Source organism: Tiliqua scincoides, chromosome 1, assembly GCF_035046505.1.
Source record: "Tiliqua scincoides isolate rTilSci1 chromosome 1, rTilSci1.hap2, whole genome shotgun sequence".
NCBI classification, from domain to species: Eukaryota; Metazoa; Chordata; class Lepidosauria; order Squamata; family Scincidae; genus Tiliqua; species Tiliqua scincoides.
Window position 1 is genome coordinate 72,236,869 of NC_089821.1, and position 286,529 is coordinate 72,523,397.

The window sequence follows — 286,529 nt, forward strand, 5'->3', positions numbered from 1 at the left end:
CTTTGCTCTCCCTCAACCTCCTGCCCCCTTGAAAACCCTAGATTCAGAGTCCTTCCCTGTTGCTATAGAACATTAGTTCTCACACATTTAGCACATGGACCCACTTTTTAGAATGAGAATCTGTCAGGACTCACCGGAAGTGATGTCATGACCAGAAGTTACATCATCAAGCAGGAAAATGTTTAATAATCCTAGGCTGCAATCGCACCCACACTTACCCAGGAGTAAGTCCCATTTATTATCATTGTTAAAAGAATATACACAATAGCTTGTTAAAAGTACAGGTCTGTAACATTTCCCCAAATGCAATCTCATACCATGGTAGCATCAAGTCTAATATATTAAAAATTAAATATTGAAATGAATGGGGACCCACCTGAAATTGACTCACCATCCATCTAGTGGGTCCCAACCCACAGTTTGAGAAACACTGCTATAGAAACAGGGACCTCAATTATAGTAGCAGCAACCTGCTTGCATGATTTCCACTGTCTCAAATCATGGTGCTACCACCAAGCCTGGTGCAATGGTGCCCATGGGAACCAGCTGTCCCAGAGCTCCCTTCCAAATTGGGAAGTGGTCTTCAGCATCATCATTGTCACCCTGGGAGACCAAGGCAGTCTCAGTGCCTGAAAGAATGCTGAAATGGATCCAGATAATCACTAACATTCAAGAGTCTGGAGTTGTGTGCCAAGCACCTGTGAAGCACTTTGTTCAAGAAGTGGATATTTATTGCCCATGAACTGTAAAAACCAGCACCATGGACACTTCTCTATGCAGATGACGTTCTCCTTGTGTCCAACAACAAGGCAGACCTTGAGCAGCAAGTACAAGCTTGGAGCGGCCATCTAACATTGTTTGGCCTCTGCCTCAACATCGAGAAGATGGAGTACATGACGACAGACCCCAGCGATCCTGGGACAATCCATGTAAATGGTATCGACCTGCCACATGCTGAAAGATTCTGGTACCTTGGCTCGATGATCGTGGCTGACAGCAGCCTGAGTCACGAGACCACCATGCAAGTAAGTGGAGCCTGGATAAAGTGGCACATGATGATTGGTGCCTTCTGCAACAAGGAGGTCAGTGACCATCTTAAATTGAAGATCTACTGGATGGTCATCCAGCCAGTTGCACTCTACAGAGCTTAACGTTGGCCGGAGATGTAAGAAACTGAACGTTGCCGTAGTATCATGGTGACAAAGATGCTGCGCTGGATTAGTGGTATTACTTGCTTTGACCACGTTTGCAACAATGATATCCCACAGTGATATGGCATCGCTGCAATTGCCAACAGGATGAGAGAATCTCGGCTTTGATGGTATGGCCACAATCTGCACGCAATGACGATACGCTGGCGCAGAAGGGCCTTCAATTGGAGGTCAATGGCAAACAAACAAAGGGCCAACCAAAGCACTGCTGGTTTGACAAGTTGCATGGTGACATGAATATCACCTGTCTACACCCGGACCAAACGTATGAACATAAGAATAGCCCCACTGGATCAGGCCATAGGCCCATCTAGTCCATCTTCCTGTATCCCACAGTGGCCCACCAAATGCCCCAGGGAGCACACCAGATAACAAGAAACCTGCATCCTGGTGCCCTCCCTTGAATCTGGCATTCTGACATAGCCCATTTTTAAAATCAGGAGGTTGCACATACACATCATGGCTTGTAACCCATAATGGATTTTTCCTCCAGAAACATGTCCAATTCCCTTTTAAAGGCATCCAGGCCAGATGCCATCACCACATCCTGTGGCAAGGGGTTCCACAGACTGCCCACACACTGAGTAAAGAAATATTTTCTTTTGTCTGTCCTAACCTTCCCAACGCTCAATTTTAGTGGATGTCCCCTGGTTCTGGTGTTATGTGAGAGTGTAAAGAGCATCTCTCTATCCTTCCCATGCATAATTTTGTATGTCTCAATCATGTCCCCTCTTAGGTTCTCTTTTCTAGTGACTAAGAAATGGCGACTCTGAGCCATAATAGCACTACCAAACAGGATAAATGCTGAAGAAGAAGAAGAAGATGATGGTTATCCACGTGGTGGGTATATGACCTTTACCCTAATCTGGCCAGTTTCTAAAAACATTCTTATATTAGAAATATCTTTAGGTACTCCTAGGACTGCTGTCAGGAATTTTGATTGTACACATTCTAGAGTCAGGATATTAGGCAGTGGCCTTAATTAAGCACCATATAGTAGTTGTGCTAGGACCTTGGCTTGAAAAATTAATTTAAGAGCTGCAAGGAAATAAATGACTTCTTTTAGAGCACATAAATTGCAAAATGTCTGAGGAGCTTCTCAGGCATTTAATGTCGTATATTTGCCGTGTGCTCTTCTAGAGCCACTTGAGAGAAAAATTTTACCAGGATACTAAAAGTGGGTCACTTGCTCAATCTTATGAATGTGGATCTTCCATGAGTGGGTCTTGGGTGTCCTGGCAAAGGCCTTGATCTTTGCTTTTTGATAATCAGGAGCTGGTTCTCTTTGCAGTGTAGGGTCAGAGATCTCAAGGCTCTTCTAAGGTCAACTGGAGTCCCTGAGAAGATAACAGCATCATCTGCATACAGCAGGGCAGCTGAAGGTTGCCAACCAGGGCAGCTATGTGCCTCCCCACAAGCTTTGAGGGATGAAAATCAGTATTATTAAAGTGGATCACCATTGAGTTAATATAAAAGTTAAATAGTAGTGGGGCCAGGATACATTCTTGCTTGACTGCCTTCTGCGTACATACAGGATACAAATGTAATGAATATCTTTCTCATTTTCATATGGAGGCCCCACATAATCTTATAAAGTGCACCCAAACTACTATTTCCATTCTATGATTCATCCTCAGCACCTCACAGCACTGTATGCAGCTCCTATAGAACAAACTACAGTATAGATGTTCATCCATTGTGCCTGCTATCCAAAGTAGGGGAAAACGTTGAAAAGTGTTTTCATTTACTACATTTAGGGAAGATGTGCAAATATGTTTTTTAAAAGTAGGAACACAGCAGTATGTGGATGGGTGTAGGTAGCTCACTAGGTGTATTCTATGTCTTTTTTTAAAAAAATTGTACTTAAAGAGGAAACATAGCCACTCCTCTGCTTTATGAGACGGTGCAGAAGTGCTCAGCCCCTAAAAGAGAGGTCAAGGAACTTGTCCCACAGTCATGCAAGTTGCAGGCTGGAGTCCTCCACACTGTCCTAGTCTTCTGTCCTTGTCCTTACTGGAACTGTGTCCACTCCAACCCCCAGTCAAAGCCTTTGGGAGGGCAGTAGAAGGCCTAAAAGCTGTTCAAGGTTCAACCTCAAAGTACAGCTGCAGTGCTCCTCTAGAAGAGCAGAAGATGGGAGAAGCTAAGGAAATGGGTGAGGCTATGGTGAGGCTATGGTCTGGTGGGGTTCTTTCTTGGGCTGGGGGCTGGCTGGTGCCTAGACACGCTGACAGGAACTCATGTTGGGGTTCCCTTCCCTGTCTTCCCTGACCATTGAAAGGGAGCAGCAGTTTCTCAGCAGAGAAGTGTGGAGCAATTCCTCTTTGCCCTGTCTGGGCTCAGAACCAACATGGCATGCAGAAACCACTCTGGGCTTCTGCTTCCCCACCCCAGGCCTGTTGAACCCAAAGAGAGCTACTTGGAGGGAAAGGGCCTGTTGTGCTTCTTTTCCCCAAGGCCCAACATTCCCTCTAAGGGACGTGAGTTCCTTCCTCGTCCACGCTGGCAGGGTCAGTGCAAGAGGGACTTCTCTCAGAACAGCATCTCTCTCACCGATTGCCATGGAACGTGCAGGCACAACACCCATTTCCCACAAACACACCGCTAGGTGCAGAACAAAGCTCAACGCCACAACCCTGAGTATAGGAGGGCAGCTTCCACTGAGTTGCTTGGGAAGCTGTGTGTGGACTAAGTAGGATGGAAACCTGCAAGGGGGGGGGGATAAGGAATCCAGGTTGTGTGATGATTTATGAAATCGGATGCTGAGGGGAGTGCACCCCAGTCCAAAAGAAATGAGGTGGCTGTGCACCTTTCTGCAGGGCTTTCAGGATTAGCAGTATGCACCTAGGAAGGATTAATATAATCATATAAAGCCAAGGAACTTTTCCAACAGCCATTGCAGGATGACAGCTGTCATTCTTCCTCTTTTCCCCCTCAGGTTTGTGTGGATACAGGATACAATTGTTCAAATAAAATAAAACAATTATCTCCTGATTTTTTTAAATAACTAAATGCATTCATTGTTTTTTTACCCTACAGGTAAATGTGACCATGATGGGCTAGATGGGATCAGTGGTCCTATCCTGGTGAAGCTCAACTGGAAAGGTCTGAATTTCAAAACTGGAGCTTGGGGGAAGGATTTTGCTTTGGGGACTAAATTATCAGAACATTACTGGGTTTTCCCTGCCAACCAAGGGAGCCATATATTGGAGACCTTCCGCCTTTATTCGTCCTACAGAAAACTGTTGCTTTATTTTGCTGTTTTGGAATTTAGCCTTAAAGGCAAGGATGATAAGTGTGAAAATTGTGCACAAGGGGGTGGAGTGGTCTTCTACAATGGTTCTTTCTATTACAACTGTTATGATAGCAGGGCCCTGTGCAAAACAGACCCACACACTATGCGACTCTTGCGCAAGGAGTTGGAAGATGATGATCCTTCCTCTTTCAATAACCTCTACTCCTATAAAGGTGTCAAATATCAAGATATGGACTTTGCTGGGGATGAAAAGGGCTTGTGGATGATTCATGGCTCTAGCAAAGGCAATGGACTTATGGTTGTTAGAAAGGTAGATCCTGACACATTGAATGTACAACAACCTTGGACCACCACGCAGCAGAAGACTAATGTCACCAATAGTTTCATGATCTGCGGTGTGTTGTATGCTACCCAAAGAGTGAATGCGACCCATGAGAAGATATTTTATGCTTTTGACATCAACAAAACCCAGGACCAAAAAAAAGATATTTATATGGAGAAACTTCTGCCTACTATGCAGAGCCTCAATTACAATCCCAATGATCAGAAGCTCTACATGTACAATGATGGCTACCTAATTTATTACAATCTCACATTCAAAAATCCAGGTTCCAGGACAAAATCCAGGGCAGGGTATCTTGCAGCTACAGAGCAAGGACAGAATTTCGACAGTGAAGGAGGGCAGAGTCTGGTAAGCAAGGGAGCACAAGATACTGTTAGCCAGGAGGACCATTCAAGTTCCGCTAGCAACCAGCAGCAGCACCTGACAAGCAAAAGAGACATCAGTTCTCATCATGAAGAAGGACAGACTGCTGGTCGAAAAGGAAGGCAAGATACCATGTGGATGGGAGGCCAAGTGATGACTAGAGAGAAAGATTATATTTTAGACGATACTGAAGAAAAGGCAGGGGAGGGCAAGCAATGAAAGCTGGGTTGACATTAGTGAGGCTACATAAACTTAGAGACAAGATCATTATAAATGAAAGAAGCAGTAGAGGCACTTCCCCCCTCCCCCCAAGCTGGTAAATTTGTCTGCAACAATAAGTGCAGCTTCTTGCAAATAAATACCTAGAGATAGCAACCATCCTTAGAAATTGTGTGTTGTCCATCTTTTGTTTAGCATCAGGTGTATGTGCTGTCAGTATGGTATAGAAAAACACTCAGAACACCAACAGGCCGGGTTACAATATTGCCAGCTTTCACATTTATATCTGGTTTATTCTGCAGCAGCTATCCAATATGTTCCTGAAATAAATATTTCACTTATTTCTGACTTTCCCCTGGGGAACGGATTCCAAAGTCCAATAATAGTGTTAAGCATAATCTCTTCCTTTCTGCCACTTAACCTAATTCTGTTCTTTATGTTTGGCAACCCTACAATGATGACTGTTGTTCAAAGTCTGAAATAAAGCCTACATACATTCTTGTCCTCCCAGATACTATTGGGATAGCTGCTACTTTTAAAACCATCTCGTTTCATCACCTTCCCTTTAACTACTCCAGTACTGTACAAAACGTTGTTGAAAGGGGTGTTTTCTGCCCATGCAAAAAGAAGGTTACCATCCTGTGCCAAAGCTCCGTGGAGAAAGAGGAAGGACATAAACTAGGCTCACTGTCAGAAATTCTAACTCTGTCTTTGTGTGGACATGTGCACAAAGGTTCAGCATAAGAGTGTTTTTGTACAATAGCTTGGGGCTTTTCGCTACCTGTATACCCTCCTTAGCTTTAGTTGTCCAAAGCCAGCGTGTCAGAAAATGTACCTGCATAAATAGATATGACAGAACGCAAGAGAGTCCTACACTGCATCACTTTGGCCTGCATGCAGCTTGTATCCCCCCCCCCACTTGACACTGCAGCCTTCCAGACAAGATCAGCCTAATATCGGATTCAGTGTGGAGCAGTTTGCATATTGGGAGACAGTCAGTGTAGAACAGGCCATAAAACTCTAGCCACTGAACCCCATTTTGCAGAAAAAAGAAGTGAAGTCATTGCAGTTTCCTGCCCAACTTCGGTCTTCGACATCTGCATGCATACAAGCAGGGGAAGCACCCAAAATAGTCCAAATTCCAAGAACGGTTTTCAAAGCACCCATATCCAGAGCTCCTGGACTCTTTTTTATTACTCTGTCCTTTGTGAGTTTTGAGGGCTGAGCCACAAGCAAATTCTTAGGCTTTTCACTCCAGCTCCTGCAGTCATGAGACATGTCACCCCTGGATGAAACCACATGAACCAGAAGCTCATTCATCTCAGAGTGTAACTGCGCAACATGCACAGCATTTGAAAGAAGCCTAGTAGCCAAAAATGCTGCTCCGGGTCACTTTCAGCCTTGGGACTTAGACTGTGTACTCTGAAAAAAAGAAGCTGCTTGATCTTGTGTGCTCCCAGCCCAATGAGATCTCATGTGTTCAGATGCTGGCGTCCAGCAGCCAAATACTGTAAAGAGGTTCAGGGAAAGGCTCTGCTGCTGCAGCTGCATTACTTGTCCATTTCCATGACTGGAGGGAAGTCACGGTCACCCCACGAAGAGAGTGACACTCCCCTCCTTCTTTCTACCTCAGTCCTGAGGACTGGAAGGCAGGATCCAATAGGTAGAGCTCTGCAGATTCTATACTAAAACTGCATTCTGTGCACTAATAGAAGAAGAAAAAAAGACACACTTGCATTTTCTACACTGTCAAGACACACAGGAACACTGGCTGCCTTGGCTGTTTCTTTGGAGTGCGGAGGAGCGGGTGGGTGAGATTGCTTCCAGAACCCTGTATGGCTCTATTGAAACCAGAGGGAGGGCCAGGAATCATTCTTCATCAAGGTTGCTGGCATATGCTGACCACACACACAGGCAGACACGCTGTCTTTTGCTCCTCATAATCACTGTGAAGTGAAGAAAGTGACATGAACCTGCACGAAGCATGGGTGAAAAGTCCCTCCTCACTGGAGGAGTGGGGATGAAGAGGCAAGTGGCAAAATAGGAGTAGTCAAACTGGTTTCCCCATTACTGCTCCATCTGCCGTCCCCCTAGCCACACTGGAAAGAGGCTAAAGAAGAAGAAGGGAGTGAACAGGGGCCCAGTCCTACACTCGGCAGTCTTTGCAGAGCAGAGTTGCAATGGCAGCAACTTTTCCCTTGATGGTGCTGTGATAGATGGTGGACCCTGCCCTCATCCAGCACTGTAGCTTCACACCTAGAAACCTGACAGGAGCCTCGCTGTAGATTAACAACATGGCTGCCAGCTTTGCCCCAGTGTGCTCATTTGTTCTTGCACTTGCTTCTTTTGCTCCCATGTAAGCAGATGGGGTGGGCATACCAAATCCACAGCAAGCTTCTGGCTTAGTTAAGTTCACCTTTGAGGTCACATTAAAAGGATTTGAACTGTGGGAAAGATGGTGCCCTGGCATTGTTAAGCTTGCACGGACACTTGTGGATGTGTGGTTCAGCACCTCTTCATTTCTCTTCTCACCCTCACCACCAACTCTTTACAACTCTTTCCAAAATGGCTCCAGTAGGAAGGTTGAGGGAGTGTGTGTTATTCTGCATGAGGCCTATCCTAGAGAGGTCTGTAACAGGCACACTAAACCATGCACACACCACACACAACAGCACAGGTGTTACCTGTGAAAGTTATTTTCTGTTTCTCCAGGGTTTGTCTCTATGAAAACATGAAAACCGCCATGGCCAGAGACCATACAAAGTAATCTTCAGGAATGTTCTGTTGTACTATGGAGTACAACATTTAATGAGGTCACGGAGGAGCTGTTACTTCCCTTGACTACATGCGTCATGATTCATGATTCCTTCTCTCTCTGGCCTATACAATGGTTCTAAATGCAGCTAGGTGAATGGCCCTCCCCCATCCTGTCAGAAATTGCACCACCTTTGCAGCTGCACATTCAACAGCGTCACAGTGCTTTCATATTGTAGAAGAACAACTTGTGTTGAAAGCTCTAGCCTCTGGCCTGAATGAAACATCTGGCGACAAGCTGCCTTTTTCACATCTTCCCCCTTTAGTGAGCTGTCCAGGAAAGGAGTTGGGAGTGACAAAAGCCACTGAGACCATTGTATTCTTGACCCAGCATTACATCCTTCATCCTCCAGGGCTTGTTTCTGAGGGCATACGCCATATCCCATGCTGCTGAGATTTACATTTCAGAAGGATAGGATTGCACCCTTAATTATAAATAGACACATCATTTTTTGTGATTCTGAAATAAAAACATATAACAGCGCTTTCTGCACTTCTCATTTTTGTAAACAAAGTAACAAAAACTCAAAATCTGCAAGAATGTAAAACAATTTTCTACTCCTAATTGACTGGGTAATGAATGTTGCAACCTCTGCTAACACTATACCACCTATATCCCCTTCCTAGTAAACTTTTAAAGCTATTATAATTTATAAAAATGCACACTTGGAATAAAAACATGTAACACTACTTTCTGCACTTTTTCCTTGGGGAAAAACTAAATCTTCAAAAAAATAAAAACATTTAAGAACACCTCTAATTATAAAGCTGTGTGCTACCAAAGAGCTTACAGTATAAAATGGGCAGGGGAACAACATTGACACTGCCGTTTTTTCATTCAGGTCCTTTCCACACTTGGGCCCTTTAGCATTGCTGAGATATTGCTCTTCTGCAATCAACTGGCTATGACTACACCAAAAAGCGGTGGCAGGGGAGAGCAGGTCACAGCAACGCCTCCTGTTGGGTGGCACCTGGGACATTTGCCCCTATTGCCTCCCCCAGGTACACCACTGAGCATAGGTAGTCCTGTTTCCTGTGCTGGAGAAGCCTGGGAGAATACGGCCTGGTGTCTGCTATACCTGAGAGGCCTACTGTTGAACTGGGGGCCACAAAGGCCTGGTTGAAAGCTTTGTTTACCACCCTTTTGGGATCCAATTCCAGTATCCTACCCACAAAGACTGAAAGCTTTCCTCTCTTCCCTACTCTCTTAAACCCTCTGTTATTATTAGCCAGGTGTCACAATGCTTTCTGGAACCCACCAAAGTTAGCATGGAGGCTGTTAAAGCTAAAGTGCTGTCAGCCTTTGCCTCCCATCCTAGCTAAAAGAGGACACCACTCATTCACCCTCACACTGCAGCATTTCCTTAAATCGTTCTTTTATTGTCAGATTAAGGCTGTAAACCTCTGCACACTAAGGGTCAAATCACACATTGTACTAAATGCATAATATGACCTGGTGGAGTTTGTTTATTAAAAGAGAGCAGCTGGGGTGGAGCACAGAATGGAGTGGAACCATAACATGAAACTTTTGGACTTTGCCCCTGTTAATGTTCCACTCCTGATCATGCCCATCCCAGTGCACTATTTTAAACAGGAAAAATGAAAGGAATTAAAATCTGTGCAATACTGGAAGGAGATATTTGTAATTATTTATAATTTCCTAGGATATCATTGGCTTCAAGTTCCTTAGGCTTTTGAGATAATATCCTTCCCCTTGAGTAAAATGACAAGATAGTTCAAGAACAGACATATGTATTACAGCGCAATCCTAAGAATGACTTAGGCTGGCGCAAGTCTCTTGTGCCAGCCTAGGTGGGTCCCAAACGTGCCATAAAGCACTTTTGCGCCTCCTCAGGAGCAAACCACTCCTCAGGAGCATAGAGGTACACTGGTATACAAAGGCTGCATCCAGCCTCCATGGCAGCCTATGGGGCGAGCCTTGCATCGGCTGAGCTCGGCCGACATAAGGCTCTGAGGTGGGTAGGGAGGAGATGGGGAGGAGGAAAGTGTTCTGGGGCGGGAGAGGGCAGGTGGTACGCTGCCCCGGGGGAGGCTGAGCAGGGAGTAGGAGGTGGGGCTGGGACCCGTCAGTTATACCGGATCCCAACCCCATTCCCTGAGCAGCGTGGAGCAGCTTCAAGCTGCTCCACTCTCCTCGGACATGTGCCACCTCAGGAGGTGGTACAAGTCCAAGGAGACACATAGCGGCTGCAGTGGGCTTACCTGGGGTTAAGGGGAAGAGTATCCCCTTACCTTCAACTGAGCCACTTTGCAGCCCTATCTCGTGCTGAATACAGTGCAAGCCTCCTGGCTTGCCTGTTCCCGCACAAGATATAATTGTTCCCTTAGTAGTTGTTGTATTTATATATTGCTTTTCAGAAAAATGTTCTTAAAGTGGTTTACACAGCAAGAGGAATAAGAAGATGATTTCCTGTCCCAAAGGAGCTCATAATCTAAAATGTTTTAGTGAAAGTTGAATGGATTAAAAATAGGTAGTGTATCAACTACTGGTTTAAAAAAATGATAGACCTGGAAAAATATCAATCAAGAACAATCTTTGATTGAAGAAAGGAAACAGAAAACTTCAGTTTGTTTCCCAAATGGTCACAATTTTCCTTATACTGATAAGGAAAACATTGTGGCTGATCATACAATTTCCATTTTGCATGTGAGAAAAGACCAGGGGGAACAAGTAAGACTTGGGTTTTCCTGGTTTTTTCTGGATGGTGCTTATTATGTATGTGAATGGTCAGTAGCTTAACTGGGAGGGCATGTTTAGCATGGCCCAGGGTCAGATGATGTGATGATACCCCCTGAGTCATTGTGTCACCCCCTGGTGCCTGTACTGCCATCCTTTCCTTCATACATGTTCAGCCCTGTCCCCAGAAATGGCCCCCTTGGAGCTGTATGGAGCCAAGGGTGGGCAGGAGGGCTTTCTCAGCAGCATTTGCCTCGTGTCTGAAATGAGCAGTCACCCCATCCACCCCCAGTGGAGACAGAGGAAAGCCACCACTGACAGCCCCCCCCCCAGCTCCAGTTTAGCTATGTAATATAAGCCCCCTTCCCAGCCCTGGCTGAGCTACACCATTGTGGATGGTGTAGAATTACTGCTCCAAAAAGTGGCTTTAGCCATAAAATACATGGAATACTTCGCTCAGGGGTGTCAAACATAAGGCCCGGGGGCCGGATGCAGCCTGCGGAAGTTTTTTATACGGCCCTCAGGCTTTTAGCTGCTGAGTAGTGCTGAGGTGTTACTGCTGAAAGGGCAGCCCACATGAAAATTCCCATATCTTGAAATATGATCAAGATTCATATATTTTCTCTTTTGTTATTTGCAGCTAATGTGTTCCTAAGTGAGAAAAAAGTATTTACGTATTTTTGGTTATGACCTGTTTAATGACCTCACTTCTTGCCTAATGACATCACTTCCGGCCCTCAGCAGGCATCATGAATGCTATGTGGCTCTCCATATGAAATGAGTTTGACACCCCTGATTTAGCTGGTGCAGTGTCGTAAGCCCCAAATGGGTGCAGCAAGCTGGCAGGCCCTTCCAATCTACTGGGCGGCAGAGCGACAGCAGATGAGGAGAGAGAGGTGGAGAATGGAAAAGAAAGACAGACTGCTCTAGAAAGAGACAGGGAGAATTAGAGGAAGTCCGGATACTGGACATTGGAGAACAGTAAGAGATGGGAAGGGGAGGAAGATGTGTGGGGAAATCTAGGCATGGAGGAAGGGGAACAGAAGGAGATAAGTGGGGCCATGACCTCGTTGGGGAAGGAACTGGAGAGGAGCTTGGGAAAGGGAAGGAAATCTGTTGCAGGGGCCTGGCAGGAGGCCAGGGGCATGAAAGGAGGCATCCAGTTTAGTCCCACTTCCAGTCAGGGGCAAAGGAAGAGGCAGGATTCCGAGGGATTTAGAGCCATTCCAGTCAAGGACCTTGGGACCATAATAAGCCAGCAGGTGTCATGGGGCCTTAGTTGCCCTTGAAGACCTTATCCAGGGCACCATTTTCAACAGCCTCCTCTTAAGTCCCTCTGCAGGATCTCCCAAAACGGACGGGGAGGACGAGTGAAGTTGATTCAGAGATGACACACAACCCCTCTCCTTTTTTCTGTTAGTCCCCTGTTGAACCAACTAAAAACTGAAAGATTATTCTGGCATCCAGATATGCCCAAGGCATTCCAAAACCCACTGGAGTTCTTCCCTCCTCCTGAGGAGGATGCAGAGATGATAAATGTGCATATATTTTTTTTTCTTTTATGGTCCATGTTGTGTGCTTCAAGGCCTGACAAGAGAACAGGATCAGGGTAAATGTGGATATTTAAAAATAATCCTGCATGTCCTGTTACTTTTTGATTAGCTCACAATGAGATCCTAATAGAGGCAAAAAGCACAAGAAGACATCTTGTAACCTGCTCCCTCATCATCTTGTGTTATCTGATCATTTTGTTTTAATCAACGCCTCTTCAAATGGGCACACAGGTCTGCAAATAGTAATTTTGGAAAGTTCATTACATCCAGTTCAGTTCCCTTCCTAGGAAAATTCTCTGCTGAATCATTCTGCTCCTTCCCCCAGTGCCTTCCATCTTATAAAAAGGGATCACAAAGCACCCCATGCTGACTTAGCAAAACCCACAGGCAATTAACATGTTTTTGCGGTATCTCTGCTTCACTCTGACTTCCTTGGTGAGTACTCTGTTTAGAGAGAGAATAGCGGCTGGCTAGCAGAAGTGAGATAAGCCAATGGAAGCTTTTTTTCCTATAGTGCATGGGTACATTACCAGGGCTGGAACTGCAGTGGGAGCAAAGTGCTAGAGGCACTCTACTCACCTGAAGTTTGACCCCGTTTTGCAACTTACCCCCATTCCTTTAAAGCAAAAAAAGAAAAACAACTGACCCAACTTACACATTCTGCTTAACCTGTTGTTTGGCCCTAAGATGCATGAAAAGGTGAGCAAATGACTCATCATCTGGTGGTACAGATACAGTCACCCAGGGCTTTTAATTCCTCTTTGGGAAGCATCTCTTTTTGCAGCTCTATCAAGACCCAAGGGTGAGCCTCAAATACATTGGTGGGAGCAAAGAACAGATAGCAAGTCTGTAGGCAACAAAGGGAGACGATACAGTCATGATGACTGTATGCAACTTTCAGGCTTTAGAGGTAGCCTATCTGAATGCCTAATGAAATGAAGTGGCAACAGGATACCAGTTTACTGTTGTCTTGGATGCACGGGAAGGATAGAGTGAATAGAGAGATGCTCTTTAGGGGCAGAGCAACACCAGAACTAGGGGACATCCACTAAAATTGAGTGTTGGGAGAGTTAGGACAGGCAAAAGAAAATATTTCTTTACTCAGCGTGTGGTTGTTCTGTGGAACTCCTTGCCACAAGATGTGGTGATGGCATCTGGCCTAGATGCCTTCAAAAGGGGATTGGACCAATTTCTGCAGGAAAAATCCATTACGGGTTACAAGTCATGATGTTTATGTGCAACCTCCCGATTTTAGAAATGGGCTATGTCAGAATGCCAGATGCAAGGGAGGGCACCAGGATGCAGGTCTCTTGTTATCTGGTGTGCTCCCTGGGGCATTTGGTGGGCCACTGTGAGATACAGGAAGCTGGACTAGATGGGCCTATAACCTGATCCAGCAGGGCTATTCTTATGTTCTTATATTCTCCCTGAGGCATCTGGTGGGCCACTGTGAGTCACAGGAAGCATTTAGTCACAGGACTAAATGGGCCCTTGGCCTGATCCAGCAAGGCTATTCTTGTATTTCTAGCATACCATGCCTGGTGTTCATGTGCAAATACAAAAATGAGAATGAAAAATATGGAATAATATGTGAGACTGTTCTTGGGAACTTACAGAGAATGAGCTGGGCAAAGTATACGTTTGATATGTAATTTGACCCTATTTGCTTTTAATATAAATAACACTCATGGAAGGACCTGATTTGGATCAGGATCAGGGTGGGGGGAAGGGGAACTTTCTCCCTGCCATGGTCCCCATCTGGATTAGACCTCTGGGTAGCTGCTCTTTCTCTTAAGAGGGAATCAGTTCTCTGCATCAGTTAAGCTGTTGCAGTCAGGAGGGGAGAGAAGGGAGCTTCCTTGAGTACCAGCAGCATACAGAGAGTGGAAAGGCTTTCAACTGTGGTCAAAAACTAACAGGTCAAAATATGCCAAAGGTTTTACTTCTTGAACTAAGGACTTATAGCAAATGGGGCACTTCCAGAGAGGGTATTTAGTGTGGGATTTTCACACATTGTTCACATGCTATTTACATCATACTGACATGTTGTCATGCATCCATGGTTAAATCATTCCATTTATTAATAGGAAAAGCATGCTTCAAAGAAGTGGTGCAACAGTGCAATAACTGCAGGTGTGAACAACAGTTAGAGCTACTGTTTGTCTTTTTTGAGATGCATATGCAACAGACCACCACCACCAACATCAACTAGGTATTTATATACCGCCTTTCTGGTCATTGGATTACTCCTCTGACTTTATTCAAGGTGGTTTACATAGGCAGGCGTTTCTAAATCCCTCAAGGGGATTTTTACAATCATAGAGGTTCTCTCTTTCAAGAACCAACAACTTTTCAGAATGGATCTTCCTGGTTTGGTCTCACTTCTGGCCTCCAGTTCTCCCAGGCAGGCTGACAAGCAGCTCCATCTCTCACATGGAGGGCAGCCAAGACGCTCCTTGCTCACACCAAGAGCAGGTGGAATCACTCAGTTGGGCTTGTCAGTTGGGCTTGTCAGGTCTCGCCATTCTCAGCTGTTCAGGGAGCTGCTGGTGTCCTCGAACTGGTGACCTTCTGATGTTAGAGGCTCTACCCTCTAAACCAGACCTCCTGCCCAGGAAAAGATAAGGAAAGCAGGGAGAATCAGTCTACAATTACAATCATTTGCTAGTTTATAGGAGTTGAAATGGTCACACAGCTTACCCACACAGGAAACAGAAGCTAAGGCTGCAATCCTACACACACTTTCTTGGGAGTAAGCCCCACTGAATACAGTGAGACTTACTTCTGAGTAGACATGTATAGGATTGTGCTGTAATTCTTGTGGAAGCTCATGGGTAGCCCAACCAATGATGGATTTGAGCCAGAGCAAGTCTCCCTGTGCTGGCTCACAGTGTTGCAAACTTGCCATATAATAATAATAATAATAATAATAATAATAATAATAATAATAATAATAATAATAATAATAATAATAATAATAGGTATTTATATACCACCTTTCTTGGTCTTTATTCAAGACTTTATTCAAGGCGGTTTACATAGGCAGGCTGATTAAATCCCCGTAGGGATTTTTACAGTTGAAAGAAGGTTCTATCTTTCAAGAACCACAACAGTCCAGTTGTTTCACTCTGATCTGGCTTCACATTCTGGCCTCCATCCTCCCACGCTCAGAGCAGATGGAATAGCTCGGCTTCAGCTTGTCAGCTGCTTCAAGGTCGCACGATGCCGGTGGCCTCGAACTGGCGACCTTGTGGATGTTATCTTCAGGCAGACGGAGGCTCTACCCTCTAGACCAGACCTCCTGCCCATGCCATAAGGCATGTTTGCTCCAACTTGAGAGCTGGCAGCACCAGCACAATGGCATGCACTGCCCTGCCAGCACTGGATCCAGTCCCTGTGCTGGCCAGCATGGGTAAGTGTGTGCTGGGAGGTGCAGGGGTGGGAGAGGATGGCAGGAGGGCATTTTGCAGGTGATGAGGGAGCATTTCAGGGTGGGGAAGGACAGAACAGGGGAAGTATCTGGCCTGAGAGGAGGTGGGATCAGAAGCAGCAGCAGTGCACATTGTATCCTAACCCCCACTCCTGGGCCTCGGAGCCCTACACAGGCTTCTCGGATGTGTGTCAGCTAAATCTACTTGGCATAGATCCAAGTAGCCCCATGGGGTAGACATTATCCCCTTATCCCAAGGTGAACTCCAACCCTCTCCAACTCTGTAAAGGATACAGCGCAGGTCATGTAATGGCACAGGGTTAGAATTGCTCTGTTATTGGAATACATACCCTCTCAGCAGCTGTCAAGAGTACACCATCTTGGTTTTCAATAGTTCTAAAAAAAAGTTTAAAAGTTGATAGTGAGGATGTTAGAAAGTGCTAAACTAAGCAGTAAAGTCCAGGTCTACAGAACTTGCATCCTGAGTACACTTCTGAACTGCAGCGAGTCATAGACTCTTCGCTCACAACAGGAGAGGAAACTGAACGCTTTCCACATGCGCTGCCTCCGATGCATTCTCGGCATCATCTGGCAGGGCAAAGTTCCAAACGACACAGTCCTGGAACGAGCTGGAATCCCCAGCATGTATGCACTGCTGAAACAGAGACGCCTGCGTTGGCTCGGTCATGTTGTGAGAATGGATGATGGCCGGATCCCAAAGGATCTCCTCTATGGAGAACTCATGCAGGGAAAGCGCCCTACAGGTAGACCACAGCTGATACAAGGACATCTGCAAGAGGGATCTGAAGGCCTTAGGAGTGGACCTCAACAGGTGGGAAACCCTGGCCTCTGAGTGGCCCGCTTGGAGACAGGCTGTGCAGCATGGCCTCTTCCAGTTTGAAGAGACACTTGGCCAACAGACTGAGGCAAAGAGGCAAAGAAGGAAGGCCCATAGCCAGGGAGACAGACCAGGGACAGACTGCACTTGCTCCCAGTGTAGAAGGGATTGTCACTCCCAAATTGGCCTTTTCAGCCACACTAGACGCTGTTCCAGAATGACCATTCAGAGCGTGATACCATAGTCTTTCGAGGCTGAAGGTTGCCAATCACAAGCAGTAAAGTGTCCTAACACTGAATTCCATTTGCATTTCTGTATCCGTCTTCCTAGGTTGCTGCTGATCACATCATCTTTAATCATGGGCCCATGGAAAGGAAAGGGAATGAGAATGAGTGCCTCTGCAGTTTAGATCTCCCTGATGATGTCTTCCCATCACATATGATTGATGTCCTAAGAGATTCCCACGTCAACCTGACCTATATTATTGATGAAGAGATAACTAGGGTAAGCAGCCATTCCTTGACACAGAGAAGCCAGGCAAAGGTGCCTTGAGAGATTGGGGTTTAACTGTTGTCTAATTTTGCCTATTTCTGCTTAGGGCATATTGTATAGGAGTGGAGTGGTAGCCATACAGATCTCTCTGGGCATGTTAAAATCTTCCTTCCTTCCTCTTCCCCACAAACACAACCAGACGTTCAGGGCACTACCTCTCAGGACCCATGATCACAACAAATATCTCATTTCCTGTTTCAGACCAGTGATATTGGGTATAATGCTTTATTGTTCCAGTGGTGATATTTTTTTTAAAAAGGAGGGGGGAATTGGGGTTCTTGGAAAAAGAAAATACCTTGTTGTTTTTATTGTATTACAAAAATTGGTATTTATTGATCAAGCACAATTATTATATCACTAGATAATATGAATTGTATAAGTATAATTACACAGGCCTACAAAATTGAGGGTCAGAAAAGTTCTTTCCCAAACTTTATGGTGGTTTGATATGAATTTGGGGTGCCGATTCCAAAAATGGCAGGGTGCCCTATCATATCTAGTTTTGGAGTTATAGTATAGCCTCATTAGTGAATGGTTCAAGTAGCTTCCTCATGAGGAAGCCACAGTGTAGGCTTCCTCATGAGGAAGCTGCTTGAACCATTCACTAAAGAGGCTATGCCGTGTCTCCAAAACTAGACATGATAGGGCAAAACGGATGCCATTATTGGAATCAGCACTCCAAATATACCCAGGAATTAGTGTAACGTTTAAGGAAGCAAAATGTGCGTTGGCCTGTATTATTAATGGAAATGTGAGTCTTATTTTTTTAAAATATATAGGTTCTCAGATTATCATAGCTGGAGGCAACAGCACTCTCTGGGTGTTGGCCATAAAAGTCCAAAAAAAAACTAGTTTTGTTTGATGAATTGAAAGCTACGTTTCATCCTACAACTGCTGTGGACATCACCAGGCATCCAAAGGCAAAATTCCTTTGTTTTGCCTTTAAATGCCTGATGATGTCTACAGCGATTGTAGATGAAACGTTGCTTTTAATTCATCAAACAAAGCTAGTTGTCTTGGAATTTTATGGCAGGTATACCCAGAGATTTTAACTATGAATTTTATTTTTATTTTTTTGCTGCTAGGGTAACATGGGGTAGAGCTACTACAGTTGATATGCCATAAAATGGGAGATTCCCCTGTCTTTCCTTGCTGTAATTACTGGAATAGAAAAGTACTTGACTGAGCAGAAAGAGTTAAAGGAGAGAATTACTTATGGTTAGGTGTACAGTTGTTACAACATGCTTCCCCGTAGCATTTTACTTCTGTGTTGCCACAGTTTGCTCACTATCCAGATGACGTTTCTCCTAAAGCAGGGGTGCCCAAACCCTGGCCTGGGGACCACTTGCAGCCCCCGAGGACTCCCAATCCGGCCCACGGGTAGCCCCCAGTCTCCAATGAGTGTCTGGAGACTTGCTGGAGCCTGTGCTAAAGTGTTGCAGTCTCAATTTTTCCCGCCTGTTGTCCTGTTTGTTTGGTTTGTTGATTTCTTGCATTTTTAACTGCATTTTAAATTGCCTGAGATTGCAGAAGTGAACTGAGTAATGCCACTATCACTAATGCTATTGTCTCACTTGGTTTGGAAGTCTCATTTTTTACAATAGTGTTGCAGCTCCCCCCAAATCACATTCAACCCTCTGCTGCCACTTTCTAGTTCACACCTTGCCTAGGAAAGCCACAAATTAGTATACCTTGTCTTTCTCACTTCCTTCTTGGGTTCCTGTTGTGCAGATTTCTGAGATACTGAAACATAAGAAAATACAGTGACTGGTTCAAGGTTACCTAGGGAGCTTTATGACTGAGTGTGGTCTTGAACCCAGGCCTCCTCTGTCAGCTGTAACCTACTGGCTCTCAACTCAAAGCATTAAGAAATGGCTATGGAAAGATTGTTCATGAGTTTTGGAAAGGTTTTTTCAAATATCCTGTGAAGCATGCATACTGCACATGTGTTTTACTTTTCTTAGATTACAAAAATTAATGAAGACATATTAAAATACGAGGATGCCTTGAAAAATGTGACTGAGAAAATACGGGACATTGAGATGAATGGTATCAAAGATCAAACAGATTTCACAAACACTAAAAAGGCCATTGAGCAACTGAAGACCATGGTTGTAACTGCGAATAACAAATTGAACGGAACTGACACCAAGATTGAAAAACTGCTTAAGGAGGTGAGTTAGGAATGCTCAGGATGATAGTCATAGTAATAATTCTGCTTTGGTCAACACTATATGGCAATACAACTAGATGAGACTCAAGCAGAGAGCACAGTTCCCATGTACATTCCCATGTTGAATGTGTTGGGAAAAGGGGTGAAAAGCAGGCAGTCATATAGTGGAAGGCCCTTGTTCTGATTGCTTTCCACCAACCTTCACTAGATTAGTGCTAACAATAAAATAGGAGCAGACGCAATGAAAATACTTTACGTACCGTTCCCAAAACATGTGCATCTCTGTTAACAGTACAGGTCCTAGACTTGGCACAGGGAATTCTAGTTATTCCCTTTGCATAAGTATGAGACTCATCATGACATGGTGGACTTCATGCAGCTGGTCATAACTCATGGACAGAAGTCTTGCATGTTGGAAGATCAGGAGGACACAGAGAGAGATGGTCCTACCTGCTTCTGCTATTGTCACAGTGGTAAAAGATGCTCCAGAAGTGTGCTTCTTAGTCAGGGACACTGGTAGGGAGGCTGGAGCCTTCTTGTTGGTGCCAGTGGATCAGGAGCTGCCTGCCAATCCAGGTAAGATGGCAAGGAGGTGGGAGGGGACTGCAGGGGAGAACAAAACTACATAGCAATGGGAGCGGGCACGGGCAGATTGGGTCCAAGAAGGAGATGGGGTCAGTGGCAGCAGCAACTCCACAAACCTAACCCCTTTTCAGGACCCAATCCCATGGTGCAGGTCTATGCAGACCTGCGCCTGCTATTTCGTTAGCACATGTCCAAGTAGACCCTCTCCCACACAAAGTGGAGGCTTACCAAAGTGGAGCACAACTCCAGTTGCCTTCAAAGGGTTCCAGTGGGGCCAAGTGTGGTTCAATGTGGGTCCAGGGGACACGCATTGAACCAGATCCACAGATATAAAATCCACGGATAAACAGGTTCCACCTGTATGTAGACCAGAGACAGTAGCAACAGGATGCAGTGCTTGCAAGCATGTGAAGCTTTGGGGAGGTCTATAGGTAAGGGGTAGCACACATATGTCACATGCAGAAGGACCCAGCGTCAACACCCAACATCACCAGGTAGGGCTGGGACATATTCTTGTTTGAAACCTAGGAGAGCTACTGCAGACAATACTGAGCTAGGTGGACAAGCTCAGCTTCCTGTTTTGGAATGACAATCATAAGTATTTGTTGTTACCACACTCACACATAGTGGCGTAGCTAGTGGGGGCAGGGGGTGGTCTGCCCCAGGTGCCACCCTCAGGGGCGTAACACCACGAGTGACCAAAAAAATCGCTAAAATTGCAATTGTTAGAAATAATGCCATCATATACAGGTTGAACCTACTTATCTACAGATTTTGGGTCCGTGGATTTGGTTCAACATGAGTCCTCTGAACCCCTGTTAAGCCAGTTTCGGTCCAACCTGAAGCTACAGAGGTGACCAGAAATCTGCTCCTGTTGCCTCCAGAGGCTCTTCTGAGGCCCATGGAGGCTGCATGCAATGGAATGGCCTCCAGAAGTTCTAGAAGGTGCTTCTAGGACATCCGGAGGCCTTTATGAGGCCCGTGGAGGCCATGTGCAGGCCTCGGAAAGGCCCCAAAAAGCATCAGAAGGCCACTTCCAAGTTACCCTGATTACCTGACAGAAGGGCATTTATATATCACTCCCTCAAAACAGGAGGTTCAGATTGTATTCTAGGATAATGAAAGCATGTCCATATCCTGCAAACAGGGCAAAGAAGCACATTTTCATGTGGCGCTCCTCTTATATTTAGCAGGGGAAGAGTAACTGTCCCTCTTCACCCCAGCACAATGTCTTTTCTGGTGGCTGCTGCTGGTGTTCTTCTGCATCTTTATAGATTGTGAACCATTTTGGGAGAAGGAGGCTTTTAGTGACTTCTCTAGTAATGTAATTACTATAGAATATAAATACAATGTACATATAATGTAAATAGAGTATATAAACCATTTTGGGCGCAATCCAAACCTACGCTGGAGCAGGCAAGCCAGGAGGCTTGCGCTGCATCCAACGCAGGTTCGTTGGCTGCAGCAGCTCAACCAGGGGCATGGGGAAGCTCTTCCCCTTATCCCTGGATAAGGGCTGTTTGCCCCAATGAGTCACCTCAGACATGCGCCACCTCTGGAGGTGGTGCAAGTTCAAGGAGAGCGGAGCCCGCCCAGCCCCTGCCCAGAAACGCCCCCCTCCCAAGTGGCAGGGAGCTTCTGCCAGCCTCCGTGCATCAGTGCATCTGGATGTGCCGACCCAGCTTCCTCCCACGGAAGCTTTACAGCACGTTTGCGCCCCTCCCGGGGCTCCGATGCTGGCATAACTGCCAGTTAGGATTGTGCCCTATGTGAACTTTGTTTTTGTTGAAAAGCGGTATATAAATATTCTTAATAAGAATAAGAATACCAACCAACAGTTAAAACTTGGTTAAGACTTGGAACACTGCCCAGGACTGTAATCCTATACAGTACACACTTTCCTGGGAGTTAATCCCATTTAACTTAATGGGGCTGATTTCTGGACAGACATGCCTAAGATTGCAATGCAGGATGCCTCAATAACGAGACAGTTCTTTCTACTTCTGTTCATCCCAATGGGGATCTCAGAGTATACTCCCAAATCTTTAATGTACTTCCACATCACTGTTCATTTGGTAACCATTGACCAAAGCACTCTGATTCATAGAGAAGGGTCAACATGGACTGTTCATATGTCTGTCACTAGAAATGCGGACGTTTACCCTAAAACTACATTCACATTACCTAGAAAGTTGAGGTTTGCTACAGTTATATGAACTATTGCAGTTACATGCAACTATTTTCTGTCAAACTACAAGTCCAACTTCCAAATCGCTGATTCAGGACCCATGGATTTAACTTGCCACAGGTTCCGAACCTGGGGTGGAAGACGAGACCTGAACTCCCAGACGCATCTGGAGGTTTTCTCTGGTCACATCCGGGAGCATTTCTGAGGGCTGCAGAGGCTGTGTGCAGCCTCCATGGCTCTTAGAAAGCCCCCTAGAGTTGCTTAAAGGGCACTTTGGTTTTAGTGAAAAATTGGAAGTGCCCTTCTGCTTCCAGGGGCATTTCTGAAGCCTATGGAACCCGTGCACAGCCTCTACAGGCTTCAAACAGCTCCAGACGAGACCAGAACAAGGTTCTAGTCACACCCCTGTTGCAGTGGTTCCCAAACTTTTTTGCACCAGGACCCACTTTTTAAAAACAACACACTATCAGGACCCACCTAGATTTACCAGACTTTAAAAAAAAGAGATCTAGAAAGAAATATTTATTTTTTACAAGTAACCATAACCAGGAAAGAAGACCCTCAGACTTTATCCCTCTATATTTACACATGCTAACAATCTGCTGGAGTTACAATCTCCATTCAGGGTAGTTAGCAGTTATCTTGAAAATTGCAGGAGCTGAGCTCTTTGCAGGGTAATTAGCAGCTACAGTTTCTGATTTTTCAGTAGCCTCAGGGCTTGAGGCAATTAGTTATCTGATCTTTCCATCGCCCTTTGGCGACCCACCAAAAATCAGGTCACGAACCACCAGTGGGTCCCGATCCACAGTTTGGGAACGACTGCCTAGTGAACCACAGCCCATGAATTTAATTATCCGTGGGTTTTGGTATCCCACAGATCAGATCCCCCGCAATACCGAGGCCCAACCTGTTGGGGTGGAGCGCAATCGCTGTAATTTCTCTTTTGAAGACATGGGAAGCCCTGCAGACACTCGTACAGGGCTCCCCGCACCCCCAGGACACTGCTGCAGGGACTGATAGGTAAATACCAGACTCTGCAGCCCACTTAGCAATGCGATCCTGGGCATTGTGTTGCTGCCTCCCCCCTTCCCCTGCCTCTTAAGGGGGCAGAGTCCAAGGCCCTCAGGCTGGGGTGTCGTGATGCCCTAGTTTGAGAAGCCCTGATCTAGCCCAATGCTGTTTTCTCTGCTTGATAGTAATTCCTCAGGATCTCAAGAGCAAGGTTTTTTTCCCAGCCTTGCTATCTCTGAGTCATCAGTCATTAAGTCGTGTCTGACTCTTCATGACCCCATTGACCACACCAGACCCCCCGTCTTCCACTAACTTCCAGGGTTTCTCCAAATTCATGTTCACTGCTTCGGTAGCACTGTCTAACCATCTCATCCGCTGCTGTCCCCTTCTCCTTCTGCCTTCAATTTTTCCAGCATCAGGGTCTTTTCTAAAGACCTCTGAGTAGTATCCTTTAAATAGAGATCCCAGAGAATGAATCCTCTGCCTGTGATCTACTACTAAACTACAGACTCTCCCCAAAACTAGAAATGTCATGGCAGATTTGTACACTAAATAAAACTCAAGAACTGAAATTCACTTCTTATTGGAGATGCCTCTTATGGAGACAGCACTCCAGCCCAGGACAAGCAAAACTATTGCTCCCTCACACATTAGAGAAGATGCCTCCCTGAATTAGAGGATATGCCTTTTCTTATAGTAGCTGGGAATGTGTGCCATTGCTTGCAAGCAGAATTTCCAGCTAAATTATGTCAGATAATTCTCATTCATGGGGGAAAAAAGCAAAATCCTGTGACACCTTAAAGACTAAGGGCTCAATCCTATCCAACTTTCCAGCTCCAGTGTAGCCACAATGCAGCCCCATGGTAAGGGAACACATGTTCCCATATCTTATGAAGGCCCCAGTGACTGCCCCTCCACCGCAGGATGCAGAGCGCACCCCACTGGCACAACTGCACCAGCACTGGAAAATGGGATAGGAATGGGCCCTGACCCATTTATTTCAGTATAAGTTTTTATTGACTACATGAAAGTGAACTGTAGTTCATTAAAGTTTATGCTGAAATAAATTAGTCTTTAAGGTGCTAAATGCTACAGACCAACATCACAAACTGTTATCAAACTGTAAATATACTTCACAACTGTAAGTGACTGTAACTGTAGTTACAGTTACTTCAAACTGTAAATTTCAGAAAGTGCTGAAATTTTATACATATCTCAGTTACTAGAAAAGCCTGAAAACAGAACTTCTCTTTTACTCAGAACTTGAGACATGACATCTGATATAACAACAGTCTGCATAGAGCAAGCCAAGGAACATAGGGCTATTGGGGGGGGGGGGGGTTCTGAACTAGCTGTTCATTGGGGATGGGATTTACAATGGACGCCGGGAATGAGAAATCCAATCTGCAAAATCACATGGTTCCTCTCTTATTGGACTCCACCACTTCAGACTGTAGGTGGAGGATAACAACTTTGAATGTTCCTCCACAGAAATAATACCAGTTCAGTTCTCCCAATGGTTCCCTTTGGCTAAAGACAAAAAAAAAAGTGTATAAACAGCCATTGTTCCTCCAACTTATAGGAAAGGATTTGTAACAATTCACTGACTTGGGGATCTTTTATAAAATATGTGCCATTATTTCAGGTAAACAATGTCTCCACTATAGTGTGGCAGCTGGAAACTTTTGACCAGAACAATGTATTGCTAGTACGTAGGGAAATGGCTGTTCTTCGGAAACAACTGGCTGATTGTGAAGAAGCTGCTTCGATTTCCAACTTTGGCCAGCCTTCTCCAGGCCTCCCAGGTCCTGAGTTTGGTAAGTGCTATTAAGGACCATGCTAGAGTGGGCTGAGCTGGAGGCTCCATATACATTTGGCCACAATATTCCAGACTTGCTATTGGTGTTTAGGTGGCCAACAAACCTAACCCAGTTTCTGCTCATCATAGACACGTATATCTGTTGTCCTTAATGTACAAATAGAGGGGCAGCTGATTCAAGGAATTGCAATGGTCACCTAAATAGTAGGACGAAACAAGATAGTGGAAGTAAGCCACGCATGAATGCATCCCTATTTCTTTAAATATTTCGCAAATAGCAGCCATCTTGGAGGGGGCTAATCCGAATAAGGTAAGAAGGAGGGATTTGTCTTTTTCCACTGATGGCATTATCCTGATGAAACACACACTCTCTCATTTTCTCTCACACACAGCAATTTGCCCCCCTAGGAAAACCATGTGCATACATGCGTGTTTTTTCCTGCAGGGGCAAATAGCAGATCTGGGGATCAAATAAAAACCAGCTTGAGCTTAAAAAAACAGTCCAGCCTAAGAGAGTTGCAGTAGGAGGGTAAGAATCTAGGAAGGGCCAGTTCCCAGCCAGCCAGGGCAATTTAGCATAGTCATTGCCCTTTAGGTCATAGTCATTGACCCTTAGGAGTTGATAAGAGCCCCATTAGGCAAATCCAAGCACCCCGTTCAGGAGCCTGCAGAGTAGTTTAAACCCATCTGCAGTTCCCAGGCTCAGCCTATTGACTTCCTGATCTTTGGAAATCTCACCTGGGAAGGCCAGCCCCTTTCCAATCAGCAAGTATGGAGGCAGGAGGAACTAGCTAAGACTATAAAGCTAGCACCTGCCACTGCGTGAGCCCCTCTACAGAAGCACGCGTGGCCTCTGGGAACCAAGCGCCTCAGGAACAAAGTGCCAGGGTAAGGCACAGCGAGTTTAACATCTGTGCGAGTTCGGCAGCAGGGCAAGGAAACCAGGGCCCCAGATACTGCTCTTCTCTTCCCTTGAGAAGAGGAGCAGCAAACCAGTGTAGGGTTTTTAAGTACCCCTAATCAAACAAACAAAAAAATTATGCAGTCAGACAGCCAGCAGCAGGGTGGGGGTTATCCAGTGTTTTGCATCGAGTGCAACATGTATGACTATATGCCTCTGGGGCATAAGTCATGGGTGTTTCCTCGGTGCAAGGAGCTCCAGGGACACAGGGAATACATCCGCTCCCTTGAAGCCTTGGTGGCCGACCTCTTGAAGCAGAGGCAGGCAGAGAAGGACCATGGGGAGACTTCCAGGGATTATCAGTCTTGGTACCTCAGGTGTGCAGCTCCTCAGCTGCCCGGGTGGGAAGTCTCGGGGCTGGAGGATGTCATCCTGGAGAGGAGGGAAACAATCCCCTAGGGGGGACCCCTTCTCCAGGGGACGGGCCCGTATCCGAATGCACTCAGGATACTCCTCGGCTGGAGGGGGGTTGGGGGCTACTTGTAGTGGGGGATTTATCAGAAACATTGAGAGAGGGGTTTGCAATGGGTGTGAGGACCGCATGGCGATTTGCCTGGTGTCTGGTGCGAAGGTTGCGGACATCACTTCTCGTCTAGAGAGGCTGGTAGATAGTGCTGGGGAGGAGGTAGTGGTTGTGCATGTCGGTACCAACAATGTGGGGAAGTGTAGCTGGGAGGTCCTGGAGGCCAAATTTAGGCTATTAGGTAGGAAGCTGAAAGCCAGAACCTCAAAGGTAGCATTCTCAGAAGTGCTACCTGTTCCACGTGCAGGGCCAGCTAGGCAGGCGGAGATCAGGGGTCTCAATGCATGGATGAGACGGTGGTGTAGGGAGAAGGGGTTTAGATTCATTAGGCACTGGGGAATGTTTTGGGACAAGTGGGGCCTGTACAAGAGGGATGGGTTTCACTTGAACTAGAATGGAACCAGACTGCTGGCGCATAACATTAAAAAGATGGCAGAGCAGCTTTTAAACTGATCCCTGGGGGAAGGCCGACAGGAACCGAGGGGAATCCAGTTAGGGACTCCTCATCTCTATGGGATGAGGATGGGGAGGTTAGAGAACAACAAGGTAAAGACAGAGTAGGAGGAGAAATTGGGAATGGTATAATGATGGAATGTGATAGATGGTTTAGCACAATGAGATGTTGCAGGGATAAAGGAGCTAATAAGTAGCCCATTCTGGGCCATTTGCTTTTATGCTAGCGAGTCTCCGAGTGTAGACGGGAAAACTGGAATGTCTGGTGACTAGAGAAAACTTTGTTATAGTGGGCATAATGGAAACTTGGTGGAATGCGGAAAATCAGTAGGATACCGCAATCCCGGGCTATAAACTATACAGGAGGGACAGGGAGGGGCGTGTTGGAGGTGGGGTGCCAATTTATGTTAAAGAAGGGGTAGAATCCAGCAAAGTAGAAATTGAAGGCGGGTCCGACTCCACCGTAGAATATTTATGGGTTAAATTACCAGGCCTGAGGAGTGATGTAATACTGGGGGCGTGCTATCGTCCTCCAGACCAGAAACCTGAAGGGGACCTTGAAATGAGGAAACAGATCAGGCAGGTGACAAGGAGGGGCAGGGTTATAATCATGGGGGACTCAACCATCCTCACATCGACTGGGTCAATTTGTAGTCTGGTCACGAAAAGGAGACCAGATTTCTTGACATGTTAAATGACTGTGCCTTAGAGCAGCTAGTCATGGAGCCCACCAGAGGACAGGTGACTCTGGATTTAATATTGTGTGGTGCTCAGGACCTGGTTAGAGATGTCAATGTTACTGAGCCATTGGGGAACAGTGATCATGCTGCAATCCGTTTCGACATGCACATCGGGGGAAGAATACCAGGCAAATCTGTCACAAAAACCCTTGACTTCCGACGAGTGGACTTCCCTCAGATGAGGAGGCTGATTAGAAGGAGGTTGAAAGGGAAGGTAAAAAGAGTCCAATCTCTCCAGAGTGTATGGAGGCTGCTTAAAGCAACAGTAATAGAGGCCAAGCAGAAGTGTATACCACAAAGGAAGAAGGGCTCGACTAAGTCCAGGAGGGTGCCCGCATGGGTAACGAGCCAAGTTAGAGAGGCCGTAAAGGGCAAGGAAGCTTTCTTCTGTAAATGGAAGTCTTGCCTAATGAGGAGAATAAAAATGAACATAAACTATGGCAAAAGAAATGTAAGAAGGTGATACAGGAGGCCAAGAGAGACTATGAGGAACACATGGCCAGCAACATTAAGGGGAATAATAAAAGCTTCTTCAAATATGTTAGAAGCAGGAACCGCCAGAGAAGCGGTTGACCCTCTGGATGGTGAGGGAGGGAAAGGGGAGATAAAAGGAGACTTAGAGATGGCAGAGAAATTAAATGAGTTCTTTGCATCTGTCTTCACGGCAGAAGACCTCGGGCAGATACCACTGCCCTAACGGCCCCTCCTGACCAAGGAATTAAGTCAGTTAGAGGTTAAAAGAGAAGATGTTTCAGATCTCATTGATAAATTAAAAATCAATGTCACCAGGCCCTGATGGCATCCACCCTTGAGTTATTAAGGAATTGAAGAATTAAGTTGCTGATCTCTTGACTTAAATATGCAACTTGTCCCTCAAAATGGCTATGGTGCCAGAGGATTGGAGGATAGCAAATGTCACACTGATTTTTAAAAAAAGAAGGAGGGGGGACCTGGGAAACTATAGGCTGGTCAGCCTAACATCTATTCCAGGTAAGATGTTGGAATGCCTCATCAAAGATAAATCTCAATACACATAGAAGAACAAGCCTTGCTGAGAGAGAATCAGTATGGCTTCTGTAAGGGTAAGTCTTCCCTCATAAACCTTTTAGAATTATTTGACAAGGTCAACAGGCATGTGGATGCAGGAGAACCCGTGGACATTATATATCTGGACTTTCAGAAGGCATTCGACACGGTCCCTCACCAAAGGCTACTGAGAAAACTCCACAGTCAGGGAATTACAGGGCAGGTCCTCTCATGAATTGGGAACTGGTTGAAGACCAGGAAACAGAGAGTGGGTGTCAATGAACAGTTTTCACAATGGAGAGAGGTGAAAAACGGTGTGCCCCAAGCATCTGTCCTGGGATTGGTACTCTTCAACCTCTTCATAAATGACCTGGAGACAGGGGTGAGCAATGAGGTGGCTAAATTTGCAGACGACACCAAGCTTTTCTGAGTGGTGAAGACCAAAAGTGATTGTGAGGAGCTCCAGAAGGATCTCTTCAAAGTGGCAGAATGGGCAGCAAAATGGTAGATGCGTTTCAATGTAAGTGAGTGTAAAGTCATGCACATTGGGGCAAAAAATCAAAACTTTAGATATAGGCTGATGGGTTCTGAGCTGTCTGTGACAGATCAGGAGAGAGATCTTGGGGTGGTGGTGGACAAATCGATGAAAGTGTCGACCCAATGTGTGGCGGCAGTGAAGAAGACCAATTCTATGCTTGGGATCATTAGAAAAGGTACTGAGAACAAAACAGCTAATATTATAATGCTGTTGTACAAATCGATGGTAAGGCCACACCTGGAGTATTTGTCCAGTTCTGGTCCCCACATCTCAGAAAGGACACAGTGGAAATGGAAAAGGTGCAAAAGAGAGCAACTGAGGGCACAATCCTAACCCCTTATGTCAGTGCTTTCCAGCACTGGCATAGCGGTGCCAATGGGACATGTGCTGCATCCTGCAGTCGGGTGTCACTCACAGAGGCCTCCTCAAAATAAGGGAATGCTTGTTCCTTTACCTCAGAGCTGCATTCCCTTTATATCAGTGCTGGAAAACACTGACATAAGGGGTTAGGATTGTGCCCTGAGATGATTACTGGGCTGGGGCACCTTCCTTATGAGGAAAGGCTATGGCATTTGGGCCTCTTCAGCCTAGAAAAGAGGCGCCTGGGGGGGCATGATACAAAATTATGCACAGGAAGGATAGACTGGATAGAGAGATGCTCTTTACAATCTCACAAAACACCAGAACCAGGGGACATCCACTAAAACTGCGTGTTGGGAGAGTTAGAACAAACAAAAGAAAATATTTCTTTACTCAGCGTGTGGTGGTTCTGTGGAACTCCTTGCCACAGGAAGTGGTGATGGCATCTGGCCTAGATGCCTTTAAAAGGGGATTGGACAAACTTCTGGAGGAAAAATCCATTATGGGTTACAAGACATGATGTGTATGTGCAACCTCCTGATTTTAGAAATGGGCTACGTCAGATGCAAGGGAAGGCACCAGGGTGCAGGTCTCTTGTTATGTGGTGTGCTCCCTGGGGCATTTGGTGGGCCACTGTGAGATACAGGAAGCTGGACTAAATGGGTCTATGGCCTGATCCAGCGGGGCTGTTCTTATGTTCTTATAGGGAGAGGGCATTTTCATTAGGAAAATGGACCAGGGGAAAAAGTTAACACAAAACACCTCCCCTACCTAAGGATTTCCTAACTATATGACTTCTTCTTTTCCTCCCCCACCCCCTTTCTATAAGGGTGTAACTATAGATAAACCTTCTGAAAGGGAACTGGCAGGTCACAAAAAAACAAAACAAAAATATCTTATCCAAAAAAAGTCATCCTAGCCATAGATGTACAGTATAATTCTGTTTTTTTTTCCCCTGGCAGGCAAATGTGAGGACAATATACTGCTGAACTTTAGCAAGCCATTTGCAGTGAAAGTTAACTGGAAGGGTTTCAATAACAAATATGGTACTTGGGGGAAGGACTTTGCCTTTGAGAACAAGAATCCAAACATGTATTGGTTAGCTCCACTCAACACAGATGAGCGTTTAATGGAAAGCTACCGCATCTACAATTCATATTCTGACCTTCTGTTATACAAGAACCATATAGAAAAAACCCTTTCCAAATTCATCGGCCTCACCTGGAACTATGCCGACAGTGGACAGGGAAGCGGTGCCATCATGTACAATGGCAGTCTCTATTACAACTGTTACAACAGTAGAAACTTGTGCAAGGTGGATATTTCAACCCACCAGGTCAAGCGCAAGGAAGTGGCGGATGCCACTTTTAACAACTGGTTCTCTTATATTGGAGTCAATTGGCAGGACTTTGATTTTGCTGGAGATGAGCATGGTCTGTGGGTCACTTATTCCACAACTAAGAGCAGCGGGAAAATAACAATTGCGAAGTTAGATCCTGATACATTGAAGATACTAGACACATGGGATACTTCACTGTTCAAGAACGATACAAGCAACACATTCATGATGTGCGGGAAGCTGTTTGCCCTCAAACGAGTGAGCGCACACAAGGAGCAGTTATTTTACGCATACGACACCAAGACACGCAAAGAACACAGTTTAAACATCATAATGGAGAAACTCTCAGAAACACCTCAGAGTGTGAGCTACAACCCCAATGATCACAAGATATACATGTACAACGATGGCTATCTGGTAACTTATGATGTGCTGTTCAGACGTCTGTCCCCAAGGGATAGACGGAGCGTGGCTCGTGAGGATGGGCAGAATGCCATTATACCGTTTAACAGCAGGAGACAACAATTTGCAGTTACAGTCTAAGACCAGGCTTGTGTTATCACTCACCTACTGGCAGATATAAACATGATACAGCCGCCTTGCTGAAAACTAAGCAGATCAAGATAGGGTTAGGGCATGAATGGGTAACTGCTTGGGACCCGCATGTAACCCCTTGAGCTCCACGATGGAAGAAGGGTGGGTTAAAATAAATAAAGCAATAAAACTGAGTATTTATGATGGATATCCGTAGTACTCCATATGAGCACATATGGTGGCATTGTGCATCATCGTGGTGTGGTATAAAACTCCATGCATCATAATAGCAAACATAGATTAGCTTTTCTACTTGTGACTAGGCAGCCAAAGAAAGAGACCCTGTTAGGAAAGCCCCTGCCTATTCACGTCAGGGCTTCTGGCCCATATTCACATCAGTTACTCCACAATTCCTCTGGACTGCTGCATGAGGGGAACACAGTGGGCCCTGCTACTCCCTTCTCTCTTTTCAAACCCAGCAGCATTACTGTTCTTCAGAAGCACACTTGTACTAATAGCAATGGATGTGCCAGCACTGGAGCTGGAGTCTAGTGCTGGCAAATTAAGGGAAAAATTAACCCCTTGCAGCTGATCTTCTAAGCTGTTGGCACAATGCAAATGTCCAGCAGCACTGCCACTCCCATCCTTGCACCATCAAGCTCCCCAGGAGAGGTTGCCACTCTCCATGCCAGTGAACCTCATGCCAGGGTCACCCAATGAGCGCATTGCTACCCAAACAGTCACTAACACCCCAACCAGCACTGCAGTCAATAAATGGACCCCAGGCAAGTCCTGCAACTACTTATGCCTCACCCAAGACAGGCTTCCTGGTTTCTGGGGCAGCAGAGACACCAGGGAGGCGGGTTATGGGCTGGAAAGGAGGCACACACACACACACACACACACACTACCACCACTACCACCACAGCACAGCACTCATAAACAGCGAAGAAAGTGACAAAACACTAAACAGGCAGTCAAAGCAACTTTGCACGAGACTAAGAAAATAGTGGGAAGTTGGAGGGGCTTTGGTTAGGTTGCACCAAGGACCCAGGTTACCTGTCCTTATTCTGTGAGGCTTGAGAATATTGTGTTGTAGGGATCGTGGTTGCAAGAGAGCCAGCAGTGCGAACCTTCATGATTCAAAGAGGGATCTCGAAGACAAGTGAGCAATGAAGCCAGCCCTTGAGTTTTAATCCATACCTGCTCCAACATGCCAATGCACCTTTGCTTGTTAATCCTACACCTCACCTTTGACTCTCTCCTCCTCTGTCCCCCACCTTTTCTCATCGGTTCAAAAACTAAATAAAAAAAGATGGTGGTACCACAGGTGTGAGGAAGATCCACCTTCAGTTGTGGGAGCAAGGAACCAACAAGCATGGTCAGGCTCACTGAGGACCCAAGGGCTCAATAATCAAATCTCAGATGAGTAAGCCACGATTCAAAAATCTAAGAACATCAGTAAAATCCATTCTTATAGCACAGTTTGGCTCCCCTTTGTTAGGAATAGTTTGGAGTTTAAAATAAGAGGGAGAGGGGATAAGAACAAGAGATAGGAACGTACATTTTAAGTTAATCATGACATCATCTCTGTCTGGCACTTATGGGCCTAAGTGAGCCCTGATGCTCCTCAAAGCAGACACTTGCTTTTATCCCATTCAGGTTTGCTGACCTGCACAAAACGTGGACATCACCTCAGCAATACCCCAATGCAAAGCAGGTCTTTGCTGGGCATTTTTTAGTCCTATAGGCAGAAAAACAAGTATCTCCTCTGCCCACTCATTGTTTCCTTCAATGGCAAGAAATGTAAGCAGGTTTGGGGTTAACAGTATCGCATATCAGATGGAGCTACCTGTGAGTGCATCAGTGACAGACACTGACAAACTGTGATAACCACTCCAACTTCTCTCATGTCACCATATACAATATCCCTCATGACTACCTATATAGTCCTGGTAATCATTTGGACATTTTAAAAGGCATAAAATCAGATTCTCTTTTCCTGCTTCTCCTCCTCGCAAGGCAATTGGTGGCCCATGGCCACTGTGAGGTAGCAAGAGCATATTCTAAGACTTTCAAATAGGCAGCAGCAGATGAAAGCAGCAATGATGGTGTTCACTTGCTAGTCTCTTTTCTCCTCCTCACAAGGCATTTGGTATTACCAAGGTTTTGGGTGGAAAAGAGGGGGAAACCTCACACCACAAATGCCCCCCCCGAGGCAACCAAGGGGCAGCATTTTCCCCAGTGTGGGGGGGTGGGGTGGAATTTTGCTATCTGTCCCTGGGTGGCACACAGGCCAGGATCATCACTGCACAATGTCAGCACAAAACTTTTGATACTGGGTCAGTCTTGTAGAGTTCTTTCTATCCTCCTCAGCCTCAGATCTGAGTTTACCATATACAGAATACGAGTTATGTGAAATAGAATCTTAAGTGGTTCAAGTGCCTACCATGGGATCACTTTATTATTCTGGTGGACTAAGAGCCTGAATACAACTCAGCCAATGACTCTACTTTCTGAAATGTTTATTTGCTCCTTAGTTCCATCCTGAAAATGCTTTTGCCTGAGTTGGCCACAGAGTTCTGGTCCAAATCAGCTGGAATCTGGCAGCATCCTGATCAGGAACTGTAGATTGATGGGTCTGTCAGGCACCAAGAGTATACGGGCCAAGGGTTTCACTTCACCTCCTTGAGGATCAGGTCTTATTTCATATTTCTGTATGATCTGTAGAAAGAGGACAGAGTCAGCTTTGAAAACAATAACAGAATTCCAAGATAGAAGAGGCCCCTGTGAAACAGTCTCTAGAAATTCAAGATGTTTGTAACACTCAAAGCAGAATGCTGCACCACAAGGGGCTACTGCAATGCTTGAGAGCCAAATCCTGGGCTCGACGCGCTAGCTTACTGCTGGGCAAGTGCCCATGCTAGTTCAGCGCTGGCCGGCACTGGGCTAGCACCAGGCAGTTGCCTGGCCTCCACCATTCTGCAGTCACATGGACCGCCAAGCCGCGGTAAGGTAAGCAGGGGTGGGGGGAGGCGGGGAGGAGGCGTTCTGGGGAGGGGGGAGGCGGGGAGAGGGTGGGGAAGAGGTGTGCCAGGGGGAGGGAGCGGGGGTGGAGGGCGGTGGGTCTGGTGGAGCTCTGCTCCACCAGATCCAGAGCATTCATGAGGGACTCGGCATCCTACACGAACAGTCTTCCCTCACCACTAATCTTTTGGTCGGCAGTGAAACGAGTAGCCCCATTGAGGGGGCTATTTCCCTTACCAGGAGAAGGGGACAAAAGTCCCCTTCTCCCGAGGTGCTGTCCGTGGCTGCTATGGGCACAATGGATGTGGCGGCAGCCATTTTCGGTGCCACCGCAGCCGCGTGCCACGGATCCTGAAAAATAACCTACCAGTAATTGTTACCTAAGAACTTTACAGTCACCAATAAAAATATAGTAAGAAATCATAGGATACATATGTATTTATTAGCTTTAAAATTTTGGACTTCACAACCTTTTTGTAAACACTATCAGAGTAAATGCACTGTAAACAACATGCCAGTAGAACCATTAATCAAATCCTTCATCAAGATACCTGGTGTGTTAAGCCAGAGGCTCTATATATTACATACAACATGTAACACATAACTGGGAGTGTGCAATTCAATTCACAGTGGAGAGACAAGCAACAAGGAATGAGTGTGAGCAAATAACTACACATAGTTGCAGCCCAATTTACTTTGAAGTAGAGCCATTGTTTTCCATGGATGTTATTCTTAAGAAATGGCGCACTAAATTGTAGCTTTGGACTCTGTTTCAAATGGAATGAGAATGACATCTTGGTGTTTTACAAACCAGACCTCTGCCAAACATTTGCAAAATGGAACAAGGTGCAGAAGGGTTTGCTAAAGAGAACAAGGCTTGCACGATTTAAATAGAAGCCTTGAGACCTGGCTGGCTTTTTTTCTCAGGAGGAGAATAAAACGTTGGCTGCAGCTTGCTCTAGGGGATTGTCATGGAGACTAACAGCCCTCTAATTGTCTCTGCATTGTCCTCTTGCTTGCTTGAGCAGCCTTGATCCCTAAGTGACCTCATAGATACGGGAAGGAAACCCCTTGGACTCCTGCTCTCCCTCAGCCAATGAAAATATCAGAATGCCCATAACTTGTCCAATGATAATTGGTTCCTTCCTTCCTATCAGAGATGGGGGGAAAGAGCTCACTCCTGCCTCCCCACTCCCACCCAATTCATTGCCTCCTTGTTGGAACTCCTTGCTTCTCACCGTTGGAATGCTTGCCCCATGAAGTTTTCCACATGGCAAAAACAGTAAGCAAGCACACCCAGACACAGGCAGACTCAAGTCAGCATGCATGAGGATGAGTGCTGAGTTAGGGGGGCTCTGACTCAAGTCTTTTCTAGAGTCTTCCACACAAGCAACTCATGAGTTGCTGAGTCACTCAAAATCACACATTTTCATAACTCGAGTCGGAGTCACCTCACATGAGTTCCCAACACTGGTAGATCGTTGTTTTTAAAAGTGGGTCCTGATGCTAAAATGTTTGGGAAGCACTGTGCTAGCAACTTTCTTTGCAGCTTGATAGATAAGGTGAACTGAACTTGTAGCAAAATTTCCCATTTTGGATTACATACCCTGGCAAGAGCAAGATGCATCTCGAGTTCAGCAATGCGGTGCCCCACACAGCCACGGACACCATAGCCAAAGGGGATGGAGCTGAAGGGGTGATGGGTTGAGGCACGTTCTTTTCGAAACCAGCGTTGTGGCACAAACTTGTTAGGCTCTAGAAAGTTGGTCTCCTCACGAGACAGGGCAAAGTGACAGAAGGCAAACACTGTCTAGGAATAGAATAAATCAGCATGTAGAGCAAGGCAACCCATCAGCCAGATTACATCCAAAGGATGAGCAACTACAGAAATCTGCATGCCTATGGCTTTCAAAACCCAGCACCAAATTTGGTGACATCTATTGCATAGAATCCTGAATATCTCTTTAAAAAAACATTTTATTTTTTAAAAGTATCAAGTTTCTAGCTCTTATGGTTGTGGAGAAAGTTGTTGGAAAAAGCAACCAGCTAAATGTCTATATGAGGCTCCATTATAAAACTTTTATACTCTGCACATCTTTGGGCGCAATCCTAAGGCACTCAGGCCAGCACAAGTCCCTTTCACTGGCTCAGGAGGGTTGCAAATGTGCCACAAGGCACGTTTGTGCCTCCTCAGAAGTTGGCTGGGCCGGCGCAGGGACGCGTGCCAGCCCGCAGACGCTGAATTCAGCCTCCGTACCGACTTCACAGAGGAGCCTTGCGTCTGCTGACTTTGGCCAATGCAAGGCTCAGGGGAGGGCAGGGGGGAAGCAGGGGGGAGGCAGACTGGGGTAGGGGGAGGGTGAACAGAGGGCCGCCCTAGGGGTGGGCGAGCAGGGAGTGGGAGGCAGGGCTGGGACCTGACAGTTATGCCGGATCCCAACTCCCATTCCCGAACTGTGTGAAGCGGCTGCAAGCCACTTTCCTCCAACTTATGCTACCTCTGGAAATGGCACAAATCTGAGGAGACCCTTTGGGGCTGCAGTGGCTTATCTGGGGGTAAGGGGAAGAGTTTCCCTTCACCTCCGGATGAGCCACTTTGGGCACCTATCTTGCTCTGGATACAGCGCAGGCCTCCTGGTCTGCCTGTTCCAGCACAAAATAGGATTGCGCTGTTTGTGTAGCTTTCTATTCTGCAGACATTGCATATTTTTGATCCCAAGAGCCCTGTCCTGTTCTCCTTTATCACACCAGTTCTCTTCTCACATATTTTACAGTTAGATAAGCTGGAACAGTTTGGTAGTTATGTAGATATGCTTAGGATTGTAGATTTTTTTAAATTGCAAAATCTGGCTACCTGTTTCTATTGATGCATAGCATGTGTTATATAAAATCATCTCAGTTATGGGCATTATTCTTAGGGTACATCCCCATGATGTGAGATCCTAAAAGTTTATATACATGTAGCACAAGACACCCCAAATAATAGAAGTCTCTGGTAGTAGAGAATTTCTTTATTGTTACCTCAGGAGTAGCAGCATAACCCCAAACAGCAAAGGTACTTCCTCATCACTTAACTTACATTTTGGAGCTACTAGAATCCAGGATACTGTATTACCAGAAAATTCTGTAAAATAATTGTATATTCACCTGTCCTTTCCTCACTATCCTTTGCATTGGTTTTAGACTGCAAGCCCTTGGGGTAGGGACCCACTTTCTAATTCTTTGTAAAGCAAATAATAATAATAACTATCACAGCAGCAGTTACAGAAGATGAATGCACAGGTTATCATACCTGTTTTCATTTTGTTTTATCCACCAGTCTTTGTTTTACCCATCAGATTTGTGAAATATCGCCACTATTCTCATTTTACAAATGGCCAAATCCTGCCTGCCACAACTTCTCACCCAATGGGAAAGATACTACAAAACTAGTCAAAGACCCTCCCATTTCCTCAGACTCCTGATTTCCCCCACATTTTGAAATCTTAAAAAAACAGATAAACCTCTATCTCCATATGCTAACAAATTATTCACAGAATTTGCCAACCAAGGGCTGGCTGGGCTGGTCAGATTTTCTTGATCAGGAGTAAGATTTGGAAGCTGTTCAGAGCGAGTATGTCCTTCCATCCAAACAAAGAATGCTGGCTTACCCCTTTGGGAAAATGGTAACCCTCTAGGATGACATCCTCCATTGCCACTCGAGAGTTCAAAGGCACCACAGGATATAGCCTAAAACAAGAGATAGGCAGGGAGAACAACCAATTCCTTAAGGCTGTTAAGTTCTTCACCTAATAGACTTGTGCTTTTGATCTCCCAAAGGCTCCAAGCATCTTAAAGATGTTTCTCTGCTATTTGGAAATCTTATTTGTGACAAGACTTGTGTCAAGGCTTATTTGTGTCAAGGCTAATCACACGTTAGAAACCTGTTGAAACAGAAACATTTTAAATCTGTGTCTGAAAGTCAATAATGGAGGAACCAGCTTGATTTCTACTGAGAGGTTTTTCAGATTCATGCTATCACTGAGATGGCCTTGTCTCTTATGCTCACTTATCTGACAATCTAGGACAGGGGTGTCAAAGATAAGGTCCGCGGGCCAGATCTGGCCTGCAAAAGCATTTTGAATGGCCACCGACCTTTGGGGGAGTTCTGGGGCTGCCCCACCCCTGCTCACTCCAACCGCGAGAGGAGCTCTGCGACCAGAGAGAGTTCCGAGGGCTGGAGCAGCTGCGTGCAGTGTCCCCAGCCCTTGGTCCTCCCTCCAGCTGCAAGCGGGCCTCGTCCATAGCTGGAAGGGGCGACTGAGGGCTGGAGCACCCACACGCGGCATCCCCAGCCTTCAGTCCTCCCTCCAGCTGCAGCCAGAGCTCTCCCAGGCTTCATTCGCAGCCAGAAGGGGCCTGGGAGCCGGAGCTGCTGTGCGTGGCTTCCCTGGCCCTAACTAGTGGCAGGTAGGTGGGGTGGGGGTGGGGGGCGACTGGGAGGCTTGGCTGGCTGGCAGGCAGGGGATGCTTTGTGGTGGAATGGGGTTTGGGGTGGGGTGAGGCAGTGGATGCTTGGTGGCAGAATGGGTCTGGGGTGGAGGAGGCGGAGGTTGCTTGGTGGTAGAATGGGGTCTGGGGTGGGGTGAGGCAGAGGATGCTTGGTGGCAGAATGGGTCTGGGGTGGAGGAGGCGGAGGTTGCTTGGTGGTAGAATTGGGTCTGGGGTGGGGTGAGGCATGGACGCTTGGTGGTAGAATGGGGTCTGGGATGGACTGAGGCAGAGGATGCTTGGTGGCAGAATGGGGTCTGCGGTGGGGTGAGGTAGCAGAGTGAGGGAGAAGCCTCAGCTTTTTAAAAAAACAGGTCACTTCCGGGTGCCACATTTGGAGTTCAGCCCTCAGCAGGTGCCATGAATCCAATGTGGCTCCAGGATGAAATGAATTTGACACCCCTGATCTAGGAGAAAGGCACAGTGAATACAGTCTCTGAAGCAGCTCTTGAAACTTGGCAGGTCTACATGGGTAACCAGGTCCAAGATAATTTAGGGCAGTGTTTCTCAAACTGTGGGTTGGGACCCACTAGGTGGACTGCAAGCCAATTTCAGGTGGGTTCCCATTCATTTAAATATTTTATTTTTAATACATTAGACTTGATGCTACTGTGGTAAATGACTGAATTTGGGGAAATGTTACACATCTGTACTTTTAATAGGCTACTATGTATATGCTTTTAACAATGATAGTAAATGGGATTTACTCCTAGGTAAGTGTGGGTAGGATTGCAGCCTAGGATTGTTAAAAAATTTTCTTGCTTGATGATGTCACTTCCTGTCATGACAAGACTTCTGGAGGGTCCTGACAGATTCTCATTCTAAAAAGTGGGTCCTGGTGCTAAAAGTTCAAGAACCACTGATTTAGGGCTATTTCCAAACTGCAGCCCAGTGAGTTATGAAAAAGCTGTCTGGGCGCAGCACAGCGCTTTCTTTTCCACAACCACAGCTACCTTTCTTTATGCCTAATCATTCCACATTCTTGTGCTGGGTAGCTGCTGCCCCTGGGAAATCAGGCCACAGAAGCATCTGGGGTGACAGGCATTGGAAGCAGCTGCCTGGTGAAAGACTGTGAGACTACTGGGTGCAGTGGTGTAGCTAAGGGGGCGCAGGAAGTAGCAGTCGCACCGGGCAACAAACTTTAAGGGGGCAACAAGCGCAGCTTGACACTAGTGGCCAAAATTGTGAAAATCTTGGTATGTACAAATAATACCATCATGTTATATATCATTGGAAAGGTAATTTAATGCAGAATGCAGTTAAACAAACCATATTAGGATTTCTGTTTTCTATCAAACGTTATGGCCAATTAACCAGAAAACAAAAATACAACTGCCTTAAGGCACAAAAGGTGATTTTCTTAACTCAAAACCAACCTCAGACTAATTGTTCTGAGAGCCAATGAGATGTTATTATGACACAGCATGGAACCAGTAATATGTTAATATGAATCAGCTCTTATGTCCATGTATCATAATACAGCTACTCCTGCTAACTTGTAAAAGAGGCACTTTTTCAAGTGGTGCTCCTCTTATATTTAGCAGGGAGAGAATAACCATTCCTCTTCACCCCTGCACAGTGTCTCTATCCAATAAGGGGCACACTTTTTATTTATTTACTCAATTAAATTTGATTTTGTCATGGGGAGGCTACAAAATCTTTGATCCCAGGTAGCAGATAGATGCCTTAGGTATGCCACTGGATGGGGGGGAGGTGGCGGATCAACTGGGTGGTGAGCTGCTGGGGGAGGAGGCAGGTTTCCTCCCAATTTGTACTTTTTTAAAAGCCCAGGCCAAGGTCACTTCTGGTTGTGACATTACTCCCGGGGCATCATTTTGAGCTTCACACCAGGTTACAAGTTCATGAGCTATGCCACTGACTGAGTGCAAAGAAAGGTGGCTGTGGCGCAGAATGGAAAGTGCTGGGCCCAGATGGCTTTTTCATAATGCTGGATCCAGCCCACAGGCCATGGTTTGGAGGCCCCTGATTTAGGGCATTCACCTGATTAAGGTCAAAACCAGCAATTTAAATTGCAGTGTTCTGACAACAACTGACTTTCTCGTGCATCTGAACTAAAATAACTAGCTGAACCTTTGTGTGCCTTGACATTGCTTTAGGATATTGTATCTTTTTCATTGTTGTTCACCTCCTATCTCCTAGTGTGGAATGTTGGTTACTGGATACACACTTCACCTGAATGGTTTTTCCTCAGCTCTTTCTTCTCCCTACTATCCTGAAAGTTTCTCTCCAGAGTCCCCAGTGTTACTCACGTTCCAGTCTGCACTCCTAAAAACATCCCCTTTATGAGTGTTTTACAGTTCCAGTTCTGACATGAAAGAGCAAACTACCTCAAAGTTTCTTTGATGACTGCCTTCAACAGGGGCATCTTGGCAAGATCTTCAGCTTTGGGGATCTGGTCTTTGGGTACCACACCTGCAACCTCTTGGAATAAAGCATCCTGAATCTCCATGTCCTTGGAGAGGTGGTATAGGGACCAGGATAATGTATTGGATGTCTATGAGAAGTGGAAATTTAAGCAGAAATGAAAATCAGATGTAATAGAGAACCATTTATCAGAAAGCACACAACAAGGAAAATATCAAGAAACAGTTTAGTCCAATGGCTAAGAGTCTGAGCTGCAAAGCAGGACTTTCCTGGCTGAATATTGCTTCTACTATGAACTCACTAGGCGCTCAATCCTATGCTGAATGTTCAAGTAGACTATGAAAAGATCCACCTGGAATGTTGATCGTTCTTGAAAGAGAACCTTTTTGGGGGTTTCAAGAAAACCTGCCTGTGTGAACCACCTTGAATAAAGTCAAAGGAGCAATCCAAGGATATATAAATACCTGTTGTTGTTGTTGTTGTTGTTGTTGTTGTTGTTGTTATTACTAAGTTCAACACCAGTACCACTATATCGTCCAGGCTCTCAGGATTCTATTTTACAGAAATTCATCTACCCTTTTTAAAAAAATAGTTATTAAAAACTGGCCACTACAAGTTTTCCACTACAAGTTTTCCAAGTTTGACCATGTACTACAAGGTCAGCAGTATATTGATGAGAGAAATACAGTATTTTATTCATTTCCAATCTCATTTTTGCAATGCTAATACAGAACAAGGTTCCTACTGCAAGGGAGCTTAACTGTCCCTGAAATAAGCCCTGGGAATCAGATTTTTTGCCTCGGTCCTGCAAGAAAAAAAGAAACCTACTGTGTCTACACCAGCCATGAGCAACTCTGCCACACTGCCAGACACTTCCTCAATGGTTAACTTCCCACTGGATAGCAGGTAGGTTAGATATGCACCTTCAGGCTCTTCTTCCAACTGAGCTGTGATTTCCTCCACTCGCTTGTCAATCAGTTTCCTCCCTGGGAATTGAAATATCACACAAAATATCTTGAAAGCAGTTGCGGACCTGGCCCCTGTGCCTCCCTGGAGCACAGGATCGCAACCCGCCGCCCAACTGCAACACACCACCTCCTCCCAGGGGATTCTTACCCAGCCTACAGAGCCTTGCATGCCATTCCTAGGCACTTCAAAAGCCTTCTGAGGCCTCCGAAACACTGTTAAGTAGTATTGCTGGTTTTCCAACAAAAGCTGGAAGTCCTGTTTAAGGGTGCTCCAGAGACCTCAGAAAGCTTTCGGAGCACATGTGGATGCAGTGCAGAGCTTTGCCTGTCTGCAGAATGGCTCCAGAAGGTGGAGTTGACAGAAGTATGCTTGCCAGGGCCCATGTCCTACCTCCAGTTCATTTGGCTATGGTTTTACATGGGGGGGGGGGGGCGCAGTTCAGTGATAAGAGTATATGGTCTGCAAAAAGTGCCTGGTTCAATCCACAGAATCTCCAGTCAGAGCTGGGAAAGACCTCCAAGAGACACAGAGCTGGATGGGCCAATAGCAGCTCCATATCTTCATGGTAGGGGAAGTTAAGGATATAGGTAATTGAAGGCGTGATACAGAGTCGTCGTCCCCCCCCCCCCACTGCCTGACTTTCCAAATTATAGCAGAGGGGAGAGTTTGACCACTACCCCTAAAGTGTAGGGAAAACAAGAAGTTCTACACTCAATCATCAACCTTACCTTCCTCCATCTATATATTTATATGCAACATTCACATGGCACCTGAAATGACTTAAAGACCAGAATAAACACACATTATTCCCCCCATGACAATTCTGCAGTGTACAGCATTATAAGAGCCAGCTTTCAAAACAATTAGCCAGGTTTGCTTCTTAGTGACAGAGCTTCTTGAAGTGTGGGTTGGGAAGGGAGAAAGTTGACTGAGCTCAACAGAGAAAAATTTCCACTGGAGTGGGTCTCTGTACAGAGAAAGCCTGGCCCTGAAGTCATCACCACTACAAATGGACAAGATACAGAGCAGGGCCTCCCTCACAACACAAGCCCATCTGTGGGCAATGGCTTTCTCTTACCAAAAGTAAAGATGATGTCCCAGTTCTCCAGATAGCGGTTCCAGAAAGGAAGCAGCCCCCGGGTCCACTTAGGCAAGATGTTAACAAAAACAAAATTCTTAAACATGAGGCCAACAGAATTTATGAAGTCCTGGGTATTTGCAGGTATTTGCTTTTGCAGGCAGCCAATGCGAGTCTCAAAGAGTATATAGGAAATGCCTGACAGGGATGGAACATGATAGAAGAGAAGAAATGAGGAGGTACTCTTTTAAAGACAAAACCAAGAGGCTCTTAGGGCGCAATCCTAACCAACTTTCCAGCACTGGCATAGCTATGCCAATGGGGCATGTGCCTCACCTGCAGTTGGGGAGCAGTCACAGAGCCCTCCTCAAGGTAAGGTACTGTTTGTTCCCTTACCTCAGAGTTGCATTGACCTTACCTCGGTGCTGGAAAATGGGTTAGGATTGTGCCCTTAGTTATTCATTATTCCCTACTCCTCACCATTGGAGCCATTCCGGGTGGTGAGAACAATGGAGAGGTGTCCCCTCCACATTGCCCTTGCCACCTGGAATGGCTCTGATGGGGGGGGCAGCTTACATGGTGAGGTGCCCTGCAAAACTTAGCACTGTACCCCCCTCTGGAAATGCCACTGTTCATACATCCAGTATATCCAGTCCAATTGCCATACCCCCCCCTCCCCACTGCCTTTCTGCTAGTACCTTCTAGGGCAAAACGGTAAAGATGGTTAGTAATATCCTGAACAACCAATCCACAGGGACTCTTCTCCCTCTCATTCTGCAAGTGCACTATCAGGTCAGACACAACCTCATTGAGGGGAGAAGCATACAACACAGCTTCTGAAGGCTTCAGCATTCTCCTGTTCAGCACCTGACGCAAGCAATACCAGCGTTCCCCTTCCCTGTGGAGAGAGAAAGGCAGTTCACTTAGGTGCCACTTAGGTAGGCTGTGAAGCTAAAGGTACTTCTCTTCTCTCCCCCCTCCCCCCCCCCCCAGGCCTGATGAGCCACTTTCCAAGACTTTCCAGACCTGCAAATGCAAAAGCTTAGTATAGTCAGGCTCAGAGAAATGCCATACTACAGCATTCTTGAAATAACCTGAAAGCTGCTCTTTGCAATCCTCTTGATCAAAAGTAGCGGTAACACAGATAGAAATGTGAAATTAGGACAAAAGAGTGGACTCAAACCAACACTTGGATATTCATGATGATTAAGTCTCATTTGAAATGAGATTGGTTGGATAGGCCTTCTGTAGAGCTTTGCTAGGACTTGTTATTGATTGGCTGAATATTTGTACAACATAACCCAGCTGGATAAATTAACATGTCTAGAGGTCTACACCATGTCTATACCTGGGGTCTGCTTCTTCTTGCACCAGAAATGAATGCACATTATACAGTATCCATCAGATGTGGATGTGTGAAGGGCACACATCAAACCCTCACTTGCCAGAACTAAAGGCAGAACAACAAAGAAGGATTGTGCAATTCTACTTCTTTGTTGCTAATATATGCTTGTCTCTCTAGGTCAGCATTTCCCAAACTTTTTTGACCATAACCCTAAGTAAATGTTTGGCCAAGACAAACTCCAGACTACCAAGAAGGAAGCTGCAAGAGGCTTTAAAAGTTTACTAGGTACCTGATATAGGTGATGTAGTGTCAGCAGATGCAGCCACAGTATTATTTCTAACTAGAAAAGCAATCTTTTTTAATTTCTGGAAAATATCTTAAACACCAAAATGTGTTGTTTTGTTTTTAATTTGGATATTTTAAACACAAAATGGCAGTGTTTTGTGTTTTTAAATTTTTAACAAAAACAAACACCTCTACTTGCAGGGAACACTGCTTTCTGTGTTCACTCCTCTGGGCTCCTCAGGAGTATCCATGCAACCCCCATTTGGATCTCCATCCCTGATTTGGGAACCACTGTCCTACACGAAGATGACATAATGCCATCTGAGTTGAACGTGAAGGATTATAGCATTCCCACCAGGCCAAGTTATTAAAATGTTCAGGGTCACCTTCAGTGGCATTGCTAGCAGGGGCAGAAGGGTGGTTCACCCCAGGTGCCACCCTGGGGGGGGAGTGACACCACTAGTGACCAAAATCGCAAAAATCGCAATTGTTAGGAATAATGCCATCATGTTATACAGCACTCAATGTGTAATTTACAGCAGAACGCAATGAATAAAACCAGAGAAAAATATCTCCATTTTATCAAACATTATGGCAAAAAAACCCAGAAAACAAAAATGTAATTGTCTTATGTTAACAAAAAGAACAGTTTTCTTAACTCAAAACAGACCAATGAGACTGTTCAAAAAGCCAATGAGATGTTATTATGACAGCATGGAACCAATAAGGTGTTAGCAAGGTGACATGTTGGGGGGGGTGACACCAGGAGTTGATCCAGTGTTTCTGTTTGCAGGGGGCATGAGCATTACCTGAATTCCTGGGTCCAGGTCAACCAGGCGGGTAAGCCTGGGCTCCTGGTTCACCTTTGGCCTCTGTGGCCAAGGTTTTCTGGGCAGGTAGACCTGGGCTCTGATCCAGTCTTGGAGCCCAGTACTATCTACTAGGTAGACCTGGGCTCCCATTCTAACTGCCTTCTGGAGTCACCTCTTCTAGGAAGGTAGACCAGGGCTCCTGTCCAGGCTTGGAGCCTAGATCTACCTGCCAGGTAGACCTGGGCTCCCATTCTGACTGGCACCCAATTTCACTCCCCATCCTGGTAGGCACTTTACCCACTGAAAAATTAATTTTGTCATATGGGGGATGACAAAAATTTATGGGCCCCAGGTGACAAATAACCTAGCTATGCCACTGGTCACCTTCATTGTCTGGAACATCCAGTCCAACAATCAATCCAGGAATGCCCAGAACTGTCAGCATGAGAATGAATCCCAGAGACAGGATCTCCCACTTGAGTCTCACTCAGAAGCAATGGGTTCTGTCACCACTGGGCCAGCAGATGGCAGCAGCAGCACAATCCTGAACTCATTCTAGGCTGTCTGTCTTTCCACTCACTCAGTCAAAGGGCCATATGCTAGGCCCCGCAGGTCCCGGTGCTCCCTCCAGATCGCCATGTCACACCTCATGGGATACTTCCCCTCCAGTCGCATAATCTTCTCCACAATTTCAGGACAGGCAATGCTCACAAAAGGGGTTCCATCCATGGTGTCTTTCCACATGGGTCCATATTTCTTCTTGCGTATTGCCTGGAATGAAGAACCAGGTCAGGTGGGGTGGGGGAGAAGGAGTTCAATCTTATTGAACCAACTCTTGCAATGGCAACTATTGATCATCAATTTATTTGTAAATACACTTAAAAGACACTAAAAATTGTATGTAAAGAGTACTATTGTTCCAGAATTTACAATGCTGGCTGACCTGATAGCTTCTCAACAGTCAGAAATAATTGGCTGATATTTCCTTAAAAGGTAGTTTAATAGGAAAGTTACAGGCTTGCTAGAGGCTCTTTCACCTGGTGTTTGAAAGAGGATACCCTTTCATTAGTGGGAGGGAGAAACAGCTTGGAGCTAGTTAGCAGAATTCCCAGACTGAAAGAAAGCATGATATATTTCATGAAGCCAAAGAAAATTTGGGGGCTTGTGTAACCAAATACTTGAAGACCAGCCCCCCCCCCCAATATTGCATGGCAAAGCCCAATTGAAATTGAAGCTGCAATCCTATACATGCTCGTCTAGGACTTAGTTCCTTTCAACTCAGACAGGCACAGGATTTTGCTGTAAGGAGGGTTTAAAATGCAGTTTGTGGTATGGCATGGGTGACCTGTTATTCAAAAGGAAGAAGTCAAAGATTGCACAGGGCATGCCCAAGCAGCTCTTTGGACCTATTATTAAGAAAATAGTTCTTGTTATCCACTAGGGTTAGGTTCCTGGAAAACCTAGTGGATACTGAATTCGTGGATACTGAATTGTTGAGCCTATGGGAAAAATGGGATTAGGTCCAGGGGACCCTCTTCACCATACACTATGAACTTTATGAACCTGAATCTTAACTTGAAATTTATGGGGCTGGGTGACAGAGAGGGCTCATTAACATCTCCAGCATCTGATGCTTCCTCTTCTGGATATCCCTCAAAGCACTGAAGGTTGTGGCGATAATTTCTCTGTGCTGGCTATCCCTCAACTTGTTGAAGGTTGCTGGCCTGACAGCAAGGCCTCAGAGTTCAGCAGTGGGGAGGGGGTTACTTCACCCATCCTCTTCTTCCACCTATCTTTTGGCTCCTTCTCTGGGCTTGCCCCAGTCCCAGAGCAGCCCTCAGGTAGCCTTCCAGAGATCTCACATCATAGGTCTCTCATCACTGCCAGGGATGTAAAGGTTCAGCTGGAGTCCCCAAGATGATGGGGCAATTCTCAAAGCAGTCACAAATGTATCTGATTCTCCACAGGCCAATACCAATGCCCGTTGATGTGGAAAATGGAATTGGCTGGATGCAATTACCTGGGTGTCTCTTCCTCTCCTCCCTGCATGTCACCAGTGCTGCCTTCTGCTTGTGAAGAGGCCCTCTCCCCTTCAATCTTATTGATCAGTGGTTCTCAAACGTTTTAGCACTAGGACTCACTTTTCAGAATGACAGTGTTCGGATCCACTGGAAGTGATGTCATTAATCTAGAAGTGATGTCATGGCCGGAAGCGGCATCATCAAACTGAAAATTTTTTAACACCCCCCATATAACAAAATCAAATCAATTAATTAAAGGTTTACAATAAGTATGTTTAAAAATGTATTTAAAATAAAGAGGAACCCTCCTAATCCTCTCAAGCAGTTGCTGATCTGTTTAAAAACTTTTTCCAAACATCCCAAAGGCTGCAATCCTATCCACACTTACCCAGGAGTAAGCCCCATTGACTATCATTGTTCAAAACAAATACAGAGTAGCCTGTTAAAAGTACAGATCTGTAACATTTCCCCAAATGCAGTCACATACCATGGTAACACTGTCTAATAGATTAAAAATAAACTACACATTGAGATGAATGGAAATCCAACTGGAATTGGCTTTCAACCCACCTAGTGGGTCCCAACTCAAAGTCTGAGAAACACTGTATTAGATCAAGCTGCACAATCAGTCCATATTCTACAAAGTACTTCATAGTTTTTAGATGCACAATTCCCTTTTCTGTTGAGGCCTTTGGCTCAGCTCCCTGGTTCCCTTACTCTGTTGCATTAATAATTGCATTCCCCTGTTTGATCCTAACTCCCCCCACCACACAAACTTGTCAAAGTTTGTTGACACTGTGTTAGAGCAAAATACAGGTTGATTATCCCTTATCAACTCCTCAAGACAGGGAAGTGACTGGATTTTGGACTTGTCTGGATTTTGGAATAATTGCATGAATATAATGAGAAATGCTTCCTCTTGCTCTTTTCACCATTACCCATACAGGTGTCTGCTGGCCTCTTTGACATTTTTTGACAATGTCTGTATACCACAGAGCAAGAACAGAACTTACAGCCTGAACCTGCACTGTACGCAGGAATGAGCACAAAACCTTTTAACATTTCCACTACAGAAAACAAGTCTTGGACAAAAATGTCCAGATTTTGGAATAGTCTGAATTTTGGATGTCCAGATAAGGGGTAATCTACCTGTATGCTAAACATATATGACTCATATTAGACCAACTTCTTTGAGGTTAATAGTATGCAAACTTTTGAGCTTACATTCAGATCTTCATCCAACTGAATGGACAGGTATTCTCATCATAAGTCATCTCATCATAACATCATAACAGATAGTCATGCTGTCTCAAAAGAGAAAAGTTGCTTATCCCTGGTACGACTGAAGTCATTTTAGACAGAGGCCAGTCTGGAGTTCTGCTAAGTACACCCCACTGGCATAAAAGAGTTCCCTATGAACTGCATCCAGAAGGTGTAGCTCCAGGGATTGCAAGACTTTACAGATCCAGGAAACCAAGCTCTCTAGTCCATTTGATACCCCACGTACTCAAAACCCCACGTACTCCTGAACTCTAGTCATGCCAATTTTTCAACATCTGTTGAGCAAGATTTTGGATCTGAAGAGGTTTTCAACAGTGGAAACATCACCATACCAATGATGAACCTGTTTATGGCTCTGAACTAAGCAAGGAACTATGAGCCAATTTCCAAGCCCACAACTTCCATAATGTCTGGTGGGTTCTTTAGGAATGGAACAGGCATTATGGGGGAAAGTCAATAAAATGTATCCCATGCTTGCCTTCCATACAGGGTCCAATGTTTTTGTGTTGGGAGGGCTTTCATATGTTGTATGAAACAGCTGTATATGTTGGGAGGGCTTTCATAATAGCTGTATATGTTGTAGTTATTTATTTATTTAAAGGAATTAAATATCGCTTTTCTGGTACTCAAAGTAGTGTACGGCATAAAAGTTAGACATATAAAAGATAAAAACATTTACATAAAGAAGTTAGACTAAAACCATTAAAACAATTAAAAATGATAGAAGAGCAGACTAAAATATAAACAATAATAATATAACATAAAAGCAGCAATGGGAATTAAAAGGGGGACATACCTCCCCCCTCAAATGCCAAAGGAAATAAGTCTTTAAACCTTAGGAATTGCCATTTTTTCTATGCTTCCTTTCGACCAAACATTCCAAGGGTGCTTGATGTTTCGGAGTGTTTTCGGAGTAACCCTCCAAAATGTGTTTCAGACCTGATTTGTTGCCACTTTATTTTTCTCTAGAAACTCAAGTGTAATAGCATTGTTCTCAAATGCAGGCAGGCAAAGAGCATTTGACACATACACACTACTATGGATGAGGGGAGAGGTGGAACCAAGGAGACCACTGCCTGAGAGAATTCATTTCAAGGAGCAAGAAGAGAACCCCCAGGTGGTTTCTCAAGGGTTTGACAAATAGCAGCAGGCCTAGCAGGTATGCCACAGTAACAGCTGTCTCTGTTGTTATTATGGGTTGCTGCTGAGGGAGGTGGCAGCTAGTGCAGAAACGGTTACCCAGCAAACCTGTATTCAACAGCCTTTATACAAGGGACACCAGCGTTGCCACCATGCATTCTCTGAAGACAAGTTGGCAACATATGCAACCTGAGAATAATCAGGCTCTAACTGTTTCACACCCACTCGAAACTTGATCAGTGATCATTTTTCCTCCTCCTCTGCTATTGTGCGACCACACAAATAAGAGGGCTGAGGGCCCAATCTCTCCAGCACTGATATCTGACTCTCCAGCACTGATGCAGCCATGGCAATGGGGTGTGTGCTGCCTCCTGATGTGGGCAGGCAGTCACACAGGCCTCCTCAACATAAAGGAACATTTGTTGCCTTACCTTGGGGCTGCATCACAACTGCATCAGCACTGGAAAGTTGGATAGGATTGGGCCTTAATTTACAAAAAAAACAAAAACAAAACCCTGAAATGTATTCCCACACTTTCCATGGGCTAGGGCTACAATCCTGTACACCAGCAATTTTCAACCAATATGCTGGTGTGCTGTGTATGGTCTACAGGTGTGTCGCAGGAGTTTGGGGTAGGGTCATTTATTAGTTATTGGAAGATGTGACCCCCTCATCAGCAGTGCACCTTGTCAATTGTAAAAAACAAAAACCCAACCTTAACAATTTTAGCGCCTTGTCAATGCGCCATGAGATGAAAAAGGTTGAAAATTGTTGCTGTACACGCTTACTTGGAAGTATATCCCATTGAACTCAATGTACAGGATTGCACTCAGTGGCATAGCTAGAAGGGGGTGCAAAATACTAAGTTTTCCAGGGAACCTCACCACAGCATGCAAGGGGCCCGTCCCGCTCCGAGCTATTCCAGGCAGTGATAGCAAAATGGCGGTGTACTGTATTCCGATGGTGAGGCGGAGGGGCCCCTTGCACGTGCAGTGAGGCTCCCTGCAAGACTTAGTGTTTTGCACCCCCTTCTAGCTATGCCACTGATTGCACTGCATGTCCCACTGCACTGAACAAACAGATCTAGGATTTCGCTACAACTATTCTGTGCCCATGGGAGGAGCATCACAGGCCGCTAAGTGTGGGGCTGAAACCCCATTACAATGGCGGGTTTCAACAGTTGAGGAAGAGCAATGCCAAATAGGGTCCTAGTGTGGACCCAGCATTGGCCAAGCCTTAGATGACACCCCTTAGGCTGCAATTCTATCCAGACTTACCTGGGAGTAAGCCCCATTGACTAGAATGGCACTTACTTCTCAGTAGACATGCCTAGGATTGGGCTCTCAAGCTGCAATCCTAGCCACACTTACCTGGGAGTAAGCCCCATTGACTAGAATGGGATTTACTTCTAAGTAGATATGCATCGGATTGGGCTGTAAGTCTGCAGTCCTATCCGCACTTACCTGGGAGTAAGCCCCATTGACTAGAATGGGACTTACTTCTGAGTAGACATGACATGCCTAGGCTCGGGTTCTTATCCTGCAAGTGTCCGCAGCATCCCCGCCCCCGCTTCGAACGCAGAGTACCTGCAGCTCGTGCATGTGCAGGACGTAGCCTCTGAACAGGAGCCAGTAGAGAGAGCTCCAGAGCCCCGGGCCAGGCAGGTCCTGCAGAGTCCTGCACTTCGGCGCTGCGTCGGAGCTCACGGTGGCCTGGCCCCGCTGGCCGCCCGCAGGTGGCCGCGAAGTCCACCGAGCTCGCCCCAAGAGCCCGCGACCAGGCAGTCTCATCGCTGCCCTCCAACACAAAGGATGCTTCTCTCCGCCGGCAACCCGCCCGCAGAACTCGCCTCCACGCTCCTCCTCGGGGGCAGCGGGAGCGTAACGCCTTCCTGGCGGGGTAGAGTTGGCAGCAGCCACCCAGGAAGCCTCCCGTTCCTTGGATGATATCGACATATCTGGGACTGAAGAGCACCTACTTAAGTTTCATGGGTGACCTCTCCTCTAGGCAATCACCAGTCCCAGGCAGGGCCACTGAGAAAACTTTTAGCAGGGGGCGCAATGATTCTTTGGGGCTCCTTCCCAAAGGGGGAGGGAAGAGGGCAAAACAGAGCCAGGGAAGGGTAAAAAGGGGGGGGGTGAGAAAGATGGTGACTGCTGGAGCCTAGGTATACTGAGCTTCCCGATGCAGAGCCCAGGTCTACCTGCCTGCATAGTCTTATCAGCTTAGACCAGTGTTTCTCAAACTGTGGGTCGTGAGCCCATTTCAGGTGGGTCCCCATTCATTTCAATATTTTATTTTTAATATGTTAGACTTGGTGCTACCAGAGTATGTGACTGCATTTGGGGATGTGTTTCAGATCTGTAGTAACTTGCTTTTAACAATGATAGGCAATGGGACTTACTCCTAGGGAAGTGTGGATAGGATTGCAGCCTAGGATTGTTAAAAATTTTCCTGCTTGATGATGTCACATCCAGCCATGACATCACTTCTAGTGAGTCCTGATAGATTCTCATTCTGGGTCCTGGTGCTAAAAGTCTGAGAACTACTGAGCTAGACACAATAATGTGGAAAACCAAATCCACTCCTAAGTCTTCTCTAAAATCTTTTAAATATAGAAAAACATTGCAGAAAATTAGCATCATTGTATTTAGGCTAACACTAGAATGGAAAGTGTCCTGTGAATACCAAAACATACCTCTGCAGTAGCTGTAGTCCCACAGTTGTGGCCTTGAACTCCTATACACGCCTTGGTAAACAGCTTCACAAGCCAAAGAGCTACTGTAGCTGGCCAGTTTCCTCCCTGATTTGACAGGAGTGTCATATATGCATTCTTCAGCCCAGTGCATATGGCTTGTGGCAGTAGTCAACACGCACCTGTGGTAGTGCCCCCAGCATCCCATGTGGTCAACAAGTCCAAGCGAGATAGGAAAATGTAAGATCCCAGGAAATTTCTGCCGCCTCCTTTGTCTCCTGGGTCCCCTTTTTGGGTACAAATTATCCCCTTACACCCCCCCCCCCATGGGCCCTGGCCCCAGATCTACTTTAGTTAATTTGTTGTATTGCATGCCACCAGGCCATATTCCTAACGTGGACACATGTTTCTCTGGTAAGACTGCTGTATCTTTTTGGAAGCAGAAATTCAATAGGTACTATTTTCCCTGGGATACACAGGGTGGCTCAGAAAATGCACACACTTTATAACAGTGGTTCCCAACTTTTAGCAGCACGCAGACCACCAAGGCAAAAATTGGAATCATTGTGGACAACATACACCCCCTGCCACTCTGCATACAAAAAATACAATTAAATTTGTAGTAATTTGATAAGATTTATTAGAGATATATTCAGTTAATTATTTGTAGGGAAGATTTGTGGTTTGCTGCTTTTGTGCTTGCTGCAACTGCAGGTGGTCTGTTCTCTGCCCTGTCCAGTGGTCTGTGGGGAAGTGCTCACTTAGTGAGTCCCTGGAAGTGATCAAAGACAATCTCCCCCCCTCACCTCCCACTTCTCAGGGTCTCACAAACAACCTGTGGTCCACAGACCACAGGTTGGAAACCAGTGCTTTGCAGCAGGGGTGCCCAAACCCCAGCCCTGGGGCACATGCAGCCCTCGAGGGCTCTCAATGCAGCCCTCAGGGATCCCCCCAGTCTCCAATGAGCCTCTGGCCCTCCAGAGATTTGTTGGAGCCGGCACTGGCCCGACACAGCTGCTCTCAGCGTGAGGGTGACTGTTTGACCTCTCACTTGAGCTGTGGGATGAAGGCTCCCTCCACTACTTGTTGTTTCAGATCTGTGATGCAGTAGCGGCAGCAAAGGAAAGGCCAGCCTTGCTTTGTGCAAGGTCTTTTTAGGCCTTGAACTATTGCAAGACCTTCATTCATTCATATAAGTTCATCTTTAATATATTCATTTATGTAAATTTGTTCAAATTTTAAATGCAAATTAATTCTTTTTTCCCTGCCCCCCTCCGACACAGTGTCAGAGAAATGATGTGACTCTCCTGCCAAAAACTTTGGACATCTCTGCTTTACACTGTCAATTTTATTAAGTTATAATTAACACATACTGTAATACTATAATTCACAGGTATGCTGCATATGTACAGATTGCTTGACCCAAATGCTTGAAATGTTCCTCATTGGCATCTATATATCACTGACATAGTTGACTAAGGGATCTGCAGACATCCACCAATGTGTGTGCTGGGATGGTTCAACACATCTTTTCAATTGCTTCCCTTAAATGCTTGAGCATGGCACATTTTCTGCAAAGAAGTATGTATTGATTAGAGTTCATTAAAATGTGTGTATATTTTTTTGAGACACCCTGTAGATGCAACAATGAGAACACCTCCATCTGTTGAATAATTTCCTCATACAGTACTTAAGGGCATACGCTATCTGTAGGAGGAAAAAGTATCATTTTTCCTTATGTAAGCCTAATTTAAATTCATGATTTCTAAATGTTAGGGAAGGAGGTGGAATGAAGTTTGGCAGGGAAACACAAGAAGTGTCCTACTGGATCAGCTCCCAGTAGTGATATTCAGGACCAGGGCTGGAATGGGAAGCTAGCTAGACTTATCCCTTTCTAGCCTGATGGTTATACAACCACTTCATATGTGTGACACATCTACACTGCAAATTGAAACCAATGACATAATCATGGCTTTTTTGCCAAGGAACTTTTGATTCCTTGGAAAGAAATTATTAGAGATCCCTAACAAACAATTCTCACAAAACTACAAGTGCCAGTGTGGTCATGATTACTCAACTAGATTAGGGATTTAAGTAAAAAAAATATCATCTGTAAAAGGAGCTTGTTTCTGGTCTCCTAAGGACATGAAATGGGAGGCCAGCAACATGGCTCCTTTGGGTCTTCTGCAGGGTGAAGCAAATGAGTGTGTCTACTTACCAGCTCACACAGATCCCAATACGCAGGAAGTGGGGGTCACAGAAGTACATCCATCCTGCTCTGCTCCACTTCCTCAGCTGGAAGGTCACCATTATGCACCCCCACTGTCTTATTATAAGCCTGTGGTCCCCACTCCCACAGCTTGCAAGAAGATTCCACACGTCAGGGACATAACCAAACCAGTCCATCTCTTAGCAGGTGGCTACTAGTATGGAGAAGAATCATGTGATGGGCTTTGCTGGTCTCACCATCAAGGGCTGGTCTACACGCCCTTGATCTGGCATCCGCTGGATGTGACAGAAAGGAAGACTAGCCCTGTGCTTTGATCTGGAATTTGCCACTGTTCATGCACAGAATCCATAGCAACAGATCTCCCTCACAAAGTTACCTTGCCTAATTTTTTTCTAGTGTTTCCATTCTTTCAGCTGCATGAATTACAGTGAAATGCCTAAGAGCACCCCTTCTTGTGGGAGTATGCACTTCCTAGTTGGGTTTGCATTACAGCTGCTAGTAGCTGACAATACGTGAATTGTGTGTTCCTGTTTTTTTGTACAGGGGATTAGTTTTGATTTACTTTTTATTTTTCTGTACAAAAAGACCTCATGGAGGTAGATATACAAACAGCATCATCTTCACCATTAGTATGTCCAGCATGAATCACACACGCAAGAACCTCCCCCCCACCCCATGAAAGGCAGAGTTTTCTCAGTGCTTGCACACCATTAGGACATAAGAGTCTGCACATTCTTCATGGCTCCGCCTGGATCTGCCTTATGCAACATAAAATGGCCCTGCACTTGTGCAGCACTGATTTGATCAGAGACTGAGAGGGCTCTTTCAGCGAACTGCTGAGCCACAGCTGAAGGCTGGTCAGGGTAGAACCTCTGGAACATGCAGCCAAGTTGCCACTGTGAGCAAAATCCCACAAATTGCTTCAGATCTACCCGGCCAGGGCGAATGAGGGCGGGATCCAGCCTGTAAGGAAGGAAAGGAAGACTATTGAGGTAGCTCCATGAAAACTCAGTCCGCGTGTTTAGCCCCCTTCTAAGCTCACGGCTCCTTTCACATCTAATTTCATTACCCTTCTCACTAAGGGGAACAGGGCTAGGAAATCATTTGTATTCAATTTGAATCTTGCCCTAACAGAAAGGTTCAGGGTGGATAACAATATAATTATAAGCAAACAAGAGTTTAAAACCAAGGTCAGTTTAAAGGGGCAGCAGAGTATGGAGAACAACAGCTTTGAAAGCTGCAACATGGTTAAAAAGTCAGAAGTTTTTGCTGGCAAGTATCCACAAGGAACCACTGGCAAGTATTCACATTTCAGGGTCAAAGCAAAACAAAATAGCTAACACCAGAAACAGAGCATTCCACAGGGCTTTGTTTTCTATGCCTCTGGTAATGAGGCCCAGGTGCCCATTGAGGCCCAGAATGAATGTAACTCAATGCTCTTATTATGCTTTAAAGAGGTGAAATCTGATCTTTCCATGACTTGTTTACTAGGATTCCTAAATCTATGTCTGTGTGCTCAGATACTCTGTGGATTTGAGACCTTGCATAACAGAATGCATGTTTGTTTCAGCAGGAATTCAAATAACCTGCAGTTGTAATCAGCTAGTAGGAGGTGTTACAGCATTACCCATAAATGCAGGCATACAGTTGGGAACACTGTTCTGACTGCTACATGGTAAAAAAGATGATAGGAACTCTGTAGCAGTCGTAGTTATTGCTGTGTTGTCTTTTTGTTTTCACTTCTATTATTGTGGTTTTGATTTAGCTGTTAGACAAGCAAAGGATCCAATCCAGCTGCACAATTTGTAATTTCCAACTCAGTTGTCTCAACTGCAGCCATCTGAGTTGGACCATAAGATTGTTCTGTCCCAAGCAAAAGATTGTCTGAGGCTAATAACCTCTGCCTACTCCATTTATTCTGACCTGTCCACATGATTGGTGGTCATAAATACTATCCTGGCTTCAGAGGAAGCTACACCATCCAGTGCATTGAGAAGGCCACTGAAAGTCAGGCGTCCCATTCCTTGGTAGGCATTGGGGTCTGAAGGGAAGCAGAGCAGAACAGAGTCAGTTCAGAAATAGGTAAGCAGAGAACTAACAGTTTATGTACAAAGACTGAGGGCTGCCAACTCTACCTAGGTTTATAAGACTTCTAGGGGAGAAGCCTATGATGAAATTACAGCTGTTCCAAGAGTAGTAGCAGTTTTAAATATTCTGCCCAGTGTAGAACAGCATACAGGGAACCCACACTAATGCCATTGAAAGGGGCAGAAGACTGAATGTGGAGCATGAAAGATTGTATAAGAGCATGACCCTTGGTGATAGAAGCAGGAAAGTCAATACATTGCAGGGAGAAATCACAAATGCTCTTACATCAAAAATACATTGAGAGAAAAAAAAATGCCTCCAGTATTCTTTCTGCAGCATCTTCTCCATTGCTCAAAAGCAGGGAGTTTGTCCAAAACTCCTGGTGGATTTCACATCTCTGTTATTTTATGGGCAACTCTAATCTGAAATTGGTCTCATAGCCTGGCATTTTAGCTTGTGGGTGACTCACCACATGACCACCAGTCCACTAAACTGAATCCCATTCTGACTGAGGAAGTGGTAATGTAAACAGCACATTGGCACAGTACTGGTACAGTGGTACTCTAAACAGCCAGGGAGGTTCTGGCACCATTTGGTAGCCTGAAGTGCTTGTTCAAGCCCCATTGTCACCCCATCCTTCAGCTCCAGTGTGATGAACTAGGGGAAAGTTGCAGCATTTCCTACGGATGACTCCATAGGGTGTTGGGTGTGAATGCTCAGGCCAGGTGGCAGACAAGGGAATAGCAGAGCATGCCATCTGCCTATTACTCACTCTCAGTGGCAAGGTCTCGACCGACAAAGGCAGCATCAACATCTTCTAGGAGGATGATGCTCTGCTGGGGTGCAACACTTAGCAGGTGATTGAGGCGATCATCCGAGAGGCTGCGGTCACTCAGGCTCAGAAGACAGATGCTGTATTGCAATTCTCCAGCAAGGGCTGTGCTGTGTGTGTGTAAGAGAAATCAAGACAGACAGACAGACAGACAGACAGACAGACAGACAGACAGACAGAAGGTTTTTTTTTCTATTGCAAAAAAACCTCTTACAATCTGCTTGGTGAAGGCAGCCAAGGGGGGAGCAGGAATGCTTCCCATTCTGGACAACACAGAACTACCCAGGCTGCTGCCAAGGAAGGCAAGCCCAAGAAGCAAATCCATAGTCTGCCTCTGCTATTACATTAGCTTGAACCTTTAAAAACCATGATCATTGGTGAGAAGGATCAGGGAATGCTGTCATTTCAGCTTGGCAGCAAAGAAAGAGAGGAGAGAGGATCAACTGTAAAGAAAGGAAGAGGTGGCTGTTCCATGGACTTAAACATGGAACAATCCCAATCATGTCAAAAGAGGAGTGCAGTGGGTTACATTTTAACATAAAAAGGGACATGGAGGTGCATGTAAGGAGTTCAGAAGTCTTCCCTTATAGCTTCTCATCAGCTGACTCTGATACCAGAATACAGTTTGGCTGAGTAAATAGCACTTGGGGAGAGGGTCTGCAGTGAGGGTCCAGTGCTGCTCACTTGCATGTCCCTTGTGCGGTGCAAATGAGATCCTTCCACTCTCCTCTTTCAATGAGAGTGGGGTGTTTGGTATTTAACCCATGGAGGTGGTATCATCACGTCTAGTTTGGTCCTTAGTCATTACTGAGAGGGGTGATTTGGGAGCAGTAGCAAGACACTGCCACTCAGAGCCTAAATACGGTAGGCCCTGAAGCATTTTAAAGACTAATAGATGTACTGTACTGTGGTAGAAACTTTCCAGATGTGGTCATCTTGTTTAGCGTCAGATGGCCCAGAAGTTTTAAGAGGATTTCTCTCTCCAGTTCTCTTTCTCAGTAATATGCATCACAGCGTGCTTGTGCCATCTTGATACAACTGAAGACTGTACTAAATCCTCTCCAGCATGCAATCCCTTTTGCATGCCTGCTTCTGACAGAAGGCAATCTTGTTTATCCTGCCTAATCCATTGGGAATAGATAGGTAGAGCAAATTCTAATAGTGCAATGAGTTGGACCAAATGATCTTTAGGTCCATTTCTAACTCTGCATTTCTGCATAGCTCTACATCTCAAGAAAAGTCTTGGGTGGAAATACATTCAGTTGTCTGAGGAGCTTGAACACTACAGCTATACACAGACTTGAGTTGAGGACCTGGGTCATTTCGCCCTCATCACTTTTGCCCCCTGGTGGAAAAACTGCATAAAAGTTATCCAATGGACCATTCTCAGTTAAACTGTGCAATGTGAACACCCATAGGGGTTGGGAACAGGTTTCCTGGAAAGCAAATTGAAAATAGGGTACTCACATGAAACTGCTCTTCCCACAACCTGGGGGGCCATACAGTAAATATCCTCTTCGATAAGGAATTCCTACAAACAAAAGCACCAAACTCAGCCTACTCCAGATTCCTACAGAATCAGATGTACTTATTTTACTTTAATATTTATCCTTTACTTCTCTATTTAAAAAATCTACTGCTTTGGGGTACAATTAAGAGCTACCATTGCTATACCCCTGAAGAACATCAACATTGCATTTGTGGCTCTGACCAGCAATTCCATAAGTCCAGCGTCAGATAATGGTCAGGTTCAGGTGCGATGGAACTAACATACAAGAACATATGGGCCATAATGGAGCAGTCTAGTCCCTACACACCCCTAGGAGTCAGTTTAGTGGCCCCTGCGAAAAAATAACTACTTTAATCAACCTGGCAAAGGTTGCTATAGAATATCATGGTAAAAGCGAGAACTCTGGTGAATATTGACATCTACTAGTCATCGGTTGTACAGACTAATCAGAAGAGCAATTTGAATTAAACTGAAGTAGGCTGGCAGAGCAGTAGTTCAAAGAAAACTAAGGGCTAGGAGTTCAAGGGCTGAATGTAGACAACAAAGGAATTAGACCAATGTTGACAATGCCAAAGACTGAAGTGATAGAGAGTCCAAGTCAAGAATAGTGAGCTGGACAGGCAGGAACTGACAGAGCTGCAGGGATGCACTTGACACATGGACTGGGCATTAGAAATGACAAGTAACAGGTTTCTGGGTTGATATACCAGCTGTACACTTGGCATCACAAATACTCCAATGTAGCCCACAAAGGAAAACCCGAGAGTGTAAGGGCATGTGACTGGCCACTCTTGAAAAAGGCACTTGCCTCGCTCAATGTACCACTTGGGGTTGCTGATGAACTCTTTCACATCCTGCACAATCCTCTCTGAAACACCTTCCTCTAGCACCACAGATGTGAGTGGCCGTCGGCGTCGAGGGAACCCAAATGGCCGCCACTCAGCTCCCATGGCTGTGTACATGACTGTCTTTCCTTCTTGCTGTTTCAGAGCCAGTTCCTTAGCTGGAGAGAAGGAAATGAAGGCTGTGAATAATGATTTATCCTCATTTGTTGGACACTGGTGAGGAGAGACTCTCTACACGAATCCCATGGAAACTCCCTCTTGAGAGAGGCTTGTTTGGCCTCACTGTTGCTGCCTTCTGCTGAGAAGTTAAGAGCTTCTTGTTTCAGCAGCCTGTGGATTTATAGAGGCTGATATCTTGGTTTTCTACTGCTTTTGGATTTTCATCAAGAGCTTTTATTGCTGCTGTTATTTATTGTCTTAGCCATTTTGTATTTGTGAGTCCCCTTGTGCATCATTTTATGATGAAAAGGCAACATAAAAATAAATAAAACTTAAAAACAACAGGGAGCAAGCAGAGAACCAGCAGCAAAGCGTGGCTCTCCCTTGGGGCACACATGCCTCTGGCTGTTGGGTTTCTGATTTTACCCTGATTTCAACTGCAGACATGGGGATACTATGATACCTTCCTGAAGGATGTTGAAGAAAATCTGTCGGTTGCTGCCCACTGCTGTGAAGGTAACAGACTCCCAAGGGGTGCCTGTGTGTAGGTCAATCATTTGTTTCTCTCGGTTTCGTTCTATGCGGATCCACTTCCTTTGATACCTGGTAGCAGAACAAGGAGCAGCTGAGCAGGAAACAGGAGACAACTGGGCAATTCAAAATAGTGTATTACGTCACCAAGGCCTGTTCCCCGAGGCTTCAACTTCTCATGCAAACATCTTTTTGCCAGTAGCTTCCCCCAGTAGTTATCCATGTTTGGGTGAGTAGTTGGGACACAAAAAATGACAGGCAATGCCACTGATAGTAATTCAAGCAGGGCCCTTTTGTGCCATCACAAGTCCATCCTCCCACAAATAATACAAACTTGAGAAACTCATGTGAAAGGAACACCATCTAACTCAATAACAGGTGCTGATAAAATAGTCCAGACCAGACAATTCTTTATTCCATATCCAGAAGCATGAGAACTTGATGCTCTAATGGTTCTCAAACTCTGAGTCTGGGACTCACCAGTGTTTTATGATCCACTTTTTAGTAGTTTGAGAAGCTGACAGATTAGGCTATGTGCATCAAGGGTTTAACACACTGCCACTTGGGGGGAGCACTGCTGCCCAATCACCATTATGGTCACACACCTTGGCATTTATAAATCAGGCAACCATCTCTAGGGCCTGTGTGTTTGAGAACTGGTTTGAGAATCAAAGTGGAGACCGTGTGCAACAGGAAAGGCTTCCCTGGTGCAAACAGAGCTTACTGCTCCACTGGGGAACCTCCTTGTCACACTGCAGATCGCCCCCAAACATTGCGCTGGCCAACTGCATCTGCCTGGCAATCCAGGCACAAAGACTGCTAGGGCAACTGAACCAGGAAGTGGCTGGTCAGTGTGATGTTTGGGGGCAAACTGCAGTTCAGCAAGGAGGCTCCCTGGCAGAACTGTAAGCTCCAGAGTGCTGGATCTGGCACATGGGCTGTAATTTGGCGCCTGTTGCCCTAGATGAACAAGCACAGATTCAGACCACATCCTGCACTGAGCTTCTGTGTCCCAGTCACCTAACAGATTGTCCCATAGTACATTAGAAGCAGAGAGCAGTCAGGACCATACAGATTAGGACACACAGGGCAAGTAACAACCCATCCCTACCTAAGTTCTCCTGCATAAATGCTGTGGCGCTTGCACTGCATCCTACAGGGGAATTTAACAGGTGGAAAGTCTCCTCGGAGTAACAGGATATTTGTCCCCTTGCCTCAGGGAAAGCCCCAGCCTGCACAAATGTCTACTTGGATCCATGCCAGCTAAATGGCTGGCGCAACTCTGCACTGACCCATGTTGGCAGGTGAGGCCTAGGGAGGGGGATAGGATACAATGAGTGCCATTGTCACCAATTCTGTCTCTTCCTGGGCCTGATTTGCCCACCCCACCTTGTTACACACCTTTCCAGCCTCCCCCACCCCTGTACCAAACAACAGGCCTGCTCTGACAGATGCCACTCCTTGCACTTGCGTCTACGGGAAAACTTTGACTTTCCCACTGGCAGGCCTAGATGGTGCACTGTCATAACGTGCTTTATGGCCCATTTGCAAAAATCTGTGCCAGCTCAGGGAGACTTTAGGATTGTGCCATAAGCCATCCAGCCTGATCCCAGGTTTGTTTTCTTATAAGTAAATCCTACTGAATTCAGTGGGACTTATTTGCAAGTATGCATTCACAGGATTTCAGCCTTAGTAAGACACACAAAGAAGCAAAGTATATCAATTCAGAATTAAGGCTGTTGTTGGCACAAGTAACAGGCACCAATCAACTTCCAACAGTAACAGGCTGTTGGAAGTCAAGGCCATACTAATGAACCTTTGATATTTAACAGATTTAAATTTCTTTTGTAAGCATAAACTTCCTCATGCTGGGTATGTACATACTAGCTATTTCTGCAATAGGCACACATTATAGTTGTGATTACAGCCTATCTTTGTTTATGTTATAACTATAGCAACTGTACATTGTCCTTCGATACACTATTATACTTCAACAAGATCCTTTGTTAAAAAAAATTCTGTCCCCTACTGCTTTTTAATAATAAGGAGTTGTTTGATACAAAATATGTCAGTATCTGTTCCCCTTATTGTGTTGGTCCTGCAACCAGGCTCCTTCTTTGTGCTAGTAAAAGCATTTGCAAACTATTATGAGAAGTCATAACACAGCATCTTGTTCCTTCCAACACAACTCGCTCTTAGTTATACAATATTTTTACCCTTCCCAGAGACAACTCATGGCCTCTCTTACCAAATGAAGTGGTTTCCTGGGCTGGGGATAAAGTCAAACTTGGTGCTGACACGGCCACTCTCGTGTTGCAAGTAAGAGGTCTCCACACTCAGGTGCTGGGTGTGCTTGGCATGGTGGGAGATCCAGTTCAGCAGCCAGTGGTAGCTCTTGTCCTTGCTGGGCACCTCCAGAGTGATCATGAAATGTCGCCTGAAAGCCACCATGCCAAATTGGGCCCCCTTACGGGCCAGGGCTAGTGCTGTACCGACACCAACCAGGCCAAAGCCTGCCCCAAAGTAGGGATTGTCTTTGAGGGCTGAGATGAAGTCAGAAAAAGGCATTATTGGGGAGAGGGGGGGAGAGAAGGATCTCCAGAGTTAAACAACTCTTCTCAACAGCATTTCTCTTAAAAGCTGTAGCAAAGCCTGTACAAAAGGGGGGGGGGGGAAATCAGACAAAAGAATTACAAGGTCACTCATAAAGTTCTCATTCAAAATGCCTTTGTTACACTTATCCAAAGAAGAAAGCAAGTCAACCTCCTTTTTAATGCCTCTCACATTCACCTCATTAGGGCAAGTAGTTTGAAGTAGAACTTACCAATAGGAAGCCAGAGTACCACTAATTATATATAGAAGGAAGCATATGTTAACTATGGTTATAAAGAAAAAAGGTGCGGGGGGGGGGGCAGGACGGGCGGACTGGACACATGATTGAGACATATAAAATTATGCATGGGATGGATAAAAAGGATAGAGGGAAGTTCTTTTCCCTTTCGCACACTACAAGAACCAGGAGACATCCACTAAAATTGACTGGTGGGAGATTTAAAAAAGACAAAAGGAAATGTTTCTTTGCCCATGGCGTAATTAATCTGTGGAACTCCCTGCCACAATATGTTGTGATGGTACCTGGCCTAGATGCCTTTAAAAGGGAAAGATTTATGAAGGAAAAGTCTATCACAGGTTATAAGCTGCAATGACTGGGTTTTAGAGGTAGCCTATCTCTGAATGCCAGATGCAAGGAAGTGACAACAGGATACAGGTATCTTGTTCTCTTGAGTGCTCCTTAGAGCAGTGGACTATTGTGAGATACAGGATGCTGGACTACCGGCCTGATCTGGCAGGGTTCTTCTTATGTTCCAAGCCACTTACTCCTACTCTTTGGCTAATCGAAGGACTGCTCCTCACTCTCTTTTGTGAAAAACACTGGAGGCTCTCCATCTTGCTTCAGTAGTGAACATAGAATCTGCTTACCAAAGTTACTGCCATGACTATTCTCCTTCTCTACATTCAATCACATGTAAGGTCCTGCATATAGGTACAAAAGAAAAAAATCAGAGGCACAAATACAGGATAGGGAGACCTGATATGGAACGTTTAGGTTGGAGAAGAGAAAGTTAATGGGAAAGACTATTGCTGTCCAATGTGAAGGGCTGTCACACAGAAAAGGGAAGGAGGTCTCTACAACTCCTGGGGACACAACTAGAACCAATGGGTTTAAACTACAGGAAGTAAATTTAGGCTAGACAAAAGGAAGAATTTCCTAAATCTAAGAGCTCTCTGACACTGGAGCAGTAGCAGCATCAGCCTCATTGGAGATTTTCAAACAGAAGGTGGATGGCTACCTATCAGGGATGCCATAGTGATCTGGGGGTTGGACTAGATGACCCCCAAGATACTTGCTAACATTCTGTGATTCTGATTATCCTTTGATATTCAGCACATTCACATTTCTTTTGTAAAACATGCTACTTTTTAATTGCTAGGTGCAGACACAGAAGCACACAGGCTCATTTTTTTTCACTTTATCAGAGTCAAAGGACTCTGGTGGGGAGGCTCTGCCTCACCTGCCTCCCCACCCTCCACTTTTCCCTGCTCCAGATTTCTAGTTCAGAAGGAAGCCTGACTAGACTGCTGCCCTTTCAGCAGGAGGAGGAGACTGCCACAAAGGAGGAAGGCCCTGTGAAGACATCCCCTCCACTGCAGCCCCTTCCACCCTTCTTACACAATGGCACAACACACTCACTCCACTCCACTCCCCCCCTGCCCAAGTCCCATGCATTACAATCACCTCCACACCGCCCTCACCTCCTGGCAGGGCCTCTCTGTCCTTTCTTTTTCTATGGTTCCTGACCTGGCCGGAAATGCTTTCTATCGCTCCCTTAGAGAACGCGACGCACAACCTGAACCCCACCAGCAAAAAGGGAACGCCTCCATTGGCGCCCTAGAGGCTCGGAGCGGCGCCGCTCTATGCGTTAACGTCTCTATGGTCGCAAACCTGTAGAAGGGGTTCCGGCTCGGACCGGAGGTGCTAATGAGGACTGCGATGCTGTGTGTGTCTCTATGGTAATACCCGGTGGCGGAGGTAGAGGTTTGCCAAGAGCGAGGAGGAGCCTCGTTGTTCATTCCCGGTGGAGGTTTGGGGAGGAGGAGGACCTTCGAGATGCAGAACCTGTGAGTGGAGGGTGTGTGAGAAGAAGGACCCCCCCGGGGGCAGTGGGAGGACTGAGGAGGGGCGGGGGGAGCCTTCGAGGGGAGCTTGGGGGGCTCTGAGAGTCCAGGGGCCCCTCCTGGTTTCGTGGGCTTCCCATGTGAGAGGTGCGCTGCGCGTTGCAGTGGGGGGGGGGTGACCCAGAGGGCCCAGGCCAGTGTTTCTCCACTAGTGCTGCGGGCGTCACCAACGGGACCCCTGGACCCCCCAGCAAAGCAGCATGACCGGCAGTGGCAGGAGGCTTGGCTTGGAGGGCAGCACTCTGTGTATGCTCAGAAATGCCCTCCCCCATCCTGAGCCCTCGCTGGTGTCGGTCGCGCCGCACCTGGTCTCCCAGCCCAGAACCGACTGCTGATGGCATCGTTGCCAGTTTCTCCCTTTGCTGCAGGCAGCCCTGCGTCCTCTGAGGGCTTCCGGGGCCTCCTGATGCGTTAAAAACATCACTGCTAGCTTTATTGCTTTCCTCACCTACTCGGCCATTCTGCGGCCCACAGTGGGCCTCGGAAGACCTTCCAGAGGCGAGGGGGGCCCCGCGGACCCCATCCACGCATACCTGAAACCGTGGATACGGTATCCGTGGATACGGGGCCCCGTACTCCCTATAGGTGGACCGTGCGAAGCGGCTCAGCAGGGCACAACCGCTGCGAAATGCCCCCCCTAGACCGAGCCGAGTCATGTCATGTCGGTGGCACTGAGTTGGCATCTGGCAGTTGCATTCAGTGTCCTCTCTGAAGCTGGTGGGTTCTTATTCCCCCTCTCTTGAGAAACTAGTTCCTGTTATGGGTCCTGCCTGGCGTTGGCTGCCTGGAAGATTTCAAAAGAAACCCACCAGGAGGAGGAGAGAGAGAGCCAAACATAGTCAGCCTCATCCTTTAAAGTGTTTATCTTCCTCATCCAGTAGCCACATTCCTCCAGTGTTCACAGAAGGAGCCCCCAGTCAGTTGGGAACACCTGCCAGTTGCCACTGGAGACCATGCAGGAGAGGCATCCCTTGTTCACCGGATGAAGCAGGCTTCCAAGAGGGAATACGCAATGAAATATGTTCTCCACAAAGTCCAACAGGAGTTTTTCCTTAGAGAGCAACAGCACCCTTCGTCTCTCCTGGAAATAAATGACTAGAAATTGTAATTGTACACCGTCAATGTCTGTGGTGGTTGTAACACTGGGGGCACAATCCTAACCAGGTCTACTCAGAAGTCCTGTTTTGTTCAATGGGGCTTACTCTCAAGAAAGTGTGGTTAGGATTGCAGCCCTGGTATACAATTGCTGATGTTAACGTGGCTTGGAATCTTTCCTTCAAACAGTGTTTGGCGTGTTAAACTTCTAAGGACGCAAACCAGAAAGATTGGATAATAGCGGTATTGGATTTTACTGTAGGTAATTGTGTGAGTGTTCTTGTTAGAAGCTAATTCCAATGTATGTATGAGATGTATGCATCCCAATGACATACCATGACTGGAAAATAATTTCTGATCCACAACACGACTGACAATCTCTGAGCCAGAATTATCTGGAATGGATATTGTAAAATGAGGACTTAACTGTACACAATGCCAAGGACTTTTGACTGGAGAAAAAATAATTCTGGAAACTGCGAGTCTTGGCTAGTTCAAGCCATAGACTTGCTGGATCCAAACACTTTGCCTATAGACCTTGAAATGCAGAATCCTTTTGCAGAAATGGGAATACTTTGAGCTGAGCTGGGTGCAAGAAAATTGATAGAAATGGAGTAGCACAGGCCAGTGGAAATACCTCTAAGGCTGCAGTCCTAACCTCACTTTCTTGGGAGTAAGTCTCATTGAACACAATAGGACTTACTTCTGAGTAGACCTGGTTAGGATTGTGCCCTTAATGCCCATAGGCTCTAATCGTAAGACAATCCTGTTTTGTTTTTAATTACCTCATGAAAATTTGGGTGCAGTCCTAACCCCTTACGTCAGAGCTTTCTAGCACTGACTTAAGGACAATGCAGCTCTGAGGTAAGGAAACAAAGATTCCCTTACCTTGAGGAGGCCTCCATGAGTGACACACAACTGCAGGATGCAGCACACTTCCCATTGGCACTGCCATGCCAGTGCTGGAAAGCACTGACATAAGGGGTTAGAATTGCGCCCTTAGGGCCCAATCCTATGGTCTGCACCGTGCCTCCGCGGCGCGGACCACAGTCGCAAACGTGTCATAAGGCACGTTTGTGGGGCTTACTGCTGGGCTCCCGCTGGAGGTGGCTCAGCTCCGGCTGGCACTGAGCCACTGCCCGGTGGGCGCCCGTCTTCCGCAGCTCGGCAGTGCCTGCGACCGCCGGGCTGTGGAACAGTAAATGGGGTGGGGACAGGGGCATTCCAGGGAGGGGGCAGGGAGGCAAGTGTGACGTGGGGTGGGGGCAGGGAGGCAGGTGTGAGGCAGGGAGGGGGGTGTGCCAGAGGCGTGCCTGGCGCGGGCAGGAGGAGGACCCACAGAGCTCTGCTCCGCAGGATCCTCGGCGCTCGTGGAGGCTGCGTGGCTTACAGGAGCGACTTTACTTTAGCGGTATCCTTTGGGCATTGCTAAAGAGAGTAGCCCCATTGCGTGGCTGCCTCCCTTACCCGGGGGAAGGGGATGATTGCCCCCTATTCCTGAGGTGCCTCCTGCGGTAGCGCGGGAGGTGCTGGATTTGACGGCAGCCCTCGTGGTGCCTCTGAGCAGGGGCACCCTGGACAGCTCAGGATTGGGCTGCCCCTTAGGATTGGGCTGTTAGTTAGGCTGTTAGTCTTTATTGCTGGCCTAAGCATCTGGTGTGTAAAGTTCTGGATATTTGGTTCCACTTATCCAGCAATCTGCATATAATAAAGCCCAAATCCTAACCAGCTTTCCAGCACTGACATAGTGGTGCCAATGGGACGCGTGCTGTATCCTGCAGTTGGGTGGCACTCATGGAGGCCTCCTCAAAGTAAGGGAATGTTTGATCCCTTACTTAAGGAACTGCATTGCCCGTATGTCGGTGCTGGAAAGTGGGTTAGGGTTGCACCCTAAATCATGTAAGTCTCCCTGATATTAAGTACCAATTTGTCATGATCTTTTTTCTGCCAGGGGATAACCATTTACCTCTCTGCTCCAAATGTACTTGCCCCCTTTCACCATGATTTCATAACTCCCATCATCCAGTTGCCTCTTGGTTGTTCTGATGTCATGGAGCACATTCTGAACTACAATCTTTTACTTCTGGATTTGCAGAGCTGTAGTTAAAACTGAGCCCTTGCCATACAAATGACCAGAGTTCCTGGCCAGCTTGTCAAGTAATTAATCAGATTTCTTACAATGGTTGGCTGTATGCTGTTTTATTCAATTGTCAATTAGAAAGCATTGGTAAAGGGGCTGTTTCAACTCATCTGTTTTCTCACAGCCATCTTCATTTATTGCAACATTTCTAAAAATCCTCCATTCTTGCCGATCCATATTTTCCCATTTTATTCCTAGCAAAAGTCCTATTTCTTTAGTCTTAAAATAGCCCAGTGAAGTAATTTCCAGCAGTGCAATCCTATACACCAGCAGTTCCTAAAGTGGTGGGTTGCGACCCACCATGGGAACCAGAAATGGGCCATTTCCCCTTAAGTGGAGTGGCCCAGAAATGAGTGCCGGCACTGCAACACTGTGAGGTCCCAGGGGCTTGTACCTGGGGCATTATGTTGGCTTTAGGGAAGGTCCGGGAGGCTCTCAGTCCCCGCTGCACACCTCCTTGCTGCTTGTAATCACTCCGATCAGTAATCGGAGCACAGTTACGGTTTTGCACGAAAAAACCAATTTGCTGAACGGAGTGATTTCAAATAGGCTTGCTCACAGAGGGGGCTGCAAGCCTCCCAAACCCTCCCCAAAGCCAGCACAGCCCCCGGCTAGCTAAGGGTATAAGCGCCTGGGTCTTTGCAGCACTGTGATGACTGTGGCACTGTCAGGGCAACTCGTCCCCGTCCGTCCCCCCCCCGCTCCAGTTCCCGCCCGTGCAAAGACTTAATGCTGTCCCAAAGTCTGAGTAGGACTTTGGGAAACACCGCTATGCACATTTATCTGGGAGTATGCACTAATAAAGAAATGGGACTTGCACTTTAGTGAATATTTTGAAGTTTGCCATCCTGTTCCAGTCACCATCCTGTTGGACTTTCTGCTAGGCAGGCGTCACTGCCAACTGCTCTAAGGAGTAATAAGTAATTAAAATTGGGTATTGCCAGTTCAGCCTTTATCAAGTTCTTCTGAAGAACACTAAGGTTAATCCTTACTTGTTTCCCTCTGGGAGAATAACCATACCATTTTCTTGGTGTGTTTTTAACAGGAGCTGTATCTTCTGTGTGTGTCATGGCGTAAGACCACACTGAGGAATGAAAGGCAATGAGCACAGGGACAATGACAACAGAGCCTGTTGGAGGAGACAGAATGAACGTTCTTTGCCAGGAGCTACTGCTACCTGGCCCAGCAGATGCAGGAAATGAGGACAGCAGTGGCATCACCAGTGAGAACCTATCAGTGGGACAGAGCTTGCTTTTGACAGAGGCTTCTGTGGTAGGAACAGAAACATCTGGCGTTGAAATATTTGTAGAAGCTGTGGCTAGCAGCATGACTCTCAGCAATTCTGACAATGCTACAGGTAAGCTGTGTTCAGACAGGTTCCTTATACTTGTGCAAGCATGATCCACTTTGTGGCTACTGCCTCTTAAGAGCACAGGAATGGAATGTGCCCTGTAGGATCCTTAATAAGGAGCACCCAAAATAAGCTTTAGCATCTCTGAGCATGGAACAAGATACAGAAAGGCAGAGAGTTTTGTCTTTATGTACCTGATGCTTGCTCATCTGTTAGCTGGGAACAGGAATATCTGCCAATGTCTTTTTCTTGTTTTGGGAGTGAAAAGCACTTTGGCTATGTAGGCTGAATTTGTAGGGGCAGGCACTGCTGTCAGCTAAGACAGGAAGACTGCAAGGTGTGCATATCTGATGGGCTGATGCATGGTTTTCTTTGACCATATGTGATAGGAAATTGCAGGGCTTGAGAGAGCCTCAAGGCTTCATGCAAGTACCTCTGCTGCATGTTCCTAAGGATGCATATGAAAGCACCTCTGCTTTGCTACAGTGATAAGCGTTGGGGTAGAGCTCTTAGGTGCGCTTGGGTGCCCCACAGCACCTCTGTGTATTCCTCACAAAATACTACAGCTGTCTTAGAACTGGGAAGCGGATGCTCGTAAGGGGGCTGGCTGATAGCAATGGCTGTGCCTTGCCATCAAGCCACTATTTCAGTGAGCAGCACATATGTCAAAGACTGTCAGGTAGAGTGCAGTGAGGGAAATGCAGAGCAAGAGCAACAGATTTGCAGTTTGTTGTATCTGCTGCCTAGGAGATAGAGTGGTAGAATGGATAGTGGTGCCTGGAGGCCAGTGGAAGAAGAAGAGATTTTGCAGACAGGGTTAGGCAGTGGGAAATACTGTGAATTAGCTAGGATGGGGTGGGGACAGTGGGATGGTTAGGCAAAAGTGGATTAACCACTGGCATTACCACTGCTCTCTCCCAAATGAAAACCTATAACTGTTTACTGTAGGAAATGTTTGAGTTTGGGTCTGGGCATCTCCTGCATGGAAAGTTTGTCCCTCCAACCCATTTGAGTATTGACACTCCTGTGTTAGGTCATAGGGTTTTACCTGCAGTGTTTTGCTACAGTTGTTATATGGAGTGTTGTCCATGGTTACTTAGCTTCAAAGATTCCTTTGCTATAGGGTGGCAAGCATTTTATAACTTCCATTCCTTACTTTTGCAGAGGTCTTAGTCAAAGTAGTAGAACTGTATTTTTGCGAGCGATGTGGACAAAGCTTCTCCGATCCCAGTCTGTTATCTCAACATGAGTGCATTGAACTTTCTAGAGAGCAACTTGCGAGTATCTCTCAGTTTCAAGCATTACCCCTAGGCCTTACTAACCAGGAGCTGGCTATAACTGAAGAGGAGCCAACTGTCCACCAGGAACCAGCACAGAATTTGTTGGAAGCAAGCAGGCAGGACCCTGAAGTGTGTGTTGAGGCCCTTCCATGTCCCATTTGCCAGGCAGAATTTATGTTGCTTTCTGAGCTGAAGGAACACTTTAAAGATCACCGCAAGCCCCAAGGTGCCCAAATCTGTCCTGAGGAGGGCTGCCATTTCAGCTCAGAGGATCGCAAGCAGCTCCAGGGTCACCTGCGGCGAATTCACCAGGTGTCACCAGTAGCCTGTGCCTACCGTGGTTGCTCGCTGTTGTTTAGAAGCCAAGATGACATGGAGCTTCACCGCAGGAGCCACTTTCCATTCCACTGTGGGCACTGCAACTTTGTCAGTGCCAACACGAAGCAGTTTGGGCGGCACCGACGCAGTCATGTGCAGGAGGCCACGTGGCAGGATGCAGAGGTGATGCTAGAGACAGCAGCAGGTGGTGAGAGTACTGAACAGAGTTTCACTGCCTTGGTGGAAAAGGGACCGACTGACCATCTGCTTCTGAATTCAGGTACGGGAGAGAACATCCTTTGTAGCTAACTGAGTGATTGCGGTATGTGGAGGGGAACATTGTGAGTTGATGCCAGTCACTTAATCCCCTAAAACAGTGGTTCCCAAACCTTTAGCACCAGGACCCACTTTTAGAATGTGGATCTGTCAGGACCCACCGGAAGTGATGTCGTGGCCAGAAGTGACGTCATCAAATCCAGCATATTAAAAATAAAATTTGAAATGAATGGGGACCCATCTGGAATTGGCTCATAGCCTGCCTAGTGGGTCCCAACCCACCGTTTGAGAAACACTGCCCTAAAATGCTTAGATCTGGCGGTCTTTGTTTTGTGGCATCTGTCCCTTTATCGAAGAGTCATTGTTGTGTGAGATGCACTTTATTGTCCCTCAGACCTGGTGGTGTGGAACATCTTATCCATGTCATTTTATCCATGTTAAAATTTTCTTATTTGTTGGAAGCAGAAGATTGTTCTGGTGGGGAGCAATGGAGGAATTGGGATTTGAAATGGAGGAGAGGGTTGAGCGCAGTTCCAGGGGGATGCTGTAACAGAGACTACCCTACCTGTTCTTTCGGTTGTAGGCAACTCTTAATGTCCCCTTCCCTGACAAACACAAGGGCCACATTTCCAAAAGGTATGTTCTCCACTAACCTCTCTTCTGCTTCCTGTGCTGTTTGAGATCTTGACCTAATATGCAATTATTTGTACATCATCATTGGTTTATCTCAGGTCAGCTTTCTAAACTAATAGAGCTCCTACTCTCTGCTTTTAACTTTTTCCCCAAGGAGAGACAGGAGCACTGAGTAAGTCAGAAAATGCCCTCGAAGCTCAGAGTGCTTGGGAGGTGGAAGAAATGGAGCCTGACAGGGGAGCAGATGTTGGCAGCAGTGTTGTAGCTCCTGAAGACCTGAGAACATGTGCCACAGAAGATAATACCAAGAATGGAGGAGGTGAATTATCGGCAGAAGAAGAGGAGAGCTCTTGCAAGACAGTCCAAGTTAGCAAGAAAGTATCTTCCAAGAAAAAGGCTGCTCAGATCCAGCTGCTCAAAGGTAAATAACTTTCATTTTGAGCAGTGTGGTTTCTAGCCTTTAAGAAGCTATAGCAAGCAGCCAGGTTGTATTGCATACAGGCAATTTGCAGCATACCCTAAAGTTGCAGCTGTCAAAACCAGACTGTGTTTGACTTGAGTTCACACATTGGCTCCCACACCTACTTGGAAGCCCTCTCCTGCAGTCTTGACTCTCAAGTGGAACAGAATGCCATATACAGTGGCTTGTCTCTAGTAGACCCTAACAGATTCACAGATTGTTCCTAAATCCTCTGTTCCCCCTAAATCCCCTGGGCTACTAGAAGTAATTGATGTGTGGTAGTTCACTTTCTATAATCTCCACATTTTCTCTAAAGTGCGGAGCCTGGAGATGAGAGGCAAGGCAAAATACGTAGATTTCTGAATCACCTTTTTAGGGCATCTGCAAAGGCCTCCTTTTCATCAGTCCTCTATACTAATCTTGGGATTTGGGTTTGTTTGTTGCAGGAGATGTCGCTGAGGATTCCAAATGCCTGTTCAAGACCCACATGTGTTCAGAGTGCAAGCGTTGCTTCAAGAAGCGGACCCACCTGGTGGAACATCTTCACCTACACTTCCCTGACCCGAGGCTGCAGTGCCCAAACTGTCAGAAATTCTTCACCAGCAAGAGCAAACTAAAGATTCACATGATGCGTGAGACTGGGGAGAAGGCCCATCGCTGCCCGCTCTGCCACTACAGCTCCGTGGAGAAGAATGCCCTCAACAGGCACATGGCTAGCATGCATGAGGACATCTCTAACTTCTACTCAGATGTCTACTCCTGCCCTGTGTGCAAGGAAACTTTCAGACTCAGCCATGCCCTCAAGGAGCATTTGAAGACCCACAAGACGGAGCCCAAGCAACTGAGCTGCTTCCAGGCAGACTGTGGCTACTGCACTGAGGACCGCAAGGAGTTCCTGCGCCATGTCAGGGAAGTACACTTCATTAAAGCCGTGGAGTGCAAATACTATGCCTGCTCCCTGCTATTCCCCTCCCCAGAGGTCATGGAGGTGCATCGCAAAACACACTATGCCTTTCACTGCCAGCAGTGTGACTTTATCTGCTCTAACAAGCACATCTTCCGCAAGCATAAGAAGCAGGGCCACCCAGGAAGTGAAGAGCTCCAGTGCAGCTTCTGCCCCTTTGCCACGTTCAATTCCGTGGAATTCCATGACCATGTAGGCAAGATGCATGCCAGTGAGAAGATACACAAATGCATTGAATGCAATTTTGCTACTGCCCACAAGAGGGTACTTATCCGCCACATGCTGCTCCACACAGGCAAGTCTCCTTCCTGACTCAGTGATCACTAGACACATTCTTGCATATGTATGCTTGTTTACTTTGTGCCTTTGTTTCTTGTGTGCTGTTTCTCATAGCACTCCTCAAGGAAGGCCTGTAGCCCTGAACAGAGAACTTCAGTTGCCAGTTTATGTTCTGGATTTTGCTCATTTGTGAACTGATTGAACTGTAGCCGGAAGTATAGCCTTTTCCACTACTGATTCTTCATCCTATTCTTATTCACCAAGCAGGGTTTTGTGAGAAACTTAAAAACCAGAAGTACTTCAAGTGCCCAAAAATCAAGATAATTTATTTCTGGTATATGTCCCTGGCCTGAGGCCTCCTAACCCCTACCTGCAAATTTCATCTCTATCCAAAAAGATATCATGCAATTTGTTTTCTGTGTCCCTTAGTTTCTGTCAAAAGACTTAGATTTTGCATTTGGAAGGAATTGGAAAAATTTAGTATAATTTAGGCCAGTGGCCAGATCTTCAACAGTTCTGAAAGCAAAATGCTGAGTATAGAAGCTTGCTTGCATGCTTATTTATTTATTTATTTATTTATTTATTTATACCTTTATTTATACATACGTACATACACACTGCTTTTCCGATACTCAAAGCTTTTCTTCACACTGTGTGAAGAAGTGTTACCACTTCTGTTGTTGAGGAGCAAGGGCAAAGTACAGACCCATTTTTAATTAATCTACTGATCTTGAGGAATACGATGGGTAAGACGATTGATTTACATCTTCCGGTTTACTCTGTGACCTTAGGAGAGAAGCCTCACAAATGTGAGTTGTGTGACTTCACTTGCCGAGACGTGAGCTACCTTTCCAAGCACATGCTGACCCACTCGGATGATAAGAACTACATGTGTACTGAATGTGGCTATGTGACAAAGTGGAAGCACTACCTCAACGTTCACATGCGGAAGCATACAGGAGATCTCAGGTACAGAGAGAGAGAGAGACCCCTTCTCCTTCTCTCAACTTTTTTCCTAATTCAGATATAGCGAGATGACAAAAGCAGTTCCTGTGCAGACTTAACACCATCTTGGGTCAATGGGAACCCCTGATTTTGATCCACAGCCGTGCCCATCTGTATAATGGCAAGTTAAAGGGGTTGGGCAAACATCCTTGTACTGATCCTGTCACATTAATTGAGTCAACACTTCAATTATTCTAAGAATTTAGTCAAATTCATCAGGGGTCTTCTATCTAGTCCAGCATCCTGTTTTTCCCGGTGGCCAACCAGGTGCCTGTAGGGACCCCACAAGGAGCAGGTGAAAGAAATTCCCCTCTCTGACCATTGCTTTCCAGTGACTGGTTTTCAAGGCGATACTGCCTCTGAACCAGGAGATAGTATATAACTGTTGTGACTAGTAGTCATTGATAGACTTGTTCTCCATTATTTTGGCTGCAGTCCTATCCACACTTACCTGGAAGTAAGCTGCATTTACTATAATGGATCTTACTTCTGAGTAGACAAGCATAGGATGGGGCCCTTTGTCTCATTTAAAGTCTGAGCTTTTGGCCATCACCACATCCTGTGGCAGCAAATTCCATAAATCATGTGCTATCAGTTCATATAATGTGTGAAACCACTAGCATCAGAGTTAACTAGATTGATATCAAGCCATCACAGGATAACATTTTTGGGGGTAATTATTTTATTTGAAAGAGCGCAATGACTGATTGCTTCAGTACCTTTGCAAGGTTTCAAATACTTTCTGACTTCAGGTGTTCATTTGGATCTACTGTAATCGCCAAAGATTACTATCTCTTAGGTAATCCTGCAAAACAAGTCCCCGGGTTGGGAGGTAATGTGAGGTTTTAATTTGCCACATGGTGATTGATGTTGGCAATCTGAATATGTGAACTTGCCTCAGAGGTAAGTTCTTTTGCCTCATCTGCTGTGGCGTCTGCCTATATTAAGTACAAGCAGAATTGGTAAGTGACATTCTGAATGGAAGTCATGAGGAAGTAAGTCCTAGATGCTGTGGCAACCTGGGTTGCACCCAAGATAACCTGGGACTAATGGTTGATCTAATCCAGAAAAATGCTTCACACGTTTGCCAGTTAGGGTGCAATCCTAACCACTTTCCAGCACTGGCACAGCTGTTTCAGTGGGGCATGTGCTGCATCCTGCAGTTGGGGGGCAGTCACGGAGACTTCTTGAAGGTAAGGCAATGTTTGTTTCCTTACCTCCAAGTCGCATTGCCCTTACCTCGGTGCTGTAAAGTTGGTTAGCATTGCACCCTTGGTGACTGTGGGATCCACCAAGAAGCAAAAAACTAGTCAGGGCATTATGGCTTTTTGGCTGCAATTCTGAGCGCACTTCCTGAGTCCTACTGAACTCAGTGGAACTTACTTAAGAGTCAGCATGCTTAGGATTGCACCACTACAAGTTATTGATCTGCTTTAAACTTGTTCAGAAATTGGTAAAATTTCAGAGATTTGCAAGGGGTGTCTGTGTGCGTGTACATATGCTTTTTGGTTTCGTAAAAGGTGAATGCTTATCTGCTTCCTCAGATGAGCACCATGCAGCACTTCAGAAAAAAAGAGTGCAACCTATGCACTCCCATGCGAGCTCCCCACATATCAAAATCCTCTTTGTTTTTTAAAATTTATTTTCTTTGAAAAATATGTATATCCTTCCTCTGCTGTATCAGAGTGCACATCCTGGGGTTTAAAAACCGGGAAGTAAGAGTGGGCTTCCCCTGCCCCACAGTGAGCCTGTTCCTCTCCTCCATTAACATTATCACACAATGATGAGAGGAACAGAGCTGAAGGAGAAACCATTTCTGTGGTCTAGAAAGCATGTGACTGTCCGTACAAGCCCTGAGTTCCATGAAGATTGAAATGGAGCTCAGTTCTGACAACCTGATTTGAGAGCAGCTTGGGGAAACTCAAGTTCAAATCCCAGCTCCACTGTGAAATTATTGGGAAGACTGGAACAAGTAATTTCTCTCTGCTTCTGGTCTGTAATTTTCAAGCAAGGATTTGATAGCTGGCTTCACCAGGCTGTTGGGTGATAATTTCTAAGAAATGTTCTGTTGCCATAAGAGCTGCAGAAGCAGTAATATGCCAGTGTCTTTTCTCAGCCCCATTCCTGTTCTCTAACCATCCCTTCCCCATTTGTTGTTGTTGTGCCAGGTACCAGTGTAACCAGTGCCCCTACCGCTGCCATCGGGCCGACCAGCTGAGCAGCCACAAGCTGCGCCACCAGGGCAAATCCTTGATCTGTGAAGTATGTGGCTTTGCTTGCAAGCGCAAGTATGAACTGCAGAAACACATGCAAGCAAAGCACTCCCAGGACTACCAGTCCCCCATCTTCCAGTGCCAGTACTGCAGCTACCAGACCAAGTACAAGCAAGCCCTGCTCAACCATGAGAACTGCAAGCACACCAAGCAGAGGGAATTCCGCTGTGCCCTGTGCTCTTACTGTACTTTCAGCAACACCAGTCTCTTCTTTCATAAGCGTAAGGTCCATGGCTATGTGCCTGGCGACAAGGGCTGGCAGGAGAACTATGCCAACCGGGAGCTGGAGGTCAGCTCTTCTGAAGTGCTCCTTAGCTATAACCTTGCCATGACCCTGCATTCCGAGTCCATCCCCTCCCTGCCGGGAAAAGAGCCATGGAATGACAAAGCCAAACCCCTGGTGCCTGAGGCCCAAGAGGAGGACTCCCCCCAGGAGGCCTTTGTTACGCCTCTCCTCAGGAAGGAAGGCAGCACTGAGCTGGTGGGAGAAAAAGCTGTGGGAAGAAAAGACCATTGCAAGGCGGTCCTGGCCCCTCCAGAGGAATTCTCCATGAAAGCAACTTCTGAGACCTTGGAAGAAGCAGACAGGTCCAGCAGACCTGTTCAGAGTTGCACTCTGCATTTGGAGACCCTGTATAGTTCAGACCCAGCCCAGGAGCAGCTAGCAGAGGAGATGCCTATGTGCCTGGCGACAGAAAACAGTGGGGCTGAGAACTGCACAGAAATGGCATCAGCCTATGAAGTGTTAGGTTCCAGGGATTCCCTGGTCCTGGAGGACAGCAGCCCTGCCCTCGAAGATGTCCCTGACTTTGAGGAGGAGACCGAGGTCCAGGGGGAAGGAGAACTCAGCAAAAATGTTGGTTCTGGGGCTGCTGAGAGCAGTGAGAAGGACGTTCAGCAAGTTTTAGGGAATAATAAGGAGGAAGGCTACCTCCAGACCCCACCTAAGCAGGGAGAGGGATGCAAAGAGCTGAGTGCACATGAGTCCTGGTCAAGTGTGTTAAAGGAGGACTCGCTCCCACCTAATGCCATCCATGACACTCCCCTTGCTCCAGAAAATGCACTTCTCCCAGCAAAGGAGGATTCTCAATCGGAGTCCGTCCTTAAAGCTCTAAGGAGGCAGGACAAAGAGCAAGCGGAAACCCTGGTCCTGGAAGGGAGGGTGCAAATGCTGGTGGTTCAGTCTGAGAGCCAGATCTTTAGGTGTGAGAAGTGCTCCTACATTACCAGGAAGGAGAAGTCCATGCTGATGCATTGCAAAGCTGGCTGCCAAAACAAGAAATGCCCCTTGGTGTGCCAGGAGTGTGGGGCCATCTTCAAGCAGCAGAGAGGGCTAAATACTCATCTCTTAAAGAAGTGTCCAGTTCTCATGAAAAAGATAGGAAAAGCAACCTATTTAGACCAGTCTGCTGCCAAACGGCCCAGGGTCAAAGGCTTGGAAACAGCAGAGGCAAAGAAGAATGGCAAAGGAACCTTAGAGGAGGTTGAGGTGAGCAAGCTTCAAGAGGCATCTTGGGAAGTAGAGCTGAGATCTGTTAATGTAGACTCTGTGGCCACTTTGCTCTCTGACACCCAGTCCTTGACCACCAATGTGCAAGATAAGCTGTCTCAGGATGTCCCTGAAACTATGGTGGAAGAACAGTTGCCACAAGCTATCATAGATACCGCTACTTGTCACCCAGAACAATACTACCTGGAGCAGGGCAAGTTCCACTGTAAATCTTGTTCCTTCGTCTGTTCACGGATGACCACCATCTGCTCCCATGTCAAAGATGGTTGCCGGGGCTTGGAGCAGTTCTGGTGTTCCATGTGCTCTAAGTCCTTCCGCTCCAAGAGGGCCTTAAAGGTCCACCAGTCAGAGGAACATGTTAAAGGTTCTTTTAGGCTACGCAAAGGGACCAATAGCACCTTGCCCCCAGGGGAAGGAGAATCTCCAAAGAACAAGCAAATAGGTCAGGAGGAATTGTGCCAACCTGATGAGCTGGCAGGGACAACATCACCTCATGCAGCCATCAGGCGTAAGAGGAGGAACTTTTCCTGTCCATCCTGCCCTTTCACTTGCCACCAGGAACGCGCCTTGAAGACTCACAAGAAGCGGGGTTGCTTGAAGTTGGGCGAGTTTCGCTGCACACTCTGTCCCTTCACTTCCAAGGCTGCTGCAGCCCTGCGGCTCCACCGCAAGCTCCACCGGAAGTACTACAGTGCACGGCCCCAGCTGGCCTGTCGCCAGTGTGACTTCACCTGCAAGCAGGTGCGCTGCCTACGCCAGCATGTGCGCATCAAGCATGAAGGTGTGAAGCCTCACAAGTGCCCTTACTGTGAGTTCAGCACCACCCGGCGCTACCGCCTGGATGCCCACCAGTCCTTGCACACAGGTGTGGGCCGCATCGCCTGCCCTGTCTGTGACCAGACTTTTGGGACCAATTCCAAGCTGCGCATTCATCGCCTGCGAGTCCATGAGAAGAAACCCACCCACTTCTGCCCGCTCTGTGACTACAGTGGCTACATTCAGAATGACATCACTCGCCATGTGAACAGCTGCCACCAAGGGGAATTGAACTTCGCTTGCTCTCACTGCGAAGCTCGCTTCAGTTCAGAAACAGCCCTCAAGCAGCATGCTCTGCGGCAACATGAAGAGAAGGTTTCCTACTGTTGTCCTCACTGTGCCTTCATCTGCCACAGTGAGGCCACCCTTAAGTGTCATACCCAGAAGCAGCACCCCCACCTAGAGTGTGCCACTTGTAAGGAGACTCTGACCAGCCGTGAGGAGCTGGAAGAGCATAAAAAGCTCCACTTCAGCCACCGCTGCGAGTGCTGCAGCTTTGCAGCCAAGGAACGACAGCAGCTGGTGAGCCACTACTTGGAGGCCCACGAACCCTCTGTGGCTGAGGAGAGGCCTCTCAAGTGCTCCTTCTGTGACTTTGCCTGCCACCATCAGCTAGTCTTTGACCACCACATGAAGGGCCATGGCGGCACCCGGGTCTACAAGTGCTCCAACTGTAAGTACACCACCAAGAACAAGCAGAAGATTACGTGGCACATCCGGATCCATACTGGAGAGAAGCCTTACAAGTGCCACCTGTGCCAGTATGCCTGTGCCGACCCTTCCCGCCTCAAGGTGAGCACTCTCTGGGGTTTCGTTGGGGTGGGGTTGGCAGAAGAACACTGTGCTGGGGGAGAACACTAGAAGCTCTCCATGGAAACATCATTGGCGCGGCAAAGAGCCGGACTGGGTCAGGTGCAGAATGTCCAAAAAAAACTCCCATTTATTCAGAAGGAAATAATAACAATAATAATAATAACAGGTATTTATATACCGCCTTTCTTGGTCTTTATTCAAGACTTTATTCAAGGTGGTTTACATAGGCAGGCTTTTATTTAAATCCCTTATTAAATAGGGATTTTTACAATTTGAAAGAAGGTTATTTCTTTCAAGAACCACTACATTCAAGGTGTTTCGTTCCGATCTGGCTTCACATTCTGGCCTCCATCCTCCCATGCTCAGAGCAGATGGAATGGCTCCGGTGGGATAAATGAATTCCTTTATGGTCAGAAATAACTACTGAGATTCTGTAGCCCAGGGGATCTTTCCCTGGTATCTCGTAGTTCAAGGAGTTTCTTCCCATCAGTGTTGGGTCACTGTGTGGCTTGCCTTGCCTTGATCATATGGTGGTCCTGTCTTGATCTGAAGGTTGTATTCAGAGAATTCAACCCTGCCGTTTTGATCTGATGGTTCCCCTGTGATCTGTTGTTCCACAACCTCATTCACACCACTTTGCCTAATGCCAGATCATATTCTCACTGTTCTTCATCTGTAGGCTGAAAGCTTTGGATGATGGATAATACATGCCCCACTGACCCACCCAAAGACATATATTCTCTCACTGGAGGGGCTAACTTTCAAGTAACTTGTTTCCGTTTTGACTACTTTTATCTGATTTAATTGCTTCTTCAGGAAGCAGAGTTAACTCAAAACATAATCTCATGCAAGGAAGGAAACAGAGTAATCAGCAGAAGGATTTTGACTCTGGTCAAATCCACCACCAGGCTAGGCTGCTATCAATTTACATACATGTGAGCAGAGGTGGTTAAGGTTTCAAAAGAAATACTTTGCTCAGTTTTCAAGATTACTTATCTTCTGAGGGGTCAGAGGTTCCTACTGCTTGTGGAGCAGAGAACCCTTAGAGCTGTTCTGATTATATGGTTGTGTGGAGGAGGAATGCTATCCTTCTGTTTTGGTGGTGTGGAAGAGAGAATGTGTGTGTGAGAAAGGGCAGTAATGAAATGGTGTTAAGGACCATACCTCCTGCAGGGATCATAGAGGGCAGGTACTTGGGTATCTAGATAGTACACTGCCCTCCAGAGTCCTGAAGGCAGCATTTTATCCAAATTCCATTTTCAAAGGTAGTCTCTGAAGCTATTGTGTTGCTGTCTACCCAGAAACAAATGTTATGGATGTGACGTACCAGCCCTGACTCTGCAAAGCAAAGGAGTTTCCCAGGCTTGCTTCTGGCATTCTTGGAAGCTCATAGTCTATACTTGCAAGCTCCTCTTGATTCATTTATTTAACTGTCTAGCCTACTCCATTCCTGAATCAGCTATATTATCATAAATAACTGTTAGGCTGACCTCGCACGGCATTTTATCAAGTGTGTTCCTTGGTCTTTCTTTGCTGTCTGTCCAGTATCACATGCGCATCCACAAGGAAGAGAGGAAGTACCTTTGCCCAGAATGTGGCTACAAATGCAAGTGGGTGAATCAGCTGAAGTACCACATGACGAAACATACAGGTAAATTCTAGACAGACAAAAGAAGGGTGAGGCACTTGTAGCCAGAAAATATAGCCTCTTGCCTCTCTTAGGGGATAAAGCTTTTGGGTATTATATCCCCTCTTTGCACAATGAGTGAGGAGAGGAGGGCAGCAGCAGATGTGAGTAAGACATTTGGGGAAGAAGCAGTGCTAGGCTAATAGCAACAGGGAGCAGCAAACATAGCTTAACTTGTGAATTGTCTGTGCAGAAAGAATCCTTGTATCTGCTTTAGGATTTGGGAGAAATGTTTGCTGTATTTGAAGTGAAGTGGGAGGAGACTGAGATGTGAGGCTAATGGAATAGACTGGGTGAGATAGAGCTAGAGTTCCTAAATTAGTTATTGAGTTGGGTCAAACAGAGAGAATGAAGGGCTGATTTGAGTGTTTGGTAGTGTGTGCTGCATTTCAAGATTCCAGTGCACATCTGCCCCCTGGCATTTGGCACAGGCTACCTGCTTTGGCCTGCTCTAGTTCCTTGCCTATCCTGTACAGATGGGGTCATTGTAGGACCAGTGCAGACTCTGAGCAGCACTTCTGCTATGGCAGGTGAAAAGTGCCTGCATTTGCTCAGATCCAGAATTGTGGAATATGAAACAAATAGTAGCTACCTGTACTGCTTTGGCATGAGCCTTAGGACTCAGCTACTTAATATCCTTATGAGATTGTACCTGCTTATTTGCTGTTTATTGCTGTAGTTAACAGCTTGTGTAAGGACTGCTATGCAGGGTGAGAATTTGATGGCATCCTTCTCCAGGGCATGTGCCACCTTCAAACTTTGACCAGTAAATGTATTCATTTGCAGCAGAACATGGAGGAGCAAGGTTGAGGCTCCTGGGAGCAGAATAAACCTGGATGGAGGTTCTGTTTTGAGGGCCACATCAACCACAGCTCTGTTTCTCATGTGTCACTCTCTGTTTCCCACACAGGGATCAAGCCATACCAGTGCGACGAGTGCAAATATTGTACCAACCGTGCTGATGCTCTGCGTATCCACAAAGAGACCCGCCACCGTGAGGCCCGTTCTTTCATCTGCGAGCAGTGTGGGAAGGCCTTTAAGACTCGCTTCCTCCTCAAGACGCACTTGAAGAAACACAGCGAGGAGAAGCCATATGTCTGCAATGTGTGCTACCGAGGTTTCCGGTGGGCAGCTGGCTTGCGCCACCACTATCTCACCCACACCAATGAGCACCCCTTCTTCTGCCGCTACTGCAGCTATAAGGCCAAACAGAAGTTTCAAGTGATCAAGCATTTGCAAAGGCACCATCCCGATCAGAACGGGGCAGAGGGGGACCTCAGCAAAGGAGTGGGCAAGGACCCCAGCACACAAACTGTCCATCTGCATGATGTTCAGCTTGAAGCTCCCCCTTCCAAGCAGCCAGATGAGGCCCATTTATTCCCACACATCTAAACTGAAAGAATGGACATACAGGAAGTATGGACTTACAAACCAAGGCTGCTTCCACGAGTTGGAGAGAGAGAGACAGAACCCCAGCCCTGGCAGGACACGGGGCCCTGTCCAAGCCATTTCAAGCCCAGCAGGGCAAATGCAGGCTGCTCTAGGTCATGTATATGCACTTATTCATGTTTATAGGTATATCTGTATATGGGATGTAAAATATGTGACTGTATAAAAGGGATCTCTAGTCTTCTTTAAGTTTTGGTGGCAATAAATTTATTTGGGTTTGTACACTAAAGCATTGAAGGTAGAGGTGCGTGTATGCCAAGAAAAACAGCAAATCTTAGAAGCTGTATGGCAGAGCAGTGGGAAGACTCATCTTGCTTTTCAAGATGGTGCCCAAGTACTAGAATAGTTGCTTGTAAGTTCCTGTAGCAGGAGATTGAGATGTGTTCCTGAAAGACAATCATGGCACTTTTGCAATGGTTGGGAACTGTCTGCATGGGTGATAGTTTCATAGAAAGAGCTCAGGGGTGCAGTTTTGATATCTGCTGCTGTTGTACATGTGCTATAGAGAGCAGCTTCTTAGATTTCTGCTTCCTCCATTCACTTGTGTTACTGCGCATTGATGCTCTGTTGATCAGAAACAAGGGCTGCTTACAGAAATTTCCATTTTAGCCTGGAATATCTTGTATTATTGATGACGTGGTAAGAAATAGTAGGCAGAAGAGAGGTGAGGGAGGCGTATCATTCTTCCCTCACCCCTTTCCCCTGGCAGTTCTGAGAAGCATGTCACACTTGAAGGCTTAGAACAAGCCTCTTTGTTCCAGGTCTTAAATGTGAGAACATTTGACAAAAAGGCCGAGGCTTCAAATGGCAAACCTTTTGAGACAGCAGCTTATATAGCTGCACCTAATGAACCTCAAGTAACCCTCTCTGGGAAGCTGGACTCTTCTGTCTTCCAGTGTTAAAAAAGCTTGCCATGTTTCCTGTGAAGATTATTCACAACTGCATGTACCCCTTTGGGGGACAAGGCAAATGAGATTGCTGAAACTTGAAAAGGCTTCCAGCTGGAATCTGCAACCAGAGTCCTTGGTTCCCAGTGCTTTGGTTCTTGTGTTAGTCTGAGTTGTTGCTTCTGGGCAAAACCAAGATTAGAGTATGGGTGCACCAAGTGACAAAGCACAACTGCTTGTTGCATGTGGTTGTCATGAATGAAAAGGTGTCTCCTGCAGAAATTTAGATAGGCACGGACCTCCCCATTTTGTAATTTTTTTAAAGGCACAGATTTCTCCTGCTGTTACAACCATGATACTGTATATACACCAGGCTTCATGGCTAAGCTTTGCTGCAGAGTGTGTATGTTACATATAGGCTCATATGTAACATGGAGTCTAATAGTTCCTGCCATTTCCTGAGAATCTCAGCTTTACTGCTGGTTATTCTGATTTTCTTTCAGTATATTCGTGCTGGCACTTGCAGTCATGGCAGTGCTGGGGGAAAAGGAAAAGTGGTTGGAGCTCCAGAATTTATAGATGTGAAAAATAGAACAAACATTTTTATAACCCCCTTCCTCCAAGCATCTCAGGGTGTACATAGTTCCTTCCCTCCTTTTGTCCTCACAACAACTCTGTGAGGTAGGTTGGGCTGAGAGAGAGTTTGTGGCCCAAGGTCATTCAGGAAGTTTTGTGGCTGAACAGGAATTTGAACCTGGATCTTCTCAATTCACTTTTTTGGTTATTACTGCACCAATATTTTATTTTATTTTATTTTTCTTTAAATGTAGGCAAGAAAAGTATTCAAGTACAAATTAAAAGGTTATTTGAAAAAAAAAAAATCAAACCTGATCCTAAAACAGCACTCTCTGGGAAAGGTAACAGAAGGAGATGCAGGACAATACACTCAACCACCTGATATGTTTTTATACAAGTTAAAACCACACCAAAAAGATGAAAGAGTAGCAGTAAGGTAGTCTGTATTTGCTGAGGTTAGGCTACTGCTTTGCTCTTTCCAAAAGAGTCAAACTTTCTGTGAACTGAAAATGGAGGAAGCACAGGGAGAACACAGGAGAACAACAATCTGTTGATGTTGTCGTACAGATGCCCTGTAAAAAATGCATGAACAAACTATTTCCATAGTAAATGCCTAGTGTGAAACCACCTATAGTCTTAAGGATTCAAGAAAATGTATGCTGATTACAGCCAGGCTGGTCCTATTTCCATACCCTGGTGAGGAGGGTTGAAGTGGAGGACAGGTGAAAGCCCTTTGAAAGACATGGGGGCTCACTTTTCCTTTTGAAGATACTGTACATGCCTGTTTTTCAGCAAGTTCCTTTCTCACATGTAGCAGCCTAGCCTCTGCCTGGTGCACAGCAGAAGTAGATTTTACTTGCATATGAATGGATAGACTTAGTTGATGTCTTCTTGAAAGATGTGCTGGGATCAGTGCAAATAACAATTTTAAAAAAATAGAATAGCAGCAAAATGATACAAAATTGTTTTTTTAAAAAAATAAATAAATAATATATTAGTGCAAAGTAGCCAGTTCTATCCAGGCCAGTCCAGCATGGAAACAGGAAAGGTATGGCATCCTTTCATAAAGTTCTTGTCTCTTTCATTCATCCACATTCTCCAAACTAAATGGGAGTGGGGAGAGGTTGCATTCAGAGGAGTGACTGTGTGATCTAGTCAATTTCAGTTGATAACTCCCTGAGCTGGATATGGACGAAGAGGGATGCAGGGGGGATTCCTGTGCCATCCTTGGAAAGAAGGTGGATGTGGCGGTATCCTGTGGGAGACAGAAGTGAACAATATATGAAACAGACTTGTCTCAACTCTATTACCACAACTGTAGAAAAAACTCATTCACAGGGGAGCTGAGCTACACCCACCAACCCAAAATAAAGCAACTGGTCATACCTGCTTGGGCAGAAACAACCAGACAGGAAAATAATCTAATGAAAAATCAAAGGAGGAGCAATCTACAAACATTTAAAGCCAGGAACTAGATAGCTCAGCGGGTGCTAAACCACAGCCCATGGACTGGATCTGGCACCCAGGAACAGCCCCTGCCCCCTCATGAACAGAGTTTACCATTCTGTAGGGCAGCCTCATATCTTCCTTCCCTGTCCCTCCAGAATCTCATGCTGGGCAGCCATTTTCATAGCTTGTCACTCCAGCATGCTTTGCACCTGGTTTTCTGGGCAAATATGGCTGCCCAGCATGAGGTTGGGGGGTTAGGGCTGGGAAAGAAGATGTGAGGCTGCCCCGTGGAACAGTAAGTTCCTTTTGTGTTCTGGGGTCTGGTTTTCCGGAGAGCTGCAGCCTGTGGTGTGGAGACCACTGGAATAGGTGACTGTTCCCCATACTGGTAGGGATGTACACATATCCACACCCACTGGTACTCTATTATCATTATTACTCTACAGATCTTGCTTGCGAGCTGTTGCACTTCTAGCAGACTCAGACCATTTATCTAGTAATTTATCTCCTCTGGCTGGCAGCAGTAATTTGAGGTCTCAAACAGTGACCTTTTCCAGTCCTGCTATCTCAGGTTATTATTTTTTTTTTAAACTGGAGGTGCCACGAAGTTGCATGTAGGTCTGTCTGTACATGAAGCCTGTGCTCTGCTTCTGAGTTACAGACTCTGCTTTTATACAGGCAGAGGGAATATCTTTGTCTCTATGGACAGATTTTCTGGCTCAAGTCTCCAGTCTTTTTACATATCCTTGTTATATGTCGCATGCTTAGAGCCAGCCTTGGACCTCGGTGAGTCTACAGCCTGTGCATGATCAACACTTTCCCCGCAAGATGAAGGCAGCATTGGCTTGCCCATCAAGAATGATAATATCAAAGCCTGTGTCAAGGACAGCAGCAGTAGGTAGAATCAGATAGGAAGAATGTAATAATTAGTCCAAATGCCAAGAGGAAAACAAACCAGTTTGTCACTTGATTTGGAGGCGGAGAGCGCTATCACACTCTTCATGCTTCAAAATTACTTTTATGCATCAGCGGATGGAAACTTTTCTTATAGGATGTGGGAAGGGACCAATTCTGTCTTGGAATTACAAGTAAAGAGGATTTTGGTAAGAAGTAGCTCATATTTCAATGGGCAGTGGATTTAACTGTGTATTATTGGTATGTTTTGTTGCACCCAGTCTGTGTGCTGCCATTCTGTATGGTTAAATAGCTTCAGCCATTGTTTCAGGATGGGGCTTTTGCTATTGTTCTTTCACCCAAATAGCTGTCTCTGGTTGATGTAGATAAGTGCATAGGCCCAGAAGTGCACACATCACCAGATCTTGGCAGAAGACTGTCATAAGGCAACCTGACCTTGTGCCTATGAAAGGTGCTCACCTGCTTTGACACTAGTAAGAGGCAGTGTGTACTGCCCTACAAAGTCATTCCTTGACGTCTTGTCATAATCCTCCACCACAAAGCGCAAAAGTGCCAGTTCTGGTACACACACTGTGAATCGAAGGGACTCACCCCATTGCGGATTAAAACCTGTCCAGGGATAGTAAAGGTAAAAAGAACTGTGGTTATGTGTCAGGAAATCCCAATTAGCTCCCTCTGGTTCACTGCAGTCTTCCCTAGTCTTCTCTATAAAATCTACTATAGCCACTCTATATAATCTGCTATAGCCAGGCTCCAGCACCATTTCTGAGATAACTACCTAGACTGCTCCCCTAGTTTCTCTTCTAAAGCCACCCACTCTCTTTGCACCCTTTTCCACCAAAATTTTTTGCCAAAATAGTCTGGATCCTAGAAATCCTAAAATACAGCAAACAGCACAAATCAAACAAGTGCACTGTCCAACATTTCAAGTTCGCATAATTTATTCCCATGGCAGAACTGGATTTTTCTTTTGCGTAGAATTATGTTTGTTTAGCACAGACCTCACCAGAAATTTCAATAACCAGAAATCTCATTCATGTACACTAGAAGACAATGTGTAATCTCAGTCTAGCTGTTCGTTATGATGACCAACAGAATACAGCTCACCATTGTTTTCAATATATTTAGTCTCCTGCTTGGCACTGTCACCCGGGACCCCATGAATCTCCACCCTCACCAGGGGATCCACAATGGAGCCTTCTTTGCTGTTCGGTATTTTGGGAAGCTGCTGCCCACTAATGACCTAGAGGAGAAGATCATATGAACATGGAAGAGGAGACAAGGTCACATGTGCAAGAACATTACAGTTCCATCCTACAACCTACTGGTATGTCACTCAAAACAATGGCCTGTAACAAAGGAAGCTGGGCACCATGAACTACAACTCTAACACAAGGTGCAAAGGAGTTGGAACAACTCTGTGTTTGTCTAACAGCTATGTTGGCATCCTTCAGTCTCGGAAGACTGTGGTATTGCACTCTGACTAGTGGTTCTGGAACAGAGTGCTCTCTCCAGTGCGCGAAGCCTGGGTAAAGTAGATATGGAGGATAGACTGTTTCCCATACAGCAAATCCCTCCTCTCCATGTTGCTGAAATGGTCCAATGGAAAGGCAGAAGCCAATACAGTTGATTCCAGCAACGTCGCAGGAGTTGCCAGAACGTGACTGTGTTCAGCCATGAACTGCCTCGGGGACTCTGGCTCCGGATTTTGCCTCGAGGTTGACTCCTGAAGCCTTTTCCATAACTGGATGTAGCCACAAGGCAGTGGAGGTTTGGGATCAGAGTTTTCCTTCTCTCAGATGAGCTGCCTTCCCAGGCTAAGGAGTCCCACCTACCCGGTGGCTGTTTAGTCGCCTCTTACAACAAGTACAGCCAAACTGATGGCCTATTCTTATCCCCCCAGCCCCCAGGGGTTGTCTAACAGCACCAGCTCCACAATGGGGGGGGGGTAGCCTTTGAGCAAAGCCCTACACTGGGCCCCCATACACTCTGAGGTGTATGTACACTGCCCTCTGGAGTGGCTTGGCTGCTCCCTTCACAGCACTGCTAGATGCCAGTATGAGAGTGATCCAAGTCAGCCCTCTTTTTCCTTCCTGGGTAGCCCTGGTGATCTGAGAAAGAAGTGGCCATACTTTATCTTCCTGGAGACTAGAAAAAGGTGAAGGAAAGCAGTCTCCCTAAATGTCATCCTTCAATGCACCAAGGGTGTGCTGAAGGAGGAGTGTCCAGAAGCAGCATGTGTCTCTCCCACCTTTGAGCAGGTGGGCTTTCTCAGAGGTCCTTGTGTTATTAAAGGGATCTCTGAGTAAGCCCAACTGCAAATGCAGAGGACAGGAAGAAGCAGCAATGGTGTGAGCCACCAGACTGAGAATAAGAACATAAGAACAGCCCCACTGGATCAGGCCATAGGCCCATCTAGTCCAGCTTCCTGTATCTCACAGCGGCCCACCAAATGCCCCAGGGAGCACACCAGATCACAAGAGACCTCATCCTGGTGCCCTCCCTTGCATCTGGCATTCTGACATAGCCCATTTCTAAAATCAGGAGGTCACACACGCACATCATGGCTTGTAACCCGTTATGGATTTTTCCTCCAGAAACTTGTCCAATCCCCTTTTAAAGGCATCCAGGCCAGGCACCATCACCACATCCTGTGGTAAGGAGTTTCACAAACCAACCACACGCTGAGTAAAGAAATATTTTCTTTTGTCTGTTCTAACTCTCCGAAAACTCAATTTTAGTGGATGTCCCCTGGTTCTGGTGTTATGTGAGAGTGTAAAGAGCATCTCCCTATCCACTCTATCCTTCCCATGCATAATTTTGTATGTCTCAATCCTGTCCCCCCTCAGGTGCCTCTTTTCTAGGCTGAAGAGGCCCAAACGCCGTAGCCTTTCCTCATAAGGAAGGTGCCCCAGCCCAGTAATCATCTTAGTTGCTCTCTTTTGCACCTTTTGCATTTCCACTATGTCCTTTTTGACATTTTATGCCAATGGTGCCTGTGGGCTTCCAGGGTGTCTGCCCAACAAACTCTTTGTCAATGCCTGACCTGGTCAACCCCTCATTCTGCCCAACATTCCAAACTAAGCTCGCCCATCAGCATGTCTGATCAGTTTCAGGGGATAAAGACACAGGAGCAGTTACAAGATGGAAAGGTAGAGCGAAATAGGTCTTCTCTCTAGGAATCCAACTTTTCAGTGCTGAGCCAATGGGGCATGTGCTGCGTTCTGTGGTGGGGAGGCAGTCACAGAGGCCTCCTCAAGGTAAGGGAATGTTTGTTCTTTTACCTCTAGGCTGCATTGCAGCTGCTGGAAAGTTGGATAGGATTGGGCCCTTGGTCTTTTACTCACTTCACCTCAGCTGTTGAATTTGCACTCAGAACCACACATAATTTCTACACAATGACAGAGATAAACTACAGGAGTAGGTTACACAGCAATTGGGGAGGTGGATTCACCATCCATTTGTCCATAAAATATTCAAGTCAATACAGTACTTTATGTTAAGAACATAAGAAGATAAGAACAGCCCCACTGGATCAGGCCATAGGCCCATCTAGTCCAGCTTCCTGTATCTCACAGCGGCCCACCAAATGCCCCAGGGAGCACACCAGATAACAAGAGACCTCATCCTGGTGCTCTCCCCTACATCTGGCATTCTGACATAACCCATTTCTAAAATCAGGAGGTTGCGCATACACATCATGGCTTGTACCCCATAATGGATTTTTCCTCCAGAAACTCGTCCAATCCCCTTTTAAAGGCGTCTAGGCTAGACGCCAGCACCACATCCTGTGGCAAGGAGTTCCACAGACCGACCACGCGCTGAGTAAAGAAATATTTTCTTTTGTCTGTCCTAACCCGCCCAACACTCAATTTTAGTGGATGTCCCCTGGTTCTGGTATTATGTGAGAGTGTAAAGAGCATCTCCCTATCCACTCTGTCCATCCCCTGCATAATTTTGTATGTCTCAATCATGTCCCCCCTCAGGCGTCTCTTCTCTAGGCTGAAGAGGCCCAAACGCCGTAGCCTTTCCTCATAAGGAAGGTGCCCCAGCCCCGTAATCATCTTAGTCGCTCTCTTTTGCACCTTTTCCATTTCCACTATGTCTTTTTTGAGATGCGGCGACCAGAACTGGACACAATACTCCAGGTGTGGCCTTACCATAGATTTGTACAACGGCATTATAATACTAACCGTTTTGTTCTCAATACCCTTCCTAATGATCCCAAGCATAGAATTGGCCTTCTTCACTGCCGCCGCACATTGGGTCGACACTTTCATCGACCTGTCCACCACCACCCCAAGATCTCTCTCCTGATCTGTCACAGACAGCTCAGAACCCATCAGCCTATATCTAAAGTTTTGATTTTTTGCCCCAATGTGCATGACTTTACACTTACTGACATTGAAGCGCATCTGCCATTTTGCTGCCCATTCTGCCAGTCTGGAGAGATCCTTCTGGAGCTCCTCACAATCACTTCTGGTCTTTACCACTCGGAAAAGTTTGGTGTCATCTGCAAACTTTGCCACTTCACTGCTCAACCCTGTCTCCAGGTCATTTATGAAGAGGTTGAAAAGCACCGGTCCCAGGACAGATCCTTGGGGCACACCGCTTTTCACCTCTCTCCATTGTGAAAATTGCCCATTGACACCCACTCTCTGCTTCCTGGCCTCCAACCAGTTCTCAATCCACGAGAGGACCTGTCCTCTAATTCCCTGACTGTGGAGTTTTTTCAGTAGCCTTTGGTGAGGGACCGTGTCAAACGCCTTCTGAAAGTCCAGATATATAATGTCCACGGGTTCTCCCGCATCCACATGCCTGTTGACCTTTTCAAAGAATTCTATAAGGTTTGTGAGGCAAGACTTACCCTTACAGAAGCCATGCTGACTCTCCCTCAGCAAGACCTGTTCGTCTATGTGTTTTGAGATCCTATCTTTGATGAGGCATTCCACCATCTTACCCGGTATAGATGTTAGGCTGACCGGCCTATAGTTTCCCGGGTCCCCCCTCTTTCCCTTTTTAAAAATAGGCGTGACATTTGCTATCCTCCAATCTTCTGGTACCGTGGCCGTTTTGAGGGACAAGTTGCATACCTTAGTCAAGAGATCTGCAACTTCATTCTTCAATTCCTTAATAACCCTTGGGTGGATGCCATCAGGGCCCGGTGACTTATTGATCTTTAATTTATCAATGAGGTCTGAAACATCTTCTCTTTTAACCTCTATCTGACTTAACTCCTCGGTCAGGAGGGGCCGTTCGGGCAGCGGTATCTGCCCGAGGTCTTCTGCCGTGAAGACAGATGCAAAGAACTCATTTAATTTCTCTGCCATCTCTAAGTCTCCTTTTATCTCCCTTTTCCCTCCCTCACCATCCAGAGGGCCAACTGCTTCTCTGGCGGGTTTCCTGCTTCTAACATATTTGAAGAAGCTTTTATTATTCCCCTTAATGTTGCCGGCCATGCGTTCCTCATAGTCTCGCTTGGCCTCCCCTATCACCTTCTTACATTTCTTTTGCCACAGTTTATGTTCCTTTTTATTCTCTTCATTAGGGCAAGACTTCCATTTACGGAAGGAAGCTTCCTTGCCCTTCACAGCCTCTCTAACTTGGCTGGTTAGCCATGCGGGCACTCTCCTGGATTTAGTGGAACCCTTCTTTCTTTGCGGTATACACCTCTGCTGGGCCTCTATTACTGTTGTTTTAAGCAGCCTCCATGCACTCTGGAGAGACTGGACTCTTTTTACCCTCCCTTTCAACCTCCTTCTAACCAGCCTCCTCATTTGAGGGAAGTCCGCCCGTTGGAAGTCAAGGGTTTTTGTTGGAGATTTGCCCGGTATTCTTCCCCCAACGTGCACGTCAAAACGGATCGCAGCATGATCACTGTTCCCCAATGGCTCAGTAACGTTTACATCTCTAACCAGGTCCTGCGTACCGCACAAAATTAAATCCAGAGTCACCTGTCCTCTGGTGACTGTTAATGTTAATATTGTAAACTGTCTTGAAAGGTGAAGTAAACAAAAATTATTTTTAAAAACTTGGGGAGGGGCCATAGCTCAGTGGTAGCATGCCACCAGATGGTTCCAGCTTCAGTCTTGGGCAACTCTAGTTTAGAAGGATCTCTGGATCCAGGATGTGGAACACCACTGCCTTAGATGCTACTGGTGGAGTCACATAGAGTGCCACATAGAGTGGAAGATACTGGCCTAGATAGATCAGTGGTTGGATAGAGTTGGCAACCCTATTACGCTCCATCAGAAATTATTCCTAGAGATTTCTTTTTTCCACATGATATTATGTGATTAAAGGTCCTGTTAACATCTCCAGGTTTGCTTTCAAGAGTCACCCTGACATCAGTGCTGATTTCTGCAGACTCCAGGCCAATCATAGATGGCTGGCAATGTTAAAGCTTTGCAACAAGTCATTATGTAAACTCCCCAGTTCTGTGAGGTTGAACATTACGTAAAAGTATATACCTTAACAGCTATACTCAGGGGGCTACCGTCACCTCTTCTTTGGGGATTCTCAGGGGTGAAGTCTGTCTCTGCATCTCTCATGAAGCTTGGCTTCAAGACATAGCCACAGCTGCCATTTTGACTGAAAAGCCCATCACACAAGTCCATCTCTGTACCAGCTGTCTGAAAATTCAAGGCCACTGAAAGTGAGGAGGAGACAGGAATATATTTCAGGCAAATGGAAGACAGATGAATCATAGCGATTAGCTAGCTTCTTCTAACAAGGCATCTTAGAAATGCAAATTAAGGCCCGTAACTACATATCACAGAAAGATGTATGACCTGGTGACATGGTAGTTTAACACACACACACACACACACACACACACACACACACACACATTATTCTAATTGTGTTAGCATTTCCTCACCTTCGTTCCACTTCATTGGCTACTGATTCTTCTATTCCCCAAGCTCTGACTATCAACAGCCTCTTACAAGTGCGTATTTGCAGAATTAAAGTCAGTTGAGGAGACAAAAGACTCCAAACCAATGCATGCTTCCCCAAGAGTAAGCCCCAATCAACACAGTCGGACTTTTCCAGGTAAACAGACCCAGGATTGCAGTGAAACAGAGTTTTAAAAAGCTAGAAAATCCTGGCTCCATCAACAGCAATGCTGTGAGGACCAGTTTAGAAGACCATCAGGGCTTGTAGATGGCCAAAGAGAATAAACAATGATCATACTCAGCATTTACATTATGCTTTACAACGCTCAAGGCACTGAACGTTACCACAGCAAACTGCGTATCCATACTTGTGTTTGCTGAGTTAACGAAACAGTGCGTGTGTAATTTTCAGGAGAGAATAGGTTGATAAGAGGGTGTCCTTAATCTATCAATCTTACTTAACAATTCTCCATTGCAAATGCATCCACCATTTAAAAAATAAAACAAAAACACTTTGGTTCCCTTCTCCCTACCTCTGACCCTGGAAATAAGCCCAACTAGAGGGGAAATGAGGGGGAAAGAGAAGAATTATTTATAATTCTTCATATAATTTATAATAATTTCTAGAGAAGAATTAATGACTTCAGTATGTTAAGTATTTCCCTTCCTGCAGTTATCTCAGGGCCCAATCTGATCCAATTTTCCAGCGCTGGTGCAGCTATGCCAATGGAGCATCTGCTACATCCTTTGGTGGGGGGGGGGGTATCATGGAGGTCTCCTCCAGGTAAGGGAACATTTGTTACCTTTCCTCAAGGCTCCATTGTGGCTGCACCAGCACTGGAAAGTTGGATAGGATTGGGCCCACCGCAACTGCGAGTTTGGGAACATATTTTGCTGAGGTAACATGTAACAGTAATCTCAGAACCCCTTACAATTCTTTACAGTCAATCAGTATTATTAGCATCATATTGCAGATGGGAGATGAGGGACAGCGCAACACTTAAGGCCATCTTGTGAAATCCTGGATCATTTGAGGTTTGAACTGGGAGACTTCCAGGTTCATAGCTCAGACTCTTAGAAAACTGATCTGATTGGTCAGAAGAACAGGTGCCCAATCCTAACCAACTTTCCAGCACCTGTGCAGCTGCAATGCAGCCCCAAGGTAAGGAAAGAAACATTCCCTTACCTTGAGGAGGCCTCCATGAGTGCCCTCCAATGGCAGGATGCAGCACATGCCCCATTGGTACCACTGTGACAGTTTAATAGAATTTGGGCCCAGGAGAAAGACATGCACAGCCATACATGTTTGATGAAGGGAAAGAGGCACATCCCACATAAAAGGAAAGCACATGAGGAGCTCTGCTGGGTGGATAGCAGCCACAGACATAGTCAGGGTGCCAACTGGTACAGCCATTTTGTCTGGAAGCAGGCTCACCCATCCCAGTTGAGGGTGACAGGCCTGTCTCAACAGCTGGCATCAGGCAAGTGACAGATGCCGAACAACCCACAGTGACAGAGATCCAGACTAACTGTGGCACTCTGGGGAGGGGGGTGGAGACTTTCACAAAGTGAACTAGGTGACAGGTGAGCTAGCGACACAGTTGCTGGGACAACAACACTGCAGTGTTGGCTAACTGGCAATCCGAATGTCTCATGATCTGCCAATATGCCAGTTGGGAGAGGGGGCTGAAAATTATGGGTCTTACTCCCAGGAAAGGAGGTAGTTAAGAAATGAATGAAGGGTCGTGAAGAAACAGAGTGAAGCAGCCGACCCCCTCGCCCTAGCTTCAGACCTGGAAAGGAAGGTGAGGATCTCAGGACCAGGGAGCCATGAGAATCCCCACATTTTTATGGTAGCTTTGATTTGAAGTCCAGATATTTGAGCCATGTCCCCTTCTTCAAAAAAGCAATGCCTTTTCTTTCAAAAAGATGAACCCAACTGAATACTAAAATCGCAATGAAGAAAATACAAATTTTGTAAGAGGTGTGCTTCATAGAGTCCTGAAAAAACCTACCTCAGCCCTGTGTAACTCCTCTGCCTTTTCAAAAGGGGAATCTGAGCTCCATTTCCTGCACTTTCACAAGCTAGTAGTAGCCCAGGGTATAAATCTGGTGGCAGATGCAGATGGTCAGAATGGCTGACTAGTTTTTTCTTTCTTCTTTTCTCTGTCACCAGAGAGAAGACCCAGGACCCATGGTCTGGGAACAAGCCAAGTGAAGTGCATAATGGAGGTGTCTGCTCTGCAGAATGTTGACAAAGACATTACAAAAAATGAAAGTGATTTCCCCCCTTCCGCCAATGACCCTGGTATTTGCACCTCATGCATACCCATCTGGCACCCCACATTCCACATTGCTTGGGGGTTGTAATTGGAGGAGTCAGTCCGCAACCCACTGGGAAAGATGCGTGTCAGCTGCCAGGCATTATGGCGGACGAAATCATTCCCTGCAGGAGCGAGGAAGCACAGCAATAGTTAAGGAGCCAGGGAGCCCTGCACAGTAAATTAGGCGAGAAGGCATTTGTGCTGGTTGGTTTTCAAACCTGAACTCTCATTTAGGATTTTCCTAACAAAAACCTGTTCCAAATTAAAAATGGGATAGATTTGTGCCACACCCCAGAAGATCCTGAAGGAGATAAAATCATGTTTTCTCTACAGCGAGAGAGAGTGCGGGAGTGGGGGTGGGGGAGTTGAGGAAGTTGTGGTGGAAAACCCGGATATGCTCAAAGCCACTATTGTGTAGGCAAGAATAAATGGAACTCCTGTCTCCGGAAGCACTAAGTTCCTGTGGGCTGCAGGGAGCAGTCTTGAGGGGTGCACAAATTACCCTCTGGGAATCTGACACAGTGTTAGCAGATTTGCTGTCTGCTCATAGGAGCTGGCTGGCTTTTGCTCTGCTTGGTGCCTATATTAGTAAATAAAGCAAACACTACAAAAGGCCCCAGTACTCTCTCTCAGTCAAAAGAAACCAAGTTCAGCAGTAATACTGCCAGATCTTCTCTCCACTCAGGCAAGTGGGGTGAGTAACAATATGGGAAGGAGAAGGTGTTTGGCCCAAATATCTTGCCTCCTCGCAGCCCCATCCCCAGGTTCTCACCAGCCTCTCGGATGAGCTTTCGAGTCTTGGATTCAGCAAAGGAGGACATCTCGTAGGGCTTGTAGTGGCTACGAGAGTGCTGGAAGGTGTAGAAGGGCACACTCTTGCAGTAGATAATACAGTCAGAAAACTCCTGGGAGAGGGTCTGTTTGGCTTTCTGCAAAGAACGTGATAGGCATAGTTTGCATATTTCTCTCTGTGCACACAGATATGGACATTAACCCCTCCATTACAAAAAAGAAATAGTGTTCCCATTTTTTTCTGGCAGGGCTCCGCTGACTTTAACTGGTGCATGGCAGGTAGTAACAGAAAGGAAGCTTTGCCTGGAGGTGAGAAACTGTGACAATGAAATCTTTTTAAAATAAATGTCTACCTTTCATACAGCTGATACTTTAGGGTGGTAACCCTAAAAATGTTACATCAGAATTGTCCCTTATTAGAATGTTACAAATTAAAAGATAGGGATGGGCCATCAGTCAGCAGTAGCGTGTACAGTTGACGTTAAGAAAATGCCAGTCCTTGGCATCTCCAGTGAAAAGGATCTCAGGGACAAGGTTGGGAAAAATCCACACTTGGAGATACACTGCAAGTCCGAATAGGCATTACTGAGAGGATACTTTGAGATCGCTGGTCCGATTCAGTTTCAGGCAACTTTAAAGGTGCATCTGATAAGAACAGTTCACCTCGTAGCTTCCTAGGCAGAACCGCTAACCCCTCATGATACAAAGACTATATTGGGGGGTGTGAGCATATTTGGCCCCTCTTCACAGCATAAATTCTTTGGAACTCCCCATAGAATCAACTTTTCCCTGAAATAAAAAGTTGCCACTTCTGAGTTGATACTATCTCTAAAGAGCTGCCCACCCAAGATGTCCATATACACCTTCTCCTTCTTCTTCTCTTCATTGCGCAGAGTTTCCTCCTCTGTCTCGGGGCCCTCCTCCTCCTCCTCAACATCCTCCTCAACATCTTCAGACACTTCATCTGGCTGCCCATTCAGATAATCTTCTAGATATCCAATCTTCTTCCCCTTCAGAATGATTTTGCCTTTCAGATCCTGCATGAGGACATAAAGCAGGGAGCTTCCTTCAGGTAATGGGGGACAGGATTTTCTTGACTCCCACAGTTCCTGCTCAGCAATTTACTCATTTTCTGGCAAATTCACCAGTAAAATTCCATCTTTCCCCCACAGTTTCACCACTGCTATGCCAGCCCATCACGTGCTTCCAAGAAACATCTCTCCAAACCAGCCCTCCATTGAATTTTCATTCAATCTATCACCAGGGCTGAATCTATCAACCTCTTTTTGGGCTCTCAATATACATCCCTCCTAACTTGGCTCTCTCAAACACAGCCACTCTTTTCCTCATAAGTTCTCTTTGAAGCTCTCCTCAGTGGTTCCCACAATAACCTTAATCCCCACAATTACATCTATATAACCCACTCCTGGCTCATCATGCTTGTAAATCCCAGCACCCTGAGGTTCCCCCTATTTTGCTCCTCTTCCTCCCATGGACACTTTTGTAATGGTTCAGACTGAGGAAGACCTTGGGGTATGTGGTGTGACTATACTGTAACTGTTTGCCCTGAGACTGCAGCCACAATTTCTTAACCCAGTTTCGGGGGGGGGGGGGGAAGTGTGAACTATTTCAGTTCCCTACCTCAGGAGAAGGCAACTGCATAGGGACACGTCCATCAATGGTGCTAGTAAGGAGCTTCTCTCCCAGAATTCCCTTCAGCTGTTGTGCCATGATATCCTGCTGCTCTATGCTGCAGTGGTTCTCAATGGAGAGGATGATGGGATAATCAGAAGTCTAGGAGATCAAGATCATGAGTTAAAGGAAGGTCTAAGGGTTACAAAGGTTGAAAATAGAGCATCAGGGTACAGGAACAGGGGAATGACAGGGAAGAGAATCCCAGTGGCCTTTTGAAGCATATACCGGAGTATAAGTATAGTGAGTTGTCTTTATACCCAGGATAAATTGATTCTTGCAGGATCACACATGCACCCTCTTCCCCAACTCTGTATGTTCTCCTCTGTCTGTGTCTTGTGCCATTCTTCCTAGTGACTCCTTTCCCTCGAGCACAGCAAAGCCATCATCCTCTTTGGCAGAAAGTCCAACCTACCCGGAAGGCATATTTCTCAAGGGTTGTCACTACTTCCCGGAAGAGGATCTTGGAAGTGAAGGTATGGCCATGGTAGACAATAGGATCCCCATTAGGCCCATCCCAACAGTCTACTTCTAGGCATCGACAGCCCCGCTTCAAAGCCCTGCAGAAGGAAGAAGGTAGTCCATCAGCCCTTCCTATCCTCCCAGAGCATAGGCAGCCTCCTCAGCAGATAACACAGGAAACCCTCTTTTGCCTTGCCTTTATCCCACCAAGTTGTTTGAAGATGGGCGGAGGTGGCACCACATGTGCCTGCAGGCACAATGCCGGGGTTTTTGCCCCCCAGGCCCCCCCAGGCCTGCCACTGCTTTGCAAATAGGGATAGCTGAGGGTATGGCTAAGGTCTGCACCACTACAGGAAGGGGGCACAGCTAACCAGCACATTCCTGTTTGCCCTGTGCATGGGTACACTGTACCCACTTTCTTTCTATAAGACCTAAACAGGTGTTGTGTCTTGCCATATCAGCTTAAATCACTTTGCTTCCTGTCATTAGGGTGAAAATAATGTGGCTACCTTGAAAATGCAGGTACCTTTCTTTTTTGATGGGCTCATAGCATGATCAGGGTTGCCACCTTGTTTCCTGACACAGGCTCCTGTGCCTTTAACAGTTGCTTGATGGTGAGAAATTCAGCTGGTACATTTTTCTTCCTGTAGTGATGAAGGAAAAACAGCATTTGTTGAATTTCTCAGCATTGCGCATCTGTTAAAGTCACATGAGCCTCTGTCAGGAAAGAAGGGGGGCACTAGTAAGTATGATTCCTATCATGCTAACTGCTTGGTTTGTGGTGATTCTTCAACAGCTGCTGCCTGCAGGGCAGATTTGGGGGGAGGCGAAAAAGAGGACACTGGCAGAACATAAAGTCGCAGGATCCAGATATGCAGTCAATGCTTATAAATGCTGTGCCTTAACCTGCGCAGCAATTTTATATAGCACATTGGAAGGATCCTGTACACTCTGCAAAATGAAGGCCACTCAGGTGGACCAAAAAAATAAGAGTCTGGTCCTCCCTTTTCCAGTGAGATGGTGTGGCTTAGTCACAAGCCGGCTGAAATCATGTACAGAAGAGGCAAGTCAAGGTAGTCTAGGAGAGAAGAAAGTAGCAGGACTGCCGAAGCTGAGGAGCCAAGAAGTGAAACAGGAAGGGACAGAAGCTGTGAGTCTTATGTGCCTTATTAGGAGCAGCCCAAGCTGATCTGCTGCTGTCTGAAACAGCACCAGATTCTGCTGCCAATCTCCCCCAATCCATCCCTTCCCTTGCCAACATGTGCAATGGTATCCCCTTCCATGTCAGCATGCACTGCCCCATCCGCCTTTTTCAGTATCCACTCCACTGCTGCTTCTTGTAAAGTAACTGGGTGAGGAGAATCCTGGGAGTGGAGCCTATTCACTTCCAACATTCTCCTCATACAACCACTGTACAAAAAGCAATGTGGGAAGAAAGGCAGTGGAAGAAGTGGCAGCACTTTCCCCAAGTGCTCTCATAGATTGACAGTGCTCAGAAAAACGCCTGCTGCAGCAGCTACTTTCTCTAGTGCTGCCACAATGGTCAGCAAGAACACTGCAGTAGCCTCCTATCTTCTTCTTGCTCACTCTCCAGCATCCATGAAGAGCTTGAGGCAGAGGTTGGGTGCATGGCTGGACAGGTGGCAAGATAGGGAAGGTGGCAGGCATGCATGGGGTGAGGGGCACTCCCTGTCAGTTTGCCACCTCCTCCAGCCCACCGCTCAAACTAAATGTTTCAGCCAGCGTCCTAGTTGGGCTGCCCCGGGCCTCATAGAATAGATGGTTAGCTATCGAGATTGAGAGGAAGGAACAGGAAATGACTTTGCCCAGTCATATTGGAATGGGACAAACCAAGTCAAAGAGCTAGTAAAGCCACCTGGACCAGGGGGTGGCCCAACCACAAAGCCACCTGAAAAGTTTGGTGTGGCAGCAAACTCCTGGCTCATCATGCTCATGTGATGAGCCCCTGCCTGTCTGCCTCTCTAGTCTGTCACTCCAGTGGGCACTCTAAGCCTCTTCTGAACTGCAGAGAGCAAGTTGAAAGAGGATTGCAGCAGTGGCAGCTCCTTCTCCATTCAGTGCTGCTGGAGGAAGAGGCAGAAAAGTAGTAGAAGTAAAGATTTGCACTCTCTATCCACAGGTTAGGACCTGCAGATTGAACTTAATGTAGGTCCCAACCCGCATCTGGAGGGCCTCATCGAACCTCCTGAATGTGACTGGAAGTGTCTTCTAGGTGCATCTAGGAGGTGTTCTGAGGGGCAGGAAGGCCACACGGGGCCTCCCCACGCCTCAGAAGGCTTCCCAAAGGCTTCTGAGAGGCACTTCCAGTTTGATGAAAAAGCAGTAGTGCCTTTCAGAAATCTCTGGGAGGGCTTCCGAGGCCTGGGGAGGCAGTGTACATCCAAAACACCCCTGAATGCAACCAGAATGCACTTCTGTTACATCTAAAGGTCGTCTTAGGGCCCCTTTGCAGATCTTAATATCTGCGGCAGGTTCAGGAACAGATCCTCCACAGATACCAAGGAGCTGCTGCAAAAAAACTGCAGCTCCACCTCTCCCTCTCCCCCCCCTCTCTGCTCCTCTTACAAAGCACCAAGTAGGCAAGGAAAGGCAACAGCATCCATGACCCTCCTTAACACAGTAAATCTGGGAGGAAACTGGCCTGCTACAGTAACTCTTTGGCATGTGGATCCGATAACCACGAAGGAGTGTACAGAAGCTCAGGGACCCAGCTGTGAGGCTACAGCTGCTGCGGAAGTTCATTTTGATCCAGTCTAGTGTGAGCCTAAATACGATTATGCTAATTTTCTGCAATCGATTTTCTATATTCCAAAAATTTTAGAGAGACTTAGGAGTGTGTTTTGATTTGCATATTACTTTATCTAGCTGCCAAAGTAGACCTGGGCTCTGCATCAAAAGCCTAGTAGACCTGAGCTCCAAAGACTATTGTGGCTGTCAGCACCCTCCCCCACCCTATTTTGCCCCCTGTTCTGCCTGCCCCCATTGCCTCCTTTCCCCTTCTGGGAAGGGACCCAGAAGAAACTTTGTACCCCCTGCTAAAATTCCTCTCATAGGCCCTGATGTCATCTTTTTACCAGGGGAGATGGGCATCCCAGGTGAAGAGCGTAAGTAAAGATTTTGGAGGAATCTTGTGCTTGGTTCTGTTGTGGCAGACCACAATTGCCGAGGCAAACACATTAGCATCTGCGCTTTGGCTGTAATACCTGATATATCCTTCGACACTGCTCTGTCCTCGCAGCTGGTCCTCCATCAGATATGTGTTGTGGGAGGAGGAGATAAAATAATGACAGAGGGGCTGTGACATGTCCTGGAATACCTTTTTGTGCTCAGGGTTGAAGATGGAGCCGTCTGGAGAGCACAGGTACATGAGGAAACCATCAATGCTCAAGGAATGGCGAGCCTTAGCTGTGGGAAGAAAGAGAGTGGAATGAAAAATGCAACAGGAAGGTGGATCTCCAAGTGACACTGCAAAGAAAAAGGCCTTTAAACTGGGCAAAGCCACTGAAACAGGAAACTTTGGAAAACTGGGGGAAGCAGGTAGGCAGCCATTTCTACAGAAGTAGATGTCATGAAACCGATGTAGGAAGTGGAATATGCTTTGCAGAGATCTACTGGAGTGATGCTGTACACACTCCCTCTTGCCTTGCATGGTCAGGAGTTCCTGTCCTTGAAGGACTTGAGAGTTACACAGAGAAAAGTGCTAGGTGCCTTTCCAGAATTCACCAGCTCTAATGGTCCCAGAAATGGAACCCTTGCACTTGGGAAATGAATGGAGGAGGTGGATTCAAGGGGGGAGACCTACACAGACCCTAGGGGCTCCTAATTCAGAACCTTCTAAGCAAGGGCATCCATGGGTACCCCTCCACATCCAGAGGACACAGATTCACCCTCTTCCTTCAACTCTGAAGACTCACCTGAGGAGCAAGCAAGGAACCACATTCCTCCCCCTGCCCCACATCATCAGAGTCAGAGGTTGCAGGACCAGGCAAAGACCCTTTAAACCACAGCAAGCTTCTCAGGGGAAGGCGCAGAGTTAGCCACCTTGCATTTCTCAGTAGATACTTCAACCTACAGTCTGCTTCACACCTCTCATGAAAAAACATTGAAGCCTGTCTTGCTGGCTATGGCTGACCCAGTCTTGGAGCCATCTGACCTCATGTGTGTTCTGTTTTCCTTGTAAGTTGTTGAAAGCCTGGCTCTTGGCATTACACTCATGTCATGATCTGAACTCTCTGCATTGGCAGCCCATGAGAATACCTGAATTAGGATATAATTCTGGATATTTGTCAACACTATGGACCTAACAGCTTTCCTTCCCACTGCTGCCCCCACCTGACTCAGATGGCTCATATCTGTCAATCAGCTCCATGGCCAACTCATCAACGCCATTGCTCTCCATTTGCTCCTGCAACAAGAAGTCCACAAACTCCAGCAGTGTCATCTTCTTGCCATCCTCAGAGTACTCCTGGAAGATTTCAAGCACTTCATCTCTCTGAGTCAGTGCTTTGTAGAACAATACAAATTCCTCCCCCTCTAGTGTCCCAGTCTCGGATTTGTCTGCCATCTGCAAGGAAAGGAAGGATCTCAGTATTACCGTAAACACATGGGCAATTGAACCGAGACAATTAAAGCAATGGAATGAGAGACATATTATTACTACTGTAGCTTTAACTAAGCACTAACTGTTTATTATATGCTATACGGTACACAGAAGCATTGTTCTCTTGTCCAGAGAACTTCAATCTACTTTACCCTGACAAACTGGGCATTAGATGAGGGGAAGGGAAAAGCTAGGGATTGCAGGTGGGAGAGAAGGCTTACAGTGGGGGAGCCAAAAAGGTTCAGAGAAGGATTTGTTGGGTCTTTCACAAATAGGGAACTTAAAAATATGAAAGAGAAAGCTTGATAAAGAGAGATGAAGGCTCTCCAAACTTATCATGAAAAAAGCAATGAAAATAAAGAGCTTATGCAATGCAGGAATTCAATTAAAAAAAAGAAGAAACAAGACAGGCAGTATCAGATGTAGCTCTGATTATAGAGCTGAAAAGTAGTGGAATTACAGGTATATACAAACATAAATTAACTTGCAATTTTCCAGGTTTTTTGGAGCACAGCTGAAAATTGTGGTCCAAAAACAGTTTAAAAAAAAATTTGAATATATACATCAAACTATTAGTAGTATTACAGATGGAGAACTAAGGTTGAGTGACAATTGACATGCCCAAGCCACCTATGTAAGTTCATGGCTGAGATACAGCTTGACCCTGAAACTCTGTCCATTGGATGTTCCTGGTTCCACAGCTGCTCCTCTTTAAATAGCAACAGGGATCTGAGCAATCTGAGCTGAGGGCCAAATATAAGGGCCCGGGTTGTCTTCCTACCTTTCCTCCAACAACTGCCTGGAATACCCATCAACTGGGAATATTTTTGAAGTCACCCCACCCCTTTCTGGATAATGTAAAAAGGACACTAGATCATTTTTCACAAGTGATCCAATTTTCTTCTGCATTTATATCTATATCTATGCATATGTAAGGCACAGATGTACATAGGGAGAGGGTGCAGGGTTATTTTTAGCATTTTTTTTCAGCAGAGCCAGCTCTGCTCTTACACAAGAACACAGGAAACCGTCTTGTGCTGAGTCAGGGCATCTTGGGCATCTAGCCTAGTACTGCCTACACTAACTAGCAGTAGGTCTCCAGGGTTTGTCTTTCCCAGTCTTACCTGGAGATGCTGGGCATTCAACCCGGGACCTTCTACATGCAAAACGGGCATACTGCCACTGAGCTATGGTTTCAACCCCTTCTCCCTACTTTTACTTCTGTTCCTATTGACATGTACCTTGCCCTGGAGTGAAATTGGATTTTCGATTTCCAATTTCCCCTACTCACAATGGATTTTCATTGGAGGGGGGAAGCAGGCATGTGTGACACACAATAGTTTCTTTGGGTTCTTTTTCCCCCCGAGGCACCTGACTTGCTAATCCAAGCCTGTTGGAGCTTTAGCTTTAAGCCTATTAAAAATATCCTTTCTATGCATTTTGAAACTGGGTCAGAGGAGGAAGAACGAGGTGCCTTCCTGACTGACACAACAGGGATAGCCAATCATTGCTGGGCACAGCCTTACTCTGAGAGGGAGAAAATGGCTTTATGACTGACAGAAAAGCCAATCGATTGGTGCTGTACAAATCCAGTTTCTCCGGAAACCAGAAAAAAGCTCCCTAAGTTACATCTTGGACAGAAAGCTATACAAGTATTGCAAGAGTGTCAAGTGTTGAGGAAGAGGCATTGGTGTATATGTACTACAGTTAGAGGATCGTGGGTGGCAACATGGCTGTGAAAAGAATAAGCCACTGCTACCATCAAGGAAAACCCAGGACCTCTTCGTGTAACCAGTCCCATAGTGGTTGGCAACCTTCAGTCTCGAAAGACTATGGTATAAGCCTACAGCACCCGGTATTCCCAGGTGGTCTCCCTTCTAAGTACTAACCAGGCCTGAGCCTGCTTCTAAGATCAGACAAGATTGGGCATGTGCAGGGTAACAGCATAGTTCTCCTACTCAAACACACAGTTACCTGGAAGAGTCGGAAGGCATGGTCCTCATTCATATCCACGTTCATCATCCTCAGCAAGTGTTGCACTTCCTTGAAATTCATGCGTCCATCCTTGTTTTTATCGGCTTTCTGGAACCAGTCACAAATCCATGTGCAGTCCAAGGCATTGATTAAGGAACACAGACTCATAGAAACTGAGTAGAACAAGGCCTTCAGAGTAGGAACTAACAGCCCAATTCTATCCTTCCCGACACCCACAAGAACAGCAGTGCCAAAATGGCAACTGCTGTATCCTGCGGGTGCCCGGAAACTGCTGGAGGTCTCCAAGGAAAGTTCCAGGCCCCGCAATGGGGCTTCTCACATCTGCACCAGTTATTTTGCCAGCACAGACAAGAGAACCTCTGTGTCAAGCTTTTCAGCCCTGCTTTTTAATCTTTCATGTCAAACTTTCCAGTCCTGCCCCACCCCATCCTCACCCTGCCCCAGAATGCCTACCCCAAAATCTCACACCACTGCCCAGAGCTCTTACCTTCCTCCACGTGGCATCCTGGTGCTAGGACCAGCACTGGTGCGCCTTCCTCTGAGGATGCCATAAATGTGCTTTATGGCATACTTATGATACCTAGCACTGGTGCTGGAGCTCAGCGCCAGGGCTAAGGGCCTTTAGGATTGGGCCCTAAATTGGTTATAATGTGCAACTACATGGATATGTAGTGTACAACTACATACCCCTTTCCTCTGTGACTCTGAGGCTGAAGGGGTGCATCCAAGGAGCTCCTTTGCTCTCCTGACTCACTAATCACATTGCAGTTGGTTGAGAGTTGCCTTTCCTCCCTTGCCTCTAAGGAAGGCAGGCCACGCCTGCACCTTGGGGCCCTCAACTTTACAAGATAGTCATTCCTGATTTCTGATACCCATGACAGAAGCAGTTATTTGACTGGGAATGGCTATAGAAGACAAATGTGTATTTCCCCTCCTGAAGTAGGAGGGGAGATACGTAAAAGGAACTGAGGGAACAACATAGTTGATGTGAAGGTACGATGACACTTGGGAATGCCGGATCATATATTTGATATGCCTCCAATATTAGGGCCAAAATCAAGCTGAGCTCTTGCAATTAGCTTTCCATTTTTTTCTGGAAAGGCACTGAAATGGACAGCAGACCATTAAATGGAAGGATATTGATCTATCTTCTCTTTCTGATCCATATTTGCAACAACCTCCACAAGGCGCCGCAAGCCTTGGATCCAACACTGAGCTTCCTCGGCTGTGCCAGCAATTAGGTCCAGGTTGTTACGGCGCCCATAGAAGACGACAGTGAAACAGCATTCGGGTGGGAACTCTTCAGCAAGACTCTGCAGTACCTCCGATTGATGCCCCTCACGCACAGTCTCCACATCGCTCACCGAGACTGAGAGGGGGGCAACCAAGAAAGGTCACCCTTCACCTGTGGGCTGGGCTTATGTTACAAAACTGTGGCCTGCTTCTTCAAGCAGGACAGGACAAGGGGCAATCACATAAATTACCTATCCAACTCCTCTATTCATGTATTCCTCTGTTCAGCCTGTCTACCCCCTCCCTCACATGTTCTATTCAACTCTAACACTAGAACAGTATCTGCAGCTACTCTGGTCAAAAAAATGCAGAGACAACAGCTTTTAAAGGACCAACTAAATATCAACACTAAATAAAAGAAATACAAGCATATTTAGCATAAACTGCCAGCTGTAGAAGTGAGCTGAAGGTAAGACATTTTCACCCAGCATGTCATTAGCTTGGGGAAGTCACAGCAGGAGGGTGGAAGTTCAGAGAAATTCCAAATGGGAGAAATGTTTAAATGGTTTGACAAAACAAAAACATCTAGATGATGTAACAAAGGAAGGGAGGACACACTGTTTGTTCAGGTCTAAATCCAAATTCTGACATTACAGGCTAGGGCTCAGTGGGTCACTGGGGGTGTGGGCCGCACCAAGGGATGACATGCACTAGTAATCAAACTCTCTAAAATCGTGGTTTGTAGGTGTAATTTACAGCAGAATGCAATGGGAAAAAACCACTATGAAATATCTGTGTTCTTTCAAAAGATATAGCCAAAAAACCAGCAGAGCGGGTTGATGGTACATCACCACGCCCACCACCCACCTCACTCTGCCCACTGCATGGCAGGTGGTCCATCATGCAGGTGACGCGATGGCCTCCTGCACCAGCTGGTGCAAACCCTAGTGACGCCACTGCTAGGGCTCACTGCATTCGTTTTGCATCTCCCTGACCAAGACGATAGAATCTTTGAGTCTTCCTCCTAGGATCACCTCATTTTGATGCCCAAGGCAGAAAATTCAAATTGTATCCCACGGTGGCATAGCTGGAGGGCGGTGGGACACTCAGCCTGGCAGGGGGGTGGGCGAGTGGCCCCTCCCTTTGGAGCTATGCCCCCCCTGCCAGGAATGGCTCCGAAGGGAGGGACTGCATGCCCACCCCCCTGCCAGGCCGAGTGCTCCGTCCCCCCTCCAGCTACGCCACCGGCATCCCCTATGCAATGAGAAACAATGGTGCATTAAGTAATTGGCGATTTGGTGCCATAGATCTGCCACCTGAGATCTCATCATGATATGGTCACTGTCCACAGTCAGATATGAGAAACTGGGCTCAGGAGTTGTTTGGGCTTCTGCACAGTTTCTGCCCTCATATTCCCAAATGTTCCATACCAGAATTTATAGCTCAGAACATACATGTACACAAGCAAACAACCAGATGTGAGGCCTCCCTGTGGGGGAGGGGAGGGCCCGCCTGGCCTTTCCGAGGGGGACCCCCTGGTGGAGGCCTCAGACTAGTTCCCCCACAAGAAGGGGGGGTTGCGTCACCCAGTTCCCCCTCTTAGGGTTGGCAGCATGAGCTAGTCAGGAGCAGGGGCTGCTAGCCATGTATCTCTACTGCAATTTTTTTCAGATTATTAGTCAATTAAATTAATTGATTTATTTTGCTATGTAGACGACTTTTGAACTACCTTTTGTTGAAAAGCAAAATATAAGTATTCTAAACAATAATAATATTTTGCTCTAGAATCATGATATTGTACATTTTTACCACTAATGACAACTAGTGGTGTCAAATCTTCATTCAATCATTTCAAGTGTCAGTTTATGCAACTTGAAAAAAAAGTCAACCCATGTGTAAGGATTCACATGTTGAGCTATACACTTGTTTGCAACGCAAACACACAGTGTTACACAGGACCGTTCCCAGTGTCAACAATACACAGCAGGGAATCTAAACTCACAGGCGGACTTGGCACTGCCAGACATCTTGGATTTGTACCAGATGGTCATGCAGTCCTCCTGCAACATGAAGTAACGCTGTTTCTTCCAGTTCTTGGATTTCACCTTGCGCATCATTGTCCCCTGCTGCATCTGTTCTAGGTTCTCGTCCAGTGGAAGGCCTGAACAGAGGGGAGAAAGGGATAGCCATTTCAAAATGAGAAGCACAAAGGCTGGTGCTAATGCAGAATGGGTCACATGCATGTCATACGTGTGTTTCAGAATATCACTGAGACAGCATCTGAGCTTTACAACATGGGATCTTGGGGCCAAACTACACATTACATTAACATGCATAATTTGGTCTTGCATGTTTTTAAGCACAGCTGCAAGGGGGCTCAGGACTGGAAGGTAGAAGACAGTAGGCAGAAAGGAAGCATTTCATCTTTTCCCATCACACCACAGTCCCACCAAAAACCACACCCTCCCCAAGGTGTTATTAGCCCTGTGAGAAAGCTTCTGTTTAATGGAAGCTTCTCTCTTGGGCTAATGACAGCCTCGGTGACATGTGATGGGGGGGGCAGAGAGAACAGCAGTGTGACAGGAAAGGGTTACATAGCCACATGCCATAGCCCTGAACTTGATCTCTCCATGGATGCTACTTGAGTACAGGAAGTGAATACAAACAAGGCCAACCTGTGCATTTAATGCAATGCATGATGTGTAGTTTGATCTCAGATGGAAGACCAGAAATGTCTAGCTGCTGGAGAAACATGGGATCTGAATGACCCATAAGTTCTTTTTAAGAACCATAATGGCTGTAAGTTCAGATCTCATTTTGCTTTCGGTTACTGTGGCCATGGGCATACCTTGTCATGTGTCTTCTCCCTCAGGCCCAGAGAGAGAATTTGACCAGGTGCTGGTGAGTTTGAGGAGTGGGGCTTACTGAGAAAGAGTCTAGGGACAGTGTCTTGTCTGAAGGCCAACCAGAACACAGAGCTAGCATTGTCTGGTTTCTTGGAGACTCAAGCAAATACTCACGGGGGCTGTAGAGAAGTGAAGCCATGGCTCTTCTTTCCCTGGGTTGGCACAACTGTCACCCTATGGTACAAAAGAGCAGAAGCTGTTGAAAGAAAAAACACTCTGGGACAACAGACACCTGCGTTTTTACGCTTTTTGTTAAAGTAATACAATATAATAAATGTAGTCTTTGTTTAGACATCTATTGGTTTGGTTTTCCCGCTCCACCTCCCCAGCTCAGTGGTAGAGTCTATGCATTGCGTATAGAAGGTCACAGGTTCAGTCTTTGGCATTTCCAAAGATCTCAGATAGCAAAGATGGGGAAAAGCCCTGACAGGAAGAATGGACAGATGCTGCAAATCAAAGAATACAGCACCAGGCTCATTGACTCGGGCTACAATCCTACACACTTGCCTGGGAGTAAGCCTTCTTGAACTCAGTGGGATTTACTTCTGAGTACACGTGCATAGGATTGTGCTGTGAGTGTTCTATCTTGGCACAAGGCAGCTCCTTAGATTCTATCCCCAAATGAAATCTAACCCCTCATGTTCTAAAGAACAGTCTGTCTGGGATGGAGAAACCCATAATTATTTTTAAAAAGTAATGTTTAGTCCCTTCCCAGGTACGTTTTCTGTTTCTTACAGCCGAACCCTAACGGAAGCCCCATGCTGGAACCCTCCGTTGGTGCAGCCTCCACTGCATTCAGCGTGGGACTAGAGGCTGCTGGAGGTCTCCTTGGGATAAGGGGACTTTCGTCTCCAACCAGTTGTTTCACAGGGAAGGCAGAGTGAGGAACTGAACCCTGCTTTGCCTACCTACTGATTAGCAGAAGTTAAGCATTTTTTTAAAAGCTCTGCACGTGACTGCTTTGATAAAACTGTGTCTGCAGGATCATTTGGTACATGTGGTTCTATCTGTCATCCCACTGGGGAAATGCACACAGAAGCTTGCTTCTCTGTGCATGTAGTGCCCCTGACTGAATAACTGTATTTGTTTAGAAGAATGGGAACTAGCTGTGCACTGAAAGGCTGAGCAGTGATTCTGTCCCTTCAATCTAAGACCAGCCTCTAACCACTATACCACATTTGCTCTTAGTACAAGTGTGTATGTAATATTAAATGCCAGGGATCTGTCCTTGATTTCTATCCATCCTTTTGATCTAGAACAGTGGTTTCCAAATTGTGGGTCAGGACACACTGGATAGGTCACAACCTGATTTTTGGTGGGTCGTCAATATCAGATAACTAACTGCCTCAAGCCTTGAGGCAGTTCAAAAATCAGATACTGTAGTTGCTCATTGTACTTGCTAAACTGAACCCTGCAAAGAGTTCAGCTCCTGCAGTTTGCAAGATTGCTGCTAATTGTCCTGCAAGGAGCTGAGCTCCTGAAGTCTGCAAGCATGTGTAAATACAGGGAGATAAATGTTTTAGGGCGCAATCCTAACCAACTTTCCAGCACTGAGATAAAGGCAATGTAGTTCCAAGATAAGGGAGCAAACATTCTGTCACCTTGAGGAGGCCTCCTTGACTGTCCCCCAACTGCAGGATGCAGCTGTGCCAATGGGGCATGTGCTATATCAAAGTTGCAAAATTGGTTAGGATTTGGGCCTTGTGGTTTTTTTCTGGTTATAATTACTTAGAAATAAACAAATAAGATATTTTTTTGTAGATCTCCTTTTTAAAAGTCTGATAAACCTAGGTGGATCCTGATAGTGTTGTTTAAAAAGGTGGTTCCCGGTGCTGAAAAGTTTGGGAACCACTGATCTAGAAGGATCCCTGAGGCTTTCATCAGAGAATAAAAGACAATGACATTGGGGCTTACTCTGTCCCCTCCAACACATGGTATTGCTTTGGGATAGCATATCCTCCCCTCAAGAACCGAGTTCTCATTAGGTCATTGTGGGAGTTGCATAGAGGAGCAGGTTTCCCAGGGTAGCACCTCTCATTTATTCCGTTCAGGCTTTGTCTCAGCTCCCTGCTGATCCTACTTATTTGCTAGCAAGGGGAGAGGGCAAGGAGAAACGGGGCACTCCACATCTAGAAAGAAATCTGACACCGAGTGGTGACCCCTCTTTAAAATCCTAACCTTTTCTCTCCAGAGCTTTCTCTGACCACTCAGAAATGGGCTCTTAGGCCAAGAAAATACACAGAAGCAACAAAAGGATGGGTGTACATTTAATTGAATGATGCCATGGACTTCTGGGAAGAGTTATTTGTCTCAGGAACACACAGTTCTTTCTTACTTAGATCAAGGGGGAAGCGGAGAGCAGTACTTTGTAAAGAGAAATGATAATCTTAACAGGGAAGCACACTTTTTCCTACTGTAAAGCCAGTTCCCCAAGGAGACCATTATCCCAGAGAGAAAGGGCAGAAAAGAACTTGAACTTTGCTTTGCTCAAGCCCCTGAACATGAGATCTCCCTGCAATGTGACAGCTGTAAGCTAGAGCTGACCTTGAAATAACCAAAGCAAAGTGATACAGAATCTGTCAGGAATGGCAATCTAGCAGGAGCTAGATTTATTTCCATTTGATGGCAAGGGGAACCCTGAGCACCTTGCCCTGTGGAAATTGATGGGATCAAAACTTGTTTCTTTGTCAGTTTCCCTGCCTTGTTCAAGTTACAGTACTTAGTTGTCATCCTCATCATTATAAATAATTCACATGGCACTTTTGATCTGCCAAGTACTTAGTTTCCCCCTCCTAATAAGTACAGTCTCGCAGCAATGTCTAACCATATATAACAGTGTTTCTCAAACTGTGGGTCAAGACCCACGTGAGCCAATTTCAGGTGGGTCCCCATTTTTAATATATTAGACTTGATGCTGTCATGGTATGTGACTACATTTGGGGAAATGTTACAGACCTGTACTTTTAACAGGCTACTATGTATATGCTTTTAACAGTGAAAGTCAATGGGACTTACGCCTGGGTAAGTGTGGGTAGGATTACAACCTAGGATTGTTAAAAATTTTCATGCTTAATGATGTCATTCTGGTCATGACATGACTTCTGGTGGGTCCTGACAGATTCTCATGCCAAAAGTATGATTCCCGGTGCCAAAAGTATGAGAACCTCACATAAAGGCTAATAGGTTCTGAGCTGACTGTGACAGATCAGGAGAGAGATCTTGGGGTGGTGGTGGTGGACAAACCGATGAAAGTGTCGACCTAATGTGTGGCGGCAGTAAAGAAGGCCAATTCTATGCTTGGGATCATTAGAAAAGGTATTGAGAACCAAACAGCTAATATTATAATGCTGTTGTACAAATTGATGGTAAGGCCACACCTGGAGTATTGTGTCCAGTTCTGGTCGCCACATCTCAAAAAGGACATAGTGGAAATGGAAAAGGTGCAAAAGAGAGTGACTAAGATGATTACTGGGCTAGGGCACCTTCCTTATGAGGAAAGTCTATGGCGTTTGGGCTTCTTCAGCTTAGAAAAGAGACGCCTGAGGAGGGACATGATTGAGACATACAAAATTATGCATGGGAAGGATAAAGCGAATGCTCTTTACACTCTCACATAACACCAGAACCAGGGGACATCCACCAAAACTGAGTGTTGGGAGAGTTAGGACAGACAAAAGAAAATATTTCTTTACTCAGCATGTGGTTGGTCTGTGGAACTCCTTGCCACAGGATGTGGTGATGGCATCTGGCCTGGATGCCTTTAAAAGGGGATTGGACAAGTTTCTGGAGGAAAAATCCATGATGGCTTACAAGCCATGATGTATATGTGCAACCTCCTGATTTTAGAAATGGGCTATGTCAGAATGCCAGATGCAAGGGAAGGCACCAGGATGCAGGTCTCTTGTTATCAGGTGTGCTCCCTGGGGCATTTGGTGGGGCCGCTGTGAGATACAGGAAGGTGGACTAGATGGGCCTATGGCCTGATCCAGTGGGGCTGTTCTTATGTTCTTAACCACTGATATATAACATAAATTGAAAAATAACATACCTCTACTGACTGGAAAAGTTCTCTTTTTTTAAAATCAATTATCCCACCCAGGAGAGTGTGGTGTAGCATTTAGAGCCCAATCATATGCATATACAGTATTATTATCCTTTACAAGTGCCTCATAAGTGTTCCGATGCTCATTCCTTCCTTCAAGAAGCTCATGGTTATATCCTCCCCCATTCTTTTTTACTAACACAGGCTCATTCAGATTGTGCCTATCTTTAATGATAACCTGCTTCCACATGCCATATTTTAAGGGACAGTGGCTGTAGCTCAGAGGTAGAGCACCTGACTTGCATGTAGACGGTCCCAAGTCCAGTGTCCGGCATTTCCAAGAATGTTTCCTGTTTGAAGCTCTCTAGAGAGCTGCTGCTAGCCAAGATCAGCAACACTGAAGTAGGTGGACCAGTGGTCTGAGGGTAAGGTATGTTCCTATAGCAATATTTTTTTCACAGTTATTCTACCTTTAAAAAAAAAAAAAGATGCTACAAATATAACCATAAAGTTCTCATAGGAATATATAGACTCTTCTCAAATGGATTTTATCATTCTGAAGCCAAACTTCCAGGTTGGCAATTTAGAAGCCGGACCACTGTCTCCTGTGATCTGGAAGCAATTAATAAGAGTAGATGTTCTCTTAGAGCCTGGTGCTGTTAAACATTTCACTTGCAACTCACACTGATGGCCACTGGAGAGTCCACAGTCTAATGTTTCAGGATTCCCTTGGCAAGAAGATATATTGCTTTCCACCTCTTGGGTGGCAGCTGCTTGATAGATCTGTCTTGCTTGCACTTGGCTGGGCTGCTTTCGAATCTTGTATATGCCACTGGCACAGACCAATGGGTTCCCAAGGAGAAATCGTTTGTCCTTAGCTTTTCATTGCTTTACATCTTGCATCAGCATTCTTGGTGTTTGTAAAGCCTCCAGGTGCATGCCAAAATAGGAATGGTATGGAAGTGGAGGGTTCAGATTAAAATCCTTGCAGATGGGTGAGATTTCAGAAGTATGTAAGAGATTCCTGATTGGTTTATTTTCCTTCATGAGGTAGTTGTGTTGGTCTGCTGAAGCGAAAATAACAAAGAGTTGTCTCATGCAACATGCATCTGATGAAGTGGACTGCAGTAGAAGAAAGTTTTTTGCCAGAATAATTTGGGGGCTAGTCTTTAAGGTGCTACAAGACTCTCTCTCTGTGCATTTGTGTTTAAGTTCTGTTTCCCTCCCACACGAAACCACACCACTGAAGTCGGTAGCTAGTTCCTTATTTGCAGAGACGAAGAGCCATGCTACCAGCAAATATTGGCAGCAGCCTGCAACATTCAGGCTCTACCCTCTAGAGCAATGTTTCTCAAACTGTGGGTCAGGACCCACGAGGTGGGTCGCGAGCCCATTTCAGGTGAATTCCCACTCATTTTAATATTTTATTTTTAAAGTATTAGACTTGATGCTACCACGGTATGTGACTGCATTTGGGGAAACGTTACAGATTTGTACTTTGAACAGACTACTACAGGTCAAACCTTATTATACACAGATTTTTTTATACACGAATTTGACTCAACACAAATGGCCACTGCAAATGAGAAGGAAAGTGCTGATCCCTGGAGAAGGGGAAAAAATCCATCCCTTTAAAATCACAGTTTAAAAAACTGCTTTTTACTGTTATAGAGATAATCATGCACGTGATTACAGGTATAACCTAATTTTCCATGGATTTTTCCGGAGGGGGGGAGGAGGGAATCCACAGATTTTTCTATTCCATGAGAAGTGCCCTTTAAATTAAAGGAAAACAGTCATTTAACAATAGCCTGGTTAATGCAAGAGAGGGCAGCCAGCTGACAATGCATCAATCATTCTCCAGGCTTCACTTCTCCCTTTTCCCTGAGCACGTGAAAGAAGGCTAAATGGCAGTGATTATCATCTCCATTCTTTCCCCCTCACTGCAGCTCCTGGTGAAGAGAGGGACTGCTACCTCCTAGTGAGGCCTAAGCACCTGGAGAAAGACTGATTACCTCTGTGTGCATTTCAAAAGGTCAGCAAGGCTGTTTTAAAATCACAGGAGCAAAGGGACTTAGTTCTTTAAATTGATTTGCTTTAGTGCATTTTTTGCCATCCACATGAGTTCTGGGAATGGAACCCTCTCAAATGAGACTATATATATATGCTACATATATATATATATGCTTTTAACAATGATAGTAAATGAGACTTAATCCTGGGTAAGTGTGGGAAGGACTACAGCCTAGGATTGTTAAAAGTCTTCCTGCTTGATGATGTCATTTCCAGTCATAACATCACTTCCAGTGGGTCCTGACAGATTCTCATTCTAAAAAGTGGGTCCCGGTGATAAAGGTTTGACAACCAGTGCTCTAGAGTAGACTTTAGGCTTCAACTTGGCACCTACACTCAGGAGGGACTGTGGCTCAAGCTCAACAGAAATCATTTGGTTTAGACAGGTGGTTCCTAATCCAGCAAGAGGATAACTTGAACACTTCAAGTTTATGCTTGTCTTCATGTAATTGTGAAATGAGTGTGATTGATCCATAAAACATAAGTTCATTTGAACTGTATTTTATTAATGGGCTGCTTTTTAAATAGATGTACTGTACTGATAAATTTATTTATTTACTAAATATCTACCTGCTTTCTCTCTGAAGGAGATTTAAAGTGGCTTACAACATAAAATCACACTAAAAACCAGTTTAATAAAACCATAAAATCACAGTAAAAACCAGTTTAATAAAACCATAAAATCACAATAAAAACTATAAACTTTAAAAATCTACTCAATACAAAGCAGCTTTAAAATATCAGATTAAAAGATCAAAGACAAAAATCATAAACTAGCAGCAATCACTAAACAGTAACAAAGGGACCAACCCATAAAATCTAACCCACATAAAAATCCACAATATCCAATATTAAAAAGACCTAACCTCAAAAGGTTGATCTAAACAACGTCTTTAGGCCCTACTGGAAACCCTCTAAGGAAGGAGCAATTCTGATAAATCCTCTGGCAGTAATCCTGAAAAAAGCTTAAGTTGATGTTGATGAGTTTTGAACAGCCTATGTGCAGCAGCGCAGCCTCTATTCCCATCACTCTCTGGATATCATCCACATACAATGGTGCAGTGCAAAATTTTAAAGTTAGGGAGTTCTTCATGACAGCCCCTATACCACATCATACCATATAGCCACACCCCATTGAGACCATGGCAAAAAAAATATTTAAATTCCTTTATTATCGTATTTTTTCTCATGCCACTTATTTCTAAACTGAAACTTATACTTTAAGGATCTCTAACTCATTTCAGCCCAGACTCTTGGAGTGGATTGCAATAGTTTTCAATGCATAAACACTGAAAAATGGGATTAAAAACATATACCAAATAAATATTTAAGAGTGTACTAAAGTGCTATCTTATGCATGTTTATTCAGAAGTAAGTCCTCCAATGTTCAACTGCACTTTGTTTATTTACAGCCCAATCCTATCCACACTTTCCTGGGAGTAAGCTCCATTGACTCTAAAGGGACTTACTTCTGAGTAGATATGCATAGGATTGGGTTGTCAGTCATTAAGTGGTGTCCAATTCTTCATGACCCCATGGACCACAGCACACCAGACCCCCCTGTGTTCCGGAGTTTGTCCAAATTCATATTCATTGCTTTGGTGACACTATCTAATCATTTCATCCTCTGCCATCCTCTTCTCCTCTTCAATTTTTCCCAGCATTAGGGTATGTCAATTGGACTTACTCCCAGATCAATTTGCATGGGACTGTAGCTTTAACAATGAACTCTGTAGTGTCTCGGAGGCACTTCCACTATATTGCTGGCCTTGTATAAACTGTGTGGCCATTCAGAGCCCCCCCCCCCCACACACACACACCCCAGAGCTCTTGTCAAGTCAAGTCAACCTTTATTAGGCATAAACATTTGGTAGGTGAAGACTGTACGGAAACCGTAGCCAGAGCTCTTGTACCACCAATACTTATGTAGAGAAAGAAGCTTCCATGTCATTTCAGGGCTGCACCTTTCAAGATTCTCTCTTTCACACAACTATTTAAAGTACAGGAGAAACCTTGTTCTTTTCTTGCAACTGATCATTGAGAAATATGAAGCTGAGACAGGTAAAACTATCAGTTCATTTATAGCCCAGGCCAGTTCTGCTTATAGGCAACATTAAACAGAGAAAACATGAACAATTGACTCAGCCTTTTTCATGCATTGTTTTCCATAAACGTCAATACAGTATGTCTCAGTCTGGTTCCTACGTTCTCTGCTTATGTCCTCCATTATTTAGGCTTCTTCTCCCCCTACCCAGTCATCCTTCACAGGGGTGGCATCAGAGGTCGCCTGAGGGCCCACATCAGGGCCAGCTGAAGTTATTGAGCTGGCAGAGGCAGCACATAGCTCAATCCTTCCCTCCCCCCCCCCCCGCATTGGGCTCCTTCTTCCATGCAGGCTGTGTTCTTTTTCTAACTTCTAGCACTAGAAGCACTAGAGAGCTTTTTTTTTTTTAAGGTTTCAGCACACTCGGGTCATGTTCATGCTTATGTCACTTCTGCCCATTTTCTATCAAAACAAATAGAGGAATCTGTCAGGAAAATGGCGGCCTCCAGAGTGTAAGAACTGTACAGTGACAACATGGTGAGCTCCATACAGTTGATTTCAATGTGGGGATGCCATTTTGTCATTTTTAAAATAACCATGCTGGAAGCATGCTAACAGCATGCTGGAGATGTCATTTCTGGATTTTTTCTAGCTCAAAAAAATAACACAGCCACAGACTCTGGAATCAAAGCAGGAGATGTGAAGCATGCTGGGATCACTTCCAGAGTACTCTACAATTCCTCCTTTGTTTAAAGAGCTCTGACAGTGGAAAGAGCAATCTTGCTCCTTCCCCAATTGGGATCTTTTGAAGATTGGTGGAGGAAGAAGAGGATCAGATCCTCTTGCCAGATCACTACACTCCAAGGATCAAAACTCTCACTCCATCCTCTACATGGGCTCTTTATACAAAGCAGGCAACACAATGCATGGTGGAAGTGTGCCCTGCATCCCCTGCTTTGATTCAAGAGCCATGTACAGGAAGGGACTGGTGAGAAGGCCAGCTCTGTCCATGGCAACAGAATGGGGGGGAGATGGAGGACATCATTTGCTCCCTCCTCCACTTGGGCCCAATCCACAGCCTGATGTGAATGGGCTCAATTGCATTATAGATGGGCAAGCCCTGATCCACATACATCAGAAGATCTACCCGGTCACGCTGTCCTAGACCCTCAGTACCAGTAGCAATGTGTCATCAGGCAGCAAGAAAGGGCACCATGTGAGTCTAGTGCAGGGCTTTGTCCATTCTAGGACTCCCCTCAGCTCGGCCAGTGCCTGTCAGCCTTCCGCATATGACAATCTGTCTTCTTAAGGCAGCGTCCATTGTCACTAATTTAATTAAGCATGCACTTATGTTGCCAAAGGCTTCTAGATGTCATGTGTGTTTGGGCCTTTCCAGAAACACTCCCACACAGCCTTTTGCTGTCAAGCAGGTGCTGCTTCGCTTACAAGGCAGGGTTGAGAAAAATGGGGACGAGCACCCACATGCTTTAGGGCAAAATGTGATGGAAATGAGCAAAGATATCTATGGAAGACTGAAGCCTTCAAAGAGATGGAAGGAGGAATAGGGTACCATGCCCCAAGAGATGAATTCTGATGCCAACATAATGTGATACTTCTCTGCATGCAACAGCTTTATTAAAGTTTCCTGCTCACGGCTGTAGCATCTGTACTTTTGAGAAGGACATGAAAGCACAGCAATTGACAGTGGCCTATTGATAAATCTTACTCCCAGAATTTTCTCCATGCCCTACACCCTAAAATTAATACCTATACCTGTATTGTCTTGTGAAAGGCAAAAACTTTGCTTTGTTCACACTGGCACCAAGGGAAGCATTTCTCCTGGGGCAAATAGCAGCCATGTGGGGGGCTGATACAACTGGGACTACAGCAGTGATTAAGGATTAAAGTCTCCCTTCCTCCATGATGGAGCCTCCCCAATTCGGTTTGTTCTCCCCCCCCCCAGCTTTTTTTTTACAAAAGAAAAACTAAACCCATCAGGATTAATGGCACATTAAATCTCTTATAGAGTTTCGCCCTGGACCCATGTTCCCAAACTGTAAGTTGGGATCCACCAGGGATCATGGTGGGGCATGAAACTAAAACTGACAAGGAAAATGTATTGAGCCCTATGGACAGTGAAACTGAATGTGTGTTTACTCATGAGTAGACTAACATGCCCAAGTCCAATTCAAAGGGCAGTCCAAGAGGAATGCAACACCACCAGAGTGGTACCAATCCTATGAATGTAGGCCCCAAAAAACACTTGAGAAGGAAATCCCCCCCCCTTCAAGCTGACAAGGAAAAAATGTATTGAGCCCTATGGAAAGTGAAACTGAGCCAACATATGCATGTTTACTCAGGATAGGCAAACATGCCTTGGCTCTTATTGAAGGCCAGGTGAAAGGGAACACAAGGCCACCAGAATGATGATGATCCAATGAACATGGAGCTCAACAGTCTGACAGTCACACTGCCTAACCCCCTGTGAGCTGCCACTTTCTACTCTAACTGCAGTTTCTCAATGGGCAGCCTCGCACAGAGTGTTTAACAGAAAGTTAGACAGGAATTACCTTAATGCTTCTTTCCCGCACTCTTCCCTCTGAACGCCACATAGCTGAGGCTCACTGAGCTGCTTTCCAAAAATGCTTCCCCTGAGAAAGCAATCTTGGCTCCCTTTGCCTTGAATGAAGCTCCCCTTGCCCAGCCTGATGCTAACTGAGGCTACTGCTTGCCTCTCCCGGGATCTGCTTATCAAGCCACTTCTTCCTCTGTATCCACCTTTGAATCAGGAGATCACTGAATCTTGGCAAACTAGCTGCATGCAACACAAGCCCAGCAGATCCTGATAAGTAAACTTTGCCTTGGTACCCCTAGCCATTGCCCACCCGCAACTCTCTTCTGTGTCTCATGTGCAGTCAAACAGACAACAGGCTGTGGTGGAATCGCAAAAGATTCTCAAGGAGATAGGGCGTGGTGGCAGCAGTGGCCCCATGCTCAAGATCAGCCAGGAAACCTAGGGCTAGGGTTAACCCCAGGGCCCCAATCTGCAGTGGGCTTGCTGCACAGCTGCAGCCATTAGAGGCAGTCAGGTCATTACAAGATTAAAAGCAGCACCTGGAGCAGTGAGAGAGTTTGCAGGTAGCAGAAGGAGGACAGGTTTGCAGGAAGGAGGGAGAATTGACTAGCTGACTGACGAACGGACTGGCTAACAGACTAATGGACCTACTGATGGATTAATGAACTGGTTAACTGTTTAAGGGATCTGCTGACTGATTAACGGGCTGACTGATTGACTGACGGACTAGCGAATGGACAACTGCGGACTACTGGAACTGTGACAACTGGAGACTGCTGATTGGAGGAGAACTGGGGAAGCTAATTAGCTTAAAGGTGGTCCTAACTTCTCTGGAAAGATTAGAGAGAGAAAACTTGGGCAAAATACAGGCTTAGCATAAACACAAATAAAATTGTTCCCAAAATTGTTTGAGTTGATAGACTGTAGGCACCTTCTTCCTCCTTACAGCATTACGGGGAACTGAAAGATGGCTGCCTTCTAGCAGAATCTCGGCTGCTGGAGCTCTTATCAATTTTAGCCTTAGTGGCAACACGGGAGGTTTTTACTTCACCCAAGTTATTTTAACTTGCTGAAGATCCTGCTGGCAACATTGATACTGGTTATTTTGCTGCTTTGGAGTGCCTACTCTTGCAGATTGATTTGGATTGAAAACATGGACAGGAGAAGGAAACGGCAGCGAGCTGCCAGCAGTTCCCCACTGAAGGTCTCTAAACAACTTCACCTGGACCAAATAACATCTTGGAACAAGATCATAAGTGTTACTCCCAACCCTGCTTCGTTTAACAACTCGGGCTGTCTAGAGACTGAAATTGATTTGGAGGGGGAAGAACATAACAACATACCATGTTTGGGAAACACTAAGAATGGGTCCTGCCCTGAAGTGATTCTACAAAATGTTTATGCTCGTGAGAGTACGCTGGGAGATAAGGACCTAGCTCAAAGGGACCAAGAGGAACCGGTGGACCTAGAACCAGGCAATACTTCCCTCTTAACTCTTTTGGGAGATCACTCCCTTGTTGCAGCTAGAACAGTTTTGGCAATCTTTCAGGAACTTAAGTTTATATCCTCCCAAACCAATGCACTACAGAAGAAGCTGCAGGAGTAATCAACCCCAAGACCCAAGGGCAGTTCTCCGGCAACAACAGGAGCTTATAGTCACATGCAGATAATGCCCAAGGACGCCTCTGTCTCTGTGAAAGAATCAAGGATCAAACCTGTCTCTTTGCCTAATGCTGCTGGCTCTCACTCACGCTGTTTCCAAGCAAACCAAATTCTCTTGGAGCTTGGCAGAGTGCCAGTAAATTATGGAAAATGGAGGGACAGGTTCTGTGTAAAAATATCCTTAAGTAAACTTTTATGTGTGGATCTAAGTCAGATTGATATGATAAGTGCCCAATGGCTAAGTAGTCCTGCATCTAGAGTCGGACTCCTTCTATCCTTTGACACCTCTACAATTCCCTTGACTCTGTTTTGGATGAGAAGGTTTCTCAGCACATTTAAAATAACAGCGAAGAGAGGCTTCTCTGATTTCTCTGTCTCTAATCAAGAGCTGCTGCCCTCCTCCACACATAGCTTGAAGGCTCTGACCACTGCATCATCCTCCATCCCTGCACAAAGTGATTCTTGGCTGCCTGCCCAGACAGCTGATAAGACTGCAGCAACATCCCCCTCTAATGAAAAAACAAACTCTCCGAGTCCAAATATAATAAAGAACACGACTGAAAGGGACTCAGCTACCTTGTCTTAGTGGTATAATCAATGACCTGACTGGTAAATTTCCCTCTTATAAGATTCTAATCGCAGGAGATTTCAATTCCAGGGTAGGGCATAATTCTGACATCTTTCATCAACTTTGGGATTTACCTACTGACACGATATTGCCAAAGACCTGTCTATTCGAAAGATAAAACAATCAATGCTTCTCCTAGCCAAATTTTATATTACTTATGGCCTTACTTGGCTAAATGGCTTAGACGCATTGGGGGATAATGGAGAATTCACTTACATCTCACCTAGAGGTGCAAGTGTTATTGATTATATCTTGGTTCCTCCTCAACGCCTTCCCCAGATAGCAAACTTTTGTGTTGGATACCCTCAATCTAGTGACCATCTTCCTCTGTTGTGTGATTTAGACTATCTCCCAAATCATTATCATAACACTAACACCCAGGAGGAAGAAGGTTACCCAAATATAACAAAAAGAATTAAATGGGACCCAGACTCTAAGGACTCATTTTGTGCATTGATACAAGCAAAGAAAATCCCTCAGTTGTCCACCCTGGATCAACCAAGGATTGTCCACTTTTTCGAGGACTTAATATCTACTCTTTTGAACGTATTAGGTAAGATCCCCTCAACCCAAAGAGTTGAGGGTGGGCGAGATGACTCTAAGATTGATCAGATCTGCTTATCTCTGAAAACTGCCATTCGCAGCACTTATAAAAAATTTAGAGACACTAACAGTAAAACACTTTTACACCAACATTTCAAGCTGACTGCCCACCTGAAGGAAGCTGTCAGAGTTTCGATCCATCGTATTGCAGAAGCAAGATGTTCACTGCTAATCAACGCTGTTAGATCAAAAAATGCTAAGAGTTTTTGGCAAATTATATCAGGTTTTCATAAAGAGTCAGTTGGTACTACCATGATCCCTGCTAAACTGTGGGAATCACACTTTAAATCAATTTTTTTTATGAATCCAAATCGACCTCTGTTGTTCAGGCATCCATCCTGTCAGACCTCCCAGAGTGGCCTGCTGTCTCAGTGGATGGGGTCATCTCAGTTATTAACCAGCTAAAACAGGGTAAAGCAGCTGGCCCAGATGCAATTCCCTCAAACATTTATAAAGCAGCACCAGACTGGAGGGCACCAATGATCGCGGAACTGTTCACAAGAATCAATAAATTTGGAGTAATTCCAGAATCCTGGACCAGATCAATCTTGGTCCCTATTTTCAAAAAAGGAAATAAGAACCTTCCTTCTAACTACAGACCAATAAGCCTTTTGGATGTCGCAGGGAAAATGTACGCATCCCACTTACTGAAGAAACTTTCTTCCTGGATATCTGATTATAACATCATAGGTCCAGAGCAAGCAGGTTTCAGACCAAACAAGTCCACAGTCGACCACTGTGTGATATTATCCCATTTAATTTTCAAACAGGTGACTCAAAAGAAATCTTGACTCTATGTGGCATTCCTGGATTTAAAGTCTGCCTCTGACTCTCTTGATAGGGACAGACTCTGGGAAAAAGTTGAGAAGATGGGACTTGACAAAAGATTATTAGAATTAATTTGTATCCTCCACCTAAACACTTCCTGTCAAGTGAAATTATCCCCACAAGGTGACCTTTCAGCTCCAATTCCGATCAACAAGGGGGTCAAGCAGGGTTGTATGCTGGCACCCATTTTGTTCATCCTTTTCACCAATGATTTGGCCCCCTTCTTAACAAAGTTTGACATGCAGTGCCCCAAACTGGGATCGGTGGACGTCCCTTTACTTTTATATGCTGATGACATGGCTCTGATCTCATGTACAAAAATAGGCTTATGAAGACTGGTCAAAGCCTGCATTGAATATTTTACAATAAACTCTTTGTTATGTAAACTCTTAACTTGTTGTTAAGTTATGAAAAGTCTAAAATTGTGGTTTTTGGGAACTCATGGAAACCACAATCTTGGCTTTTCAGTAGAAAATTAATACAGCGGGTCAAGGAATTCCAGTACCTTGGTCTTTGATTTCATTACAAGCATTCCTGGTCCTCTCATCGATCAATTGCAATTAATTCATCCAAACCAGTGGTTCAAGCCATAACTCGCTTTTTCTTCTCCTGGGGCAACTGGTTTGTACCAGCTGCTTTACAAGCTTTCTATTCTTAAGTCATACCACAAATTTTATATGGCATCCCAGTATAGAAGCTGGCATTAAATAACACAATTGAAAGGGTTCAATCTAAATTTCTTTACAAAATTCTCGGGTTACCGCATTGTATTCCCTACGCAACACTCTGCCTGGAATCAGGTCAACATATACTGGAGTTACATCCATGGTCCAGTTTTAAATAGTGGGCCAATGTCTTTTTCAGGGCTGATCACGATTTGCTGCTAAAGGAGCTGTTGACTGATTCAACGTTAACCCCTTGCCTAGTACTATTTTATAAAAAAAACTCAACAGATGGGCCTTGAGGCCAATCTACAAGGGGCCCCCTCTCCTGAGGTTATCACCAGACTTTTGGAAACCGGACTATTTGATATAGAAAGGCAAGAGATTCTAGGCACAGCACGGAAAAAATGTTCACCTTTGAATTTTCAACTTAAAAATTACAAGTGGTCAACAACCAAAATATCTGTCCCTCCTAATGCACCCCCTGGAGAGAAGAGCCTTTACCTTGGCACGTTGTAATGTGACCCCCTCTAATGACTTACATGGCAGATTCAGAAATGCCTCCTGGGAAGACCGTTTATGTAGCTGCAATTTAGGAGTAGAAGCATCCATACACATTATGTTGCACTGTCCCAGATATCAAGCGCTAAGACAGCAATTTCTCTCTCCGTTGCTCAATGCTAAAACAGGGCATTCTGAGAACACTATAATTCAATTCCTTCTAGCAGGTGACATAGAGCATACAACCCTCTCAGTCGCACAGTTCCTAAATTTGAGTAATCTGACTCGAGCCAAACTTTCTATACCAAGCAATCACTGAGTAGATTACATCTTGGCAATATCTATAGAGTAACTGATTGATTCCTGTCTTTTAAATAATTCATGTGTGTATGTTTGCATCTGTTTGTACACGTAGGTGTGCACATATACATATATTTGTGTACTGCTTAGGTTTCTATTCTCTCTACGGTTTCTGTACAGAGTCTTCACCCATCAAATGTTTATGCCTAATAAAGGTTTTGTTGACTGTTGATAGGCTGTAGTTGAAGAAAAACAGTTTTACCTGATGTTTCGCCTACTGCTATGGTGGACATTTTCAAAGGCTACCCTCAGAAGAAAAAAGAAAAACAGTTATCAACGGTCACTAATCACTTGCTGGCCTCTGGTGGAGTCACTGCTGTTCTTAAAGTTCCTTTGTTCCACATAAGTTCACTGTTGGTCCTAAAGTCACAGGTGCCTATGTTCCTCAGAGCCGGTAACCAAGTGTTGTTGATACACAATGTCTCCTCTTTTCCATTCATTTTGTTCTGATGTTTCGAAATCCCATTGGTCCCCCCTCCCTCTCCCCCCATATAAATACATGCTAAGCCTGTTTTGAGCAAACACAGGTGTTATCTACCACCAGACTCTATTACATATATATATAGTCTGGTGGTAGATAACACCTGTGTTTGCTCAAAACAGGCTTAGTGTTTCTATCCCTTCTTCCTTTTGTTTAGCATCTTTTTTATTCCCCTGCCCTGTTGTTGTATGTTTATGCCCACAATAAAATCTCTTGTTGCATCTACATATTTGCCTTTCTCCTTTATCTCATGCTATTCTATTGCATTATGCCAGGAGCCGCTGCACTTGTACAGATAGTCAATTGCATGCATGTTGCATATGTCTTAGAGCATGGCTAGTAACAACAGTACCCCTCTTCCAGCTAAAAGCAAGAGAGCCTTCCCTTTGAAAAGGTGACTCTTTGATCGGTTAGCTGGTCTGAGAAAAAGATCAGAATCACAAGGATTTCAGTCATAAGGAAACAAAGGTAAGACACTCCTAGTCGGTATGCTGCTTCATCTCTGAGGATGCAATAAGATCTCCTGCAGTCATGCAACAGAATTCTTTCTCTTTTTCTCAAAGTACCAATACAAGAGGCAGGAAAACAGGCTTGCATAGAGTAGAAGAGGCTTTCTGGAGTCCCAAAACAAGTTCGATTGTCTTGCAGAATTCATTTTCAGATAAAAAAATTATTTGTCCCAGGCATGTCTTGTTTCAGGCTTTCCAGAAGTTGAAAGAAAATTATTCTAATTTGAACCCTAGAGCTTATAGGTCAGAGAAATGCCGTATCTTGTCTGAGTCCCAGCTAGAGGGGACAGCACACATTTGCCTTTACAGAAAGGTAAACCCATCATCCAATTTCACATGTTGGGCTAGATAGTAGATCCTGAAAGGAGGAAGGTATCCATACATTGCATCCTAGAAAATATATTTCTGCTCAGCTATAATACAAAAAAGTGGGTTGATTTTTCAATGGATAACTCACAACATCTCATCTCTTCTAGTCACAAATTTTCTATTGATGCTCAATCATAACTGAACAGAAACTGCTCCACCTTAAAAGCCAAGGCTGTGGCTCATCCTAGGTGGAGCTCTGTGCCACAATTCCCACTGTCTGCCTCTGAAGAAGAAACTTCTGATACCAAGGACATAGAAGTGTTCCTTTTCAAGGAGCACTTTATCAAGGAAGAAAAGTGCTCAGGACTTTTCAGTGTTCCATAAAACTTCATCCTGCTGGTCAGTTTTTTGCAGGGAAAAATTTTTTTACCAAAAAAGTCCCTTCATAAAGAGATCTAGAGGCTAGAAAGTAGATCTTGGATTTGAGAGAGCTGAGTTCTAGTCTTTCCTCTGTCACTGACCCATTGCATACCCTTAGTTTGGTTTCTGCTCTATAAAGTAGGTGCAACAGCATGGGGACATGGTTGTCAAGGTTAACACTGATATTCAAATTTACTTAGAAATCAGTCTCTTTTAGATCAGTGAGGCTTGCTTCCAAGTAACAGTGTGTAAAATCAGACTGAAATCCAAAAGACTGTGAAGCACTTTGCAACTCATTTTTGCCCAGCTCACAGGTGTACTTTGCTCCCTGTTGTATATATGCAACATTGGGCAGAAATGGCTTAAAGCAAATCTCGGGCATACATCATGGAGCCAGCAGGGTGACCTACTATTGATGCATAAACAGCAAGCAGGCGAGCAAGCTGGAGCTTCCTTAAATATCCAGCTTTCACTTCTCTCATGGATAAACGATCTTCCAAATCAGTTTTGTCCTTTATGAGACAGTGTTTAGCGATGGAAAAAAAGACTCATTTCCCGGGTTACTACAGTCCCAATCAAATGTGTGCATGCACACTCAGTTGCATGCTGAAAAATGCACCAGTGAACAGAAAAGAAGAAAGCCAGACATCCTCTTGGAGGAGATGCTATTATATCCCTTGAGGCCATGAAATAAAACTAATGAAATTATCTGAACTGATTGACCATGGCCCCTTGCGGCTATTAGTTTCATTGCCTCTAGTTATTTGATGTACTACTGTTCAGATTTCAGCTATTTCCCTTCAGTAAATAATCTGCCCTTCCCTGGCACAGAAAAGCCTCGTTTTCATTTTGTCCGTTTTTGCTCCTCCAGAAGACAAAACAAACAACACTTGAGCAGAGGTGCGCGGGCCAAACTACTGAGCGTGGATCTCACTCTCACACAAAGTAAACAAGCACACACATTTCCATGTGAGCAACCTACAAGGTTTAGAGTTCACATCTACAGTTATACCTGGACACAAGCTTGTGAGCACATGTTTTAGAAATAATTGCTCTGCCCCCGCCCCGCCCCATTGAATGTGTGACTTCCAGAATCACCAAAACCTCTTTTCTGCATTGTGGCTCAGCTAAAAAACTGTAAAAAAAAAGAGAATTGTCTCTGAACACATAAAGAGTACCTTACCACGCAGTAAACACAAGCAACCCTGCACACCCTAGGATTAAAGGTTTCCAGGACAAAGCACAAGACTTCAATGCATGCTGGAGCCCCCAACTCCTTTTAGAAACTAACCATGTCTTTCCCAGTTCCCCCACCCCCAGTGAGCACGACAGCAAACATCCTCCCTAATCTTCTTTCTCTAATTGCAGTGCCATCACAATACTGCTTTCTTACCAGCGGACAGAGAATCCCAGGGCTGGGGAGGTGGACAGTTTCAAGGTGCCTCCGGATCTTGGGGTGGCATGCTGGCTCCTTCTGCAACTCTGACTTTGAAGGACTACCTCATGCTGTTGGCACTTGGAGCTGCTACTGACGCAGCCGCTGAGCTTGCACTAAGGGAAAAAAAATTGAGCTCTGAGCACTCAACCCTGCTCAAAGCATTGCCTTCCTGTTTAAAGGCACAGAGCCAAAGGCTCACTTGTCACACAGCCAGCTGCCAAAGCTGATCAGCCTTTTCCATAGGAGTGGAGGAGGATAAGCATTGCTCTGATGGGCAACAGCTTATGTCCAGTGGTTAATCCTGAGCAGTCTTACTCTCCCTTGAGACTAATCTGATAGTACCCAGATAGATGTCCCTCTTCTTCTCCCCACACTGGTTGTCTAGGTTAGTGCTTCTTTGTAAACTAACCTGTCATGAAGAATATCACCCAGCTCTCATTTGCTCTGGCAGTTTCTTGGTATTATCCCAAGGTAGTGAATGATTTCTTTTGTGTATATTACCTGTTTATCCCATCTTTTGCCCCGATGGAATTCCAGGTAGGTTATATTGGTTCCCAGGTAGACCCCATACAGACACTGACCACTCTCCCCTCTTAGCTTCTATACAGTTTACCCCCTCTGCCTTCAGAAACCATGCGCTTGACATTAACAATCCACAGTGAAACTGACTCAGGGGCAGATTCAAGGGGGGGCCATAGGTGCATGCTCCCCCCAACTGTCTGCTAATTGGGTAAGAGGCACTAACCCCTGCTAACCCCTGCTAATTGGGTAAGAGGCACTTTTTCAAGTGGGTGCTCCTTTTTTTAGCAGGGGGAGAGTAACTGGCCCACCTCACCCCAGCACTGTCTGTTCTAGTGGCTGTCTGCTGGTGTTCTTTTTGCATCTTTTTAGATTGTGAGCCCTTTTGGGACAGGGAGCCATTTAGTTATTTGATTTTTCTCTGTAAACCGCTTTGTGAACTTTTAGTTGAAAAGCAGTATTTAAATACTGTTGTTGTTGTTGTTGTTGTCTGCCAGCAGCCAAGGGCACCTGCTGGGCTGGGGAGCAAAATTGGGTGCAGGGGAACACCCACTAGGTGGGCGCCCATGAGATTAGCTGGAATAGGAGCCCAGGTCTACTCAGCTGGCAGACCTGGGCTCCAAGACTAGATGGGAGCCCAGGTCTACCTGTCTGGTTGACCTGGGCTCTGGAGTTGATAGTGCTCATGGCCCACCCCAAACACAAACACTGGATCTGACCTGACTTCTACCCTGATCATCAGCCATTAGGCATGCTCTGAGGTTGACATCTAGCTGCTTGGGGGGATTACTGTAGTTTGTTTGGGGGGATTACTGTAGATTACTGTCTGCTGGAAATATGTTTTTCGCTTGTTTGTAAATCATGTTTTTAATTGTGTTTTTAATCATTGTTGTAAGCTGCCTTGGGTACCTTCGGGGAGAAAGGCAGGGTATAAATAAACTAAATAATAATAAATAATAATAATAGTTCTATCTCAACAAGAAACTATTTTAGATTTGCATATATTAGCATGAATTACTACTATATGTACATAAGCCAAGTAAAATTTTTATTCTCTCTAAGAAGGTGGCATCCTACAGTTGTGGAGATGCTTCTGCTGAAGTTATTTTATTTTGTTATATTATTATGAAGTTATATTATTTTGCTCTACTGGTGACAAAGGAGGGCCTTTTGATTGCAGATAGTACTATATCTACCTGTGTTTAAAGTCACTAGGCTTATAACCAAAGCAAGAAGAAAAGATGTCATATATCTGCACTATACATTCTAAGAATGTCTGTGAGATTCTGTGAATCACAATAAGCCTTCCCCACTGAAGATCTCTAGACTATTAAGTTGATGAGAATGTTCCTTGACAAACCATGCATCAAAGGTGTCAAGGTTAATGCTCACCTCCTAATTAGTTTCCTCTCAGCTCATGAATTGTTAAGTCTTGAGTATCGCTATTCACATGCTGAATCTCAGTATACAGATGTCCCCAAATTAATGCTTATTTTGTGGCTTTTATTATGAGAACTGGCCACTGTGAAATTAAACCCTGCTTGTCTCAGACATTAAGTCTGAGAGTCTGTCATGTGAGTCTGAGAACTGGTGAGGAATGACCAAACACAACATGGCAGCTAAGGGGGTGCCTCTTGTCCTTTAAATGTCAAGCCAAGCAACAAATGCCACCCAAGCAACAAGTGTTGCTGCTCCAATGGGAGAAGTTGGCTTGATCTCTGACTACATGGAAATAGTTGAGTTTCTTCTGTACTTATAACACATTTACCTTAAGGCAGTATAAGTCTGCATACAGACCTACATAAATGCAGGAGCCAGTAAGACCCATTTTCACATCATGGGGCGAGTCTGACTTTCCTGTGCATTCTATCAAATGGCATGTACTGTGTGCGTCTCCATAATAAACATGATTTCCTTACTAGTTTGGTTGTCTGCATTTATATAGTTGATTAATAATACAGCACCTTAAAAAAATACAATTGCTGCATTTGTTTTTAAATTGAAAAACTGTTTTGTGAAGGGGAGATTGGGAGGGTCCTTTATCATGTCACAGGCTCCCAAGCCAATCAGTGTTCTACACAACACTTTCTGCTGCAGACTGGCAGAACTTGTTCCCCTGCGCACCATCCTTAAAAAATTCCACATGGGACAATAATTTGACACTTCTCTTTCAGGGAGCAGGGTGCATTTCCCAGCAGGGAAGGGCTCCTTTGGCATACATCTACATTCTCCCTAAATGAGTTATTGTACTTTGCCGTTCCTTTGCAATTATGCATATCTACTTTTCGTTAATAGCCAGTTTTATAATGTACTCCTGTGCCTTCTTGCCTTGCCTTGCCTTGCAGAGATAAACATAGACTTACCTCTCTAGAAGTGTTGCCTACCCATGTGTCCTGAGAGACATTGAAGCAGTGTCAGATTCAGCATGAAAACTGCATTCCATCTTTAAAAGTTTCTTGAGGTTTACTGCAGCTAGAGAAGTTGGATAGAATTCTCCAGAGAGCAGTTGTCATGTGGTGAGAAAACTGGTTGTATTTAATTGCCCAAGTTGTTGTTGTTGTGTTAGAAGTACAAATTTCCTTGAAAGGAAGGGTGCTAAAGAGAGAACCACCACCAAGGGAAATTGATAATATCCACAATCACTACCAAGGAAGAATATGGCGCAGTGGATAAAGTGGTTGTGCTGGATTCGAAGAGACCTGGGTTCAAATTCTGACTCAGAGACCTGGGGCATGATAGCAGCCCAGCCTACTGTACAAGGTAATTGTGGGGATAAAATGTAGCATGGCCTGTGCTACTTGCGGGGAAAAATAGAATACAAATATGATTAAAATGTTGTTAAGAGCATGGATTGCCAGGATTGATATGCCTTTACTACATATATTCATATTATATTGGATGTCAAGTATATTGGATGTATATTGGGATCTCCTAACTGAAGTTAGATGGAAGTTCTAGTCTTGCTTGCAAAAAGTCTTGGCTTACAAGATGTTGAAGGTGTTGTCAAGCATACACAGTCTACAGCCTGTAATAATCAACTTCGAGACAGAGTTTGCTAAGAGTGAGCATCCCATGTCTTCCAGAAACACAACTATATTGGCTAAAATGTGGTCAAATTTTGGGTTGAGAAACTTCCCAGGACTGGAAACTGTTGAATTGAGAAGTTGCTGCTGGAACCTGTTTTCATTTTTGAGTGGCTTGGTGAACATGGAATGTGTACAACTCTTGCTCAAGGGTATATGAGCTCACCAAGAGTATTTGCTAATCATTGTTCTGAGTTGGTTGCTTGTTTCCTGCAAACTGTCATGTGCAATTTTAACATGGAACTTGAAATCTAATTCCATGCCATGGTATAAGCGAGTGCCAGAAACATGGGCCTGCATGTATTGTCTTTCCTGCAATGTAACTCTTTGAATAAAAGTGACCAGCCATTATCTGTATTATCTGAAGTCTGTCTGCCTTTCATAAAAAGGGAACCGTATGCAGAGAGTGAGCTGAAGGTTTTAGATCATGTCTCTTCCAACAAGGTAGACTTTGGATTAATTCTTATATGTACAAAATGGTCATTGCAGGTCAAATGCTGTGAGTCAAATGCTCTCAAATGCAGGTCAAATGCTCTCATTGATTTTGGGTAGAGCATGTCTACTATGCATGTCTTATTCAGAAGTAAGTCCAATAGGGCTTACTTCCAGGAAAAGATGGATAGGATTGCAACCTTTGTTGAATACAGTGACTTGTGTGAGCAGAACTATGCCTAAGTAAACAGATCCTCCCCGCCCCCCACTGAAACTCTTCAAATGGCACTCAAATGCTGTTTGAGAGGTTCCCTTGACCGTCAGGAATGGCTTTTCAAACAGGGCTGCAGAAAGAAAGGAAAGCCCCGCTGTGCAGATGGAGTTCAGCTTATGCAAGGTTGGATCAGAGTTCAAGCCCTGTTTTTTGGGTTTTTTTTCCCCAAGGGAGGCAGTTCAAATGTCCAGCTATGGACTATCAAGTGAGGAAAGTATCAAGTGTGCATGTGAACCAATCTCCAGGCATTAAGTCTAACACAGACAAGAAATTCCAGGATGTTCCCTGTGCTGGAGTGCAAGCACAGAACTCAATGTAATGATGAAGAAACCGGAGGTGAAAGGACAGTCTTGAGAAGAGAAAGGTAGTACCACTAAAAACGTTTCATGTCCTATGAACAGCTGAGTTCATAGGACAAGATATACATTACACTCTGAAGCCTGAATGTGATGGCTGATTTGTTGTTGGTGCCACTTTGAAAAGCAAGCAGGCAATGGAAAACCAGAGGACCCTCGAGGAAGGAACAATCCCAGTAGCTTCATGATAAGTCCCACTATAGCAGGGGTGTCCAAAGTTTTTTGCAGGAGGGCCACATAATCTCTCTGACACTGTGGTGGGGGCCGGGGGGAAAAAAGAATTAATTTGCATTTAAAATTTGAATAACTTTACATATGTTTACATAAATGCATATATTAAAGATGAACTTATATGAATGAATGAAGGTCTTGTAATAGCACAAGGCCTATAAAAGGCCTTGCACAAAGCAAGGCTGGTCTTTGCTTTGCTGCCGCTACTGCATCACAGATGTGAAACAGCAAGCAGTGGAGGGAGCCCACATCATGCAAGAGGTCAAACAGTCGCCCTCACGCTGAGAGCAGTTGCGTTGAGCAAGTGTGGGCTCCAGCAAATCTCCAGAGGGGCAGAGGCTCATTGGAGACTGAGGACTCCCTGAGGGCCACATTGGGAGTCCTCAAGGGCCGCAAGTGGCCCCAGGGCCGGGGTTTGGGCACCCCTGCACTATAGTTACGAGTTCCCAGGGGGCAGGGAAGCACCCTCAGTTGTCCATGGCATCTGCTTTCAAACCAATCAGATTGCTACTTGACTGAATGCCATCCATGAATTATAGAGAATTGGTAACTCAAGAGGGGAGAAACCTGGTGCCAGGGAACAGAAGGAGAAAGTAATATAGTCACAACGCCTCAGGAACTTGTGCATTTTAGATCTCCACTTCCTTTTCCCATACTCTGCACTGGAGCTTCATTTAAACTGGGATTTGTTCCCTAGAACTAATTTTCTACCCAGGAATCCTTCTGACACACATGGAAGTAACCAGAATGCCACTGAGCCTATATAAAGTGTGCTCCAAATTAGAAAGTGCAGACTGCAGACAGACTCAGGGCACAGCATCTTTCCTTTGAGGAACTGAGCACTGCTCAAATCCATAGACTCTTTGCTGGTATCAATAACTCACATTAGCAAAGAGTCTATGGATTGGAGCAGTGCTCAATTCATCAATAAAGAGAGCTTTAGGACTACAGGACAGCTAGATAAGATCTTATGTACTATGGACGATACAGGTAAAAGTCAGGATAGCATATCTATTTCTTTTTAAAAAAACAACAGATTCTGCTCCAAAAAGTGTGATACGAGTAAATTATTCTGTGTCTGGGAACCATGCAGGGACAACAGGCTACAGAAAGAACTTGAGCCCCCAACCCCTCATATTTGGAAGTCCTCTTCAGCCATTTTCTCCTTCTGAAATGTCATTGAGCATTGCTCATATTTTCCACAATTAAGAGGTAGGAACTTGTTTTTAAAAATGAGGCAGACTTACAAAACCTTGGAATTGCTGATTTCCCAGCTGTCATAAAAATAGAACTTATCCTGTTAGTTGGAAAGTTAGCCCCCTGGACAAATCCCTTTTGCACATGCATTGTGACTTAGGGCCCACTCCTAGTCAACTTTCTAGCGCTGATGCAGCAGTGCCAATGGGGCATGTGCTGTATCCTGCAAGAAAAACATGAAGGGGTATGAAAACAAATCATTTATCATTATGAAAAAAGCCCAATTATTATTGAAGTATACAAATCTCCTGCAGGACAATTGCAACAAACACAGCATACATCCTGCATACACACAGTTCATTCTATGTAGCTAAGGGTACAATGCAGCAACATTAAAATAATTTTGACAACTGCTACATGACCAAATTGAGGGTGCAGTTCCATCCCACTGAAGCAATCATTCCAGCTTGCCATCTCTTAGACATGAGATATCCAGGTTTCATGGCATCTTTTGGGAATTTGTTGACTGATGCAGTGAAGAGGATTAAGCTTCTGGCAATAACTGCTACTGTCACATTAACTGGACGATGTTTCATGGCTATTTTTGGCTTCTAATGGAACACAAGATTCTTTGGGCTTGGTCTACTGCTTGCAGAAGAGATGCAGACAGTTTCTGAGCCTTCCAAGCAACAGCAACAAACAATTCAGGTCTGTATAGGAAGTCAATTAAAGGCTCCATGGAAGAATACAGTATTTTGAAGTTTTATTAGAAAAACAGCATTTAAAGTGTCGTTCTGCCCTCTCTCTATACCTTTTTTATTTTACACTGATTACCTGTATTTGGAGAACATTTAGACAATCAACTTTTCAAAAACTATCCCAGAATAGAAACCAAAAATGCAATCAAGGACAGTTTTAAGTCTGACTGGAATGTAAATCACTGGCTAGGATACTGCTATAAGCAGCTGGATCCAGCATCCCCCCTGACCAGAGCATAACCTGTAATTTCGTTAAAGAATTCAGCATCTTGAAAATACAGTTTTCATTTAAGATTTTTTTTTAAAGTTATTTCTAATTCCTAAGGCTGCACAAATAGGCATAAAAGTGCATGGCCAATGCCAAGGGGAATCTCAAAGACTTGGGACAGTAACCTGAATTTCCAGCATTATGGCTTCCATGTTCTTATCTAGACAGTTCTTTGTCTGTCTACAGGGTTAGTAAAGCAGAATGAAATAGAGAAAATAAGTTTACTTGGGGCCCAATCCTATCCAAATTTCCAGCACTGATGCAGCTCTGCCAACAGGGCATGCAGGGGAACAATCACAAAGCCTCTTCAAGATAAGAGAATGTTTGTGCCTTTACCTCAGGACTGCATTGTGGCTGTATCGGTGCTGGAAAGTTGGATAGGATTGTGCCCTTAATATGTGCACATGCACACACAAGTGGCATTTATTCTAACTGGTAGATTTATTTTTAGTGCAAAGCCTATGAAGCTGTGGACACCACCTCAACACATGAAATGTATGCATCTATGGTGGAAAGGAGGGTTGAGGGCAAAATGGGCCTAGTGGCTAGTGACTCACACTCCATTCTGCTCACCCTTCTACTGAGGAGACTAGGATTTACTGCAGGATTAAGTAGTCTCTGTGTTGCTGCCACCCAAGGCTAGGGAGCCCAGACAAATGAGGGTGCATTGGGGAAGCATATTTTGGTACTCCAAAATCCAGTTGGACCCCTCTTCAGAAGTAAAATAGTAGTAGGAGATAGTATGAAACATGGCAAACCTGGTCACTGTCAAGTGTTTCCAGAAGTCTGGTCCCTACGCTCACACAGTAGGTAGGTGTATCTTTTGCAAAGCACCATCTGCTTTCAACAACAGACTCCAACACACCTAAGCATCCTTATGCATGACCTTAAAAATCGAACTAGGGTTGATTAGGTCATCTGATTGGGCCCTTGATGGCTACCTAAGCATACCTACCTGCCCTCCAATATGGTAAGGTGGGCATGAATACTGAATTGGCTGCTGCACGCCAGTCCTAAGAGGTGGGTTGGCTAGGGCCTGCTGTTCTTGGGGAAGCCAGACAACTGAGAATCCACAGAACTTGTCTGCTGGGCTTGTGGGCTTTGTGCCATGGTGCTAATTTTTTAAACCATTTCAGGGACACATTCCAGAACAGTGGCTATTGCATTAGGATGACTCAGCAGGCTTTTAAGGAGGCTGAGGCATCTCTAAAGCTTTTGAGGAATTAGAAGAGTACAAAACAGGGGGAGGGGACGAATCAGGTATTTTCGACATGGTACCCAACTATTATACCAGAAGTTGCTATGCGCTCATCTTGCTAGTCAATAACATTTAGCCCAAGTAATCTGAGAGTATCTGACAAGCAAGTGCATGAATTCAGAGCCATTTGCATGCTTCAAACAGGCCATTCTGGGTTACATGGCATTTACCTGGCAATAAGGTTAATGAAAAAATACAGTGAAATACGCATGCCAACATGATGCTATACTCTTATCAATTGTTCTAAAAATAAAGCTTTCCCTTCCCTCCCCCCCAAAGTAGAAAATACCTCCCCTGGTTTATCTATATAGCTTGTTTATGTATCTTGATTGGTGTAAGAGAAAGGAGTGCTTGTTCCAACCTTTTTCCAAGTTTTTGGAAAGAGGAAGCAGACTAGCAACAAATACTGGAAGCCCTTATTTTTCAGGTGCTTATTTTGCTTTGCTATGTTAGGAACACCACCCACCTTCCCACTGCACTCCTTGGACCTGTGCAGCTTTGGTGCTGCCTATTCCTTGACATAGGATAGGAATTGCCACGCACTTAAGTTCACCACCATACATCCACCATTTCTGAAGCTCCTTATGGGCAAAACATCAGAGTTCCTTTCTAATCTAAAGGAAAGTGCAATATTGCCCCTCAATGGCAAAAACAAAGTTTTCTGGGGCTAAATTGTCTACCACATTCCTCCCTGCCCTCATTCCAAGACACTGTTAAGTCAAAGAAGATCCAGATTCATTTGCCTTATTTTTTATTCAAGTTACAAAACAGAAGCAGTAGGTAAAGTTCATTCAAGGCAGGGATGGAAAAACAAGGCTGTTATAAAACTGGGAGCCGCTGTAAGAGCAAAAGCAGTTCATGTAGAGAGGGAAGAGTAAAGACACTCTTGGCATGGCCAGGCCAGCCATCAGCAAAGGAAAAGTTTCCTACCCAAAGCAGCAGCAAGTACTGATGCTAAGGGATCACTTGCTCCCAGTCTTGTGCAACTGACAGCCTGAATGATTTCCCCCCTCCCCACCCCTCCTTTTTGTTTGCTTCTTCAGTTTAGTGGGCAGAGGAGAAGCTGCCATTATAGGTTGCTTAATGGCTCCGTGGCCAAGGCAGATGTCAACAAAAGGGACAGATTCAAGGTGATGAACTGGATGCACTTAATCTGGTAGCAAAGGAAGGAAAAGATAAAGAGCACGAGAGCCCTTGCGCTTTGCAGCCTTTAAGCTTTCTAGTGCTGGCAAGCAAGGCTGAAGTACCTGCAGCCTTTACTAGCTGCCTGAAAAAGCTCTTGGTCCCTGTGCCATTCGGTACATCCCAGGCTTAACTCTAAACTAACCAGAGACATTGGCTGCAACAAAGTGAAAGGCCACATGGCTAGCTGGTCCTAAGCCATGGCACCCACACAACAACACTTCCTCCCTGGCATAGTTTAAATGGTAGAGGAATGTTTTGGCAACATTCTGGATTCTACTGACAAGGAAGTAAGTGGAGGTGGAACATTTGTCATTGGCTCAAATACAGTCACAGAGGCAGGGACTGTTTGAATGCATGGCCCAAAGAATGCAATCCAGAAGTCCCTGCCTTGACATACCAGGAACAATCCTTTTAAGTAGCTGAGGACATATTATGTTTCCATTCCCCTCCCAATCCCCCAAAGAGTTAAAACTCTGGGAGCCCCAGCCACAATGGCTGAACTTAGAGAGAACGGATAAAGGGGCCCCACTTTCAAAAACATAGTTCCCACTTGGAACGAGGGAGATGGGACTCCTCTGCTTACAGAAGCCCAGTGCAGCTCAAAAGGTACTCCTAAGAAGGTCAAATGACCAGACGAGCCTTTATTGAACTTACATGTAAACGCTGGACAACAAAGAAGCTGAGGAATACTTCCCAAGCCTGCCACATTGAACCAGACAGGGAGAGGTGCTATTGGCAGCAGCACTGCCCAGCTTGGTGCTCAATGGTCATCACAACAAAGCCCACCCTAAAAGAGGGCTTATCAGTCCCAACTGTATTTGCTGGTGTCATAATCCTCAGAGGCATGGTGAGAAGTTGCTATAGAATGGGCCAGCAGTCCAGGTGGCTATTGACAGTCCAAAAAGCTGCCCACGCATGCCTGACAGGATCTGGAAGAGGTCATTGGTTCCTGGCTCTCTGTAAACCTGAGCTGTTTCCTCCTGGGTTCTGCCACCTCCTCGGCTGTCACTGTGGAGGAAGGGGGATGCCCCTGGGGTCGGTGACTTGGCCTTCCTGTAGATTCTTGACCAGCTGCGCCAGCCAACGCTTGGTGGTGGTGTCATCTTTCAGAACCTGGGCAAAAGTGGTGTCTTTCAGCTGGTCAGGAAGGCACTGCCTGAGGGCTTCCCGTGCCCTACATCAGGAGACAAGAAAGAGGCAGGCCAACAAATAAACTCACATGGACACAGGGGAGCAAGTCCCCCTCCTGAATACCTGCTGCTAAACCCATTGCTGTCCTCTACAGAAAGGCTTCCACAGAACCCCCTATACCCAAGTCTATATGCCCGATCCTTTCCATCTCACCCACAGATGTTTTTGAACATACTACAAAGAAAGCCTAATGATTTGTCTATAGAGAAAAGGGCTTGCAGTTGGCTGAATAAATGAAGACATGTTTGGAGTTTAGAAAAGAGTGGGGGGAGAAGAAAAATGAAGCAATTCTCTATCATGCTGTCGCTTCACTCTCCTGAGCTGAGTGAAAGAGTGGTGTCTCACTGATTTCACCAGAGGATCGTATATTCTCTGCTTATAACACTGGATTCTACTTGAACTTGCTTCAGTCTCCAAAATCACCAAGGAATTCAGAAGAACCCAATTAGACTGTAAGTTGATGATACAGTTAGCTAATTCCATTTCACATTTGCTCAGGAGATGCAGAAGGATCACGATCCTCACCTTGGCACCACGAAGTGTAATTGTCTAGTACCAGAGAGCAACACTGACTCCCCCATCCCCACCAAGAAACCCCAAAAAACTTCTAAGGTGTCTACCTTGGATTATCAGAAAGGCGAAGGTAACAACGGACCACATGTTTCAGTAGCCTGGCAGAAGGCTCCTTGGAAAGTTGCAGAACCATTTTACCCTGGGTTAAAAACATGACAGAGAAGTTGGAAAGGAATTTGTTGCAGGTAATATACATGAAGGCTGCCTTCACTGACATTCTTCCTTTGTCACCGTCCCCCATCAAATTTTCCTGCACTCCAAATATGCACAAGGTACTAGCAAGAACAGAGGCAAGAATCTGTAATTCCCCAAAAGTGTGCTTCTACCTCTGTGTACTAACTCAGTGCCCTAGACATAAGGAACCAAGTTTGGAATCTGGAAGAGTGGAATCAATTTGTTTTACTAATGATCTCCTTGATCCATGTCCATGAAGATTCAGAAGATTGCCTCATCTCTCCCAGGGGCTGGGAGAAGAGACTGCAAGACACAAAAGTGTTTAAAATGCAGCAAGCTGAGCCCTCAGAATACATTACTCAATCTACCATGCCAAAGCCCAATACACTTAACTTTTAGCACACAATTCTACAGATGCCAAGGACCAACCGGCAATCTGATACCAAAATTGAGGCCAACAACTCAATGCAGTCATATGTCTAAGCAGGCAAGATCTGCAAACAAAAGCTGGGACTCCCTGAAGTTTTCACAGCAGCAGAAGACACAAACCATTTTAAAGCACCTAGTTTCTCAGAAGAGAGAGGTGCTGCAACGAAAGCTTAAATCTTGTGCTGTTTTGTTTGCGCCTGGTTACTCCTTCCTGGTTACTCCTTCTACTCTTGTAGAACTGATCCTCTACGCTAGGGGTCTTTAAACTTTTAGGTCATATCTGGCATAAATTTTAAATATAAAATTTAAATAAATACATTAGAAAGTCTCAGAAAGCCTAAGGCCTTCAGAAAGCCCAAAAACATCACTTCTGGTTTTTCAGGAAAACCAGGAAGTGATATTTTTAGACCTTTAGAAGGCATTCTGAGGGGAGACATAGGGCCAACCTGGCCCTTAGAACACCCTCCAAATGCAACTGCAGCACAGCTCTGATTACATTCGGTTGAGTAGGCCAGGGGTCCAGCGGCTTGCCACAGGCCAGACAGAGGCTTGTCGTAGGTCACATCTGGCCCTTTCGCTGGGTTTGGAGACCCCTGCCCTACACTAACAAATTAGGTCATGCAAGTTTTATAAAATATATCTAAATTTTTAAAAATCATCTTTTTAATCATCTTAGCAGCAGAAAGCACAAGCTACTAAAAAGCAAGCTGACTGGCTCAAGTGCACAGCTCATCTCTGGCATGGCTCACCACATGAAATTCTTTTCAGTAACAGCTGTTGTATACTCCTCAACTCCTGAAGAACTTGTACACTACCCAGACAAGGAGTGTTTGTCAATTAGCCACACTTAGTTTAGTTGCCTGAAAACAGTGGCTACATTCAACTAACAAGTTCTTTGCAAAAACAGCTTGCTTACCAATATCATTGCAACATGAGAAAATCTCTCGTAAGTCTGACAGATGTAAGCCAATCCCGTATCATCCAATAAGATCTTCTGTAAAATAAAAGTAGCAACCTGAAAAACAGAAGAAGGGCAAGGTTGACTAAGTGCTTGAGTTGCACAAGTGCAGAGTGTAGATGGATCTCCACATTCTGATCGCACCACCAAAAACTCAGGGTCAAACCAGAAGATTAAAAGGATTGGTTGGATAACAGTTAAGCCTAAGAGAGGAGACTTTTGCCACTATGTAACCAAACACGTGCCTCATGTAACACAGTGAAACAAGAAACAGAGGGTACTGCAACTAAATATTTTCCCCAGTGTCAGAGATAAGTAGCAACTAAAGCCTTATTGGTCAGATAGAAAAATTAAAAGGGGGGCAGGATAAAGAGGTTTCAACTATGCAGGCAAACAGCAGTATAACAACCACTCAGAAAAGTTACTGGCCATTTAAGGGTGGCAAATGCCTAAAAGATGCAACTAATCTAAGGGACACAGCATGAAAACTACCTAGGAGTTCATGAAGTACACACTATCACAGGTTTTATCCCCAAACAGAGATTATACCTATGCAACAACTGTTCCTGTTGAAATAGGTGCTACGTTAAAAGTTTGGTTTAGAAATTGTTCTGTGATCACATGCTTTGACAAGGAGTATAAAAGCATCTTGGAGGGAAAAGCAGTACACCAAGGAAACTGACATCTGTTATGCAACTTTGCTCTCAAAGCAGTGTTTTTCCTCTCAGGGGAGTGACTGAAGATGTACCCACTTCAAATAGTCATGAATCACTCTGCATCTTTTCAGATCATGACCATTTGAAGTGGATACTGCAAACTCTGCAAACTCCCAAGAAAAAAAAAGCAAACTAAACTTGTATGCCAAACAGGTCTGCTGCATGCAGGAACATTATGTACAGGATGCACTGGAAAGTAAAGAGAAAATTGCCAAGAGGCCAGAACCACTTCATTATACTAAAAGCAATACCGTTTTGGAAAGTTCACTGCCAGATTCCATGATGCGTAAGCACAAAGGGATAATTTCCGTTGTCAGTAAAAAGTTTATTACTTCTTGCTCATCTGTCTTCACCAGAGCCCCTTAAAAAAAAAAGAACAAAACCCCAAGGAAAAGCTTTGCAAAATCTGGCAAATTTCCAATACAATCAGAATGAAAAACTCAGTCAATATTACTAATTCCATAACAAAGGGTTTTGCTCCAAATCTTAGTTCTTATTTAAATGGTTATGTACTGTCTGGGCAGAAAACAGGCACCAACCTAATTTTCCTACTAATGTTCAGTGGGCTAGCCTTCCCGGCACAGAGCCTGAAGACAAGATGGAAACTGACTAGGCTGAGTGTAGGCCTGAGCTCCTGATGATGCAGAACTTTTTTTTTTTTTAAATTAAGGCAGCATTTGCCCTTCATTAACCAATTTTTTTCCCCCTGCATAAATTCTTTCCTCAGTTACTAAAATGCTGAAGCTCTGTTTATTCAGCCAGAGACTCTAGCACATACTCAAGATAGTAACTTGTCATCCACTACAAGTTATGACTTCTCTATAAAAATGCCTGGGTTTTAGAATAGTGTTGAATCATCTTTGAAGAGACCCTGCTATGAATTCCTTACAGATCTCCCATTAAAGTAGATACTGTATCTTAAAAGTCACGAATGAGCTGACAGAGAGTAATGCTCTCAAGTATACAGGACATAAAAATCTCTTCATAACCTGGTCAACACCAGCAACTTGAATTGAACTGGGACCTAGTTACTGAACTGGTCAGATAGGCTTCACTTCCCTGTGTTTGTTAAAAGGCAGTATGTTGCAGTATACACCAGGTGATATTACCAAACATACTTGAAGAATAACCCAACATAAAGAATGCTGAAATAACATGCATTACAGAAGTATGGTTGGCGGTAAGATCCTTCAGCACTTAGAAGGTCCTGGTCAGCATATTACATATATAAGAAGTTCTGCCCACTGCTTAATTTAAGCACACTTCAGTTGTGTACTTTGACAGGTTGGGCTCATACTGTCAACAGTAGGCAGTTCCAACTTCTGCAAAGGGCCAAATTTCTAATTCTAACCACTTCCATTCTGTCCCAATTTAATTTAAAAAATAAGTGCTGGACACAAGTTAGAGGGAAAAACTAGCCAATTTTACAACAGAACAGAAACTTGTGTATCAATCGTTCTTACTGACAACTTCTGACTGAATATTCACTTCTGCCATATGTATTTCTCAGAAGCCTGGTTGTGCGGAACAGTATAGAACCATAACACGGAAAATTTTCAAACACTGACAGCCTGCTACATATATAGAGAATTTCAGAACTCCCTGTTTCACAACATGCAACCCACATCTCAAAAGAACACATACTAGATCAAGATTGTGCCCTTTGCTGGTCTTCCCATGGATTAACTCAAACATCCTGTTTTTCAAAAGTGAGCTCTTACTAGTTCCAACATCAGAGTATCTGCTTACCAATTACTCCAAGGCTGGTGAGTCGTAGGTACTCAAAAGGACGAGTCTTACTGACAGTGTGCAAGAAAGGATATAAGAAGAGAGGGATGTGAGCAGCAAGGAAGGCTGACCTAAACAAAGGGGAAAACACATTTGTTCTTTTGTCAACCACTGATGAGACACAATCTGCTAATGTAATAGTCTAGAGCTATTAAAGATCTACATAGATGGTAATGCTCCACACACCAAGGAAATGTGCAGTTATGAAATCTTTAGACTACTATATGCAAAGTCTTGGGTCATGGACAGACTTAGAGGAAAATGCCTTGGAGCTGGGGAGGTGGACACAAATGCACAACAACTGTATATTCCGTGTTTGGAACCTCAGCTTCTCTGCTTGAGGCAATGATATTAATCAGTTCTACAAGATCAGTTCTACAAGATGAGATGAAGATTAACTATGGCATTCATTGTGATGCAAAGATCTCCAAGTCTCATGGTGTTGCACAAGGGTAATACTGGGCAAAGCAGTAAAGGTTACATTTTACCACTTTCTTGGAGGGAAGAAGTCAGATTCTTACTCTTGAATAGCAATTATTTACTCAGTGTATGCGCACTGTCCTATGACCACTATCTCGTAAGTCTGATATAGACAGTAATGGCAGTGCAGGAACACAATGCTGACTTTAAAACTTATTCATTCAAGATCAAGTTGCAGATCAAGTTCCTTCTGTATCTCCACCAACAAGGAATACTGAAGATGTCTCTTCATTCACCTGCTGTTTAGTTTTTGCAAATTTAAACCCCTTTTCGCCCAGTCCACAGGTGTAGTACACATTTGATCCCTGTTGGATATCTGCAACATTGAGCTAAAATGGTCTAACTGTTATTTGGGATATCAAAACTATGCACACTTACACAGTTACCATCTAGGGAGCTCTTTCGGGCATGACTAGTACAATTTTTTTCCCTTCAACAGCAAGATCCCGTACTGATTTTAAAATCACCCCAGGTATCAAGAATGATTTAACGTGAGTGGTTTATAAAAATCAAAATATGTAAAAGCTCCACCAGGTGCAGAGAACTAGCATGAGGTTATCTAGATTGAGACCATGACCTAAAATGGAGTCCAGATTACGAGGCACATGTTCTCAGAGTATATGGATGTGAAAATAAAACTGGCACATATAGAAATCAATATAATCAGGTTCCTGCATGAGGGTCCTGAATGGGTAATATGGATGCCTTACTCAAAAACCATTATTTGCTCTGCCAATAAGGTGCAATAGCAACAAGAGTCAATCTTTTCTCCAATCTCAGATATATACCTTGCTAGTACAATACAACTTTTCCACAGAACCAACATGTAGAGTTTACATACCTGGTTTCAGGATGTGATGCAACACACTGCAAAAGTGCAAGAGCATTACAGACTCTGTTGGACTGATGAGCTGTCAAGGTTGGCGGATTTATAGATGGGTAGATATTTACAATTTCCTAAGAAATAAAACCAGAAAGTATTTGAATGGAAAAGCTTTCACACAATTAAACAACCTTCAATACCAAAGATTTGTCAAACCCTCCCACTAATCCTTATGACTAGTGAGTCATCCTTATGAATGAGACGTTAATTTCACTAACAGAATTTTCAACTAGGCTGCCCACAAATTATCAGCACAGATGCAAGAACCCAAAGAATAATGACATGACAGGTGCCCATTCACTTAGAACCACAATATTTAATGTGCAAGTTAATGCACATTAACTTGGATGGTTCAAGTTTTCTACTGCCACCTTCCAGCATTGATAGATGCATTTTTACTAGGCCAAGTGAAATTTCAAGTCCTGACACACTACAAAAAAAAAACAAGGAACTTAGATGTTCTACCCACCTGTAAAAGAGCTGCTATTGTGCCAAATGAGTGCCATAGCATTGGAGCAAGATCAGGGACAGACTCTCGCTTTTTACTCAGCTCCAGTAATGCATTCTCACGTGTCTCGGGACTGGAAAGCTCATTGATCCACTGATAAATCTTCTCTCGATCAACCTGAGCCAGTGCCGTTGGCACAGGCTTCAAACAGAAACAAAAGATTTCCGTAAACATCTTTGGATCCATTTGAACCAAAATGACAATCGACAGGTAATTAATACTGTTTCAGAATAAGCTTCAAGGACAAACAAGAGTGATCAGCAGGCAATTCCAAGAAAATAGGAATAGAATTAACAGCATAATTCTCATTCAGAGGGCAGACTAATTGTATTAGTGGGACTTATCACAGGTAAGTACGCAAAGGACTGCAGCCTAAGTAAGCATAGGGTCGAAAACTTAACATAAACACAGTATCAGCACTGGAGAAAAAATACTTCACAGTGGCAGAAAAACAAAGGCACCAAGCTACATTCAAATACCAGATGATACCACTCTAGAGAGCCTATAAAATACAATAGATACATGGTAAAATTCTTATCACTCAACAGAATTATACAGATGACTGAGTTTACTTACCCTAGAGAACTTTGGTCATCTGTATGGCCTCAATGCTATTATTCTGTATGCCAGTGGTTCTCAAACTTTGAGGGACCTTTACTCCCTCAGTAAGTTCTTGCAGCAGGCTACAGGAGGTGCAGGAAGCCCTGCACAGCCATGCACAGCGCTCCCTGAAGCTTGGAACGTTCGCTAAAAGTGGGCGCAAAGCATTTCCTGCAAAATGGAAGTGCTTTGCACCCACTTTTAGTGAAAGTTCCAAGCTTCAGGGAGCGCTGTGCAAGGCTGCTCGCACCTCCTGTAGCTGCTGCTGCCCTGCCTTCTGAAAATAAGTGCAAAGCACCCCCCCTTGCCTCCCTTAGTGACACGATCCTGGGGATTGTCTCACTGCCTCCCTCCCCTTCCCCTTAAAGGGATGGGGGAAGCGTTATACGAACTGGTGGGTCGAACTGGTGAGAACCACTGCTGGATGCCATATGGAAGCCATACAGATGACCAAACTTCTCTAGGGTAAGTAAACTCAGTCATCTGTATAATTCTGTATAATTCATACGGTGTGTGGGTTTTTAGATAGTGTTCAGTTATAGTTCGTGAATACCCTCCCACCTGAACAGTCAGGTACCTGGTTCATCCCCTAGTAGGATAAGCTGTCAGGTGGGAGGAAAGATTCACCTCACTCTAAAGAGGATTTTGGATTATGACAGGCAGATGGTACTATAACACTTCCTGTCTATCAAACCAAGTTTAGAACAAGATACCAGTAACTGAGAAAACCTGGGACAGGTTACGAGTCAAATTAAAACTGTTTTATGCTGCAGAAGAGAAGTTTTAGAGATATAAAAAATGACCACAGAAAAAACAAATGAAAGCTACACATTAGCCTCATCCAGTATTAAGCAGCAATCCAGATTATACAACATATGCACATAAGTCTCTTGTGTATGGCTCCAGGGCTGATATCATAGTGAAAGAAATCCTCAGTGCTACATTCCTGACTTGCTCACACTTTCCTCTTGTTCTGGGACCCTACAAATGTCCTTTACCTTTGAGGGCTGCTGCTGTACGGAAGTACAATTGCTCCTTCCTGTAAGAGATTTTCATTAGTTGGCTGACCAACTAAGAGAAGATTGACAATGGCTGTACAACAGGATGGTTAATAACTGAAGAATTCACCCTGCTTGTGTAGTACGTCAAAGGCAGGGTAAGACAACAAGAGACATAGCAGAAGTTACAGCCATGCATCCTTCACATCAACAAGGAAAAGATTGTTATGACAATATAGGCACCCTGCTTGGCAATGTAACAACAGAGGTAACAACAATGTAACAACAGAGGGAATCAAAGAAAAATAGAGTATAAAAAAATGTATTTGCAGGGCAACTGCTACCCATATTTGCAGCATTCTATTGTACAGTTAATGAAAGTTGCAATCATTCCCTGTTTCACTTGCCTTTGAAACATGGAAAAGTACATTGCTAAAATATTCTGTATAGTTATGTTGCCTCATTTATTTTCTGGATAAAAAAATTTTTTAAATCATTTTCCAGTGACAAAAGAGGTACAAACATCCATATTTGAACTAAGACCAATTATTACAACTGTCTAAACCTGTAAATCATCTGTCCACCATTTGAGATAGCAGATTTAGAGCCCAATCCTGAGCTCGGTGCTCCAGCTTTCTGCCGGGGCCCATTGTTGCAAACATACCATAAGGCATGCCTGCAAGGTTTACCGCCAGGCTAGTTCCTGTGCTAGCCCAGCACTGGCTAGCGCTGGGCTAGCGCCAGGCAGGCGCCTGTCCTCCACTGCTCGGCAGTCTCACGGACCACTGATCAGCAGCACAGTTAGCGGGGGTGGAGAGGAGGCATTCCGAGGAGGGGGGAGGCAGGCAGAGGGCGGAGAGAGGACGGGGAGGAGGCATGCCGGGGAGATGGAGAAAGGGCAGACGGGAAACGTGACGGGGGAGGGAGGGAGGCGGGTCCCGTGGAGTTTGGCATCCACCAGATCCAAAGCGTCTGTGCGGGACTCAGCGCCCTACACGAACACCTTTACCTTACCTCCGGTCTTTTAGTTGGTGATAAAGTTGCGGGGCTGCTTCCCTTACCTGGGAGAAGGGGACAAAAATTCCCTTCTCCTGAGGCGCCACCCGCAGCAGGATGCAGCGGGAACCTTTCTCAGCACTGCTGCAGCCACGTGTGCCGGGCAGCTCAGGATTGGGCTGTTACTCAACTCTACAACTCATATAGGAAAAGGCCTAAATATTAGGACAGAAGAATATCCCTGGTAGAGCTACTGCATATGCGCTGATGTTTCAGAATGTGCTAACAAAGGCCAGAACTAAATCTGACAAAGAATGTGGGGTTGTTGCCAAAGAAGATGGCAAGTACCTATTGAATTCTTCCTAAGCTGCCTTATAACATGAAATAATGGAAACACTGAAATGCACTTCCTTGCCACACCTCCTCCCCCCAAAGCTCTGTGGGCTATTAAGCAGAAAGTGAAACACAATGGGTCTGCCTTTTTGGCAGTGGCTTCATGTTCTCTGTTACACACCCTGGTTCAACAAAGTTGATGATGTATTTATAAGGGACAATTTTCACTGGGCAAACCTGTAGTTTTTGTAACTGAGTTAAATAATATAATCAAGATCAGTCTAGTAAATAAAGTTATTTATAAATCTTGGCCTTTCAGGAAGCATTGCAGTCTTGGGAATATTCAAATGCTTCTAGGAAGTGCTCAGATGCTAAATCCTAGAAGAAAGCAGATAGGGTGGAGAGAGTACATTCAAGTTTTTCCCCCCAGCTTCATTTTAATTCTATTTAGAATGAATTTCATTTAAAAAGCCTTGTTTCCTAGGTGAAATGGAAGCTTCTCTCAATTCATTGATCAGACAGAAAGGATTAAGGGCAATAAGGACCCTGCTAAGCAATTGTTTTTGGCTCAAAAAAAAATCCACTGCTTGATAAGACTACAGATTGCTGAAGAAAACTTCACTGCCTTGTATCATGTGCCTTTAATCCCTAATGCTAATTGGGTGAAAGAAGGTTGTAACCAAGTTAGAATGCTTGGTTTCTCTATGTATAAGATAGGGGGAAGGGAGAGCCCACCTTCGATCATTAATGTAATCTCAGTATAGGGTACCTCTGCAATGTAGTTTCCCAAAGAACTGCTACTTTGTCAGTACCATTCCAGACTGTGTGTCAGTAAATATTGCTTATGCAGGATTCTCCTTTTCTAACTATGGCATCACCTCTCTAAGGCATTATGCGCACCCCTGGATCTTCAAGGTTCTGTTCAACAGCTGTTCCTCAATGCTAGTTCCCTATTTTTCCTAGATTTCTTGACCCTACTTGATTTTTATAAACCCATAAAAACGCTTAGGCTACAAATGGTTACAGTCTGAAAAAGCTGACAACACCTTGGTCAATAAGTCCTGACAATTACATGAGTATGACAGGTGAAGATTCATTCAGTTTAAAATAAGATTGGAAGGGTGGGATAAAAGGGATAGGAATAGAAAAGTAATGGCAACACACACAGTGGGAATACGGAAGGAAGACATTATAAAGATGCGCAAGAAATTGTCAAATAAGAAAACTGAGAAAAGGCAATGAAGGAACAGGATTGGAGCCCTACAGTTAGCTTACAAGATGAGCCTTGCATCGCAAGGGGTGCCTGCATCCCTGGTTTCTTTTGCTACCTCTTCTTATGTCATCTTGCATCTTATGTCAGATGCAAGGGAGGGCACCAGGATGCAGGTCTCTTGTTATCTGGTGTTCTCCCTGGGGCATCTGGTGGGCCGCTGTGAGATACAGGAAACTGGACTAGATGGGTCTATGGTGTGATCCAGTGGGGCTGTTCTTATGTTCTTCCCAACTTCTTCACCTAGCACCATTTCCACTCCCAGATATTGCTAACCATGTGTGCATATTTCTATAATGTTTACTTATTACAACAATCTTATAAGTCACATTGCTGTTAAGTTACGGTACTTAAAATCACACACCACTATCAGTCTGTTTTGCCCTACCAAAAAACAAACATTCTATAGCTATGAATGTTCTAAAAAGGAAGTCTCATTAAGCTCTGCAGAACTTACTTCGATGCAAACTTATTTAGGAACGGGGCTCACAAGGGTAACTTATGGAGAAGCTGCTCAGCAATCATTAACCTGTTTTTGGTTAATGTTTTTTGGGACCCACATTTGGTCCCTGTTGCGTTTATACAACATTGGACAGAAATGGGCGTTTAACTCCAGCACGAAACCACTGAAGGCACAAACTTGATGTGGCCCCATTGAGAGGCACTGGAATGAGTGGCTGTGATGTGCACGGCAACACAAGGGCCTGTTAGCACATAGATCTACAGTATATGTGCAAATGCAAGCAAGCATAAACCCAGCCACTACTTAAGAGCCCAATCCTATGCATGGCTACTCAGAAGTAAGTCCCATTCTAGTCAATGGGGCTTACTCCCAGATAAGCGTGGATGGCATGGCAGTTGGAGAGCTCAGTCCTCTACATGTCTACCCAGAAGTAAGTCCCATGCTAATCAATGGGGCTTACTCTCAGGTAAGTGTGGATAGGAGTGCAGCCTTAGAGCCCAGTCCTATGCACGGTCACTCAGAAGTAAGCCCCATTCTAGTCAACGGGGCTTACTCTCCTGTAAGGGGCTGCACCGAATCGAGCCCTGCTTCGAAGCGCGTGCCAGACACGGGCAACTCGAGGCCCGCGCAGGGAGACGGCCTTCCTGGACACGGGAGGAGCGCCTGCTCCATCTACTCTGCCCCCCACCAGGGGAGGGGGGCGGTTCCGGGCTCCTCAGGCGGCCCCCCCCGCTGGGACACGCAGCCACCGCCAGGCCTCACCGCAGCCGTCGCCAAGCTGTGCATGGTCGGAGCTCCCCCGCGGGACGGCGCTCAGGAGGCCGCTTCTCCCTCTGCCGCCGCCATCATGGATCCGGCAAGAGGCCGCCGCCGCCTCCCCCTCCTTGTGGTGAGGCCGCTGCCGCGACCTCTGACCTCTCTCTGGACATAAGCAGTAGGCCCTGAGGAGACCAGACGGCGCACATGCGCCTTGCGGACCTCTGCGGCGCATGCGCGAGTCGCCCACCCGAGCGCCGTCACTTGGCCTGGCGATGGCGACGTCGCCGTGATGACGTAGAAGCTCCTTCACACTCCTCTCGCCCCGCCCCTTCCCTCACGCAGTTTTTTTAAACTTTTTTCTTTGCGTGCGTGTTTGCGTCACACGGACGGTCGCGCAGCCGATCTGGTTCCCGCCATCTGCCCTTTCCCTGAGCGCAGGGGAGGCTGCGGGGCGCTTCGAGGACGGGGCGACGGCAGGGCGGCGGGCGGTGAGTGGGAGCAGCTGCTGGTCCCCTCAGTGAGGGGAGGGCGGGGGGAGCACAGTACAGCAGAGCCCAGCCCTGGGCGGGTCTACTCAGGAGTAAGCCTCGCCGCGCTTAGTGGCACTTACTCCCGGGAAAGGGCGTGCAGCCGCAGCTGCCTGCCATCCCGTCCACACTTACCTGCGAATAGCCCCGTTGACTTGAATGGAACTTCCTTCTGAGTGGACCTGCCTAGGGTTGGGCTCCGAGGCTGCACTCGCGTCCGCACTTGCCTGGGAGTAAGCCCCATTGACTGGAATGGGCCTTACTTCTGAGTAGGCGTGCACAGGACTGGGCTGTGGGAGGGCAAGCGACGGAGTCCTCAGACACTGAGGCGAAGGGGCAGCGCAGGAGGCGTGTGGTGCGCACAGGTGGGTCTCTGGCCTCCTGGGCAGAGGCCGCCCCCCTTGACACCCTGTCAGGCTTTCCTCACACTGAGCTTGACCTTAGTCGGCTGCTCCCTCAGGTGGCTTCTCTCCGCCCTCCTGGCTTCCCTCCAGGCACCCGAGCATCAGTCCGCACACCTCCCCTTCCTGCCCCTCTTCCCACCTCGCCTAGGGTGGGGGCCTTCCCTGACGTTCCAAAGGCTCCCAGGCTTAGCATTCATAAGGGGTGTTCACTGGAACTGGCCCCATGCTTGTGCTTTCCGTCCTGTTACAGGTACCACCAGAAGTGGTGGCTGGTGGTACTCGCAGGACCCCTGGACCCCTGCCACGAGGCAGAGACCAGGAATGTGACACCACAAACAGCCAACCTGGATGCTTTTAAAAGGGGCTGGGCAAATTTCTGGAGGAAAAGTCTATCATGGATTACAAGCTGTAATGGGTATGTGCAACCTCCTGATTTTAGAAGCAGGCTCTCTCAGAGTGCCAGATGCAAGGGAGGGCACTGGATGCAGGTCTCTTGTCGCCTTGGTGCTCCCTGAGGCATCTGGTGGGCCACTGTGAGATACAGGAAGCTGGACTAGATGGGCCTTTGGCCTGATCCAGAAAGGCTGTTCTTAGTGGTAGGAGGCTCCAAGGCATTGCTTTTCTGCACTCAGAAAAGCCCTCCCGTCCATCCTGAGCCTCTTACACTGTTTTGTGGTGTTACATCTGGCACCCCAACCCACATAACTGGTTTTGATGTTGTTGTCAGTTACTTTTGGTGGTACTTCGAAGAGGTGGACCATGTGAAGTGGTACAGAGGAGGACAAATGTTGAGTAACTTTGTAGAGCTAAAAGAGATGAAGAGATCTTGGCTTGAAGGTGGAGAAGTAATTGCTATGTTTTGGGCTGCTCTTAAAAAAACCCCGCAGGACTTGGATTAGTTTAAAAAGTGACTGATCCTGTTTGTTTATCGTCTTTGTCCCATATGCCCTCATGGGGTTTAGTGCTGCCATTTTTAATGCCATCCTGGTAATCAGAAATGTACTAACATGCTCTACAATCCTGAATTGGGTGCAGGACCTGGGTTTACTCTCAGTTTCACAAATGCTGTAGAAATGCGGGGGGGGGGGATGGCGATGGCGGCGGCGGCGGCAAGGAATAACAAGGATGGGCACAGGTGTGCATTAGGGCTTCTCCACCTCTTCCCCCCCCCCCCCGTAGTGTTCCCACTCTGCCCATGGACAAGGGTGAGACCTGTATTGAAAAACCACCTTGCACCTTTGACAGTTTGAGTTATTGTAGGTTGTGGTCTATATGGGACTGTTTTGTGAGAGTGGATCTTCCTGAAAATTTCAACAGCTCTCAGTTAGAATGTTGCAGGAATCCTGTTTATAGTTAGAACCTATTTAACTTGGTGGAAATGAATAAATGTTAAGCAGACAACAGATGTCCAGATCACTATTTTGCAGAGGATCTTAAAGGAGTGAGAACTGATTGCTTAAAAAAAGTTGCATTGCAATATGTTTAAAATTAGGTGTTTTGTCCAGAGTGCTGTACTGTTGCAACCTAATCCTGTGCAGAGTACGGCTCACCAACTGCATAAGACTGGGTTCTTGTGTTAAAAAGACATGTAATAGTGTAACCATTTGTTCCACTCTCTGGTGTTGGAACTAGCAATCTGGGGCAGTTAATATTTAGAAGCTAAAATTGCTATGAAACAAATACATTGGACTCCTGCTTTACAACGGTAGTCTGTTCTGGGAAACCCATTATATAGTTCAAATATAATATGAATGCACTTTTGGGGGGTTATTTGGTCTTGGATCTCAGAAGTTGATGTTTCCACCACAGAATGAAGCTATGTCTCTCTCAGAAAGATGATTTTAAAGATGCTTACTTTGCTCTTTAGGGTCCATAGACATTAATTTACATAATGTTGTAATTATAAAACACAAATTACAAGACTGTATCCTTCTCTCCGTGCACACAGCCACAATGTTACAAATGCTAGTATTGGCTGAGACGCTACCAAACACTTGCATTCGCATCACTGATTGGCTTATCTATCACCTATGGGGGGGCCTTGGTGCTGGCAATTGTAAGCCCATCATATAGAGAACCTTATTTTACTATAGAGACTGCAAAGTTTTGGTATCCGCAGGGGATCCTGGTCGTAGGTTCCGATTCATAGGGGCTCTGAATGCTGTTGGAACCAGGTTCTGGTCACAGCCACAGCCCTTCTGAGGCCCATAGAGGCCACATGCAGAAAGCCTTTGAGACATAGCCGGAATGAGGTTCCAGTCATGTCTGGAAGGTCTTTAGTTGATCCAGCCACAAATTTGGAACCTGTGGTTAGTCAAAAGTTCGGGTCCCAAAACAACAGATAAACAGGCTGGACATGTGCATTGTTAAGTGATTTGTTATGCTGAATCCATCCAAAAGTGGGAGTCACCTGTATTTGGAAAATCAGCATTAGTGTACTTCTCCAGTACAGATGTTTGGTCATTATGTTACCAGTTACCAATGAAATATCCTCACAAATATGTTTTAAATTGTCTTTGTGGGAAATTTTCATACGTGGGATAGATCTGGGAAGATATACTTCTCAAATGTTAGCGGCTCTTCATTTGTAGATTCCACTGTGTTGTTAAGTAATCTTGAAGGTTTTTACTAGGGTGCAGCTGCTTTTTTATGTAGTTATATTGACTTCAGACAATGTGAGCAATAGTAGAAGTATTTTTAAAGTCAATATCATGTCCTACAATGGTTTGTTAAATGGTAACCATAGGGTCTCTAACAGTTTGGGCCTTTTGGATGAATTTTATAAGGGAAGTAGAACTTGCTTATAAGCATTTGTACATTTTTCTGTCACTTTGAATTTAATTTTATCTGATAAATTTGACTTTCAGTTTCATCTTGCAGAAATTATTTTAGTTTTGCCATTTCTATATAAGCACATGTGTGTAGACATGTATTACACCATCTTACTGTCCATGCTACACTTCTGTGATTAAAATACCTCTTTTTAGTCAGAAGTTGAAATTCCGCTAAGCAGGTTTTGGCACGAATAAAAAGTGTCGCCGCCGCTGCCCCCCCCCCCAAACCCAAGTATGAAGTTCATTTATGAATAGAATGCTTTGGAGGGAAGAAAAGGAATGTGCAGGTTTTCTTAGAAATGTGCTTTGCTCATTCCTGTGAAATTCAGCCGTGGCTAAAATTGTGTAGTGGTTAAATGTAGATGTTTCATTACTTCCTTTATTAGACTTTGTAAGGTACGTACATCTTCAGAAATAAGTGATATTGAGTGTGTTTACTAATGTGCTAATGTATGCTTTTCTTTTAAAAACAGGCTTTGTCTAAACATAAAATTTCATTATTTTCACAAATTATTTGACTGAAAACATGGCTCCGCTGAAGTTACGTGGACCTATTCGAATGCGCAGCATGCAAACCGGAACTACAAAATGGAAAGAAGGGACATTTGAAATTGTGGATAAGGATAGCAAAGTGACTCTGATGGTTTACTACAATGTTGGAGGAGTCCCGAAGATATTTCAGGTACCTCAGACTTTTTGTCTTGAGTAATGCATGAATTGTCTGTCTGTGAACAGCAGTCCTTTTCAAGTCCATTGAGCTGTCACTTGAACTTTCCTCAGAGACTTGTTTTTGTTTCTCCTTTCCAGAACACTGTCCTGTTATATTATATCGTGAATTATTCAGGTGTACTGCTCAATGGACTTGCACAGCAAGGTGGAAATTACAAAAAGATTTAATTTTTTTGGGGGGGGGGGGAAATCTTAGAAATCATAAGTATCCGGATACTGCTCTGAGTGTTGGCATAGATGACAGAAGCAATGAGTAAACATGTTTATTTGATTTTTTTTCCTGGTAGCAATGCTTATTCTGTGTACAGATGCTTACTTGAGATGCGTTGCTTGATCTTTGTTGCTCTGTGCTTCTGGCTCCCATGATTAGCTGCTGTTCTCATGCCAACAAAACGTATTTGGAGTTTGTGTCCAAGTCTGTTTAGTGCTCAACTCTTCCCTTATGTTCAGCACTTATATCTAGTTGAGTTTGGAAAGCTACCTAGTATTGTTGCTATTCTGCTTTCTCTGGAAAGTGATTCTGTAGGTTTATAGAAGATACTTGTGATCAAGAAATCTTTCATAAACTAAAAAAGGTTCTTAATAGTCTGTTCTGTATTACAGAATAGTGTTCTTAATATGTGGTCCTTTAACAGAAAGCATGAAGAATGCAAAGAAATCATGAGCTTGTGTGTTTACTTATTGTTTTAAAAATCACTGTACCACTTGTCAGTATAAAGAAGTTCTTTGAACATTCAGACTGGAATTGGGATGGGATAGTGTGCCAGGGAATGAGCAAGGGGAACCTACTTTTATGTTTTTCTGTGTATTGTTAGCAGAGGTGACAATGTAGATGTTGCTCTGTTTGCCAACAATGTGCATCCAATTTGATGGACAGCCCAATCCTAAACTCCCTTGCACTACCGGGTGCAGCGGCCCCAAAATAATAATAATAATAATAATAATAATAATAATAATAATAATTTATTGTTATTATTATTAACAGTATTTATATACGGCTTTTCAATGAAAAGTTCACAAAATGGCTACCTCTGCATACTGTGGGGCCAGGGAGGCTGCCAGACAGGAGCAGGGGAAGGAAGGGGACTTTCTCCCCCTTACCCTGAGGCAAGGCCCAGGCCCTGCAATGGGGCTCCTCACATCTGCGCCAGCTGTTTTGCCAGCACAGATGAGAGAAGCCCCGTGTTGAGCTCTGCAGCCCGATGTGGGGAATAGGATCTGGTGGAGGATGCCTGTGCCAGTCCTGCCCTCCTCCCGGGCTGGTCACACCCTCATCCTGCCCCAGTACGCCTCCCACCCTGCCTTGAAAAGCCACACCGGTGGCCGTGCATCATCCTTCTGGCGCTGAGGCCCAGCACCAGCACTCTCTACCCTCTGTGTGCCATAAACATGCTTTATGGCAAATAAAGCCATTTTGCTTCATGGCTCATTTGCAACACCCAGAGCTGGTAGTGCGTTTGTACTAGAGAGCTCAGTACTAGAGAGCTCAGGATCGGGCTCTGTGTCCCTGCCCTTTGTGATAAACTGCATAGTGTTACATTGTGGTACACTATAGTTAGAATTGGATATTTGGAGTCATGTGATCAGACACAGATTATGTCAGTGGGGAACATATTGAAATGTATTTTTCTTAACATTGAGAAAAAAATTTTTTCCTTGTCTTTCTTTCCTTGAACTGTTTATCATATGGTCATCTTTATTTTCTTTCCAGCTAAATCATAATATTAAAAATGTGGTTGTGCGGCCAAATAGGGGGAAACTGTGTTGCTTGATGATAACATTAAAGGATTCCAGTTTCTTGACAGTGGATAAAATACCATCCAAAGATGCAGATGAAATGAAGCTGTATCTGGAAGCTGTTCAAAACAGGGTTCATGCAAGTAAGTGCAAAACACACTTTCCTTTGTTGTGTGGAAGGGTAATACCTAGAGTTGGCTTCAGTGCTTGTTTAGAATAATCTCTCCTGGAGGTAACTTGTGCGAAGTTTTTTTCTGAATAAATTTATTTGTCAATTTCTTTATATTTGCATGGTCTCTTTTTCCTGGACATTGCTTTTTGAACAGGAGCGTTTCAGAGCATGTATGTAAACTTTATTATAAGCTTTGCACTGTGTGACAGACACTATAGCAGGCTGGCCAAACTTCCTTCATATAAGAGCCACATAAAATAAATTTTTATGCTTGAAAGCTGGAAGACAGATGTTTGAGAGCCACAATATTTTAAGAAGCATTTAAACTCTGAAATACGTTTATTCACCATGAACATTAAACTTGCATTTTAATCCAACAGACTCTCAGTTTATACCCGAAAAATAATCATAAAGCTTGAAAATGTTTTCTTTTATATTAATTGTGATGCAAAAAGGAGCTCAGCCAACATATTTCCCTGAGTTGCACATTAGATGTCAAAGAGGTGCATGTGGCTCACGAGCTGCAGTTCGGCTGTCTCTGCATTATAGGAACATTATCCATTTCTAATTTTCCAGCTGTATTTGAAAGTACTTGATGACAATACTTGAAAAAGCAACCCATTATTCAACAGTACTAATTTGCAAGAGAACTACATGAGCAGGGTGGCAAAGAAACTAATAAGAATCTGGCTGTAATCCTGCCCATGTTATGTGAAGTGGTTGCATCACACTACACTGGCAATGTATGCTTCCAAAAAGCAGCCAAGACTGTGCTGTGGGGTATGTTTCTGATGAGATCCTATCCAGGTTGTGTGATGCACTTGTAGTTGCCATGCACATGTAGTTGCCAGTAGGAGCAGATGCTATTTTTTATTTTTATTTATTTTTTGAAAAAGAAAACACAAGCTAATATCTACAACTGTTGTAAACAAAATCTGCATACGTTTTTGGACTTTCGATTAAAAGATTCTTCTTTTACAGAAGAGAAAAATGTCATAGTGAAACTTTATATACAAACATGTTGTTCAATCTGTGCATATACATATTTTATTTGTAATTATATAATTGAACTTGGTGGTTCATGTATGTTTTAGCTGTGAAATCCTCCCAGGGATCTGGCAGTTTTGGAGGTGTCTTGGGCAACAGAACCACGCAGAAGGATTCCAACAGGCAATTCCCTTATATTGAAAACCAGGTATTTTAATTGGTTTCCTCAATTTCCCTTTTTTTAAAATGCTCTTCGTCTCAATTATGTTATGATCAGACACATACAACATTGGTCACCATCTTCACCACAGCAAGCAGACTGGTACCTTTTGGCAGGGGTGGTGAGCAAACTTTGGTTGCACACAATGCAAGCACCCCAGTCACTTTTGCTGAGTGCAGTTGAGTGCTTTCTTCTGCACCAGAACAGGCAAGGACAGTGCACGTAGTGGGTTTCTAGTTACACTTGGCCAACATGCCCTGGATGCTTTGGCCAAGCATTGCCAAACAGTTGAGTTCTGCACTTTCCTGTCCTGTTCTTGAGGTCATAAGCATACCTGAGGAGTGGTTGGGGGCAGTGCCCCCATGCAGCACGCTTGGGAGGCTGCCACTGTGCTGCCATTCACTGCCCCTGTGGCACACACTTGAAGCAGTTGCACGCTGCTCTGAGCAACACCAGCTTCTTTCACTTTGGAAAAAAGGGGGGAAAGCAGGTAACAGCTCAAAGTGGTGTGCAAGCACTCTGAGCATGCCAGAAATAATTGTGGTGACACCATCAAGTAACCACAGTTACTTTCAGGTTGGTGGGGTAGCATTTGCATTCTTGGCCCTGGGCAACAGATGATCCAGGAACACAGCTGCTTGGGGGGAACATGACAGTTTGCTGAGGCACCATAGATACTTCAACTGAGGTAGGCCCATTGGCTCAATCCCTTACTTCATTTTCGTCGACTGAGGCATAAAGGGGTGCCTTAGCTGACTGTGGCCAGTGACACTTCCTCTTTCTTTTTCTGATCCAGAGAAGAGTGGTTGCCTTGGAGGCAACCACAATTATCAGTTGGCAAGTAAGGCCACCTAACAGTTTGGGAACCCTGTTTATAGTAGATGCTTGAGATTATGATTATGGTAGAGCAGTTAGGAGTAGTGTGTGTGCAATGTCTTGTAAATTAGTAGTTGTCAGATTGGGAAGGAGAACAACACTGCATATTTATTTATAGAGCTTATATTCCTCTGAAATATAGGGCATCAAGATTGCTTACAATAAAAAGCAATTAAAACTATTGCTATTTTTACTGTGTACTTTTTGTATTAATCTCCTAAATGGACTTCAGGTAGGTATCAATAGGCTCACTCACCACCTCATCTGAGGTTAGCGGCTTAGCCCTTTGGCAAGGCCACACTTTAGAGATTTCTCTCATTTTTTGTCCTTGTGCCTGCTAGAAGATGATAAAGTATGGAAGAAGGAGACAGGTTTTCCCTTATGTCTCCTTTAAACCTGCCAACAAGGCAGGATCCTCTGCCCCTCCCCTCCAACCTCTAGTAAGGTTGGAGGATTGGAGAGAGAGTTGGGGTCTTGCAGCTTCCTCCAAGTAACATAATGCAGATTCCAGGCCCCTTAAGCTTCCATATTTTTCCCTTAGGAAATTCTTGGGACCATGTGCATACATCTTTTTAGACATTGACTTATGGCAGCTTACTAGGCTAGATCCTAATCTTGGACACTGAGGGTCCCAGTTCAAACTCTCATCTTCCTGATGAATTAAGACTCAAAAGTCTGCCTTTCAAGGGTTTTTTTTTGACAGCATGAGGATCCTCTGTGCTGTAGTACTTCCTTGGAAGCTTTGCTCAAGGTCAAAAAGCCCATAGAGAGAAACAGAAGGAAAATTGTGTCAGATTACTGGAAGCTTTTAGAATGGTTAAGGGCATGAAGAAAAGGGGAAGCAGGTGAAGGTTCTCTGCATCTTTTCTACACTAAGTAGTAGAAGTTTTTTTTTTTTTTTAATGGTGTTATTTATTTTAGATGAAAGTGAAAAATGTTCAGGATAATTGGAAACCAAACCAGTGGCTTGGCTACAAGTTAACCATTCAGACTAAACATTTAAAAATAGAATATAACTATGTTTAGAGCTAGTTGAGTAGCTAGCTATTTTGTAATGTCTTAGAGCCCAATGCTATCCAATTTTCCAGTGCCGGTGCAGCTGTGTCCATGAGGCATGCACTGCATCCTGTGGTGGGGAGGAAGTCACAGAGGCCTCCGCAAGGTATGGGGACATTTATTCCCTTATCTTGGGGCTGCATTGTGGCTGCACTGGTGCTAGAAAATTGGATAGGATTGGGCCCTTACTTGCTTACTTAGGGTGCAATCCTAACCCCTTATGTCAGTACTTTCCAACACTGGCATAGCGGTGCCAATGGGACTTGTGCTGCATCCTGCAGTTGGGTGTCACTCACGGAGGCCTCAGTGAGTAAGGGAATGTTTGCTCCCCTACCTCAGAACTGCATTGCCCTTATGTCAGTGCATATAAACTCCATGTGGAAGTGCTGCTTTGCACATTTGTTATTTACATGTAATCTCTGCCTGGTCGACTATCTGCCTCTTTCCTTATAGCCGAATACATAGTGACCACTGACTCTCTGAAATGGGATGAAATTTAAAACAAGGTATACAGTGAATCCTTCATTTAACAAACTAATAGGAGGAAGGTCAGAGTTTCCTTCTCTCTTAGATGAGCTGCCTTTCTAGGCTGACGAGTTCCTCTGACCTCAAACCTCCACTGCATTGTGGCTATATCCAGTTGTGGAAAAGGCTTCAGGAGTCAACTTCGAGGCAAAATCAGGAGCCAGAGTCCCTAAGGCAGTTCATGGCTGAACACAGTCACGTTCTGGCAACTCCTGCGACGCCACTGGAACCAACCGTATTGGCTTCTGCCTTTCCATTGGACCATTCCAGCGATGTGGAGAGGGGGGATTTGCTGCATGGGTAACAGCCTATCCTCCATACCTTCTTTACCCAGGCTTCGCGCACTGGAGAGGACACTCCAACTTTGCCATACGGTGTCGGCACAACATGGGAAGCAGCAGTTTACCGGTTATAAGTCTTTGCTCGATTGGCGTAGAGCATGACGCCAGGGGCTGCTTCTGACGGTGGGAGAGATCATTGCATCTCATTGGGCAGCTACCGCCCGCCTTAAGCTGGGCAGTCCCCGGCCAGTAAGGCGTTGCCTCGCCACGGTCCGTTAACTGACCAGGCACAGACTGCACTTGCTCCCGGTGTGGAAGGGATTGTCATTCCCGAATTGGCCTTTTCAGTCACACTAGACGCTGTTCCAGAACCACCATTCAGAGCGCGATACCATAGTCTTTCGAAACTGAAGGTTGCCAGCAACAAAGGAGGAAGTCCACTAATGCTGACGGTCCATTTTATCCGAATGCATTGAAGTCAGTGTTTGCACATACGCAAAATTATTTTATTATTTTATTAATTTATACCCCGCCTTTTTACCCAACGGGCACACAAGGCGGCTTACAACACTTTAAAAATATAACATTAAAAACAATCATTAAAAACAATTTACAATAATTAAAAAATCTAAAAACAAAGAAACCCCGTGGATTTTCATATAAAAGCAAGAACGCCAGCCAGCCTGTCAACAATTAAAAGCTTTTTGAAATAAAAAGGTCTTCAGTCCACGCCGAAACATTAGCAACGAGGGAGCAGTTCTCAGTTCTAAGGGGAGGGTATTCCACAGTTCGGGGGCCACTACCGAGAAGGCCCTCTTCCTGGCCGCCGCCATAGTTTTTAAAGGAGCAGAAAACTTCCATTGTTTCTGAAGTCTGTTAAATTGAGGGCCACTGAAGAGTTCAGTGTAATATATATTATTGATATAAGGGTTCTGTCTTTAATTTTTTAGACTCCTCCCAAGAAAGGAGCCAGTGAAAATAAAGATGAAACTCCACTTCGTAAGGTGCTGGGCACCCCAGGAAGAGCAACCATTAAGAATTCTCCGGGAACTGGAATGCCTGGCAACAGAGTTAACATTTCAGCTACTCCTGCTACTTCAACACCTCACAGAACAGGGCTTTTGGAAAACCGGTATGAAAACAAGCTTTTAAGACTGTAGTTTCATGTGTGTGCATTCAGATTTCAGATTGTATTTTAAAAGCTGTTTTTCTAGATTCACACAATTTTTTTATATTTAAATAAAAATATTGTAATTAGCTATGTTTTCTAGGAAACGTTCCTGAAGCTGACAAAGTAAACAAACTGGAAATCCAAGAAGCATTTTTATCCTATGCCAGTAGTTCTCAAACTGTGGGTCCATGACCCGATTTTTCATGGTTCGTACAATTGGCTATATGCAAGGGTTAAAAAACTTACTACTTGGAAGGGAGCACTGCTGTCCAATCACCATTTTAGTCACAGAGGCTTGAGCAGCTAGTAAAGTTAAACTTTCTTAGGTGGATCCCAATGCTAAAAAGTTTGAGAACCACTTTCCTATGCAATATGACTTTTAAAAGTGAGACCGTATGAAGGTTGTCTTAAACATGAAGGAATTGGGCTCCCTGGTTTCCTTGTGAACTAAAGAAATGCTTGTTTCTAATAAACAGTGAAAGGAGAAAAAGGGCATCACCTACTTCTGAGTTGAATGAAGATTATCCCAAAGAGAATGATTCATCAACGTAAGTTTTTGTTAGTATTTATTGTAATGGGGTCTTCTCTCTCATCTCATTCGGTCTTTAACCATAAGTGTGTGCTGAAAATAATTTCAAAATTCTTCCTTTTCTCTGAACAGAAACTTGATGCAGTGCTTTTATTCAAGCCCATTGTGGGTTTGTTTGACGTGTGTATTCATGTTAACATAGTGTATGGTTCAATATGGACTGGTATTAAAGCACAAAGTTTGTGTTTTTAAATACACATATATATAATTATGATGGTTTTACTTAATGTCCAGTATGAAGGTTCTCAGGAACTTGAATGTAGCGGGTAAATGCATGTTAATATAGACAAGAACACTATGCTTTTACAGATAATTCAGATAAGTTTTATATGCATTTATCTGCAGCAATAACAAAGCTATGACTGATCCAGCGCGGAAGTTTTTATATAGCAGCAGGGAAAAGCAGCTAAACCTGAAACAGTCTGAGGAGAACAGGACGCCAGGTAAATAAGATACTGTTTTTGACAAGCCTCTTCAATCAGTGCCTACTATTAATTGAACTCTGGTATTTTGATAATATTCTGAACATTGATTTTTTTTTTGTCTTTAGTTTAATGGAATTATCTTGGTTTCAACTTGAGAAGCATCAGAAGGGCAAACATTTTAAATATGAACTGTGGTTTGGATCCAGGGACTCATGAGTGGCATACCAGTCACAGAGTGGGGTCTCCTGCCCTGTCTCCATTCTAGAGCCAAGTTGGTTCTGAGACTAGTTCTAGAAATAATGTCAGGTATCGGTTGGGGAACTGATGGTGGGTCGGGGAGCCTTCAGAAACCCCACCCCATTTAAACAGAAGCACTGGTGTGCAAGCACTATTCAGGATCCAACATCATATGTTTAGGGAATAGCTCAGAGGAAAGAGTAAGAAGGCCCTAAACCAGAATTTTATGTTTAAAAAGGTTAAACATTTAAAAATACAGGTGAGTATCGCGTAGTTACGTACCAACCAGTGACAGCCCACATATGTAACAGCCGCCACTGGTCCCTGTTCACACACCCCCACCTCTGAAGCCAAGGGGAGCCACGCCCCCTTGCCTTTGGAGGCTTTTCTGAGCCTTGCAGAAGCAGTGTGCATCTGCATCCGTTTCCCTAGAAACCAGAAGTCATGTCTTTTTGCCCGAAATTAACATTCTGAGCCTCAGAAAAGCACCGCTCCCCTTGCCTTTGGAGGCTTTGCATATAATGTCAAGCCTCGCTTGGTGACAGGGGTGCTGGTCCTCATCCCTGTCATTAAGCGACACAAGACTATCTAGTTGTAAAGCAGTCTGCCAATTGCTTTCCTTTTCCTGGCTGGTTTTCTTAATAATAATGGCAAACTAAGTTTGTGTTTTAAATGCTTTAATACACAAAAGATCAATAGTCATATTTTCCCCACGTTAGGAGAGATGGTAACTGTTGAATAAGGCATTCTGTACTTGAAAGGTGATTCAGAGATAATATTTTGAGTTTTCCTCCTAATGACATATGATGAGTTCTGTACAAAGTGAGAATAAAGTAACTATTCTAGGTGTCATTGTATCTTCTCACAGAGAACTATTGTATAAATTGAGTGTATACTTCTATTTGGCTTGAAAAATCTGAGGTTCACAGATTAACAGTGCATTCCTAGTAGTCTACATCAGGGGTGGGCAAACATTTTGGCAGGAGGGCCTCATCTCTCTGACATTGTTTCAAGGACCAGGAAAAATGAATTAATTTACATTACAAATTAACATAAATGAATACATTAGAGATGGGACATATGAATGAATGAATTTTACTGAGTTCATAATACATAGTAGTAGTTGGCAACCTTCAGCCTTGAAAGACTATGGTATCGCACTCTGAATGGTGGTTCTGGAACAGCATCTAGTGTGGCTGAAAAGGCCGATTCGGGAGTAACAATCCCTTCCACACTGGGAGCAAGTGCAGTCTGTCCCTGGTCTGTCTCCCTGGCTATGGGCCTTCCTTCTTTGCCTCTTTGCCTCAGTCTGTTGGCCAAGTGTCTCTTCAAATTGGGAAAGGCCATGCTGCACAGCCTGCCTCCAAGCGGGCCGCTCAGAGGCCAGGGTTTCCCACCTGTTGAGGTCCACTCCTAAGGCGTTCAGATCCCTCTTGCAGATGTCCTTGTATCACAGCTGTGGTCTACTGTAGGGTGCTTTCCTTGCACGAGTTCTCCATAGAGGAGATCCTTTGGGATCTGGCCATCATCCATTCTCATGACATGACCGAGCCAACGCAGGCGTCTCTGTTCAGCAGTGCGTACATGCTAGGGATTGCAGCTTGTTCCAGGACTGTGTTGTTTGGAACTTTGTCCTGCTAGGTGATGCCGAGAATGCGTTGGAGGCAGCGCATGTGGAAAGCATTCGGTTTCCTCTCCTGTTGTGAGCGAAGACTCCATGACTCGCTGCAGTACAGAAGTGTACTGAGGATACATATACATACATAATACATGAGAATTATAATACAGGCACTTAGAACCACATGAGAACTATGAACTGTTTGCCACACATCTCTTGCAAAATGAAAACATACAGACCAAACCAGAAACACATGGAGACGTAAGTTGTTTAGATTTAGTGGGGGGAGGGGTCAAAATAATGCCCAGAGAAAAGCAGAAAACACATGGAAACTATAAAAGACTTTGCTCTAACTCGGCCCACAGCTCAAGTTTGGCGGTTGTGACTGGCAGTCATGGACCAGCAGAGGCTCCCAGTCTTCAACAGGCCAGAAGCTTACTGGAGACTGCGATCTCCCTGCGGGCCAGATTAGGGGTTCCCAAGGGCCGCAAATGGTTCACAGGCCATGGTTTGTCCACATCTGGTCCACATTGTAATCCCATGTATACTTTAGAGCAGGGGCCTCCAGACCCCAGCCAGCAGCAAGTGGTGGAAGCTTGACTGTTCCCAGCAGGTAGCAACCTGCTGACTGGCTAGGTCAGCCTTGGGCAGAGAGATATTTTCACTGAAGAGGCATCCCCTGAAGATCGATACAGAAGGCTCTGTGCCTGCTGGGATTCCCTTAGAGAGTTCAGTGGTCTTTTGTGGGGAGGAGAGAGACAGAGAGAAGCAATTCTGCCCAATTCTCAACTTCCCACCCTTTGGAAATCTGCGAGAACTTCCAAACACATTCTACCCTGATCAGACTGCTGGCCAATCAGTCCCATCCAACACATACCGAAAGCATGTTTTCTCTTTACAAATTAATTTCTCACAATTTTTCCCAACTTTATTTATTACTCCATTGTTTGCCAACTCTTTATCCCTCCGATACATTAATTCTCTCCCCAATCCCTCCAAATAATTTCCTCTTTAAAAAATGTTTTTTTCATAAACACTGATTTTTCTATCATATTCTTCCTTTCAAAAATCCATTATCCTAAAATTAATTTTCCTTTTCAAAATCCAATCTCCCTTTTTCTGTGCAAATTAATTTTGCCCTCTGCTCCCCCAATCATTTTTTCATAATCCATTCCCCATTCTGTTTCTAATGTATTTATTTATTTATTTATTTAAATTTGTTTGTTTTCTTGCCCTCAGCATCTTGTCAGATATACAGTGGCCCTCCTGCCAAAAAGTTTGGAGACCCCTGCTGTAGAGCCTCAAGGCCCTGTCTTAGTGAAAAGCTTTGTAACTCACAAAGTGCGTTTTTTAACACACTTCTAGTATGTAAAAATAAATTTATTGGAATAAGTAATGCGTATCAGTCCTGTTTTTTTAACAGGAATTTATTTTTGTTTCCTTTCAAGGGTTTTTGCCTTTACAGTCTTCTTCATTTTATAGTAGCAGATCGTCCTCAAAGGACTATTCAACTGGCAATTCTAATCTAGACAGGTAGGTATAGAGTGCTTTGAAGGAGCTATTTTTTCAAATGCTTGGTCATCGGAGTACTGCTTTCAGCAAATTGCAGCAGCACCTTATTCTTTGTTCAAACAGCATTAAAAAAATTATTGCTAAAAGTTTTGTGAACAGGAATGAGCAAATTTTACCCTTGCACTGTAAGGTACAGTGCTAATTTAATATGTCTAGGTGACTTAAGGAGGCCATGCCACAACAATATTGAAGGGTAAATACATACATGCAACTTTGTTACATACCAGTCAGTCTGACCTGGGAAAAATTCCTTCTTGGCATTAGTTACCAGGGTGGGAATTACAGAAGGGAGGAATCACACATCCCTTCTTTGATTTTTCTCTTTCTGGAACTGTCTGTTTCAGAGTGACATGACTCAAGTCACCCCAGAAGGGAACCTAAGAAGGTGGATAAGAACCTCAGGTGCACAGGCTATATGCCTCCCCCCCCCCCCCACTGACCCCATCAGATCACCAGACAAGTGTGCATATTTTAGGTACATAAGATGCATTTCTTCCACAATGCTTTATTCAGAAAAATAGCTCATCATAGGATTACTTGTCAGTCCTTAAGAAAGTTTGTCACAAAGAATTATAAGCATTTCAAAAAATGAATTTGGATTTATTTTTAATTGTACCTCTAGCATTTTACAGCTCATTTTAAAATTTCTGCAACTGGGGGCTAGAATTTTTTAAAATGGAAGTTGTGATTAATATGCAAAGAAATTTCATAAGCTGTATAAATGTGATTCAAAATCACTTCTCCCTTTCTGTCTTGTTCCGTAATATTAAAGAACTATGTGTAAATGATTTGAGATAAATACCCTGTACCTTCTAATGTATTCCCATTTCATTTGATGCACCTTGAATAACTGTCATCTTTACTCATGTAATGTTTCTGTGACTGTGTATCACTAGTGGCGGTGCTTATCTTTTGTCATATGTGGTGTTTTTTTTTAAATGGAAACGCTGTTTCTCACCTCTTAGGTCTAATGTACTGAATCAGACTTCTGCCAAAAGAAGTTTGGGGTTTCTTTCTCAGCCTGCCCCTCTCTCTGTTAAAAAAATGAGATCTAATCAGGATTACATGGGATGGAATAAGCCACGAGTTCCTCTTTCCACTCACCCACAACAGCAGCTACAAGGGTAAGATTTCTCATCTTCAGTGGGCACTACTCACATACATATGTGCTCAGTTAAAGGTTGAATGCACAGGAACAAATCCAGGATCTCTCCCTTAAAACTGGTGAACATAGAAACAGTCTGCACCTTTTCCCCTACTTGATGTTAACAGTTATTCTTTGAGCATTCTACCTCCATTTTCAAGTAGTAGTTCATTTTTTACCCTTACCTCTATCTTAAATAGAGATTCTGCATGAGTAGCATGGTGCACAGTTGTGATGTCTCCTGTGTGGAAGGATCATAATTTAATAGCAGCAATACTGTTGAGGTTTATTATTAGGACAATGAACAGGGAGGGATCAGTTATTTTGTAAGCTCATTAGAATTTTGGATGTCATTGAACATTTCTTGTTCATCTGCGAGTTAAATCTCTGTAGTAAGGACTTTTTTGCAGTGCATCAGGGTTGGGCTGGAAGAAAACTACTAAAAGGCAGCAGAGAATAACAAGGTAGTGGAAAGGGTCCTCCCCTCCTGAATACATTCCTTTTGGCATGAAAAGCAGACTCGCCCACTCATAAGAACAGAACAGCCCCACTGGATCAGGCCATAGGCCCATCTAGTCCAGCTTCCTGTATCTCACAGCGGCCCACCAAATGCCCCAGGGAGCACACCAGATAACAAGAAACCTCATCCTGGTGCCCTCCCTTGCATCTGGCATTCTGACATAACCCATTTCTAAAATCAGGAGGTTGTGCATACACATCATGGTTTGTACCCCATAATGGATTTTTCCTCCAGAAACTTGTCCAATCCCCTTTTAAAGGCGTCTAGGCTAGACGCCAGCACCACATCCTGTGGCAAGGAGTTCCACAGACCGACCACACGCTGAGTAAAGAAATATTTTCTTTTGTCTGTCCTAACCCGCCCAACACTCAATTTGAGTGGATGTCCCCTGGTTCTGGTATTATGTGAGAGTGTAAAGAGCATCCCCTGCATAATTTTGTATGTCTCAATCATGTTCCCCCTCAGGCGTCTCTTTTCTAGGCTGAAGAGGCCCAAACGCCGTAGCCTTTCCTCATAAGGAAGGTGCCCCAGCCCTGTAATCATCTTAGTCGCTCTCTTTTGCACCTTTTCCATTTCCACTATGTCTTTTTTGAGATGCGGCGACCAGAACTGGACACAATACTCCAGGTGTGGCCTTACCATAGATTTGTACAACGGCATTATAATACTAGCCGTTTTGTTCTCAATACCCTTCCTAATGATCCCAAGCATAGAATTGGCCTTCTTCACTGCCGCCGCACATTGGGTCGACACTTTCATCGACCTGTCCACCACCACCCCAAGATCTCTCTCCTGATCTGTCACAGGCAGCTCAGAACCCATCAGCCTATATCTAAAGTTTTGATTTTTTGCCCCAATGTGCATGACTTTACACTTACTGACATTGAAGCGCATCTGCCATTTTGCTGCCCATTCTGCCAGTCTGGAGAGATCCTTCTGGAGCTCCTCACAATCACTTCTGGTCTTCACCACTCGGAAAAGTTTGGTGTCGTCTGCAAACTTAGCCACTTCACTGCTCAACCCTGTCTCCAGGTCATTTATGAAGAGGTTGAAAAGCACCCGTCCCAGGACAGATCCTTGGGGCACACCGCTTTTCACCTCTCTCCATTGTGAAAATTGCCCATTGACACCCACTCTCTGCTTCCTGGCCTCCAACCAGTTCTCAATCCATGAGAGAACCTGTCCTCTAATTCCCTGATTGTGGAGTTTTTTCAGTAGCCTTTGGTGAGCGACCGTGTCAAACGCCTTCTGAAAGTCCAGATATATAATGTCCACGGGTTCTCCCGCATCCACATGCCTGTTGACCTTTTCAAAGAATTCTATAAGGTTTGTGAGGCAAGACTTACCCTTACAGAAGCCATGCTGACTCTCCCTCAGCAAGGCCTGTTCGTCTATGTGTTTTGAGATCCTATCTTTGATGAGGCATTCCACCATCTTACCCTACTTTACTCCTCCTTTTACTTTTACTCCTTTTACTTTTACTCCTTTTACTCTCCTACTTTACTCCTCCACATCTCACTCCTACTTTATAGAAGAACAGGGCATGCACTTAACACGGGCATGCGCACAACAAATGCCTGGTTGCCCTGAATGCCTAGTTCGGTCCAATCCATATGAGAAATCACACCTGTGTTGGAAAATGTTCAGTTCTGAGAAAATATTATCTTCTTGTCCTTCACAGATTTACAAACTTAGGAAATACCTGTTACATGAACGCCATTTTACAGTCCCTGTTTTCAATTCAGTCATTTGCTAATGATCTGCTGAAGCAAAATATTCCATGGAAAAAAGTTCCATCCAATGCACTTATCAGGTGAGCAGAGGGTTTTTGAGTAAAGTATAATTCTTTCTCTGACTAGAACCCCTATAGAAGTTGCCAGATTGGACATTGTGTTTAGTAAGTGGGAGCTAAAATATAAAAATGTACACAGACCTTGTTTTAGAGCAGTCGTTCCCAACCTGGGGGTACCTCCAAGGGTACTTGCCAGGTCCTTTAGGGTACTCAGAAAAGAATAAAGGGGGAAAATGCAGGTCTGTATTAGAATGCCTTGTGGGGCTGGCAAGGCAGGAAGGAAGGCAGCTACCTGGCTGTGAAAGCCCCACCAACTGCTAGTTTTTGGTCGCCAAATTGAGTATTGTCAGATATGGATCAGTACAGGTTGACCCTCGTTATTTGCGTGGGTTCGGTTCCAAGCACTCATGTGGATGGCAAAAAACGCACTATAGCAAATCAATTTAAATAAAGTTTCTTTGCTCAGGTGATTTAAAAACAGCCTTGCTGACCTTTGTGATGTAAGATAAGAGCCGTTAAGAAGACAATCATCAATCAGCTCCTCCTCCAAGTGCTTGGAAAGGCACTTCACTCAGTCCCTCCCTTTACCAATGCAAAGTGATCACCTTTCTTTCACATGCTCAGGGGGAAGGGAGGGGTCACCTGGAGAGAGGAGGATTGATGGATTGTCAGCCAGCTGCCCCCACTGTCATTAAGGAGGCTGTTAAAGGACTGTTCAGTTTTTTTAAACTGATTTTAAGGGGATGAATTTTTCCCCTTTTCCAGGGATCAGCACATTCCTTCTCATTTTCAAGAGCCATTCGTGTTGAGTCAAATCCATGTATAAAAAATCCATGTATAACAAGGCTGGGCCTATAGTTGAAAACATATATTTGAAATAACAGCAACTATATTAATTACTAACATTTTGCTAATATGAGGGATACAATTTATGGAAATGGGCTGCTAAGAGGTAGGCAAGTGAAAAACATTGGGAACCACTGCTATAGAGTGTCTTCATAATCTGGGAGATGTTGCTGTAAATGAACGTGTCACGTTTTTAAAAATCCTACAAACCTACTCAAACATTTGTTGGGAATCTGTATGTAGGAAAGGTTATCCATTCTTCCTACTGGAAGCTCAACAAATTTCTGTATTCTGAAGTTTTTGCTAATATGAACTTTTTATCTTGTACATTGCTATACTTGTACTTTATATAATGGTACTGCTCTTCTTACAATACCTCAATTGTTGAACCTTTGCAATTTCATCTTCCTTTGCTATGACATGAGTCATATTTACATGTGTCACTGCAGAGGGGAACAGCTTTCCAAGCACTGTAAATGGGCATTTAGTAAACTTTTAGCCATGAGCTTTATGATTATGTGAAGTTATGTTTTATCATTATATGAAGAGGGACATACTGCATAATATATATTTTTAGGATACGATTTGCACCTTCCCTTTTATTTATATGGAATATAGTATGTTACTGTTATTATGTAGTGAGTTGCTTTTTTAATACATTCAGTATTTAATCATGGAAAGGAAAGTGAATCCATCTTTAGAGGGTACTCAAAGTATTGAAACAATGCCACATTAATGGGAGCAACATTTAAGACAAGAGCAAAAGGGATGGGTCCTTGCAGGTACAGTATTCTTAGCTTTAGAAAATTCAAACTTGCCTTTTGACATTTAAATGTGACTGCATTAATTTCTATAGACGGTTCACTCATCTGCTTGCTAAAAAGGATGTTTGTAGCCCTGAAGTAAAGAAAGATCTACTTAAAAAGGTGAAAAATGCAATTTCAGCTACTGCAGAGAGATTCTCTGGTTACATGCAAAATGTAAGTATCTCATCTTCAATCAGTTGCCTTGCAATTTAAGTAAGCAAATTAAGTGCTGTAAGCAACTTTATGAACTTTTTGTTGAAAAAACAAAAAACACTTTGTGAACTTTTTGTTGAAAAGTGGTATATAAATACTGTTAATAATATAACTGTAGTATTATATAGGCAAAGCAATGGCACTAAAAGAGCTTAGAACAGTTGTGGGCAGTTCTAAAAACTTGACTGGATCCAAAAGTCTCTTTCACATGCAGAAGACTCTAGCACGTTTGGAACAGCAGTTTTAAAGTTAATGTAAGAAGTTTGTACAAGGGGAAAAGAAATAAATGTTTCTCCCATTCTGACAATTATCAAACTGTGTGTATGCTGGTTTCCTGACTCAGTTTTTAACAAACATTTATAGTTTTAAGATTATAAAACTATCATTTAAGCTAGAGGCATGTATGCGTAATATGTGCCTTAAAAGGTCATGTGATGTTTTTAATCTCTTCCTAAACATCATGTGTACTAGAAATGCTTCATTTCAGTACAATTTTCAATTTTCATTCTTAGTATCCTAAAACATTATTTTAAAACTTACTCAACTGTGATAGTTGAATCGGCGATAGAAGTTTTTCTAATGAATGTATTTGTTGCCGTAGGATGCCCATGAATTCTTAAGTCAGTGCTTGGATCAGTTGAAAGAGGACATGGAGAAATTGAACAAATCTTGGAAGAGTGAGCCAATTTCTGGTGAAGATAGTTCAGTCGCGCGCACACCTGATGATTTATCAGCCACCAGAGTTTATACATGTCCAGTTGTTACAAATTTAGAGTTTGAGGTTCAGCATTCTATCATATGTAAAATGTAAGTATTGATGCAACTTTTTTCTCCATGTTATGCAGATTCATCTGACTGGGTTTACTCCTTGCCCAATGCTGTGTTTTTCCCCCCAGCTACAGTTTGTCCCAGAAACTGCTGTTTCGGTGGCATTGATTTTTCAGTGGGAGGTGAAAGTGGGAGTGGGAGAGCCAGGATGGTGTAGTGGTTTGGGAGGTGGACTCAGACCTGGAAGACCCAGGTTCAAATCTTCCCTCAGCCATGAAGCTTCCTGGGTGACCTTAGGCCAGTCACTTTCTCTCAGCCTCACCTACCTTACAGCGTTGTTGTGAGGGGAAAAAGGAGGGGAGCAGCCATGTACACTGCCCTGAGCTCTTTGGAGGAAGGGCAGTATAAAAATGTGATAGATAAATAAATAAATAAAATGCCATGAGAGGAAAGAGTTAACCTCTGTCCCTATGTGCCGGTGAACCTAATTAGGGACTGGGCAGGAGCAGGAGGACATAAAATTTGACCCTGAAATTTATCAGAAGGGCTACTCAAGAAGGCCGCATTACTGCTTTAACTGCAGAAAAGTCTTTGGTTACCATTTTAATTCAGTGCTTTTAAAAAAATAAAAAACTCATTCTTTGTCATCCCCTTTTGCCTCTGCACTCCATAGTGTATGTTCGTTCTTCCTCTCTTCGCCTCCATAGTTTTCCTTGTTACCACTTCCGTCACTCTCTAGTTCTCTCTTGAGCTCCATCTGTCACCGTTTCTTCTCAGTGTCCCTACCTACTGCCTGCCCTGAAGCTTGTCTCCTCTAATGTTTTCTCCTAGCATGGTTTTCCTGTTCATCTTTCTATCAGCTATGCTTTCTCCACTTCACAAGTCTCTGTAACCCAGTTTATCGATGTCTCTCTTCCTCTTTTTTGGTCTTCAGACTTAGGGGTTTTTTCATTCCCCAGCTCCCTTCCCTTATCTCTACTGTTTTTCTTCACTGAATTCAATGGCAAGAGCACACAAAGCTTGCATTCTGCGACCAAGTGAAATAGTAAAAGTCTCAGGTGGCCACCATGCAATTAGTGGCTCACTGTCATACTTGGCAAAAGGGTTGCTAGTTCTTACCTATGAAGATATAATATTGAAAACATTGTCCCATATGTATACACATTTTTGATGGGCTTGTGTACACAATAGATGATCTGAAAAGAATAGGAAATTACTGCAGATAATGGGTATTTGGAATTTCTTTAGAGGCTGCAATTTGGTTTTGCAGGTGTGGTCTAAGAACGTTTGAACTCTGTCCAAGGATGTGTCTGTTGGCTGTGCTCCCAGAACCTTTGACATTCTTCTTGGCCTTGGTAAATTTAATGTTCAGAATTCTGACTAATGGTGGTTAGTCTCTCACTCTCTCTCACAGAGAGAGAGAGAAAGAGAGAGATTTTTTTTTAAGGCCAATTCCCAAAACAGAAGTATAAAATTGGTACTTTCTTCTATTCCAATGAGTCAGACTGGTTTACACTGTGGGTAGAATATACCCAGGTAAGTTTAACTACAGAAGACCCTTTCCTCTTGTTGCAGGTGTGGTGAAACAGTCACCAAGCGCGAACAGTTTAATGACCTTTCCATTGATTTACCACGAAGAAAAAAGCTTCTTCCGCCTCGATCAATTCAAGATTCCTTGGATCTCTTTTTTAGGGTTTGTAATGCATACTTTTTTACTGGTAGCAAATTCCTTTCTTTAGTGGTGTCCTGGTTGGGTGAAGATAAGAACTAGATTTACAAACTGTCCAGTTAAGAATGTTAGAGTAGCATAAACATATTTTTTCCACAGGCTTTTTTGCAGTCGGCTCATGGTGAGGGTCCACATTTCTTCCTAATCCATGGGTGTCGAATTTGTTTCAGAGAGGGCCAAAGTTAGCATTCATACTGCCTGCTGAGGGTTGGAAGTGACCTCTTTAAGCAGACAGTGGCATCATTAAGCAGATGATGGCAAGAAATAAGCATTTTTTTTTCTCACATAGAAACACATTAGCTGCAAATAACAGAAGAGAAAATGTGCAAATCTTGATATTTTCCAGATATGGGAGAGGCCAGTTATCATGCTAGGAGAGCCCAATTATAAAGTTAATTGTAGTTAAATTGCTTCCAAGGGTCACATTTCCACCTGCGGGCCTTTTCACCCTTGTCCTAATCCTTTGAAAGAATCTTCATGTTGTTAGATTCTGTGCTAAGGATACTAATGAGACAGGAGCTGGAATTCTGCTGTAATGTTGCTAAATTCTTCCATTGATACGTACAATTCCAAATGATGATGTCCAGCAGTGGTTCTCACACATTTAGCACTGGGACCCACTTTTTAGAATGAGAATCTGTCAGGACCCACCGGAAATGATGTCATGACCAGAAGTGACATCATTAAGCAGGAACATTTTTAACAATCCTGTTCTGCAATCCTACCCACACTTACTCAGGGGTAAGTCCCATTCACTATCATTGTTAAAAGAATGTACATAGTAGCTTGTTAAAAGTACAGGTCTGTAACATTTCCCCAAATGCAGTCACATACCATGGTAGCATCAAGTCTGATATATTAAAAATAAAATATTGACATGAATGGGTACCCACCTGAAATAGGCTCGTGACCCACCTAGCGGGTCCTGACCCACAGTTTGAGAAACACTGATGTACAAAGTCTGGAGGAAAATGGATCAAAATGGTTGTCTGAATCTACCCTTAGCAGCTGAGGGACCTAGTGATAGGAGAGCTTGTTTTTGCCCAGGTTCACCAGAGCTCTCTCTCCAGGCCTTGTTCTAGAATCTTGCTGGGAAGCAGTGCTTCAGATGAAGAATATAGTCAAGGCATGGAGTTCTGTTCTTTCTGAACCACTTAACATTTGTCCTCTCACTGAAGGTGAGGTTGTCTTGCTATGGCTAAACTGATTTTTGAACTGTGGCCATCCTAGTTTCAAGTCTAAGAGTATTTTTAAATTTCAGTTTTTATCTCTTAGGTTTTTAAGGGTTTCAGGCAGCTACAATCAAGAATAACATACCATCAAGCAACCAGTATCTAAGATTAAATTTCCAAACAGCAACATTATAACACCAGAAGTATCCAGTCACAATATAAATCTTAGCTGAATGCTTGCCTGACCAAAGAGTTTTTTTTTTTTTTTTACAATGTTGTCTGTTGGGTTTAAGAATATATCTCAAATCATTTTGATTCTTGTAGGACTGGGGTAATCAGAGCAGCCATTGCATTGAACAAAGGTTAACCTACTGCAGAGAACTGTAATGGGTGTGAAGAATATAACTTGTTTGCTAAATTGTACTTTCTGTTACTGTTCACATCTTCAGTTTAATTGTTCTTTTTTTCCTTTTTAGCTTTATACTTTGAAACTTGTATTAAAATCTGCAGTGTGAGCTGCTAAGAGAGAACAAGTTACCTGCTTTTAAAAATTTAGTGGATAATGAACTTTGTATTTTTATGTTGTATCTTATAGGCAGAAGAGATAGAATATTCTTGTGAAAAATGTAATGGAAAGTATGCTCTCGTTACACACAAATTCAATCGTTTTCCCAGGTAGGCATGTTATATCGGCACAAAACTCTATGAAAATATTAATAACTTACATGACGTATGAAGGAGGACTGAGAAGAGGATTTACAGCAAAAGTGTGTTTGCACTGAAATGACTGTATTATATGGTTAAATTTAAGACAAGATTTAATCATCCTTAGTATATTCAGATGGTCTTGAGAATGCTTAAATTGCTCCTGTTTGTCAAAAGGAATTGCTGCTACAAAATTCTCATGCTAAAGAAAAATGCAGCTAATTTTGATGCTGGATGCGACTATTTATTTAAGGGTTTAGACTTGTTCTAACGTGTGTTTGCTAGATATTGATAGCATGCATGGAAGAATACAGTGTCTGTTTTGTGTTGTGTGTGTGTGTGGGGGGGAACTGGTGCCTAACTGGGAATAAAGAGCACCCATTTGTAGCCATGCATAAATGACAGACTGTTCTTTTTTTTCTTGAAGAGTCTTGATTCTTCATCTGAAACGATACAGCTTCAGTGTGGCACTTGCCCTCAATCACAAAGTTGGACAGCAAGTGATTATACCAAGATATTTAACCCTACAGTCTCATTGCACAGAAAGCACAAGGCCCCCACTTAATCTGGGGTGGAACGCACAATTGGCAATGTAAGGTATTTCATTTAATCCCATAACATTTGTTGGGAAAATAATTAATACGCCATTAAACAAAATACTCCATTGTTAACTGCTCTTGGTAAAATAATCCTTTTATGTTCTGAAAACTAAAGTAAACTGAATAGCACATACTTGAAAACTACAAACATTCTTAGGATTCAGCCCAAAGTATTTTGAAAAATGCATGTGGAAATAAGGTGGCACTTTGCTTTGTCCTGTGTGTAGTAGTGATTGTGGAAGAAATTGCAGAACAATGATATACTGACAGTCTTATGTGTGCTGTCTGGTTACATGGACAGAGTCAAGTCAGAATACCAGAAGTCAGAGTCGGAGAGTAAATTGCAAGAAATTGGATGAGGACCCCTTCTGTGATTGGCGCTCCTCACCAGTGGTGTAATTAGGGAAAATAGTGCCCATGGCAAGTACTGAAATTGCACCGCTGTCCAAACAGATCTTGGCATGGGAAGCTAGCCCTGTTATTCTACCAAGTGAGTTAATTCAGCAAGCTACACAGGCAAGGAGTGTCCATCCCAGTGAATGAATTTATACAGTAGGTTACACAGAGAAAGGGAGATCATGGAGTGGGAAACCAGCCCTGTCCCACCAAGTGACTTTGTGTGTTCAGTAAAACCATGTTGTTGATGTTGCTTTGAGATTTTCTTGGCTGAGGTCAGCTTCTGACTTTGATTTAGGTAAGGATCTATATGTCAGCATATAGTACTGCTAGATAGTACTGGAAAAAAAGATTCCCTGTCCTACTAGCGTTGTGCATTTGCAACACCTCTGTTTCAGGTGTATGGAAACACTGAATATTTTCTGTAGGCATTTGCCTCTTTTTGGAGTCATCTGAAACTGGTGTGGAAATACACCATTGGTAGAAAATGGGAAAATCCATGCCCAGTGCCCCCTTTCAAGTGGTGCAGATGTCCCCACTTGCCACACCCAAGATACATCACTGCCGCTCATTGAGGAAATTTTGGATACATGTGTAAGACACTTCTGTCCAGAGTTGATAGCAGGAAACCTTCCTTACATGACCTTTCTTTACCTTGTGTAACTCAGAACACAACCTATGGCAGGGATGTCTAAACTTCTTAATTTAAGAGTCACATACTATATACTTCAGATGTTTGAGAGCTGCAAGAGAGAGATTTGAGAGCCTCAGTATTGAAGAAGCACTTAAAGAATTTACTCACTGTGAACATTAAATGTACATTTTAATCCAATGGACTCTCCGTTTATACCAGGTCAATAATTATAATGTTTGAAAATGTTTTTATTTACCTTTTATATTAATTGTGATGCAAAAAGTAGCTCAGCCAACATTGTCGCGAGCAGCACATTATATGTCGAAGGACTGCATGTGGCTCACGCGCAACGGTTTGGCCATCCCTAATCTATAATTTTCTCCTTTCAGGGTGTGGCACAAGTAGGGTCTTGCAGGGCATTTTCAGTGGCAAATATCCTGCAAAAGTCTGCCACTCTGTGGAAGTACTGCATGAGTCATGTCACCTTCTAAGAGCCCAGTCCTGTCCAACTTTCCAGTTCCAATGTGCGCCCCAAGGTAAGGGCAACAAATGTTCCCTTACCTTGAGGAGGCCTCTGACTGCTCCCCCACCCCCACAAAAAGCATTGCTTGTCCCATTGACACAGCTTCATCAGTGCTGGTAAGTTGGATAGGGTAGGGCCCTAAATCTATTAAGAGAGGCTAGAGTTGCAAAATAACTATATTTTCTTACCCCTTTGTTCGGCTCTGAGCAGTGTGACCCTCTGCTTTCCCAGACAGTGACCCCTGCATTGTTACAGGAATCGCCACTTAGGAGTAGCACCATTGGTTATGTGGTAGCAGAATGTGTCTGGCAATAAAAACCTGTTTGTTTTTTTTTTAAATCAGTTCTCGGCCCTTAAAAGTATCCCAGATGGTGAATTCCTGTTCTGTAAGCACTTCCACGCCCTGTCGGTGAGTAGTGCTTTTACATAGTTTTGAGATGCTTTGAAAAACTGCCCTGAATAAATCTGAAAAAATAGCCTTGATTCTATCTACTTTATTTCACTTGAAAGAAAGAAAAAATTTCTGTATATCCTTGCTTCTTGTTATACTTCACAATTTCAGCTTTAACAATAAAATGGTCAACATCTGTGCAAAATTAATTTTCATTCAACTTGACTGAATGTTGATTTCCATTCAACTTGACTGAAAAGGTGTAATGCTTTAAGTTGGCCTCTGTGCAGTTAAGCAGTGGACTCTGTAAGTCCAGTTACTTAAAACCTGGCAGATAAATATTCTCATTAGAAAGCAGTGGCTCTAGAATTCCCTCCCAGATGTATCCCAAATTCTGCAGTCTACAGACTTTGTGAATGAAACAAATTGTGCATATATTTCTTTAAGCAGTAGTTGTGGTGTTGTGTGTACTTTTACAGAAATTATATGAATAAGTACATTCATCTGTCATTCCTGAATCTACTGTGAATGGGCTTATATCAGTGTCCTAGTGGTATGAGAGTGGGAAAATACCTTTCTATTTGTGCTGTATAGTCATTCACAGTAGTACAAACCTCTGTCTTTTCCTGCTGCTTCCATTATTTTTCCATCTGAACGAAATGGCCTCACCTCAAACACTCTAACTCAGGGATGGCATACATAAGGCCTGTGGGCCATATATGGTCCCCAAAAACTTTTTATCCAGCCACCATGACAATTGGGTTCTCCCAGCGCTGCCCTTTCAGCAGTGCCACTTCTGCCAAGGTTCTGGGAGGGAGAGATGGAAGGAAACCTCAGAAGACAAGAAATGCTACAGGGGAAGGGGCAGACCAAGAGATGAGAAAAGGAGATGCTGCCAAGGTGCTGGGAGAGCCCAGTTATCATGTGGGCTGCCCATTTATCAGTGCCTCTTCTGCTGAAGTATCACTTCACAGACCACCTCTCAACTGCTGAAAGTGACACTGCGGCGGAAGTGGCGCTGCTGAAAGAGCGTCTGCATGCTAAGTGGGCTCTCTCAGCATGATAATAGGCTTCTCCCATATCTGGAAAATATGATCAAAATTTGCACATTTTCTCTGCTGTCATTTGCAGCTAGTAGGTTATGTGGGAACAAAGCGCCTATTTCTGGCTATCATCTGCTGAATGACGTCACTTCCTGCTTAATGATGTCATTTCTGGCCCTCAGCAGGAGCCATGAATACTGTTTAGCCCACTACATGAAACGAGTTTGACACTTCTGCTCTAACTATTTCTTGTTATGTGCTACAATCCTGTGCACTCTTAATTAAAAGTAAATTCTATAGAAGAAAGTGGGACTGCTAGTAAGCTTAGAACCCAGCTGCAAGTTGTCTTGCTTGTATTTCTTAGCCCTGAGAAATCCTTTGTGAGACGGGATATCCAGAACGGTACAAGATATTCTAATTGTGACTGTACCACAGATTTCTAGAAAGGCATTTATATCTGCTGCTATCCATTGCCAGGGTTCTGGAGGGTGTGAAACTAATCCCTAAACTGCATGTTTAAAAAGTTATTTAACTTGAGAAAAAGATATTGTGTGTTTTGTACAAGTTATATTGCAAGTTATATTTCGAGACTGAAGGTTGCCAACATGAATATTGCAAGTCTAAACATTTACATAAATGATACTGTTTCTAATTCAGTTTATCCAAGTTGCTGAACTTGTACCAAATTACTGTCTGACCCAGAACCAAGAACTAAAAATGCTAATAAATGTGAACTGGAACAGAATCTAAATTTTTAGTGGTTTGATTCTATTCCAACACTAGAAGTATTAATATTTGCCTTGTGCAGAACACTCCAAATGCGGAATCAGAATTGCATGTATTTGTTTTTATAACTTTCTGAAGCACCAAGGTGGGATAGATTAGATTAATGGATTCATTTACGAAATAGAGCACTCCTTATATTAAAATTGCATATGCCTACTGGTTATATGGATAATTTTTTGGGGGGTTCATAACATAGTTTGGATGCTATTTAGCACTCTGACAGGTTTCTCCAAGACTACAATCTTTGTTTATCTTTCAGAAAATACTCATTCAAATTGAAAGGTCCCATTGTAAACTCTGTTGATTCAGACAGTGAAGAGGAACCACTAAAACGCCCTGTTGCAAATCTCCAAAAACAGTGTGATTTTCAATTCAGGGAACAGCAGCGAGAAGAGCCAGAGAAAGTAAGGAGAGAAGTTTCTTACTGTCTTTCTCCCCCCCCCCCCCCCGCCCCAAGACCTTAGTAAGTTGTTAGAGCAAAACATTCTCTAGGCTTACTGTTAGAGTATACATTTGTGAGTTATTTACTAGGCTTTCACAAACCTGGTCCAGGACTTTGGTGGAACTACATACTGTAGAAAATTAAGTGCTGAAGCTAAATGTGCTCCCTTAGTAAAAATTTCCTGTAAGATTCAGAGATTCCTGTGAGTGCAAATAGCTGTTGCAGCACCATCTTCAAGATATTGAAATGAGAGTTTGTGAATCCTGATCAAGCCCAAAAGAATCAAGTGTGGTGTTTTGGAGTAAATGTCTAGGGTGAGGGTGCTGAATGTGAGATAACACCCTGTCAGTAGAGAGACAAAAGTAAGGTAGCTCTCATCCAGGTTCTGCTGAGGAGGAATGTCTGAGGGAAAGCCCCTTGCATGGAACCTTCAGAACAGATTTTTTTTTAGGGGGGTGGGCAGGAGGGTATCGCATGTGCTTCATTACTCAGATAACCAAACATATAAGCATTAATCATGGAAAGAGCAGAAAGAGAAAGCAGTCTTTATTCTCACAGCTTTTAAACAATATCTGGAAACGGCCCTAGCAAATGCCAGTCCAGTTAGATGTGAGGAAGCCTAAAAAGGAATGAACACTCCAGCACTGTAAAAGGGCTAGTATCTTGTTGAACCATTTCTGCCCAATGTTGCATATACAGAACAGGGACCAAATGTGTGCACCTGTGGGCCAGGCAAAAATGGGTTAATTGCTAGGATGTGCTAGTCCCTTTAAATTGCCCATAGTCTACCTAACCCCTTGAAGGGGTATGGAGAGGAAAGCTTTCTGGCACTGTGTGTGCTGAGAAACATGATTGATTTTTGTAGTACGTTTCACCAACTATGAAAGAGAGCTGGGGGCAGGCAAGCAATTTGGTATCCACCGATTTCTGATGCTTCCCCAGCTACTCTCTCTTTTTTTTGGGGGGGGGGGAGGTTCAAATTCCTAGGTCATGTATGATCTTTGTGCAACTGATTGACATATGAAAATCTCTATACATAGCTGCCTGAGCATTTCTGTAGATGCAGCCATGTGGAAGAAGATAATCTGACTGCCCCCTTCCCTCTTACAGCAGACACCAAAGTATAAGTCAATCTCGCAGATAAGTTGACAGGAAAAATCATGAAATTTTCTATGACCCTTGAATAAGTCAGGGGGTTAAACTTAGGGTTAAACTCTGACTATAATTTTGACAGATCCTGAGAAATAACCTACCACTAATTTTTACCTAAGAACTGTACAGTCTCTTTTTAAAATATAGTAAAATATACATTTTTATTAATTAACTTTTAAAATTCTGGTTTTCACTTTTTTTGTAAATACTATCAAAGTAAGTGCACTCTAAACAACATACCAGGTGGAACCATTATTCAAATCCTTCTTTAAGGTGCCTGGTATGTTAAGCCAGAGTCTCAACCTATAACATACAACACATAACTGGGAGTGTGCAATTCAGTTCACAGCGGAGAGACAAGCAACAAGGAATGAGCATGAGCAAGTGCAGCTACACATAGTTGCAACCTGATTTACTCCAGATAATTCAATGGATCTACATCTTGGCGTTATTCTTAATTAATGGTGTGCTGAATTGTAGCCTTAAACTTTGTCTCAGGTGGAAATGAGTATTACAGCTTGGTGTTTTAAAAACTAGACCTCTGTCAAACATTTGCAAAATGAAACAGGGTGCAGAAGGGTAGAGTGTGTTCCTGCCAAAAAGAACAAGGCTTGCTTGATTTAAATGGAAGTGTTGAGCGCTGGCTTACTTTTTTCTCAGGAGGAGTGAAAAGGTTAACTTTGGATGCAGCTTGCCCTGGAGGCTAATTGCCTTAATTCTCTCTGCATTGTCCTCTTGCTCTCCTCTGGGCTTCTCCTGGCTGCCATGATGTGCTTGAACAACCCTGACCTCCCTGAGTAGCCTACAGATAAGGCGAGGAGATGATTTACACTTTTTTTATTGGCAGAAATTTCTTGCCTTATAGGCAAGTATCTCTGGTATATTTGCTGCTTAGCAGCAAGTGAAGCATCTGATTTTTCTTTTTGAACTGTTCTGTATTTAGAGATTTTTCAAGTAACCGAACTTCCCCATAGAGTAGTATAAATGGAAGAGTAGTTCCTAATAGCTTCAAGTTGTTTAGGAGGAGAAGCAATGCTGATGATATTTATTTTAAATACAATCCCCCCGCCCCAGCAAATACTTGCGTGGTTTCCTCCTCCTAAGGAGGTCTTTGGGAACCACTGATCTACACTATTTAAGCCTTGCTCTTCAAGGCCATGTCCCCCCAGGGCAGCTAGGAAGTATTTTTTTATTTTTGTCATATGCTGAACATTTCCTGCTATTTTCATATTCCCTTTACATAGTTATTTGGGTGCGTGCAAGGGAGCTACTATGAATTGAAGCAGTTTGTACCCTGTGTACACAGCAATGTCTCTTATAGTAACAAATGGAGCACTTAGTAGAGACTAAATTAGGTCTTAAACTGGTGGTCAGCTGCAACTCTGAACCCTACATGAATATTGCACTAGGGGTTGTGTGTTCAGCATGGCTAACACACAGTAACTTTTTTTTAACCTCCAAAGCAGTGCAAGTATGCATACCCAACTTATTGTGCTGTTATCTACTTCCAGGGTTCAAAGAAAGGTAAAACAGAGTGTGATAAGCCTTCAGAGCCAATGAATGCCGGATTTGATGGGATGAGTGAAGATGAGCTTCTAGCAGCTGTCCTGGAAATTAGTAAGAGGGAGGCATCGCTATCACTGAGCCATGATGAAGATAGGCCCACAAATAGCCCAGATACTGGCTTTGGAGATGAGGAGCTACAAGAGTTGCCAGAGAATCTGGAACCTATGGATGTAGAGAAACCCAAAGCATCTACAGAGTCAGGTGAGAAAATGATCAAATTTTTTTAATTGTAAGGGCAATGTTTAGGAAAAATGTGTGTGTAGAGGAGAGGTTGGGGATCAGCAGGAAGAATAAGATACTAGTATGATAAAACTGCTTCAGACAGCCTTTTTTATTTATATGTTTGTATTAATAGTAATTTTAAAAGTTATGCTTTAATATTTAACTATACAGCATAGCCCATGTGGAACAGACAGGCTTACTTATGACCTTTTGAATTGTAAAATATGGCCACTTACGGTGGCCATCTAGAAATTAGTCATCTTAGTAATTAGTAGGAATCACACTATCAGCTTGCAAGTGAAAGGACAGCAGGCTATTGTAGTTTGACTCAAATGGAAGAATTGCATGAAATTCACCTTTTTTCTTCCATCTAGAAAATAAATAGAAAAAGCATATTTTGTATTACTGTATAAAGATCAAACTAAGCCAGAAGTTGGGAAAATTAAGAATGATCTTGCCATCTTAATTTTCCTCTTGATACACTCTTAGTACACATGGTTGCAAATAATCCTTGCTCAGAGTAAATATTCATGTTTAAATCGTATAACACTCAGTAGCCCTCATTTTAGAGAGTTAAATCAGATGGAAAGGAAATGCATTACTGCTGAGACCATTTTCCTCTTTGGTAGCATCCTCTTGAGAATACTCCCAAACCAGTAGATGGCACTGTAATCCTAAAACTTGCATGGCATGAAAAGGATGTCATGAGAGGCCATCAAGAGAACTGACTCTCCTTCTAGCTTTTCTCAGAACCAGTGCTAATGCATCAATGTGGTGTTACTGTTTCTAAAGGTTTTGCCAACTTCACGGAGATAACTAAAGATTTTGATGAGAATAAGGAAAATAAAACTCCAGAAGGCCCTCAGGGGGAGGTTGATTGGCTGCAGCAATATGACATGGAGCGAGAGAGAGAAGAACAGGAGCTACAGCAGGCATTGGCTCAGAGCCTCCAAGAACAAGTAAGAGCCAATGCACAAGCACAAGAAACCAAGCAGGGATTCTTTCTTGGTACTAGAAAATTACACATTCCTCTTTGGGGAGAGGAGGGATGGAGAGAAAGTTCTTTACTACATAACATGGTACTAGAGGCCTTTGCTAGTAACACACCTAGAAAGCTTGGTTGTTGTTTTTTAATGAACAAGTGTATGTTTTATAGAGCGATGTTTTAGCAAAGACATAAATATCTTAACTGAATTTGGCCATGTTTTTGAATATTTCTTTAGCAGCATTAGGTTCATTTGTGGAATGGGAAGATCTTCCAGTTAGATTTGTACCTGTATTTCTGTCCGCAAAACTGCAGCATGATATTTTCCTGTGATACTTCTACTAATGTGGATTAGTGAAAAGGTATAGGAAAACATCCTTCTTGCACAGATCACCTACTCCATCTCTGTTGAAAAGAGCAGAGTTATCCCTAGAAAGAAAAATCTCCAGATAGTCCCGCAGCTGCTAAAAATGTGCCATGAGACATAATGTAAAAGCATGCACATCAACCTCTCCTTCTCACTGAGCCATTTAGAATTCAAGAACTTCTTGCTTCAAGCTCCTTATGCCTTCTTGGAAGCACTTTTTCATAAACTGAATGTCAGGAAACAAACTGCATAGTAGATGGCTACTCTTACAGCTCTGTTCCTCCCTTCCCTCTACCAGCTTTCTCTGAGGGACTGCCAGAAAATGATTTGTTTAACTGCTACTGTCACTACTGTAGTATAGCTATGATAGTCAGGGATGTTTGCTTCTGCCACATGTAGCGTACACAGTCTGGTGATAATGGCTACCCTAGATGTGATTACCATAATAAAAATTGATTGTGGGAATTATCTTGAACTTAATTTATCCTTCAAGGGGAAGAAATATTCAGTTGCTAAAGAAGCTGAGTAGCCATTGCAAGGTAGTGAGACAGATGAGACACACAAACACAGAGAGAGAGAGAGAGAGAGAGAGAGAGAGAAGGGGTGTCATCTGGTGGTACAGAGCACCTCACCACAAGATTCGCTTTTTCGTTGAGCTGTAAGCTCTGATGCTTACAATTTTTCTGTTAGAATGCAGTAGGTTTTTTTTTTCCCAACTCTTCCTCAAGGCTTGTGTCCTCATTTGGCTTTAGGCAAGAGAGTAACAGACTTCTTGCTGCATTGTGGGGAATGTTGTGTGAGATGATTGTGCTTTGCCTTGCAAGCAGCTCACATTCTTTCCAAGGCTTTTCAAAAGCAAAACTGCACAGAGAGTGCATGTTGTGGCGCTAGGAACTTGCTGTGCTCATGCCAAGCTTGGGCAACTTGAACTGCCTTTTAATTAAGGCTTGTCCCTGGGAACATTTGTACTTCACCATTCACTGGAATGCCTGCAGTGGGAATGAGATTTGTTGTAGAAACCAGAGCTGCATATTTTTCAGTGGAAGGAAAAAGGGAATCTCTTAACAAGAACAGGAAGTGTCTCAATGAACTAAGTTTGGTTCTTTCTCCCAGCAGGAAGCGCGGGAGCAAAAAGAAGATGATGATCTTAAACGAGCTACTGAATTAAGTCTACAAGGTGAGATGCACAAACAAAATAAGATTCAGAACACTTGAGAGGAGGCTGGTGCTTTGTTTTTGTGCCTCTCTTGTATCATACTGTGCTCCAGTCCTTTCAGAATTCTAAAAGCAAATTCTGCTGGGAAACTGAAAGCCCAGCATGCAGAGTTCATCTGTTCGAGGTAGGAATGTGCAAAACCCTTTGTTTTGCCAGTGTCCTTAAGCTGTTTTAGTGTCCCTCAGAATTTTTCAAATATTTTGTGGCAGAGGAACTCCTAGATTTATTTCAAATTTCATTTTCTGCAAAATGTCAGTGGCAGTGCTATCTAAGCACTTTTGTAAAGCTTGTATAAATGGATCTAACTTTTAGAGTGGGCTTTGTGTGACTTCCTAAGAATGTTACATATACAAAAATCCCATTTGTTTGTAAAGTGCTGTTCATTACAGCAGTGCTGAGAGGCATGTATGTATATGCAGAGGTGTTTGGTTCTGGTAAGATAGGTTTACATCCCAAGTCTTACTGAACATAATGGACTTCTGAGTAAGATAAATAACATTTCCTCTATGTATATGAAGCCACAGATGGTTCATTTCAAAATAACAGACTAGCACTGAATGCTGCTTAAGCCATTTCTGCCCAATGTTGCATGTATGCAACAGGGACCAAATGTTTACACCTGTGGGCCTGGCAGAAATGGGTTAAAGAGGAAGGCTTCTGTGAATGATTGCTAAAGATGCCTTTGCAACTAAACAAAGGTTGATATTGCAGGCATAACAGAATGTTCTATAGCACTTGTTTTCCTATGGTTCCTTCTCCCTCTCAGTCTGTTCTCATGGCTCAACCTACAGCTTGGCTGACTGCCCTACACATAGAGTCTCTAAGTGTTCTGCAAATTCTAATTAACAGTCCATGCTGAAATAAGAACTACTATAGATTCCTAATTTGTGCAACTTTAAGAAACTAGAGTTTCTTCTCACAGAATTGGTTCCTGGCATCAAATTCCAGACACCTTTGATTACAGAATTTAACTTCCTGAAATGAATTCATGATTAGGTGATTTACAGTCTCTGTATATACTAAGTAGCTTCAGTTGTTTTTATGTGATCAAAGTGGAGCATCTTTACATAGCAGCAAGATATGATCAGCAAATGCAGTTGCCCTCAAGACATTTAATATGATGGCTTGGTTTTTTAAAATCATTATTCTGTGGAAGCCCTCATGTTGAGCTGCTGCAGAACCTCCATCATATCTGACACCTTGAAGGAACAGTATTCTGTCGTGAAGAACGCTTCTTGCCATGATTGAAAACTGAAGAAATAGGATGCTCTCAGCACTCTGATAGAATGTCACCTTTAACTGCGATATCAAAATTCAAAGAAACTTTGGAAGGAAAAGGTTGTTTTGCACAAAATTGATGTTGCTTGCTGTTTAAAACTTTAAGTAGTGCTAAAAGTACATATAATGTTTGGCATGGCTATGTGTTTTCTGTGCCTATGTTTACTTTGAGTATTTTTTCAGTAAACTTGTATATTATCTAATCTGTTGTATATGATCTAATCTGTTGTACAATGTTGCCATCTTTGTTTCGCATGTGAGGTTAAGAGTCTTATGCAGTCTAATATTTTCATACTATTTAGAATTTAACAGCTCTCTTCTGGACAGCATTGGTTCTGATGAGGACTCTGGGAATGAGGATGTTCTGGATATGGAATATTCAGAAGCAGAAGCTGAGGAACTGAAAAGAAATGCTGAGGTAATGATCTGGAATGTTAGGGAACTAACTCTTGTATTTCTACATGTGAATCAAAAATGTATGTATAGTACTTAAAGGGAAGTGTTCCAGCTGAGATAGTGCAAGCTGCGTGGTATCACTTTGTCATCTTTAGGAATGAATTATGAAGTTATCTCAGTTGCTGCAGAGAAGCATTGAGAGATGGTGGATAGTGTTGGACCTTGGAAACTCAAGTTTAAATACTTGTCTGGTATTTGCCTGGGTGGGTTTGAATGTGTTATCCTCATCTTTGAGGAGGAAAGGTTAGGAGGACGGGGAAAGGTGACATAGCCCAATCCAAACTACGATTTGAGCCAGCACAGCTCTCCTGCACTGGCTCCTGAGTATCGCAAACGGAGTATAAGACAAATTTGTGCCAACTCAGGAGTCGGCTGGGCCAGTGCAGAGGTCCTTGCTGGCTCACTCAGGCCAGCTTCAGCCCATGTCAGTCGGAGGAGGTGAGTTTGCTCCAGGCAGCGCAGGGGATGGGAGGGTAGGGGGCTCCTGGGGTGGAGAGGGAGATGTTTGAGCGGAGGGTGGTGCGGATTAGGTATGGGAAGGGATGGGATCAGCGGCAGCAGTGCACATCAATTTCTAACCTCCACTCCCTGGCTGGGCAGCCTTACACAGGCTGCTCAGATTTGCACCAGCTAAATAGCTGGCACAGTAGCCCTATAGGGCAGACTGGGGCTTGACACAAATAAAAGGGAAAAAAGTTTTGGGGTGTGTGCTTGCCTTATCTGTTGGTGTGCACCCTGTGCTCCAGGACATCTTCCTTTTTCTGTAGGCTGTTAATTTTGGTACAGCAAAGTGAAAGAGTTTCCATCCTGAGCCTTATGGGTTGATTGTCAAACTGAGGGCATGCCAAGTTTCCAGGATTTTAATACATGCAACAAAGGAAGAAGGTTAAACTGTGTGAACACTGTTTTTCCTAGGAAGCCTCTGATAAAATGGCATACTAGTCCATTAGTCTACTCTTTGGCTGCCCTATTTAGAAATGTATTTTATTAACATAATGAAAATGAGTGTGGATTGTTGCTATTTTGCTTGCCCACTGATATCATTGTAACATGATTTGTTCAGGTATCTGTGCACTGTAAACTAATGGGGAAACTTAGCATCATCTTACTAGTTTGTCTTCCGTTGACAAATAGAGAATAGTATATTCTTCCAGTTTAGGAATAAGAATTATAGTGGGCATCCTTTAAAAATAATTTAAATAATGGGCAATTTATATTGCATTTTAAAGGTCTGATTATCTGAACCAGGTAATCAGATCTATTAAATAAATAAATTTCAGAGGAATTGCTACATTGTTGGACTCCATATGACATAGGTTTGCCATAAAACATCTAATCTACTTACCCTAGCCAAATGGAAAAACTGTTCATAGTCTAATTGTTGGATTTTTCCCCAGACAGGAGAGCTTCCTAACTCTTATCGTCTCATTAGTGTTGTCAGCCATATTGGAGACACATCCTCTTCAGGTAAGGCAGGAATCACTTCTTCAGCACTCTGCTCTATATAGGAATGATGTTTTCTTTTGGGTAACCAAAACCCCAGGAGAGAAGCAAGACAATGTTAAAACAATTTAATATTGTAAACTTGAAAAAAGCAATTTCCACATGGCAACATTGATGGTGGAGGGATTGCAATGATTTTGCATTTATATAACAATAAATCTTGTATCTGTAGAGTCCTTTGAAGGACTGTAGTATTATCCAAGAGGAATGTCCTACTTTAAATAGGATTCACTAAAATTATTGAAATTGGTGTGGAAAATTTTAATATGACTTCATCTTGCATAAACAAATTTGTTTCTTAGGTCTTCCAGTTTATACATGCTGGTTGACTTTCTCTGAAATGACTTTAAAAGATTTCCTGGATTTTAAAGCAGTCTGAAGTTTAAAATCTGTGATGTTTCTCACTTCATTTTTAAGGTCACTATATTAGTGATGTATATGACATCCGCAAACAGGCATGGTTCACATATAATGACTTGGAAGTATCAAGAACTCAAGAGACCTCTGTGCAGAGTGACCGAGACCGGAGTGGCTACATCTTCTTTTATATGCACAAGTAAATGTCTTTTAACATCTTCCCCCTGTGTAGCGCAACCCTTCCATTTCCATTTTATTTGGAATTTTTTTTCTACCTCCCCAGTCCAAATTTTATAGTTTTCTGAAATTTGCTTCTGTCTTCCTGTCTGCCAACTGCAATCTGGCACTGAACTGCTTTTGAGACTTGTAAGAGCCTCAGTATTTCAACAGGGAGTGCCAGGCTATGTCCCATAGAACCTCTAAATGTAGAATCTCATTCCTTTGAATCCTGGTGCCTAGCTTTTGTATCCTGTACTCCTCTGCTCTTCCTAACAGGCACTCCTTGTTCACTGATATCAACCTTTCTGATATTTCCTAGGGAGATATTTGATGAGTTGCTAGAAACTGAGAAGAATATACAGTTGCCTTGCATGGAGGTGGGAAAACCTGTACGGCAGCCCCTGTGAAGATATGTCTGACTTCTCCAAAGCACAAAGGATTCTAAACTTATGCAGGAGCCACAAATCCCTAAAACTCAGGGCATAGTTGAGACAAATCCCTTGGAATAGGTGGAATAGTCCATTCCACACCTCCCATTGAACTTCAACCATGCAGTTATATTTCTTTTATTCAGAGTGCCCTTCTGATTTTTTTATTAAACATTCATGAAATAATTTTGCCAGTAATGGAGTTAAGGCAAGAGAATACAACAGCAGCTTCAGAAACTCAATGGATAGTGTGAGAAGACACTGCATATTCAACGATCACAAAGAAATGGAGAACTTACAAGAGCAAAAAAAAAGCAATAGTCAGTAGTATGGCGTATTTTTGTCCATAATATTTACTGGAAAACTCCAGAGACTGGCTGGCTAAATAAGGTGACATAGCATTACTGAAACAGATGTGAACTCTGACACCTGTGAATTTGTAAGTGCACTGTCGTACAATCCAAGATGCAAACTTTTGGTGCTCTGAAACCCGTTGCGTATATCACCTTCACACTGTTCACTGTCATCCTTGTTTAAAAAATGATAGATACATCTATTTTAACTTTGAACGTTTTTATTCTTTTTGTCTGTGTTCTTTTCCAAGTACTGCCATTTGTAGAACAATTTTATTTCTCTAAGTGTGAGAGTGTGTGCGTTTGCTGTGTTTCCACGATGACTGTCTTGGTTGGGCCATGACAGAGGCAGCTATCAGTGAAAAGTGCAAGGCCTAGCCTTTGGCAGGTCCTTGAAAGCAGAGCACAGCCTGTGCGAATAGTACATGAAACACCAATTACAGTTCTGTTCTCTATTCATCATGATTGCATTGGCCTTTAACCTTGAAAAACTGCACATGCTCAAAGGAGTGGGTAATGGTCTTTCTCAACTTGAGTCATATTAGAAAAGTCATATGCCAGCCAATGACATGTTGAAATATACCTGGTTTTCTTCTTGTGATGTGTCGTAAATACAGTTAAATCAGTTGGGGGGAAAAAAACAGAAAATACTGTACTCAGAAATGGTTGTGTGATGTTTGCAAGGCATTTCAGGGCAGAAACGTTAGGGTTTCACATAAAATGTGACAAACATGAAGCTTCTTTCATAGCTGCTTTTGTTGCAAAAAATTACTTTCCAGAATTAATGTGTGCCAGTTTTCTTTTTTTAGTGCTGAAAATGAATTCTAGTTACCTTGGAATTTATTTTTATGGCAACAAAATTTCTGTAACTGAGTTACTTCTTAGTTTGCTCCTAACTCATTTGAAAAAGTTATTAACAGGTGTTAAGAGGGTGGCTTTTTTCCTTTGTGTTGGGAATACTGTTTTCAGATTTCTGTGATGATCGTAGAATACTGGAACTGGAAATCACAAACCATTGAAGTTAGTACACAACAGATGTTATTTCCTACAGGGTTTACAGAATTGCAACCTGTGTTAAGCAAGACTAAATGATACTTGCTGTTTGTAGGATAGCATCTTGTTAGGAGGATGGTACCTTCATTGCTGTCTAGTTGGTCTGTCAAACAAGAAGAAATTCTCCAAAGGTGTTTACCAACTTATTCTGCCGTTGTAATTTTGTGCTCTTGACAGTCAAAGTTACCTCAGTGTGTTTTTAGCAAGTACCTTAATAAAGGGATTTTCTTTCAGTGAAAAAGAGAACCTCAGAATGTGATACTCTTCATTATGGATTAAGGCTAGAGTTGATTTTTTTGTTGCTTCTGAGACAGTACTTTTCATTCCTCTCCCCCGACCATTGTCCCTTTCCAAGGACACATGCTCTGAGCAGTTTGAGGACAGCAACATCTGTGGCAGTAAAGACAAATTAGATAATCAAAGTCAAAATATTCTAGTTTGTCTCACCACTAAGAGAAAGAAGAGTTTGTTCTTCTATGGAAGCATGGTTTTACTTGTGAGAGGCACTAAAAATCAAACCAATTATAGCAAACTGTCATACTTACTATATAACAAGCCGGTCAAGTATTTCTGTGTCATCCCTCTCAATCCTTCATTGTGCTGAAATGTGCTGGTCAGACAGGGACTATGCATGAGTGTTTACATTTACACACTGATTTGCATTTCATAGACTGAGTTCAAAATCTTATGGTTAACCACAGGAGGATGGTTAGCTACATTTGATCCAAGTTTTTTTATCGCATTTACTGCTTCAGCATATTGTAATGCTGAAGCTTTGCCACAGTTACCCCTGAGCAGTGATTTTTTCCAGTCATTCAAGATGTAATTTAAAACCAAATATTAAAGTATGTGGCATCTCTTATGAATTCTCTTGAAAAATTGCACAGAAGTTTTGAATTCACCCAAGAGCCTGTGTTGCTGGTGGCATTTAAAAGTTTGTTGCCTTTTAAAGGAGACACAATGCTTTCAAAGCATGGTATGAAAATATCCTTAGACATTTTCTCAAGTAGACCAGTCTTGGTTTCAGAAGGATGCAAAAACCAAACATCAGTCCACACCAATAGCAAGCGGTTCTAGTGTAGCCTGTATGTGTTTTAATATAGGTTGAATTTAACCGTTCTTCATTTGTCTTATTTCTGACACATGATTTTTTCTACTTTATTTTCTTTAGGATAAAGAAAAATAGCCATATGTGTATTTGCACTAAGTAACTAGACTCTCCTATCACCATTAACCTCCCTTCCCCAAACCTTAAACCTTGTGCATACTTAGATTAAGAAAGTAGTTTGGATAGTTGCTAAAGAAAACTTTAGAAATAACTAAGCACTTTTAAAACTCTTTCTTATAAATAGTTTGGGTTTCTAGTTGTGAGTCTGTAAAACCCTAATTGTGTATCCAGGCAGAGGGTATAGTTCCCAAATTTACCATGGTCATGGTGCCCTTCTTTCATAGCAGCCTCTTCGCAGCTCTCCTTGGTGCCACTATCTTGGATTGCTTGTTTCTCACATGATCCAAGATGGTGGCAACTGGAAAAGCCAGGAAGATGGGTACTGCTGTCTGGATCGCATGAGATGTAGCACAATTTTCACAGGTTCTCATGCAATCCAAGATGGTGGCACCCATGAAAACCGGGAAGAAGAGGCCGCTGGGGACATCCAGCAGCGCTCCTTTGAGTTCAGCACCCTCGGGTGTCATGGTGCACACTGTTATAGGGCATTAAGACACTGCAGTTCTATTCCAAGTTAAATCTGTTTTTCCATTTAGCATCTTGTAAGAGGCATCTCAAGCAGAAGCCTGTGCAAACAAAGCAGAGTGAAGAGGATTTTGGTGGTCTATCCTGGGTCTTTTTTCTCATAAGGAATACGTAGCATTTAGGGACTGTTCTAATACTACTTGTTCTGTGTGTGCAGGATCTTTGAGATGCTAAATGAGTTAACAGAAAGCTGCTTTGTACTGCAGCTAATGCAAGAATGATTATCTAGCGTTAAATTTTATATTTAACTCAAAAGTCATGAGGGCATTTGGATGCCCGTGGTAGGCGTTCTGGGTAAAATAGGAAACTAAGAGTTTCTAGAAAAAAACCATTGGCATGCTTCTAAACTGATCTAATGAGGGGAATAAACTAAAAATGAAAATGGAGCAAGGTTGGGGATGTTTATTTTATACTGCCTGCTTCCAGTCTTAGACCACCTTTCTACTCTGAACTGAGTTATTCCACCTGCTCTTTGGTGTGAGCGAAGAAGCATCTTGGCCGCCCTTCAAGTGAGAGATGAAGGAGCTGCTTGTCAGCCTGCGTGGGAGGAATCCGGAGGCCTGAAAGTGATACCAGACCACAAAAGATCCATCTGAAATGTTGTGTGGTTCTTGAAAGAGAGAACCTTTCTTCAATTGTAAAAATCCCTATGGGAATTTAGAACAGCCTGCCTATGTAAACTGCCTTGAATTAAAGTCTGAGGAGAAATCTGACGACCAAGAAAGGCGGTATATAAATACCTGTATTATTATTATCATTATTTCTCCCTTGCTTTTTGAATGGGTTATTCATTCTGCAAAATCTAGGGAAGAAGAGTGAGTCAATTGAGGAGACATTTTCTGGGCGTGTGTGAGGAAGATGCCATTTTTATGTTGGGAGTCTGTGTCCCTTGATATTTAATGTGGAGCAGCTATTTTCTGCATTTTAGCAGACTTGTTCCTATGTATTCTTTACAATTCTGGCTTTTCTTCCCCTTTAAATGATGTGTAGATAGATTTCAGAGAAATTAAACATTCTTTATTAATGTTGAATCTGATTCTTCTTTCAAGAAAGATGTGTGTACCTCAAAATGTACTCTATTCAACTCTTAGCACAGTTTTTTCCTAGTCATAGACACTTTGAGTTAGTGAAGTTTTATTCTGCTGCTTATTAGAAATCTACTCCAAAGCTTTCAGAGACTTGAGTCCTTATTTCTTTTAAAATAACCAGCTGGAATAGATATTGCCTGCACATTTTAATTCATGATGAAAAGATTCAATATGATTCAATGTTTTATTTTTATTTTGTTTTCCAAAGGCTGAACTTTCCCAGTAGCAAAATCCTATGGCTAATTCTACCAGAAACACAAAACTGTAGTTTAAATCCTCTTGTGTTTCCCTTCAAGGAATTGAGGGTCCCGCCTAGTGTGGAATGGATATACTGTACAATATATTATTCTTTCAGCAAAGTTCAGCTCACTAGAATACCACAGCAACGATAGTCTGTCCCAGCCCTGCCTTTTGTCTTATCAAATGAGGATAAGGCAACTTGCTCCCTATAAGTGAGGGCAGCTTGTTCCTTTACATCAGGGTTGGTTGAAGCCTGGCCCAAGGGCTGGATCTGGGGTTCAGCTGAAACCTTCCCTCCCATGACCAGCAATCATAGTTCCAGAGCGCTACAGCTCTTCTTTTCTCCCCAGATTGGGATGACATGACGATTTGGCCAGTCATGTCTATGGTGCAATGCTCCAGTGGATATTGTGCCCAGATTCCATGAAGACGTGACTGGCCAAAGTGTTGCATTGTCATGATCTGGGGACGAGAAGGGCTGCAGCGCTCCAGAACTGTGAGTGCTGGTCATTCCAGCGAACACATTCCTCTTGTGCAGCGGTTGTGACTTTGAGTGCCACTACTTTACACGAAGATCTGTCTGCACTGTAAAATAGCCATGATGAGCCAGATGGAATAAACTTTATTAAGGGGAAACCCTTCCTGTTCTCTTCCAATAGTCCAAACACTGAGGTGCTTTCCTCTCTGCCAACCAGGCTCCTGTCTCTGAAGGGGGCAAGCTCCCCCCACCCACACACATTAGAAAACAGGCTAGCAAAATAAAAGCTACAAACACTTTTTACATTGAACATTCATACTGTAATATAACTGCAAATATATGGGGAAAGGCATTGCAACTTCTGTGGAAGTATCAAATTTTCCATGTTGAATTGTGATCAGGATTTGAGAAGACTTAAGGGGAAGAGGAAATGATATGATCACACGCAAGGCTTCCTAGAATGGGTGGCTGGTCAGAACAATTGTACCTCATGTTATAGATGAAGATGGTACTGAGAGGTAGAGCAATTCTGTCTGCATCAGGGCTGCCCTACTTTTCTGGGAACCTGGAGCAGGATGCTTATGAAAGAATTCAATTTTGTCCCTGCAAAACTCCCAATGGGGTTTAAAAAACAACAACAAAATAGCTTGACCATTTACTCATTCTGTGACATTCTAGTTAATCAAGCTTTGATGTAGGTTCTAATTAAAAATCCATCCACTTGCAGCTAAAGGCAGGAATATAGTAAACATTTAGAAAAGTCCCTTTTCCCGCTTGAGAGATTGTTTCTTCCACAGGGCCAGTGCAGCAAAAGCCTGTCGGGACATTCCAAAAACAGCTGTAAAATCTTCCTCTGACAAGTAGTCCTATAGAAAAGGAGAAAGGCAAGGATGAGAGAAGGAGCTAGGATTATAACCTAAATGGGCTCCAGTGAAGATTCGTTGCTTTCTGGATATGCAGTGAACAACAACTGTCATGGGAGAACTTGGGGGAATGAATGGACATAAAATAGGTAAAATTGAGTGTATTGGGAATTAAATGAGCCATTTATTGGGCTGTTTACATTTCTACATTAAATGCCTCCCAATTGCTTGAATCTATATACCTTATAAAATGGAACACTGGTTTTCCTACATTCTTGTACCTTTTTCCATTAAGGTTGTAGTATCAGAATGAAAGTACAATACTGGAAATGATGGGGACTACGGACAGGAACTGAAAACACCTACAGGAATAGTGATTTCCGTAAACTGATTTAGGAGTAGCAATTTCCGTAAACTGATTCTCTACCGGAATTGGTGGGATTGTGTGATGTGATATTAACTGCATAGAGTTTTATATGCACAACCTCTGTCCTGGTCATTGTATAGCCATAATTCCTACCAAAGTATTCTAAGTTTGTCTAGCTCTCTGGAGTAATATTGGAATAATGAACTAGCTGGTTACTGCAGATTGTTCAAAAGACCTTGCATAAGGTGACATGCATGAGATCCAACAATATGATATAGTTTTATTTACTACAATGGTGAATGACAGTAAGAACCCAAGTAGGTTCTTGTCTTGAGTATAATGTTTTTGAGTCACAGGAAGCATTTAGTGCCATACTCCTTGGAAAAGTCTACTTTTAAGTGTCACTATAGTTAACTACCCTTGATGTCTGAAAATATATGCACAAGGCAGGCAAAACCAGCATCTTGTGTTCAATTGTAAAAAGCAGCCACTCAAAAGAGCTGGGTCCACACACTTGTTCATACTTGCCACACAAACTACTACCTTGTGCATGTGCACTGTGTGGTACTGCAGTGTCTTACTAAGTGTGCAAGAAGAGAGTTCTCTATACACAGGCAACATCTCAATGCAGTCCTCTAAACTCTCACCTCTTTCTGGCTGGGATCAACATCCTTGGGTAACTCTTCTGCAGGTACATTCACCAGTCTCTCCAGAGGATATGTACAAAATGTTGGCCGGCCCAAAGTAGTGTTAGCAGTGAAAACCTCTTTTGCCTCAAGGATTTCCTATAAGAGATGGGGCGGAGGGAGACGCTCAAGACTATTTAGAGGCTAGATTATACTTTAGCCATTCTCAAGCAGTAAAACATGTAAGTGTTTGTGATCTTAAGAATGGAGTATTCAAACAAGTTAAATGACCAGTAACAGTATTATGGTTTCTACTGCATTTTGTGAGATCAATTTGAAACTATATATTTTAAAATAGATAGGTATATTTAATTTTCATATATTAAGAAGGCCATAGGTGTAAAGCAATTACTGTAAAATTCTTCAGCTGCAGGGATATAAATTCTTTATAAATTTATAATTTATATAAATTTAATTTATATAAAGAATTTATATAAATTCTTATATAGAATTTATATAAGAATTTTTATCCCTCTTCCTATATTTAAGGAAGAATCTGTGTCCATACTCTGACCTCAAACCTCTCAAGCAATTTAAAAACAATCTGGTCCAACAACTGTGCAAATATGGTCTTATTTCCCCTTGAATACAGGGGTGAAAAGCTACCTAGCAAATCACTGCTGTAAAGGGAACTGGCCTCTAAGATGTAGTGACCCTTTTTCACAGGGAACATAACTGCTCTGACCTCCTCAGCCCCTAACACTGCTGCTTCTGATGCTCCAAGACAGTGGTTCCCAAACTGAGCCATGGGATTCCAGGGGAGCCATGGAATCCTTGCAAAAACTCCACTGCCCTATACAATGTATAGGATTGTAGCCCTAATGGGGAGTCTTGGTCAATGGCCCAGTAGGTCAAGGGAGCCACCAATTGAAAAAGTTTGGGAACCACTGCTCTAATATACTTTTTTCTCTTTCCTCCTTGCCTGTATCTAGTATTTGCTGCTTCAGCAATACTTACAGAAGTGAGCTGGCTGAGACCATTGTCATCTACAAGTTCAGCTTTCATCTCTTCATAGGTTTTTTTATTCTGTAGAAAGACAAATGAGAAGAATTGGTGCCTCATCAAACAGTTTCCAAGCAGCCACCAAAGTACACCAAACTACTCAGTGAGAAGAATTGGAAAGTAGGTTTTTAGCTCCAAGACAATTAGGGTGTAGCCAACTCTGTACAAAATACAAGTTGCTACTGCAGGGTGGGGTGTCTATGGCTATTTTTTTGCTAGACTTATAGGGTCACTCACCGTCCATTTAAGGGGATCCCATGCTAGAAACCAGCCAGTGAAAGTTGGAGGTTCATAGCCTTGTTTCACAACCACAATGGGAGTCTCGGGGTCGCGTCTACTCGGGTGAGTCCGCAGGTACTCCTGAGCAGTGACAGCGGCTGCCTCCTTCTCGGACTCATTGGCTTCGTTGCCCATCCAGAAGAAAACCTATTGGAGAAATAACTGTCTCACTGATGGAAGCCCACAGGTGCTGCATCTGCTAGTAGCATTGCTTGTCCTGGCTTTGCTATTCGATGCTAAAGACAAACTGGATAACAAACATGCAAATGTTAATGGCGTGTCTGAATTCCTCCTGAATTAAAACTATGTGCTATGCTTAGTCATATGCTCAAATCTTTTAGAAAAGCAGGTTCCATAATCCAATTGCTTTCTTTGCTGCTTCTAGTACTGGAGACACACAAATCCACTTCCCCATTCTACAACCCTGTAAGTGTAGAATCCACAGCCTTCTCCCTGAGTTATCTTCTTTCACTCACTCACCCCACCAAGGTGTTCTGAAAGAATAATGAGGCCTCTAGCACAGTGGTTCTCAAGCTTTCAGCATCGGGACCCACTTTTCAGAAAGATAATCTGTCAGGACCCACCAGAAGTGATGTCATGATCAGAAGTGACATAATTAAGCAGGAAAATTTTTAACAATCCTAGGCTGCAATTCTACCCACACTTACCCAGGAGTAAGTCCCATTTACTATCATTGTTAAAAAAAAGTATACATAGTAGCTTGTTAAAAGTACAGGTCTGTCACATTTCCCCAAATGCAGTCACATCCCATGGTAGCATCCAGTTTTAATATATTAAAAATAAAATATTGAAATGAATGGGGACCCACCTGAAATGGGCTCACGACCCACCGAGTGGGTCCCAACCCACAGTTTGAGAAACACTGCTGGAGCACATTAGGGACCCAGTATATTGGTCTACCAAACACATGTTCGCCTGTAAATCCAATAGAAGCACCTGCTGATTCTGCTAAAGTGTACTAAACACAGTTACTTTCTGAAAATCTCCAAGAATGAGTTTCAGACAGAGCAATGGTGTAACTACCAAATTCAAAACCTGAGTCAGCATAGTTGCTTTAGAAAGATAGAAAAACCTCAGACCTTTTTCTCTGGGTCAAAATTTGGGCTTGCTTAATTGTAGGCACAAGTACATTCAAGGGCAAATATACACAGCTGGCTAGAAGGATGAGAGCAGATAGTATGGCTCACTGATTCCACCCATTCTGGCTACAGAATCATGTTGCTAAGTGCAATAGCTTTACATTTTAGAATGGTTTTAACAAAGAGAGCTATTCCTACAGTAAAGGAATTCCACTGAAAGTACAGTCTGTGAAATTACTTGGGGGGGGGGCATTTGTGTCAATGTACCTGTGCAGGGGACAGGAGAAAGTGTTTCCTCTTTCCTGCTTTCCCCTTGCCAAACTCAGACCCACCTGATCCCAGGCATCCAGCAGGAAGACATCATCTTCTTCCAAGTCATCCTGAGTAAAATCTGTGATCTCTGTGGCAAGGAAGGTGCCTGTCTTATTGGAACATTCAAAGAGCCGGGGTGTGATAGACACGGTTTCCTCCTGTAATCTGTGCAGGAAGGAAGCAAGGCAGAGCAGAGAGTGGATAAACTTAGAATTCAACTGTGCATAAGAAAACATGGGTAGGAAAAGCCTGACAATCCACTTTGCTCCAAAGCTGCTTAGAACAATTTGGAGTGGAGAAGAAATGTGTGTTTGTACACATGACACATGTAACTCTTCTCCTGCTTACTGATTTCTTCCCAGTGCTCACTTTGGTACCTGTCTGTTCCAAAATGCCCCTCCCCAGGAGGCTTTGCGGTGCTGAAACTTGCTGCTTTTGATTTACTTTTACACATCTTTGTGCGTAATTACCATAAGCCCTCAAGGAACCAACAGTGTTCTCTGATTCCAACTGGAGACAAGGTCTAGAATCTAAAGAGTGAGGTTGGGTGTGGCTATGATCAGCACCTACCTCCATAACCCCTGGAGGCTGTACAGTCAGCCTAGAGCAGCCATTTTCAACCACTGTCCCGTGGCACACTGGTGTGCCTCGAATGGTCCCCAGGTGTGGTGCAGAAATTTGGAAGAGGTTCATTTATTAATAGGGCCATTGGGGATGTGAGCCCCCCATTGTAAGCACAATGGTCAAAAAACTGATGGTGTGCCTTGACCATTTTAGTGTCTTGTCAGTGTGCCATGAGATGAAAAAGGTTGAAAATCACTGGCCTAGAGAATGTTGTCATTGCTTGGAGCAGTGTGCCCACTCAGAGGGTCTAAAAATAGTAAGTTTGCTTTGGAAGAGCAACAGCATGCTCCAATATAGCCATCCAATATACATATATAGACAGCAAGTGTGGAAATGTTGGCCTCCATCAGTAAGGAGGGAGTTTGTTACTTGATTTGAAGGCTTGTGGGTTGCTTTCTCCTCTGTTACTAGACCTCTCTTTGACTACCTTTCTCGTCTTGTCGTTTCTGCTTTTGTAAAAACGACTGGCAGTTCTCTGTTCAAGTAAAGGTCTTAACAGAGACCTGTTTTGCTGTGTGTGGGAACTTCTTTAACCCATTTTTGACCAGCCCACAGGTGCACACATTTGGTCTCTGTTGCGTATATGCAACGTTGGACAGAAATGGCTTAATCCCTCAGCTCTACCAACATGGGACATTCTGAGCTTCTCCTCTCAGGGATCTGTTGAGATATTACCTTTTGTTGTTTGCATATTGAGTCTTTCCACCCAGTGCAACCCAGAATTCAGCAGGCTCCTGACCCTCAGCTATCACTATTTTTTCTGTCTTGGCAATGAGGTCAGCCACATTCTTGGCCATCTCCCTCTCATCTCCACTGCAACCCTATGGGAAGGAAGCAAAGGGTGGTGGGTTATTTATTTTCATGCATTTTATTTTAAAACATTTTCACCCTGCATTTTCCCTTCTAAAAAGGGGGCTCCAGGAGGCTAACACTTCAAAGGAAGACAACAAATAATATAAGACATCATAAAAACATCCCTAGAAACCAACATCTATCACCAGTTCAATTACATAAAATTTGGGAAAGCAAAACAAAAAGGCCTTCAGGTGCTACCATAAGCACTGGAAATGATGGAACCAGTCTCAGCGCAAGAGGGAAGGAGTTTCACAGCTGTGATCCCACCACGGAAAAGGCCTCTCTTGTGTTGCCACCATCTGAACCGTTGACGGTGGTGGCACTCACAAGGTTCACCCCCCCCCCCCGCTGATCTTAATGGAAAGGAAGTGGGGAGTGCCTCCTGCTTTCATCAGAGTAACTCTCTTGCGATATTTTTTTCTTGCCAGTTCCTGCCAGTTTGTGCTTAATGTCAGACTCCAGTTACCGTCTCTTCCTGCTATCAGGAATCAAACCTAGAAAATAATGGCTTGCAGTAAATTCTTTTGAAAGACTAGTGCTTTTCTATCAGTGGTACTGTGGCAAGAGCTTTGGTAAGTGGTACTTGGCCCACCATGGGAACTACCCACTTCCATGGGAACCGCATGACACTGCTCTGTCTGGCCTGAGTCCTCTGTGCAGGCTAAAAAAGAGGTGCATAGAGCAAGTGAGAAGAGAAAAGATCAGGAGACAGCAGGAACTGGAGAAGCCTCTTCCATGTTACACAGACAAATATGGGGCAAGCCGCCCACTTGAGAAGGCAGCAGCCAACTTTGGTGGCAGTGATACAAAGTGGGACTCCCTCTCCCGCAAAAAGGTTGAACAGCCCTGCACTACACCATGCTCTCCAGCTATGCTAAATCTGGGTGAATGAACAAGGAGACCTGATTTATTGCCCTCTTACAGCCCAATCCTATGCTTTCCAGTGCCCAGGGCTGCAACAGCACAGAAATGGCTACCACTGCATCCCACAGGGCTACTTAGTCCAGGCGACCTCAATGGATCTCCTCTGATCTACGCCTGCTGTTGAATGGGAGCAGATTCAAGGAAACCTGTGTTGGTCTCCCAGGCTGGGAGGGGTGTTAGGATATGGTGGCAAGGCCTGCCTCCATCACCACCCCCAGCCCTGGAATGCCTCCCCCCTGCCCCAACTTACTGTTCCTCCATCCAATGCTCACCCAGAGCTCCAGGCACCGGTCCTCCTTCCAGTGCTTGGTCAGCACAGGTTTGTACTGACCCAGCGCCGCACTGGCGCAGAGTGTAGCAGGCATGCCTTACAGTACATTTGCGACACTGCGCACCAGTGCTGGGCCGTCTGATCAAGCCCTTAGTCCCTTCTCTCTTGCAAGGTTGGGATAGGTCTTTCATTCATTTCCTCCTGCCCTAAGTCTGCAAATACTCCTAACAGATACCACTTCTGCACTTGGTACCCACCTTCCCATACCAGAGGTAGCAACAACTTGGAGTCTTGAGGATAAAAACATCATTAGAGTTGAGGGAGGTGCCTTGGGCAGCCACCTCAAAAGTCTTGGTGTTGTATTCATTGGTTCCATGAACTTGGAAAAGACGAGTGGAGGGCACTGGATCTGTGTTGCCAGCTCGCGAGGTACCTCCCTGGACAAGGAGGGGGGAAAAATCAGAAAACTGTAAATATCTAAGCATCAACCTAGACTCCCAAGAACCTGGAGTGGAAGAAGGGCACAATCCTAACCCATGTTCCAGCACCGACCTAAGGGCAATGCAGCTCTTAGGTAAGGAAACAAACATTCCCTTGCTTTGAGGTGACCTCCATAAGTGTCCCCCAACTGCAGGATGCAGCACACATCCCATTGGCACAGCTATGCCAGTGCTGGAAAATGGGTTAGGATTTGGGCCTAAGTTATGTAAAATATGCATGTTGGCAGAATGTACGTTTCCTTGATGTGTATACACATGATTCTGAGTATGGTAGAATCCCAAAGACTCTTAAACATTCCTCTTTGGGATAGCACAACAAACAGAGTCCTAGCATCACTGTGTTACAGTGGCTACTTCTCAGACTTCAGTGGAAGGCCACTGAAGAGGCCTGCATGAAAGCAAGATCTGTTGAAATACACCCATACACTTCCCTCAAAAGAAACATTTTCCAATTCTTTTATGCAAACTACAACCCATCCAATATTTCATCCAGCATCATAGAATCATAGAGCTATAGAGTTGGATTTATTGGCTATCATGTCAAGTCTAACTTCCTGCTGTGGAACAGGATATTCCCAGGTTGTCCAGCCTAGCCTTGAAGATTTCCAGAGACAATCTGTGACTTCCTTAGATAGTCTGTTCCACTGTTGTACAGCTTTGATTAAAAAAAAGACCAATATCTGCAATTTAAACCCACTGCACTTTGTCCTGTTCTCAGAGCATGTTTTGAACAAATGATTTCCTTCCTCTTCCACTAAAATGCAACAAAATCATCAAATACCCAACCAAACTAAAGCAAAGAAGTGGTGTGTGTCTGCTCTCAATTACCAATTATTTAATGTGAAGATTAACATAAGTTATATGATTCAAGCAGAAGAATCTAGATCAGGAAGTTTTAGGGCCAAAGCAAATGTGATGCAGGAGAACTCACTTCTCATTGCTTTTACTTTGCAAACTTTTCTGTTGAAAAGCAGTGTATACTATACAGATATTTGTAATAAAGTAGAAATAATAACACAGACCAACACACATTTTGCTTCCTTAAATGTTACACCAATTCCTGGGTATATTTGGGGTGCTGATTCCAAAAATGGCATCTGTTTTGCCCTATCATGTCTAGTTTTGGAGATATAGTATAGCCTCATTAGTGGCTATATAGGGATAGCTGACGTATACCTAATAGGTGTATATACATGTATATAGGTGTATATAGGTGTAGCCTACATATACCTAATAGGTATTAGTGGCTATATAGGTATAGCCTACGCCATGGCTTCCTCATGAGGAAGCTGCTTGAACCATTCACTAATGAGGCTATACTGTATCTCCAAAACTAGATGTGATCGGGCAAAACGGATGCCATTTTTGGAATCAGCACCCCAAATGCATATCAAATCACCATAAAGTTTGGGAAAAACTTTTCTGACCCTCAATTTTGTAGGCCTGTGTAATCTGTGATCAGACTTCTGGATGACTGTTTCCACTTTAAGACCTGCAGGGGACTCCAGTTTGATCAGACCAGTGGCACTGGGGGAGAGAGTAATTAACCAGGCCTGGCCTCAGCATGCAGCATCCTTATAGCCACCAGGGCCAGAGCAAATGCCTATGCCCAGCACGCACACCCAGCTGGTGGCTGCCATCCCCCCTCCCCCACATTTGGGTGGCAGGGCAGGGAAGGAAATCTTAATCACCTAGTCTGTCACTCACCGCGTATACCACCATACGCCCTTTGAAAATGGCCATAAGGTGAGCAGGCTCCTTTCCCATGGTCACTCGCACCTGTACAGGCTCACCATTAAACTCTTGGTCCAGAATGACAGCCTGGTAAGCGGAAGCAGTGATCTCATCCTGGCTGGCATGTCGGCCCTGAAAAACGGCAATCAACAATACAGCAGACTGATTTGGAGGTCTGAGGTCTAGTTAAAGTGTAAGGTTCTAGCCCTGGTAGTTTGCATAGAGCGGTCAAGCAGCTTCTACTACTGGATCAGAGAAACAACTAGGGAGAGGGAGTTAGCTGCCAAGGGTGCCATTTAAAGAGGCAGTGCCAACTCCCACTTTGTGTTTAAGTTCAGAGAACAAACGGTAATTCCTGGAGCACCAACATCTCTATCCAGCGGGTGTGCATGCCAAAAGCACAAATCTTTTCATCTCAAAAGAAAAAGGGGACATTTGCCTGTTTGTCTTGGTAACATTAACTATAGTGCTTATGAAGTCATAAAATCAAGAACAGCAAAGTGTGTGCGTGTGCAAGTGTGTGTTGCAATTTAACTTCTTACATTTTAACCGTGTGTTTGTTCACACCGAACCTTGAGGAATTTGCTTACAGTCACTGATGTTTTCCAGCATGCGTCCTGCCCCTAATGTCCCAGTTAAGTCTTTAATTGCCATAGAAGTAAAATTACATGCACATTTTCATGCACATCAAGAAAGAGAACTCTTGTTTTGTGGCATTAAGGGGCTAGGCTTGGGATCCAATACCATCGTTTCTCATCTCCCCATCACCTTTGACCAGACCTCAGTTTCCTTGGCTTGGCCCTGGAACTCACCTGCCAAACATAGATGATGTAGTGGATCTTGCTGTAGACTTGGTACTTGTACAGAATGAGGTAACAGTCCCCACTATAAAAATGCCCAAGCCAGCGGTTGTCCACTGGTACTAGCTCCAGGTTTTCAATCCGCCAGACCTGCCAAGGACAGCAGAATATAAGCAATCAGGTGGCTCTAGAAATTTCAGGAGTGCATGTGGCTTCCTTTGCAGAGAGAGGACCTGTGCCAGGCAGTTTGGGGTTTCTTTAACACCTGAAGAATTCAGGATGCATGCACTGGCAGGCTGACTTTCTCTTTTACTCTGAGTCAGGGGTGTCCAAACTTTTTGGCAGGAGGGCCACATCATCTCTTTGACACTGGGTCAGGGGCCAGGGGAAAAAAAAAAGAATTAATTTACATTTCAAATTTGAATAAAATTACATAAATGTACATTAGAGATGGAACTTATATGAATGAATGAAAGTCTCAAGGCCTATAAAAGGCCTTGCACAGAGCAAGGCCAGCCTTTCCTTCACTGCCGCTGCCGTATCACAGATGTGAAACAGCAAGCAATGGAGGGAGCTCTCGTCCCACAGCTCATGTGAGAGGTCAAACAGTGGTCCTCATGCTAACAGCAGTTGCGTCAGGCCAGCGTGGGCTTCAGCAAGTCTCCAGAGGGCCAGAGGCTCATTGGAGACTGGGGGCTACCTGCAGGCCAGATTGGGGGTCCTCAAGGGCTGCAAATGGCCCCCAGCAGGGCCTCTGAAAGGAATTTTATCAGGGGATACAAAGTTTCTTTTGGGCCCCTTTGCAAAGGAGGAGGGGTGAAACAGAGCAGGGGAGCGTGGTGTCCAGCAAGCAGAAAAGGAGCACGAAGGGATGAAGCAGGATGAGGGGAGGGTAGAGACAGCTGGAAAAGTCTTAGGAATCCAGGTCTACCCACCCATGTGGCATCAGTAGTGTCTCCAGCATCCTGTAAGGGCAACAATTCTGAGCAGATAGGAAAATGTCAGATCCCAGGAGATTTCTGGGCCCCCTCCTTTGGCTTCTGGGCCCCCCTTTAGACACTGGGCCTGGGTACAAATTACCCCCTTTACCCCCCTCTCCTAGGCCCTGGCCTGGGGTTTGGGCACCCCTGCTCTGAACAGCTTTAACAAGTGCTTAATTTTTAATATTAACATTAGTTACTTAACATTAACTAATTTTGAGTTTGTCATATGGGATTGCCAAAATTATCTGTGCTGATGGGCATCGGTTGCCTTGGGTATGCCAGTGCTGTGTTGGACAGAGTTGGAGGGTTCAGCACTTTCAGCTTGCAGGGCCACCCCAAGACTTTCTGATGCCTGAGGCGGTATATCAAATGCTGCCCCCTTACCCAATGACATGCCAACCTCTGTTCCTCCCTCTCTCCAATGCTCTAGCCCAGCACTCTGCTCCCCCTCTCTGTCCCCTTATTCCTTTTCCAATCCAGAAAGTGGAGAAGAAGGGATCACTGAAGGCAAGTAGGAAGACAGAGATACCTATCTGCTACCTGAGATGGCCACTTCTGTTGGTCTCATAGATGGGTCAGCCCTGCACACTGCTATAGAGTCATAAAATGCAGAGAATATTGGAACCCAGTATGCATCTGGGCCAGGCAAGATGGGGATAATACAAAGCAGATATAGGGAGCCACAAGCCACTCTCTGTCCCCCTCTTCTCTTTCAATCCTGGAAGTAGAAGGAGAAGGAGTAGTGGAGGCAATTAGACAGACAGAGGTGGTGGCCCCCACCAGTCTGCTGCTTGGGATGTCTGCATGAGTAGTCCTCATAGATGGATTGGCTCTGATAACTGGATACGTTATAGCAGCAGAGTTCAGTTCCCAGATGGGGCAGGACTTGCATCCCAAAGAGTGCAAGAGAATGACAAAGCAAGATCAAATTATTATGGTAACTGGAACTGATGAAAACATTCTATGCATTTCTCAGTGCTGTATATGGGCTTTTGTTGTTTTGTGCATGTACAGTGACACTGGCATAGCTGGGGGGCGGCACACTAAATTTTGCAGGGTGTCTCCCTGCAGTGTGCAAGCACTCCTTCCCCTCCCCTTGGGAGCCATGTGGGGGGGGGGGGGAAACGGAGGCGAATGGCTCCCAAGGGGAGGGGGAGGAGTCACTTGCACAATGCAGGGAGGCTCCCTGCAAAACATGGTGCACTGCCCCCCCTCTAGCTATCCCAGTGTACAGTGTAACAATGGATGCAGAATCCAATTTCCTAAGGCTATAAACTTTCATTTAAAACAACACACAAACATGCATGGAAGAAATATGTCAAACTGTTTGGGTACAGAAGCCACACAGTTGACTAAAGTGGTCTACAGCTGCAAGAGTAAGGGAATGAAGCGGTACATTGACTGCATCCCATCACACTACAGGTGAAAAATATCACTTTAGAATTCCCCTCCATATTTAAAAACAACAACAAAAACCAAACCTCTCCCTAATAGAAAACTACACATCACAGAAAAAGCACATGACAGCAAAAGGTTTTGAGTTGTAGCCTAGCCCTTTGCAACAATGAGACCAATTCATTTTGCATCTTCATACATTCACAGTGAAGAGGGGAGCTCTGAGACCAATCTGCTTTCTGACCATGTGTTTTATTAATCATCCAGCTAGTTTCAAAGTCAGCTGAAGGATCTTCCTTGGAATGGGTTGGGTTGAGCAGAGCAGGCGTGTTCCTTACTTTCACCTCTCCAGAACCATCATCCACCATCTTGTGCTGGGCAGCCATCTCAGGCTTGGCATGCAGGCTAGTGGCATCAAACTTCACCTGCTCCACTTTAGCTGTGGGAGGGATGACAAATAGGTAAGCTTGGGGTTACCTGGCAGCTGTATCTAAGGCCATGTTCCACCGAGGGCTGATAAGTACAAGGCAGGAAGGAGTTCTGATGGAGTGGTTGGAATGTGGCTATGTTAATTCTATACAGGTATACAGGTTAATTCTATACAGGTCTACAGGTAGACCACAGCTGCGATACAAGGACATCTGCAAGAGGGATCTGAAGGCCTTAGGAATGGACCTCAACAAGTGGGAAACCCTGGCCTCTGAGCAGCCTGCTTGGAGGCAGGCTGTGCAGCATGGCCTTTCCCAGTTTGAAGAGACACTTTGCCAACAGTCTGAGGCAAAGAAGGAAGGCCCATAGCCAGGGAGACAGACCAGGGACAGACTGCACTTGCTCCCGGTGTGGAAGGGATTGTCACTCCCGGATTGGCCTTTTCAGCCACACTAGATGCTGTGCCAGAACCACCTTTCAGAGCGCGATACCATAGTCTTTCAAGACTGAAGGTTGCCAATACAATAATTCTATAAAAGGGAGATTCAACCAAGTGTGGATCCTATAACTGAAGAAAAATTATGAAACTTATGGCAACTATTAAAGAAATTTATGGCAACTCAGATCCATGCAAAATCAATAATAATCCTTTCTGGAATTATGTTTGTTTATATAAGAACATAAGAAGACCCTGCTGGATCAGGCCAAGAACCTATCTAGTCCAGCTTCCTGTATCACACAGTGGCCCACCAGATACCTTTGGAAGCACAGAAGATAACAAGATTCCTGTATCCTATTGCCATGCCCTTGCACCTGGTATTCAAAATAAACCCTCTGCAGCTCAAAGGAAAAGGCACCTTCCATCCTACAGAGGACACTACAAGGGGCAAAAAGGTGACTCGGGATAATCACTTCCTCCAACCAGCATTCTGTGTGGCAAACCAGAAAGGTTCTGGAAGAATTCCATCACTTGCCCAACCTGAAGAATGCTTTTGTAGAAGAGCCAATTTACAGACTCACAAAAGAGATCCACAAATCCTTTTCCCAAATTTGAGAGGAGACATTGTACTCTGTCACCACCTTTACTGTGACGACCCATCAGAAGCAGCTTCTATCCATCAGACTCCACTGACACAGCCAGACAGCTTACCAATTTTTCCAACACTACTCGTCTTGCCCAGACCAGTGCTTTGATTGGGGACTGTCCATTTCTGAAAGAGCTGCTTGAAAAGAGCAGATTCAGAACCATCGTTTTCCGTCTCCACACAGGTGCTGGGTGGGTATTCTTTTGCTTTGATGAAACCCTGTGGTGGGAAAGAGCACAGGGCTACAACAGAGAACTATCATGATAAAGAAGATTGAGCAAGAGAGGGTAGGTAGGCATACAGTTTTTATGGCATACCAGCATCTTGGCCTGTTGTCACACTGCATACTTATTCATGGTTCAAGTAGCTGCCTTTATGCTTCTACTCTGATCCACTAGAAAACTTTCCTCTGTTAGCAGACAGATACCATGAATTCCCAAGGCCTTAAATGAGGACAACCAACCTATTGTCTTTGTAAAGGCAGGAAGGACCATGCTGCAATTTTATTAAACCAAGTTCTTCAGAAGTATCATAGTGTACAAACCCAGCCTTCATTAGGATTCATATTCTATCTAAAAATGGTGATTATAGTCTATAACCCTGAAAAATCTATGATACTTTAAACTTGGAGCTAACATTACCACAAATGAACCACTGCGCATGGAATCATTGGGATCTTTAATCTATGCAATATCTATGGGGAAGATAGGACACTGCTTTCTCTCTAAGTGAAAAGATACTTGGGTGTGCCTTTTTCAGGCAGGAAGCAGCTTGCTGCTTCATGGAAAAGCTGACCCTGTGATTACAAATGGAAGGTTCTTTTTAAAGCACCTGTCATGTTTTTCTCTGCTGTATATTTTTGCTTGTTGACGGATGCCCTCTTTTTTAAAGAGGAATGGAACAAAAAAAAAAAAGACAGCTAGGTAGGTACCAGTAATGACAGTCCAAATTCTAGTATAAAAATTGCATACATGCTAATCAAGATCTGAAATCATGATGTATGGAACCAAAGGAACTGATGCAGCAGACTAAGAGGCACAGACTGTAGAGAGTGAAGAGGCTCTCCCAGGATTTCAGAAACATTTTGTTGGCCTGAAATAGATCTGCACCAGGTTGAGACTGGATGAGCTTAGTTCTCCCTTCCTCCCAAGAACCATGCCTTTGTGTCCCTCCTCCATGCCCTCACTCACCAGAGCCCGTGTCATGGCTTGCTGCTTTTCCTCCTTTGTAGAGTTTCTGCCTTTCCACACAAAGATCTTTATGCCACCTTGGTCCAAGATGAAGCAGTCCTGGTGGGATTTAAAACAACATCCAGGTAAGGTGCTTTATTTGAAAACAGCTATGGGAGGAGGAGGACTGCCCTATCCTATAGACATCGCAGTGAGACTCTCTTTTTCCTTCCGGAAGTGTCTCTCTGCTTCACTTTGGGTTTGGGGGAGCAATGCGTAGAAGGGATGCACTTGTGTGGAATGAGCTTTAGTATGAAGCTTCCTCTCCTTCCTGACTCCAACAAACTGAGCAAACCCTGGCTTATCATAGGGCAGCCAATTCTGCAAGGAAGCCACTTGCCTCATGCTTCAGGAGATCCTGGGTAAGGGGTTGGATGGCAACTTCCTGGACAAGCAGGTTCCCTTCTACATCAGAGACACTGTGAGGGGGAGACACAGAACAAGACAGCGTCATGGAGTCATTGGCCCAAATTGAAGTCATTGCACTCTTTTTTTGGGGGGAGGTGAAGGTCAAAGAAGCATTTGTGAGTCATATTCATGATCTTAGAAGTTAAAGCTGAGACTGGGAATTCTCAGAATATGCAACAGTGTATAACATGGCACCAAATTCAGCTTCCAAAGAACTAATTATTGTTGGTTCATACACAAAAGGGGGGAAAGAGCAAGTACAATTGATTCAGCCTGCTTCTTGCTCTCTTTCTGAAATGTTTGATGCAGGACTTCTGCATTTCACCCATGGAAGAAGAGTAGGAGAGCAGAAAAGGAGATATTTTGGCCTTCATCATTGAAGGGAAATGTTTGCCAATGGCAAAAAGTGTCATCTGCCCAAACACCAGAAGGTCAAAAGAGTCCATCTGCAGATTTTGCAAGACCATCTGGTCCATCTGCAAGAGGAATCTGCAGATTCCTTCTGAAGTTTTTTCTGCATTGTTCCCTTTTGTCCACATTCTTCCTCTGCTCTTCTTTTTTACATATATAATATTTGTATACAAATAAACAATAATGTACCAAAAATACCCAATGACGTGGCAATAATATATATTACACCTAAATGTGTAATATTTTTCTCTCTCCCCACAAATTGCCCTCTGTCATCACAGTCCTTGCCAAACTATTCTGCATCCACATATAAAAAACAACTCAGGGAAACTGATGCACATGTTCTCATAGGTATCACTTATTCTGACAACAGAGTAAATTTGTCAAATGCTTTACACAGAATTTTCTCCACCAACAGGATCACACAGCAGAGTTTGTTCAGCTGGAGCACTCCCCGACACACACCCCTATTCCTGCTTTCAGCAGAGATATCTGCCCCTCTCTCCTGCAGCTGCACCCTAAGTCTTTCCTTGCCCAACATTAGTCCCAAGGATGAAAGCACACACTCAGTCACTCACCGGTAGAGCTTGAGAGCAGATTTTAGCTTCTGGTCTACAACTGCATCTGGGATGGCTGGCTGGATTTCTGGCTTCTCTCCCAACACGTAGGTCAGGACCTTCATCAGCATAGGAGAAGCAGCTTCATTCTCACCATCCACCACACCCACCAGTGCCCGACCTCCACGCTCTCGATCACGGATATCCTTCGCTAGATTCATCCCCTACGAAGACCAGATCACAACCAAAAAGCCAGCGTCAGAGAGAGAGAGAGAGAGAGAGAGAGAGAGAGAGAGAGAGAGAGATGCGCATTGTGGCGTTTATGCTTCTTTTTCCACAATGTTTTACTAATTGCATTTTTATTGTGTTTTGTTGTTTAACACTTCATTAGCTATCCTGAGTTCACTTTGAAGAAGGGCACAATATTGATGCTTAAGAAAAAAAAATCAATACATTGAAAATTTTGGGGAATTTCTTCTTCTAGCACTTCACATGCAGCACTTATTGAATTTCTTCCTTAAGAATAAAACAGTGTTTCTCAGTAGTGGTACAGGTACCACCAGTGGTACTTAAGGTGGTGTCTTGTGGTGCTCACGGGCCTCCTGGACATCTGCCACCTGACCACGAGACCAAGAATGTGACATATCAAACAGTGGTAGGAGGCTCCAAAGCATGCGCTCAAAAAAGCTCTCCCGTCCACCCTGAGCCTATTACTGGTGTTTGTCACATTGCATCTGACCTCCCAATCCAGAAGTAACTGGTAATGATGTCATCATCAGTTACTTCTGATGGTACTTCAAAAAGGTGGACCATGTGAAGTGGTACAGCAGAGGACAAATGTTGAGAAACACTGGAATAAACCAAAGTTGTAACACATCACCTGTGAACTGGAGTGATGCAGAATGGGGAATGGGAGGGGCATCAGGACTCCAGCCTGCCAGATTGTATTAAAAAGCATGACACCAAATGGACACTGGCATGCTCTGGTTGTTTCTAAATGTCCATAGGAATGCATGAATTTTTTTCCTAATTCCCCACCCATTCTATACTTTTCTTTGCCAGAAATGCTGCGAAGGTTCATATTACGTTTGGCTATTTTGTAGATTTCCAATGTCAGTTGTTTCCCGGTTATGGAAAGAATGTGAATCAAAATCCTCTTAGTGATGAGCTTTACCAGGTAGCTCCTGCGTTAACCCAGCCTCCTCATTTCCACCACCCACAGCATCTTTGGTCTTTGCACCTTCAGCCGCTCCATACGGTTGCTCTCAGGACCATTCCATTGAACAATGAGCTTTCCCAGGTCCAGCAGGAACACATCCCCAAGGTTGAAACTGCTCCAGCTCAGCTCCACCTGTCCGGAAAAAGCAGCACAGCTGAGAAAATCTATTTTGTTGTTTTCAAACACCAGAGGACACCTGGAATCTCCCTGTGGAGGACTTTGCCAGAGGCAGACCCACAACAGAAAAAGTGCATAATGCCTGAGTGCAACAAGAAAATAGTTCTCCAAAAATGTGTGGTTTGTGTAAGGTCTGGCCATGCCTTCATTGCTTGGGATTTGGCTAGGAATTTCATGGTGTGCCTACAATTGGATTATTAAATGCATCATAAAAAGTCTGAGCCAAACCCCACAATTTGAACCAGGAGCGAAGCCACCTTTGTCCCTGCATTGCCCTTCTGTCTTCAACTTACTTCTCCGGCCATCACATTCTTCTTGCCTTTGATGTGCAGCAGGCGTTGTACATTATATGTGTTGGTCTCCACGTGCTTCATGCCTGAGGCCACACCACCCTTCTTGTAGCTATGGAGGAAGGAAGTGCAAGATCAGAGAAGAGGCAGCTCCAAATTCAACACTGAAAACTCTTTTTCAATGCTGTGGCACTGGACAAGGTTTATCTTGCCCTGGTATGCCCTGCAGTTCACAGGCTACAAAATAGAACTCACTCAGAGGAAGGGGCAGGGGAAGAGCTTGGAAACAAAGACTCGTTGCTATCTCTCCACTCCACTTATGAGGTTCCATGTGCTGCCTTAATTTTTTTCCAGAGACCCTGATGTTTAAGGATTTATGCTGGCAACCATACACTTGTAAGGAGAACTCCAGGTAGCAAAGGACCCGCCCCCTTCCCCAGCTTGTGTACTGCCAACATTAATCTTTTTCACATCTGCAACAAAAATTTCAAATGATGACCCTGCTCTGGGGTTGTGTTTTTTTTTACGACACATTCAGAATAGACTGAAGACAGGAAAATGCCACTAGGTGTGGACATTGTTGAAGCAAATGCTTCATGGTGAGGCCATCCTGGGTCCTATACCCCTATCAGATTTCCTGCCTCTTTTACTCATGTTCTACAGTATCTGACCCAGGGCTGGTCCAAGACCTCCTGGCCCCAGAGTCAGCATGTGAAGTACTGCCTGCCTTACATGGTGATGTGCCCACCTCTGCTTCTTTAGCTCCCTGAATGTTATCTGCCACTCTCACACTTCCTCATCCACTCAATCCCCCTCTTCCTGTTCCAGTCCAGGAAGTGGAAGGAGAAGGTGGGGGCAGTGTAGGCGAATGGCTGGACAGAGATGGGTGTCCCAGTCTGCTGCCTGAGGTAATGCTTCAGCCTCCTGAATGCGCAGGCTCAAGGCCAATCCATCCATGAGGCCAAATGAAGCAGTTTTCTCAGGCTGCAGTTGGTGGGGGCACCCATCTCTCTCCGCCCACTTGCCTACACTGCCCCTCTTTCTGGATTGGAACAGGAAGAGAGGGATGGAGTAGAAGAGGACATGTGGAAGGGAGGAGAGTGCTGAGCTAACGCATTGGAGAGTGAGATGAGCAGAGGTTGGTACCTCATTGAGTAAGGGGGGACAGCATTTGGCAAGCTGCCTCAGGTGTCAGGAGGTCTTGGGCTGGCCCTGCAATTCCTAAAATTGATGCAAGTAGTTTTACTAATCCGCAGAGGCATCCCATCATACAGAAGAATCTGCTGCCTCATGCTGTCTCCATCGGATTTGGTCATCTCTTGTCAGCCATTGACACTATAAATGTAAATGGAGATGGCTACATGTCTCTAGAACTGTTTGTTTTCCCTGATTCCACATTATGTTTGGAATTTAGTATTGGAAACAGAATCTACTAGCTGTCATAGATTCCTGAGGGTTGTTTTTTTTTTAATTTTAAAACAAACTTCTAGTCCACATTGTTGTGAAGATAGATCTGAAAGCATGTAGGTAGCATCTGCAAATGGTGCCAGTGGCCACCTGTACCTTGCATGACTACTAGTCTCTGTCTCACAAGCCCAGGTCATGCTTCTCAGTGCAAATAACCTACCCGTTCATATCTCCCTGCTCTATACTGCTGATTGCCAAAAAATAATAATTCAAAGTCTGCTGAAACTTGCATATTGACTTTAGAATAAAGCATGCCACAACATAACTGCCAGATAAATGTTTTAGATTGTCATTAACTTATTTTGAATGTGTTTGAATTTTATGGGCACCCAACTACCATCTGTTTTTATTCCCTCATGGGAAATAGTAATTGCCCAGATCAGCCACCAGAGGGCAACAAGGAACTTTACGCACATGAGTCCTTGCTTGAAGTAGCCACGGAAGGCCTCACTCTCATAGCCTTGGACCTCACGGTGCTGTACTGCTACTCCACCTAGGTAGTCATCCATCTGGGTAGTGTAGATGGCAGCTGCACCTTGTTCATCTTGAGATGATGACGTGCCCAGCCAGTAGTGGATATCATAGGAGAAGTTATTGCCAGTCTTACGTGTCTGTGTTGGGAAAGTAAAATTAGGCACATGTACACACCTCAGAGGTCTAGAGGTATCTCTGCCCACTGTGCTCAATCAATGCCCAGATAGCTGGCCATTTTGATTCATGTACGTAAATAGCCTTGTTCACAATCATCCTTCTATGATTTGGGGCTGTGGTAAAGTCCATGTTTTGCCTACAGAAGGTCCCAGGTTTAATCCCCAGCATCACCAAGATACCTGAGATCCCTCAAAGCTTCTGCCAGTCAGTGCAGATATAACTAGATGGTCCATTAGTATAAGGCAAGTTTATATATACAACCACCTAGTTGGCAACCTTCACTCTCGAGAGACTATGGTATCGCGCTCTGAATGGTGGTTCTGGAACAGCATCTAGTGTGGCTGAAAAGGCCGATTTGGGAGTGACAATCCCTTCCACACTGGGAACAAGTGCAGTCTGTCCCTGGTCTGTCTCCCTGGTTATGGGCCTTTCTTCTTGCCTCTTTGCCTCAGTCTGTTGGCCAAGTGTCTCTTTAAACTGGGAAAGGCCATGCTGCACAGCCTGCCTCCAAGCAGGCCGCTCAGAGGCCAGGGTTTCCCACCTGTTGAGGTCCACTCCTAAGGCCTTCAGATCCCTCTTGCAGATGTCCTTGTATCGCAGCTGTGGTCTACCTGTAGGGCGCTTTCCTTGCACGAGTTCTCCATAGAGGAGATCCTTTGGGATCCGGCCATCATCCATTCTCACGACATGACTGAGCACCAACTTGGAATAATAAATTTACTCAGATCTCTGCTCCTATGCACTAAAGTTCCTCATGCATGGCCAGCATCCCTTAGCCAAACTGAAGACAATGGGTAAATTGGCTAATTCATATTCCCCAAAGGCAGCAAAAACCTTAACAAAACTCACGCTGATGTATTTTAAGTCCAAAAAGTGAATGGAAGTCTTCTTGAAGTTGTTCTCTATTGATAAGGCTTTGTGCTCTTGTTTGGGTCTAATAGTTCTACAATTTAAGTAGGTGCAGCTGACAGCGCTGGGTCACTTTCACGTGATCGGTATTTTTTCATTTTGAAAAGTAGTTGAGAAAACTACTGGAATCCTGTGCACACTTTTCGGGGAGTAAGTTCCATTGAATTCAGTGAGACGTACTTCTGAGTAGACATGCATAGGATTGCACTGTTACAGCCCAATTCTATCCAGACGTTACCATGGCAGATCTTGTGATCTGCCACTGTAAGTCCCAGGCTGACGACACAAAAGATGTTCCTCTGCTTGGTGGACCATGCCTGCCGGCGCAAATACACGAAGGTCATGTACAGGTGACAGTGGCCCTCTGAACCTCTGCTGAAGCAGGTAGGTCAATGGTGGGGGCAGATTGGGGAAGGATCAGAGGTGGATGGAGTTGGGGAACTGGCTGGGTCGGAGTGATTCAGGGGCAGGAGAAGGAAGATCTTGGTGGCATCTGTGCAAGCCAAGATCCTATTCCCCCCCCCCCTTCTTGGGCCAGACCCGTCCCCAGGAGTCTTCTTAGATTTATGTCAGCAAAAGAACTGGCATAGGTCTAAGGAGACCCACTGAAGACCAAGCGGCCCAAGGAGATGTAAGTAAAAAAGTTGTTTACTTACCTCTCCTGAGCTGTCTGCCTCTCCTGCCCACAGCATGCATCATGTGCTCCATCAGTGGCTCTGCATGCTCTGGATCAGCGGGGGATAGGACTGAAGTGTTAGTCTGTCAATAACTATTCCATACGAGGGCTACATGCTGCTTCTAGATTCAGAGGCAGTATGTCACTGAATAATACAAGTTCCTGGGGATCATTAGTAAGAAGACAGGACTATTGCCTTCCTGCTTTATATGTAGAATTCTCAGAGGCACCTAGTTGGCCACTGCACAAAGCAGGATAATGGACTAGATGTATGACTGCTCTGATCCAGCAGGACTTTTCTCATCTCCCTCACCTGTGCCCTCCATAAATTCCATCATCTACTTTACTAGAGACAGATAGGACATCCTATCCTGCTCTTTCTGGACAACCTTTCTTCTTTCCACCTGTCTGGTCTCATCGAGCTTAATAATACCAGACCTCCACCATTTTTAGCTCCTTTTTACCGAGAGAAGGACGTAAGCATCGCCTTCATAGAAATTCCCATATGATTTGGGCGGCACAGGAACCATCTCCATATTCTGGAAGGGAAGGAAGCAAAAATTAGCGAGGTCAACGTAGCTGCAACCTTGCATTGTAAAAAAAAAATGATCCTGTATCTGTCTTTATTTTTTAAAGATGTGCCCTGATTTCCTTCCTCCAAGTCTCTAGCCAAATCCCACACATTCAGCATTCTGTATAGCTAGGGAGCAGGAGAGAATATGCCCTTATCCATGATAGTGTGAACACAGAGGAAGACTTTGACAATCACAATGCAAGGGCCACACTATCTCCTTGGGCCAGTGGTGGTTTCTTGGCTAAGGCAGTGCTTTTCACTCATCTTTCTTGGAACCTGAGGGTCTCAATAAACCCCTTGGCAATTGCCAACATTCCATACTCCATCACTATCACTCCTACTGTACAGCATCCAAAGGTGAGGTAGATGGACCTCAGAGGACCCATTTCTTGTCAGGCACTCTACTCCAAATTCTCAACCCATTGCTGCTTCGCTTATCCAGGTCTGTTTTCATTTGATACTGATTCTCTAAATCTAGCCGTCTATGAATCTTTCCAAGACACCCCTTCTATCTAATCTGAAGCCTTGCTCATACAATTCCCATTCCAGAACCATCATCCACCAAGATGAAGCTCCTTTCTTTGCTTCTTGTAGATAGAGACAGCTCTGCCAATTCAGTGGCAAGAGGTTAAGTATGAAGACTGCACCTTTGAGTTAGTAGGCCAGACTGGTCCCCAGAACAGGGTCTCTGAAAGAAATTTTATCAGGGGGTACAAAGTTTCTTTTGGGCCCCTTTACAAAGGGGGAGGGTGAAACAAAGTGGGGGAGGCTGATGAGGGCAAGCAGAATGGGGGCAGGGAGAAGCAAAACAAAGTGGGAGGAAGGTGGAAGCGACTGGAAAAGTCTTTGGAGCCCAGGTCTTCCCACCCATGTGGCATCCACAGCTAGATACAGTAGTATGGAAAACCAAACACACTTCTATGTCTCTCTAAAATCTTTTAAATATAGAAAATCATGCAGAAAATCTGCATCATCATATTTAGTCTCCCCCTAGAATGGAAAATACCCTGTGTGTACCAAAACTTGTTCTGCAGCAGCTGCAGTCTTGCAGTTGTGTCACTGGTAAGCAGATAACCACAAGCTAAAGAGCTACTGTAGCTGGCCAATTTCCTCCCCGATTTGACACTGTAATAAGGAGTGTCGTGTATGCATTCCTCGGCCCAGCATATATGGCTTGCCAGTAGCTGCAGCCGCACACTTGTGGAAGTGTCCCCAGCATCCCATGTAGGCATGTTTGAGTAGATAGGAATATGTAGGATCCCAGGAAATTTCTGGGGCCCTGCCTTTGGCTCCTGGGCCCCCTTTTTGACCCTGGGTACGAATTACCCCCTTTACCCCCTCTCCTAGGCCCTGCCCCACAGCACCTCCTCCTTCAAAAAACAAACTAACCAGGAGATCCCAAGAGAAGTGTCTTGCTAAGAAGAGGGGAAACAGACATGGAGATGCAGCTCTAAATGCTGATCTCCTCATCATGCTACGTATCTCAAGAACCACCACCCCTCCCACACCCACCTCAATTCTCCATATCTGGATTCCAGGTGTGGTTTTGTTCAGAGTCTTGGTGACTTTGGCGTCAAGTTCTGTCATGGCGGTCAGCCCTCTGTGGGGGGATCTGGCATTGGGAATGGAAAAGGTAGTTAATAATAACCTTATTATAAGCAATACATACCAGCCAAATCCCCTAAACTAAGGGAGATCTGGCCTACTTCCTCACCTTTGAAGTCCCTTCATTCCCATGATTTGAGCCTTGCTCAAAAATGACAAATATGTTATTATTTGCATTCCTTCAGATCACATTTCTAATTGTGCGCTGAGAGGAAAATTATTAAAATGCTTCTTCGTGCCTTGCTTTAGGAAGGAACCTATAACTTGAATTAGTTTAGATCTAAGAATGTCTTTCTAACTTCAGGAATACTGTCTGAACTAACTAACATGCTGATGAATCAGTGGCATAGCTAGAGGGAGTGGGGGCCAGACCACACCAGGTGGCACCCTTGGGGGTGTGTGGAGTGGAGTGGAGTGTGACACCACTCATTGCCAAAATTGTGGAAACCTTGGTATTTATGAATAATGCAATAACTATATATCATTCGATAGGTAATTTAACGCAGAATGCAATGAAACAACTGTGTTGAATTATTTGTGTTCTCTAACGTTTGGCCAAATAACCAGAAAAAGGAAACACAGCTGCCTTATCTAACAAAAAGTGGATTACTTGAACTCAAAACTGACCAATGAGACTGACGGTTCTCAGAGCCAATGAGGTGTTATTATGACACAGCAGGGAATCAATAAGGTGTTAGTATGAGTCAGCTCTCATTTCCATATATCAGAGCTAACACTAGTATTCTTGTTCAGTTGTGTGAATGTCATCAAGTTGGCCACTGGTTTTTTTTGTTAGTTACTGATTCTTTGGGCAACCTGTACTATCAAGGAGGCAATGTGAAAATAAAAACAAGCTGTCATGGTAGTGGTCTTCCCCCCACGCCCTTTCTGTTGCATCATCTCAGAGGAGTGAGTGGAGAAATGTGGGAAGAAGAATGCTGACATAATGCTATTTGGAGCTATTCCAGACTCCTGAGGAGTAGATCATGACTCAATAGATTTAAGTCTGTTTTTGGACTGAGCATTAAAAGAGTATTAGCTATGTAAGAGAGAGAGAGCATTAACTATGTAAGGCCGCAATCCTAACCAACTTTACAGCACTGACAGAATGTCAGTGAAGCACTGACATAAGGGCAATGCAACTCCAAGGTATGGGAACAAACATTGCTTTACCTTGAGGAGGCCTCCATGACTGTCCCCCAACTGTAGGATGCAGCACATGACCCACTGGTACAGCTATGCCAGTGCTGGAAAGTTGGTTAGGATTGTACTCTAAGTGGAACAAGTGAGCCTATCGTGGTGTGCTTTGTGACTGGAGTGCAGCGGGACACTCTATCCATTTGAAACACCAATCCTGCGAGGTGGAACTCTAAGACTTTAATCATATAGTAAATCATTAGTTTCTTGTTTTCTGCTTCCTTTAAACTATATGCATCTTACTGACTGTTTGGAAACCTCCCTTTACAGCCTGAGCATGTGGGGTCCTCTTACTTTTCTCTCCTACTTATAACCCCTTACAATTCCTTCTTACTTCCTAACATGGAAAAGCTTTAATAAACTTTTAAAGTAAATTGCTGGATTGGGTGCTTATTGGTTGACCAGAGGGAATTGGGCTACTTGGGAATTGGGTAAACTACCTGATGACCTGGAGATTCCCCTCCTGTCTGTGGCTGGAGCCTTGGGGTGGAGAGGCACAGGCAGGCAGGGGGAGGTGGACGGCTTGGCAGTTTGCCAGGTGGATGAATGTAAAGAGGTGAAGTTCAGGCACAAGAGCTTGGGAACTGTGTAAGCAGCAGTCCCTGCTGCCCAGGACACCTTGGATGCCCTTGGCCCTTGGGGACAACAACATTACACCAGCTCAACAGAATTATTCCTTCAGAACAGTTCCTTTGTTTTCAGTTCATGATAGGTTGCCACAATCATCATCATCTCAGCTGCACATGTACTAAACTCAACGGATGGGCAAAACCGCTTCAGTTATCAAGAAGCTTTTGTCATATGCAAACACAGATAAAATAACATTTTGCTGACTCAAGCAGGCTCTGCAGCCCTGTCACAAGTCTCCAAGTATCTTTTATTTGGCAAAGACAGAACACACATATGAGATTGCAAGAATGGGAGAGTCCACTGGACATCAGGCTACTCTACGGCTCTTCCATTCACTCCACACTCAGCACCACACCTTGCACAGCAACACCCCAACCAGTTTCCAAAGCAGTATGGTGTGGTGCCTGACTGGTAAGATGTGCCTGCTGATTGCAGGTAGACATCAGTTGGGAAAAGACTCTACTAAAAGCCCCTTTCTGTGGCATGGATGTACATGGTCCTTGGCCAGATATAAGCCTGTTTTCTGCTCCTAGCTTTTACACTGCACACACATATGCAAATAACAATACCACACCTATGTGCCTGACAAATATCATGTGCAAACCATGGCCATGAATGAAAATGCAAGGCAAGTCCCCTATTGAAAGGACATTGGGACATTCTGCATCTTGGAATGTCTGTGTGGCAAGGCAAGAGGATATGAAATGTTAGGGATACAATGAAAGGATGGTGATAAAAGGTTCGGAAAAGAATTTAACTAGACAAGAACATTAACACAAGTCCCCCCCCCATATTAGTGAAAAAGTACAATCAACTAAAAAAATAGAGAAAAATGAAAAAAATAGAGAAAATGAAAATAGAGAAAAATGAAAAAAAGAAAATTTTATCTACACATTAACATGACATACAAAAAATAAATGTTGTAGCTACCTATGTTATCAACCTTAACCCATAACCAAAATGATGTGGGCACATCATGCACACACACGTATGTATGTATGTATAAATGGCTTCCAAATACCCACAAATATATCCATTTGCATTTGTCATCTATAAGCCATTCAATCAAATGTCGCTAACATTAAAAGCTCCTCAGTCCATTGGGTTACGAGGGCACTTAGCCTTCCATTGTTTTAATATGAGTCTTTTAGCAATAGTGCAGGCAATGAGAGTACATTTTCACTGTTCCTCTGTTAACTTCCACACTACAGGCAGATCATTCGGAAGGACACATGTATCCACAAGTATGAATAATTCTTGCAATATAATATTAATATTACAGCTCAGTCCTATTGAACATGAAACATCTGACACACTAAACACTTGGTGAGAGGCAACAGGGCAACAGGATCTGGTGCAGGTGTAACTTCCCTATGGCCACCTATGTCATATCCAGGTAAAGGGGAACAGGAAACCCCATTGCTTCTCATTGTTTCTTCTGATTCTCTGTTGACTCCTTTTGGCCAGAGTCCTCCCTGCTCTCAGATTAGTTCACCCTGGAATTCCACAAACACACCATTTGACCACTCCTGATCTTGATAACCTCCACTGTCTGGATTCTCTGTTGATGCATCTCCATTTTAATGGCTCTGTAATATACGGGGCTTTTCCCTTCAGTGTGCTTCTCTTCCTTACTGTTTCAAAAATCCTTTGCTGATTCCTCGACCTTTATGGTGCGGTATGTGTGCTAAGTCAGCAGCTTTCAGTAAGCAAGCAAGGTCAAGGGTTGTACAGGCCGAGCAGGTAGACTCTGCTCCCCAGGGCCTATGAGAGGAATTTTAGCAGGGGGTACAAAGTTTCTTCTGGGCCCCTTCCCAAATGGGAAGGGGGGCAATGGGAATAGGCAGAATGGGAGAGGGGCAAAATAGGGCAGGAGAGGGTGCTGACAGCCACTAGTCTTTGGAGCTCAGGTCTACTAGGTTTCTTGATGCAGAGTCCAGGTCTACCTGCCCATGCGGCATTAGCAGCTTGATAAAGTAATATGGAAAACCTAAGTCTCTCTAAAATTTTTGAAATATAGAAAATGGATTGTGGAAAATTAGCATTATCCTATTTAGGCTCACACTAGAATGGATCAAAATGAACTTCTGCAGCAGCTGTAGCCCCACAGCTGGGTCCCTGAGCTTCTATACACCCCTTCATGGTTAAGGGATCCACACGCCAAAGAGCAACTGTAGCAGACCAGTTTCCTCCCAGATTTGATACTGTGAAGGAGGGCCATGGATGCTTTCCTGGGCCTGGTGTGTATGGCTTGCGGCAGTAGTTAACACTGCATGCACGTGGTTGTGCCCCAGCATTATGTTCTGGCAGTGAGTTCAGGTAAGATAGGAAAATGTCATGTCCCAGGAATTTTTTGGGCCCTCTCCTTTGGCTCCTGGGCCCCCTTTCTGACCCTGGGCCCGGGTACAAATTACCCCCTTTACCCCCCTCTCCTAGGCCCTGCTGCTCTCATCTGGCTTGGGAACACACGCCCACCCCCATGTGAGCCCAAACAGTGTGGGAACTGAGAAGGAACTCAAGAAAGCTGAAGCTGGATGCATCAGCAACACTTGTACCTTTTCAAGCAGCCTCAGGCTAAGATCCCAGACTCTGCCTTTAGGTAGTTATAAGGGTCCAGAACCTCAACTCACACTGAAATAACTTCCAGAGCATCAACACACACACACACACACACACACACACACACACACACACACACACACACACACACGTATACTATATCTCTCTCCCTCTCCCTCTCCCTCTCCCTCCCTCCCTCTCTCTCTCTCTCTCACACACACACACACACAGACACTCAAACATGCACACATGCTGATTATAGCAAGGAAAGGGACTGTTTGTGCCTAGAAGACCAGACTGGTGCTCAGCCCAGGGCTAGAGCAAGGACACACAAGGACTGTTTCTGCAAGGAAATCCCCCTCCATCCTCCCAGCATGCAGAGTTAGTATCAAGAGCAGGTTCTTGAAAGCTCCAGAGCGAACTGCTTACCTTAGTTGTCGTGTATGCTTGCTGGGTCCTTCACAGCACCTTGGAGAGGAACTGTACCTAAAGAGAGCGAGCACCGGGGTGACCTTTGTTCCTTCCTGCCTTCGGCACTGGATGCCGCTGGCACCTGCCTTTGCCATATAAGGAAAAAGTGTCTGGGAAGAGAAGAGCAGTAGCATGAGCCAAGGTCCCTCAACACATGCACTGGCACATCACCCCTGCAATCCAGCTCTCTCTGTGTACCTGAGTTATGTTCTTGGGCAGAACAAAGTCAGGCACATAGAAAATCAATCCGCTATCTGATAGGGCAGGAGTGTACAACCTGTGGTCCACCATGCAGCCTACCTGCCTCATATTGTACTCTCCCTCTCTTTTTTTCAGTCCCAAGTAGACCACAAGACCAAGAGGTTTATTGAGCCCTGGGGAAGAAGGGGTACTATATAGAGAGGTCACAGCTGAGTGGCAGAGCACATGTTTGCATGAAGAAGGTTCCAGATTCAACTTCTGGCACCTCGGTAACCAGGTAGGCTGAAAAAGGCCCTTGCCTGAAACCCTGGAGAGCTCCTGCCTGTACAAATGCTTTGTGTATTTGCATTTGCCTGGATAAAGTGTTGTATTTGTATTTGCCTTGGTGGGCTAAAAGTAGTGAAGGGTGCTGAACCTGGATCTCCCTGGTATAAGCACAAACCTTTATCCACAATGCCATATTGGCTCCGTGAAGTTGGTTAAAGGCACTTTTTGGGTTCAAGTTATCTCCAGGGATTTGATGTCTGGCAATGAATCTGCTGCCTCATAGAAGTGCATTTGGTTTGCCTCTATTTAAGCTCTTTTTGTGTATGTGTAAATAAGACAAGTGTTACAAAAACTCCATAGTTCTGCAGTGTTGCCTTCTCAACAGGAAACTGAACCAGCTCCTGGAACTTCTCCACATTTGAGGAAATGAGGAACATGGACCAATATGGCTCCCTACAGGGCCAGATCCACTTCGCTTTAGGAATAGAAGAGCATCATGTGCCTTCAGACCTGTCCCCGAAGCAAAACGACTTGCTATGGTGGTGGACCATTTCAGTCAAAAGGTTGTGAAAAGTCAAATTTCTTTCCCTGCCTCCCGCATCCAGTTACCGGAACATCTCCTCAATAGCCACCATTCTCCCAAGAAAGTGGAACTAATAAAATTGCAATGAATTTCCACTGCAAAATTGTAGGTGCAATTGCTTGCCGAAATTTGGGCACACCCCACAACATGTACATTTGCATGTACATTCTTGTGGCTCAGTCAGTACCATTCTGTAGTGCATCTGCTTGTGTCACTCTAGGTTGCACAAACTGACCTATGAAAGGTAGATAGGTGAATTGTTCTATTTTGCACTGTATGCAGTTGCAGTAGTAAGCTTTCTGATCTCATCCACCTCTATAAATCTACATTTGGATTTTGAGGTGTGTGTATGTGTGTGACGCGCATGCACAAGCATGTGTGGTTTTTTGCTTTGTTGTTGTTGTTGCAAGAACAGGTCTTGGGAATGGATAAATAACCCTTAAAGCTATCAATTACCCCCACTTCTTCTTCAGATCCTATCTACACAGGTCACATAGTAATTCAATACATCTCTTCCTGGATTGTACCACTTGAAGGTTCACATGTTTGAACTCTCTCCAATCCCTGACCTCACCTCCCCCCGCAAGAAAACAGTCTGCAGTTGGAAAACCAATATATCTAGTAAAAAGACTGGAAGCTGGTCTTCAGTCTGATGCCTTGGTTTTCTATCACATTTGTTTTTTTAAACTTTTATTTTACTTGCTTTTGCAGGATTCATGACAGGGAAACAAGGATGAACAGAAACCACAAACATGCAATACAACAACACGGGGTTAAGATTACAAGTAAATTATCAGGCCAATAACAGGAAGCACAGAGTGCCTGATTTTAAGTTAGAAAGCCCACCAGTCAATTAAGAGCTCAACACATTGAACCTGAATGAGTTGTCTTATGACAACTTAGTTATCTGCCGTATAGCTGGGTCTTTGTTAACATAATGAATCTGGCATTCAGGGGGTATATCTGAGTCTGGAAAACCACTGTAAACATGAATTTGAACATAATCCTAGGCATGTCTACTCAGAAGCAATGGTGTAGCTAGCCACCCTGGAGCCCAGGGCAAAGTTAAAAATGATCCCTCCCCAAGTCATTTCCAGGTGTGATGTCACACCCATGGGTTGCTTTTTTAAAATTGAAAAATAAAATAAAAAAAATCCACCACCTCCCCCCACCCAGCTCCCTCCTGCTTGCCCCTCAGTTGCCTCCTCAAGCCCCTGGAGCAAGTGGCCAGAGTTTGCAATCCCCCTGCCCCTCTTGCAGAGTGCTGGTTTTTCTAGCACTTTTTGCAAGAGGCAGGAGCAGCAATCACAGGGGGAGCACAGTTGCATGGGCGGGTGGCCAGACAGTTGCCCCAGGCAGCTTGCAGCCAGCACAATTGCTACCCCTGCACCCCGTCTAGCTACGCCAATGCTCAGAAGTCAGTCCCACTCTGTTCACTTTAAAGACTACGGGCCAAAGCCTACCCAATTTTCCAGCACCAGTGCAAATATGTCAAGAGGGCATGCGCTGCATCTTGCAGTGGGGGAGGGCAATTATGGAGGCCTCCTCCAGGTAAGGGAACATTTGTTTCCTTTCCTCAAGGCTGCACTGCAGATGCACCTGCATTGGAAAGTTGAATAGGATTAAGCCCAAATACATTTGTTTCAGCATGAGGTTGCATGATTGCTTTCCATCCAAGAAAACCTGTGCTGAAATAAATTGGTTGTCTTTAAGATGTTATAAGACTCTTGGTTGTTGTTTTTCTGCAACAGACTAACCCATCTGCTTCTCTGGAAATTCTCCAAGTTGGTTGCCAAAATGGAAATATCTTTACACCAGTGGTTCCCAAACATTTTAGCACTGGGACCTACTTTTCAAAATGACACTCTATTGGGACCAGATAATTTTACAAGACTTTTTTTTTATTTTAAGTTTCACTTTACCAGATGCTCAAGCGTTTGTTTTTATCCTTTATACTACGTGGGGGGTGCCTTCTGGAGTGTTTGTTGAGATTGGGATTCATAGGATTGGGGCCATTCTGGTGGCCTTTCATTTCAATTTGCCTAGCCCAGTGGTTTTCAACCTTTTTTTGTCTCAAGGCACACTGACAAGGTACTAAAATTGTCAAGGCACATCATCAGTTTTTTGACAATTGACAAGACACACCATGCTGTTGGTGGGAGGCTCACATCCTCCAATGGCCCTATTAATGTGACCCTCCCCCAAACCCCCACGGTACAACTGCAGACCATCGTGGCACACCAATGTGCCAAGACACTGTGGTTGTAAAAGGCTGGCCAAAAGGCCTTTGATAAGAGTCAAAGTGTGATCATCTACTTGTAAGTAAATATGCACATGTTTCGTCAGGTGCTAGTGAGATGCAGTGAAACAGCAGCAGTGGGGTGGGAGGCTTTAATATCCCCCCCCCCACTGTGGTTTCAATTGGAATTATGCCCCTCCAAGAAGGGAAAAAAACCCCATTGACTGAATTTTTACAGAATTTGGATTACAGAGCTCAGGGCTTTTGATGCTCAGCCCTCACACCTGTTGGGAAGAGTGTCTTCCCTTGCTATCTCTCCTTGCTTGTTCACTGGGCTTTTGAAGTCACTGTAGGATTCTAACTGTATCTTTTACAACACTCTGTGACCTCATGAAGGGCCGAAGGCCTTATATTACTCTGCATTTCCCTTTTTATGATGAGTTTATCTTTCTCTTATCTCCAGAGTTGAGCTAGCAAAACTCGTTCTGTACAACCCATTTCTCCCACTCACTCCTATTGCCTATTGTCACAGTGCTTCCAGAATGAGAGATTGTCTTAAAGCAGGAAATAATGACATATAACCAGCAACCTTAGTGAAAGTGGGAGCCTTGGGCGAGTGTGTACAATAGCGGAGCTCGTGTCAACAAAGCCTCTCTGAAGCCAGGGGGAATACTTGTTTGATGCCCCTCCCAGTGTAATAATCACACACAAAGAGTAGGGAAGACCAGCACATACACACACAAAGAGTACACACAAAGAGTGTGTACATACACACAAAGACCAGCACATACACACACAAAGAGTACACACAAAGAGTGTGTACATACACACAAAGACCAGCACATACACACAAAGAGTAGGGAAGACCAGCACATACAATCATGTTCTACACAGCAGTGAACCTGCATGAAATCTGCGCAGGACACTGTTACATGTGGGATGGGTTGGGCAAATCACACAAGTGCCACGCAATGAACAATTTGATAATGGAAGAGAGGGCAAGGGCCCTGTATGTCTAAAAGTGCCATAGGGCATTGTGACAGGTGCAGCTTTTCAAGTAGCGGTGAGAAAATCTGTGTGTTAGTCCATAACAGATTTTGCTCAATTAGACTCCGTGGAAGAAGAAGCGGATGTTCAGGCTTTGTTTGCAGCAGTCAACCACAGGGCAATACCAGGGGCTTGCAATGCTTCTCTTCTGTGTGCGGACATCGATTTCCCAGCTTGCAGTACACTCCTTTGTACTAGGGAGACTTGTGGCATATGCCAGCAATAGACGCTTAGGGCCTCCCCCCCCCCCCCAGTTCAGCAATTTCAACTTGAAGCATTTCAACTCTCTGCAGGCCTGACTAGACATGATGGAGGAGATCCATAATTAAGATCTCCTGCTGGTTTTTGTTTTGCTAATTAGCAGCCCCAGAGACTGCTTAGAAGATTGTGTGCAGGGAAGAAGGGTTAACCCTTTCCTGAAGTAAACCACACACACCCCCAACTGCTATTACCTATGTTGGATGTTAGCAATGGGAATGGTGGGTGAGGAGAGGCAGTTTACATGGGGGGGAGGGGACAGACATAACAAAAAAGGATTAAATACCATAGCCCCCATCTTTGGAAATCTCTGCTGAGATTGTGGTTGAGGTGAGGTTTGAACCAGGGAAGTCTCTGAGTAGATTTACTGCTTAGTGAGTCTTTTGGTTACTATACTACATCTCTCCTATACTATAGTCTACTATACTAGAGTACTCTACTATACTACATCTCTCCTAAACATTTAAATCGTGTTTTGCATAGCCCATGTTTGTAATCTAGCCCATAATGCAGGCTGTTTGAATTTCAGTATTAAATTGATGCTTCTTACTAAAATTGCCTTATATTTTATGCTAAATAAATTGCCTTATAAATATATGCTAAAATTCCATATATGTGCACAATTGGCATGATAGAAGCTTAAAGGCATGTTATTTATCACATTTGTGTCCCATCCCCCCTCCAGAGAATGCACAAACAACCTTGGATGCAAGATGATGGTGACTGAACTGGACACACCCATACTTACAGCTTCATGACTGACTGGAGGTTTTCACCTACGGCTTCCCAGTCCAAGCCCAACACAGTATCTGCTGACTGGACCATTTGACTTGCTGACCTTTGGTCTCATATTCAAAACCACCCCAAGAGATACTCTTAGCCTCACTGATGAGAACGTTCCTTGTGAGGCAGAGCAACAGAAGCTGTATGAGAACTGGCAGACTTGTTGGACAGTTTTCTAGGCCTACATTCAGGATGCTGTCGTGGAGTATCCTTGAAACATCTTGGCTTGAAGAAAGAGGCAGGGCTATTCCACATTATCTGCTCAATATTCCCAGGAGTTTATTCAAATATTAACCAGCTGTTTCCTCCATTTATGACTTTATGGCTTCAGGAAAAGCAAACAGTGTAAGGGGACAAGAGAGCATTTATTATGTTGACTCTGCCCCCGCCCTCTGGACTCCCACTTTTAAAAGTCCATGAAGGAGAAGGGAATCAGGCCCAGACACACAATTGCCAGCCAGGCTCACACTAAGGCACAACGCCCAGTTCATGGCTGTGGCAGTTAATTCCTCAACATTTCTGGAATTTCTTAACTTTCAGTGCTTTTCGTTTGGGTTCATCATTAGGACCAAAGGGCCTGTACCCTTCATACCAATTGGGCTGACTCTCTCCCCGGAGAGCACCTCCAAATGATACTGTGGGAGAAACTACTGTGCTGAAGCTTGTATAATGGAAGCAAATCGGTTTTTTAATGGGATACAAATGTGTCTTTGGGAAGAAGATAAGAGAGAACAGGGAGAAAAAGATGCTGTGTGCATAATGAGGGGACCGGGAATAAGGCTGCACAGTTGTGGTGGATGTACAGTACCGTGAATATGGTTAGAGGGTTGTTTAGTAGAAATATGTCCCAGTGCAAGGGCATACTAGAATTAATGATGGGAGAATGGCCATTGGAATGCACTGATGCCTTCTGAATGGCCAGTTTTTATGACTGTTGGGAAGGAACTAACCCATTTCAATGCACATTCTCTGCCATTCATTTTAGTACATCCTCAGGTGGTGTATAATGGTGATGTGTGTTCTTAGCAACATTCATTTAGTTCTGGTATCCTCTTTTTCTTTCATTGGACTTTTAATAAACCTTTTACAGTTTAACCTTGAGTCAGTTTATATTATTAATTTACATTCTGCACTATGCTGCTATGATGATTTATAGAGTATGCACAGATACTTTGGAATTGTATTGATTACTTGTGTTATGTATTTTATGGCATTTTATTATTGAGTTGTATTGAATGTGAACTTGTTAGCCACACTGAGGTCTAGAAATGTGGGATAGAAACCTTTTAAATAAATAAACATCAGATGGCTACTGGCAATGTATCTGCTTTGGGGGACTGACCTCCCCATTCCCAAGTGTCTCTGTTGGGCAACAGCTGCATGCCACTGTAGAGTACAAATGCAGTCTTCATTCTGTCTCCCCAGCGCTAGTCTTATTCTGATCACTAGATCATCCCATTCACTTTAGTTCGTTCACTAAAGTAAGCCACAAAATGGTTAACCTTCTCCTACCCTCCGGCATGCAAGGGGCCATATCCTTCTCTGCTCATTACAGAATCGTAGATCAGTCACATGCACCAGCTTCATACCTATGTTTTATCTCATACAAACCTCCTTCCTTGGGGGGGATGGGACTGGGTAATGAAGGGGTGTCAAACATAAGGCCGATCAGTGGAAGCTTTTTATCCGGCCCTCAGCTGCTGAGTAGTGCTGAGGTATTACTGCTGACAGGGAAGCCCACATGAAAATTGGACCCTCCAGTATCTTGAAATATGATCAAGATTTGCATATTTTCTCTTCTGTCATTTGCAGCTGAGTTCCTAAGTGAGAAAAAGTGCTTATTTTTGGTTATGACCTGTTTAATGACATCACTTCCTGCCTAATGACATCACTTTCAGCCCTTAGCAGGTATCATGAATGCTATTTGGCCCTCGGTGTGAAACACGTTTGACACCCCTGGGGTAATGTATCCTCTTATGATTCATAAAATGTCACCTTCTAGTCTTTACTACTCCAAAAATACTGATCAACTTCCAAACAGTCAAATGTTCCACACACTCTCATAGCATGAAGTCATATGTACCAAGGACTGGCCAAGTGCTAGTCCGAGAGCTAATAATGTTTAAAACACACATTCATTTTGTAGACATGCAGGCAGAGATTTAGGCCAATAGACTGGGCACAGTCTCTGAAGAGAACTGTGGTGATGACCCTTAAAGATGTTAGGTTCTGGGTGGTCTGCCCTTCTGGTCTCTCACAGCCTTTGCCTTGACCCACTGAAAAGGATCTTCCTGTCTCCCATGAAGTTGCCTACTGGTTTTTGAAATCATCCAGCGGTACAATTAACATGCCTGCATTTCTCATGATAATTTAACCACATTTTTTGCTTGAGCAATAGCTTGAGAATGTAAAACAGCTAAGCACAAATACTGTCTTATTGTAAATGTAGCATCTAACAATACCACAAATGTATCAGTCAACAAAGAACCTGATAACTACCCTTTTAACCCTCTGTGAATTGGTGCTGTTGCTTTTATCATAGCAGAGCAATTTATTCCAAAGATCAGTTGTGTATAGTGAAAAGGGAGGTTGGAGTTCATTTTAAACTGACTATGTTAATGTCATCTATCAATTCTACCTTTTACATAATGTTAAAAGTATGTTTTGTTCCTTAATTTCTCCATTCTGTTTATGCCTTTTAGAACTGGAACATGCTGCCTTAGATTGGTGTGAGAGAACCCTATCATTGCTGTATCAAACCCTCTAATTTCTTTCTGTCTACAGCCTCTTTCTAAGTATCAATCCAAGCGAAAGGTGTAGGCATCATTTAGCCACCTTGGCCAGTCTCCCACAATCCTTTGCAACTTCACAGAGAATGCTGGTGTACAGCTTTCAGGCTGCACGCTGCTTCGTTGGTACACTTGAATATTTTGCACCCTAAGGGACAGCTGCTGTTGCATGTTACTGTTCCTGCAGTGGGGCCAGCACTGCTTACCACCACTTTCCCCAGCAGTCTCAGTCAATGGAAGCTTCCCCCCCAATTAAAAATAATGCACACATATCTCTGCCCTACCACAGCTTCAACACAGCTTTATAGTACCACAGTACTACCTCCCTGCCACAGTTTAAGTCCACTCCATTGCCTCCTCATGTGCTGTTTACTCAAAACAACCCAAAACCACAAAGGTAATTTACATGTTCAGGTTACATGTGACTTGACCCTGATATCTAACCTTGACTCTTCATGATCTGGCACCCTTTACACTAAGACTTGAGATTTCAAGGCACTGTGTTTAGCTTAACTCTCACTTGTTGGTTCTGTTCTCTCCTGTTGAGGAATCTTTTGATGCTTCTCTGTGTAAATGAATTTGCTCCAAATGTCCCTGCACACCGGGGCAGTTCTTATTTTCTGCTTGCCATCTCTGGTAAATTACTGTTCCTTTTGGGGGTGACTTCTTAAATGTGCACTACCTACTCTTTCATCCCACCCCATAACTGCCGGTTCAGAGAGTCAATGTGGGTGTTGCAGCTATTTCTGTCTAGTATAATGAGCCCCAGCAGACTAAAATTTATGAAAGTTGTTTCCCCCTCCCCAAAAACTGAACTCTTCAAGACCCCAAAAGGTGGGATCTACTACTACAGTAGTAGCAACAACAGTAATAATTTAAAAACTGTTTTGTCAGTTTACTAAGAGGTCTGCTTTATAACAGCCCAATTCTATCCACACTTTCCTGGTAGTAAGCCCCATTGATTCTTGTGGGACTTACTTCTGAGTACACATGCAAAGGATTGGGCTGTCAGTCAGTGCAGGACAGGCTGTAACACGTTAAATTTAGTGACTTGTAAGCCTCTTTCAGTGCCGGGGGAGGGGGCAGAAATAAAGTGGTTTATAAATACAGTCAATAAATAAATTTAAGTCAGCCAGTGGAGAAGGAGGCAAAGAAGGAAGGCCCATAGCCAGGGAGACAGACCAGGGACAGACTGCACTTGCTCCCGGTGTGGAAGGGATTGTCACTCCCGGATTGGCCTTTTCAGCCACACTAGACGCTGTGCCAGAACCACCTTTCAGAGTGTGATACCATAGTCTTTCGAGACTGAAGGTTGCCAATACAAATTCCAAAGGTTGAGCTTCTTCCCAGGAAAAGGTGATTACCAGCCCACAGGTATACACATATGATCCCTGTTGCATATCTGCAATGTTGGGCAGAAATGACTTTTAAACCCAGGTTATTTCCCCAGCCCTGGGATCATTTCTATAGCTCTTCTCTGCTACTGCTCTTTGAAACTTCTCTTCCAAAAGATGGAGGGATTTGCATCATTTGCTGTTCATGGCCCTCTCAGCCAGAGCCTTGAACTTCATTAAAAACCAGCTCTGCACTGATCATCTATTACCTACTTCTAGCATTGGTAACCAGGAAAAAAAAATTGACTAGACTACTCTTCTTCCTCTTGGTAACTTGCTGTGCAGCAATCAGAAGTCTGAAGTTTTTCACTTGAGCTGAGAGAGAACAAGCCTGTTGCTGCTGTTAGAGGGGCAACCACAGAAACCAGCTGAGAAGCTGGCAACTCTACCAGCTTCTGGCACTCCAGTTAACTACCCCCTCAGTGCAAAGGCAACAGCCATAAAGCTTACCTGGTACAGCTGATTGTTGCCGAATGGTTTTAATACCCCCAAATATTTGTTTCTGTAGTTTGTTGCCAGTTGTTGTTGCTATGCTGCAGTCGCAGTGAAGGAGGCAAGACAGTGCTGGGTGAGGAGCAAGGGAGGGGGCACAGCATAGGCTGGGATTTTTCCTGCTTTGCTAGCCAGCTAGTATTCCCCCCCCCGCCCCTAATGAGTTGAATTGCAGCTTGTATTCTATCAAAAGCTGTGAAAAGGTGACTGGGAAAAGACAGAAGCTCATTAATAAGTGGAGAGAGGACAAGCCAAGCATAACTGGGAGGAACACAGCCAGAAAAAGTGATGGGCCAAGATCAGAGGATGGGAAGCAAGCAAACAAGATGAACAAAATCAGTCATTTTGCAGCCTCCAGCTGGGACTAACAGCCTCAGTCCAAAGCACGATGGAAAAGAAAGAACTGCACACACGGAACCCCACAGCTGGGCCAACTCCTTTCAGAAGGATAGTACGTAGATTAAACCTTTAACACAACTCAAGAGTCAAAACAAGTGGGAAAATTGGGTACAAGGAGGAAGAGACAGCAAGACTTTTAGGATAGTCCAAAACTCAGTAGTGAAGCACTTGCTTTGCCAGTGGACGTTTCCAGGTTCAATCCTTACTCTGTCCAGGTAAGGCTGGGAAAAGACCCCTTCCTGAAACCCTGGAAGCCTCTGCCTGTCAGCGTAGACAGTACTGAGCTGAATGGACCAATCAGGTCAGGTCTGACCCAGGATAAGGCAGCTTCCTATGCCTAGATTCAAAGAGAACATCCGTAAACAGGAAAATTGCAAGATGCCTGGTATGGCTTTGCCTGGCATTTTCTCTTCTAGTAGTCCTACGGCCAGTATCTTTGAGAAGATTGGAATGACAGCCGATTCCTCTGCTAAGAAGGCAAGTTCATCTTGGTGACTGGCAAGACACAAGGATCAGGTACTTTACAGATAACCTTGAGCTGCCAATGCATTTCCTTCAAAGGAATGTTGTGGAATCTTCCGTACTGCTAGGTGTGAACAATGACACCGTCCAAGTGAGGCCACTCTGCCTTTTGCACTTATAATAATGTCTGAAAAGCTTAACATTGCAAGGAAATGGCGAGAGTTTCCATTTCTGCATAGAGTGGGGGGCACAGCAAGTCTCTAGCAAAGTTTTTATAGGCTGTGTAGACACAGAATATTAGAGAAAAAAGCAACAAAGGCATTTGTAGGCCATGCATTTAGGAGGGAATGGTCAAGTCAAGGGCAAGGATATGTACACTGGGCTATACTGGCATGGAGTGAAACTTGAAATAGTCCTGCCTGCTCCTTCGATTAACTACTTCTCATAAAAGAATTCTTCAGCCCCACCTGACATGGAAATCTAAATGCAACTGCATTTGCTCAAGTTGATGGCTGGTCTTTCTCTTGGTTTTCTCCAGCATTTGAGGAGTTGGCAAGTGCTTTCCTCTAAAGCGCATACAGTGATGGTGCTATAAAAATATCAGGCTGTGTGGTTCCCACAATCAGTTTTCTGCTGTAAATTAACTGCTGCTCTCATTTTCTGCTTTTTAAATTTAATTTTGATTATATTATTGTTTCTATTACAATTTTATTTTATTCATAATTTTGGTTGCCTTCTTCAAGGTAAAAAGGTGGCATATAACACTCTTTTAAGAAATCAAAAACCAATCATTCTAAAAGGGATACAACCCTAAAAAAAAATCTCAACTCTCCTTCAGGAATAAGGGCACTTCTTGGTGTCCTTTTTTTTTTTTTACTTTTGCTAGCAGTTAATTTGAAAGGCTTTCAGGTATCCTCCCACACTATGGCTGGATGATGATAAAAACATGGTAGTGTGCAAACAACAAGAGGACCAGAATGGGGGGTTCTCAATATGATGTTTAAGAGTTGGGGAACAACAAACATTGGGATGCCATTCTGACTAAGCCCCAGGTCAAATGCTTAAGTAAGTTTCTTTAGGGTATCCATTTGAGAAGCTAGGACTCCTGTCTGAGGGGTCAAATTCAGGAGCATGGAAAGCCACAGTGCTTACTTTGGATGTATTTTAGGACCCAAGTTAGGGCAGGTTCATACATGCATATGAACGGTGGAGGACTAAAATATCAAGTACTGACTTCCATGTGCAGAGTGGCCCTCACAGCTCAGACACCACAGGCCAAGCTTTCCTGTCACCTGATATTATTTTTCTCCATGAAAGTTCATAGATTCTGCTGCAACTCATTGAGTGCTGTGGTAGTAGGCAACCTTCAGTCTCGAAAGACTATGGTATCACGCTCTGAATGGTGGTTCTGGAACAGCGTCTAGTGTGGCTGAAAAAGCCAATTCGGGAGTGACAATCCCTTCCACACTAGGAGCAAGTGCAGTCTGTCCCTGGTCTGTCTCCCTGGCTATGGGCCTTCCTTCTTTGCCTCTTTGCCTCAGACTGTTGGCCAAGTGTCTCTTCAAACTGGGAAAGGCCATGCTGCACAACCTGCCTCCAAGCAGGCCGCTCAGAGGCCAAGGTTTACTGTGGACAAGTGCGTAAATAAGAACTGAGCCCATCACATAGCTGGTTTTCAACTAACCCAGTCAGCTGGTTTGCTTCTTTGACAGATTTTCGTTGCCACTATGTTTTGTGCCAATGGACCATCTGACATCACTTATGTAAAGGAGCAATAGCCATGAGTAGCATTTCTCCCTGCTGAAGGAAGTGGTAGTACTGCATCCCTCCCCGCCCCACTAAGGCATTCTGGCTACAATAAAGCAAAACAGGCTGAAGAGACTTAACATTCAGTGGTTATACTCTCCTTTTGCAGCTCAGTTCCAACCAGCATCCCTCACCTTTTCCTTTGCAAAACTGAACTAGTTTTGTTTGCAGGATTCGTCCCTGGTTCATTGATAAAAGTAGTTGGACAAATAGACTTAGGAGACTGAAGCAGAGATTGTATACCCAAACAATTACCTACATCCTTCCTTCTTCATAGCAAAGTGACTTCTAGAGGCAAAAACGGAAATCAGTCTCTTCTAAAAGGCTAAGGAATGTTTGTTCCCTTTCCTCAGGACTGCATTGTGGCTGCACTGGCATTGGAAAGTTGGATAGGATTGGGCCCTCAGTCATTGAAAGAACTTCTAATGTTTGAACAGGAAAAACAGTTGACCAGTGCATACATGTGTGAGAGAGATAACAGAGCTTTGTAATCCATCATCTGCATACTTTAAGAAACTTACCTGTTTGGCATGTCTTCCTATTCCAGTTATCAACACAGCTAACAATTTCTTATATTTTATGGTACACAAAAAGGCAGACACGGTTCTCATGCATTTATAATTGTTTTTCTTTAAAGATTATTTTACAGTTTGAATCACAAGAGAAGGCACTTTGATCTGTGATTTCTCACACTCTTCCATTGTTAAAGATCAGCTTTGTGGTCAACAGATACACAGTGAGAGTTGGAACAGATACAAGTGGGGTGCAGCTCCTTCTCCAAAGGCACCTGCTTGAGGAGACACGGCATTAAGGAGTAACTTTGAAAGGCAAGCACTACAGCTACCAAAGAGACTTTTGGTGGGAGAATCTGATAGCACCTTCCTCTGCCAGCCCAGGATACACAAGGGGGCAGCATCAGGAACAAGACATGATTGCCCTGACATGTCTTGTTATAAACTTGCAGTGCTCTGTAGTTTTCAGTTGGCACTGAGAGGGCATTCGGATTTTCTTTCCTAATAAAGTGCTGTGGTTTCCAATACTGTGTTGGACAGAGAACTCAGACTTGGGTGCTGGCACTGAATCTGAACCCCCTGCTCCCTACTAAGCAAGGATTGGGGGAAAAAAGGCAAGGTGATAGAGAGAAGGAGGGGAAAAAATGAATTCCAATAAAACACTATCAAAAGGGGCTTGCTTACTGCCCTATTAGAATTTGCGGGTGGAGGCAAAAAATGACAGAGAAGGGATGTATGGACAGAAACAAAGGGTGTGTGTAAAACAGAAAAGATGTGAAGGAATCTCTTCACTGCCAAGGATCAGCTCTGGGCATTCCAGATCTGATGAAAAGGGCACATTGAATGTAGGGCCTGAAAGAGTTAAATCTTTGTCTCATTTTAACCCTTGGCAAACTAATCTATTAACACTGAGGTTATAGAATACTCCGTGGGGCACTTTATCTATTTAACCCAGTGGATATTGGGGTAAGGGAAGCAGCTGGCATTTGGAGAAGGGGAGCATGCTCCCCAGGAGTAGAGATGTCAATTCATGAGCAAAAATCACTCCCACCACATTTCCTTTTACACCAGGAATAATGACAACCAAGCACACAAAAATAATTACCATCTCCCAAGAACATTGTTAAAAATACAGCTATAAAAATCCTCTGATTTTTTCCTCCATTTTTTCCCCTAAAATATATACACATTATACATATTTATATAATCTAAAATGTGCCCAGTTAGATTCTTCTTCCCGCATCCTGTCAATCAAACAAACAAAAATCAACCTCCCTGAGTGGCTGGGGGCGGGGAGCAACACCCACTACAAAGGGTTTGTCTGGATGAACCTCAGAAATGGAGTGGTTTTATCTGTTGGGGCAGGTGGATTGTGGTGCTGGTGACAGAGGATCTGAGTATTACCAGCACAGAGCACTTGCTGACTGTTCTGTGCAGGTTTCCTTACACCATAATAACAAAGATGGTGGTTGTTTGGAGTGACAGGAGGAACCCAATGGAATCTTATGCATTTCAAACAGTACCCAGGTTAGCCAAACGTAGCTACCCCAAAGGGGAACACTGGGTAGCCAGGGATTTGTTTTTATGCCACCTTAAAAGTAAGGCAATTTATGATAGAAAGAGAGAAAAATTTCATCTCTGATAGAGCCTGGGTAAAGAGAGGTCATGGAGTGACTGTATTTCTGGGGATTTTCTATTTATGTACTGAACTTTTTTCCCCACGGTTTCTCCTCTCTCAACCTGGCTGCAGCTGGAATGGGGAAATCAATGCTGTTTTTATTGTTTTGTTGACAACTTCTTTTAAAAACGGGTAAAATAACCAAGAAAACGAAACAAGAAGGCTTTCTTCCGCTGCACAAGTGATCTGCAGTTCTCACTCCCGAGGAATGAAATCAGTTTAACTGATCTTCAAAACCAAATATATACATTGCTGATGGAGAGATCCAGCATCAGCCATTAGAGGGTGCAGCCCTACGCACAGGAGTTTCTAAAGCTTCCTGGCTCCCCAAAGAAAGAACACTGGGCTACGGAGACTTGCCTGCTCAGACTTTGTCTGGCAGCAATGAGGTACTTCAACTATTCTCAATTCTTTAGGATAGTAGTTTAAGTGGACTATTGTATTATGCTGGCTTTGCAAAGGATTGCTCCGTTGCTCCTTGGCAGTGAGGTTCAGTGTGACCCTAAATGAGCCACTTTGGAGACTGAGGCTGCCCCAGCCCTAAGTGTTCCATCCTGACATGGCCTAAGGCTCTAAAACACTGCTGCGTCACATCCTCTCTTTAACAAAACGGCCAAGAACAACAGTACAAAGGCACAAGGATTTTTTTTTTCTTGTATCCAAAAAAAACAGTTTAAGGCAAATTCAAAAGTGGCACTGGAGAGAATGAGGCAAATCCGCAGTTTGCAGGGATGGCTGACGGAGAACCAAGACAATTCCACTCAGGCTCAAGATGCTTCCCTGTTAAATGGGCTTTCAAAGCTCCTGAGGGAGGTGGGAATAGACATGGTTAACAGGAAGAACCAGCTTGATTCCAGCTCAACAGCCTCAGGGAACCAGGAGCCGCTGGACTGTTGACAAAGCAGAGGTCTTGTCTGCTAACATCACTCTTCACAGTGTCCATTCCCTTTCTCTCAACAATACCGGCAGGTCCATCACTTCTAAAGGCACAATTTCCCCACATGTCCCATAAGTCCAGGAAAGTTACAGAATTCAAACTATAGGCCACAGACAACACCATCTCAGGCCCTGGCATTTGAAGGCACTAAAGCACAGAGACAAAGCCACATTGGCTAAGGGAAAGCTCCCCTCCTGTCCCTATCCAGCATACACTTACATGATTTCTGGCCACAAACACTGGAAGGGCAGACTTAAGGAAACCGGAGAATGGGGACTATGCCAGAGGCTGCCATAGGAAAATCAGGGTTGGCATGGGGTATGGAGATGCTACAAGGAGGAAAAATCAGAAATGAATCATACTTTGGCACTTCTGAGCAGGATCACCATCACACACTTAGAGCTCTGAAAAACCAAATCTGGGCCAAAATGGAGGGTTTTAATTATCACTCTTCCTTTTTAGTACAAATCAACCCAAGTGCTTCTTTTCCCCTCAGCCCTCCTCAAACTTGCTGCAAACAGTCTCACTCTCTCTCTATCTCCCTTCTGTCTCCCAAACTGGTTTTTGACATCATGAACCATCTTCCCCTGCTCCAACTAATCACAAAACCAACATGGGTGCTTTGTCTCCTCAACCAGGCTGGAATTAGACTGTGGGTGGGAACTGGGGCTGTTCTAACCGTTGGATTGGCCACTATCTGACCTCTAAGGCACTTAGAAGTATCAGTGTCCAGTTGGCCAAACTGACAGAGGCAGTTAACCTCATCTCTCAGTGGGAGACAGTGTCTCTTCCTTCCGCCTGTCCTTTTCTTATTCACTACTCCATTCAGGCAGAAACTTAAGTGATGCATGGGGTCCTCCCCTCCCTTCCCCCCACAAATAGGGAAGTTCTACAGTAAATATGAGAATGTTCCCACTTAAAGGGAATATTTCAGAGGGAAGCAAGAAGTATATCCAAGCAGATATCTATTCCAAGATAGATATCTTATTTGCAATGGCCATACACCACCCACCACACTGTTTCTAAGAAAACAACCTATAGCACAATGCACAATCCATGCAAGTAAACCTGTCTAGTTTAGGAGAGATACAGTCCTCAAGCTTAAGGCCAAAACCATCAGTTGATAGAACATTCTATCTATTTTTTGTCTCTCTCCAAATCTTTTCAGCTCTCCCATGAAGTCTGCCCAAAGTCTCTCTTGGGTCCCTCCTCAACATGTCTTAGATACTTTCCACTTGGGATCTCCCCAGCTCTTAAGTACTTCTAGTCACCACTGACAGAAATATAGCAGAGACATAAGTAACACTCTTTCCCATCTAGGGCTTCATACTGACAAAGAAGCAGAGGGAAACACAGAGTGACACTGAGATGTGGTGGGCACCTGGGACCAGTACTTGCAAAGCCTCCTGAACCTAATGATGAGAAAATGGGCCAGGGTTATGGTTTGTCCCCTTAGTTAGAGGGGACGGGGCTGCTGGTTTTGGTCCCACTTGATGTGAGGAAAAACATGGGCTAGGGTTCTGATCCCCACAGCCCAAAAGACAAGGGGGACAAACTGTTAAATGCAACGGCTATTTCCTCTCAGGGGTTCAAGGTCACATTCAGACACTGGTGTCTGTCCTGGTGCCCCGCAGGAACATGTGCTCTCTGCTGCCCCCTGCAGGGTTTCCTGTGCACTGCAGTGCTCGTTGAGGCCGCCATGGGGCTAGGGTAGGGGAGCAGGCTGTCCTACTCATCAGAAGGAAGTAGCCAAGATGGGCACGCACCCCTTCTTCCCCTGCCCAAAGCCCCCCTGTGGTCACTAGCTGCTAGTCCGGTGCTGCTTTAGCACTGTATACACGTCGTCCACTTTGCTGAGTCTCTCAAAGAATGGCAACAGGTCAAGAAGCTCTGTGTCGGCCATGTTGTCAAACCACGAAGCCACAGGCACCTGCCAGGAAGAGAGAAGGGAACGGGTTAAGAGGCTGCTAGTTACAAATGGTTAAACTATCCTCCCACAGATATTCGCTCTAAGGAGGGCTAACAAGGGGTGCAGGTGCTAGGAAATGCCCATATATCCAGTGGTTTAATCTTTGAGGGATGTGGCTTACCGATACCATCTATAAACAGAAGTTCTACCTTAGAGGTGGATGCACTGCCTTGTCTGAAGACGTTTTGCATCTCAGCACTGAGTGAAGAGTCTCTTTAACATTCCATCCCAAATATTTCAGGGCCAAACAAGAAGCAATAGTAGCAAATCTCTGTTTAAACATGTGCCTGCCACCAATGACACATAAAGAGGGGTGTAGGAGTTTCATCCAAACAGTAAGAGGCATGTGCAATTGATGGGTTCTAGCATGCTCCCCAGCTTACCCCCCTGCAGTTTCTCCATCCACTTGATCATAACTTAGCTGAGCTCCCATATCAGAAGTGAGCTTTGCTGTGAGAAAAGCTTTTGGAGAAAGGAGCTGCAGAGGGGTAAGCAGTGAGTAGGAGAATGATTCAGAACCTCTGGGCAGTCTTTTTGTTCCCCCTCCCAAACCCCTCCCGGGGGGGGGGGGTAAGACAGGATCGGCAATTAAGCACACAAATCCACTGCCACTACGTTTAGCCCTCAATGCTAAAAAGGTCTTATGTATCTATAAATTGGAGTTAATGAACAAGAAACTGAGTTGTGCACCAGGAAGTTCCTAGTATCAGGAGGAAGACTAGAAGAAAGGTAGAGCAAGGAAGGGAGGGTGGTTCTACTCCCCTTACCCATGTATCCCCTTTGGTGCAAAATCCTCCCACTAACCTGGGAGTGCTTCAAAAACTCAAAAGTTACTTAATCACCGCTATGATCACACCGGCTGTCTGTCTGGCTACCTACAGCATTATCAGGATGGAAGACATAAGAAGCTGGTGAATTGTCCACAATGATGATACGCGTCAGGTCGCGGCCCAGGCGGCTAAGATCCTTCACATAGTTCCCACGGTGGAAGACGCATGACTCACGGAAGAGGCGGGCACGGAAGGCCCCCCACTTATCCAACAGGTCAGCCACAGGATCTGCATACTGGGAATGGAGTAGACAGAGAGGTGAATGGGTGATGTGCATTGCATTGTGGGGAGCAGAGGGAGAAGACTGCTGCATAGGGCATCTTGAGAGGTTTGCAGTGTCTTTCATCCTCCTCATGCGTGAGCTTCCATCCAGTTTCTCCCATCCAAGCAGGTAAATATAATTCTTGTTTCTTCCTTAGCTCAGATAGGAGAATGAGATCTAGGTGAGAACAGGGTCTCATCTTCCATGTAAGTGAGGGAGCAGCTTATGCATTGTTAACAGAGCTGAGGCAGGTTTGGTTTTTCCATGTGTCATATGACAACTCACTCCACAAACGGGGTTGTCCCCTACTGATGACATCATCCAGCTCTACTCTTGGACAGGAAGCTAATCTTTTCTATTTATGCTGACAGTCAGGAAATCAATAATGAAAGCTAGGATTTCTGGGTTCTATTCCTATTTCAGAGCAAGTGGGATAGAACAGGTGACATGGATACTGGGAATCAAGACTTTTAGGTTTGCCTCATACTTAGTATGATTCCCTTGTGCCTCACTTTCCCCAGACAGAGGTAATATCCTAACTCAAAAGGGACCAATGGAGAAGAGTCAAGTGAGAAATTAGGAGCAGGAAATTTTACCTTTGCTAGACTGGCAGTGAAGAGCACACACTCAAAGAGCTCACCCATCCGCCGTAGAAACTCATCCACATGGGGTCGCTTCAGCACATACACCTGGAGAAGGGAGAGTATGGAATGGGATCACAAGCATAGGTCTGTTCACTAGCAAGTTGAACCAGAGGAAGCCTACAGCCTGTTTTCTAGACTAACAAAGAGCCACTGTACCATGTTGCACTGTCCTCTCTTGAGCTGAATTAGAATGGATATCAGAAAAAAAAAATTCTTCAGGGATTGTAAGAAAGGTTGGGTAGTAGAACAAGTTGCCAAAGGACAGGAAGACCCTCCTTGCCAAGTGGTTTTTCTGTAGAGTTCTGATGAAAACCTGTCTGTGGTGCCCTAAATTTAGGAAATTCTTCCATGGCGAAGTGTTGACTCTTGGTGCAGCTGCCAACTTTACAGTTCCTGGTCCCATCATCTTTCCAAGGGCCATCCATCTGTGACAGTAAAAGTCATGAGAGACAAGAGTGGAAGTGCCTGCTAGGCATTCTGGTAAAGCTGGCTGAGGGGAGATGGCAAGTTGACATTTGCTGGCTGAAAATGTCCAGAACGAGAACAGGGCAGGATAGTTTGTTGAGTTTGCATATTCCAAGATAGGACAACCGAGCCACAAGGCAAGGGCCTGCGAAATGACAGAGAATTGTCCTTCAGGGACAATGAGTGAATATTCAGATGGAGCTGGAAGCACTACATTATCACAGATATAAATTATATTCTAACAGGATGTCACTGGTTAGATACAGAGTATAAAACGTGAGCTCCTCTTACCAAATCTGAAGAGATAAGAGCATATGTAACAATTTAGCAAATACCTCTTTCAAATTGTTGACAGTTGGACCTCCAGTCACCACTTCTACCTGCTGAATTTTACTCACAAGGCTTGATGATGGGGAGAGCATGTTGTATTTGGGTTGGCAAACAAGAGCACAAAGCAAGATTCAGTCCCGTTTTTGGCTCTTTTCACTTAAAAAAAAAAAAAGGACTGTATAGCTAAAGGAATCAAAAAGTCCTCATTCCAAATAAACCCAATCCAGACCGCATTTCTTAGCAAAGTGCACTGCAGTCAAGGGTTTCAGACTTCTGCAGGAAAAGAAACTGGAACGCAGCCAGAATCTCAAAGAATCTCCATGATCAAGGAAGTCAGGTAATGTAACCTTCAGAATTTATTCCAGTGGTATTATTAGAGTATACGTTCACAGTATTAAGAGGTATTTTTGGACAAGAGGGTACTACATATGAGTGTTTGGGGTGGATTAGAGTAGGAATACATCTACACAGGCAGATCAGAAATGTCTTGGACCCAGGAAGTAGCACAACAATCAATAGATGAACCTGCCAGACATCTCTGAGGTTTCTGAGTATTCAAGGGATTCAACTTGCATTTTACGAAGATCTTCCTAACTAAGAGGACCAGAAACCTGCTGCCTTGGTATATTTATGATAGATTTTGTTCTAAGCCATAGATTTTGTGCTACAAACATCTTCAACATATAGAAGTCTCAATATATCCTGGCTGAAAGAAAAAAAAGCTGCCTTCCAGAGCCAAAGTGGGGAGAGCAACTCAAAAAGGAGGATACCACACAGATTAACCTGTTTCTACCCAGCACACAAATGTGTACACATTTGATCCCTGTTGCGTATGATGGGGAGAAATGGCTTAAGTAGTGGTTTTCTGCCTTTGAGGACAACGTAACTGAAGGATGTTCTCAAGGAGGAGGGTGAAGTTCCAAGAATTGGAATAGCCTAAAAGAATGCTTGCAAGGCACAACTTAGGGTTCAGTTAGCTCATGCTTTGTACAAGAGAGTTGGTTAGATTAGTCTAGTTCTCTACAACCACTTTAGGAAATCCAACTGTAGGATCCTGTCCCAAGAGAGGCTGCTTGAAGACCCTTGCTAACTGGGTAAGAGGCACTTTTCAAGTGGTTGCTCCTCTTTTATTTAGCAGGGGGAGAGTAACTGGCCCTCCTCACCCCATCAGTGTCTTTTCTTGTGGCTGCCTGTTGGTGTTTTGCATCTTTTAGATTGTGAGCCCTTTTGGGACAGGGAGCCATTAGTTATTTGATTTTTCTCTGTAAACCGCTTTGTGAACTTTTGTTGAAAAGCGGTATATAAATACTGTTAACAACAACAATAAAAAAAACACGATTATTGTCCCAAGTCTGTTTTATGGCTTTTGACTCACAGACACTGTTTCCTTGCTCTGATCCTTCCTACCAAGGGGCACCTTTCTGCATTTCAACATACAACACTCCCATGACCAATCTGAGATGTATCAAACTCTGGGGTTTGGATGGCGCAATGAAGCTTGGTTATCTGGGAAACGATCCAAGGATACATGTAGCACACACAATGGTGAAGGTCCTCTTCAAAGGTTGATGGACACAACTATCATTTTGCTTCTTCACGCTGTTGCTGGCTGCTTCCAAGGCCAAGTAATCAAGAACAGGCTGACTGCAGTACCCACAGCCTATCCTGGATTACTTGAACCTGGCTACGGCCTTTATAAGGAGGGATGGTAGGTGCAACAGGTAGGAACAATGTGGGGCAGGTGAGGACTTCAATAGTGCTGCTCCCTTCCCCCCCCCCAACCGTTGTATCCCAGAATCACCTTTGGCAATTCAACTTCTGCCAAGAAATCCTTCCCCCATCCCAGGGCACCACTGCCAATACCACAGAGTCTGGGCCACTCTTCTCACATCACGCCCCCTACCTGGTGCATGACCCCGTCAATCTCCACTGGGATGATGAAATCTGCATTGTTCACTGGCTGGGGAAGGAAGAGAGACATGGAGAGTCAGTGAACTACTGTATGTCTCCCACATCAAGCTTCTTATGCTTCCCACCATCATGGATGGTGCTTCATACTACCTCTTATGATTGTTTTTAATATGTATTTATACTCCCCCATTCCATTCACATAACATTGCTCACAAAAAAGAAGAAACACATCAAAATCATTATACATATATGTATATACATTACATTGCATTCAGATTATATACATTACTATTAACATAAGATAAGAAGTAATAGCAACGAAGGCAACCATCCACAGACAAAAGTTGTCATAAAAACCGTTAAAAAATTGCGCTAAGCCCCAAATGTCTGCCAGAATAAAAAAGGTTTTCTTTGATGGCAAAAGGTCAACAGAGAGGGTGCATGAGACATGCCTCCCACAGGAGGGAATTCCATAGTTTGGCTGCAGTTACACAGAAAGCCCTCTCTGGCATCCTCAAACATGCCTTCCACAGCACATGATATGAAGGAGGGCCTCTCTAGCATTAGGTTCTTGCTACAAAGTCAACTTGTCAGTCACAAGGAAGCCACTCCCTTTCTGACCCACTCCTCTCCTCTGCCAGCCTGCTTCACCAAACCTGGCATTACTACACTCTTCCCCACCCGAAGAGAAGAGAACTGAAGCTGGATCCATTCTACAGAGCAAATGTTGAGCGTGTACTCACTGCCCTAAAGATCTAGTAGCAAGTGATTACACCAGAAGCAGAAAGGGAACAAGCATTCCACATTGCACAGAGGGTAGGCGATTTCTGGGTAGAGCACAACCAGGACTCTTGAGCATCCCAAGAAAAGGCAATGACTAGAACCACAGCAGGAGTAAGAGAGCAAACAAAATCCCCAGTGTTGAAACACAGAATGCCAATTTCTATGATTAAGGAAACAAAATTATACACCCATATATCATAAAAATTAAGTTATATACAAAATGTGCTTAGTATGTATATATTCAGCTTGAGCAAACACTCTGGCCGTGACATGGAATGACAAAGTCCACAAGTTCTATGCCCGACTCTGAGCCAGAAAGAATTGAATTAGATAGTGATGCAGGGGAGTGACAATTCGGAATTCTATTCCTGAATCTGGGAGGGTTGTGAAGGACAGGTATTAAAAGACGGGCAGAAGTTGGACATCCTGGGTTCTGTCTCAAATTTTGTTTAGGAAAAGACAAATATTGGACTGTCCAGAACAGTGGTTCTCAAACTGGTGGGTCGCGACCTACCAGTTTGTGTAAAGGTTCCCCCGTCCCTTTAAGGGGTGGGGGAAGGGGAGAGGCAGGGATGTGATCCCCAGGATCGCGTCCATATGGGGGGGCAAGGGGGGTGCTTGTGACTTGCTTGTGCTTGTGCAGGCAGGGCTGCAGCAGGCTGCAGGAGGTGTGGGGAGCCCTGCGCAGCCCTCCCCAAGGCTTGGAACCTTCCCTGAAAGCGGGTGCAAAGCACCTCCTGCAAAACAGAAGTGCTTTGTGTCCACTTTCAGGGAATGTTCCAAGCCTCGGGGAGCGCTGTGCAGGGTTGTGTAGGGCTCCCTGCACCTCCTGGGGATCGCATCACTGCCCTAGCCCCTCCCCGTAAGAACTTACTGGGGGAGTAAAGCTCCTTCAGAGTTTCAGAACCACTGGTCTAGAGCAGTGGTTCTCAACCTTAGGAGCCCATGGATCACCGAGGCAAAAATTAGAATAGTTGTGGACCACATGCAGATGTGGGTGGTCTGGCCTTCGCCCTCTCTAGTGGTCTGTCTCAAAGCACTCCCATACAAACTGTCAGAGAGGACAGAGAATGGACTGTCCAAAGCCACAGCTGACACTTAAGTGGTTGTGGCTGTGGGTGGTCTCCACCCTCTTTGGTGGTCTCTGGGAAATGGCTTGCTTGGTCAGACACTGGAAGTGATCAAAAGCAATTCCCCCCCCCCCCGAGTCCTCGCAGACCACTTCTCAGGGTCTCATGGACCACAGGTTGGGAACTGGTGGTCTACAGTGAGAATCAGCAAAGGTCAAGTAGACCTGAACACTGGGAAGGACTGACCTTGAAGGAGCTATGCACCAATGTCTCATCCAGGTCAATGACCACACATATTTTGCTGGCATCTTGAGGCTTGATTTCTGGCAGGAGGTATTTCACGGTAGCCTACAGAAAGAAAAACGCACATAGGAGAAAGCATGGTTAGAGCTAGCAGGGCAAAGAGAAAGGGTGTGAGGAGATGAGAAATACAGCTTCTGCCAGCTAGTACTTAGGGTGGTAGAAGTCAGAACACAGGAGCACCCCAAAGCTCTAGCACTTCACAACATCTGAGCACCACTTGCCTCATTGGGCACTGCATGTTCTCATTTAATCTGAGCTGACCCCAAAATTCCAAACAAGGAGTAGAAGAAGCTGTAGCAGGCATTGATCTTTCAGTCATGGGCCTCTATGAAGCAAGAGCTGGGCTCAAAGCAGCATCAGGCCAGATAGCCTGGCAATGGTGCACTGTATCTTTTTCATTTCCAGTTCAGTCACTTCCACCCCAGTTGGGGTGGAGTGATCACACAGGAGAAAATCTGCTTTGAAACTTAGATAGGATAGGATAGAAAGTTAGACACGATTCTGTAGTTCCACAACTAAGCACCAGAGGGCACTAGCTGCAAGGATCAAGGCACATTAAAATCCACAACTATCAGTTTAAAAAGAGCTGGTAATTTAGCTGCCTGGGGCTATTATTAAAGACTCCAATGATCTCCATTGCTTGGGTCAGCTGCCTGTCATAAGCAAAAACCCTGCCAAGGCACACCTCACTTGGGGTTCTGGCTGCGCTGAAGGATGGAAAGGTGCTACCACCAAGCAGGTCTCTGTTCTGCCAGCCTAAGGTCTCTGGGCATCTACAACCAGGTAATTGACACAGAAAGAGCTCTGCTTGTTTTGTCCAAGGGCCTATCAAGTCTAGCATCCTGTTTCCCACAAGAGCCAATCAGATGTCTGTGGGAAGACCCCCAAAGCAATTGTCTCTGCCCCACCCCCAACTCAGCAACAGGCAGTCAGAAGGATGCTGCCATAAGGATGGAAGAGTTCAGGCAAGACCTGAAAGTTGGCTCAGAAAGTAAGCAGGGGTTTTAAAAAAAATTCTATCTGTGGGAACAGAATAAATTGCCACTTCCTGGCTCTGAGCTCACAAACACAAAAGCAGATGAGAAAGCTTGCATGTTTTCAAAGGGCTGAAACCTACATGCTTTAAGCAAGAGTTGCCACCTCTCAGCCTCCACACCAGACACAGATCTTTACAGTTTCCACAGGAGCACCTGACAAGGTAGCAGTGGTTCTTCTCACTTCTTTCCTCCTCAGTCCTTCATCATCTACTCCTTCAACTGTGCTGCAGCACATCTGAAGTCCTGGTGGGCACAGCTCATCAGTGAAGGAGAATGTGGTGGGAGTAGGCAAGAATGAGCAAGGAAAGTGGTGGCTGCCTGGTCTCCTGTTTCAGTCTCCTGACCAGAGATTGCAAGGTGGAAACCCTGCAGGCATGTGCAGAGTTTAAGAATGCTTACAAGAACAAAGGGGTGATTTTAAAGGGAAACTAATGCATATTAGATTATGAGACTATGGAGTGCACTCCAAGTCTCTCAAACTCTTGTGAGAGGCTTCCTACCACAAGACTGAACCCATTGCCATTTGGGCAATACTCTCCACTGGCAGCCCGGTGTGAACAATTTTGGCATTGAAAATATTAGTATCAGATCAAGGGGCTCAGAAATGTGACATGAAATAAGAGTTCATTAAAAACTATTTGGGGGAGGAGATAAACTATTTGGTGGAGGTAATCTTTTGTTTGTGAAAGCCAGACTCCCATAGTCAACCAGATCTGTCCCTCCAGAGATCAGCCACAGTCTGCAAGGCAATATCCTGACAGGAGCCCAAAGCCTCCCTCCTCAGTCACCCCAACAGGCATAGAGCAAGTCAGCAGCCAGGCAGTGGGCCTACCTTGGGCACCGAGCCATTTTCCTCCACCAGCAGTGGGGCATTGTTGTTGACTGGGATAGGCTCTGAGTTGTCATGGCAAAGGCAGCAGAAGAGGGACTGGAAGATGCTGCGGTTCCTGGGCTTCTTGGAAGGTGACGGGTTCTGGGCACCTGGAGGAGAACAGAGATCAGAAGAAATTAGAAGGCCGGGTTCTCCTGCCAAACCATCTCCTCCATGCCACCCTCCCCGGTCTTCCACTACAGAGACACTAAAAGGGGAAGTGTTCTCTGTAAGACAAGGGAGGTATTCTTCACAGTGCTGCCCACAATGTAAGCTCCGCCCACACAGGCGAGACATAGCATAGTGTCTGCCAATATTCTTAACTCTCCCCTTTGCTTGTCTCATATTCTTGTCCCTTCCCAAGAGGTCCCTTGTCCCTTCCCAGAGGTGTGCCACTCTGAAGGCGGCGAAGCAAGAAAGCACCCAAATCACTCTGCAAATGCCACATCTCATCAGGCAGCATGAAAAGTAAAAGCCACGTGCCAAGGTACCACAAACATTTCTCCTCCTCGGGCAAGGTTTTAAGATGTGCATTTGGAGTACTTTTCATGTTAAAGTGTAATTTATATTCACGATACATGTGACTTTTCAACTGCACATATGTACTTTATGCCACCCTTCAGTTGCTACACCTTTCGTTTCCCTGGGTGTTCCTATGAGGGGGCACACATGCCACAAACCAGGACTGCCTGTGGCTTTGTGCCCCAGACAGACCGAGTGGAAAAAATATTTGCCACTGCAGGGGAGAAAGAACAAACCAAGTTGCCTTACAGAGTCATTGGTTCATCTAGTTTAGTCTAGACTGACTGGCAGCAGCTGTCCAGGGCTTCAGGCAGAGGTCTTTTGCAGTACTTCCTGGAGATGCTGAGCCTGGGACCTTCTGCATGCAAAGCATGTGCTGTGTCACTGAGCAAAATCCTGTGCCCAAGTACAATTAGCTCTTGAGGCATTCAAGGCCAGCTTTAAGCCAATTGGACCAACTGGGCCCTGTGCCCTAGGGAGCCTCACACTAGGGGGGGTAATCTACTCTAGTCTTAATGTATGCAATTTCATACGAAAATGTGCTTAAATTCATCTGGTCCATTAACTGACATGCACGACATTTTTAAGCACAACATTTTGATTGTTTTTCAATCTACCTTAGAGATATAAAATCTCTAATTATTAATTTTATTTATATCTTTAATATTCTACGGTGAACCTGGCGCCCCACAAAAAAAAATGCTTCCAATTTTGCCACTACCAGTCATGACCTTATCAGCTAGATAGGCTCTTACATCTCAGTGACTAGAGGGAAAGATGGGCAAGGAGTTACAAAAATTTATTATTCTATCTAGATGAGAGGGGCAAATATTTGGTGGGCTGGGCTCCTGATGAAAAAGGAGATACCAGACTAGATGTACTTCTTTGGGGAAAGCAGAGTGCCAAGCAAAGTGGCCTATGGAAGTGATGAGGAGGGCAGGAGGAAAATGGAATGCCGTGAAGAACCACAGGTAAAATCAGTGGTGAACCCAGGAGGAAAATGCCCCAGGTGCCAGGCTTGGGGGTGGCACCATGCCCCATTCTCTCCTGCCACCAGTTTTTCCTGCAATCCAGAACTGCACCAACACTGGCTGTTCTCTCACAGTCACTGTTGATGCTGATTTCAGACCATGCCGCATCTAGCTTTGACTTAGCTTTTTATGCCGCTGCTACGTTCCATCGATGCTTTCTGGCACTGCTAGAAGCAGTGCCCAGGAGGCATGTCCACTTTAAGAACATGGGCAGCGCTCGCCTCCTGGGCTCCGCTTACAGCAGCACCAAAAAGTTCCAGTGGAGCCAGGGCCACCTCATTCCTTACCCCTTTTTTTTCTAAAGGGGGAAAGAGGAGGCAGCGTGGAAGTAATTGCAGTGATGACAACGGCACCACAATTACTTCTGGGTCAGGGGCAGCAAATGAGAGGAAAAAGTGCCACACTCTTGGTGGGAAAAGCACCAGGCCTGCCACTGGGTAAAATGGCCTATGGGCAATATTGAAGACGGGGTGGTCTCAAAGGGTGAGATGGAGAAAGAAACTGGAGGGCCTCTGAGTGCAATAAACATGTGAAATGGTTCTGATCCTGCCGATAAAAAGATTCACCAGAAAGCCCGTTTTTCTGGTCTTCTCCCCAACTCTTCAGGGGCTTTTCCTTTTGCCATTCATACCAAAGCAATCTCCTCTTCCAACCTCTCGTAAATACCTTTTTCCCTGGTTCTAGATGGAAAAAGAATACACCCCCATCTTCCTCTGGTGTCATGCTCATTCTGGGCACCAGGAGAACTTGAGGCTGTTTTAATCAGGTGCCATCTCCAGGACTCTAGATTAAATTCACTTTCCCATCTAATCCTTTTTGCTGTGAGCGTCTACTGCTCCCTAATCCAGCCCCAGATAATGAGATTCTTACTACTCTTGGATGCCCTGGATCACAGAGGCCAAGGCATGATGAAGGAGGGGTGGGGAAGCCAGCCAGAGCAGGAAGGGTGGGGGGGGGGAATTGGCAGCTCCTTCATCCCCAGCGCCTCTGGTCTGGAGTCAGACAGCCTTTTCTGCAGAGGTCTTTCCTTCCCTTTCTCTCAAGCCTGCTGCTATTCCAGTTCACTCCGTAGCCCAGCCCCCACCAGCAGGCTCTCTGCTGCCCTCACAAGACTCTGAGATGGCTACTGAATTTTGCCTCCATTGAGGCGCCTGCCAAATATATATTAAAAACAGATAGGCAGCATTCAGACTTGAGCAATGGAAACTACTTGGAAAAATGAGAGAACCCCTCTTGTGTACATTATCCTAAGCTGCAATGTTTTGTCCCCACCCTACTTCCCAGTAGTAAATCCCAAAGTGAAGGCTTCTACAGGAGTTTGCCTAGCAAAAATAGCCTCAAAAACACTTTGCTAGATCAGGCCTAAAGAGCCATCTAATCCAGTATTGTTTTGCTAACAGTAGCCAGCTAGATAATTCTGGAAGATCACAAGACCTTCCCCCTGATTTTCTGTACCCATCACGTGATAGTCAGTAAAGGCATGAAGGCTGCCTTCCACAGAGTCAAACTTTTGATCCATCCAGCCCAATACCATCTTCTCTGATTGGCAGTGGCTCTCCAGGGTCTCAGGTTCAAGTCTTTTCCCATCCTTTACTAAGACAAAACTGGGGACCTTCTGAAGGGAAAGCATGTCCCCACTACTGACCTCTAGTCCTTCCCCTAATGGGAGGAGGCTTTTCAACATGGAGGCTCCTTTTAATTATTGTGGCTTATAGCAGTCGATGAACTTACCCTCCAGAAACATGTCAAAAGTCTTTGACAAAGCCATCGAAGCTAATGGTTATCTTACAGTAACAAAGTCCATTAGTTAATTACCTATGCATGATGGTGCACTTATACGTTCACATCTGGTGACACAGGTTGGAAAATTATTCACAGCTATATTTTTTTTCCACAGAAAACTTTCCTCTTCCATCATTTCATAACACTAATTAGTACCAAAATGAACAGATACAGTGCCACTCAAGCTGGACAATTTCAAACATATAATTGACTCTTCTCAGGAGATTATATCCCGCACTTTCATGTCCTATCTATTGACCAATGCATTTGAGGGGAGGGGGAAATGTGCCTTTCAGCCCTATCTCAACCACCTTATGTTTACTGCCCCCCTACCTCTTGAACTTTGTATATTTTGGTGCAAACATGCACAGAAAGGTACATATGTGCAAAGGGGACCAGAGTCAGTGAGTGCAACATCCCTTCAAACTTTCATTGTATATTGGCTCCAGCCATGAAAAGAAAGTTTATTCCTAGGAAATATCTAGCTATTTAACGGTGCAGCTCTTTTACATGTGCTCAAGTTAGTATGTTAGTCTTCAGTACCTTCATTTTGGAGATACTAAAGAGTCAAGACTAGCAGCTTTTCCGTGTGCATAAAAAATGTATGACATTGATAAAGGAAACTTCTCTGCAATTTTATCGCTTACTACCCAGGAGAATCTTTTAGCAACTTCACCTGATTGGTCATCTGCAGCCCTGTCTGGAAACAGAGGTTGTGATTTAAGTCACCCATGCCCCATTTTGCCCAGGTTAGACTCTTGTAACACACTCTATGTGGGGCTGCCCTTGAAGACTATCCAGAAGCTTCAATTGATGTGGAATGCCACCAGCAGAACACTTGTGAGGCCAAATCAGCTAGAACATGCAACATTATTTTTTCTAGTCTCACTGGCTGCCAATTTCCTTCCTGATCCAATTCAAACAGCTGGCTTTAGCCCTTAAATGCGTGGAACCTGGTCATCTTAAAGAACCACATGCTTTCAAATTAACTTACTTGGAAATAAGACTATTTCATTTCAGATGGCTTTTAGTTCCATATTAAACTGTTGTTATTATATTTTACTCATTTCTTTGTTGCTTTATTTTGTTTTACAAAGCTGATATATCACCCTTCTCCCATGGGACCCAAGGATTTATCAAACAAGAATCAATACTCTATACAAAATATTTTATTCCTTGTTGAAATTGTTTGCAGTTTCCTATATATTTGTAGACTGCTTTGCACTTCTGATAATCAGTGTGATATAAATTGAAGCATTAAATAAATACATAGTTGCTGTCACAAATCTGTGCTTACATCATCTTCCACGTGTGAAGTGGAAAGAAGGATGATCTTTGCAGGTTTGATGCTGGTAGATCCCCTAATTCTGCCCTAGTTCTTCCCAAGATATTGAAGCTATGACTGAAGGATTGAATGTTCTTCAAATCTCTCTCTTACACACACACACACAGCTCTAACTCAGGGGTCCCCAAACCCCGGCCCTGGGGCCACTTGCAGCCCTCAAGGTCTCTCAAGGTCCCTCAGGGATCCCCCAGTCTCCAATGAGCCTCTGGCCCTCTTGAGATTTGTTGGAGACCACACTGGCACAATGCAACTGCTCTCACTGTGAGGGCGACTGTTTAACCTCTTGCGTGAGCTGTGGGATGAGGGCTCCCTCCACTGCTTGTTGTTTAAGAACATAAGAACATAAGAACAGCCCCACTGGATCAGGCCATAGGCCCATCTAGTCCAGCTTCCTGTATCTCACAGCGGCCCACCAAATGCCCCAGGGAGCACACCAGATAACAAGAGACCTCATCCTGATGCCTTCCCTTGCATCTGGCATTCTGACATAACCCATTTCTAAAATCAGGAGGTTGCACATACACATCATGGCTTGTACCCCCTAATGGATTTTTCCTCCAGAAACTTGTCCAATCCTCTTTTAAAGGCATCCAGGCTAGACACCATCACCATATCCTGTGGCAAGGAGTTCCACAGACCGACCACACGCTGAGTAAAGAAATATTTTATTTTGTCTGTCCTAACTCTCCCAGCACTCAGTTTTAGTGGATGTCCCCTGGTTCTGGTGTTATGTGAGAATGTAAGGAGCATCTCCCTATCCACTCTGTCCATCCCCTGCATAATTTTGTATGTCTCAATCATGTCCCCCCTCAGGCATCTCTTTTCTAGGCTGAAGAGGCCCAAACGCCGTAGCCTTTCCTCATAAGGAAGGTGCCCCAGCCCCGAAATCATCTTAGTTGCTCTATTTTGCACCTTTTCCATTTCCACTATGTCTTTTTTGAGATGTGGCAACCAAAACTGGACACAATACTCCAGGTGTGGCCTTACCATAGATTTGTACAACGGCAATATAATATTAGCCGTTTTGTTCTCAATACCCTTCCTAATGATCCCAAGCATAGAATTGGCCTTCTTCACTGCCGCCGCACATTGGGTCGACACTTTCATCGACTTGTCCACCACCACCCCAAGATCTCTCTCCTGATCTGTCACAGACAGCTCAGAACCCATCAGCCTATATCTAAAGTTTTGATTTTTTGCCCCAATGTGCATGACTTTACACTTACTGACATTGAAGCGCATCTGCCATTTTGCTGCCCATTCTGCCAGTCTGCAGAGATCCTTCTGGAGCTCCTCACAATCATTTCTGGTCTTCACCACTTGGAAAAGTTTGGTGTCATCTGCAAACTTTGCAACCTCACCGCTCACCCCTGTCTCCAGGTCATTTATGAAGAGGTTGAAAAGCACCGGTCCCAGGACAGATCCTTGGGGCACACCGCTTTTCACCTCTCTCCATTGTGAAAATTGCCCATTGACACCCACTCTCTGTTTCCTGGCCTCCAACCAGTTCTCAATCCATGAGAGGACCTGTCCTCTAATTCCCTGACTGTGGAGTTTTTTCAGTAGCCTTTGGTGAGGGACCGTGTCAAACACCTTCTGAAAGTCCAGATATATAATGTCCATGGGTTCTCCCACATCCACATGCCTGTTGACCTTTTCAAAGAATTCTATAAGGTTTGTGAGGCAAGACTTACCCTTACAGAAGCCATGCTGATTCTCCCTCAGCAAGGCCTGTTCGTCTATGTGTTTTGAGATCCTATCTTTGATGAGGCATTCCACCATCTTACCCGGTATAGATGTTAGGCTGACTGGCCTATAGTTTCCCGGGTCCCCCCTCTTTCCCTTTTTAAAGATAGGCGTGACATTTGCTATCCTCCAATCTTCTGGCACCGTGGCCGTTTTGAGGGACAAGTTGCATATCTTAGTCAAGGGATCTGCAATTTCATTCTTCAATTCCTTAATAACTCTTGGGTGGATGCCATCAGGGCCCGGTGACTTATTGATCTTTAATTTATCAATGAGGTCTGAAACATCTCTTTCACGTCTGTGATGCAGTAGCGGCAGCAAAGGAAAGGTCAGCCTTGCTTTGTGCAAGGCCTTTTATAGGCCTTGAGCTATTGCAAGACCTCCATTCATTCATAGAAGTTCATCTTTAATATAGTCATTTATGTAAACTTATGTAAATTTATTCAAATTTTAAATGTAAATTTAAATGTAAATTAATTCTTTTTTTCCCCAGCCCCCGACGTCAGAGAGACGATGTGGCCCTCCTGCCAAAAACTTTGGATACCCCTGCTCTAACTTAATGCACTCCCTGACAAGGACGTTTTTCTAAAGAAAAATGTTTGGTAACAATCATCTGAAAACAGAGGTTTACTACTTTGAGGGTCAAACCAGCCATGACATGGCAAGTCACTGTGCAGAATCTGTACAGGGAATCCTTATACAGGTTGAGCATCCCTTATCTGAACTGCTTGGGGCAGGAAGGTGCGTGGATTTTGGACTAACTGCATGAATATAATGAGAACTGCTTCCTGTTGCTCTTTTCTTTGCTACCCATGAGAGTGTCTGCTGGCTTCTTTGACATTTTTCCAACAATGCCTGTACAGGTACACAACAAACTGCAGAGAATAGAACTTACAGCCTATACCTACACTGTACGTGGGAATGAGTGTTTTAGTGTTCACAATACAGTAAGTTTTTTAAAAGCTTTGGGCCAAAATGTCTGGATTTTGGAATAGTCTATATTTCAGATGTCCAGATAAGGGGTAATCTACTTGTACAGTGATAGGTGGAGGGCAGGATATTTAGTGAAGTTCAGCTAGGTTGGAAGAAGGAGGCAAGTCCTCCCACTGCTCACGTGTTCTCCCCCACTACTTTTAAAAAAAAAAAAAACCCTTTCCATCCCCAGAACTAATCAGGAAGAAATTACTTTGTGTGGAAAAAAGGAGGGTCAGCCCAGCTCTTCCTCCCAACCCATGCTGTGCTTTTCGAATGTTCTCCAGCCCTTTGCTTTATATGAAATTGACAGGATCTGCTTTGGGTTCTGCTGCCGTCACATCTAGTTGCATCCCAAGAATTAGCCTTTAGAGAACATGAAAAAGAGGGTAAAGACAGGAAAATAACAGTGGTAGGAAGAAGAGTAGCAGCAACAGGGACTCAGATTTAATGCCAGCCCATTGCCTTCAGACTCCTGCTCCATTAGCAGCAGCAGTTTCCATGTCTGTATTTTAAAAGTGTTATTCAAGTAGCTTTTGGGGACAAGCACTGAGATGTTAAAAGACACAAATTTATTGGGCACGTTGATCCAGAGGTGACAAACTGTTCTTAGGCCAGTGCAATATCCAGAACGGTTTGCTTTTGTTCCCTCAGTGACATTTGAAATAATATTGTATCAGGTACACTATGTCCTCTAATTGGCAGGTGTAAATTATAAGCATGGACGGGATGGGGGAGAATGTCTCCCTGCCTCAGAAAAGTGTTTTATGGGGTTTTTTTAAAATTGACTGTCAAGAGGACCTAAGGAGAGAAAAAAAACACTATACAGCCTTATTTTAATAAAATGATAATTTTTTTAAAAGGTGAAATGAGGTCTGCAAACCAGAAGAGCAAATAAAGCAGCTTCAGTCAATCACTTACTCAGTCTGAAAAGAGTATTGAGCGCTATAACATGAATACAAAGCACCATCCAGACATCTGCAAGAGCATCAATGCATGACTACGAGCTACTGCCAAAGCAACAAATGCAAGGCTACATTATCAAGCACCTGCCCAATGCTGTAAACAGTCCTCAAGTCCAGGAGCACAACCCCTCATCTCATCCAAGATAGGATTTTCTTTCTGATCTATCTGTGTATTGTCGGTGTTGGCAGAAAAACCAATAGGAGGCCTCTCAAAATTGGTGGCAACGTCTGAGCCCTAAATGTCAGTAAAAATAAATCACCTTGGATTTTGCAGAAAAAACCCAAACTGAACTGGTACATATGACAGAATCCTGCTCAGATGAACACGGAGGGGAATATGTACTCCTAGGTACATATTGCAGCAGTGATGACTGCAGGGAAAGGAGGCAAAGTCATTATCACCTATTATAATGCCATCCTTCTGATCAGGTGCCATGTCATCAGGATTCAAGTGTTCATACCTGCCTGAGCTGGTGGAGGTGATCTCAGGCATGTGCATGGAGTTCCCTCAATCAGGACTCCAAGACTGCATCCTAATCAGCATGCTGATCACAGGCAGGTGACAGGCATTGCTTGACAGGTGCAGGATGGCCTGGATGCAGAGGGGAGGAGATTTGTCATGAACAGATCATTAGATCTGTTAGATTTGGGCTTAATCATGGCCAGAGAATAGCAGAGAATAGCAGTATCGGAAAGACCTCAGAGGCTTATGGATCTGGACCCATTAGTAATGGCTTTGGGGGATTTTCCTGTCACCAGGGCTAGTTATTCTACCTGGCTCTGGCTGACCTCTTTAATGCCCCAAAGAAACTACTGAACAGGCAAAGTCCACTGGTAAAACTTCAGCTGAAGCATTCATATACTGTACAATAATCCAGCACAACAAACTGCACAGAAGTCTTGTAAGGAGCCCAAAATTATCAATAGCTAATGTGGTCACAATATAGTGAGAAAAGACTTGTGCCAGTACATGCAGAAGCCATCCAGTAATTGATCTAAAATAGTTCTACCTCTTCTTTTCCAATAAGCCCTCCCAGTCTATTAAATGCAGATCTGAACAGAGTAGCTTCTCAACAAATCAAAGAACAATTCAGCTTCTTGTGCTAAAATCCAGCTAAGTCAATTGGAGGTCCTGTCACTGCAAAACATTACAGAAAATTTGGGGAAAACATCCCAGATGTTGGTCTAAGCCAAGACCTTAGAAACTTTATGGTATACATACAGGAACCTGAAAATCTATTTTTCACATTTACTGTATATTCCAACATTCCTCCTAGGAGTTCAAGACAATGCGCAAGGCTTTTCCTTCACTTTGGATCCTCACAACAACCCTTGCTGAGGTTAAGGTTAAGGCTGAAAAATAGCAACTGACCCCAAGATCACCCAGTAAACTTCATGACTAAGAAGAGACTGAATTCTGGACTTCCTGGTCCAAGATCAGCACTCTAACCACTTCACCATACTGGCATACTGTTTTCTTTCTTTTTTTAAATAAGCACACTCTTGAGCAAGACTGGTACAAGCTGAAGCTGACTTCTCCCCAAAATGGATGTTGAGATGCTTTTCAAGCCCTGTGCTGAAGATCTGAAGATCACAGCTCAGAACAAAAGCTATCCTTCCATTTCAAAACATACATACACACACAGCAGGTCAAAGAACCATTTGAACAGCCAAATCAACAAGCAAAACTCAGTCTGTTTGACCAGAAGCAAAGAGTTCTAGGGAGAAACAAATCAAATCAAGAACAAGCGGCAGAACCACAGTGAAATATGCAAATTTAAGTCTGGCACTCACTGTGCACAGCAGAGAGAGTAGGTGACCACAGAAAGATTTCTTAGAACACAAAGGTTTGGTCACTCTAACCAACTGGAGTGGATCCAGAAACGGGAATCACAACTTACACTTTGCTGAACAGACATGACTTACCACCTACCAAGCTAACCACAGTCCACCAGCAACTCACTAAACCTCCTGATTTTGCTGGAGGAAAGAGGGCTAGTCACACATTTAGTAGGTCACAATAGATGAGTGGTGGGCTGCAACTGGCTTGGCAGGTAGGCCGATATTATGTAAAAAGAGGCCTGCAGGATCAGACTAAAAGCTCACCTAGTCCAGAAGCTTGTTTCCCACAGTTGCCAGCCAAATGCATACAGGAAACCCACATCTCACACTCTTCAGCATCCTGGCTCTAAATCTGAAAGATGCCATGTAGTCATCAGGATTAACTGCCACTGACAAGCCCAAGCTCCATGAATTTGTCTCAATCAAGTAGGAATTACAGTAAGAGGTTGGCTATCAAAGGTTGGAGGTTAGAGGTACTTAAGCTGGTTGAAATCATTCAGCTGAAGTGCATCTAACTCTATAGGCCAGATTGTGGTCCAAGTTTGGGGTTTCTGTTTTGCTTTTACCATGAAGTAATTCACTGGCATCAGAGTCCACATTCCCCTGGAACTGATGGAATGATGAAGCAAGTCCACACGCGTCCAGATATTCACCGACTACAACATTGGGCTGTTTGTACAAGAGCCACACTTTTGTGAAAGGACACACCCAAATGGGCCCCATGTGACAAAATCTAATACCTCAATGGGAGACAGTTGCCTGCCAAAGCCCTACAATATTTTAACTATTAAAGGCAGCCCAAAGTCAAAGAGCTACAAAGCAGTCCATCTTCAGCCATCCCCTTGCATCCATGCACACCCACTGCTTGCAGATTCATCTATGCACAGGTGATAAATGGCACAAAGACACCTCAAGGCTTACATGCCTTTATGTGCAAGAAGTACAGATACCTATGCATAAGCAAGTTCTGAGAAAATACGTACACACCCAAATCAATGTTTGTTACATGTGGATAAACAAAGATGCATATTCCTAAAGACTCCCTAGGCTAGGAAGAGGGTGTGGTCTCTGCTCTCATGGGATCATTTCCTACTCTGTGCAAAAGCAGAAACTTGTTTTGTGGGCCACTGACCTCCCAGAGCAGAGAATAAATCTGGTTTGCTAGTCTCCTGAACCACCTTCCACAGACATGCTGCCCTCGTTTTGACAAGGCATGCTGAGAATTCATGTCCCACTGCCAGTATACTGAGATTGGAGGATGGTCAAAAAGTCCCTCACCTGAGGAAGGGGTGAAAAATCTTTTCCCTTTTGTTGCTTGTTGAACGGGAATAACATACCCCCCCCCCCCAAACATACTTTAAGTCACAGGTTCTCTCCAGTGGCCAACTTCTTCCTGTTCCTTGCTTGCTAGCGGATGAGAATGTAATCCAAGATCTTTAAACATTTGGGAAATCAAACATTTAGGACTGGCATGACAAGATGAAAAGGCACTGGGAGAATTTGGGAGGAGTTTGCTAATGTCTCACAAGCCATCCTGTGCTCTCCTGCTGTTTTATTTTATTTATACCTAGCCAATACAGTAGAACCTCTTTAAGTTGACCACCCAAGGGACTGGAGGAATTGGTCAATATAGGGGGGTGGTCAACATACCGGGGTGGGGGGGGGAAAGGCTATAGAAAATTAGGTCTAGAAAAACCCAAGGCTCTAGAACAGGGGTGTCCAAAGTTTTTGGCAGGAGGGCCACATCATCTCTCGGAACTTATATGAATGAATGAAGGTCTTGCAATAGCTCAAGGCCTATAAAAGGCCTTGCACAAAGCAAGGCCAGCCTTTCCTTTGCTGCCTCTACTGCATCACAGACGTGAAACAGCAAGCCATGGAGGGATCCCTCATCCCACAGCTCACGCGAGAGGTCAAACAGTTGCCCCCATGCTGAGAGCAGTTGCGTTGGGCCACTGCGGGCTCTAACAAATCTCCAGAGGGCCAGAGGCTCATTGGAGACTGAGGGCTCCCTGAGGGCTGCATTGAGAAGCCTTGAGGGCCGCAAGTGGCCCCAGGGCCGGGGTTTGGGCACCCCGCTCTAGAAAATTAGGTCAACTTAAGGAGGTGGTCATTATAGAGAGGTGGTCAACTTTGGAGGTTCTACTGTATTGTTATTCTCACAGGTCTTATAAGATACGGTTTTTTAAAGCTGCTGCTTTAATATCCTCCTGATTTTAGAAATGATTTTTAAATCCTCCTGATTTTAGAAATGGGCTATGTTAGAATGTCAGATGCAAGGGAGGGCACCAGGATGAGGCCTCTTGTTATCTGGTGTGCTCCCTTGGGGCATTTGGTGGGCTGCTGTGAGATACAGGAAGCTGGACTAGATGGTCCTATGGCCTGATCCAGTGGGGCTGTTCTTATGTTCTAATATCATGTAATTGTGATGACTGTATTCATTGAACCTGTGAACTACATTAAGAAAGGTTGAGAGGTGGGGTGTGTGTGCGTGCGTGTGTGTGTAAAAACTACTATTTTAAAAATACTACTCGATTTCAAAGGGTTTTATACACACAGTAGAACCTCTTTAAGTTGACCACCCAAGGGACTGGAGGAATTGGTCTACATAGGGGGGTGGTCAACAAAGGGGGAAAAAAGGCTATAGAAAATTAGGTCTAGAAAAACCCAAGGCTCTAGAAAATTAGGTCAGCTTAAGGAGGTGGTCATTATAGAGAGGTGGTCAATTTTGGATGTTCTACTGTATTCTCTCAGTAATCTTCGTAACAGCCAGTATCAGTACCAGTACCATCATCAACCCTCCACTGTTGGATATGGGGTGCGGAAGGAGGCTAAAAGAATAATAGTTTGTTTAAGGACATCCTACTGAAATCTCATCTTAACTCAAGGCTCATTCTCACACACATATGCCAGGCATTCTGAGAACAGGAAGGACATTCTAAGCACATAGTACATTCTTCTTTTACACCAAGGCTGTGCCATAAATTTCAGCCCTTACTGAGGAATACATGTGAACAAATAAGCATATTAACATCTCCTTCTTCCCACATTTTTTCCAGACACATCCTATGCCCCCCCCCCCAGACACACCTGGGCCCAATTCCAGGAGATCAGCAGGAGAGATTCTTCCCCTTTCACCAGGGCCTTATGAAGCAGAACTAGAAGTTGGCTTTCTTACTCTCCCCAGGCCTCCACCAAACCTGGAGCTTCAAGAAAGAGAGATCCATTCAACCCATCCTTCCCAGAAGCCCAATACAAAGTGAAAATTGCAAAGCCCACAACGTCTTAGTGGGTCTTTCACAAAGCTTCCGGTTTCAGCATTTGCATGACCTGCACTGGCCATGAGGAAGCCATTTAAAGTATGCAGAAGACACTAGCATTGCATTCAAGCAATGGCTTCTTCCAGCAGTAATCCAGTAATGTACAGATGCAGTTGCATGTTAAAAATGCCCAAATCTGCACACAACAGTCTGTTGGCAACTCCCTGCCAATGCGTACAGCAACACTGACCGCTATGTACCTAGATCTGTGAATTTGATATAAGCAAACTAGGCCCAATTAATACATGAAGCAAACCACATGGGTGGTCACTAGGTAGAGCAGTGCATGATCAACTATTCCTGACATGGGAGCAACTGAGTTTTGCACTGGGGAAGTTCAACTTGCCCAATCTCTATAGGGAGATGTTTATGAAAAAGCTTGATGCTCCACCTATACATTTGCATTACAAGCAGACACCTACACAGGTCACTGTGTCTTCTAAGTGGGCCTTGTTATGAACACAGTTGATAGAGATCTTGGAGCTCTTCAAGTTGTTTTGCCCGAAAGATACAGATCCAGATTCTTCAACTTCTTTTTTGTTGTTTCTGAGCTGCAATAATAGGGGAGTAACAGGATGCAAACTATCCTCGAATGCTATTCTGTCCTCAGAGGGAAGCTATTCAAGCAGCCAGCTTTGCATAGCTCATCCTGCCACAAAGGCACAACTCTTGCAAGGGTCACATCAAGGTCACATTGCCCAGCCCTTCATGAATTTGACTTGGTTGGCTGGGGAAAGACCAAACAGGCTGGCCAAACAGGCAGGATAAAGCAGGGAGGCATAAACTCCTTGGCTATATTGTTGTCCCTGAATGAAAATCCACACAACCAGCCGCCCCCCCCCCCCAGTCCCAGTTAGAGATGTAAGCGTTCTAGAATGGTTGAAGCCACAAGATTAAAAGAATGGCATTTGGGGGAAAAACAAACAAACAGAAATATGCACCATAAGAATGTGCAAGAAGCATTTTGCTTATTACTTCATTGGCAGCAGATAAAATTGTGCTATTTGGTGCCTTTATTAAGAAAAAGGAAGAGACCTCAATAAATCATTACATACAGACCCAGTGTTGGAGTTGCAAGATGCTGTCCCGTTCCCCCCAAAGCTGAGCTTGCTAGTTGGCAAAGAGGAAAAGAAACACGGGAAACAGAAACCATCAACACTTTTGTGGCAAACGAAAGAGAAAGTTAGAACAGTTAGGCTTAGATACTGTAGGGAGATCTCAGCTTCATCCTGCAGAAATGGATGGAACACCTACCTTTCCTCATTTTTCCATACTGGAAAAATGAGGGACACAGAATATTTCACCCCACCCCACACATTCTGCAAGTGCACTGAATTTCATAACCATGCAGACAAATTTCTCCTGTGGGTTGGGCTGAGACACAGACACTAATTTCACTGGTTACTCAATTAAGGGTTCAAACATCAGCTTGCCTAGGATGAGGATTTCTTAGAAAGATGGGAGCATGCCCTAGTGGTTAGGCAGGCACCTCCCAGTTGTGGAAGAGGCCAGCTCTCACTGGCACCCCAGGCCATTCATTGTTCCCTCTGTAACTTCTCTGTTGGCCAAATCACTTCTCACAGTTGATGTCTTCTAAAGCCTTATCTGTGTAAACAGTGGAATCAGTGTCTGTGTCTTGGCCCAGCTTAGGGGACTTTATCTGCATAGTGATCACATTCAGTTACAGAATAGGTCACTACCAAGCACTTGACACACACTGGCCACACTTGGCACACACTGGCCACAAGACTTAAGCACTTGTAAGTCCCAGGGGATTGGAGGGGAATGTCCAGCATATGCTTGAGTTTTCAAGATTAAAAAAACCACTGAAAACATAAGTATTAATTTCAGTTGGATTCTGCCCATTTACAACCCATCCTTACTCATAAATGAATGCCATGGTGTGGAAAATAAACAAAATACATACAAACAAGTTAATAAAAACAATGCATAGAACAAAATCCCTTCCACCAAACCAGTTTAAAATGCCAAAACATAAAAGGCTTTACAAGATAAAAATGTCTTTAGTCACCACCTCAAGATGGCAGGAGAGGGAACTAATGTTATTTTTCCTGGGAGACAATTCCAAGGGTGCTTCACTGAACATCAGCTAACATTGCCAATCTCAGGGCTCAGGCTAAACACCCTGATATAAGCCAAAGAATAGGTACTACCCAAGGATGACTATGGGATCAATCCTAACTAATTTTCCAGCACCAAGGTAAGGGCAATGCAGCTCCAAGGTAATTGAACAAACATTCCCTTACCTTGAGGAGGCCTCCGTTACTGCCACCCAACTGCAGGATGCAGCACATGCCTCCTTGGCACAACTATGTCAGTGCAGGAAAGTTGGTTAGGATTTGGACCTATGTTACTACCAAGGCGTTTCTAACTCAAAGCCTATATGGAGCTTTCCCAGAAGTAGAGATAAGCGCAAATCCTTCCTACGATCTGGTTTAGAGACAGAAAAGCCTTGGGGAAAACATTTTAAAATCCCAACTTAACACAAGAGGGAGTGTCATGGCCAAAAATCACTGGTTCAAATTTTCCATCAGCCAGTAATGTAGTACATGGCCTTAGAAAAGCCCCTGTTCTCTGAGCATCAGCCCAATGCTGTCACATCACCTGTAACATGAAGAGAATAGGACTGGCCTATCTTACAGAGTTATTGCAAGGTTTAGTATGATAATCCCCCTGGGGGCTATCCCCCTGGGGGCTGGGGATAAGAATAGGCCCTCAGTTTGGCTGTACTTGTCATAAGAGGCGACTAAACAGCCACCGGGTAGATGGGACTCGATAGCCTGGGAAGGCAGCTCATCTGAGAGAAGGAAAACTCTGATCCCAAACCTCCACTGCCTTGTGGCTACATCCAGTTATGGAAAAGGCTTCAGGAGTCAACCTCGAGGCAAAATCTGGAGCCGGAGTCCCTGAGGCAGTTCATGACTGAACACAGTCACGTTCTGGCAACTCCTGCGACGCCGCTGGAACCAACCGTATTGGCCTCTGCCTTTCCATTGGACCATTTCAGCGACATGGAGAGGGGGAATTTGCTGCATGGGTAACAGCCTATCCTCCATACCTACTTTACCCAGGCTTCGCGCACTGGAGAGGACACTCTGTTCCAGAACCACCATTCAGAGCGTGACACCATAGTCTTCCGAGACTGAAGGATGCCAACACAGTATGATAATGTACATGAAGCCATTTGTGCACATGAAATGCACCATGCCAATGCTAAATATCACTTATTATGAAGCCCTTGTAGTTTATCATACTAAGATTTTAACAAACCCACAAGTTCATCTTTTTATCCACGAAGCATACTAAGCTCTGGAATTAGCGTGCCTTTCCACATCATGCAGAATAAAATGCTACACTGCAATGGTGGAATTCTCCATGTTGGAAGGGCCTACTTTTGAATACTCTCTTGCATTTTTTTGATCTTCAGTGTGGCAAACTGGCCTATCAGACAGAAAGCTTTAGCATAGCTCCTTCCTCGACATGGTAGTTTACGAAAATATGTTCCCCACCTGAACTCTGAAGTGCTGCAAGGTCAGAACTCCACCACTGTTCAACCTGTGTTATTTGCCAAAGAATGACATTCTAGGTGTGGCAAGAAGGGCTACACAAGTGACCCAAGAGGCTTGAAAGCCAACTGAACAGCAAGATGCACTGAAGGAGTGCGACTGGTTCAGTTTACTGGACAGTAGGTTAAGGCAGCTGCCTCTGTAAGAATGGTTAAGTACCTTTCAGGGTAGGAGACAAGACAGTGCAGAATTGGATGTGCTTTTTAAGAAGTCCTCTCCGATCAAGCAGTAGGAAATGGAACAGGAATTGCGAGGGAGTTTTGAAAATGGGCACTTCCCTTTAACATCCATAAAACACTCAAGCAAAGCCAACAGCAAGGAGGGAGAGTAACATTTGTAACAAGCCCTCTAAGACTGAGGCAACCATCAGAAATGGTCACCTCTTTAGCCAGACATACCCTTCTGTTCACAAGTGCAACTGGCTATTCTAAGATTGACACCAGTTAGGCTTGGTAGCCTCCATACAGGTGTCTTTTTCCTGGGACTTTGGGAAGCCTAACTAATGTCAAAAGATCCAAACTCAAAGAAGCTTATATACTTGCAGTAGGGCAAGTCTGTTCAATGTAGCTGCAACATTCAGAATTGGGGCTAATTCTTTAAATCAGAGGGCAGCCCTTAAAATAAAGTTGGCATCCTCAATGAAGCAAGAGTTTCACACACATGTTCTAACATCTGCAATGTTTGCTTTGGGCTAAAAATCACCTTCTGAGCTCTTGACCCAAAATTCATTCTTGGCCTCATCTCTCAAGATGCAGAAAGCTACAACACCATTTTAATGTTGTTTTTCTTTTCTTTTTTGGTCCATGCTTGGCTCACAGGCACAGCTCAGGCATCAGAAGAATATGATTGGTAGTTTTACCTAGAAAGCCCACAGGCTCTAGTAAGGGGCCTGCTACAACTTGCGATTCCCAATGCCAGGCACAACCCAAGAAACCATGTAGGGGTTGGCTCCCTACGCTTCCTGTTTAACATGCCTGCCAGGCACAGTAAGGTTTATCAAGCACCTGGTAGGTGATAAGCCCATGGCTGGTGGGATGGTTTTGTCTTCATATATCACCAGCTGTGCAGGCCTATGCCTGTGGAAGTCATTGCTGTGCAAACATATGGTAATAACCCTCAGTCCTAGAATCTGACTTGTTTCATTATCAGCTTGAGCTCCCACCAGGATTAAATACATGGAGCAAGGTTTCTTCTGAAGCTCATCACTGAAAGCATCCAAAAAGCACATTCTACGTTAGGACAAGCCTGATTCAACAAATCAAACACACCCCACAGGAAATTTATTCTTGAATTTATTACTCTTTTGACAAACCTTTCTTCTGTGAAATGTATGGAGCCACTGCTAGGCTACCACACATGGTCATACCACGCTGCTTTGGGAGGTTATGAGTTAGTGCCCAAGGCAGTGCAGCAACATTTCAGGTCAGATGCTTCAAGGTCAACACTGCTTCTCCACAGTTGTCAAACTGGACCCACCTGCCTCCAACTAGTAAGACTGCAACCTTGGTTTTTTTTTTCTTCTTCTCCAAGTTATCCCTCTTCCTCTGACAGCAGCTTGAGATAAAGAAATGTATGTGTCCATTTATCTCTATGCCAGAAAAAGCTTCACCCACTTAATTTCGGCACATCAGGCCCTTAATGACACAAAAAGCAGGGTCATTATGGGCAGCCTTGCTAACCTTCTTCTTCCCTATAGAGCCAAGATCACCAGGAAGCACTGGGGCAAAATCTAGGGCGTCCTGCAGAGCCACATATAGGTGTGCACACCCTCCTCTTCATTCTTTCAAACCTAGCACTGGGACAGGACACTATCAATGGCAAATTTCCACAGAAGGCAGTGATCATTTGAGCAGCTCCTTAGAAGTCACTACAGAGTGCATACACAAGTCTCACCTGGAAAAAAAGATGGTGGAAGGGTGAGTGAAGTATGCCAATGAGCAGAGAGATGCTGCTCTTATCCTCCAATCTGAATGCCAGCAGGTTAAAAGATCCACTATGAGACTCCAGACAGCTTTCATCAGAAAAGTACTTCTCCAGCACATCTGATTCGCCTGGACACAGGTATTTACCAGTACCCAGCAAAACTGTACAATGCCCAATCTCTCAGAAGAGCTTCTCCTAACCCCAGCAACAACCAAGACAGCATTCCTATGCATGCTTACCAGGGAGTAAACATAGTGGCACTTACTTCTGAGTAAACATGCACTGGCTTGCACTGTCAATTCCCCACAAGCAGAAAACAGTCAAGTGCACTTTTGTTTTGAAACCTTGTGTTTCCCAGAAAGCCAACGATTAACCTAACATGTAAAGGAGAAGAGATCCATCCAGAATATGAGGAAGGGCATCAGTAGAGGGTTTCTTATACTTCAAGATCAAACCTGTTGCTGGAACATAACTTCGTCCCCCACAGAAGTGCATCATGATCACACACAGAGGGGAGGACAGGGGTATGAAGCTCAAAGACCCAGAATGGGCAAGAAAAGAAATATGATATCCTTTGGACTCTCTCTCTCTCACACACACACACACACACACACACACACTCTTTAGGAAATCAAGAAATGCATGTGATCCATCGCGCCAAGTGAGCCTGTTGGGCAGCCCCCCACCCATGGGGTGGGGTTGTGTTTTGAGAGCATGCACAGGCTCTGCACCAATGCACACAGACAACACATGCACGTGTGCAAAGCCATGCATTGCCACCTTGCTGCACGGGCAGGGCTGCACTAGGACAGAGCTGTGGGACGCACATTGGAAGGCGCATCGTCGATGCACTCAGGGCGTTGCACAAACCCCCATATGTGCCGCGCACAGGCATGGATGGGCAAGAGGCGACAGTACCGGGAGTTGGTTATGGGGGGGGGGGATCAGTGTGGGTCGTTCAGCCTGATGCATGAAACAAACACACGTGCTAGGAGATCCAGTTCTCCACTCCTCTCCCCCCCCCTTTTACACAGGCCAGAGTGAGTTATTTGGGGAGGGTCCACAGGCTGGAGAAGTCCCCATAGAAGCGGGCAAGGCGATCGAGCCCGACCTGCTTGCAATGGGCGATCAAGGGCTGGCAAGAGGAAGCGCGGCTGGGTTTGGAAGCCAGCAGATCCGAGGTGATCTGTGGGTGTAAAGGGGGGGGGGCTGAGAAGAAGACTCCCTCCCCCCACCTCCCCCCTGTTTTGGCCTTAGAAGGGCTCGAGGATGTGAGCTCCAGAAAGGGGGCAGCCAGCATCAGTGCAGATCCTTACCTTTCTCCTGCAGGGGAGTGTGCACCTCTTCCTTGCTAACCTGGGTGATGATGGACCCGCTGTCCATGAGATCAGAAGGGTCGAGCAATCTCCTCCCGCCTCCAATGGTCTCTCCGCCGCTCTTGGTGGGGGGGGGGGATTTGTTTTCTTCTTCTTCCCAGGAGTTGATGGTTGAAAGGGGGGGGGAGAAAAAGAAAATGGAGGGAGAAAAAAAATAATAAGGGGGTGGGGGAGGGGCGGGGGAGGCAGGGAAAGGGGGGAAAACAAAACAAAAGGGGGGGAGGGAAAAAAAGACGGTGGCGAAGGAAACTTTGTTACAACATGGAGTTCCCTCTTCACGATTTCTGATACAAACATGGAGCCCAGGCGCGGTTTCAAGCTCCCCCTTAAAGGGGCGATGGCTGCACCGTCCGCCGCCGTGTCTTGAATCCCACAGCCACCAGCATCCTTGTGGAAGGAGATTTGGGATCACTGAGAGAGCCACCAGTGGGGAGACGCAGTTGGATCCCCATTGGATCCGACCCCAGGCTGCGATCCTAGCCACACTTACCTGGGAGTCAGCCCCTCTGACTATAACGGGGCTGATCATGTCGTGAGAATGGGCGATGGTCGGACCCCAAATGATCTCCTCTATGGAGAACTTGTGCAGGGAAAGCACCCTACAGGTAGACCACAGCTGCGATACAAGGATATCTGCAAGAGAGGAATGAACCTCAACAGATGGGAAACCTTGGCTTCTGAGCATCCCGCTTGGAGGCAGGCTGTGCAGCATGGCCTTTCCCAGTCTGAAGAGACACTTGGCCAACAGACTGAGTCAAGGAGGCAAAGAAGGAAGGCCCATAGCCAGGGAGACAGACCAGGGACAGACTGCACTTGCTCCCAGTGTGGAAGGCATTGTCACTCCAGAATCTGCCTTTTCAGCCACACTAGACGCTATTCCAGAACCACCATTCAGAGCGTGATACCATAGTCTTTCGAGACTGAAGGTTGCCAACAACTCCTGAGTAGACAAGCCTAGGATTGGGCTCACAGCTCCTAAATGAGGATTTGATCCTTTACTTGAAGAATCGGGGGGGGGGGGGGGCACTGTTCATCAACTCTGGAATGGGATGGAGCAGACAAAAGAAAATATTTCTTTACTCAGCGTATGGTTGGTCTGTGGAACTCCGTGGATCCGCAGGATGTGGTGATGGCATCTGGCTGGATGCTTTTAAAAGGGGATTGGGCAAGTTTCTGAAGGAAAAATCCATTATGGGTTACAAGCCATGATGTGTATGTGCAACCTCCTGATTTTAGAAATGGGCTATGTCAGAATGCCAATGCAAGGGAGGGCACCAGGATGAGGTCTCTTGTTATCTGGTGTGCTCCCTGGGGCATTTGGTGGGCCGCTGTGAGATACAGGAAGCTGGACTAGATGGGCCTATGGCCTGATCCAGTGGGGCTGTTCTTATGTTCTTATGCCATCACCACATCCTATGGCAAGGAATTCCACAGACCAACCACACACTGAGTAAAGAAATATTTTTGTCTGTCCTAACTCTCCCAACAGCCAATTTTAGTGGATGTCCCCTGGTTCTGGTGTTATGTGAAAGTGTAGAGAGCATCTCTCTATCCACTTTATCCTTCCCATGCATAATTTTGTATGTCTCAATCATGTCCCCCCTCAGGTGCCTCTTTTCTAGGCTGAAGAGGCCCAAACGCTGTAGCCTTTCCTCATAAGGAAGGTGCCCCAGCAGAGCAATCATCTTAGTTGCCTGCTTTTGCACCTTTTCCATTTCCACTATATCCTTTTTTTGATGTGGCAACCAGAACTGGACACAGTACTCCAGGTGTGGCCTTACCATCGATTTGTACAACGGCATTATAATATTAGCTGTTTTGTTCTCAATACATTTTCTAATGATCCCAAGCATAGAATTGGCCCTCTTTACTGCCGCCGCACATTGGGTCGACACTTTCATCAACTTGTCCACCACCACCCCAAGATCTCTCTCCTGATCTGTCACAGACAGCTCAGAACCCATTAGCCTATATGTGAAGTTTTGATTTTTTGCCCCAATGTGCATGACTTTACACTCACTTACATTGAAACGCATCTCCCATTTTGCTGCCCATTCTGCCAGTTTGGAGAGATCCTTCTGGAACTCCTCACAATCACTTCTGGTCTTCACCACTTAGAAAAGTTTGGTGTCATCTGCAAACTTTGCCACCTCACTGCTCAACCCTGTCTCCAGGTCATTTATGAAGAGGTTGAAGAGCACCAGTCCCAGGGCAGATCCTTGGGGCACACCACTTTTCACCTCTCTCCATTGTGAAAATTGCCCATTGACACCCACTCTCTGTTTCCTGGTCTTCAACCAGGTCTCAATCCATGAGAGGACCTGCCATCTAATTCCCTGACTGTGGAGTTTTCTCAGTAGCCTTTGGTGAGGGACCTTGTCGAACGCCTTCTGAAAGTCCAGATATATAATGTCCATAGGTTCTCCTGCACCCACATGCCTGTTGACCTTTTCAAAGAATTCTAAAAGGTTTGTGAGGCAAGACTTACCCTTACAGAAGCCATGCTGATTCTCCCTCAGCAAGGCTTGTTCATCTATGTGTTTTGAGATCCTATCTTTGATGAGGCATTCCACCATCTTACCCGGTATAGATGTTAGGCTGACCGACCTATAGTTTCCTGGGTCCCCCCTCTTTCCCTTTTTAAAGATCAGCGTGACATTTGCTATCCTCCAATCTGTGGCACTGTGGCCGTTTTGAGGGACAAGTTGCATATTTTAGTCAAGAGATCAGCAACTTCATTCTTCAATTCCTTAATAACTCTAGGGTGGATGCCATCAGGGCCAGGTGACTTATTGATCTTTAATTTATCAATGAGCTAAACCCTTTGATTCAGCAACAGCTGAACCCAGAAATCCCTCCCCTGTGTTTAGCAATGCCTAGGACTGGATGCATCCCAGAAGAAAAAGTCCTCCTAGGCTGCAATCCTGCACAGTCTCATCTAGGAGCACTTGATGGGACTTACTTCTGAGGATGTGACAAACATGTCCATGCAAAATATGTAGGTCTTCAGGGATTGTCCTGCAGATTTGTGAGACACTTTGTCAGAGTAAGGCAAACATTTCAACCTTGTCAAGGGGGAAAAGAGGCTACTAAGGAAGTTCTCTGTACTCCAGCTTGTAGCTAGTAGGCTTGATCAGCCTGAGCTGGTCTGGGCTTCTAAGGATCTGGAGAAGTGAGCCATGATACTTCAGGGAACTGGGACAGGTTGCAACTGCCTGCTCAGGGCTGATTCACAAATTACATGACAGCAAGGCAGGGATTGCCACTGAGTGCATATTCACTTATTGCATGTATGCTAGTCACATGTAATGTGGGAAAATGACACATGAACAAATACAGTACGTGTTTCATAGAGGCATGTGCTCTGTATCCCAAACTTCCAGGTTGCATGATGGTGATCCAAGCAGTGTGCAATGAATTTTCTGTTCTCTGTAAACTATTCATTATGCAGAATAAGCAAAGAGTACGTGTTGTTATTATGTACCCTTTAGCCATGAAGCTTTCGTAGTTCCCAAATTTCCCATACATGGCAAATCTAATACTACAGCATCGAGACTTGGTTGTTACAGCTGGGAAGAGAGAAAGGCAGCCAGGCTGAAAAGGTTACCAATGTATTGTGACTCACTTCTCCAGATCCTTAGAAGCCCAGACCAGCTCAGGCTAGTCAAGCCTACTAGCTACAAGCTGGAGTACAGAGAACTTCCTTAGTAGCCTCTTTTCCACCTAGACAAGGTTGAAATGTTTGCCTTATTCTGACAAAGTGTCTCACAAATCTGCAGGACAATCCAAAGCATGTTTACTCAAAAGTAAGTGCTATTGTGTCCAATGGCCTTACTTCCAGGTAAGCGTGCCTTGAACTGCAGTATTAGTAGGATCTTGGTGATGCAGGACTAGGACCACCTGTTGTTGCAGTATACCTGCATAATACCTGTTTAGCCTGAACATTGTTAAGTAAACAGTGATGACAATGATACCATATGTCTTCAGGACTTTCTCTTCTCTAAAGTAAACAGAGCATACATAATACAGCTGTAATGAACTTGGGGTGACCAGTTTTCAGCTACGTTTCCTCAGCTTTTACAAAAAAAATCAAAATCAAATTTATGTTCGTTTCATTTTAATCCCCACCACCATCACATTCCCATTAATGGATTCTGTTGCACTTGGGAGTGAAAGGGAAACAAAGGCAAGTTTTAAAATACTGGAAGTACTGAATTTGATTCTTATTCAATGATCTTGTAGGTGCCTTCCAACTTGGATTCCATGATACTGCTTAGAATTCATCAAGATGTTAAAAGTATCCCTCTCAAAATCAAATACCAAAAAGAAAAATTGAATGTTGGTAAAATCATACTAAATTCTGAACTTCTTCCCCCATTTTATGTGGAAAGGCTAATTTATGCAAACTTTGGTTTCAGTTGTGGCCTACAGTTCAGTTGTACCCAGTGAACTTACCACAAGTGGACAAGGAAGGAGAAGTGTGAAACAAAGAAAAAGGCCCCTGCATCCTAGAACTGGCTTATGATGCTTTGGTATGTCTGGGCGCAGGTCACAATGAACACCAGTTCATGCTGTGATCCTGCTGAGCATATGCAACAAGTACCCAGCAAAAGTGGTCAAGTCACCTTTTCCATTTCTCTGCTCTAAAGTCACTGGAGAAAAGATAGTACTTTTGAACTCTTGTCATAAACATGCATCTCAGTATCTGGATCATTTGTGATCCCCCTATCCTCCCTACATCTCCAATATTTCCTCAACCTTGTGACAATATATGAGAGTTGGTGCACTGTTTAAAAGCCACACTCAAAGTATGACCCAGTGGTTCAAGTACTGGGTACTGGATTGAGAACAGGGTTCAAATCCAAGTTTCGCTGTTGACTCACCAACAAAATTGTTAGTGGACAAACTTATTGTAGCCCAACCACTGCCCTTGATCTGTATAAATGGAATAATCAGGGCTTAGCTCATATGCTCATGAGAGTGGGGGGAAAAATCTGCCATTTGCTGAAAGCCTTGGGAGTAAAACAAGCTGGACATTTTAACTGGTATAAGACTGCGATCCTATATGCACTTTCCTGGGCATAAGCTCCATTGAACATAACGGGACATGCTTCTGAGCAGACATGCACAGGATGGAACAGTAAGTCATTTAAGGCAAAATCCTGGTAAAGAAGGCGTAGAAGAGGTAAAGAAGGTAGAAGAGGGCAGGGTGGGTGAATAGGGTCCCTGTGATTTAGCAGGTGCAGGTCCAAGTAGACCCATTGCCATGGCTTCCCTGGGGCAAGGACACTTACCTTGAAGAGGCGTCCAGGCTGCAAAATCCACACACACACATACACCCCACTGGATACAGCACAGGGGAATATCAATAGGATTGGGCTGTTAACCTTTTTAGAAGGGCCAAATTATAAATGCAAAAATAAATACATCTAAATATTTATGTTCTAAACTGTATTGATATGTTATCTATACAAAAAGCTCTCAATTTATGCTGGGATTATGTTATCAGAAATTCACACGCATGTAGAAAATGTGTAAAATTAAAACAATTTTTCCCATAGGAACCAACGTAATTGGTATAGGTTAGGAGAAAAGTAATTGAATACTCAAATTGATGATTGGCAGCTTAAGGACAGAGGCTGCTGGGAGTGGGGCAGCAAAGTTGCTGATGTTGGTGGCTAAGATAATTCATTGTCAGATGTTGGATCTCAATATGTTTTGAAGAAGTCTGATAAGAGCAGATTTCCCTTACCAGACAGGAGGGCAGGAGGTCTAGAGGGTAGAGCCTCCGTCTGCCTGAAGATAACATCCACAAGGTCGCCAGTTCAAGGCCACTGGCACCGTGCGACCTTGAAGCAGCTGACAAGCTGAAGCCGAGCTATTCCATCCACTCTGAGTGTGGAGGATGGAGGCCAGAATGTGAAGCCAGATTGGAATGAAACACCTGAATGTAGTGGTTCTTGAAAGAACCTTCTTTCAAATTGTAAAAATCCTATTTAATAAGGGATTTAAATAAAGCCTGCCTATGTAAACTGCCTTGAATAAAGTCTTGAATAAAGACCAAGAAAGGCGGTATATAAATACCTGTTGTTGTTGTTGTTATTGTTGTTGTTGTTGTTGTTGTTATTGTTATTGTTATGATGATGATCATGATGATGATGATGATGATGATGATGATGATGATGATGATGATGATAACACTGTCTTTTGTGTGGTCTTTTTTCCCCCAAGATATCTTGACTACACTGCATAGCCAAGTACACATTTTTGCTCACTTTGGAGCTTCATTTGCTGTTTGGATAATGGGACCCTTCTTCAGACCTTGCCTCATATCTGAAACATTAATATTGTTGGATTACTCAGTCCATGACAATAGCATTAATATAGGTAGATAATAACAGGGCTGGCTAATGCATGAAGTCAACTGAGGTACATGCCTCAGGCAGTAGATTAGGAAGAGTCATCCATCTCTGTTTGTTTGCATAGGTTCACTGCTCCTTCTCTTCCTAATGCCCATGCCCTGGATTGGAAAAAAGGAGGGGGATGGGGTGTGAAGGAGGGACTGCTATAGCCCTCCCCCCATTCTCCTCTGCTTCATTCTCTTTCACACTGTCTCCCTGTTGCTGTTCCAATCTTCCTATTACACTGTGAGGTACAGGAAGCTGGACTAGATGGGCTATTGATCTGATCCAGCAGGGCTCTTCCTATGGTCTTATGCTCTTATGAAAGTCCTGCTCCTTCTAGCTGCTAGTCTAACTTTGGACAGCTGTAGCACTCCAAGCAGATTCTCAAAAGTGATCTAAGAACATGTGGGGAAAGGGGATTCCTATGAGTGAGAAAATAAGGGTAGGTTGCAGTGAAAGCTTCTATTCTCATAAAAAAGCAAAGCTTCCAGAATCAGTACTGTTTCATGACCAGATATCTTGTTTGCATGTGGGTCAAACAAACCTGTTACCACTTTCACTGTCACTGTTACACACAGTTTTCTTCAGGGGCCTCCGCTTCTCTCCCCCCTCCCATATGTCAACAAAGTGAGCACAGCAAAAAAAAAAAAGAGAAAGTTTGGCATCAAACAGCACCCCTTGCTCTGTATCTTTAAAAGACAGATGTTAAGGGATGCATAATAACCCAAAGCATATCAGAAAAATAAAAACAAACTGTTTTAGCGGACCCAAGTGCACAGTCACTGATTCTGGTTTAAAGACTTTGACCAGATTGTAGATTGCCAGATTTTTTTAAAAATTTTTGCCCTGATTTTAACAGCACTGGAGTCTCCTAGAGGTGCCAGCTGCAGAACTCTGCATGGATTTAATAAGCAGGCCAAAGTTCCTTTCTGTGGCATCAAACAAATACAAATCCCTCTTACATTACTTGTTAAAAAAATAAAGTCTCATTGACATTGAAAGTGCCTGCAGGGTGCTCTTTGAAGTAGGCATGATATATTCTGCACCTTAAGAAACTTCATTTCCATGTTCTGAGGAACCTCCTGCTTAGAGAGGCAGGAGGCATTTCCTTACAAGCATTTGATGTAGCACATGAGGCTATTTCACATTCCTTGTAAAGTATCCAGACTTCATCTGCAATCTTACATGAATTTATTTGGTTGTAAGGCTGAATGAACAGAGTGGTCCTTACTACCGCATCAACATACATAGGATCAGGTTGGGGCAATTTGTGTTTGAGATACCATATTTTCCCCCCAACTGAGCAAGCAACTCTTCCTTGTTTTCTAATGCAATGAATGGATTATCTTATTCTTCTGCAAGGCTAACCTCACCTCCATCCATTATGTGCAGGAAAGACAGCACGTTAGACAGGTTATAATGCCACTATATTGGGGTTTAAACTAGACATTGTAGTACCAAGAGGAAGTCTAAAATGAATGAGTGAATAAAGATAAAGCCTTGGACAAGGCATCCAGATCAATTAAAAAAAGACCCTCCCAATGCAAAAACTTTCTGATTACAGCTGCCAGAAGGCCTGCACAAGGTTTCCAAACACACAATGATGCACAGACTGGGCATACATTCAACACTTAAGATATTGCCAAATTTCTTACAGTTTATGAACTTATTTCCCCCTCTATTTAGCAGGTTTTCCACTCCTTTACACGTATCAAACTAACCATTAAAAGTAGCATCAGATTTTCATTAAATCAGGTATGTGGGTAGTAACTGGAACACATGAAGTTGCATTTGGTCCATCCAGATCAGTATTGTCTATATGCTGACTGGCAGGGGCAATCCAGGGTTTCAGAGAGGGGTATCTCTCAGCCTTACCTGGAGATGATGAGACTGAATCTTGGGATTTTGTCCATGTAAAGTATTTCCTTTATCACTGCACCACAGTCCAGGTAAGTTCTGTATAACATCTGAAAGGCACTGGGGTGTAGGGGGAGGGATGCCTAAGCTATAGATATGTGGAAAGCACCTGAATCTCCCTATCAGGGTGATACAGAAACTTTCACTTAGGATACTGTGCAGAAGTAAGCAGAAAACCAGGAAATACAGGCTGCCTTTCACCTCCCATTGACCCTGTTTGTGAAATGCTTGAAGAGGCTTGGACAGCAACAGATTACTGGGTGGCTGATCTGATCTTTCTCATGACCACTTGAGCATGTGATGGCTTCAGGAAAACAAAGACTTCTCCCAACCATCCTGTGGCAAACTGGTTGCCTGCACCTCCCACCAGCCTCAGGATTCAGCTTGTGGCATAGTATTTTGGGCCAACCTCCAGCTGGGAGTAGGCCCTTATTAGTACATTGGGTAAGTAAACATGCAAAGGATTGTGCTGTATATGTACACTGGCAATCACATGCCCAGGCCCAGGGATGTGGCAGCATGTTACAGGGATTGCCTTACTATAGAGCAGGGGTGTCCAAACATTTTGGCAGGAGGGCCATCTCTCTGACACTGTGTCAGGGGCCGGAGAAAAAAAGGATTAATTTACATTTAAAATTTGAATAAATTTACATAAATGAATTTACGCGTATTCCATTATTTATAAGATGGAACTTATATGAATGAATGAAGGTCTTGCAGTAGCTCAAGTCATATAGCTCAGCCTTTCCTTTGCTGCCACTGCTGCATCACAGACATGAAACAGTAAGTAGTGGAGGAAGCCCTCATCCCACAGCTCAGGTGAGAGGTTGAACAGTCATCCTTATGCTGAGAGCAGTTGCGTCGGGCCAGCATGGACTCCAGCAAGTCTCTGGAGGGCCAGAAGCTCATTGGAGACTGGGTGCTTCCCGAGGGCCTGATTGGGAGCCCCCGAGGGCCGCAAGTGGCCCCCGGGCCGGGATTTGGGCACCCCTGCTATAGAGTTAGGAAGCAGCCTGGAGTCAACTCCAGCAGGCATTATCCTCTGCTTTTTAACAACCCTGCAGTCAGATAGCACTGAGAATAGACTCTAGTTATTCACGCAGCGTTAGGGTGACCAGACATCTTCTTTTTCCAGGACATGTCCTCTTTTTTAGCCTGGAAAAGAACTTAAATCTCCTTTTTCCTGGGAGCAGCCCCTGCAGGCAGTGCAAAGCCTTCTTGCAATAATAAATTATATGTAACATAGTTTTAAATTTAATCATAAGTGATATAGTGTTTAAATTAACCACATGAAATCAATATATGAGTTTCTGGCTTTTATTTTGTCATGTCCTACACTGGTTGTCCAATGGACATGGACAAAATTGTGATGGTTTTAATGTTTTAATTTGTTTTAATTGTGATTTATGCTTTTGGGCTTAAGTTATGCTGTAAGCCGCCTTCAGGGTCCCTTCCAAGGAGGAAGGTGGGACAGAAATATAGTAAGTAAGTAAATAAAATGTCCTACATTTTGGAGTGCCTTGTCCTATTATGACATCTGGTCACGCTTCCCAGCATCCTGACTCTCAGTCTGTTAGCAGTCAATAACTGACGTCATCGAAGAAATGCATGATGACATCATTTTTCCCTGCTTTACTACAAACCTACTGCCTGAAGTCATTGTGAAGAAAGGCCATCTGTGATCTAGGGGGTAAAAAGTTAAACCTGCAAATACAGTACTCTCTCTCTCTCTCTCTCTCTCTCTCTCTCTCTCTCTCTGTCCAGTTGTTACTGTGTCCCTGCACAGGATGTTCTTGTTTGCAGCCACGACCCGTGTCCTGTGCTTTCCAAACGCATGTGGGTTTTGTGGGAGACACACACACACACACACACACACACACACACACACTTTCTGCCACAGAGCAGGCATCGCCCTTTTAAGGCCGAAGAAATTCTTCGCATAAACAAGCTTTGGGGCCTGGACTCTGCGCGCCCCGTTCCTGGGGAGATTCCAGAGGGCAGGGGAGGCGGAGGCGGAGATGTCAGTGGGCGCTGGGCGCGTGGGAGCCTCGATCTGCGCCTCCGCGACGGGAGCCGGGGATCCGGGGGAGCCGGGGCGGGGAGCAGCCCTGGGGAGCCCCCGGCACTTGCTTGGGGAGGAGTTGGGGGAGGAAGGGTGGACTTGAAACGGGCAAGGGAGCGTCTCTCAAGAGCGGTCCCAACCTGGGCCGAAGCTGGGCTTTTGGGTGGGGAGGGAAGGGAAGGAAGTCGCCTGAACTTGGGTGTCAGGCGCCCTCCCGCAGCCAGGCGACCCCTGTTCAACTTGGCTGCCGCCGGGGGTGACTTTGAGCGGCGCTTGGCTTGCGCGCCACTGCCAGTCTCCTGCTGCAAGCCTGCTTCTTGGTGTCTCCTGGTGACGCGCCAGCAGATCCCTCCCAAGTTGTCCAGCTCCAAAGCACCCAAATAACGCGATCGTGAGCCCAAGCCTATGCGTGTCTACTCAGAAGTAAATTCCAGTAGAGTCAATGGGGCTAACACCCAGGAAAGTGGATAGCATTGAAGCCTCCGAGCCCAAGCCTTTGCGTGTCTACTCAGAAGTCCCATTAGAATCAATGGGGCTTACTCCCAGGAAAGTGAGGATAGGATTGCACTCTGAATTAAGAGTCCTGGAAGGCTTCGTTCCTCTGCAGTCACAAAGGGACCCCAGGACCATGCTTTAGACAGGGGGCGCATGGGGGGATTCCTGGGAATCGTTATGCAGGTGAGGCTGCCACGGGGCCAGGGGTCTCCTACAGGCAGCCAGGTACCCCTTCTTTCTCCTGGGCTTCGGATTCCTCTTGGCACCACGTTGAGCTGTTTCCAGGGTAAGGGATCGCAGACAAGTTCCCTTCCTCCTCCGACAGCGCAAAGCGCTCAGTTGGTTCCCTGATCTACTCTCGTCGCCCCCCAGAGGGTGATAATATTTGTTTTTCCTGTTCGCGATCCTAATTTCCTTGGCTCACAGAGGGGATGAAGGAGTGTGTGGGCGAGAGCATGCGTCTATGTGCTTCAGTGCCTTTTGCATCAGCTCCTTTCACCCAAGCTCAATCAGTGGGAGATCCTCTTCTCTTTTTTTTATCAACAGCCTTGCCCAGAAATCCTAGGATCAAAGTGATCAGCAAAGACCTCCAACACTGGGTTCCTGGATGTCAGACTCCTGAGCCACGTGTGCCATTCTGCTCACTGTGACCCCAGGCGAAGGCACAGGCCCTTGGGTGTGACACTCTTATAATCATGGTTCTTGCTGATGTCCCCAAGGCCTTGGCTCTTTAATTACACATATGCTCAACTTCCACTGCCAATCTTCCTAAATTTCTCACATTAATTGTAGCAAGCTGTTCCGCAGGCTTAACTGTGCAGGGAGAGTATTTTAAATATTTTCTGTTAGCTGCAGTTCCGAGGGCATCGTTCTTTCGTGTCCCAAAATTATTCAGTCAGAAAGTGGCAGAGTAAATCTGAGCCAAATCTTCCAACAGCAATTTCCTGGGGTGCCATTCAGTGAGAACATCTGCATTAATTACTCAGGAACATTTATGTCTCTGGCATTCAGGCATAAAAATTACAATAAATCCTCTTAAAATTCAGTTCTTTTTTGGAAATTGAATTGGCACCTTTCCTGTGAATCTTGCCCCCACTCCACTTTGTATGACAGGTATGCCATCTCACCCTTTGTCTCAGGCAGTAAAGTGTCTTAGGCCTGCTCTGGGCTTTGAATACCATCTTCCAATCCCATCACGTAGACTAGCACTGCGAGGATTTTTGGACAGTCTGAAATTGACATTGCAGGGGGTTAAACTTAAAATCAACCAACTTCCACACATGCACATACATACCCTAACCACTCAGGCTCCTTCATAGGGAGCTTGTTCACTGCTTGATGACTGTAGCATCAAAAGACAGTTTACACATCTGATCAAACACTATAGAAGACACTTTCATTTGCCTATTGAGTTTATTCTGCAGTATTTTGCTGGAGCAAAATTTTTTTTTGCTTCAGTGAATGTGTCATCATGTTCTGACTCCTCATGTAAAAATAAATCTACACCAGACACAATCTTCCTTTTTTAAAAAAAATGGTGTTGCTAGTTGCTAGCTA

General features: G+C 44.6%; 10 protein-coding genes across 14 annotated transcripts; 4 read left to right on the forward strand and 6 right to left on the reverse strand.

Annotated features, from left to right (window-relative positions):
- The first annotated feature begins 884 nt into the window (after positions 1-884).
- Positions 885-5,392, forward strand: LOC136644983 (olfactomedin-like). The gene is made up of 3 exons (XM_066621245.1): positions 885-1,025; positions 4,150-4,153; positions 4,251-5,392. Exons 1-3 carry the CDS (start codon positions 885-887, stop codon positions 5,390-5,392), a joined length of 1,287 nt encoding a protein of 428 aa, XP_066477342.1.
- A 7,752-nt stretch (positions 5,393-13,144) lies between these two features.
- On the forward strand, positions 13,145-31,536 carry LOC136644994 (olfactomedin-like). The gene is made up of 5 exons (XM_066621256.1): positions 13,145-13,156; positions 17,056-17,229; positions 19,242-19,451; positions 24,880-25,051; positions 30,617-31,536. The coding sequence occupies exons 1-5, from the start codon at positions 13,145-13,147 to the stop codon at positions 31,534-31,536; spliced, it is 1,488 nt and encodes a 495-aa protein (XP_066477353.1).
- Positions 31,537-34,119: 2,583 nt separating this feature from the next.
- On the reverse strand, positions 34,120-52,355 carry LOC136645005 (sterol 26-hydroxylase, mitochondrial-like). The gene is made up of 9 exons (XM_066621267.1): positions 51,987-52,355; positions 46,539-46,729; positions 44,215-44,414; positions 43,517-43,714; positions 42,298-42,455; positions 41,433-41,599; positions 38,205-38,283; positions 36,161-36,364; positions 34,120-34,251 (listed from the first exon to the last, which is right to left on the reverse strand). Exons 1-9 carry the CDS (start codon positions 52,353-52,355, stop codon positions 34,120-34,122), a joined length of 1,698 nt encoding a protein of 565 aa, XP_066477364.1.
- Positions 52,356-55,876: 3,521 nt separating this feature from the next.
- Positions 55,877-65,722, reverse strand: BCS1L (BCS1 homolog, ubiquinol-cytochrome c reductase complex chaperone). Of its 4 annotated transcripts, none has more exons than XM_066632222.1 (9): positions 65,700-65,722; positions 64,771-64,824; positions 63,539-63,942; positions 61,223-61,362; positions 60,564-60,758; positions 59,713-59,776; positions 58,186-58,355; positions 57,249-57,366; positions 55,877-56,288 (listed from the first exon to the last, which is right to left on the reverse strand). In XM_066632222.1, exons 3-9 carry the CDS (start codon positions 63,856-63,858, stop codon positions 56,036-56,038), a joined length of 1,260 nt encoding a protein of 419 aa, XP_066488319.1. In that variant the 5' UTR covers positions 63,859-63,942; positions 64,771-64,824; positions 65,700-65,722; the 3' UTR covers positions 55,877-56,035. The 4 variants fall into 4 exon arrangements, with proteins under 4 accessions (XP_066488319.1, XP_066488303.1, XP_066488311.1 ...); XM_066632206.1 differs by lacking the exon at positions 65,700-65,722 and adding an exon at positions 65,605-65,655; XM_066632214.1 differs by lacking the exon at positions 65,700-65,722 and adding an exon at positions 65,588-65,611.
- Positions 65,723-65,885: 163 nt separating this feature from the next.
- On the forward strand, positions 65,886-86,787 carry ZNF142 (zinc finger protein 142). Its single transcript, XM_066611635.1, has 9 exons — positions 65,886-65,970; positions 70,308-70,619; positions 71,778-72,491; positions 73,275-73,541; positions 74,027-74,839; positions 75,615-75,792; positions 77,997-81,219; positions 82,786-82,891; positions 83,838-86,787. The coding sequence occupies exons 2-9, from the start codon at positions 70,364-70,366 to the stop codon at positions 84,317-84,319; spliced, it is 6,039 nt and encodes a 2,012-aa protein (XP_066467732.1). The 5' UTR covers positions 65,886-65,970; positions 70,308-70,363; the 3' UTR covers positions 84,320-86,787.
- On the reverse strand, positions 86,060-130,341 carry PLCD4 (phospholipase C delta 4). Its single transcript, XM_066611636.1, has 16 exons — positions 130,215-130,341; positions 111,239-111,298; positions 110,221-110,379; positions 108,126-108,354; positions 106,965-107,094; positions 104,723-104,954; positions 103,594-103,795; positions 100,323-100,467; positions 99,857-100,009; positions 99,079-99,252; positions 98,196-98,352; positions 97,429-97,545; positions 94,674-94,852; positions 89,311-89,446; positions 88,663-88,812; positions 86,060-87,094 (listed from the first exon to the last, which is right to left on the reverse strand). The coding sequence occupies exons 2-16, from the start codon at positions 111,261-111,263 to the stop codon at positions 86,991-86,993; spliced, it is 2,292 nt and encodes a 763-aa protein (XP_066467733.1). The 5' UTR covers positions 111,264-111,298; positions 130,215-130,341; the 3' UTR covers positions 86,060-86,990.
- Positions 130,342-139,369: 9,028 nt separating this feature from the next.
- CNOT9 (CCR4-NOT transcription complex subunit 9) lies at positions 139,370-153,156 on the reverse strand. Its single transcript, XM_066632000.1, has 8 exons — positions 152,943-153,156; positions 147,482-147,661; positions 146,971-147,086; positions 145,611-145,720; positions 144,113-144,222; positions 143,104-143,202; positions 141,632-141,723; positions 139,370-140,994 (listed from the first exon to the last, which is right to left on the reverse strand). The coding sequence occupies exons 1-8, from the start codon at positions 152,964-152,966 to the stop codon at positions 140,826-140,828; spliced, it is 900 nt and encodes a 299-aa protein (XP_066488097.1). The 5' UTR covers positions 152,967-153,156; the 3' UTR covers positions 139,370-140,825.
- Positions 153,157-153,345: 189 nt separating this feature from the next.
- Positions 153,346-197,347, forward strand: USP37 (ubiquitin specific peptidase 37). 2 transcript variants are annotated; one of them, XM_066611639.1, is made up of 24 exons: positions 153,346-153,427; positions 157,178-157,386; positions 159,145-159,313; positions 160,437-160,537; positions 164,238-164,419; positions 164,935-165,006; positions 165,393-165,490; positions 168,776-168,860; positions 169,865-170,023; positions 172,245-172,376; positions 174,058-174,181; positions 174,822-175,027; positions 176,564-176,681; positions 178,485-178,564; positions 179,022-179,186; positions 181,090-181,155; positions 183,226-183,370; positions 186,072-186,327; positions 187,141-187,307; positions 188,814-188,877; positions 190,497-190,612; positions 192,048-192,117; positions 192,571-192,709; positions 193,049-197,347. In XM_066611639.1, exons 2-24 carry the CDS (start codon positions 157,231-157,233, stop codon positions 193,134-193,136), a joined length of 2,958 nt encoding a protein of 985 aa, XP_066467736.1. In that variant the 5' UTR covers positions 153,346-153,427; positions 157,178-157,230; the 3' UTR covers positions 193,137-197,347. The 2 variants fall into 2 exon arrangements, with proteins under 2 accessions (XP_066467736.1, XP_066467737.1); XM_066611640.1 differs by having other exon boundaries at positions 188,817-188,877.
- A 240-nt stretch (positions 197,348-197,587) lies between these two features.
- Positions 197,588-222,501, reverse strand: VIL1 (villin 1). The gene is made up of 19 exons (XM_066631592.1): positions 222,412-222,501; positions 220,790-220,864; positions 218,504-218,700; positions 216,626-216,734; positions 216,177-216,287; positions 214,958-215,160; positions 213,901-213,979; positions 213,522-213,620; positions 212,397-212,550; positions 211,156-211,256; positions 208,452-208,589; positions 207,613-207,771; positions 205,663-205,842; positions 204,031-204,176; positions 202,752-202,896; positions 201,278-201,466; positions 200,996-201,064; positions 200,000-200,137; positions 197,588-198,988 (listed from the first exon to the last, which is right to left on the reverse strand). Exons 1-19 carry the CDS (start codon positions 222,484-222,486, stop codon positions 198,875-198,877), a joined length of 2,481 nt encoding a protein of 826 aa, XP_066487689.1. The 5' UTR covers positions 222,487-222,501; the 3' UTR covers positions 197,588-198,874.
- An 18,190-nt stretch (positions 222,502-240,691) lies between these two features.
- Positions 240,692-274,281, reverse strand: CTDSP1 (CTD small phosphatase 1). The gene is made up of 7 exons (XM_066611643.1): positions 274,035-274,281; positions 253,645-253,793; positions 251,719-251,820; positions 249,612-249,668; positions 246,866-246,958; positions 246,057-246,242; positions 240,692-245,138 (listed from the first exon to the last, which is right to left on the reverse strand). The coding sequence occupies exons 1-7, from the start codon at positions 274,099-274,101 to the stop codon at positions 245,010-245,012; spliced, it is 783 nt and encodes a 260-aa protein (XP_066467740.1). The 5' UTR covers positions 274,102-274,281; the 3' UTR covers positions 240,692-245,009.
- Between the last annotated feature and the right edge of the window lie 12,248 nt (positions 274,282-286,529).

What these genes read in the sequence shown, in the direction of transcription:
- LOC136644983 (XM_066621245.1), top strand. Translation starts at nt 885, where the DNA reads ATGGAGTACATGACGACAGACCCCAGCGATCCTGGGACAATCCATGTA.
- LOC136644994 (XM_066621256.1), top strand. An exon ending in TTGATGAAGAGATAACTAGG is followed by an intron (nt 17,230 to 19,241) that starts GTAAGCAGCCAT and finishes TACTTTTCTTAG; the next exon opens with ATTACAAAAATTAATGAAGA. An exon ending in CCTCCCAGGTCCTGAGTTTG is followed by an intron (nt 25,052 to 30,616) that starts GTAAGTGCTATT and finishes TTCCCCTGGCAG; the next exon opens with GCAAATGTGAGGACAATATA.
- LOC136645005 (XM_066621267.1), bottom strand. Translation starts at nt 52,355, where the DNA reads ATGTCGATATCATCCAAGGAACGGGAGGCTTCCTGGGTGGCTGCTGCC. An exon ending in GCATATGGCCCTTTGACTGA is followed by an intron (nt 44,415 to 46,538) that starts GTGAGTGGAAAG and finishes CTCTCTCCACAG; the next exon opens with GGAAGGGGAACGCTGGTATT. An exon ending in TTACCGTTTTGCCCTAGAAG is followed by an intron (nt 43,715 to 44,214) that starts GTACTAGCAGAA and finishes CATCCCTGTCAG; the next exon opens with GCATTTCCTATATACTCTTT.
- BCS1L (XM_066632222.1), bottom strand. Translation starts at nt 63,858, where the DNA reads ATGCCTTTTTCTGACTTCATCTCAGCCCTCAAAGACAATCCCTACTTT. An exon ending in TCGAGACCTTGCCACTGAGA is followed by an intron (nt 57,367 to 58,185) that starts GTGAGTAATAGG and finishes GCTTCCCTTCAG; the next exon opens with ACCCCAATGCCTACCAAGGA. An exon ending in ACCACCAATCATGTGGACAG is followed by an intron (nt 56,289 to 57,248) that starts GTCAGAATAAAT and finishes CCTTCCTTACAG; the next exon opens with GCTGGATCCCGCCCTCATTC.
- ZNF142 (XM_066611635.1), top strand. Translation starts at nt 70,364, where the DNA reads ATGAGCACAGGGACAATGACAACAGAGCCTGTTGGAGGAGACAGAATG. An exon ending in CAATTCTGACAATGCTACAG is followed by an intron (nt 70,620 to 71,777) that starts GTAAGCTGTGTT and finishes TTACTTTTGCAG; the next exon opens with AGGTCTTAGTCAAAGTAGTA. An exon ending in TCAGATCCAGCTGCTCAAAG is followed by an intron (nt 73,542 to 74,026) that starts GTAAATAACTTT and finishes TGTTTGTTGCAG; the next exon opens with GAGATGTCGCTGAGGATTCC.
- PLCD4 (XM_066611636.1), bottom strand. Translation starts at nt 111,263, where the DNA reads ATGGCTTCACTTCTCTACAGCCCCC. An exon ending in TTGAGAAATATGCCTTCCGG is followed by an intron (nt 100,010 to 100,322) that starts GTAGGTTGGACT and finishes TTGATCTCCTAG; the next exon opens with ACTTCTGATTATCCCATCAT. An exon ending in TGCAGTTGCCTTCTCCTGAG is followed by an intron (nt 99,253 to 99,856) that starts GTAGGGAACTGA and finishes GTCCTCATGCAG; the next exon opens with GATCTGAAAGGCAAAATCAT.
- CNOT9 (XM_066632000.1), bottom strand. Translation starts at nt 152,966, where the DNA reads ATGCACAGCTTGGCGACGGCTGCG. An exon ending in GCAGTGAACTTTCCAAAACG is followed by an intron (nt 143,203 to 144,112) that starts GTATTGCTTTTA and finishes TCTGTTTTTCAG; the next exon opens with GTTGCTACTTTTATTTTACA. An exon ending in CTCATGTTGCAATGATATTG is followed by an intron (nt 141,724 to 143,103) that starts GTAAGCAAGCTG and finishes TTTTTAACCCAG; the next exon opens with GGTAAAATGGTTCTGCAACT.
- USP37 (XM_066611639.1), top strand. Translation starts at nt 157,231, where the DNA reads ATGGCTCCGCTGAAGTTACGTGGACCTATTCGAATGCGCAGCATGCAA. An exon ending in TCCCTTATATTGAAAACCAG is followed by an intron (nt 160,538 to 164,237) that starts GTATTTTAATTG and finishes TTAATTTTTTAG; the next exon opens with ACTCCTCCCAAGAAAGGAGC. An exon ending in ATCTTCTTTTATATGCACAA is followed by an intron (nt 192,710 to 193,048) that starts GTAAATGTCTTT and finishes GATATTTCCTAG; the next exon opens with GGAGATATTTGATGAGTTGC.
- VIL1 (XM_066631592.1), bottom strand. Translation starts at nt 222,486, where the DNA reads ATGACAGAACTTGACGCCAAAGTCACCAAGACTCTGAACAAAACCACA. An exon ending in GGCGTATGGTGGTATACGCG is followed by an intron (nt 205,843 to 207,612) that starts GTGAGTGACAGA and finishes CTCCTTGTCCAG; the next exon opens with GGAGGTACCTCGCGAGCTGG. An exon ending in GCTACCTCTGGTATGGGAAG is followed by an intron (nt 204,177 to 205,662) that starts GTGGGTACCAAG and finishes TCCTTCCCATAG; the next exon opens with GGTTGCAGTGGAGATGAGAG.
- CTDSP1 (XM_066611643.1), bottom strand. Translation starts at nt 274,101, where the DNA reads ATGGACAGCGGGTCCATCATCACCCAGGTTAGCAAGGAAGAGGTGCAC. An exon ending in TGGTGCATAGCTCCTTCAAG is followed by an intron (nt 249,669 to 251,718) that starts GTCAGTCCTTCC and finishes TTCCTTCCCCAG; the next exon opens with CCAGTGAACAATGCAGATTT. An exon ending in TTGACGGGGTCATGCACCAG is followed by an intron (nt 246,959 to 249,611) that starts GTAGGGGGCGTG and finishes TCCCTTCTCCAG; the next exon opens with GTGTATGTGCTGAAGCGACC.